The sequence below is a fragment of the Uloborus diversus genome, chromosome 4, assembly GCF_026930045.1.
Source record: "Uloborus diversus isolate 005 chromosome 4, Udiv.v.3.1, whole genome shotgun sequence".
Lineage (NCBI taxonomy): Eukaryota > Metazoa > Arthropoda > Arachnida > Araneae > Uloboridae > Uloborus > Uloborus diversus.
Genome location: NC_072734.1, coordinates 28,693,578 through 28,940,593, shown reverse-complemented (window position 1 = coordinate 28,940,593; position 247,016 = coordinate 28,693,578). Strand labels below are relative to the sequence as shown.

The 247,016-nt window shown below is 33.3% G+C and overlaps 3 protein-coding genes across 3 annotated transcripts; 2 read left to right on the top strand and 1 right to left on the bottom strand.

The window, feature by feature from the left end:
• The first annotated feature begins 95,647 nt into the window (after positions 1-95,647).
• On the top strand, positions 95,648-127,474 carry LOC129220263 (eukaryotic translation elongation factor 2-like). Its single transcript, XM_054854647.1, has 13 exons — positions 95,648-95,766; positions 98,274-98,488; positions 101,976-102,169; positions 104,516-104,724; positions 104,798-105,031; positions 105,684-105,936; positions 106,405-106,600; positions 110,413-110,671; positions 110,796-111,047; positions 111,852-112,061; positions 124,951-125,133; positions 126,958-127,090; positions 127,175-127,474. Exons 1-13 carry the CDS (start codon positions 95,764-95,766, stop codon positions 127,366-127,368), a joined length of 2,535 nt encoding a protein of 844 aa, XP_054710622.1. The 5' UTR covers positions 95,648-95,763; the 3' UTR covers positions 127,369-127,474.
• A 7,773-nt stretch (positions 127,475-135,247) lies between these two features.
• LOC129220220 (nonsense-mediated mRNA decay factor SMG5-like) lies at positions 135,248-233,837 on the bottom strand. The gene is made up of 24 exons (XM_054854586.1): positions 233,704-233,837; positions 229,387-229,485; positions 221,251-221,374; positions 220,074-220,239; positions 205,253-205,354; positions 204,659-204,818; positions 203,611-203,721; positions 196,900-196,974; positions 187,415-187,581; positions 186,297-186,425; positions 185,100-185,200; positions 179,149-179,263; positions 175,646-175,790; positions 174,636-174,773; positions 171,555-171,684; positions 166,360-166,441; positions 160,246-160,403; positions 159,241-159,399; positions 157,723-157,788; positions 156,955-157,111; positions 154,330-154,420; positions 152,340-152,420; positions 140,526-140,668; positions 135,248-135,526 (listed from the first exon to the last, which is right to left on the bottom strand). Exons 1-24 carry the CDS (start codon positions 233,766-233,768, stop codon positions 135,459-135,461), a joined length of 2,832 nt encoding a protein of 943 aa, XP_054710561.1. The 5' UTR covers positions 233,769-233,837; the 3' UTR covers positions 135,248-135,458.
• Positions 233,838-236,333: 2,496 nt separating this feature from the next.
• LOC129220221 (ATPase ASNA1 homolog) lies at positions 236,334-237,749 on the top strand. The gene is given in 3 exon segments (XM_054854587.1): positions 236,334-237,024; positions 237,026-237,355; positions 237,358-237,749. Coding segments are annotated over 3 exon segments (1,005 nt in total). The 5' UTR covers positions 236,334-236,487; the 3' UTR covers positions 237,496-237,749.
• Positions 237,750-247,016: the final 9,267 nt, after the last annotated feature.

The following is a 247,016-nucleotide window of genomic DNA, read 5'->3' as shown; positions in this document are numbered from 1 at the left end:
TATACGCGAAACCTTAAGTGCACCTTTCACTTATGCGCAATAAAAAATTTTCAAGTTTTAGTTAAATCGCCAATCATGCTTTGCTTATCAGAAGATTTGTACCCTTCTTGATGTCTCTTGGAATGCTTTCACACTCCTTTATTCCAATTTTGCTTATTTAAGCTTATTTTTGGGGTGTTTCACTTATGCGCGAAACTCACTTGTGCGCGAAAATTTCGTTGTCCCCTTTGGTCGCGTATAAGTGAGAGGTCACTGTATCATTATATTCCATTTACTGTATTTTTACTAAACTTAAATTTATATGATGAAGACATAGGAAGTTTAGTTTTTTAGGTGTACACTGATTGTTTTTCAATAAGTAAAGGCTTCGATGGGATAGTGGCATTCACGTAGAAGTTTTGCATTGCTCACTTTCAAAAACTGGCAAATTTTATATTAAATATACTCTTCATGTAACAAGGTCATGAAAATATTTATGAAGTCATGAAAAAGTCACGGAATTTTTTCATCCAAATAGAGTATGAACTCTGCTTGTAAAATTATTTTTGGTTCGAAAATTATTCCATATTCAATTACGGGGGGGGGGGATAGGTACAGGCTTCATTAAGGAATAGTTGGTCCAACTGGCGTCATGGAAATTATGATTTTTTCATAATTTGGAAGCCTTCATTATTTTGAGTTTCTTCTCAGAAGTGAGACGTTTATATCGTTATTAACGATTGCTCGAGTTCTGCAAATCTTCGTCCAACTTCTTGGTAAGGGGCTGTCCATAAATGATTTTACACTTTTCTTCAACATTTTTGATCCCCTCTCCATTTGTGTCAAAGTACTTTTCATAAACTAATTTTTATATGTTCGTATTAAAAGGTATCTTTTGTTATTATATAAATCGTAATTTTTCAATGCTTCGTCCAATACCTTGGTAAAAGGCTGTCCGTAAAAATAACTTTTTTTTTTCAACATTTAACCCCCCCGCCTGTCAAAGTTCGTTTTAAAAGCTACTTTTCATGATTCGTATTAAAAAATGCTTGATATCACACTTCTTACTCTTTCTCCCCCCCCCCCCCCCCCCAACAAATGATGGGAAGCCCTGAAACATTTGTGTTGTAGTACTCTACAAATACTTTATATTGTCCATCAGGATTGTCTAATTCATTGAGGAAAGAGGAAGTGCGCGATCCTTTCAAGTAAGTTTGAAATTTGAATGACAAGTATCTCACGATTTGCCATGAAAGTGCGTGTTTGAAATTCTGTAACTTTTAATTAGTTGAATAAAATATAATAAAATAGCACATCAAATTGAAGGAAAATCAAAGCTCTACAATTTTGCCATTGACAATTTTCATAAATAATGATCCTGGGAGGCACTAAGAGCAAATGTTTGAAAAAAAGAGGGAATTTTTCCGAAACTCATCGATTTTTATAACATATACCCGGAAAATTATTGGAAATTTTACAAATATGTGAAGAAACAGTTTCAGAAGAAGTTTATTTAGCTTGAATTTTTATTTTAAACTCATTTTTTCCAACGTTTTATCGAAACCTCGAAAGTCATCCCCCTTCAGTAGCATAACTACGGGGTCTGGCTAACTTCAGAAATCCCCCCCAGCGTTGTCCCAATGAAAAGTCACCGGAGGTCACTATGACCTTCAAAAATTTTTTTGGGTGGAACATTTAACTAATTGATTTGACAAATTAGGAATCTATGTTGAACTTTAATATTCTCATTTTTAAATTATTTTCAATGGTACCCAATTTTCCTTCACAATAGATGTTATGTATGTATGTATGTGTGCATAATCGAATTTTATCATTTGGTAAAATTGGGATTTCTTTCGGCACAGTCAGAATTATCTCCCTCAGAAAGTTTTAGTTCTCTCCCCACCATTTCATATAAATTCAATAAAACCAAAAATAATATTTTCAATTCGTTAATAAATAAAAAAATGCAGAAAAAAATCAGTTCCGTTTATAACAATGTATTTATTATTTTTTAAACAGCTTAAACTTTTATTTGAGTTTGTTTCAAACCATTAGGAAATTGTACAATAAACATAATTTTCACACTGACTAAAACTTCAGGGGTGATTGTTTTCCGGTATTTTCATCTTGAATTCCGGTATCTTCATCTTCGAAAATACCGGAACTTCTATATTTTCAGAAAAACCCACTTTAGTAAAATTTAGGGCAATGTTTAATGAAACGAAAAAATCCAAATTGAAGACATTTGGTATAAATATAAAGCGTAATCTGGGGGAAGGTTAGGAAGAGAAAAATGATAAGAGCTTCGACTTCTGTCTTAGTTGTTTATGGCAGTTGGAGAAATAGGGAAGTTGCAACCTATTAAATGTTCATATTTTGGATATTGTTAATTGACCCTCAAAACTAAAAAATTCACCATAGCCGAATTTTAAAACACCGTGGTTGATTTTTAATGAATTTTTAAAAATCCACGCGCAAAAGTGCGCGCTTCTGAAACGTCACTAGCCTACGTCACAGGGCGCGAATGGGCAGCCTTCCGCCGAAGATCCCTTGTTTTCTCTAGGAACATTTTGGGCGCGCTAATATTTTTATTTTTTAGAAATTCAATAATCCTTTTGAACACACTATGGAGGCCGGATTTGTTAAAGCACAATCTACATAATCTTCCTCATGTAATATCGATGTTATTCGAATATTTTCGAGAGGATGAGAGGTTTAATGTTCCAGAAACGCGAGGAGATAAGCCTTTTACGTTTCGTCTTCGAAGTCGAATGCGTGACCTTCGGCTTCTCCCCTATCGGAAGAGGGGATGACGTCACTTCCTATGCCATTTGACGTCACAAGGGCTTGAACTTTAAAAATTAATTTAAAAAAAACTACTTATCGTATCGCAAAAAATTTTTCACCAATGATGTTCATACATGTTACTCTATCATATAAAAATAAAATTGAAAAATCGAAAACTTCCCTATTGATCGTATGCAAATATTTTCTTTATTTTATATTCTGGTTTATGATCTTTATCTGCGTGTGTTCTGTTGTTATTGAACTAATTCTAATTATACTTTATCGTTATTAATATGCTCCTCGTAAATATAAATTAGTTTGTTTAATTAAATTTTACTAGTTAACTCTTACTTTTCATTTCGCTACTTTTTTTGTTTGATAAATTTATTCATTTGAACTTTGCATGTTCTCATTTAGAAAATGAGGTATCTGGATAAATCTGAAGGTATTGGCTCCGTCGATGTAGGAAGAACAAGTTTAATTGGGAATGGTTAAACAGAATGGATTCCTACAATGAAAAGATGGAAATATAGTGTAAAAAAAATTGATAGGGCTGGATTTTGGTTTTGTGTTTCTTACAACAAGCCCTTTACATATGCTAATGATGGTGTGAAGGCATTATTGCAATGCAACATTCTTCTACAAATACTCATAAAAGAAACCGGGAATCATTAAAAAATGCTGGTGTATTAGGCTTTAGAGTATTAGTAAATGAATGTAATTAATGGTTAAGGATTCAGATACAAAGGAGGAAGATAAAACATTCTTTGAAAATTTTTAAGAAATGAGAAAAATTAAAAGAATTTAATTCCCACCATGCACATAGACGTATGAAGTCCAATTAAAACTTCGAGTTTTAGCCCCAACAAATAACTATGTATCTAAATTATTTATACACGTAATATGTGTACATACACGTATAATGTGTATATACATGCCCATCAAAACACTTTTTCTTCTTGGGAAAAAAAAGTTCAGGTATTTTTTCATGGAGTTACAATCACCCCTGTTTAAAAACAAAGAAAGAATTTTTTTTTTTTAAATAAAAATCAAAGCATGTAAAAAATTATAATTAGGAACGCAAAGAAAATAAAAAAAACATTGCTAATCTGAAACTGACTTAAAAACACGACTGTTTACGTACAGGCAAAATTAAAGTACTATATATTCGCTAATTAAGGCCTCCCAATATTTTGTTCAACTAAGACCTTTTGTTATTAATTATAATGAGATTAAATACTTGACCAAAGAAAAACTATGCACTTCAAATGATACCCGACACAATATCGCCCCCTCCCCGAAAAGAAGCATAAAACGCTGTCTCCCATCGCTCCCTGGTGTGCGAATTGTGTGTATTAGTCTTTGGCTAACTAAATAAATCGGAATAGAATTTCACACCACGGGAAAAACACCCCCACCCCTTTGTTTTTCTCGGAATTAAGGATTGTTTTATTTTCCCTTTTTCTTTTGAGATTTTTTTCTACTTTTATTTATAAAAGCATTTCTCTGTTCATACGATCATTAGTCGAAAGCCGCCCCCCTAGCTGCTGCGCCCCTAGTTACGCTACTGTCCCCCCTCCCTCCCACCTTTAGTTCACCCCCTAGGGGCGGGGACTTTTAGTATGTTTACTTAATAACTACCCCTAACAATATTCTGAAGTCGAAAATTATCGCATATTCCTTGCACGCTACACCCCTCTTTTGAGCACCCATTGACTGGACTTAAGTAGTTGAAATTATTCGCGAGTCAAAACAAACGCATCTTCTCACGTTTGCAAATGTTAGAAAAAGAAATCATTACGTTTTGCTTACAAAATGTAAGAATAACTGTTTGACGCCCCCACATGGTTTCGCGGCATTGCCGCAAAATATCACAACTATTGGAGCCCGCATGATCGTCCAAAAACGAAAAAAGAGCGTCAGCATATTTTTTGGGCAAAGCGAAACTAAAATAAAATAATGGTTTAAAAAACTAGATTTAAAAAAACGCTGTATAGCAAAATGAACTAAGAAGTTAAAAATAATCTTTGGATGACAAGTATATAAAATAATTGACCAAACACTTAATTTTACTGTAATAAAAATAAGCGTGGGGGGCTGCCTTATTACATTTTTGCGTGGATAACAAGTGGAAGAAATTTAAGACAACTGATAAGAAGCACCCACGCTTTTTCTATTACAGTAAAATTAAGAGTTTGGTCAATTACTTTATATACTTGTCATCCAAAGATTATTTTTAACATTTTAGTTCATTTTGCTACAAAAGCGTGTTTTTTTAGTTTTTAAACTATTATTTTATTTATTTATTTTTCAAATAAGATTAAATTAAATATTGCTAACACTTCTAACTCTTAAATGAAATCTTTGTGCGTGTGTTCGATTTTTATAATGGAATGTATCTTAGTATTCTATTGCATTATTTGCATCAGAAGTTTTGAATGCTTTCTGGTAAATTCATGTGCAAACATTGTTACACTCCGCAGCTCTGATTTGTACGTTGTAAGTAATTCTAATAAGTCACTGGTTATTTGTCCAAAGGAAAGTTAGACCCACAAACATACAAGTTAAGCTAATAAAAGCGTGTTAATTAGAATAAACTAATAACTTATCATTAATAAATTAATTTGATTATAGAATATTGCATTGTCATCGGGTCTGAGGTTGCATTCCAAATTTTAACAAGAATCCGATCACAAAAAGTGGGCCAAAATTGAGTTGCAAGATTATAAATTTAATTTCGTTGTAGACGGGATTATAACGCACGCTCAATGGGTATACGCCCAAAATGTCGCGGCCAAAATGTCGCCGGCCCAAAATGTCGCCAGTCCAAAATGTCGCCGGTCCATAATGTCGCCAGTCCAAAATGTCGCCGGTCCAAAATGTCGCCGGTCCACAATGTCGCCGGCCCAAAATGTCGCCTGTCCAAAATGTCGCCGGTCCAAAATGTCGCCGTCCCAAAATGTCGCCGGCCCAAAATGTCGCCGGTCCAAAATGTCGCTGGCCTAAAATTCGCTAGTTCAATTTGTACGAAAAATTTAAATGTACGTCGATGCTTTCCAGCATAAAAGTTGCGAAAGAATATTAATTGCCTTTCAAAGTAAGTTCCTTCAAAAATTCCAAACGTTTTCTCCTGTCTTAATTCGTGAACATCAGATTAATTCCAGAAAATTATTAGTTTTCAGAAAAATCAGAAAAACATACGTTTTTCTGTATACTATTACAAACGTAAACATGTGAAAGGCTGCTGCAACGGAATTCTCTTTCTCGTTTAATCTGATTAATAATAATACTCAAGATGTAACATAAAGGATCAAAATGTAACGCAAGGATTCAGACAAAAAATTGGTATGGAAGTAAAACTAAACTGTTCTAAACGCGAATGAAAGAATAGTGAGGCGCAATTTGAATATGGCAAGAGAATAGGCGGTTTGTATTTTTTGGCGTAATGAAGTAAAAACAAATAACTCCTTCACTCTAACATATTATTACGGTAGCGACAGGTCAGTCATTTAGGGGATCAGGCGGAATGGCCCTCGACTTTGAATTTTTTTTTATATACAAGTGGGAGTAGTTTTTATAGCAATCCTATGAAATTTGCATTGGTTATACGTACGCCCGTTATCCTCCCTCTCCCCTTTCACTGGAAAAATTCGAAATCACGGGCCAGGGAGGAAATAAAGTAGAAAAGTATCTTAATGAAATTTAATTTTCTCATAGATTTATCAACATTACCCTAAGAACTGTTAAAAAAAGAAAAACTACGTTTTCAGTGAGATATACGTTGGTTAAAGTAAGATCAAAACTGCCGTGAGAACTCCCATCTCTTAGAGTAAAATTCTGAAATTACGTCGAAATGTTCACCGTCAAATCTTTTGAAATCAATGAAACCCGTAACTGCTGAAACAGGTGTCTTTCACTCAGATTTTTGAAAAACGACTCTACGCGATGACAAATATTTTCAATTCTCAACATTCATGAAATTTATATATTCGATAGAACATCAAGGGACAATTTCAGAACAGCTATTTAATTGAAGGTTTTCAAGAGAATACTTTCATGCATGCGAAGTAGCGCTTGTCAGCTAATCACATTTTCCAATTTTAAATAGAAAAGAAAAAATTTCATAATGTAGGGTGAAATAACTGATATCAATGAGATTATTCAGATCAATTTTGACCTAGACTTATTTTTAAAATGAGTTTCAAAAAGTAATAGTTCCAGCTCAATATAGCTTGGTAATTCAGAAAGGAAAGAATATTGATAATAATAATAATAAACAAATAAGTTTTTCTCTCTCAGAAAAAATTGCTGTTTTAATTAGTGAATTTTTACTACGCAAATTATATAAGAATGCAAACTCAGTTTTTATTTAACACTCACGCTAGTTAAAGTGCTACAAAAATGAGAGGAATACACGGCTAATTTAGATTTTATTGATATCATGCTCGACCTCTCATATATAAATTCAGTATATTTTTCATTGTTTATTTAATTACACTGACTCACGTAAACGATTACGAAACTCAACTTAGAACGAAAATAAGGCTTGTTTTCGTTTAATTTCACTTGTATACTACATTTTTGTATGAATCCTCGCATTACTTCTTGAGATATAGCAGTCACATAAAACGATAAAAATTATTCTGTGATCCATCCTTTTGGGATGACTGAAACCAAAAATAAATGAGCAATTCGCCCTTTAAGATATACCTGTAGACCAAATTTTGTCTTAACCCTTGTACAGTAGACCCTCGTTTTACGCGGGGGTTATGTTCCACGGAAATGCTGCGTAAATCGAAACCGAGTAAATTGAGACCTAATATTAGTGTCAAAATAGGAATTAGGTTCCGTAGATTAAAAAAAATACTTCATTCTAGTGATGACTAATTGTATAAAAAGTTTAATGTGTACTTATATCAATTTTTATGCACAATATGCATAAAGAAAACAAACTAATTTCGTGTTCTGTTTATGAAGAAGAGCTGACTATGATAGTTTTTTGGTAGTCATTAAGAATTTTTCCTCCAATTCTTTGCTTAACATTAACTCATCCATGATCACTTGCGTCATTTCCATGATAGAATCTTCTTTCACTAACAAATCAGAAAAATCATTCCTATTGTCTACAGATGGTTCGAAAATTTTCAATGTGAGCGTTTTTGGTTGTGTGTCACCGGAGTCGGTATCCGCGTTGGTTTTGACCTCCTTTGTCACTCCTAAAAGCTCTTCTTCCAGTTAGTTCTGAACTGTGTGAGTTTAATCACTTTACTTCTGATGGAAAAAGCTCTGGAACCAATCGCATAAAATGTCTCCAAGGACCCAAGTTCGATTATTAGCACGCCAAAATGCAGTTAGTTACGTGTAATCTGCAATCTTTAGGAGCTTGGGTTTTGAAAGAGAGGAAAATGTTACCTGTTTGCATTGCCGCATCTGCGTAAAACCGAAACTCATCTGCGTAAATAAAATAAAGGTGTCAAATCTTCAACCGCGTATAATCGAAACCGCGTAAAATAAACCCGCTGAAAACGAGGGTCTACTGTATTACTTTTTGAGATATATCAATCACAGATAATAAAAAAGAAAGGAAAAAACATTCGATTGCTCCACCCTCTGGTGTTATTGAGCCCAAAATCTGTCCCCCTGCTGCTTCCTAACATTTTATTTGATTCTCTTCATCATTTTTTGAGCAATGACAGTCACGCATATCGATCAAAACGTTCAGTTACTCCACTATCTTGAACGAATTGACGCAAAAAACCACGCAGCCCTAAATCATATATGGGTACTTGCGGGTATCGTTCGAATTCTTACTACAGGTTTTGACGTAGAATGTCCCCAAAAAATCGGTCACATACAAACGCACACTATTCTTGAAGAAAAGTTCAAAATAATTTAGCGAACGTCAGAACTGAACGCCGTCAGAACGTTTTACAGTTGGTAGATAGCGAGTCACAAGAAATAAGATAACGTAACGCTTGTATTCTATTTGTTTGCTGAAAAACAACCGAGAGTTGCGAATCTAAACGGAATAATCTTTTTAGAATTTATCATGAAACTCAGTTAGTCCAGTCCCATTTTTAGCGGAGACATTCATTAAAGGCAGTAACCATTTATTCTGCAAATTTGGTGTTAAACATCATTTTTGTACATTTTAATTTTTCTTACCAACTGAATAAACGAATTTTGGATCTACAACATTTTGGACAGGCGACATTTTGGCCCGGCGACATTTTGGTCCGGCGACATTTTGGCACGACGACATTTTGGACAGGCGACGTTTTAGCCCGGCGACATTTTGGACCGGCGACATTTTGGACCGGCGACATTTTGGACAGGCGACATTTTGTCCCGGCGACATTTTGGATCGGCGACATTTTCGACCGGCGACATTTTGGACCGGCGACATTTTGGACCGGCGACATTTCGGCCCGGCGACATTTTGGCCCGGCGACATTTTGGACCGGCGACATTTTGTCCCGCGACATTTCGGTGGCGACATTTTGACCCCAAACCCGCTCAATGATACCCGGAGGTGAACGTCAGCGAAGACCCGCGCCTTTGACCGCTCGGCTACGAACGCTCATCAAGTAGTGGAATGTACTAACAGTAATAAGCCACTAGCTCTTGGTCCAAAGGAGAGTTACTCACAAACATACAAGTGAAGCTAATAAAAACGTGTTTAAAAGAGTAATGAAGTTTTGAAAATGGTATTGCTGTTTTCATTTCTTATTGTGCAGTGCAACTTGCAGCTGATAAATTGTTGGATGAAGTTTGTGAAGACTTATTTCACCTTATGCAGGGGTAGAAAATACAAAAATTAATTTTTGTATAGCAAAAATTCCGATTTTGTATCAGAACAAACAATTTTGTATTGGAATGATTAGTTTTGTATCCGGTAAATTCAGTTTCGTAACAAAATTGCAGCAAAAAATTACATAAATAATTTTTAAAACCCAATTTGGTAGCAATATTTTAGTTTAAAAAAAGTGTGCAAAAACTAATTTTAGTAAATGTACGATTAATCATAAAACATAGCTAACTAGAATCTTAATTTCGTTCTGTAGTTTGTTTGCTAAAAGTTGATAGGTCATTTTACCTTATTCTACTTCACCGATCATATTTGTTTAGAGTGGTATTTTTCTATGCCCGACTTTGGGCGGAGCGGAAAAAATTTGAACTACCACAAACATGATATAATAAAAACTTTCATACAACTCTGCACCATAATTAGATAACTCTACGTGTCAGGTTCTAATATAACTGTACATATTCAGGTTCTGTTTTCACTCTCCTGAAAAGATGACAAATTTGAGACATCAAATTTTGGCAAACAGCCACAGAGTTATTTCTTATCAGTTGTTGCAAACATTTATCAGTTATAGCATTACATGACATAGACAACAGTTAAAGAATTTTAATTTAAAAATGCCTTACTACATACAAAGCTAAAGAGAAAAAGAAAAAAAAAACCTTCAAAAGCATATTTTTAGCAGATTCTAATTACAGTAAAACCTGTGAAGTTGACCGCTTTTTTCACGCATGGAATTAGCCCTTATCATATAGATCAACCTCTGTAAGTTGACTACTAAGGTAGTGCACTGCGAGTGGTCAACTTACACAGGTTTCACCGTACTAAAAAATTTATTTAATTAATTCTTTGTTACTTTGGTTTAAAAGAAAAAAAAACTTTTTTTTGATTAGCTAATTTGAAAAGTAAAGTTTTTGGGTGCAAAAACCATTTTTTTAATACAAAGCTTTGAAAATAAAATAAAGTTTAAAAAATCGCATGATTAAAGATTTACTTAGAAGAAATGAAAGTTTTTACGTATACCCCCCTCAACATGTAATGAATTTAATTTAGAAACCATTACATCGATAAGTTATTCACACATACACAAACTTATAGAGGCTGTTAAAATTTTCTCATCTTGGCTCAATATCTGAAACTTTACTTTTAATACTTGAATCAATAGGTCCCCTTGCACTGACGAATAAAATTATGCGGATTCCATATTACTGTTTTGTATGTTGATTTACACATTACCTGCCGTGACCACATATTTGCATTATATTTAACTTCACTCAATGTCAATGTGACACTTTTGATTAGTTCAAATTTCACCAGGTACCAGGTAAAATTTTCTTACTTAACTTCGGTAGTACCCGGTAGATAATGTATTAAATAAACTAGATTTTGTATCATAATTTAAACGCAATAGATGCAGGTATGCATTTAAATTACTATACGATGAATTATTTTAAATATGTAACTAATTATATACGATCTCTTAATTTTTAATAACCTTTTGATGTGGGGCCTCCTATAAACAACTACATAACGTAACTGAAAACCCAACAAATCCTGACTTAAACACTAATTTAACTATACGCGAAATTAGTCTTTAAAACTAAACCTACTTAGTTACGCGTTAGGCATTTGCTATTTTCCATCCCCAAAAGTATAGGAACAGTACTAGCTTGCGTGAACATTGCGAAAATTTCTCATCATATGCTTCCTAATTTCAGTCGCAACAAAACTAAATGAATTTTGAGATTACTTCTAATCAAAATATTATGCTCTTTTATACTTTAATTTTTGTCCCCTTTTTGCAGAGTTTTTCAAACACTGTCAAAATACGAATTTGAAGATTACTTGGTCAAAAGAAACAACTTTTTACTTTTGTTTTGTTTTTCGGTACCTAGTCGTCCAAACATTGGAACTATAAAAAGTACTAAGTTTGTCGGCCATAATCCCGCTATAGCAGAAGTTTCTCATGAAAGTTAAATGAAATTTTATTTGTCGTAACAAATTATTTTTTCCCCAAGTTTTCTGCGGAATTTTCATGAACAACACCGGTCAACTCAAGATTCAATTTATGAATGAAAACGAACCGAAATTATCACAGGTCATTGATTTCTGACGTCATTAGGTTTTGTGATAGCGTCATTCACAGCTAAAAGGTCAACGACATCCCAAATTTTCGTATCTCATTTTCCATGCAAGTCCCGGAAAAAGATCTAATGAACTCTCTTTGCCACTAATCTTTCCTCTCCCCCTTTCCGAAAGTGATACTGAAACGATAAAATTGGACTTTGAGACTTTTTTCTTGCCTTAAAGAGTTCATAATCGGTGACCAGAAGAACAGATGCAAAGAAGAACGCACACGGGGATACATTGGAACATAAGTCCAAACCTGGGTCACGAAAATTGGGCGACACAAGGATTTCGGACAAGCAGGGATTTGATCGCAATGAATAAATTTCATATTAGGCACAAAATGAAAGAATCTGTTTACAAGCATAATAACTCAAGTTATGTTTGTAAACAGAAAGTGAGTCCTTGATACTGTTTTTCTCAAACTGAAGGTTGACTGGTTTCTGTAGAGAATCATATTTTTAAAGGAACAAAATATTAAGAATTGAACAATGTAAACATGAACTTTGAAAAGAAACTTTGAACTTATGACTAGTAGATATGGGTCCTGTGCGTTGTTTTAGTTGTTGCATATAAATAAATAAATAAATACAATGAAATAAAGGGGAGGGGGAGAGGAAGTTAGATATGATCAAGGATATGATAACAGTGCATTTCACACAAAAATCTCCCCTCCCTGCTGTTGTTAGAAAATCCTTAAAGATCATAAAGTACATCCAGTTTTTGTGCTCTTTTTTGCGTGGTAGTGTAGAGCGGGCCGTGGTGGCCTGATCAGTAAGGCATGGGACTTGTGACCGGAGTCCGGTCCCGAGTTCGATCCTAGCCGGTCGAAGATCCACCGTCTTCATTAATGGTGATTGGGGGACGTTAAATATGCTCCTGCTCACAAAGTCCTCCAAGTGAAACGATACCTCTGGAGGTGCTGGACCAGGGATTGCTCGGTTTCCACATCCAACTGGTTTAACCACAAATAGTGGTAGGTACGGGGGATCCTGGAGTGAAAAAAAAAAGTAGTGTAGAGTTGACAAATGAGCAATAAATCTGTGTGAAACTTTTTTTTTTCAGAACAGGTTATAAATGTTTGCAAGTGCGTTCCAATTGTCCTACGAACATCGAACAGATTTTAAACCATGTTGTTTTTAACAGGTTTTTAAAGGAGAAAAAAAAATAACTTTTTTCCTATAAATCCTAGTATTTAAAATTGTAATTGGAATCGAAATACAAATGCAACAAAATTGACTTTTAGAAAAACCGCTGCGAGGTGCAATGTAGAACACTTGTGTTCCGAAGCAATAGTGAGACTAATTTGAAGAAAATCGTTGAAATGTCTCGCCTTACAAGGCTTTCCGATCTATAATATTTGGGTGGAGAAAATTCTCAATTTGCCGAATGAAAATTCAGTTTTGCTGAATGATAAAAACATTTTTGCAGGATCAAAAAAGAGACCATCAAAGTTGCAATATTATCTCCAAATTGGCCGAATCTTCAGCAAAAGTTGCCGAATCAGGAAATTTTTTGGAGGTCCCAGTAATTTCCCATCGGAGTGCCCCTGCCTCTGCGTAGTTAACACTTATTTTAGCACCCCTTTCACATCTATTACAGAAAAACATTCATGATTTAGCCGTCTTATCCTCTCATACGAAGCTTTAGCTTCAATAAGACTGAATATTTATCATTGCACAGTCATAAAATGTTGATTATTATCCTTTTTTTTTCCCTGAATCTCTGCTTTCAGATTATTTTGAGGTCAGCTGCTTCTCACATATAAAACGAGTAGCGGCCTATTCTTTTTTGTTTAAATGAATGGAGATCACGTGGTGGCTCAAAGTCGTCTTCAAATGATGACTTCATGTCAAAGTCCTCCGGCAGATAAGAATCATAGTAACGATATTTGCGATGGGGGTCCTGCATTCCGAAGAGATATCCTTTGTGATCTGCCATATCTACGTATCGCGAAAATTAAAGCAACGGAAAAAAAAGAACTGTGGGTTATCACTGAGTGGTGTATGGGGACGGCAATTACGCAAGAAATTTACTTCGACCATGTTTATTCCATTATTTTTAGAAATGAACGTGTCATATTCCGAATATTATTGATGGTTGAAATCAGGGATGCGCCGAAGAGTAAATTAACCGACTGCGGATTAATAATCATAAGCATTATTAGCACTCCAATTTCTGCATTACCCTCCGTTTTTTTTTTTTCTATATTTCACACAAGAAAGTCACCCGAAGGTATGACCGGTAAAAATTGCTTCTACTCTTCTATATTTTAATGAAGCAATTCCTGTTTGGTGATATTTTGTTAGTTGAAATTTTAACCTTAACTCCAGTGGATCAACCCTAAACTCCAGTCAGTAACGTTAATAGTTGAATACTTTTTCATTTCTTCATTCCCCTGAAATGAGTCTTAGCAGTAAAACAGTTAATTGACCGGATCCAGTTTAGCCTTGTCAACATAAAGCATTTTTCCGCATGTCAAAAATTACCGAAAAATTTCATAAAATTATCATGCTGTGGCGCTAGTTTCATTGTTGATTACGTCAGGAGCGTTACTCGATCATTCGCTACTATGTGTATGAGGGTTGTATTGAATTTATGTGATCAAACTTTCATATTACAGACAACTCTCGTTTATCGAGGTTTACCCGTTCCAGACTCTACTGCGATCCAGTATTCTTTATTTTCTGGCTAATAGAGGGTATAAAAGTTCTGAGTGACTTTAAAAATCAATTTTAAACATAATTAGAGCCTTCTAGAATCGAATTAGGTTTAGTGCCTTCATTAGTCTCGTATCACCCATGGAGGTAGGAGTACAGGAGGGAACATGCCGTATCTACTCCTATTGTCGCATTTGAAATACAGTAGAATCTCGAAAAGACTCTACAGTAGACTCTCGAGGGGCTCATGCCACCTCGGATTACTGAAAACTCGGATTGTTTGGAAAATTCTTCCAGATTAATTTTTTACGCTTTTCCGATGACATAAGGAGTAGCCCCTTTTACTTCCTTATAAAAAGAAAACCAGCATTGTTGTCGTGAAAAATTATCACTGAAATATCAACATAAATTTCGTTTTTAACTACCTCTAAACGAATTTGGACTTTTTTCCACGAAGTCTGCATGATGTACGTATTTACCCGAGTCAATTTGTAGGCAACCAAACATATACTTAGACCGAATCGATTTGAATGAGTTTTGTCATAACGGTTGTATCTGTGTGCTAGTGTGTTTGCGAGCATATGTATCTCACATACCACAAAAACGGTTAGTTGTAGAAGGTTTCTGTTTCGTCTTTCGTATGTATTACTCGTGAGGAGTCAAGTTTTGAACCTTCCCTTTTGACTATCATCAGGTATTCTAATATTCCAAAAGGCATGTTTACACGTTCTTTACGGCAAATCAATGTTATTTTCACGCATCAAGTTATCACCTTCAAAGCATTTCGTAATTCATACTGTGCATTCGATGATTACACGTATATCGTGCCACTTAAGGAGTGTTATTGACAACAACCTCTCAATGCCTTTTTTATTAATTACTGTATCTAATTAAGTGTAACGGCAGGGAAAAAAATTATTTTCAGATTTTAATGAAAATCATTTTTTGGGACTAAAAAATGTGATTGAAAATATAAAGTAAGCACCTCGAATTAAGCGGAACCTCGAATTTTCGAGACTCGGATTATCGAGACTCTAATGTAACTGTGAGAGAGCGGCGGATATGTTGGGTGGTGAGAAAGGGGTAAAAAGACTCGTATTACGCGAGCGAAATTTCGTGTGTTTTACTTTTCTCGCTTAAATTGATAATGAAAGTATTTATTGCCTACCTAGGAAATTAAAAACGTTTGCCCAACACAATTACATTTTAAGCTTTAAATTTCCAAAGAATAAATAGAAATGTTTCGGTTTAAAGGTATTGGGGGTACATCTTTACAACAAATAAACAGTTCGCCTAATTTAAAAATAAAATTACCTGTTAAATCTCTAAAAGAAAAATATTGGTTGTATAAAATCTTAAGGTAATAGAAAACTCATTAAAAAAAATCATTGAAAAAGCTCCTTATTTTAAATGAATATCATATCGAAGAAATTATGAAGCTAGGTCCTATACAAGTCAAATATTAAACAACATAAAACGTGTTACATAAATAAATATTGACAAAACATCTTTCAAAAACTTAATATGAAAGTCTACGTCTAAAAACAACGTAAACATTTTGAAAAATTTATTCTTCAATGTATATTTGAATGACATTTTTTTTTTCTTACCCGTACCTAACATTCCAAATTTCAGCTCAAAGTAAACAATTTGGTTTTGTTTTAAGGTTATCATTTAAAATTTTAAAATTTTCACTAAAATAAAGAGTTCATATTTATAGATAAACAACGAGAAACAGTACACATCAATGGTCAACTAATTGTATAATTAATGTCTTTAGTAAATTTAAATTAATTTAGTGAAAAATGAATGCTCAACTGGTTTTAAAATATTTTTAAAAACACAACACTCCCATAGATAAGATAACAAAGATATTTAAATTATCAAACTTTGCATCCTCCAGTCCAGATTACGAAATTAGAATACAGCACTGCGGAAAAAAAAAAACAGCTGAAAATCAACAAAGATAAATAAAAGACTAACATGAAGGAAAGACCAATTTTGATAAAATTGCCAAAATGGGGAGAAAGATAAAATAAAACTGTGGCAAAATTTAGATAAGTTTTCTAGAAAGGAATTTCATGCAAATAAATGTTAAATAGCGTAAAATCCAAAACAACTTAAAAACCTACCCATCCAGTTCTTTGAATTTTGATTATTGATTATTTATTTAGTAATTATTATTACAGATGCACGGAATTCTCGGCTGGTATTCGGTATACGGAATATCGGCAGACAAACCGATTATTCGGTTTGGCCGATTACTTCAATATTTGACAACCAAATGTAAAACAAAACTTAAAACTTCGAAAATTCGTAAACAAACATTTTTTTTATGCAACGAATGAAAGTATCAGTATAATACAATTTTACAATATTAATTCAAATTCTTGCTTATTAATTTATTACATCTAAATTAATTTTAATGTTTGAAAAAAGTCCCAGACCTTAAATTTAAATCTTGTTGCTTTTTAATGTTCTTTAAATCTTATGGCACATTACACTAGCTTTACTACGACAAACAAATATAATACAATGGCAAAAAAAAAAAAAAAAAACCCTAATGTAATTAGTAATAAATGTAGAACATTAATTTATTACTACTTTACATTAACTGCTAATATTTTTACATAAAATCATGGATGTAGGAACCTATACCTCAATGCATAAAATTGGGAGCTAAAATTTTTCTTTTTAAAGGAAAACATTTGTATTTTGAATTTTGATGCATTGTAATTTTTAATTTTTTCCCCAGATGAAATGAAATATTAAATATTGATCAAAAAATCAACCATTTTAAAATTAATCCTTGTAATCAAAGTTTTTTGCTCTTAGTAGCAAAGAATGAAAGTATTTGACAATTTTTCGAAGTTCATTCTACAATTTTTTGGATAGATTTATTTATGAGTTATAGAAGAGTAGCAGCAAATCATTTCAATAAATTTTAATTTGTAACAATATTTTAAGCAACTTGGGTTTTGTATTTGTATGTGAGATAGATGCAAGATTATTTATGACATAACATGTTACCTTGATTATCTGTTATTGAATCAAATATTATGAAAGAAATTAATTATCCATTTATGTAGAATTAGATAGATAACTACTGCGATGTTTGAAATTGAGAAAAATTTGTATTTGTGACTATACCATCTTCGATTCTATGCAAAAAAAAAAAAAAAATGCTAAAACCTTTTTTTGTACAGACTTACATTATCCTTTAATTGTTTTGAGCAGTGTATTTCTGTATCCGTCCCTGCTTTGCTATTAGTGTCGTCAATTTCTATGGATTTGACCTATCGTTGTTTGACAGATATTTGATTTGTAAGATTATCTGGATCGGTTGTCTTCAGCTTTTATTCAATAACAAAGTTCCAACAGTTTGTTTTTCCTGCATTAACTCAACACTGGCAAAGAAACAACCTTACAGAATCATTTTGCTTTTTTGTTGAAAGGGAATATCTAAGAGGGCTTGGTGACAAAATTCCTCATTAACAAAGGGTTTTTTTGGAAAAAATCAAGATTAGTAATTTTTCTGGTTGCCAGTGGCGAGTAGAAGCAAAATTGTAAGTCTCCACTCCTTTTTTTTTTCTTTTCTGATCGCTACTTTTTTTTTTGTAAACCAAGTGTTTCAACGGCTTTAAAATTACATACTACCGTTTAACATAAAAATTATCCGCTAGATTAATTCAACTAATAAATAGCATGGTCGTTAATTCTGTAGTCAAGTGTTAAATTATTTCATTTTTGAGATGACTGTCTGCTGACAACTTAAAATTATAATTAACACTTTCATTCATAATTTCACTCATCTATGACTTATTAACTAAGAACAAAGATTAAATCTATATAATATTATAAAGAGAGAGGGCGGATTTTTGTGTGTTTATATGTTCGAGGTAATCTCCGGAACCACTGCACCTATTTGAAAAATTCTTTCACTATATGAAAGGAGCTTTCTTACTGAGTAACAAAGGCTATAATTCGAAAAAATCCGATAAATAGTTCTTTTTTTATTCAAATTTAGGCCCAAATTTCACGTAAATTGCCTATTATTGGCTATTAAAGGGGTGAAAAATTACTTGCACATATTAATATTATGTATCGTTGAAAAGGGTAGAATTTTCCGAGTTCTAAAACAATTTGTTTCAATGCTCTAACTTAATTACGGCGGGAGTAATTTGCGTTTTTAACTCGCATTTTTATAGGCTTCGTTGAAATTTAGGCACTACTTTCTTTATTAAATCTATCAATAAAAAGTGAAGGAATTGTCCCACAGTTTTTCTTTTTGACACCATTGAAAAAAGCGACATTTTTTTACACCAGATCTCTTTCGACCTATGGTCGGAAAACTTAGCTTCTACCCTCAAAGGAAAAACAGTTACAAGCATTTTTAAATCAATTTGGAAATACGTCATTTTGATTCAGGTTTTCAACCATTTTATTTTCGTGTTTCCACGGTTACGCTTTTTGAATCCATTTTTTCTTTCCTTACTTTGCATTTAAGTTCTTAAACTTATTTTATTTCGTGTTTCCGCGGTTACGCTTTTAAAATCCATCTTTCACAAATTTTAATTTCTTAAAAGTATTTTAATATCTGTGTCGTCATTGTTTGGAAGGGTAATTTTGCATGGTGTTTTTTTTTTCTTTTATTTAAGCCTGATTGTTGAATATATGTCACGTGACAAAATTTTTATTCTCAAGGTAAACCGGGCAAAGCCGTGGCAACGCAGCTCTTAATATATAAAGATTTGAAAGCTACTTTTAATGTGATTTTATACTTTTTTGTTTGTTTTGGCGAAACATTTATTATTGGCAAAGAAAGAACATCGGACTTCACTCGCAAAAGGGCAGGGTTCCGGTAGCTTGGTCCCTTTAGCGCTTTAGGCGCTGAGCAGTTCAGTCTAGGATTATTGTTTTTAAAGCAACCGTTCGTGTAATTCATTGTTTTGGCCATTTGTTTTGAAAGAAAAGAAACTTTTGATTTGTTTTTTTTCCGATGTGAAATGTACGACATTTTTCTTTCTTTTTTTTTTTTTCTGGCGATGATTTTTAAATGTTCCACTGGATGTTTCTTTCTTCCGTTAGGACGGATGGATTATGATAGCGTGGTTGTTGGGCGAATTTGGTGATAAACAATAGAGTTGTGGAACAATTTTTACATTTGAAAGATATTATTTGATGCCTTTTTTTTTGTTTTTTTGACGAAATATTTTAAATTGCAGTAAAAACCGCTTCACTCGCTAAATAGAGCTTGAAAGCAACTGTAAATCTAATATAATGATTTAACGAAAAGTTTTAAATTCCAAAGAAACTTTAATAGTTTTTTTTTTTTTTTGAAAAGGTTTGTTTTGAAAAAAAAAGTTTTGTATAAAAAATTGATCATTTTTATACAAAGAAAAATGATCGTTTTCACATCAGAAGCGGAGGGGGGCGTCATTTTTTTTTTTTTTTATTCAACAGACTTCCATTAAATTTTTAGCACGGGCATCGCTGTGCGGGTACTGTTAGTTAAGTTTATATTTTAAAGTTGAGTCCATCATTTTCGTGCAGATCGTGTGTCCATGGACGAGCTACTGAGGTTCAAAACATGTCTTAAAATAATTGGATTTGCGGCATGGAAAGATTCCTTCCGGATATTTAAAGATTTACAGCTGCCTAGAAAACAATCGAGAAACTGCCAGTGGCATTGACCTATTTAGAGCATAGGAAATATAAAAATTCGTTTACATTCTACATGCAGAGGTAGATTAAAAGTTTAATGATTTGTTTTAATTTTCTGATTCTAAAATGAAGTTTTTCACTTTATTCCTTACATTTAAAAATGCGTTATAATTTCAAAGGGATATTTCCAACAGAAATCACTTCGGTGCTATTCCACGAATCTTACTTTTGGAAGTTATACTTCTTTTGGTGACAAGAAGGAAATTTCTTAATGTGAATTTTAAAGTAAATCGAAACTATGGAAACAGAATTCCAACTGCGGTGACGTCTAAATCTCTAGACTAACATTTATGAATAGTAATCACTCGCTACTAGAGTTATGAAAAATTGGAGCAACTATTAACATTTTGATAGCTACTTTTAGATAAATACAAACAGCGCAAAAAAGTGAACTGACTTATTTTCTGACAGTGATACCAACAAGTCATAAGGAGAAAAAAACGTTAAACACTCCACAAAATCTATAAACAAAATAAAAATGCTTGAAATTTTCTGCAAAATGGCGTCTGATGTTGAGTTTACCTTTTCATGCAAACAAACATTTAGGTTTTGACACCACCCCCGTTCATGATGTTTGTTTACTATTCAGATAAAAACATCTCCGTTCCCCCTTTCCTCTCTGCTGGATCTGCCACTGACCAGAGTCACTATTTTTTTAGATCCAATGTTGGTAAATTGGAAAGTACACTCTTAATATTCTGGGACGAACTTGTTCATTGCAGTATTTAGGTTAATGTTGCTCTGAAGAATTAAAGTTTCAACAAAGTTAACCGCTTTTGCAGGTGCTTAAAAAGGAAAGTAGCAGAAGTGTTTAGAAAGAGGTTTGATTCGTTAACCTGTTGAGTGTTGATCCTGGAGGACTGAAAACCCCCAAGAAATGATAGTGGGAAATATTTATGCACCTTCTTGATTCTACCCTAAAACGGAGCTCTTAGTTTGCTTCTACGATACTTTTTACATATCTATACCAGACAGCCAGACTAACGTAAGTCATATTATCGCTACTTTATAGGAGAGGGGAAAAACGAACTTTTTTAACACTAATAAATTATTACACAAAGGATTTTCTTTTTCTGGGGGGGGGGGGATACGTTTATATGGCTCGATGCGAAATAGGGTTCTAAATGCATTGCACAAATAAACGGAAAATCACAATTTTTGGACTTACGCCAGTATGGCTCTGAGGTACAGATATTACAACATCATAACAACAACAGAAATAAATCTTAGGCCAAGAACTAGTTTTTTTTCCCATTATTGTATTGCATATTACAATCTGAATTGTACATGAATTGAGTTGAACATATCAGCAATAGTCATCATCACCATCATTGTCTGAACATCAACACTACAAGTGAATAAACATCATTTTCGTCATAGGGGATTCGTCATCAGGAATTAGTCGTCGTAGGTGACTTGTCGCTATCAACGTTTAGTAAAGTCATCATTTTGGTCTCTTAACAAGTTATTGTTAGTAGTCACGGTCCATTGGACCGTTTGGTAATCGATCAAATAATCACACAGTCAATAGTTTGTTGAACGATGAAATTTTCATATAGTTAATAGATTAGTTTTAATAGTTGTAATTAAATTTATTGAAAAACTTTTAGATTCATCTCATGCCAATTAATACAATTGTTGTGAAAAGATTCTTTCCATCGTGTGTGGTCTACTTAAGATTCGGAAGGGTACCAAGTTCAAGTGTCCCCACAATAGTTAGAAGGGTGAGAACCACTGTTGTAGAATATTGCCCCTAACAGAGTTTTAGATTCGGGCGTTGCAGAATCAAAGATGTTAAAGATTAACGATTCCCAAAGGTTTGCACAAATGTCTAACTTGACATTGAATATTGCCAATGACATCTCAGTTTTGGATTCGGGCATTGAAGCAACAGTGATTTCAAAGATTGATGATTCCAAAAGATTAGCAGTTGTCTTATTTGACGTCGTTAAATATTGCTCATGACAGCAGTTTTAGATTCAGACGTGTCAGGAACAGCGATTTTAAAGATTAATTATTCCCTACATAAGGTTTATGCAAATGTCTAATTTGATTTGTATGCCGCCCATGACAGCAGTTTTAAATTCGAACATTGCAGCAGCAACGATTTCAAAGATTATTGTTCCCAAAGTTTTGTGTAAATGTCTTTTTTGTTCTGTGATGAAGAATGTTGCCCATGACACATTTTAGATTCGGACATTGCAGCAACAGCGATTTCAAAGGTTTAGTGATACCCAACGTTTTGCAAATGTCTTATTGACGTCGCAGAATATTGGTCATGACAGCAGTTTTAAGATTTGGACGTTAAAGGAGTAAAGATTTCAAAGATTAGTGATTCCCAAAGGTTCGTGTAAATGCCTAATTTGTCGAACTAGAATGTTGCCCGTGACAGCAGTTTTAGATTGGGATGTTGTCGAAATAACGATTTCAAAGATTACTGCTTCTCACAGGTTCGCCCAAATGCCTAATTTGATAAAGTAGAACGTTGCCCACGACAGCAGTTTTGGATTGGGACGTTTTCGTAATAACGATTTCAAAGATTACTGATTCCCACAGGTTCGTGCAAATGTCTAAGTTGACAAAGTAGAACGTTGCCCACCACAGCAGTTTTGGATTGGGACGTTGTCGGAATAGCGATTTCAAAGATTAGTGATTTCCACAGGTTCATGCAAATACCAAATTTGACGAAGTAGAATGCTGCCCATGACAACAGTTCTGGATTCGGACATTGCAGCAACAGCGATGTCAAAGTTTAATGATTCCCAAAGGTTAGTGAGTCATATGCTGTTCCAGTACGCATGTTATGAATTAATGATTACACGGACCTCGCAGTTTATTTAAGCTTTACACAACTATTTGGATGATTGATTCGGGTATATATTTTGTTTCGAAAGCCGGAAGTGATAGGCAATAGCCGGTCGATCCAGAGCGCTCAATGAATTAGAAAAACGCGTGGAAAAAGGTCAATCATTTTTGCACTTCGCTCCCTGGCTGAGAAGTTTTATCTAAAGCATCCCTTTATACATAAACTGATAAAACGCCCTTCTGACCAGAGTCGATCTTTTGAGTGAATGATGGCGTCATGTGTGGCCCCGATCCTCGGAATGATTGTGCAGATTCCAAGAAAAATAGTCATTTAATGCATCTGCGCCAACAGGGTTTTTTCAACATTTCACTTTCTCCTGGAGTGTGAGCTGAAATACTTTCGCGCGAAAAAGTGTTGTGGAGGAAAACGGAGATGATGTGGAGAGGATTCTTTTTCGTTGGGAAAAGTAAGTTTGTAACTTTTGGAAAAGTAATAACTGTTTAAGGAGGTGTCAACTTCTGAAAAATATTGGGTGGGCTCGAAAATTTCGCGATAAAATTAATATGTCACTTTTTCTTTTGAATTTGAGAGTACACATAGGGAAAGATAATTTGACTAATGTAAACTTTTAATAATTAATTTTATCATATCATATTTTTAAAGATATTTCCCATAGATGTGCGTTAAGTGTTTGCTCAAAAATACGAAAAATATGTACAGAAGAGCAAAAATAAACCAATTCTCTCTCTTTTTGTAAGATGCTTTCTGAAGGAATTTTGTTGTTCCTGTGTATTTTACTGATACTTTTCATGTGTTTCAAACATATTCTGTAAATGTCCAAAGAGTAACAGAGTAACAAAAAAAAACAATGGTTAAATATTAACTAAACTGAGTTATGGAAATTTGGTGACTTGGAAGAACGAATTATTGGGTGGGGTCAGGTCCAGAATCTCATAAAAGTTGGTGCCACTGACAAAATACATAATCTAATGCCCTAAGTATAAACGTTTCTTGTTTCTATTTTCTGGTGATTTGCGTTATGTTCTGCAAATTGTTCATCGAGGCAGGCCCGTCATTTGGGTAATAGGGGGGGGGGAGCAATTGATCCCCTTAATTTTAAAAACACAATGAAATTGTATATATTTGTACGCATTTTGTTGTTTTGACCTATAAGATGTATTGAACACAAACCTCCCCCTCCCCTCCCCCTGAAAAAGTTCAAAATGACGGACCTGCATCGGTGGCGGCACCGGATTTGAGCTGTTGGGAGGGAAAAATTCTTAATTTGTGAATGGAACCCTAAATTTTGTCGAAAGATAAAACACGGGTATGCATACGCAATTAACGAAAATAGTCATTCGGGCATTTAAAAACGGCATTACTGCGTTTATGTTACCAAATTTTCCGAATCGTCAGACAAAAATTTGCCAAATAAGGAAATTTTTGAAAGGCCACAGTGACCTCCCATGACCTCCCATCGGGGCACACCTGTTGTTCATGTTGGGGAGAATGGATTTACCCGAGTGTTGCCCCAGACACATCATTAAGTATGTCTCTCTCTCTCTCTTTTTGCTTTGTTCTTTCCTTTTTTGATTTGGTGAGGGGAGCAGATGGGGGATACATCCCTATACATCACTTTTCTTGGATAGGCGCGCACTCATATTAGAATTTGCCCCAAATTCATGCAAGAGTTTCATTTTAAAATTATAAGAAACTTTAAAACAAAAAGTATCTTTAAAAAGTTCATACTCAGAATGTTTTATATCTGCTTGAAAAAGAAAGAAAGCGCGTCACAATTTTCATTGAGAAGAAAACTTTCAGTGAAAGTTTATATTTCGGTTGTACAGTGCAATTGCTACGGAGGGTCGGGGGGGGGGAGGCGGTCTGCCCCGGGCGTTACCCATCTTGGGGGGGGGGGGGTGACACCCGAAGTGAAATTGCAAGTGTTTGAAATATATAAAGCTAAAAGGCATTTTTAAGACTTCAAATTCGAAAATTTCCCGGTGGGGGGGGGGGGAAGTGTCACCACAAATTATCGTTCCGGGTGTCATCCATGCTACATACGTCACAGGAATATACCATCCACAATTTTTTACGATATGTGGGAAGGGGCGTGCACGGGGGGGGGGTGAAAAAGGACACCTATTGCCCCGGTCCCAAGTCTGAAGGGGGCCCAATATTTTTTAAAACTAGGGGCGAAATATAGGGGTAAACAATATGGAAGGGGCCCGGAAAAGTCATTTGTGACGGGCCGCAAAATTTCTGTGCACTTCAATGCATGCGTGTGAACACGAAACATGATGGGAAGAGACTTAAGTAAAAAGTTATAAGGCCCAAAAGGTTTCACTAGAGGCCTTAAACCCTGTTGACGGCCCTGGTGAAAGGTTACTGTGTGCTTATATTAAGTGGAGGAAATGTTGCTGCCACTCTTGATGTCCGAACATGTGAATGAGTTATAGGCAAGAGAAGAGATAAAGAAGAAGTTCGTCAAAAACAAAAAACGAGCTTCTTCTCCCTTTCTGTGAACATCGATTTTTAACAACAGCTTTTCTTGCTTGATTGCTTTAGACTCCAATTTGTACCAAATATAAATTTTAAAAAAGAATTAATTTTTTTTTTGAATTGTTTTATTTTTTTCCTTGATTAAAGTAGAAAAATGGCTTTTCTTGTTATTATGCAAGATTCTGCATAGACTCGACTTATTTGAAACACTCCCTTTTGGGATAAGATTCCACGTTTCAAATCAAAAAATTCATTTAAAAATTCATTTTCGCTTACAGCTGCAGTAGAACTTCGCTTTTCCGTCTCTCATTTATCCAAATCAAATTTGTAGCGTAAAAACAAATGCGTACTACTCCTGTATAGAACGTATGATAAAGTACAGTACTAATTTAACAAACTAGTAGCGTCTGTCCGACACCACTGCAGCTGAACTAAAAAGATAAAGTATTTGCAAGAAACGGTACTATGTAGTTTTGTTACAAAGAACTGTTTTTTTTTTTTTTTTTTTTTTTTTTGCAATAGGGTCATTTCAGTGACTAACGTGACAATCGCAGCTGATTTTCTGACTCTCTTTACTTAAAACCTGAAGTAAAAAGAATTTATTTTTGGTTTAATATGCAGATTTAAAATATACAAGGTGATTATTTTTCATTTCTACCAAGAAATAGAAGCAAAATAATTGGTGATAGGTATTTTTTCAGCAAAAAAGGCAATGTGAGTAACATAGCATTTATGCAACACTGAGAAACAATGCTTATGTTACGTGTCAAATTTTTCTGAACGTTACACAGGCATTTAAAATAGGTCGATATATTTGTAAAGAGTAAACAATCTATTTTTAAAAATATGCTACATATTTATTACAGCTATTTTTTCTTGGCCCTTGGTGGTACTTTGGCGAAAGATTGTGTGTGACTAACGTAATGTGACTAATGTAACCATCGAATAACAAACAATGCATACATATAAAAAAAAATTTTGTGATTAATTTCTTGCACTTATATTACGTTTACGCTTATAGAAGCATTTTTAATGCATTATGGTTCTTTCTTTACTTTTTTTGGACATTAGTGTAAGAAATTGAATGGAAGGATTCAGATTAATTAACTCAATTTGAATGTGCCAAAAAAAAAAAAAAAAACTGCTTTTACTAATTGAATAACATTATTTTTGGGGCAATTAAATCCTAAATATCTCTTTTGAAAAGTTAACTTTGTACAAGTTGATAGTTTCACCAAATTCTAGTATTCTGCCAATATGCTAGTTATCGATCCATAGTACTTTTCAACGACACATTATTATTCTAGGTTTACTGATTCATCGAACGAGTTGTATTGCATATCCTGAATTAAAATGTAAAATTGAAAAAAAAAATGTTCAAACATTTTTGCAAAATGCATTTTAATTCCAGATATCACCGCAAATGTTTAAATTTCTAAATCATCAATCATGCATTTTCTGTAATATGTTACAGCAGCATTTATTGTCACTGTATCATATAACATCTTCACAGGGGCGTAGCTAAGGGGGGGGGGTTTTGGGGACAAACCCCCCCCCCCCGAAAAGTTAGTCTCAAAAAAAAAAAAAAAAAAAGAAAAAGAAGAGAGAAGAGAAAGAAAAAAAAAGAAAAGGAAAAAATTCCAAGCGATTATACACACACACACACACACATATATATATATATATATATATAAAAGAAGTAACCCCCCCCCCGAAAGTCGGGTCTAGCTACGCCACTGCATCTTCAAATGTTTTCCAACGAGCTGCAATTTCTTCATTTCAATAACTAGTGGAGAAATTTTCTTAAAAAATAGGAACTCTCCTTGGTACTATTGTCTTTTGATTTTCTTAATTCTTTAACTTGGATTCTTGTGTTGAATGCATATTCAGCAGAGTACTCGTTTTGCTTTACCCCCACCTTTCTTTTTAAAAATAATAATTCTTCTTTAAATTGGAAGCATTTCTTTTTAAAGAAAACCTTTAAAGAGTATTTTTTAAATAGACAGAAGGTCAACATTGTAGCATTACTAACGGTATTTTTCACCCTAAATATTTTTAATCAATGTAGAATGTCTACTTATTCAAAATTGTTAATGCAAATGTACATTAAATTAAATGTGCTTTAAATAGTAGCAGTCATTTTTAAATTGTTACAAAATTGTTGGTCCCATCTAACTGTTAAGTTAATCACAGCAACAATTTTTTCGTTAGTCACACTAATTATTTTATATCTACTGTATCTAAAATAAATATTTTGCACTCTTAAAGTAAATACGATGCAGATTTAAGAAAATAAAAAGTGTTGACTGGTACAATTATCTAGTTAAGTTTTTAAACAGAAAATAGTACATTTTCGTGACAAACGTAACACAAATATTTTCAGTGAAATGACCAAATTAATTAAAATACTTATCTTGTAATATATGTAAAAAGAACAGTCAATTTTATTGGGCCAACATCTGATGTTTTACAATAAATATAGTTTTTTTTTTTTTTTTGAAAAATTGCAAATTGTTTTACATTACTCAAGAAAACTTAGATGCATGTTTTTTGCTTATGTAAAGCATTATCTATAACCTACTAGAGCCAGAAGAAAAGCACCGAATGGAATTTTTGTAAACTGTTAGTGGATTTATATACTAGAAAGTATGTTGAATGAAAATTAGGTCACAATTAGGGCTTTGTGAAAAAAAAAAATATATTTATGAGGTTGAAGTTGACATTTCTAAAGAATGACCCAATAATAAAAGATAAGTCTGCTTATTTAAGGATATGTTTTACTTATTCCCCGGATTATCCGGATTTTTGTTTATCTGGTTTGTTTTTAATCCCAGTTAGTTCGGATTAACGATATAACCAATCTTAATTTTACGCAACATTTGCTATTTCCTACGGTATAGCATAATAAAAGTATTTGTACACCGCGAAATTTCTTTAGCATACGTTGAAAATTCAATAAAATGAAGCAAAGCCGATGCTCTCTCTCTCTCTCTCTCTCTCTCTCTCTCTCTATATATATATATATATATATATATATATATATATATATATATATATATATATATATATATATATATATATATATATATATATATATATATATATATGATTTGTGTTTTTTAAAGTACATCCTCAAATATATGAAAGCCAAAATCACTGATCGGTTAACGCTATGACGTCATCAGTGGCGGATTGGTTGAAAAAATCGGCCCTGGCATTAGGAGATGTAGCGGCCCCATAGCTCTTATAGATATTAAATTTTACCTAACGATTGGGATATCACTTAAATATGACGAAATTATTCTTAACAACTAAATATGTTCTATTTAAACAATAGCTAAGCAACATTTTGGGGGGAAATTGTGATTGTAATTGTCCATTTAAGTATTTTTATAATGCCCGGAACTGGACTGATTATTTCCATAATGATAACACTGCTTGGCTAGTATGTCCTTTTCTGCGGTCGTAATAAGTAACTTAATTGCCCTGTTTTATGAAACTGAACTAGCGATGTTCATTACTGGGCCGTGTCGTAAACATTCCCTTTTTTATACTGCCATAGCCTGACGACCCCAAGACTCGATGCGAGGTCAAAAACCTGGTGGGAGGGGTCGGGTACGAGTTTGGCAGCTCCTTAATTTTTTTTTCAAACCCATGTATCAATACAAAGCGATAGAGTGGACTTAGCTTTCTGGTTTCTGATGGGAGTCATTAAAGTATTAGCAATATAAATTTAATGGAAAAATTAATATTGAGTCTGAAATGGGGGGGGGGGAGGCGTCCGGGGGTTCTCTCCCCCGGAAAATTTTCGAAATTGTAGTCTTAAAAACTCAATTTTAGACAATATTTGGTGATGTTAGGGGAGCGTAGGTTCAGGGTATCTCTTGCTGCAATTTTTCGAAGTGGAAATCCAAAAACAGAATTTTAAATCATCTTCGAGTATATGGCATGAAGAGCGGTTTCGGGTGATCTCCTCTGAAATTTTTTTAAAAATATTAGCTCTGAAAACGCAGTTTTAGAAGATCTTTTGTGATTTTAAGTCGAGATATATTCCGAGGCCATCCACCAGAAAATTTTCAAATTTAAGTCTTAAAAGCCTTTTTTTTTTTTGGTAAAGACTAAAGCACCGGCAGTTACTGGAAAGTTAAATTCCAAAAACGAAATTTTTGCTTACCTTCAGTGATGCTAGGAAAAGGAGTTTTCAGGAGGCTCACCTTGGAAAATGTTCGAAATTGAAGCACTAAAAACGAGATTTAAAACGTTCTACATATTGATGATGCCAAGAGAAAGGAGGGTACGGGGCGCTTTACCAGAAAATTTTTGATCCTGTTAATTTAAAAACACAGTTTTAGACCATCTTTGGTAATGTTAAAAAAATGGAAGAGGTTCGAGTACTTTCCTCCAGCAAATTTTCGAAATTGTAATTCCATGTTATGGCGGGAGTGGATTCGTCTGTTCTCTTATGAAGTTATTCAAAATTAAAGCCCAAAAATTTAAATTTTACACGATCTTCGATTATATTAGGAGGGGGGAGACGGTTCTGGGGACCACCGGAATTCTTTCGACATTGGTTTTTATCAACTTATTTTCTTTTTAAACTAAGGGGTCCGAAACCGTGAGTTTGTACAGCGTACAGAATACTTTATGTTTCGTCAAAAAATGTCTGAAACTCACATTTCGGCGGTCTTTGGCCTTTGATTTGATAATCTTAATAATGTAGAGTCTTTCATGCTCCTCAATGGTATTTTAAGATTGTATTTTTTAAAATAATTTTACGGAAAAAAATATTTTGTCACTTTTGTTCCAATTGTTATAAACAGGGTCGCAAAGAGCAAAAGTGGATCCGGGAAAAAAATGACATAGATCAATTTTTTCACAGGCCCCCTTATACACCTTTCACTATTAGGATATTTTACCCTCTGCACGAGTTCAATTCCGAACCGGGCCCCTATTCTCCAACTAAGCTGACATGACCTCACGTCAGCCCTTGTTGTAAGTTGCATTTTATAGCAATTGTCAATATTGTCATTTATAAATATAAAGATCAAAGAGATCAAATGTATTTCAACTTTTTACAACCACTAAAGTTTCCCTGTTTTTTTTTTTTTTAATTTATTCATGTATTTTTTATTTAACCACTAAAAATATATTGGCAGCTCCAGGGCCCGAATAACTAAAAGTGAGGCCCTAGGCTCATATTGATTTGGCGGCCCCATGAAGACTATGCAATGTTTGATTTACATTTTTAAAGCACGAATGCACTTTTGGAGGCCTCTTTGTCTAATCACACAACTATGTATAAATCACTTATGTGCATTTATGAATCCCCTTTAGGCTCCTTCATAATCGTGACCAAGTAAATTCGTTACTGGCAGAATGATTGAAAATTCCCCTTTAAGTTTTTTCTAATTAATAAGTCATAATATTTTATTTTTTTAAAAATACATGTATTTTTCATATCGTTACAATGCTATGCATAATTCTTTAAAAAATTTGGGGCCCCTTAAGAACATGGGGCCCCAGGCCTAGGCCAACAGCCTGTGCGGTAATCAGGCCCTGGGTAGCCCCATTTCAGAAATACCCCTTGGTGACGGCCCTGCCTCCCTCCACCCGCAAGCTTTAGCTCAAGTGTAAAGAGGAGCTGAGGCTGTGTTTAGTGAATTTGCATTATTCTAAACACATGCGCGCAAAATTTACATTTTGCTGTTAGCAGACAGGCCCGAAAGACTTTGCTGTTAGTTGATCGGCCGAAGCATGACCGGCCAACCGGGCAAATGCTCGGTTGCCCGCCGGCTGTATCCGCCACTGGACGTCATCAGTAATGAAGTTATTTTTAACTTACTTTACTATTGTGAATAAATATTGAATTTTGTACGTATTTTAACGAGAAAATAGCTGAGATTCTTGGTTCCCCCGCCCCCCAACTGTTGCCAATTTTTTGTCACCAAAAAGAGATAATGTATTTCAACCTCGCTGATTTTTCCAGAAAGGAACACTGAACATCTCACTGAACATTCGTCTCTCAACAGGCACGTAGCTAGAACTTTGTTAAGGGGGGGGGGGGTCCAAGGTTGCACGAACTTCAAAAGAGGAGGCATGCTAAAGCAGAATTAGTAGCTGATAGTTACACAAGATAAGATAAATCCAATTAAAACTGATTATTAAAATATGATAATTAACTAAAATTAATTAAATAATTGAAATTAATGGAGCCATTAGTTAAAATTAGTTAACAAAAATTTTATATTAAGTGGTAAATTAATTATTGAAAGTTTGTAAATTAACATTAAACTGAAAGTTATCACACACAAAGTTTCCAAACATGGGTGAACCTCTGTCCTCCTGAAAATGAGTGAAATATTTTCTATTAATAAAAAGGGCACATTAAAAGAAAAACGGAAAACGAAAACTGTTCTAGAAATTACTTGGAAAATGCATGCGATAATTTAATAAAATATTAAAGCTTTGTAATATATTTCAACAAAATATGTACATTTGTACTTATGCCATTTTATTTGAAAACTAGAAAGTAGCCCATCAAGGTATGACGGGTGAAAATTGCTTCAACTCTTCTACATTTGAACGAAGCAATTGCCTTATTTTGATAGTTGAAATTTTAACTCTAACGCCAGTGGATTAACCCTAAACTCCGGTAGATAGCGTTCATTGTTTTCGTTTCTTCATTCCTCCGAGATGACACAGTCTTACCAGTAGAACTGTTAAGTTACCGGATCGAGTTCAGCCTTGTCACAATAAAGCCTTTCCCTGAATGTTAATCATTACCAAAACATATTATCAAATTACATATCATTCCGTGGCGCGAATTCATTGTTGAAACACTCGGGTTACTCGATCATCGGCATTATTTATAATAGATAGATATATATCTATATCTATGGAGTCGAATGTATAACTATATGAATGTTATATAACGTAACCCTGTCCGATTTGAACAACATTTCAGGCAAAATCCCACAACTCTCTCAACGAAAATATTAACAAGGTTTCATTTAAAAAGCTTGAATTAGTTTTTATTGATTTACATTTATAACATTCTTTTGATAATGCGAAATAGAATGATATTTCCAATCTTATCCGTTTTATAATTATCATTCCTTTTCATCAATTAAAAGCTTGAACAAACTATTAACTCTTTGAGAGACGGAGGCTTCCTTTGATGCAACCATTTTTTTTATATATATAAATTTTTTTCTTTAGCCAACTGACACAATGATTCCAGTTAGCTGAAATAAAAAAAGAGAAGCAAGAAATAAATGGGGTTCTCAAGTGAAGTCACTATTCCTCAAAGGGTAAAAGCTGTTCGAAAAAATTTCAAATATTGGAAAAGGCGTATTGCCGTTTTTTATCATTTTTTTTTTCTAATGGGGCTGTGTTAGAGGCTTTAGCCTTTTGCGGAACAAGTGAGAACCAACCATATGGCATCCAGTCATTCATATGCCACCATTAAGGCGCGGATGTGAATGTCAGAGAAAAATTTGATGTCCAGTTTCCACCAGATGGAGACACCTGAGCTCTTTTCGATGCGAAACTGCAAAAGAAATTTAATTTTGTCAAGAACTCAAACGACCTAAGGGATCTTTTACATGCCGATTAATGGAATGTATACCTAATGAATTAAATTAAACATCTGTGTGATTTTATTTTAACAACGTGTTGTTAATTTTAACAACAATACATATCATATTTTACAACGCAGGCAATGATTTTTTTTCTTTAATACGATGTTAGCAAAACACTTTATTGCAAGAAATAGCAAATATCTTTAGCTTGAAGAAAATAAGAGTCGAAAAATTTTTTTAAAAAAAAGCGATATAGAAACGAAAAACTCAAAAAAATTTATCTCGTATTCACCTTTTTTGTTTCTTTGCTTGTAGCGCAATAAATAGCGGTAATTTTCACCTAGCAATTTATAGTTAAATGCATATGCCTGTTTTTTGTTACGTTTAATGCTACCTTCACAATTTACTAAAGATGGATGCATAGATGCTAATTAAATAACTTCTCAGTACAATTGGAATACAAATATGCTTTTTGGGACAACATCGAATAAGAGATGAGAGAGAGAGAGATAATTTTTCTTCAATTAAAAAACTTTTTCTTTTGGGATCATAGAATCACATTTTAAAAGTATTAATTCGTAATAAATTACTTATTACATGCTTTAATATGGCCGAACTTGTAATTTCATAAACTTATCACAGAAAAATATTCAAGTACTTTTCAATTATTTTTCTATAAAATTTTGATTCCGCAAAAAATTCGTTACATCAACTTCAAGTTTTATTTATTCATTTATTTTACCTTCAAACACGAATTCTCTTTGGGAATTTAATATGTTCAATGATCATGCTTAAATATTGGGGGGAAAACATCAGAAAAAATCTATGTAATTTGTTACTCAGAAAGGAGAGAAATGTTAAAAATAATCTAAAAGTTCAAATAAAATTGTTATCAAAATATAAAATGAATCTGAAATGAACCAAGTCAAAAATATAAAGAATTAAAATGAAAAAAAAAATCAATAATTTTTTCTCATCCTCAAGCACATGAAATGTGTAGAATTTCTTTTTTCGCTGCTGGCTTAGAATCTAAAATTAGTTTTTAAATGGAAAAACACATTAACACGTAAAATTGCTTGTATTTTTAAGAAAACTTTAAAAGGGAGCACTGCAACTTACCTAGTTTGGGTAAACTTGATTTTCTTTTGCATATATTTTTCTTCAGGATATGTTTCCTATAAGTATGATATAGATAAAAACTGCGTGTTAAAACAGAAAAGAATCGGAATTCAATTACTGATTCACCAGGAACGCACCTCACTCTGGCTGTCTTTCGTACAACATGCGTCTACGAAATCCACGAAAATCCAAAAAGAAAAGAGAAAGAAATGAAGCGCCAGTGAGCCACGCCAATGAGCCTGTGGGATGCAGCGGAAGTGGCAATAAATGCTTGTTTTTACTTTGCCAATGGCAATTTGATGGACCAAGGAGAGGGGCTGAATTTCAAGGTCACAGGACCCAGCTGGTTTGAAAGTCGAAAGGGACATTTCCCCGTTTCGGACGGAGTAGGTGACACAGCAAAAAGCAGACGAAAATTGGGAACCTGCAGTTGTTGCACGAGGTTCTCGTGTTCTGGATTGACTCAAGCGCTGAGAAAATTGCCGATTACTGGGAATATTTAAGTGGAAAATGCAGGGTGTTATAAAAACATTCTCTTTCGGAAAAATTTTGTTGATGCGAGATGCAACAACTGAGAAAAAAGGACAGGGGTCTTTCGGGAAGGGGGGGGGGGGGGTCCGGACCCCATGGACCCACCCCTTGGCTACGTCCTTGCTCTCAAGGGTTAGTAGTTACAGCAGGGGTGTATTCCCAACTGCCACTAATGTGGTAAACCTCCCCCAAATATGCCTACCTCCCCTATGAGCAAGGGCGCACCCCTAAATATCACGAAGATCCCCTCAAAAGCAGGAGCTCCCCCAAAAAGTGAAAAAACATCCCCAAAAAATTTCATTGGCGCAGTTTGAGTCATGCCCCCCCCCCCCCCCCCGCAGTTGGGCGCCCCCGGTTATAGGTTGGGATTGGGCTGTGCTAGTGTATAAAAGTTTAGTCTCCCAAAATAATTCAAACCGAAAGTCCAAAAAAAAAAAAAAAAAAGAAAAGAAATTTTTTTTTTTTAAATCTGCTTTGAACTATCCCAATCGACCCATCATTTGCGCGATCGCGGGGGAAAGGGGTACAAATTGACATCTACCCAGGATATCAAAAACTTTGTGTGGATGCGCATTTTTCTTGTATTTTGGTGTTTCTATCTTAAAAAAATGCATTGAGTCTATACTCCCCCCCCTACCGCCTAGAAAGCTTTAAAATGACGGACCTGTATCCTAAATAAAACTGTAAAAAGTTCAGTGAAACAATGTTCGAAAAACGCAAAGGAAAAAAAGTTACCCGTAAGAAAAAAAAATGTTTCATCCGAAAGGTTAATTCACCTCTAAATTCAAAAAAATTCTCAAACAGTGATTATCTTTACAATTTAGAACGTCATCAATTTCTGCCGGAAGACTTTACTTTGAAGTACGTGATTCATAGATAAGGGAATGTTTACTTAGATAAATATGTCTTCTTACAACATAATGGTACTCCGTCTTACTTGATAGACAAACAAATGTGAAGGCCTACTGAGCAGTTTTCAAATCTTCTTTTTATTTATGATATTTAAAGTCAATAATTCGGTATAAAGTGTGACTAGACGAGACACCAAGGGTGGATCCAGCTTCTGATTTCGGAGAGAGTCATTTCCTGAAGGTGGGGGATCATAAGTGTAATTCTTTTGACATAAATAGGGGTGCTGGGGTGAATTTGGAATTTTTATTAAGACATTGGTAGCCCTACGTATTGCAAACTAAAATTATATTTCAATCGCGTTAAATTACGAACAATTTCAAAGCTTAAATTTGAAAGCCCTTCTCTTTACATAGGTCCTTTAAAAAAAAAACATAGCTGTTTTAATCAGGGCTGCGGGGTTGGAAGGAAAGTGACCGATTCCGGCCCCTCTCTTTCCCTCTTTCAATAAGATTCAATTTACAAGAACAAATCAGACCGAAATACAGTAGAACTCCAATTATCCGAATTTTTGATTATCCGAATAGGATCCGGTCCCAATTGATTCGGATAGCTGTAGTTGTACTATATTTATAATACTTCTAGAATCAATTGTTTTTTAGTAAAAATAATAATTTCAGCTTTCTTCTAATGCTTAAAAAGACCAAAGCTGTCATTACTATGTTCTTTTAGACAGTCATACCGTGTTTTCAAAACATCTTCGTAATGACATTTAAAATGTAACTTGAGGTATTACAATTGAAAATTGATGCCTATATACATTTTTATTGTAGTACCAACGCTTTTTATAAATCATTCAGCAAGTTTAAATTCATATTTCAATGGCAACAAATTTGGTGATGACACGTAATAACACTGACTGAATTTTAGACTAAAAATAGCAAAATCAAGTAGCACTTACTCAAACCAAAGTTGTTGAAACCGCATGTGGCCATATGAGAACATGTGTTCCTGTACTGCTAACAGTTTGCTGAATAAGAAAGCACAATTTAGTGGAGAGGTACAAGAAAAAACAACGGCAATCACTTCCAGGGATAAATTATAAGGAAAAATTAAGAATATTTTTTTCCTCGAAGAAAAATTAACAAATATACATTGTTAAAATTTTGAAATAAAATAAACCTTGTTAAGTGCTCTCGTTATTTTTAAAGCATCCTAATTCTTAAAACAGGGTTATTCATTTCACCAAAGGCAATGGCAAATTCTTAAATATTAAGTAGCATTCTCCTAGAACGAGACACCCCAAACTGAGGCCTAAAATCCTGTGAAATCACCCCACCTCCAAAAACTTCAATGGCGCAGGAAACCCTCTCCAAGGGCGGATCCAGAAATTTTCGTAAGGGAGGTCAAGTTTCAATGGTCAGCATTACACCTCCTACGTAAAACTGTATCAGTAAAACAGTGGTGCCCCCCTCATATGCAACGAAGCACCCCCCCCCCAAACGAGATTGAAACATTGTCAATCCCCCCCCCCCCTAATACATTTTTCAATGCTGCAGCCTGCTCCATAGATCATATTCCCTCAAATTTTATTAAAATTCATAGATATTTCTTTAAGTAGACAGGCTGGTCACGTTACCCTAAGCTCTGAATATATGAGATTACAGCTATTAAGTAGTTGAAGAAAGCACAAACGACATGTGATTTTAGGTGGAAGGAAGAGTGCTCTGAAAAAATTTAAGCTGATGATCTTTTGAAAATTAGCAAAAAATCCAAAATAGCAGTAGCCCAGTAAACGAACCCAGTCAACCAGTCAATCCTTTGAATTATGACATGCTGAGAAGAAATACCGAACAGAACTAAGCAAAAAAAAAAAAAAAAAAGATTCTAGGTATCATTTTTTCGAATATAAATTTGAAGTTTAAATAATATTCACAATAAAATTCTTGTCACAGGGGGGTCAGCTGACCCTTTGACCCTCCCCTGAATCCACCCTTGCCTCTCTCATGGACACCAGTGATTAAAAACATGTTCTAATGATAAAATATGCAGCTTAAAACAAGCGTTAACACTATTGTTTCAAAAATGTTTTTTTCAATTTGTGTTTTTACTTGTTTTTCCGCATATGAGCTAGGGCATTATGTAGTGTTTAGACAAGAATGGTTGTAAAAAGCAAGAATGTGGAGCTGGAGTCGTACTAATTTTGAGACAAAGGTGTCGGAATCGGGAGTAGAAGGTTTAAATAGAGTCGGAGTCTGACTGATTTTGGGGTAAAGGAGCCGGAGTCGAAGGCTCTAAAATTCCCGGAGTCGGATTTGATCTCCGGAACCCTAGTAAAAAGTTCAGACACTCACGATTGATTAGCTGAATTAGCATATTGTAGGCAGGGACACGAAATTTACCTGTATCTGAGAATGATATTTGAGCAGATATTTTGTTGAAATCAAGAAAGAAGGGCATGTTCTGAACAACAATGCCGTATCCAGAATTTTTTTTGGGGAGGTTCGCACATTTCCCTAACACATACATATAGACACACATACATGCATGAAAATATTTAGCATAGAACATGTTTTTTGTCTCAATTTTTAATGATTCCACTGTTGGTATTTGTATTTTAGTTTCTTATTATTTTTTTATTCACCTTGTAGTGGTAAGGATAACAGAGAAGAGTATCCCTTTAAGTCCGATGTATAACATCCATAACTTCAGGGGGTCGGGGGTTTCTCCCCCGGGAAATGTTTTGAAAATTTGGTATAAAAATCTGTATTTTGAGGCCTTATATGGGGTAATTGAGCCTACAGAAATATGAAGAAAAATAGGCAAACAAAGTCTTTTAAAAGTTATGTATTCTTTTGCAAATCAAGATTAATCAAACTAAAAATTGCTTGCTCGACGAATCGTTGACATTAATCGACAGAGAGGAAGAACGAGAGAGGAGCACATCGTCATTTGCTCATATCGGCTTTTAGTGTAGTTTGTTTTTGATCACTTCCCGGCCCCCTTTTTTTTTAATCAAATGCCCTACAGTATAAAAATCGTACAAAATTGTTTAAAAGAAATGGTGTAGATTCAGAAAATAAGAACGAAAGAGTAATATTCTGGCCATTTGGGCAATTCATACTTTATTTTCTTGATAAAAGACAAAATTAAAGAACTTTTCAAGGAATTTCAAAAACTTAAAAAATTTTCAAGGACTTGAGAACAGTTGAAATTATTTAAAGCACTTCATTTGCACTTTTCAGAAGTTGATAGCAGTCTTACAAAATGATTATAACTTTGTAAGACACATCCGTTTTAAGTAAAAATTAAATGTAACGAAATATTTCTCTCTCAAAACAAACATTTTTTCTTCAATCACAAGTAGTGCAGAAAAGGAAATAGTAGAGTAAGTGTTATTTTTTTCGTATGCTTAATATATTAACAGTATGCAGTAGAAGTAAGATAAAAACAAGCAATAAGAAAATAACTTTCGAAATACTGAATTCGGTATTAAATAAATGGCAAGACACGGAACATATCAGTCACAAAAATTTATCTTGAAAAATATGCTACAAAAACGCGAGAATCATGATTTCTGCATTTTTTACTCAGGATGTATTAAAAAGCTGAATTTGATACTTCTTGGTAACCAGATCGGCCTAATCGGAAACTAGGGGCCCGACCCTTGGGGAGTCCCCGACTCGAAATTGGTGCAGTGTAAATTTCATAAGAGTTTTAAGGGGAGGAGGGCAAGGGCGTGCTCAGGGGGGGAGAAGGGACACCTGTTGCCCCGTGCTCGAGCCTGAATGAGACCCACTATTTTTAAAACTAGGGGTAAAAGTAGGGGTAAACCGTATGGAGAGGGGCCCGAAAAAGTCATTTGTAACGGTCCCAAATTTCTGTGCACGCCCCTGGAGGAGGGCAAGTCTACCAAACTGACAAGGGGCCTTCCTTGGCCCTGAATTGAATTGGGAAAGAGAGCAGGAAGTCCTAATTAAGGGTCTAAAATTTCAAGTATGCTTTGCAGCTAATGAGAACTAGAATTGCTTTTTCTGTATTTCTTCAAATTTTCACTCGTTTAGTAGTTACAAAATTAAAAATAAAAATAACTTTGTTATTTTCCTTTTCTGACATTAGGGGAACAACGGGGTAATTTAACGAGACAAAACATTTCGAGTTTCGGTGGAGCCTGGGCCCATGCCCCCCCCCCCACCCTTCTGGAAACGGCCCTGCTGAACAATTATATTTCCAAAAAGGATTCTTCTAAAATAAATATTTCAGATTACCAAGGCAAGTGAAATATGTAAGGAAATTTCACCCTACATTTTGCACTGGAGTAATTAACGAATAATCCCATTAAATATGGGTACTTCAGCTCCAAAGGAAGTAAAATGTAACATGCTTCTAAAAAGCGTTCGCTCTGAAAAATGAAAATACTGTCTGACCACGGATTGTATGGAAAGACAAACATCCTTTTTACAGCCGGAAATGGACGAATCTATTATTTTTTACCAATGTCAGTTTTTGCAGAAGCAGAGTCTCATTCAAATGAGCGGAATACGCCCATCAAATTTTTACTTCTGTCCCTTATTCACATAGATTCGTCTTATCTGAACGTTTGAAAATTCCATGTGGTTGGACAGTATGTATGTGCATCTAGGACTATCAGTTGCGAAAATAGAAGTTTTGTAGGTTAAACGAAAGCACGCTGTACGTAAAATGAAAGGGGAGTGACGTTCCACTTACACAGGCCAAAATTATATTTCAGGTTTATTATGTTATGTTTTTGTTCTTAAGCCTTGATTCAATTACACATTGCAGAAATAATTATTTAAAAAAAAACCCCTTTTATTAAACAAAAATGTTGTCCAGGAGAGTGGCAGCAGAAATGTTACATACATCAGGTTTGAGCTTCAAAATTATAGTTAGATCAATAGGCAAATCAAAACTACAAAATAGAGTAGTAATACAACAAAATGGTGAGAATAAACAGTGTCGCTATACAACAGATAGGGCAGCGCCGTCCCTATGTGCGAAATCGTGCGAAGCACGACGGCGCCACAGTCAAAAAGGCGCCGAGCTCTACCAATCAAAAATGCTCCAAATGGGGAGAAACTCTCCAACCAATAAATAAATAAATAAATAAAATTGAACTTTTCATTATATCCATTGCTTCATCAAAGTGATGCCCAGGCCCTGGGAAAATTTGGTGCCCCTCTCACAAGAAAATCTGCACGTTTTTTTATGTGGAACTTTTCAAAAAAAGGGAAGAAAAAAAGAAATTTACCTCATATTTCGGTGCCCTAAAATTGTGGTGCACAGGTCGCTGAACTTGTCGGAATATGCTCTCATCAGGCCCTGGTTATATCTGATGATGGTGGTGAATGTAACATTTTTCTTCCTAATGTGAAACCTTGAATGCTCTTTCGGTATGTCTAGTTCATAAGGCTGAGGAGCATATGAGGCGCAAGAAATGTTCTATTCCCCATTTTGTATGTTGGGGTGATTATGTTGTATTATAATTTGCGCAATATGTCTTTTTGTGATTTTTAATTATTGTTCGTGGCAACTCGACTGTTTCATGCTTTTAAACATAAAAAATACTGTAAGGTCATTCGCAGTATTTTACTCGTACGTACTATTTGTACATTGGAAACAAGAATTTTGCTTAACTTTTTAGTTCCAAAAAGTCACGACTTGACCATAATTGCTCAATTCCCCACCCCACCCTCCCCCCTTTCTTCTTCACTAAACTGTTTGTGTGTAAAAAAAAAAAACAGCTTTGGACAATGTATTTGTTTTAGATATCATATTCAATGCTTTCCATATTTAAAATTATTAGTTTTACTGGAAGAATTTCAGTTTCAGATTTTAAGGAAAGATAGCCTCAATACTTCAATTTAGAATTACAATGAGTTCCCTCTTTTCATGTTTTAACAGGTACAAAAGTTTGATTAATTATTCATCAATTAGAGAATAGCAAGATGGAGACAAACAGCGGCGTTAACTTAGATATTTAAAACATTTTCTTTTTCCAAAACGCATTAGCATATCAGAAGAGCTACTGAATTCGAAATGACTTTGAGATATGAAGCAAAAACGTACACTGTAATCTAAATACACATTTTATACATTGTTTTTTTAATAAATTTAATGCCAAATGCATTTTTTTTCTACGTCATATTTGTCCACAAAACCTCACTACAGGTATTAACTATATTTTCGCCAAACGAAACTGCATAAAGGCGCTCTAAAGATATTTGCACGACGGCGCCGATCATGCTTGGCGCGTGCCTAACAGCAGATTCAAATTTTCTTCTTTTTATCTCTAATAATTGAACTCATTCTTAAGCCAGGAGAAGCCAGACATGAAAACTTTGGGGACGACAATCAAATGATGTCTATTGATTATTTAACTAATTAAATACATTAAGAGAATATTGTTTTATACCTTCAAGTATGCATAATTTAATTTAGTTTGTCGAATGTTGATATAAAAATTTTAAATAATTTAAGTACATTTTAGAAAAAGATTAAAACAGGCCAAGAGTGACTTTCTGGCTAATCAAAAATTGTCTTAAGGAAAGAAAAATGAGTTATTATTTTCGCATGGAGGGGGGGGTAGACCAGTGCCAATAGCTTTGAAAATGGTAAAAAGTTGAAAAAATTTAGAACAGGATAAAACCAGTTAGAAAGGTAAGAAAATCTAATAACATTAATAGGAAAAATAAATTACGGGCGAGCTGAGTTCGGGAAGGGGGATGTAGGGGGGTTTAAGGGGGAGGGGGGAAACGGTTTATTACGATTTCCGGAAAAACTAAGAGTCCTATCGAAAAAAACTAAATTGCAAAGTTGTTGGTAATAAAAAAATCTACAACTTTTGCATTTGCACTTTTTTCTATAACCTCAAAATATATGCGAAAAATTCAAAAAACCGATTTTTTGTTTTTTTATTTTTATCTCCCACAAAAAATTTGTTTTCACTAAATTTAATGAAAAGTTACCTTATTATGTCCCAAATACACTGTAATTTTTTGGCTTTGAAATATTAAAAAAAAAAAAATTAAATATTTCAAAGCCTTTTTTTAAAAAAAATATTTTGACGTGAGAATTTTTGATTGAAAATTCTGATGCTTTTTTACTACTGAACCAAAATAAGGAGAAAAAATAAATATTTTAAATCCAAAAAATTACAGTGTATTTGGGACATAATAAGGTAACTTTTCATTAAATTTAGTGAAAAAAATTTTTTTTTTTGTGGGAGATAAAAATAAAAAACCAAAAAGTCGGTTTTTTGAATTTTTCGCATATATTTTCAGGTTATAGAAAAAAAGTGCAAATGCAAAAGTTGTAGATCTTTTTATTACCAACAACTTTGCAATTTATTTTTTTTCGATAGGACTCTTAGTTTTTCCGGAAATCGTAATAAACCGTTCCCCCCCTTAAACCCCCCTACACCCCCCTTCCCGAACTCAGCTCGCCCGTAATTTATTTTTCCTATTAATGTTATTAGATTTTCTTACCTTTCGAACTGGTTTTATCCTGTTCTAAATTTTTTTGGTCTCAAACATTATTGGCACTGGCCTAGGGGGGATACATTGAAAAAAAAAAGCCTATTTTTGGGGTGACTCTTTCCGCACATGATATTGTTGATATTTTGGAGAATCATTCACATGTTGATGTATGTATCAGGACCGTATTTAAGGGGTGGATTTTGGGGATTAAAACCCCTTCTAAATTTTTCAGTACTATTGCGAAAAATGCTTTTTATTATAATTTTTTGCTGAAAAAATTATTCTTACTATTTTATTTCTTCTTGTTATTTTCATCAATTTCATTTGAAAATTAAAACTATTATTATTGAAGAACTGTACAATCTCAGTGTATCGCTTCATCTGCAGTATTTAGTTTTGTTGTAGTTATTGCGAGCAGCATTTCTTTCAAAACAACGCAACTTTAGATCTCAGTTTTCGAATACCTGGCTCTAACAAAAACATTAAAATTCTATAAATTTGAAAGTAGCACACTCTATTTTAACATATTTTAAAGATGTCGAAAAATATTAATTTATGAGGTACATATCTTCGAATGCGCATGCATGAGTACACGCATGCACGCATCTATTATTTAAGTTTAAAAAAAACATTGGTAATATATAGTGTCCCTATCAGATTTTTTCCCTTTCATTTAATAGGTACGCCATCTTTTACATTTGCTGATGCTAATGCCTTCAAAACAGCCCCCTCCCCTTATTTAAATAGGCCATTGTAACAAAAATCAATAAAAAATACGAATGGAATAAAGTTTTATTGATCGTCTAGGTTCTACGATAAATGTGTTTGGTACCGGGGCCCGATTAAGATATCCGAGGGCCCTAAGCCAAACGTCTTTTTCGGAGGAACCTGTAGTCAAATTTTATATTTTTAGTCATTAACTAACCCAATTTTAGTCATTCGGAGGCCCCTGAAATGCGGAGGTCCTAAGTCAAGGCCCAGCTGGCCTATTCAGTAATTAGGCTATGTTTGGTACCCTACCCGAAACAAATGTCTGGTTACGACTCTGGGATATATCTATATTAAATTAATGACAATAATAATCACCTGCGTTAAAACTGGTTTACATTACTATTGTATGGAAACACAGAATGTAATGGAAATTTTTATTATTCAATGTTACATAAAAATAATAAATAGTACTAATTGTGCAAATGTACGACAGGTAAAATATTTTTTAATTCTTTCGAAAAATGACACAGTTGTGTTTCTTTAACGTAAGCTGGGAAGTCTCATTCTGCGATATTTGGTCCGTAGTCGATTATTTTGTCGCGCCCTTTCATCAGCGTCTTTAACTTTAATCAGTTGAATAATCCGACGTCACTGAAATAAGTTTTACTGCACGATCGACTCTTTTTTTACATCTTCGCAGTAATCGGTGCATTATAAATTGTGGTAGAACAAAAGCGCCCATATGCAAATTTTAAGGGGAGGCTCAAAAAACTTCCCCATGGTTTAGCAGAATAGTTTCCCCAAGGAAACCGATTTCAGTACAATTTAGAGGTATTAATATTTGACATTTGTTAATGGCTGGAAAAGAAATTTTTCTAAGAAAGGAAGTTCTAATTTCTAAGGGGGAGCTTGAGCCCCCCCCCCTTGCCCCCCTTATGGAAAAATTTAAAGAATAAGATCTCACAATTATTTTATGAGAACACTTCCTATTCCTATTCAGAGTCACAACTGACTTCAACTGTATTTATGTCGAGGACTGCATACTAAGTGCCTTGCCATGAGAACACTTTACGTCCATTAATGTTACTTTAATCATCAAATGCATCGTGTTGCCATTTGGAAACATAAAAATACAAAAAAAAAAAATAAATAAATAAATAAATAAAATAAAATAAAATAAAATAAATAAATATATATATATATATTTTTAGTTAAAGCTCGGTGTTGTCAAGTGGTTGCTTTACTATAAACCAAGCCCAAACAAAACTATGATTTTTTCTAAATATTTTTCTCATAACTTGAACAGAAGTTTAAAGCCAAAGAACATATTTTAATTTGTTTTTAAAATATCGTGTACTTAAGGGTTAAGTTAAGAACTTTAAAAACACATACAGTGACCCCCAAAAGTGTTCGTACACCTGCGACTTTCAATGAAATAGTCCCCTATGCATTGGTTAGAATTAATATTTTGGAATAGGTATTTAATTATAAGATCTATCATCTATTTTTAACAAAACTACACGAAAATTTTTAATAAAACATTAAAACTTAATTTTTTAAAAATCAAAAACCGAAAAGTGCCGGAAATTTTATCTCACAAAAGTTTTTGTACACCTTGAAAAAATATGAAAAAATTAGTAAATAATCTAACTTTTTACAAAATTATTATTTAGTAGAGTATCATGCGATGCAGTATCAACAACAGCTTTTAAACGTCTGGGAAGAGATTTCATTGTTTTCTCTTTTTTTTGTGCAATTTCTGAATAAGTGTTCAGCCGCACTTCGAGTCTTACTGTTTCTAGTTCGCTTTTCGTTTCCATGTTGTATTTTCGTAATGTAACCCCCAGATATCTCCAAATATATTTCATTAAGTTTAAATCTGGTGATTGAGGACATATTTCTAAGTTTAAGGACAATTTTTGAGGCACCAAACGCAAACGTGTACTTCTTATCGTTATCTTGATAAAAAAACAAAGTTGTTTTCGATTGTCAAATTTTGGGCTAATAGTTTAAAATTGTTTTTTGAAATATTTAAATGAACAGCATAATTCATTATTTCATCAAAAAAATCCAAATTTCCAAGATGCTGTTATGCACCCTCACACAAAAACACCTTCACCGTCCTGATTAACTGATCCAGCTAAGTTCTTAAGATTAAATTCCTCATTTTTTCTTCTATTAACAATTCTACAACAATTGAACCCAAAATATTAAATATATTTTCATCTATAAGTAAGACGTTGTTCCAACACGTTTTGAGCTTATTTATCATTGATTTTACGACGGAAAGCGTAAGCTTACCGTTTTTCGCACGAACAAAAAAATTTCTGCGGGAAGAGGTCCCCTTTAATCCAGCTAATCAGAGAACTTGGCGAACAATTTCAGGTGAAAATTAAACGTAAAATGCTTCATTCAATTCTGCAAAAACTTTTTCAGCGCTCAAATGTGTATTTTTCATAGTTTTTTTAACTGTAAACCTCCGATCACGCTTTGTTAACTATGCCAGTTGACCTTTTCTTATCTTGTTTTCGATCCGATTCTTGTCTTTAAAGCATTTTATCAAGCACTTCACTATAGAATGGTAAAAATTAACTAATTTAGAGACATTTCAAACCAATTTATGGCTACCGTGAGGGGAAAAAAAAAATCAAATTTCGAATCGTGTTCACTGTTTTCTACGCATACCTGCCATTTAAAAATAATAAGCAGAATATTAGGGAATAAATAAACAAAAAATTAAAGGCAAATGACTTTACAGTGTCATTACAATGCAAAAATAATAGTAATAATAATAAAAAACACATATGATAATTTTATTCATGAATTTATTCGAAAATATTTCAGTGTACGATGACTTTTGTGGCGTATTTTTTCTCTGTCTCATCGTTTTTTGACAAAATTCAAAAATAAAATCTGGCAATATTTTGAAAAAAAAAAAAAAAACACTGGGTTTTATTTAGAATGGCATAGGAATGGTGTGAAAATAAAATTGACTTCATATTCGTATTCAGTTTTGCGTTATTTTGGTTTTACTACAAAATTTCAAGGTGTACGAACACTTTTGGGAGCCACTGTACATTAGTACTTAAAACTTACTGATTTACCCTGGCTTAGGGGTGGTGATTTACTGCTAAATACCACACTCCACCAAAAAATGTGAAAAAGTATTTTCAACCCTTGGGGAGAAAAAAAGCATCGTTTTATCTCTTCGTGTAGCACAGTAGATAAGACCCTCGTTTTACGTGGGGGTTACATTCCACGGAAATGCCGCGTAAATTGAGACCTAATGCTAGAGTTAAAATAGGGGTTTGGTTCCGTAGGTAATAAAATACTTCATTCAAGTGATGACTAATTGCATAATAAGTTTAATGTGTACTTATATCGACTTTTATGCACAACATGCATAAAGAAAACATAAATTAATTTCGTGTCCTGTTTATAAAGAGGAGATGGCCATAGTCTTTTGGCAGTCATTAAGAAGTTTCTCTGTAATTCTTTGCAGAGCATTAACGCATCCATGATCTCTTACGTCTGAAGATTGCAATACCGGACCAAAAATTCAATACCGGTATTTTTAAAACGCGATACCGGAATACCTGTATTAATACCAGTACTTTATATTTCTCAAAAAATGCTTCAAAACTTACTGTTTCATTACCATGTTTCATGCATTTGTACAAAAATTGTATTATTTATGAAAACGTATTGGAAACAAATATAAAGTGAAGGAACAAATGACATAATAAAAAAACACTTTTTGTAAAAAAACATAATGCATCTATTGATTTGTCTATAAGCCTGGAATTCATTTAGTGCTCAACTTTCCTACAGTTGAAAATACTCTTTCTGAATTCACGCAGGTCGGGGGCAGTGTTAACAATGTGCTATACATCTCCTCAAATTGTCTAGAAGTCTTTCACCTTCAAATAATTCTCTTTCTTGCGTTTTGTTTTTGGAAAAATCCTTTTGTGTGTGTGTGTTTCATTTGTATTGTGTTTACTATTATTATAATTTTCTTTTTAGATTTATAGCTAGTTGTGATTTTTTTTCAAAGAGACGATACTTTTCCAGTATCAAAATCATTTTCTCTTGAGCAGGAGAGGTTTGTGCTTGATTTTTATTTTTAGCCCTTTAGTTTGAAATTTACGGTACACTTGACTAAATTTGATCTTATTAGTTTCTCTTATTCGTTTTCGCGTTCTTTTCTAAATTCTTTACAATTATAACTATGCAAATATTTGAAAATATGATTCAAATGATTATGCTTAACCTCTATGCAAGTTTTCAAGGCACTATATAATTTCTAAATATTATCTTGCCAAGTATAAGCGAGACATGACAGCTAACCAATAAAGGTGAGAACAAATTAACATTTGTTTTACTAATAAGAAAAGGTTTTTTGCCAAAATTCAGTACAGTTGAGACAAATATTTAAAGGAAATATCATAAAGTATTACTGCAATTGATGATTGGAACAAATTATTCATAGAACAAATACATTCGAAATTACACTCAAAATTTACTTTCATAAAAGGTGAGTGATCAGGGAAATAGAAAAAATAAAAACATGGTGCACAAAAATGCGATTCATCTCAATATCTAGTAATGAAAATCTCGTATTGCTATATTTTCGGTACTTTTGTTTAATGATATTCTATTAGCTCGTGCTTTTAAAACAAAATTTTTACACCAATAGACTGATTTTGGTTCTGTATCATGTAAAAAGAAATGTACCCTTAAAATATAAGTAGATATTTATGTAAGTTAAATTGAAAATTCTTTAACTGAAACTATTTATTTATTTTTCGCTAATACCGAAAATACCGGTATTTTACCTCAGCAAATACCGGTATTACGAAATTGCAAAATTGCTCGAAATACCTGTATTCGGTATACCGGTACACCGGTACTGCAATCCCTACTTGCGTCATTTCTATGATAGAATCTTTCTTCACTAACAAATCAGAAAGATCATTTCTATTGTCTAGGAATGGCTCAAAATTTTCAATTTGAACGTTTTTGGTTGTGCGTCGCCGACGTCGGTATCCTCATTGGTTTTCGCCTCCTTTGTCACTCCTAAAAGCTCTCCTTCCAGTGAGTTCTGAACTGTGTGAGTTTAATAATTTTACTTCTGGAAAGAGCTCTGGAACCAATCGCATAAAATGTCTCCAGTGGCCCAAGCTCGATTATTAGCACGCCAAAATGCATTTGATTACGCGTAATCTGTAATCTTTAGGAGATTGGATCTGAAAGAGATGAAAATTTAATCTGTTTGCATTGCCGCATCCGCGTAAAACCGAAACTCATCCGCGTAAAATAAAATAAAGATGTCAAATCTTAAACCGCGTAAAATAAACCCGCGTAAAACGAGGGTCTACTATATTAGGATTTATCATCTTCTCAGGTTTCAACCATCGGAACGTTCGTGCTCTTTCGATCAGTGGCGCCAACTTGTTCAAAGCTGCGAATCGAAAAGTATATTCCGTGACTTTCCATCACAATTGATTATTTTCGTTCGGTATTACGAATGACTATTCGACTCGTGCGGAACTCCGCACTGTGCTTCGAATCGTTTCATAAGGTGTTTCGTTCGTGTCTACGCATTTTATGCAAAGAAAAATGATAATTTCACATCAGGGGGGGGGGGACGTCAATATTTTTTATTCAATGGACTTCCATTAAATTTTTAGTACGGTCATCGCTGTGCGGGTGCTGCTAGTGTTAAAGATAGAAGAAAGTAAAAATGTAGCAATAGAATAATTCTATTTATTTTAGTCTTTTGTTGTTGGTGCTCAGACAAACTTGATTGATGCAGAAATGCTCTGATTTCCTTTTTTGATTGTTCTAGTCGATCCGTGCGGAACTTAGCACTGTGCTTCGAATCGTTTCAGAAGGTATTTCGCTCTTTAAAAATTTCAAAGAAAGAACATTATGAAGAAGAACCGAAAAAAATTAAACGGAAAAAAGTAGGCGAATAAGAGAAGGCATGTAATTTGAAGACATCAGTAACAAAGCCTCGTTAAATACAACGTTGTGATAATTTGATCATAGCTCCCCCTTTTGGTTGTACTTATTTTCAATGCAAACATAAATATCATTAAAAGTGTGGCTGAGTGACTCGTGAAAAAGCAGTAATTTTGCATGTGAAAGAACAGGTTGTGGCAAATACAGTCCTGCCCAGGTGAGCATCTGACGGGAAATAAAAGAAACATTAAAGAGATATTTATTGGCACGGATTCGAACTGGCGCCAAACTGATTAACAGCACGACACTTCAACAAACCTAGCAATTGCGCTTTCCTTTTCGAATGCTTTTCATTGAGGGAATGCGTAGTAAAAAAACAGCAAAAAAACTTTTTGCCGAAAAAGAAAAAAAGAAAAATCATGCGTCTATGTTTTGTTATTAGCCAGCTTGATACGATTTAAAACTATTCGTAAAACATGGAATTTGATTGAAGAATGAGGAAGATCTCACGTACCGATTGAAACAAACATTCTAGAGAAGTAATAAATTCGATTGAAATTCAGTGTTTTTATTTTTGAATATTGAACAGTTTCCCATAGCAGGCTGCTTTAACCGTTACGGCTTAAATGCCCGTACATGTTTTTTCTTCTAATCGAACATTTAAAATTCAAAACCAAAACCAGTTGAACTGAGTCCGTTTTTTAAGTGTAATTTTTGGAACGTAGACAAAATGTATTATTTTTTTTTTTTTTCAGCCGAAAGCAGAGGAGTAGAGGAGTTTCTTACTAATGAAGTTAATAATAATTTTAACGTTTTATATCTTATTCGAATAAATAATTAAAGGTTTACTGGGTGAAACTCGTAGTTTCAATTTGGTGTGGTATTTTTTCTGTTATACAAGAGATCGAACACTGCTATTAGAAAAATCTACATTTCAGCATACAATATGAAAATGTTTTTTTTGCACAAAAAGGAATCCCTTGAAGTAAATCTAATACTTTTTTTATGCTTACATTATGCTTAGTGGTCTGGACGGAGACAAAGCTTCAAAAAAAGGAAGCACACCCTTCGATTAACAAGTCAACTTATCTGAATGATAACTGTGTAGCCTGCATAAAGGAGTCGAAACACCAAGTATCATTCCCATTGCATTAATTTTATTACGTGTGTTATCTGTTCTATGTTATGAGTACATGTAATGCGTAATATTAATGTGAATTTCCTATTATAGCGGACAGTCCGAACTTGCCCGAAGTTCAGATAGTTTATAACCGCTCGCTCTACGGAAAAAAAATATATCAATTTAACCGAACAACTAAGTCCAGTGCTTTTAAGTTTATTAAAAAAAAAAAAAAAACACACACACACACACACACACACGCACACAGGGTAATTTTATTTTTTTTCTTGCCGAAAGCGACGAAAAAAAATTGGAAAATTGTATTAGAACTTTGCTTTTAAAAAAAATGCATAAGAACTACAAGCTGCATCAAGGTTTTGCAACAGCAAGGGGCGTTTCCGAAAACTTGATTTTTAGACCGTAAGTCTATTTTTTGTCATTAGCCGGCCTAATAAGACATTGAAAACATATTTAAAAATTAAAAATCAAAATAAAGAATTTTTTTTTTCTGCGTCTTATGGAATGTGTTTGGAACTTCCATGTTATATAGAATTCGAATTACAACGCTTTTTTAAAGCAGATTTTAAATTCAGCTAAGCTTTTATTCACTCGATTGGTAACCGAATTCATTGTTGGCCGACAAGGAAATTAAACTCAATAATTTTAAAACTTTTTACTGTTCCCAGGTTCTATTTGTTTACAAATAAAATACTAGTAATTGATTGTTAATAGTATAAGGCTGTTAAAAGGATTTTCATTTTTCCCTCTTAATTCTACATTTGCAATTCAGTCGGTTTTTTTTTTAATTTTAAATTTTATATGTGTTCTCGCCTACGGTCAGCAATTTCGGTCAAGTCAGCTTAATAAGCAATTCGTCATTGCTCAATAAAATAAAATAAAATGAAACAAATAAAGGAAGAAATGAATAATAATAATCAAGGAATAAAAATAATGAAAGAATAATAAATGTAGTGACAGTAATCCTCATTTATATAATTGCCAATTTCATTGATCGAGTAATGCTCTGACTTCACAAACAATGAAACTTGCGCTATAGCATGATAATTTGATAATATTTTTTGGTAATGTTTAAAATGCAGGAAAATGTGTGTGTATGTGCTTCTTATTTTATTTTTTTAATTTTTTTTTTATTATTTTTTTTAATGTTATTTATTTAAATTTTATATGTGTTCCCGCCTACGGACAGCAATTTCGGTCAAGTCAGCTTAATAAGCAATCCGTCATTGCTCAATAAAATAAAATAAAATGAAACAAATAAAGGAAGAAATGAATAATAATAATCAAGGAATAAAAATAGTAAATGAATAATAAATGTAGTGACAGTAAATCCTCATTTATATAATAGCCAATTTCATTGATCGAGTAATGCTCTGACTTCACAAACAATGAAACTTGCGCTATAGCATGATAATTTGATAATATTTTTTGGTAATGTTTAAAATGCAGGAAAATGTGTGTGTATGTGCTTCTTATTTTATTTTTTTAATTTTTTTTTATTATTTTTTTTTATGTTATTTATTTAAATTTTATATGTGTTCCCGCCTACGGACAGCAATTTCGGTCAAGTCAGCTTAATAAACAATCCGTCATTGCTCAATAAAATAAAATAAAATGAAACAAATAAAGGAAGAAATGAATAATAATAATCAAGGAATAAAAATAGTAAATGAATAATAAATGTAGTGACAGTAAATCCTCATTTATATAATAGCCAATTCCATTGATCGAGTAATGCTCTGACTTCACCAATAATGAATCTTGCTCTATAGCATGATAATTTGATAATATTTTTTGGTATTTTTGGTAATGTTTAAAATGCAGGAAAATGTGTGTGTATGTGCTTTTTATTTTATTTTATTTTTTTAATTTTAATTTTAATTTTTATTTTTATTTTATTTATTTTATTTTTATTTTATTTATTTTATTTTATTTATTTATTTATTTTTATTTCATTTATTTTATTTTATTTATTTATTTATTTTTATTTCATTTATTTTATTTTATTTATTTATTTATTTTTATTTTTTTAAATTTCTTTATTTTATTTTATTTATTTATTTATTTATTTTTTGACAAGGCTGAACGGGATTCGGTAACTTAACTGTTTTACTGGTAAGACTGTGTCATTTTAGGGTAAACAACCAACGCTATCTACTGGAATTAGGGTTGAAATTTCACCGGTTAAAATATCATCAAACAGGCAATTGCTTCGTTCAAATGTAGAAGCAATTTTCAACCGTCATATCTTGACGGGCGATTTTCTAGTAGTATTAATAATAAAGAAAAGTAATAACAGTAAATAAAAATATGAAATGTTTTTGGAAACGTTTTAATAACGTATATCAATAATGCATAAAATTTTTCCCAACACTTGATCGCAATATTTCTTTCTTCTTTTCCCGCTTCGTCTTGGTTTATTAACCATGCAAAAACAGCACTAAATGGAATCCTTTTATTTACTTTTTTTAAAGAATACATACCATGCATAGTACGAAACCGAGAGCAGTGCATTGGTTGAAGTAGATAGACATGGTCCATTGAAAACTCTTTCACATGCAGATTATTCCAAAGATTTATCAATATTAAACCAAAAATAAAGGAATTTATGAAAGGTGATATACTTTTCTGACGTTTCCGTTTCCTTTTTTGAACATTTTAAGCTGAGGTGACTGGTTGGCTAAACATGATTTTAGGAAGGGAGAGTGTCAGACAAAAGTACACCACCAAGCCAGGGACGCAGAGAGCCGAGGCGGGCCCCTAGCCAGTTTCGTCACCACGAGACCCCCCCCCCCTCCCCCGGCAAAAAAAAGAAAAGAAGAAGAAGAATTCAGGAACACTGCTAATCTAATTGATTTAAAAATAAAACAATGCGACAAAGAAAAAACAAATTTTTATGCATTGAAACTATGCACAAGCACAATATTGAACTTATTTCAAAGCAACCTTCCTTGCTTTTTGATTTGCGAAGTGATTTATAACTTGATCGAAGTTCAAGTTTCTTGAAAACTAATTTTCCAGTGTTAAAATTTCGAGACTAGTTTTCCAGTGTTGAAAATAAAATGTCTTTTTACAATACTATCTCTAACGTCTGAAGACAATCCGTTGAAGAATCTTCGATCCAGGGTTGCCTGACGTCCGGGATTTCAAGGGACAGTCCCGTATTTTGAAAAATTGTCCCGCGTCCCGGGGAACTTCCATACGGGACGGCTAAAGTCCCGTATTCTAGCTTATTACAATATTTTACAAAATGAGGCATTATTTTAAAAGAAAAAATTTAGTAAAGCAAAAAATGAAAAAAAAAAGAGCAAAAAGAAAATCATGTGGCAGCAAACGCAAAATAAATCGCAATTATTTTCGTTTCAATTTGGTTTTTGTTTTGGCATGGGCAGCGGACCAATGATTACTTCCTCTTTGCTCATTGACTAATGTTGGAAATATACCCCTGTGCATGCGTCGGCAATCGCTATGAAAACGATTTTTCTGCTTTGATCGGCGACATTTTGTCAAGTTCAATGCTTTGATACGATTGAATTTCTCAAATTTTTCATAAAGAAACATTCTACGTCGGAAAGCACCCCTTAAAAATACACCATATCCAGTAATTGCCCTCAACCTTAAAAAAATATCGCCCCCCACCCCCACCCCCTTAAACTCTTAGAAGCCTGTCCCGTATTTACTGTTCTGAAATCTGGCAACCCTGTTTCGATCGTGCTTTCTTTTATTAATGATCAAAGTTATGAAAAGTTAATTTTTAAAAGTATTGCAGTTTGTTTTAGAGTGATAGACAGGTAGATGAGCAAAAATACATTGCTACGGACCCTCAATATTGTAAACATGTCCCTGACGTCAGAAATACTATCCGCAATTCTCAATTTAACACGCTCTCGGATTTCAGGTGATCGTTCTCTTTTAGCGAGAGGGTGGGGACGAATCTATTATACATGTATATCAAAAGGTTGCATGGGGGGGGGGGGGGGCACGGAACTATCAACTCGTTCATTTTACCACATACTTTCACCCTCCCAATCATCAGTGAGAGCAGAACATATGATTATTTAAGAACACTCAGCTAAAAGAAAATTTTATTATTTAAGTTCAGAGTTTTTTTTTTTTGCTTGTTTTTTTCTCCTTTTTTCTTCTTTTTATTTTTTTCCCTTTTTCTCTCTTTCTTTCTTTTTTCTCCTTTTCTTTCTTTTTTTGCGTCGGTGTCGCCGGGCCCCCCAAGGTCCGGGCCCCTAGTTTCCGACTAGGCTGACATGGCCTCTCGTCGACCCTGCACCAAGCATCTCCTAGCTCTTTGCTTAGAATCATGCAAGGGAGTTCCAAGCGCAAATGTCTCCATGGGTAGCAATTTGTGATGTCACTCATGATGAATAGTTACATCATGAACTAAAATATTTATGTGAATAAATAAATAAATAACCATTTGTTGTAACCAATCAAGATAATTTTAGTGATTACATACTTTGATTTGAATGCCGTTATTCAGGGAAACTTTGGTTCAGAAATTCTTTATTTTTATTTGCTGCTCTCACATTTTCAATAGAATCTTGCTTTGCGGCTCGTCTCGTCTGTGAGATTCACGTTCTGGGTTCTGACACCACTCAGGTCGTTTCCTTTCTTAGTGCAATAAAAATGTCTTGTTTGTATATTAAAACAAATAAATATTGTATATTAAAATAATATAATGGTTGATGAATCGTTGAAGAAAGTCAGGTGAAAGCTTAATGTTTGCTAGTGTCTAACCTTTCAAGCAATTTAAGCACGGTCCGGCGGGTCCGCGGACCTGGGCACCACAAATTTAGGGGCACTAAAATAGCCTAAATTAACTTCCTTCCTTCCTTTTTTTTTTCTGTTAAAGTGAACGTTCCTTTTCAGCTTTGAAAAGAATCAAAAATCGTTTGAGAAGCTGCGTTTCTCAGGATAATTTACAGGCGTTTTTCTTATTGACCATTGAAAATTCTGTGACATCAAAGTTAGATTTCGATGATGTGATCGACACATTTGCCTCTGTTAAAGCCAGAAAGAAGCCTTTTTAAAGCTTAATGTCAGAATTATTATTATTTTTTTTTTTTTTTTTTTTGCTATTTTTGCAGTTTTAAATTGATTGTTAATTCATTTTCAGCTTAAGGTAAGGCAATTTTAACTATGATTAGTATGGTGACTATCAAGTGTTTGGTATTCAAATCCCAAGTTTCTGTAGTAATGTGAAGGTTTCTAGTGTATTAGGTTTCTAGTATAAAGCATTGACTTTGAAATTGTGCTGATTTTCTCATGGGGGGGGGAGGGCACCAATTTGTACTCAGGACCTGGGCACCAGTTTGTCTTGATCGGGCCCTGTGTAAGCATACAGAAAAACTCTGGTGTTACCCAACGCAGAAGTGAGTAAGACGTTACGCTATAGTTACATTACTATGGTGTAACCTTCCACAAGCGATGTGTACACTGAGAAAAATGAAGTTTTCAAAAATGAGTACATTCATGCTTTCAAATTTTCTTGAAGCCTTTTGTTTCAAATATGAGTACCCATGTTTTCAAATAGTGTGCTGAAATATTTCTTACTCAAAAATGAGTACATAATACTGTTTTAAAATTATTACATATTCAAAAATGAGCACAAATACCTCAAAATGAGCACACATGTTAATTTGAGTATTTGAATGTTTCAAATTTGAATACCATATAGTCGGAGCCATTTTGATTCACGATATGTTCAAATTTGATACTTTTTCGTCATTTTTGAAATTGTTGTTTTTAGAGTGTAACTTTACACCAAAATTAATTATTACCACCATTAAATTATTTCAACATCTCTTGTATCTTGTGTGGTTTGGTTTGCTAGTCATTTTTGTCTAATTCTTTTTGTCTTCTTACAGATTCACCCTCGTCTGCAGCGAATGATCATTTCTGTGTTGCAACCGGACGAACATTCCATCCGACCGTATCAATTGACAGGCCGGTGGGATTGTCGTCCGTCTGAAACACGGATTCTTTACAACGGATAGACTTACATCAGAGCGACGGATTCTTTACAACGGATAGACTTACATCAGAGCGACGGATTCTTTGCAACTGAAGGACTAGTAACAGAACCATGTATTCTTTGCAACCAGGACCAGATTGAGGCATGGGCAAATGAGGCACGGGCCCAGGACACTAACATTTCGGGGGGCCCAAATGCGTAGCTAGAGTTTTTAAAAAATGAAGCAAAATCAAATTGTACCACAGCAAACGCAAATACAGTGAAACCTGTGTAAGTTGACCACTTGCGGTACACTACTTTAGTGGTCAACTTAAACAAGTGGTCAACTTATAGAGGTTGAACTATATGATATAGATCTAATTCTGTGCTCGAAAATAGTGGTCAACTTAGACAGGTGTTCAACTTACAAGGGTGGTCAACTTAACAGGTTTTACTCTATGAAGTCTAGAAAAAAATTCTATTTTTAAAAAATTTTCACCTCTTTTCCAAATCTCAAAGTCACTACAAGCCTTATATTATATTCTATTACATTTTAACTGTTATATAAGAGATATTTTTGATATTTATGTTCTACTGCTACCAGGGAGTTCAGAAACATCTCATAACATTTTCGCAATTTATAATGGAATGTAAAACATTACCAAATTTAGCATTGATGTAATAAATACTTAAGTCTCAAAATATTTCATTAATATCTACCATAAAGTAGGGGAATGGGGGAGGTTGGGGACACCAAATAAAGTTCGTGCCCAGTATCCTTAGAAGTGTTAGTCGGACTCTGTTTGCAACTGAAGGACTAGTATCAGAACCACGGATTATTTGCAACAGAAGGACTGGTATCAGAACCACGGATTCTTTGGAACAGAAGGACGAAAATCAAAGCCACGGATTCTCCGCAACTGAAGGACTATAGTATCAGGACCACGGATTCTTTGCAATTAGGGATTGCAATACCGGACCAAAAATTCAATACCGGTATTCGGTATTTTTAAAACGTGATACCGGAATTCCGGTATTTGAAATTTCTCAAAGAATACTTGAAAGCATATTGTTTCGTTGACAGATTTCATAATTTTGTACAAAAATTGCATTATTTATGAAAACGTATTGTGAACAAATGTAACATGAAGAAACAAATGTCATAATAAAAAACCAATAATAGTAATGCACATTAGTTATAAATTGACTTTTTTTTAGCCAAGAACTCATTTAGATACTTTCCAACAGTTAAAAATACTCTTTCTGAATTCAGGTAGTTATCAATGCGCGATACACCTCCTCTAATTGTCTAAAAGTCTTTCATCTTCAAACAATTCTGTCTCTTGCGTGCTATTTTTGGATAAATCCTTTTGTGTTTGTGTGTTTCTTTTGTATTTTTTTTTTTTCCAAAATTTATAGCTAGTTGTAATTTCTTTCCGAGAGACGATACTATTGCAATATAAACATCATTTTCTCTTGAGCAGGAGGTTTGGCATTGATTTTTATTATTAGCCATTTGGTTTGAAATTTACGAAAAACTTGACTAAATTTAATCTTGTTAGTTTCTCTTATTCGTTTTTGCATTCTTTTCAAAATTCTTTACACTTACAATTATGTAAATATCTGAAAAAAAGTTTCAAATGATTATGCTTAACCTCTATGCAAATTTTCTTGGCACTAAATATTATTTTGCTTTAAAATATTATCTTGCCAAGTGTAAAGCGAGATATGACAACAAACCAATACCAGTGACTACAAATTACCAGCTGTTTTACTAACAAGAAAAAGGCTTTTGCCAAAATTCAGCACAATTGAGACAAATATTTAAAGAAAACATGATAAAGTATTACTGCTATTGATGGTTGGAATAAATTATTCGTAGAACTAATACATTCGAAATTGCGCTCGAAAATAACTTTCACAAAAGAGAAAGTGAATGATCAGGGAAATAGAAAAAAATGAAAACATGGTGCACAAAAAAAAAAAAAAAAAAAAAAAACACACACACAAAAATGCGATTCATCTCACCATTTAGTAATAAATATATCATTTTGCAATCTTTCCGAAACTTTTATTTCATGGTATTCTATTACAAAGTTCGTGATTTTGAAAACAAATGTTTACATCAATAGATTGATTTTGGTTTTGTATTATGGAAAAAAAAATGTGGGATAGACCGGGGCACTCTTACGCATGGGGCACATTTACGCAGTGCCCTTTTTACAAAACGAGTTATAACTGGAGAGCCCAACAGTCATCACAGATTGATGCTGCACCTTAGCAAATATCCTCACAAGTTTTTGAGTATCAGTCGAGTTTCGGTCCAGCATGCAGAAAGAATAATCTGTTTTTTACCAAGTCGAGTAAATTTTGAGTTGAACGCTTTGAAGCTTATAGGTGAATAAATAATACCTAGTAGAGAAAGAAAAAATATATATAAATGAGCAGAATTTTTTAATATTTTGACAATTGTATTTGCATGAACTGAAATGTTATTAAATTTTTTTTGCACGTTAAAAATAAATCCAAACTTGGCGACGGGGCAAGTTTACGCGTTAATGTTTGAGCACCTTTACGCACGTTTTTACTGTGTCTTACTTCTAAACGTACTCTGAAACTTTTTTTTATCTCCGAACTGTTTCAAAACCTTTTAGTATTTTCAGGCTATTTAGTTTTGAAAATCACTATTTAATTTTTTTACAAATAAAAAAAAATGCAAATCTGCTGTAATTTGCATTTTTTGCGCTTCAAAACGTTGGATAATTGATTATTTTAATTTTCAGCACAAAGGTATTTATTCGTTATTCGTTATTATCGTCTGTTATAGGTTACAATCATATAGTGCTGTCTTCATGCCCTTCAGTTTTTTATTGACACTATTCATTGTGTAATAAATTTGCTTTATTTCATCATGGTACGACAGAATGTTCAAAATATTAACAGAACCCCGTTAGGTGTCAAAATAAATATGCGTAAACGTGCCCCGTCTCCGGGGCAAGTTTACGCAATTGACTTGGATTAAAAAATAATTTTTTTAACGGTTAAAAACAAAAACTGAGCATCAACTGAATGTACCAGTTTTGACTCCATTAACTGCTTCATAAAACCGCAATGTCTAAAATTTCCTAAGGTAAAACATAAAATTTAGAAAATTCATTCAAAAAAATCCACGTAAACGTGCCCCGGTCTACCCTACACTTAAAATATAAGTAGATATTTAATAAAATTAACTCGAAAATTCTTCAACTAAAACTACCTATTAATTTCAGCTAATACCGAAAATACAGGTATTTTACCTCAGCAATACCTGTATTTTGAAATTGCAAAATTGCTCGAAATACCGGTATTCGGTATACCGGTATTGCAATCACTATTGGCAATTGAAGATAGTATCAGAGCCACGGATTTTTTGCAAACCGAAGGAATTAATTCCATCCTCCAGAACGGATGGAAGGAAAAAGAGCATTGTGCTTATTTAGACGGAACTTTAACTTTCTTGGGGACTGTCTACAAATGATGTTCTTTGAGAGGGGGAGGCGGGTTCGGGAAATTGTGATAGTTTGTGACGTCTGGGGAGGGACGGATAACAAGAAGAGTGAAACTACTCTAAAAGGAAAAGGTAACTTTTAAATCAACTTAGAAGGCTAACATTTTTCATGCTAATGAAAAAAATGTCATTGCTTGCTGAACATCTCGAAAAAGTGAGCTGTTTGACTAACTTCGTGGAGGGAAGGATATCAAGGAGTGTAGACGCAACCATAATTTTTCAAATCGCAGTGCTTTTCACCTTAATCTTTTTTTTTTTTTTAATCTGAAATTCTGAGATCGATTCAGATAATCAAAAATTCGGACAGTTGGAGTTCTACCGTATCTTGTCAAGCACGGAAGTTCTATTACTTAGTCTTCTTTAGAATATTAGCATATTCAATATACAGTAGTACCTCCTGTAAGGGGCACCTCCAAATAAGGGACACCCCTATTTAAGGGACGTTTTTTCTGGTCCCAGTCCCTTTGAATTGGGACCTCCATGTATTTGCCTCTGAATAAAGGACACTTTATTTAAGGGACAGTTACAGAGAAAACTTGCAATAACTAATGCATAAATGCATCAAAGTATTGAGTTTACTGGAATTTAAGAATCTAAAGTTCAGCTGATGAAAGTTTGATAATAACGTGTACAAATATGACTGTTGTAAAATTCTTGCCAAAATTTGCATGCATGTTTTCTCCACTTAGTTTTTTTTTTTTTTTTTTTTTTTTTTTTTTTTTTCAAGTAGGCTAACAGCCAAAGGATAATCAAGGGCCCATGAATAGTTCGTGTAAAAAACTTGAAATGTGGACACTGATTGAAATTTATATCATATTAAAGTTGAATGATTCGATGAATCATTCAACTATGAAATCGAACAAGTTCATATACATTCATGTTCAATCATGGAATTACTTCAAAATAATTCCTGTATGTTACAAAACAATAGCATTACCAATTTTTTTAATTAAATTTTAATTATTATAAGAATAGCATTTGAAATTTAATTACGTTTAAATTTCATTCAATTTCTATATCATTTTTAGCATTTTATCTTAAGGGGTCTAAGGACCTTTAATCTTCAGAATTTTCGATTTTCTGGAAAAAATATATGTTATGCATAATTTTATTCTGAACAATTTGATACCTTATTTATTACCATACGCCAAAAACTTTTCGAGTTATTGTAAAAATGCGTAAACTTTCCCCGTAGAGATTTATGTTAACAGCAGCTGTTTAAGCCTCTTTTTCTCAGGTGCCGATTTCTTCGGTTTTCTCTTTTTGCGCGCATGATATTTCAGAAAGTTTCTTATATATTTCCGTAAAACTTTTCATGCATGTTTGTCTGATACATCTTAACGATCTGAACCTAAATTTCAACTAAAAAATTAAAGTTAATATTTAAAAATAAATATTGTTTTACCCAAAATTTTGGAAATTTTCGATATTAACTTACCAAATTTCAAAAAAATGAATAAGTAATTTAAAAAAAATAAGTAAATTTAGGTTCAGGTCATAAATATAAACCAGATAAACATACATTAAAAGTTTTACGGACATATATAAGAAACTTTCTGAGATATCATGCGCGCAAAACGAGAAAACCGAAGAAACCGGCACCTGAGAAAAAGAGGCTTAAACAGCTGCTGTTAACATAAATCTCTATGGGGAAAGTTTAGGTATTTTTACAATAACTCGAAAAGTTTTTGGCGTATAGTAATAAATAAGGTATCAAATTGTTCAAAATTAAGCTGTGCCTAACATATATTTTTTCCAGAAAATCGAAAATTTTGAAGTTTAAAGGTCCTACGTTTAGTACGAAATTATACGGAGTTAATATAATGCATGCATCATTTCATATACCTCCTAATAAGGGACACCTCTATTTAAGGGACAAAATTTCCGGTCCCCCTAGTGTCCCTTGAGGGTTCTACTGTAACAGATTATTTTATTTTCGAAATGGCTGTAACAGAGTGGACGGTGCGAAACATAAAAAACGTATATAAATGTTAGGAAATTGTTGTTTAATGAAAAATAATTTGTTTTTAAGGGGAAAAAAATTGTTTCTCCCAAGGTGAGTTGTTGCTTCATTTTAATGCGAGAGATGTAGTTAGTATAATTGATAATTTGTATTAGTGTTGCATTTCAGTACAATCTTAAACCACATTTTAACTCATTATGATTTGAAGATAGAACACGTAATATTCTCGTTCTTGTTATGACGAAAAATACTTTTGAACCCCTAAATTACGCATACACTATTATTACTTGATTAGGCGCACTTAAATGGAGAATCAATTTTTAAGAAAGAATCAAATGCAAATATACGGTAGACCCTCGTTTTACGCCGGGATTAAGTTCCACGGAAATGCTGCGTAAATTAAGACTTAATATTAGTGTTGTTAATAGGGGTTACTTTCCATAGATTAAAAAAAAAGAATACTTCATTCTAAGTGAAAGAGATAAATATGTATAATAAGTTTAATACGCACTTATTCCGATACATATGCAAAACTTGCATAAAGAAAACATGAATTAACTCAATGTTTATAAAAAAAAAATTAGTGGTTATGATATTCTTTTGTTAGTAATTAATTATTTTTCTCTGTAGCTCTTTCTGTGGCATAAGCGCTTCTATGATTACTCGCGTCATTTCCATGACAGGATCTTTCTTCGCTAAGAAACTCGTTGATTTCGTACTCCTTTGTCACTTCTAAGGAGCACGGGTCTTCTAGTGAGCTCTGAATTGTGTTAGCTCAATAACTTTAGGTTACAGACTGGGGCATGTTGACGCAGTGCGCTTTTTTCAAAACGAATTATAATTGGAGAGCCAACAGTCATAACAGATTGATGTTGCTCCCCAGTAAATATCCCCACAAGTTTTTGAACATCAGTCGAGCTTTGGTCTAGCATGCAGAAAGTAATCTGTTTTCTACCAAGTCAAATTTATTATACTCTGTAAGTAAATTTTGAGTTGAACGTTTTGAAGCTTTCTTTTTGTGAATAAATAATACTTAGTTGAGAAAGAACAAACAAAAAAAAATAAATAAAATAAAATAAAATAAATAAATAAATAAATAAATAAATAAATAAATAAATAAAAATAAAAGTAAATAAATAAATAAAATAAATAAATAAAAATTAGCAGAATTTTAATCTTTTTTTGAGAATTGTATTTGCTTGAACTGAAATGTTAATAAATATTTTTGCATGTTAAAAATAAATCCAAACTTGGAGACTTGGCAAGTTTACGCGTTGACATCTGAACGCCTTTACAAACTTTCTTACTGTGTCTTACTTCTAAACGTACACTCGCGCTTTTTTTGCTCTAAACGTCCGAACTGTCTCAAAACTTTTTAGTATTTTCAGGCTATTTAGTTTTGAAAATCACCATTTAATTTTTAATTGAGTTACAAATTCGTATCTTATAGCTTGCAATTATGTAGTGCTGTTTTCATGCCCGTTCAGCTTTATCTTTATACACTATTCAGTCATTCAGAGTGTAATAAATTTGCTTTATTTTAACGATTGTAAAACATTATGTTCAAAACACTAACAGAACCACGTTAGCTGTCAAAATAAATAGGGGAAGGTTGCCGTCAATGAACCGCATAACGGTTTTCGATTTTTTTTAGAAAAGAAATCCAACTCAAATTTCACATTAATTGTAGAAACTATTCATGGTATATTTCTCTTTTAATAATAATATTCGCTTTCATGATAAATATACACAGTAAAGAATGAAAATTAAAAGTAAATATTTTAGCATTTGGTCCATTCTTAGCAACCGGTTGCTATGGAAGGGCCATCGAGTTTCCATCGATGGACCATATTCTCAAATTAAAAAATCAACGCGTATAACTTACAAATATTTAAAACATGCGATCAATATACACTACAAATAACAACACGTTATAGAAAAAGAGATTTATTTTCTAAAATGTTTTTTTTTTTTTTTCGGATTAGAGGAACATAAAAAACCCCAGCACTCACACAGCACACAGCTGTTGTCATCACACCTCGTTCACCACTTGATATTTTCCCAACGTGTGCATCACCGTTCCTAATATCTTTGCAAGCTCTTTTGAACTGTTGGGAGTTTTGTTAAATCCATTTTGAAAATTTTCGTTTGACGCAAGATTGAACTTGCTCTCTAAAATGTCAAAGAATGTATTGACCATTTTATTACTGAAACCAGAAGCTTAAGTCTCAAACTACCAGAGAATATAGTACTAACATATTTTTTGTCTTAATTAAATCTGTGGGACACGTTATTTTTCTCAGCCTCTTGAAAAGCCAATTTCAAAAGCCACTTTTTCGGAAGTAATTCCAAAAACGTCTTTTCTAATTTCAAAATATGATTCACTAATTATATTAATATTTAGGAGGGCATATCCCCTAAACTTCTAATAAGTGACTACGGTCACAGCAAACCGGTTTGTATCTTCCATGCAACAGTTTAAAGTTGCTTTCAGGACTCTATATTGCTGCAGACTTTGTTAAGGCAGACTTTGTAAGGCCACCATTTCTGTAAGCTACTGTAGCACGTTGCATGTTCTCACATGTCCACTGGCCATATTTTACTAATTTTTGCATTTTTCTGGAACAGCAAAAATGTTTGAAACTGTATTATTATCTTTAAATTTTTAATCAAATTTATAAAAAAAAATTGAAGTTTATCTTTACTAATATTATAAAGAGAGAGGACGGATTTTTGTGTGTTTATATTTTCGAGGTAATCTCCGGAACCAATGCACCTATTTGAAAAATTCTTTCACTATATGAAAGGTGCTTTCTTACTGAGTAACATAGGCTATAATTCGAAAAATCCGATAACTAGTTCTTTTTTTATTCAAATTTAGGCTCAAATTTCACGTAAATTGCCTATTATTGGCTATAAAAGGGGTGAAAAATTACTTGCACATATTAATATTATATATCGTTAAAAAGGGTAGAATTTTCTGCGTTCTAAACAATTTATTTCAATGCTCTAACTCAGCGGTTCCCAACTCATGGGCCGCGGCCCACAAGTGGGCCGCGAACAGCGTGTTACTGGGCTGTGGAGATCGGTCGAGAATCTGAACCAAGATAAAACTTGGGGTCTTAATTTCGGTTTTTCGCGAAAATTCACTTATTAGATATACGTCACTCAAAAACTCTCCTTGGCTCATTGCCAATAAGGAACTCTTTTGGATTAAGATTTTTTATATTTCTTAGGAACTTTCCCAGATAATGGAAGATGAAATCTAGTTAATCAGAAACTTCTTTAATGAAAATTGCCAAAGTAGTTAGTATTAGCTTCAAGCGTCAAGCTAAAAATGCTACTCCTTTGCTGAACTGGCATAACTAACTAGTGAATTGAGACAATTGAGAAGCTTTTTGATAACCTACCTATTTGAATGAGACTTTTTATTGCAGTTTAAGGGGGTCCGGGAAACATTTTGAATTTTTTTTTATTATATACTTTAGAGTTTTGAAATTTTTTGCACTGATTCACCATTTATTTAATAAGCAAAATCATAACATAAATATGAAAAAAAGAAAAATTTTATTTAAATTTAATTAGTTTTTTTTTTTTTTTTTATAAAAAATGGGATTGCTTTAAATTGCTATAACTCAAAATATTCTTAAACAATTTTCAATTTTTTTTCAATGAATTACGCACAAATATCTAAGCTTTAATTTTTATTCGGTGATTTTAAAAATATTGATTCAATAAAAAATAAAAAATATTTGAAGAAAAATTTCGAAAAATTCGAAGATACTTTTTTTTAAAAATCGTAATTTTTGCAGTAAACGTTTTTTTTTCAATTCGACGAATAAAATTTAAAGTTAACTGTTTGAAAAAGATATGCTCCAAGTTTCATTACTTTATCTTTATCGGTTCCTGACTTATAAGAGTTTGAATGCAAGAAATCGGGAAAAATTGCGAAACAAAAATAATTATATCTTTCGTTCTATTTAAGATAAAAACAAGATTCAAACCTCCTCTTAAGCAGAAAAACATGGAGTAATTTTTTACATGATAAAAAAAAATTGCAAAATTTGACGATTTTTGTGTCCCGGACCCCCTTAAAAAAACAAAAGTAATATAGAAATACATTGAATGTTGAAAATTATTTGAGATCAAAACTATCTAGTTTCAATCCAGATATAAACTTCCTTGCAGAGAAAAAACGCCAAGAATCCCATGGAACTTTAACTTTGATGGCTTCTTTTTGAGTTTCCTTACAGCTGTGCCAGCAAAGTGAATGCAATAAAGTTATTTTCTTCATTAAAAATTACTTTGAAAATTGTTCTTGTACAGTATATTTATATCTGTGGTGCAATATATATAAATATACTGTACAAGAACAATTAATTACTGCACAAGAAAAGGGGAGTAACATCTCCAGAACTCTTGTTTTTACCGCACTTTCAGTCCTAATCCGCTTAAGAACAGTTATGAATAGGTCCCCCCCCCCTCCAGAAAGTAAATTTTGGCTGTACAAGTAATGTGTAGTATTTAGTGGGCCTCAATCTTGTTTTCTACAAAACTGGTGGGCCGCACAATTAGTCCTGGCCCCACAATGTAGTCCCGTAAAAATTTTTAGGTCCAGAGAATTTCTCTTTAGAATCTTGATCTGTAGGTGTTCTAATGTGAGAATATCTTGGGTAGACATGTTGAATCCTGCGCGAAATAATTTTACAGGCCATCAAAGAAAGCGGCCATTTTGGTTCACTTGCTCATTACGTTTTTCTCAACGGGCGTACCTACAAATTTACTTTTAGTTTTGAACTGCAGTTTTTGGAGTTTAGGAAGTCAATTAATGTATTAATTATGTCATTAAAGCCGCTCTAGCTGTTTACACTATTTTACGTGGAGATATCTCTGACATTTGTTGTTGAATATTCTGGTTACTAAAACGTGTACAAAAATTAATAACTAATCTAAAATGCTCATTTTAAACTCATGTTTATCGCATACATGTTTCTTCAACAACACAATAAACGAAAAGTACAATATTAGTTACTTTTAAAAAAGGTTACGATCTGTTTTTGCATTGCATGTTATTGCACTACGACGGACGTCTGTATTATTTGATACCGCAACCACTCCTTTTGAACAATTTTTATCAGGCCAGTCTTTGGAAAAATTCGTAGATCTGCATCTTATAATGAGTTATTCTAATTAAGCTCTTTAATTATCTGTCTCAAATCTCCAATGAAAAGTATTGCAGATTGCTTTTTCATTAACTGTTAAACTGTTAAACGCTAGCAATCGCTGGAAATGTGGCATTTTTGGACATTTCTTCTATTTTTTTGCGTGCTAGTTACAGGGCCGGATCAAGGAGTCGGAGACCCTTAGGCATTAGAAGTGATGGGGCCCCCTAGAGCCATCGCGAGGTCAGAAAACAGGAGCGGGGGTCTGTAGCATCTAAATTTTTCACACCCAACGCGCAACACATATATTTTTATTGAATACAAACAAGGAAGGAGCACCCCCCCCCCTTTTTTTTTTTTTGAAGAAATGTAACTCTTTTTTTTTTTGTATTTGCAACTTTGATATTTCTTCGGGCCCCTCAGGACCTCGGGGTCCCTAGGCTACTACCTACATTGCCTATTTGGTAATTCGGTCCTGGCTAGTTATTGTAAATTTTCCTTATTTGATACTGAAGACCAGAAATTTTCTACCTGCATAGGTACTATAGTTTTTCTGCCAATTACAGCAAGGTTTGTTGTGCCTTTAGTTGGTTCTCTTCTCATCCTTTCAGATTATTTCACAAAATGCTGCAAATAACTATCGAACATAACATGAAGTTCATGAAAAGAGCATACAGAAATGAATCCATGCAGAACATTGCTGATAACTTCGCTAAAAGTTTTCTTTATTCAGCGGACTTGTCACATGAAATATGTAACGAGGGCAGTTTTTATTAAGGTTACTTTGCTAAATAAAAAATGTTCCGGTAATAGATATTTCTGCAATCTAGCTTGGTAGGTGAATCACAATCATTAGGAGCGTGAAAAGAGGGAGGGGAGATGAGAAACATGTTGGCCTGGGCCTTAGCCTGAAGGGGGCCCAATACTTTTAAAACTAGGGGTGAAATATATGGGTAAACAATATGGAACGGGGCCCGGAAAAGTAATTTGTGACGGGACCCAAAATTTGTGTTCACGCCCCTGACCATCACATAATGTGTTCGTTGGAAACAAGCCGTTAGCTAAAATATTTTTAACGCATTCTCCCCTTTCTTTCGCTATTTCCATGTTTCTGCACCCTTGTTAAAGTTGATTCTTTCCCATTAGCTTAGAAGTGATATTTTATAAAGAACTGTGCGCATCAAAGCATGGTAGGTTGACTGTCGAAAGTAAATCAGACAATTTTTGAAACAAAATGTATCCAGTCTAAACTGGCGGTACTATTCTAATCAATGATTCATGATATTCATGATGCTGAGAAGGCGAATCTTGACACTACCATTCATAAGTCGTTTAGTGAGAAGGCTGTCAAGTTGCTGTTTCAGAAATCTCATAGGGATTTATATAATGATACATAAAATCAACAAGTCTTTTGACATTTTCATCAAAATACTGGCTACAATTGCCTGTTAAAAAAATGAAGCGGGACACTCTCACAGTGATCCATTAAGTGAGAACTAGTAAGACCACGAAACACATTGCATATCATTAAATTTTCATGATACTCTAAATACCACTCGGCAACATACTTTTTCTCGTCTGCCCTGCAATTTCTCCGACACTTTTCTGTGACCGTTGAATCGTTTCTTCCAACTTAATCTCTGACTTCAAAGCATTGAATTTAATATTCTGTTTTTTAACAACAAATTTACCTTGAATGAATTTTTCCCACAGGGAGGGACACTCATTTTCTAGCGCCCTTATCCTCTCTACGTACCATGTTGCATAGTAGATAAAGGATGCAATCAAATACACGAAAGACTGGAAACAATAATTTAACAGTCTGAACGTATAATTTGTAATTTTCTTCGCGATCAGCAATAATCAAGTGTTTTACAAGTGATACCAGTGAACGAAACACTTCCCAATACCAGCACAGTTTTGATTTGTTACTACATCCCTTAACAAAAACTCAATCTCTGTTTTCAAGCTTTCAATATTTGTGCGTAGCGATTGAATCATTATTTGACATTTTTCCTCATCATTTGACCCAAGAGCATTCTGAACCATCTTTACTCGCTTAGCAGAACGTCTCTTGTAGTCTAAATCCAACATCTTATAATGATTTTCTCAAGATTCTCAATGATTTTCTGCAGCTTCTTGTGAGATAAACGCAGCAGCAAGTACGTTTGGAGATTATTGTCTAGAAAAAACCAACAAAGAGTCATTCTTTCTTTCAGAAGCCCAGAAAAGAATCCTTTCATTATACTTTGTTACGAGAAATAGTTTTATTTCATTAATATAAACCAATGATGCATTTTCATCTACATTGAACATTAAGTCTTTTATTTCTGAAAGAATAAACCCATGCCCAGCATTTAAAAGATGCTTTAATATTGCACAGTTCAAATTTTGAGGATAGATGTTGCCCAGACTGTGCATTGGTTTCTCGCTCATACTTTTGAATATAAGAACTTACACAGTTTGGATGTGCATATAAACTCGCAGCAGAAAGATTCATATCGCTGTTAAGATTTACTACTCTGTCAAAAACTTCGTCTTGATTTGGTTCTCCTTCAGTACTTTCTTATTTTTCTCAAACATTGTTTTCACTTTCCAAATAACTTGTCTGTGCATTTTTTTCTACCACACCTCACCTTAGCGTGTATTTCTTGTAGCACTAGTTGCTGCAATGACACACTATATTTTCTTGCAGCGTTTTTCAATATTGCGTATTTCAGCAGCTTCACGAACTCGTTTTTGTCGGAGAACATAATTTTTCTCTTGATTCCTTTTGAAAACTACATATTCGTTTGTTAAAACTGTCCCCAAGATGCCTTTAATTGCCCACTAAAACTTTCTGAACTCAGTTTAGAAATATCCATTGCTTAAACAGTTATTGTCACAGAAAAACATGAAACAAAAAGTTTTTGGAACTGTGGAATATTTTTACTCGAAAACAATTACTTTGATAGCAGACGATGAATAACCTTGTTAAGTGGTGGAGCAAGGGGGGAGGTTGGGGGGTCGGATGAAAAATAACCCTATAGCCACTGGTTTTAACATGAATGCAAATTTTAATACAGTAGCTTATGCATATGAAAGGGCTGTTTTGATCAACAAATCCCTTCATATGGTATTTTTGATCAAAAAGTCCCCTTCATAAGGTATTTTTGATCAAAAAGTCCCCATCATAAGGTATTTTTGATCAAAAAATCCCCTTCAGAATGTTTTTTTGATCGATAAAACCCATTCAGAAGGTTTTTTCATCCAAAAAACCCCTTCAAAATGTATTTTTGATTGAAAAAAAACCCCTCCAGAAGGTTATTGCTGACTGCGCTGGTGACCTTGAAAAATATTGATTTACACAAAGGATTTTACACTTTAAAATCGTTTGGTTTCATTAAGAGTTATTAATTTTTGTACACTTTTTAGTAACTAGAATGATAAACAAAAAACGTCGGAAATATCTCACGTAAAATTGTGGAAATAGCCAGAGCGGCTTTTATGACGTAACTATTACATTAATCGACTTTGTAGGCCCCAAAAATTTCAATTCAAAACTAAAATTAAATTTATAGGTACGCACGTTGCGAAAAACGTAATGAGCAAGTGAACCAAAATGGCCGCTATCTTTGAGGTCCTGTAAAATTACTTCGCGCAGGATTGAACATGTCTACCCAAGATATTCTCACATTAGAACACCTAGAGATCAAGATTCTAAAGAGAAAATCTCTGGACCTAAAAATTTTTACGGACATACATTGTGGGGCCTGGAATAAATCAGAAAAGTTGGGAACCGCTGCTCTAACTTAATTACGGCGGGAGTAATTTGCGTTTTTAGTTCGAACTTTTTTAGGCTTAGCTGAAATTTAGGCACTACTTTCTTCATTAAATATATCAATAAAAAGTGAAGGAATTGTCCCACAGTTTTCTTTTTGACAGCATTGGAAAAAGCGAGATTTTTTACTCCAGATCTCTCTTGACCTATGGTCGAAAAAATTAGCTTCTATCTTCAAAGGAAAAACAAAGTTACAAGCGTTTTTAAATCAATTTCGAAATATGTCATTTTGATTCAGGTTTTCAACCATTTTATTTTCGCGTTTCCATGGTTACGCTTTTTGAATCCATTATGTATTTCCTATTTTGCATCTGATTTCTTAAACTTATTTTATTTCATGTTTCCATGGTTACGATTTTAAAATCCATCTTTCGCATTTTAATTTCTTAAAAGTATTTTAATATCTGTCGTTATTGTTTGGAAGGGTAATTTTTCATGGTGTTTTTTTTCTTTTACTTAAGTTATTCTTTAAGTTATTAAGTTAATCTTTTAATTAATTGTTGAATATATGTCACATGACACAATTTTTGTTCTCAAGGTAGACTGGGCAAAGCCGGGCGACGCAGCTCTTAATATGTAAAGATTTGAAAGCTACTGTTACTGTGATTTTATACCTTTTTTATTTTTTTTGCGAAACATATATTATTGCCAAAGAAAAAATATCGGCTTCACTCGCAAAGGACTGGGTTCCGGTAGCGTGGTCGCTTGACACGTTAGGCGCTGAGCAGTTCAGTCTAGGATTATTGTTTTAAGGCAACCGTTAATGTAATTCATTGTTTTGGCAATTTGTTTTGAAATGAAAGAAACTTTTGATTTGTTTTTATCCGAGTGAAATGTACGACATTTTCTTTTTTTCTGACGATGATTTTTGAATGGTCCACGGCCTTTTTTTCCCGTTAGACGGATGGATTTATGAGAGCGTGGTTGCTGGGCAAGTTTGGCGATAAAGAATCGAGTTGCGGAACTATTTTTACATTTGAAAGATACTATTTGATGTCTTTTTTTGTTTACTTGGCGAAATATTTTAAATTGCAGTAAAAACCACTCCACTCGCTAAATAGAGTTTTAAAGCAACTGTAAATCTAATTTAATGATTTGACGAAAAGTTTTAAATTCCAAAGAAACTTTAATAGGTTTTTTTTTCTTTGAAAAGATGTGTACGCATTTTATACAAAGAATAAAATAATAGTTTAAAAACTAAAAAAAACACGCTTTCGTAACAAAATGAACTAAAAAGTGAAAAATAATCTTTGGATGATACTAGTTGACCAATCACTTAATTTTAATGTAATACAAAAAACCGTGGGGTGCTGTCTACTTACATTTTTGCATGGACAACAAATGGAAGAAATTCAAGACAACTGATAAGAAGCCCCCACGTTTCTTTGTATTACATTAAAATTAAGTGATTGGTCATCCAAAGATTATTTTTCACTTTTTAGTTCATTTTGTTACGAAAGCGTGTTTTTTTAGTTTTTAAACTATTATTTTATTTTCTTCTTTTTAGTTTAACTTGTTTTACGAAAAAATATTCATTTCAACATTGTTCAAAATCTTTTATATTCATGAAATTTGCCCAAAAAAAGCTAATCCATCTCAGTCATCGATGTATGTGTGCGGAAATCATATCCACATTACTTTGAAAATTTGAGATGCATTTAAATAAAAGTTTTGTTCAACAATGGTCTAAAAGGCTCACCTAAATTTTGGCATGAAATTAGTTAAAAACAATTATATTTCATGTTCTAATTGCCTTGGAACAGTGCAACAAATTTTGTCTGATGCAGAAAAATTAAAGGTTTTTTGTACATATTTTTAAATAATTTTTGCGAGCATTTTTTAATGTATTTTTTAAAATTTTTCCTTTTTCACATTGTTGGATTTATGCCAAAATATTGATTAAAATTCGAGGAAACTAACAATTAAAAGAGTTAATTAATTAATTTGATTATAGAATATTGCATTGTCATCGGGTCTGCGGTCGCGTGCCAAATTTCAAAAGAATCCGATCGCAGGAAGTGGGCGAAATTTGAGCTGCAAGATTCCGTTACAAGATACATACATACATACACACATACATACATACATACAAGTGAAGCTAATAAAAGCGTGTTAAAAATGATCATTTTACATCACAGGGGGAGGGGCGTCATATATTTTTTATTCAATGGACTTCCATTAAATTTTTAGCACGGGCGGCAAATTTGTAACTGTGCCGGTACTGCTAGTTTATAATAAAGTAAGGGAATTTTCAAGAATAAACCTTTTTCATTTCTATCATATTTATTTTAAAACAATTGAGCAATTTTAAAAGGTAATTGAGCTGAAGTTACAACAATTTTGCGATTTTCCATCAGTGAACCTCTGTGTCAATCGGACCATTCATTGTAACACCTAGTGGCCCAATGATAGTAACTATGTCATTTTGAATATTTTTATTGGTGTTACTGCCCGACGAATCAGGATGAAACATGAAGTATGGGGAATTGTACTTTAAAAGACACTCTTTTAAGTCAATGTTCATGTTTAATTGATCAGTGTTATTCAAAGCATGTTATAACTAATTGAAAATTTCAATAATTAGTAAGATAATGGTAGAAATCATATCTGACGGATTAACAATATCATGAAGTAATTTTAGCTACTTGACGACTCTGCAGTAGACTGTTTTCAGACAAAGGAAGGTACTAAAATTGATTACGCGTCTGCAAACTCTAGTAAGGGAAAAATCTTAGTGGTCTATTCATGGAACCGGTTCATTGACGGCAACCTTCCCCTATGCATAAACGTGCCTCGTGTCCAGGACACGTTTACGCAACCAACTTGAACTCAAAAATAATTTTTTTAACGGTAAAAAACACAAAGTGAGCAACTACCGAATATACCAATTTTTACTCCATTAATTGCGTCATAAAACCGCAATGTCTATAATTTCCTAAGCTAAAACATGAAATTTAGAAAATTCATTGAAAAAAATCCGCTTAAACATGCCCCGGTCTACCCTAGTTCTGAAAAGAGTTCTGAACCCAATCGCAAAAAATGTCCCCAGTGGCCCAAGCTCGCTTATTAGCACTTCAAAATGCAGTTTATTACGTTTTATTTGCTATCTTAGAAGCTTGGATTTTGAAATAATGGAAATGTTTGTATATTTGCAATGCCTCATCCGCACAAAATCAAAATTCATCCGCGTGATATAAAACAAAGGTATCAAATCTTAAACCGCGTATAATCAAATCCGCGTAAAATAAAACTCGCGTAAAACGAGGGTCTACTGCACAAGGATAGCAACATGCTCCAGATCGTCGTACATTTTTAAAATTTATCGTTTACTTATCAAAGTTCATGTCTTTTGCTCCATGTTTTACTTCATTTTTGAAGAAAAAATTCAGGAAACAAATTAATAAGTATGTAAATATTTAAAACTGGCAAGTATTTGAACCAAAATAATAAAATTGCCCATCGTGTTTTTTCTCTCTCTTTTCTTTTCTTTTTCTCTTTCTTTTTCTTTTCCCTCTTTTTCTTTTGTCCTTTTCTCTATTTTTCTTTCTTTTCGTTTTCCTTTTCCTTCTTTTTCTTTTCCAATTTTTTTCTTTTCCAGTTTTCCCTTTTCCTCCTTTTTTTTTCTGCTGGAAATCAATCAATTTTCTTACGTAGTCACTTCATTACCATAAGAACACGTATCAGATATGATTCATTTGTTGTGCTGTTCAAATTTCGGGCAGGTTGCTTTCGTTATATGTTTGGATTTAACGCGATTTTTACGTTAAGCTACATGCAGGTGTGCAAACGCTGCCAAATGGAGCAATGAAAAGTCTCAGCTGATAAACAACCACTAATGCAAAAGAATGTTGTTGTTTTCGTGGCTAAGGGTGTCTATTTTCTTTTTTAATCTCCACAGTTTCAAGTTTGTTTTCTTCCCAAAACGTCGATGTATTGTAGCAATAGATGTTAATTGAGCAATAACTTGTCATGCACGATATGTGTACGTTGCCGATATTTTAGTTTTGAATAAAAAATTATCCCCACTATCAAAAATAAATAAATAAAATAAAATAAAACCAAAGAGAGGATTACACATATGAGATTGTATTATAGTTGAATGATGAAGGTTTATAGAAACATTTATCGTTTAGGAAGAACATTTTTTCCTTATTTTTGATCAAATTAGAATGAGTTGATGCACCTAAATAATTCATTTTAGGAAATTTACTTTGCAGTGGCTGATACATATTTCAAATAATTGTGAATGCACGTGCTACCCTTTGAGTACATTTTGTATTTTAAATATATACTAGCTGCGTCGCCCGGCTTTGCACGGTCCACCTCAAAAATAAAAGTTATGTCAAATGACGCGAGTTCAACACTCAGGCTTAAACCAAAAAAAAAAAAAGTCAGTGTAGTTTTGCGGCAGATTGCGGAAAACCCCCCAAAAAAGTAAACAATTTAAATCCCCTGATTACAGGAAAAGCCTCAAAACAAAAACAAGAATTTTACCTGAGCAAAAAAAATGGCAACAGATCTTTCATCTCAATGATTTTCTTCACGCTCACATACATTTTAATAAAAGCATTGTTGCGGAAAGTTGAGATGAAGCACTGAATAATAATTTAAATGGAGGAAAGCCTTCGAAAAATAGGGGATTTGATTTTGAAATCTAAGAGTCATAATTAATAGTTTTTAATTGATATCTCCGCTAATTATTATCGGAGGATTATGTTAAATAGCTAAACATGAAGACGGAAGGATTACGAATCCATCGATACCTGGTTCGATGGTCAGTTCACTGTCGTTCGGGAGAAGAAGCTTGGACATAGATAGATAGATACTCAGATTTTATATGTATAAGATGCATATCAGATTTTATTTATTCATTGTGAACTCATTAATACAATTTGAGAAGAAAAAAATACTTGTTCATATTTATTTTTGACTATCTTGCAACAGTTCAAAAAATGTGAATTATAAGCTGATGACCACTAGCACTGTCCTCTGATAAAAGTAGCCAGAAGTTACCCCTTCTATGTGTTTTTTTTTTTGGTAATAATCGTCCTTGTATGTATATAAACTACTGTATTAGCAGTGACGTATCCAGGGAACGGAGTTTAAGGATATATTCCCCTTCGAAACTCAGAAATTTTCCTGTTTTGAACATAGAAAAAGACTGAAAACAAACTATATCCCCGTCCAAAATTTAACCATACACCCCTCTGTTATTCTTTATCGACTACGCAACTGCGTATTAGAAAAATGCCTGGTTACTGAATAGGCCATGGTTTGGGTCCGGCTACTTTTTTGGGACCTACAAAATGGCTACAATTGTAAGATTTGACCTGCAGGGGCCCCCGAAAAAGTGTTCGACTCAAATCCTCTCGATATTTAAAATCGGACTCTACGTATTAGGATAGCAATATGTGTCAAAACCAAAAAAGGTCCTGGGGGTGGAGGGGGTAACATCAACATACCAAAATGACCGGCCCTGATTATACATTCGAGGGGGGGGGGAGAGAGCTCCTCGAAACATCAATGTTTGTCGGTAATGTCACACTTGTAGTTTAAGCATGGCACGAAAGAGGTATTTTAAAACTTTGATTCACATTGGGTTTCAGTAGGGAGAGACTTGGGCATACTTGATCCCAGCGGATACATGATCCCACAGCCAAAAATGTATAAAAATCATCTAGTAGACTTTTGAAACCTGACAATTATATTAAAGTTATACTTGTACATAAAAACTGGCAACCTTTTGTCTTTTTCAGCCATTTTGTTTTAACTCAAGAAATGATTGTCTGAAAGTGTCAAGGTCAACTTTTTTCCAGGAAAGCATTCTGAAGTTTCCATCATCCGTTACATACAACTTTTAAAAAATACCGAAGAGTAATGTTACAGTAATAGACAGTCTTTAATAATTGAGACATATTTTTAGTAAATTGCCACTGATTGTTAATATTAGAACAAGTATGTTTGTAAAAAATCGCATATTAGGGATACTTGATCGCTTCGTTTTGAGGGATGCATGATCCCAGGGATCAAGTATCCATATGACAATATAAACACAATGAAAACAACATAACTGTTGTTTACTTAGTTGACATTAACTTTGAACATTCAAATCCATGTTTTAAATAATAAAATTTATAATAGTATTACAAATTCTGTAAATAGTAATTATTTTTATGATTAATTTGTTGTAATCTGGCTAAATTTGACGTTTATTCCATTATCTTTCATCTAAAATTGTCTTAGTAACGTAACCTGTAAATAGTTTCTTGTAATGAATGTACAACCCCCTTACATTCGAATGAAGTATATGGTCCCTCCATTTCTCAACGATAAGATTTTTAAATGGAATAAAAAGAAAATATGAGAAATTGGTAGAACATTGTAGGATTTTCTGGATATTTCTTTTCTGAGTATAAACGTCGCGTCGTGTGACATTTGAATGAGTTAGTGAGTTTCGCTTGTGAATCGTATCAGTCATGCGCTGGAGAGCATGTATTTAGCACTGTGTGTATCAGCCTTTGCGCTGTGTTTTTGCGTATTTTGAAGTAAATATGTGTGTGACCGTTGAGTTTACGGTGTTAATTGATATTTGCCTAATTGCTATAGTTAATTTAGCAGTTGCTAACGATATTTCTTGTACATAGCTGTAAATAAATCGCCTGTGTTTTCTCAAGAACTGTGTCGTCATTTGAAGAAGTTTAAAGTTGCACTGAACTCGTAACAATAGTACGAGTGATAGATTTAAACAATCACTGCAGTAAATATGCTAAACAATTAAAATATCAGTTCGCGCTCGTAACCCACATAAAACCTCGAAAATCAAAACATAAACAAACTCTACTGATGAATTAATTATGTTCTGATCAGCCAAATGAGCTTGAACAAATTGAAATAGATGTCAAATCTTTGTTTGAAGGGAAAAAATGATTTTGCTATAGCTAGATTTACAACAAAAACGTGAGTTGCTCTTTATGTAGACCCAGTAGCGGATAGAATGCAAAGTTGGATTTCTAGAGTTTGAAATAGTATGTTTTCTAAAGTGAAAAGGTAATGTACTTCATCAATCTATTTTTCCTGAAAAATTGACAAAAATGTGTTAAGCTGCACACATCCAGTTGGGTTGAGCGGAACTTTAAGAACTACAACAAACGAATTGTTTGCATTTGACTTTTCAGTTTTGAAAACATATCTTTTCTTTTTTATAAGTACACTGATACTTTCATTTTTCTTCCCTCTTTTTAAAAATTAATTCAACTGATACAACTTTTTAACTTTATTGTTGTGAGACAAGAAGGAAAGAAGTTGTTTTTTGTGCTTATCATCCATTTCTTTCTTTATTTCTGTAATTTTAGTTTCATTACGCTACTTTAAAAAAATGTTAGTTTTATTTATAAAATATATTGCTCACAACTGTATTGGAGAATAAGTAACTGATCAAAAGTATCATAAGTTCATTTAAGTTGTGTACCGTTTTTTTTTACAAATGCCCTAGTGGAATTTAAAACAATGGTATTTTGTGTTCACATTATTATAATCTAATAAAGAAAATTAGAAATAGTGTTATTTTTTACAAACCTTATGTAGAAAACTAAAATCTATAAACAAATTGCTGATCTAATAAAAAGTCTATGTTATTTTCTCAGTGGGATCAAGTATTTCTCATGAAGGGATCATGTATCCCTTGATGTGGAATATATGATCCCTTTATGAGATTATTGAAAAAAAAAATTATTTTAACAAAACTATCTGTTTAATTTCAACTAAAAAAAAATACTGTCAGATAGAGGAAAAAATTACCTTTGTTCACGTACTTAAGAAAAAAAAGAAAAAAAAAAACTGATAATTTGCACCAGAGAAAAAAATTGAAAGCTAAAGTTTGGATCAAGTATCCCCAGTCTCCCCTAGTGTTCCACTTGCGGAAATAAATACAGTGAAACCTGGGTATAATAATATGCAGGGAAATACTTATTTTGACGAGGCTGAACTGGATCCGTTAACTTAACTGTTTTACTGATAAGACTGTGTCATTTCAGGGGAATGAAGAAAAGAAAAAGTGGTCAACAATTAACGCTATCTACAGGAGTTTAGGGTTAACCCACTGGAGTGAGGGTTAAAAATTCAACAATAAAAATATCACCAAACAGGCAACTGCTTCGTTCAAATGTTGAAGTAATTTTCACCCGTTATACCTTGACGGGCGATTTTCTAATATATAATAGCAAATGATTGCGTAAGGCTCCTGACGCCATCAACAAAGTAACTCGCTCCACAGCATGATAATTTGATATGTTTTGGTAATGTTTGCCATGCAAGGAAAGGCTTTATTGTCACAAGGCTGAACTGGATCCGGTAACTGTTCTACTGGTAAGACTGTCATTTTAGGAGAATGAAGAAACGAAAAAGTAATCAACTCTGAACGCCATCTACTGGAGTTTAGGGTTAATACGAAGGAGCTAAGGTTAAAATTTCAACTATGAAAATACCTCCACACAGACAATTGCTTCGTTCAAATGTCTCTCCAGAAATTCTCCGAAATGGGAAGTTTTAGAAATACAATTTTAGGATACCCTTAGTAAAATTGATGGAACAGCATAGGGAGCTCTCTACAAAAACGTTTAGAGTTTGAACTATTAAAAAACGCAAAACTAACTTCGGCCACGTTTGAGAGAATAGGAGGGTCAGTGATTTCATTTGGAAGCATTTAAAAACTGAAGTATACTTGACCCAATTTTAAACTACATTTCGTTACTATAGGGAATCTGGCGACTCTCCTTCGAAATTTTCCGATATTGAAATTTTAAAAGTATAATCTTATAATATGTTTGGAAACATTGAAAGGAAAAGAGAAAGGTTTCCCCAAGATTTTTTAGAAGGGCACCGTGCCCTTCCGCTTTTAAGCTAACCTTCGACCCCTGTCCTTAAAACATTATTCTTTCGTTTCAATCATTTATCTACAAGAATCTGATTAGAATATATCTGAATGTTTTTTGCATTACCTTTAAAACTAAACATCAAAACGCTTTTTAATATTTTGAAAATAATTACTATCGAAAACACTTAAACTTTGTATGTACGTAGTATACCAAAAAGTAAAAGAAGCACCTTTTTTATTCAACAAAACTTCTCTACCCTTTTATACCTTTTATCTGAAAGGCCACTGCCCCTTTTCTGGTATGGAGGAAACATTAGTTCTCTCTGGGCATTTTTTTCTGAAACGGAAATCAATTTTTGGCTATAGTGTGCAAATAAAAGGGTTACGAAGCTCTCCCATGAAAATTTCTATAAGTGAAATTCTAAGCTATCTTTAGTGACTTTAAGGGAATGCCTAAGGTTCGAAGACTTTGTCTGGCAATTTTTCGATGTTTAAGGGGTTCGAAAAACAAAATGTGTCGAATTTTGCATTTTTTTTTTTTAATTATTAAAAAAACTTTTCCGTCTTTTTCTGCTTAAAAGGACGTTTGAATCTTGTTTCTATCTTAATTAGAACGAAAAATATAATTGTATTTTTGTTGCATTCTTTTAACTAATATCATATTTAACTTTAAAATTTCAAACGCGTTTCTCTCCATGATGCATTTTTTCCCGATTTTTCGCATTCAAACTCTTATAAGTCAAGAATTGATGAAGATAAAATAATGAAATTTGGAGCATATCTTTTTCAAACAGTTTACTTTGATTTTTATACGGTGAATTTGAAAAAACCATTGCTTCAAAAAATGATTTTTTTTAAAAAAGTATCTTTGAATTTTTCGAAATTTTCCTTCAAATATTTTCCATTTTTATTGAATTAATATTTCTTAAATCGTCGAATAAAAAATAAAACTAAGATATTTGTGCACAGTTTTTAGAAAAAAATTTGAAAATTGACCTAGAATATTTTGAGTTTTAGCAATTTAAAGAGACCCCATTTTTTAAAGAAAACAATAACTAAATTGAAATATTTTTTTTTTAATATTTATGTTATGTTTTGCGAATCAAACTGATGATGAATCAGTGAAAAAAAATTTCAAAACTCTCAATTGTTTAATGCCATTTTTTTTTCAAAATGTGTCTCGGACCACCTTAAATCTGTAATACACAATTTCCTTCTTGGGCCTTTATGCAAAAACCAAGAACCAGGTAAGTTCAGACTCACTCATTTTTGTTAATACCAGTAAATAACATTTGTGCGATCGAAAGGTTAATATCTTTCCCACATTATTTGATACAAAGCAGAGGTCTAATCTTATATTTGTGACCCGTTGTTGCACCAATCGGAACAACCAGGGGTGCCCACAGGGGGGGGGGGGGGGATTATGGCGCAAGTTGCGCCATCAAAATTTTTTGGGGGGAGGGGATTTTTTTTCCCCAGATTTTTTTTTCTTTAGAACATGAAATTTTGGAACGAAAAAATATTTAAACTTATTCAACAAGAAATAGATGCATTAATAATACTTTTTTCATGTACTCTTCAGGGCCGTCGCCAAGATGCCCCCCCCCCCCCGCCCCCCAGTTTTTCAGAAGTGGAGCCGCCAATTTCATTTTAGCGATGAAAAACGAACGAAGAGAAAGGGAAACTCTTCGTTGTTTTAAAAAATTAAAATAGCAATTATAAATGAACAATTGAAATAATAGTGACAAAAAGTATTTTTCTGTAAAATTTGAATAGAAAATGTAAGTTTAAAATACAATTTAGGGACACCCATGAATCTCTTTTATTAAGAGTATTGGAAATGTACGCTTCAAACATTTTTATTAACGCAAAAAAAAGTATTCAGTACAGTACACTCTTCACTATGCCGCAGAATGGGTATGTCTGCCTAGTCGAAAACTATGGGCTCTGCTCAAATTAAAGTATTGTGCATAGAGTAAAATTAGCATAAAAACTGTTATTTTTAACCCAATTCAAAAGCGAGAAAATTTTTTTTTTTGGGGGGGGGGGGAATTTGCGCCATTGAGCTTGCGGGGGATGGGCACCCCTGGGAACAACGAATTCTCCACATGCAAAAATGAATTTTTAAAAAAGAAAAAGTTTGGACTTAACTCGTTCCTGTATCAAAGTCCTCAATTGTAGACTTAATACTATCGTGATTTTAGGACTACAAAGGGACCTCATATCTGAAATACCATAGGGACCCAGGGTTACCAACTGCTCCGCATTTTGCGGAGTTGCTGCACAAAAATGGCGAAACTCCGCAGCTCCGCAAGAAGTTCTTTTGCTCCGCCTTTCCCTGCCGAAGTTTTCCAGCTCAAATTTTGCTATTTCATCATAACAAACATGTAAATATGGGAAATTAAAGATGCTTATACTCAAGGATTAAAATTGTGTATAAAGCTGTTTTATTAATTTAGAAATAATTATTTTCATACTAGTGCTTAAAATAACTATTAAAGCTCTAAAAAAAATCAGACAAGTGGTTTTAGAAAATTTTATTGATTTTTATACAAAATTCCGAATTGCTCCGCAAAATTTTAAATTGCTCCTCAAAATCAGCACAGATGCTCCTCAAATTGTTTCTCCAAGGTTGGCAACCCTGGGACCCCGGTAAGTCTAAGTCTGGCCCTGATTACAACTAATATAATGTTGCTCAAAAAAAAAAAAAGAAGATGAAGAAAAATCTTCCCCCCCCCCCCCCCCTTGCCTCCCCTGGAACTCAGGCCTAAATCCGCCTATATTCAGGAACTCACCCTTCTAAGTTGAAATTTTGTCCTGTTTCAGATTCAGTTTATCGTAGTCCAGACTTGCTTTCCCGATGCGATTCTGAGATGAAAATACTCGTATAGCGATAAATTACATTAGACTAATGAAATCGATTGCCAACTGACAGCATTTAGTTGAATCTGCCGCAAAACCAGTGAATACCAGGCCAGGGGCGTGTACAGAAATTTTTGAGGCCCGTCACAAATGACTTTTACGGGCCCCCTTCCATTTGGTTTACCACTACGTCCCTACTATATATTTCACCCTTCATTTAAAAAATCTCGGGCCCCCCTTCAGGCTTGGAACCGGGCCAACAAATGTTCCTTCTCTCTTCCCCCCCCCCCAACATTGTGCATGCTGCTGCTCATGTATCAACACACCCAAACATTTATAGCAGGGCCGGGGCCGCTTTGTCTAGTGGTGCAGGTCAATTGTTGTTAATAGACGTACTAATATAAGATTTTGAAAGCTCTTTTTTCGTCCCGGGCCCTTTTTTAGGCCGCGTTGGACCCTAATTTCTCTAGCCCCCTCCCGTTTTCTCAATGTGGGAGTCATGGACCCCAGAGCTCTAAAAACTAGAAAGTTGACAAAGATAAGAAAACATTCGCACCTGTGGACTGCGGCCATTTACTTTGGCCCCTGCTAAGGATGAGAGAAAAATTAACCTGCTTCCAAACACTTTTTTCCCATATATAGGTGAACAAATTTTATTTTTTCTTCAAACATTACGCTTTAAAAAATGTTAGATGTGAATTAAAATGTATTAAGTTCAATAAAATGTTTCTTAAAGTGGCCCACTCGGTGGTTGGCCCAGTCGGGGATCCCCGACTAGCCGACCTGGTCAGTACGCTCCTGCAATATAATATATACATTTAAAAAGTAGAAGAGATATAGTAGCATACGATAAATATATAAAATGTGGTTAGCCTGTTACAGTAAATCGTAAATACCAAAATTATCTATGATATAACTTTTAAAAGTAAATACAGACTAAATTTGGAGTGGTTTTCTAATTTGCAAAGAGATCATATTTTTAAGAGGAATTTTATCAACAAATAGATTTTTTCCTTGTCTTGGCATTTGCAAAACTATCAATGATATCATTGTACTCTAGATTCTGAGTGAAATCATTATTTATTTTTAATTAGCATGATAAATTGAGGGGATTTTAGGCCCCCTGAAATCTAAAAGGAGGGGTCTGTACCCCACACGCCCCTGCGGTAATCAGGCTCTACACGTATCGATTCAGTTCTGGACTTCTTCAAAGGAGAGGAAGTGCTGATCCTCAAGAGCATGCGTCATCGACGAAAACAAATAGTAGTCTGAAAGGGCACTGTCTATTTCTAGGTATTATAATAAATAGCAATTGGAGTAGGACTTCCCATTTCAGCGTATCAAGAGGTATGTTCTGACCGGCTACGCAACATGCGGCCGAGCGTTGGGCCCGTAAGCTTCTCTGCAGCATTCAATGGACTTCAGCTGCACTTTTCTTCAAATAGAAACAGAAAAGTACACTTTTCCGCAAATTGTGTTTTATCGGCACAAAAGTTGACATATTCAGAGTACACAAAAACTATTGTTTCCACTGCAGTGAAATGTCCCATACAGAAAATGAAAGCCTAACGGTGAGGTCATAAAATGAAGTTAGTTGCAACACAGTCCGTTTCGATTTAATTCTTGTGACGCCAGCTCTTTAAAATCCTTTAAAACTTATTTGTACACCAGACCATGTTAAAAGTTTTCTCGAAATTTTACGGTTACCGCAAAATTTTCCTGAATTCTACAGTGTATTAAACATTTCCAAATGTCAGCTGGGTGACGTAGTGGTTGAGCTGGCCTCGGCCAATTTCCATATAAGGACTCTAGTGTGCTTAACCTTTTTTTGCCTGTGGGTCGCACTTCATGTTAAGACAAATCTCAAGGGCCAAAACAGAGAAGATTTAAATGAAGATTTCTAATATTCTAGGAAAAACAAGGAAGAGGAAAGAAAAGTGCAAACTAAATCGTTGTTATCGTTACTACATATTTCTTTTATCCATACAATGTTATCACAATACCGGTTATTTATTTATTTTTTTTAAACCAATTTTTGGCTATTTAACTCCATATTTGCAATTTTTTTTCCAAACGCAACAAAAATAAAGATGATTGTTTTGGAGGGTTCCAAAACATAGTTTTCAATTCATAACATGGACCATTTGGTGGAGACAAATGTAGTGGCAAATTTCAAATGTGGTCCCCTCATGTAGGAATGCAAAACCCCCTAAGATGAAGGATGCACCCCCTAAATATCGCACCCCTCCCCCAAAGGACGGTCTAGGAAGATTGGGCGCCGACTATTGGGCACCGCATATTGGGCTCCGGGAACTTTGGGCGTCGAGCGTTTTGGGCGCCGGGAACTTTGGGCGCCGAGCACTTTGGGCGCCGAGCGTTTTGGGCGCCGGGAACTTTGGGCGCCGAGCATTTTGGGCGCCGGGAACTTTGGGCGCCGAGCATATTCTGCCCAGTATTCTCGGGGCCTAAAATGCTCGGCGCCCAATGTTTCCGGCGTCCAAAATGCTCGGCGCCCAATGTTCCCGGCGGCGAATTTTGAAACGCTCTCAATGCTTACGTTACGGTAGCTACCGGTTAGTTAATCACGTGACAGCTAATGATCACGTGCTCTAATCAACTGCTTAGAATGGTAACCGATTGATCATAGAACGCTGCGGTTAGTAACCGGTCGACCGGTGAGGTTCGTCGAACGCAAGGAATGCTTGCGTTCGACGAGCTCAACTGGTAGCTACCGGTGATTCGATCACGTGACATCTAATGATCACGTGCTTCAATCAACTAATCAACATATTAATACGGTAACCGGTTGATGATAGAACACAGCGGTTAGCAACCAGTTACTCAGTGGTCGACCGGTTAGGATCGCCGAACAAAACCAATTACAGTACATTGGCGAAATGAGAAATAAAAACGAGCGCGTTCTATTAAACAGCATGGTAACCTGGATACATTAAAGCAGCCCCGAGTAAAATGTAAACAGAGCCGCCCCTTTAAATTGTGAGGTAGAAATTGCAATGCGAAATATTGCTGTTTAAAGTTTTAGTTCGTTTTAATTTCACGATTTACTGTTTTTTGTGTTGTGAAATATTTCCGTTTTCGTAGGGTTTCTTCTGAATCTTAATTTACATCTGTATTGTCGTTATGTTTGGAAAATTCTGCTTGCTGTAAACATTCGCAATAAACTCACATTGAAAGAGATGCAGAACAGATTTTAACATGGTAGATAATACATGCTGTTTCAAAATGAGTTTCTTTGACTGTTGATTTTTTTTATATTCTTGAGAATAGTAACTGAAATACGATCTGAGTGTGCTTCTCTTATGTTGTTGATGTTTTAATTTGTTGGTTTTCTCTGAATAATATGTTGAAGATTTTGGTTAATTCATAAAGTTTTTTAACAATAAAAATGTCGTGAGAAAATCTGTAAAAAATACTACCATTTAATGATCTAAGAAATACATTTTATCTCAGGAAAGAATATAATCCTTTTCATTTAATTTGTAATTTTACCTTCATCTGTCTCAGTTTTTAGTTTTATAAAAAAAATAAAAAAGGGAAAGGATGGGTGGGAAGATGTTGAGTCACTGCTCCTATGCTCTGTAGGGCTCGTGAGAATTTGAGCGACCTGTGTCAGCCTTTGCACACTCCCCCCCCCCATTTCCTAGAAAAAATTGAAATGACACGTTTGGCTACCCACCAACTACTCGCAATCAGTAGTCATTGGCCCCAGGAACTGTAAGCTGTTCCATTTCGATTGTTTTATGCTCCGAGCTTCTGTCACTCCTTAACTGTACTAAATCATTATAGTCTAATAGGTGTGAGTTCATTTGTATGCTAATGATAATAATATATTCAGAGCTCTAAAAAAAATTTTTTTTTTTGGTCTTGTTAATTTTGCCTGAATGAACTAATAACTGATAACAATTTGCAGATTGCACCAAAATCTTAATTATATTAAAATGTTCCCTATCAAAGGAGTTTACAGCAAATATTGTATAATTGACTTTTAATTCATAGCACCTGTGATAGTTAAGTTAGAGGGGGGAGGGGAGCCAAAGTGAGTGCCCTTGGCTAGTGCATTCTAGCACCCTTTGAACTTGTTCGTTTCCGTTTTTTCCCCTTACATTCATGGCATGTGAAGCAATCCGGAAAACTTGCAGAAGGGGTTGCTATTCATATTGTATTGTAATTAACTCTGAATTTGGGTCACTTTAGAAGTGATTGGTAGTCGGGGGAAAGGGGGGGGAGGCTCTTCAGCCAAAGTAAGCATCCTACAACTTGTGAGCCACCCATGTTTTTCTTTTTTAAGTTTAAAGCAATCCATATAAGTTTGTAGAAGGAGCTTGCAGTTAATTATTCTTGCATTATAATTAATTTTGAATTCATGGCACTGTGGAAGTGAAAGGAAAATTGGGGGAAGGGCCAGAGCTGAAGCCTAAGTGAGCGCAAGATATGGCACGCTTCTTCATGACATTCAATCGTCTTCTCAACTTCATACTTTGTGCAGAATAGGGAGCTGAATAAGATTCAGTGCAAAGGGTTGTGAGAGCCCATGGTGCCTCTACCAATCCTTACGCCCTTATGAATGAAGAACCTTTCAACAGAAGACATTTTGACAAAACCTTATTCTTTTCAAAGTCAAAGAGTCGGAGTCATGTTTCCTTCAATTCCTCAGCCTTGGTTACCACCTGCTTTCTCGACACTAGCTGGCTTATTAGTAATGGCAGATTATTAATAAGCCAATTAAATTACCTGTCTTATTGGTAAACTTGCTGCTAGTAAGTGTATTTCATTTAATGATAGTTGCTTCGAAATAAAAACTTTTTGCAATTGCTAATTAACAGTGAAATAAGAATCAAACAGATCAAAGTGATATGGCATAAAAAAAAAAATAAAAAAAAATGAGAAAACTACAAGAAAGGCCCGCATATCTTTCAAGATTCAAGACAGGAACTTAACATTTTGTTTGATTGCTGCTTCCAATTTGAAAGTTAATGATGATTATGAGCAAGATTTGAAGAAAAACATTTTTTTTACACATTTGTCAATTATGCATGTATGACATCCAGAGACTGCAATTTCATCCTTGTTATGGACTCATCAGTCTGGAATGGTCAATCACCAAGCTGAAGGCAGATGTCATCTCATTGAAGCTAAGAGTGCCAACAAACCGGTAACTAAATTTAATTGAGCAAATCACAAGGGTTTACAGCAGTGGTGTGCTTCAACTAAACAATCGAAGGCAATGCATGGGTATAAAGCAGAAAGTTACCGTCCTTAAGACTGGGCTAGGGCAGAACTACATGCAATATACTGACATCCCAGTCATGATATCCAGAGAATGCAGTTTCATCCTTGTTATGGGCTCATCAGTCTGAAATATTCAAGAACCGAGCTTGAGAGGCAGATACGAGACTCATTCAGCTTGAATGAGATGATTTCTGTATGTTGCCTGTAGTTCTACCTTAGCCCTGGCTAAAAGGTGGTAAACTGCTTTATACCCATGCTTTGCTTTCAATTGACGAGTTGAACTGTACCATTGCTGGGGACTCTCGCTGGTGTGTTAATTTTAATTTAGCTACCAGTCTGTTGGCACTCTAAGCATCAATGAGATGACATCTGCCTCCAGCTTAGTTATTGACTGTTCCAGACTGATGAGTCCATAACAAAGACGAAACTGTAGGCTCTGGATGTCATAACCAGGCTGTCGGTATATTGCATATCTACCTTAGCCCTGGATAACTTAGTGCTGAATTGTTCCATACATGTTTTTCTACAACAATGCAATTTTCTTTAAAAGTTGGGAGTCACTGTAGATCCCTTGTCAGCTAGGGCTTGCCAGCCCTCCATAAATATATCACTTGGATTCCAAGCTAGGCCCACTATAGTTCGGGCAAACCTAACCTTTTAATATTGTGAAGGCTACGCAAATCCTAATCACAGCATTACAGAGCTGCCGGTTAGGTTTACACCAGGCAGACATGGCCTCTTGTTGACCCCGTCGAAATTTAAACTTCCTATAAGCAGGAGTGTCATTTAGGAGGGTCAATTGCTTCACCCCTAGCTTTGAGAAATTGTTACACATAAGGCGTTGTAGTTCCTGCAATAAAATTTGCATTGAGTAAACACCCTCTCCCACTCCTCAAACCCTGGAAAAATTCGAAATGACAAGACTGCTTATACGAAGTATTAGCAGTTCAGGAATACTAAGAAATTAAGAATTTCTGTACTTATTCATGTCTTAAGCAAACCAATGTGATTTTAGCCAATTGTAATAATTACTGTGAATAAGAAACAATTACCTTTTCACAGATTATAGGTAGTTCAAGTATTTGGTAAATATTCACTTCAAATTACTTCAGAGTTACCAGAAGATTAGTTTTCAGTGGCTGATTTATGGATTTAAGAGGCTCATTGAAATATATTTTTGGGGACCCCTTTGTCTATAATTATCATCATAATTGGCTGCATAGTCCATTGCGAGCCTTGACCTATTTCAGGAGATCCCGCCAGGCTGTCCTCCTCTTTTTGGTTGACCTCCAGTTTTTGATTTTAATGAAATCAAAATCAGAGTCCACACAGTCGACCTATCTTGTTTTTGGTCTACCCATGGGTCGCTGTCCAAATGGGACCGCACTAAAGACCGTCAACGCAGCTCTGTCATTTTCCATTCTTGAGAAATGACCTGCCCATCTCATTGTTTAGTTTGGTAAATTTCAAAATATTGATATTTCTAAAAAGTTTATTAAGTCTTTGTCTATCATAGAACTAAGTAAAAAAAAAATTAAAAAAAAGACTGCAATTTTGAATCATCTTTATAGCCTTATGGTCCTGGGAGCCCCTTAGAATTGCAACATAGTAGATCTGCCATTCCATCTTTAGAATTTTTTTTTTTTACTTGTCTTGATGCTGTCCTAGATATTTTGGTCTAAACTCGGATTTTTTTAATGCAAAACCAAAATACATCAAGCTTCAGAACAACAGTAACATACCTAATCACAGATATAACACTAAGCTATCTTGCTATTGCTTTGAGGGGACAATATAGGTTTTTTTAAAAAAGAAACACAACCGAGATTTTATTAGTATTTAAAATAAATTGATATGATATTCCGTTATCATTCTTTATTTTAAACTTTAACTTTTTAATCACCAGTAGGATTGCAGGAAAGGTAGGAAAAATTCTTAATATTTTTTGACTATTCCACAACCCAACTAGTTTTTAACTCATAAGTAAAATGCATTTTAATATTTTTCGGAAAATATAAAAGGAATATCGTCTGCAATTTGAATTATGCGTAACTTCAACACACAGAAGAATCAAACTGAAGTATATTTACGAATTAAAATACATTGAATCAATACTGAGTTAAAAGTAATGTCAAATATATACTAAAAAATTCATATATTTTTTACATTATATTAGTCAACAATATAACAACTTTTTAGTAACGCTAACAAAATTCGTGGTTGTTTCACAAAATAAGATTGTATGTGACAAAACATAAGTTTCAAGGATTTTATATATATTACGAGTTAAAATATGAAAGCCATAACGTATGAAGATGAAGCCAAGCTTTCACGACTGCACAAGTAGCATTTGTAAACAAAATTTATAAGTCTCAATACAAAATTTAACTAGCGTAATATCCATACACGACTTGCAACATTTAAAAACTTGATACATATTGTGTTCAAATAATTGTTTAATTAGACCAAGAATATCGTTCAGAGTTTTAAAAATACAGAACTTTATGACAATCGCGACTATTACAATGAACTTTGTTTTCAAACACAGGTTGCAAGCAGTAGCGACCCTTTATACTAAGAGATGCGACACAGACTGAAATAGCGTTTCTGCGCATACTTCCGAGTCGAAAAAACCGTCCTATTCGAATTGGCGAGGGCATCCGCGCCTGGCGCGTTATCGCTTGTTTGGCGCAGAGCAGCCAGTTTCACGCGGTCAAGAATGAATATTCCACGCTTAATTTTGCCGTTTATGTATCATATCGAGGAGTTTTTTTTTTTTTTTTCAAGGATTGATATATTTGGGACAAGTGGTATTTCACAATATTGCTCTTTAGTCCTTCGAAATAAATCTTCGACTGGAACCGAATTTACGTATAAGCTAAACAAGCTATAGCCTAGCCCCCCCCCTCCCGTTTTGTTTTGTTGGGTCCCCTTACTCCCGACTCCCGATAAATTGCATGATTCGTTCCTTAAAAAAATTGAAAAGTACTTGAAAAGCCAGTACTAAGGCATTTAATTCATAGGCGGATTTAGAACCAAGTTCCTGGGGGGGGGGCAGGATTTTTTTTAGTTGTATTGATTTCAACTGGCTGGATTTAGACTCTACGTGTCCCTAAGCCATTTCAGGTTTTGGGTCTCTTTAGTAGTCCGGACAACTTTTCTGTCGGTGACAAAAAAAAGGCCATTTTTTAAAGCCTCCTACTCCCCACTATGCTTTAAACATAAGGTCAAAGGTGGGATAGAAAATCCCCAATTTTAAGGGGTCCGGGGGTTTCTCCCCCGGAGGAATTTTTGTAAAACAGATATAAAATTCTGCTTTTTGAAGCCTTATAAGGGGTAATTGGAACTACAGAAATATCGGAAACAAATAGCAAACTATTCTTTTGCAAATTACGATAATACACAATAAAAATCGTTTTCGAGTTGACAAATCAATGACAGCAGTCCTCAGAGAAAAAGCGAGGAAGAAGGGAAGATTATGCGTTATTATTTGCTTGCATTGGTTGTCGGTTCAATTCAATTAGTTTTTGATCTTGCTTCCAACCCACCCGCAAATACAACAATGAATTAAATACAAAATGATCAATAGTAAAAAAATTCTTTAAAAGAAATTGTGTATAAATATAGGTCACAAAAGAGCAATATGCTACCCATTTGGACAATTCATAATTTATACACTTGATAAGAAATAAAATTGAAGCACACTTTGCTTAGGAATTTCAGACTCACCTATAATCCGTTTCAAGGACTCGAGAACAATTAAAATTATTAAAGGCACTTCATTTGCCCTTTCCAGTCCCTGAAATTTAGCATTAGATTGTACAGTTTTCTATTTTAAGTTTAAAAAAAAAAAAAAAAAAAAAAAACTAGATTTTTCATTACAGCAACTTTTTTTTTTTCAATTAAAAGTAGTGCAAAAAACGAAAAAAAAAAAAATAATAATAGAGGTAGTGTTTTTCTCCCCCCTGCGCTAAACAGATTATAATATACAGTAGACGCAAAGCAATACAAAAGAATTTCCAAAATTACTGTATTTGGGAAACAGCAGTATATGAAACATGCGAGTCACAAAAATTTATCTCAAGTAATGTGTTACAGAAACGTGAGAACCATGATTTTTACATTTTTGATGCAGGATGTGGCAAGGAGCTAAATTTGACACATATCGACCTTTCTCCCCCTACCCCCTCCCATATGTTATAAATTAAGTTTATGGTTTGTAGACACACTTTTCCCAAATTTTCAAGGTTTTCAAGTACTTTAAAAAGAAATTTATTTTTTCAAGTACTTTTCTTTTTTTTAAAAGAACAAATGATGAAATTTTCGAGAGTTGGGGGCCTTCAACAAAACGGGTGCCCTAAGCTATAGCTAGTTTAGTTTATAGGTAAATCTGTTTTTTTTTAAAACCTTTGTTTCAGTTTCTAATTTGTGGAAACAATAGTTGATAATTTTAAGTATTTTCAGCTGATTACATAGCTTGTTCAGCTGGTATTTTTACTCATGTACTTGCCCTAATGGTTTTCAATTCAAAGTAGCCGTTTTCAACACATTTCAGCAACCCAGTGACAGCTTTACTCTCTTGTAATACAGTGTACGGTCCCCCCCCCCCATCAGAGAAGGACAGTCGCTATTCTCTACATCTTTACTTCTGAACTACTCAAAAAAAAAGAAATATTTTTAAAAAATCATGATTTTTTTCTTTTATGATTTTGGAAGATGTGTAGTTACCATGTATCGAGTCCTCCCAAGACTGGGGGGGGGGCATTGCCCCCTTTCGCCTCTCCATAAATCCGCCCATGAAATTACAATAAACAAGCAATCTGCTAAATAAATTTAGTTAAGAGAGTAGTTAAATCTGAAACAGCTGAATTTTGAGTTTTTTTTTTTTTTTGGCATACATTTTGCTTTGATACAGACTAATGAATGAAATATATTTTAAACACTACGCAAATCAAATCTTGTTAAAGGTTTATAAAAATTTTTAATAATAATATTGAGGCAAACCTAACACGGCAGCGCTGCGTAGCCTTCACAATGTTGCGAGGTTATGTTTACTACCCCAACCATAGAACTTTTTATACATGTATTAAACACATTTAACATATTAAAAATTCATTAATATCAATATATGATATTTTAAATAAATTTCAGTGATGAATTAAGTTTCAACTACTTAAGTTTCAACTATTTTTTTTTTTTTTACAGGAGCATTTTGAATTCAAGCACATTAGCTTTTAATATCGTATGAGGAAGAAATCCGTAGAACTGAATTACAACGAAAATCGTTTCTTCGCTCAATTAAAATTAAATTCTGTAAAAGAATAATTAAGTGCATTATTTGTGCAAGTCATTTCAAAAAATTTCTACTTAAAAAAAATAAAATCTTTTTTTTTTTTTTTTTTTACAAATTTTTATTTAGTAAAAAGTTATTATAGGTTTTTAATTGGTGATAAAACTAATTATGGCAGTGATAATACTAAAAGTTTAAAATGCGCTGACGAAAACGATTTGCTTCCATCGGGAATCGAACCGACGCCCCCCCCCCCTACCCCTTAGCGCGTCCCTTATCCACCATTCTACATAGCGTCGTAATCTGAGGAACTAAGTAATATTCATATACGATACTGCAAGCACCGTGTTTCCAAAAAAAATATCGAAATTATCAGATATCATGATAATTTTAAAATAAACGTCGGATTTATATGTACTAATATAGCAGCAAACCCTGCGAAAACAGGAGGGAATAAAGGGAACTAAAATGTTTTTAGAATGTAGAAGCCAATTGATTTAAAAGTTCACGCTATCAGATTTAAAAATTAAAAAAAAAAAAAAAAAAGGTCAAACATACACTTGCTGATAGTTTTAAAGCAACAATTTTATTATATAAATCACGTAAAAGAGAATCCTTCAATTATCCAGCTTTGTTTGTTTGTAAATACAAACTTTTTAACATTGAATACAGTAACCTGATTGGCGCGTGTTTAAATCCCGAATGTCGCCAAAGCATGCTTTTTTCATGAATCGGAAAATCTAGCATTAAAACTAATATTACAGGAAAGAAAACACTATGAATTTCGAGAGAAAGTAAGTTAACACATTAAAGTATATCCTAAATGTATTGGTTTGCCATCAAAGTCGAAAATATCGCTTAGGATACAAGAAACAAAACCTTGAACGTAAGCCTCGCAAAACAAAACAATTTTTTACAAATTCCTGGGGAAATTTTCTCCTTAGTTAAGGCAAGATATAGGTAACCAACACATCAAAGAATGTAAAACCAAAAATTAAATTGCATTGTTATCAGTATTTTAAAAGGAATCCACCTTTTTTCTTTGAGTGCGTGTTGCGTGCAATGCAAATCCTATGGACGGGAACTTGAGCGTTGGACGGTTTTTTGCCAGTGACCAATCAGCGCGCAATACGCCTGTGTCGCATCTCTCAGTATAAAGGGTCGCTAGCAAGCAGAGGCGCTTGAGCAGCACTGCGAAATTCTCGCCAACCATTTTGGCAGCTTCCGAATTTCACCAATGCACTCTGTAATTAAGAGGGTTTCAAAATTCGCTTGCCGGCGCCCAAAGTTCCCGGCGCCGAAAATACTCGGCGCCCAAAGTTCCCGGCGCCCAAAATGCTCGGTGCCCAAAATGCTCGGTGCCCAATGTTTCCGGCGCCCAATCTTCCCATTTCGCCCAAAGGAAGAGCCTCGCCCCGAAAATGAGAAAAATACATCTTAAAACGACCCCCTTCAAAAATTTCAATGGCGCAGCCTGCGCCATACCCCCCTTCCCCAGGTGGCACGGGCGCCCCTGCCTCATGCTGTTTTTAGTTGTAAGGACAAATTGCTAAGTGAGGGAACTGTTTCTTACAAAATGGGGACGTTTGTTCGGCTTATTTATGGTTGAGTGAGTGTTTCAAAAACAAATGAGTTTTGAAGGAAATTTTAAATAAAAGCTTTCTTTGCAGTGGTTCATTGTTTTAAAAGCACCAGAGACTTGTGTTCTTAAAATGTTTTTAACTTTTAAAACACTAAAAATGGTTGAATGAAAATTTTTCGTGGCATTGTAAAATGTGAGGACTGGACTGTCCCTCGGTCGCGTTATTAACGTTTGATTGGGCGTTTGAGCTATAAATGACTTTAGAAGGAATTCCACATTCAAAGTTTTTTACTTTTTGAAATGTTTTACTTTACAAACACAAGATGTTGGTTTGTTATTATTCTTCTGTTCTAGCAGACGACGAACCAGGGCTCGGAGTTCGGAAGTTACGTTACCACGATATTAAAACTTGTTCGTCCGTAGTTTTTAATGATTCAGAAAATGCTAGTTTTTCTGCTGATATTCAACAAGATGAATCAATATAAAGTGAAATTAAATTCGACAAACGAGAAATCCTAACATTCAAATTTGCTGAGTTCGATGGTTTAAAGATTTATATTTGGCAACACTGCTTCTGAATCTGTCTCTTTTCGGCGTAGACTTTCGGCCCGCGTAGTGATCTGAAGGAAATCTACAAAGTTCGGGCCTACTAAATTAAACTTCAAAATGGTACGTTATGTAATCCGTGTTCAATCTATTTAAATCTTTGTTCTACATTATTCTCTTTATCCATTTGTCACTAATCAAAATGGTATTTTTTCATTAAAATTATATAATGTCAATTGCTTATAGCTTGGTTAGGCTGTATCGCCATGTTTTAAAATTTTCTCATCGACTCATAAAGTCGTAATTATTTCTGTGATGGGGAAAATAAAGTATACATATTCTTTTTTAAACGCACATATTTTAGTCTTCATAGATTTTGTTCAAGTTTTCTATGAGAGATGGTAATACGTGGCAAGTATTTGTTATCTAGGCCTTGTACCTGAATGCTGTATATTTAATCGATTGAGTATTAAATGACTTGATGTATACAAATATGCAATACCTCGTTTGTATCCAAATAATTCAAAGATGACTCTTTGACAAAAGTCACCGAATTGCCCGGTAAATATTGGCACTGGTTACTGACCTTTTTAAATAATCCATTGGCAAGCATGATTTATTTGAGATTTTTCCTTTCCTACAGAAATAGAATTTGATGCAAGCAATGGTTTTGTTTATTGTAAAGTTTGATGCAGACTTTGTACCGAAATAAGCCAAAGTTGAAATGTAAATGACTTGAGTAGAAATATTGAGTTATAATAAAATTGTGACTAGTTCAGGATTTTGCTTTTTCTCCGTGAAATTGGAAATTCAGCCGAAATTTAAAATTTGGTAGATGATTGTCGCACATTTGTTAATACAATTGTCGAGGAGGCATACCTTTCACTCAACGGGTTTTAAAGTAGTTTCCTGGATTTTGAGCATTTCTCCCACAATCCCGATTTTTATTAAAAATGTACTGGATTTTATCTTTTGGGAGAATCTATTTATTTAAGAGAATTTTGTGAAAACCTGTTAGTGTTTTTATAAAGATATTCCAAATGTATGTGCTCGGTGGTTTTGAAAGCTTCCTGCTTAATTACAAACTGAATACATCAATATTTAGCAGTGTTGAAGTATTGATTTAACGTTTTTTCTTCAGTTACGAATAACTATTTTAAACCTATGTGTAGTAAAGAACTTTTATAAGGGATCGTTAAAAGATCTGCTCTATTTAGAAGTTTGGCAGGTATGAAGATAGGAAAATGTTTTGCTCATGATAATTCTCACATGTTGCTTTTGGAATAATTGTTCAGCAGCACTTCAAGTGAAACATAATTCTTATTTGACAAATGAAACATGGTTATCTGTAGTTGAGGATGGGTCCAGAAAGTGTTCAAGGAGGGATGAATTGATTTATAAAATTTTATAAATTCCCAAACCTCCGCCTTGTAATTTATTTTTTTCGGAACTTCCTTTTCTACAAAATTCTGGAGGAGTGTGCTGAACCCAATCATCAAAAGTGTCCTGTAATTGCCTTTAACTTTTTTAAAAAAAAACTATTCCGGGGAAGAGCATCCTAATCCTATTGAATATCTTGTAAGACCGTCTGAAATAGAGTTAATGCAACTTCAAAAAACTTTACGTACCACGTTCCTGTCACTAAAGTTTTGAGAGATGTGCTACAATCAGGGTTGGCAAGTTTCTGCTGAAGTGGTTAAAACCACTGGTAGAAACCTGTTAAAACTGGCATGGCAAAAAACCACTTTTTGTTACATTTGCAGTAAAAACTGGCAAAAGCTCACAAAATGACAAAGATTATTACATGTAATAGAAAATGCATGGAAAGAAAAATTAGTTGTTAACCAAAGCACAATTTAATTACAATACGTATAATCACAATTCAAAATCAAATGTTTGGACCCTGTAGTTGCCTCTTTAAAAAGATGGTTTTGAAAATCTAAATTTTTCAATTTAATATGCACATGGCTTATTATGTAATAACTGGGATAATGGTAAAAAATTGACTGGGAAAATGTTTCGGGAAAAGGGGCAAATTTGTTTTGCAAAGCTGTGACATTATGTTCAAAATCTACGTTAATATTGGCTAGTAAAATACCGGCACTTTCTTGAAGCACATAGTTTCAATCACAAGCAATTTAGATGAAGCATATAAGCGAGCAAAATACAATCAGTAATGCCTGTTTAATTCTGTATGTAACTCCTCTTTCCTAAGCACCCATATGATTTTTCGTCCCTTGTTAGATTAATCCAAATATTACAAGCATCTGCAATTGTCAAGTTCCCTTTCCAAACTAAATCAATGGCACTTAGCATAAGATTTTATTTTTTGAAATTATTAATTTTGAATTTTTTAGTCTACTTTAACAAAAATAACTGGTAATTACTTGAGTTATTAAAGACGCTTTTAAATTTTTACCAGTTTCTGTTGGTTTTTACCGGTTATAACCAGTTTCTGCCGGCAGGAAGCAAACCCTGGCTACAATTGTTTTAAGACTAAAGTTCCTGCATCTCTGCTGAAGGAAAGGGCTAATGCCCTGTCCTTGTCTGTAGTTAATGTGTTGATTGGAATTCTAATTACTATAGTTATTTTTACTTGAAGGTACATTAAATTACAAAATTTTCTATAGGTAAACTTCACTGTTGACGAGATCCGGCATCTGATGAACCGGAAGAAGAACATCAGAAACATGTCTGTAATAGCTCACGTTGATCACGGAAAGTCAACCCTAACTGATTCCTTGGTATCAAAAGCTGGTATTATTGCTGCAGCAAAAGCTGGGGAAATGAGATTCACAGATACTAGGAAAGATGAGCAAGAACGTTGCATTACCATCAAGTCTACGTAAGAATTTTAATTTTTTTATACTATTTCTCTCACTTTCGATGTCGTAATTCACCGTTTTCTTCAGTTTATAATTTGCCGAAAACAGTGAGAAATAATATTATGAAATTCTCATATTTCTGATTTTTAATTGTTGCCATAAACAATGAATAAATGAATTGTCAACCAATTTAACAAATCAGTTTCAAGATTGAACTTAAGCATATCGTTGCCTCAGAGCAACAGTAAGGCATCTAATCCCAGGAATAACTGAGATATCTTACTATTGCTCGGAGGCGACAATATATTTGGACATTTTTAAAAGCTTTCTTTTTTTCACTATACTTGTTCAAAACTGCTTTTAAATTCTAGCATACAAACCAGCAATAGTGAAAAAAGATAAATGAAAAAAAAAAGCCATTCTCTATTATTATAATGTGCAATAAATTTTTTCAAACAAAAGTTCATGCCGTTTTTTCTTAAGGACAGGTAACAAATGTTTTAACTTATAAAAAAATTTTCCTCTAATAATTTTTAAAACTAATCAGCATTAAGTTCAAGTATAGAAAATATTTTTATTCTAAATATTATTGGCTGCTTTAGAATATCCTATGAAGATATAAGATCAACTGCAAGTTTTCAGTGTATTAACCCTTTAAACGCCGCTTTATGTTCAAAGTGTAAAATATTGCTTCATGAAAATAAGACTCTTGGGCATCCTTTTACACAATGCAAGAAATTTTCGAAATTTTTTTTTGTAATATTTTGGGAATGTTTCCGTTTGGAAACATTGGTATTTTACGTTAAGTTTTTTACTAAGGCTTTAACATGCATATTTATAAACATTCATTCAAAATTTGATACCAATTACATGAAATCCAGGAGTCTAAGTCTATCATCTTTTTCTCTGACTAAATTTTTTCCAAAGCTACAGAGTCAGTCCCATTAAGTTTTGGGTACAGGAGTAAGAGTGGACAGCTCTAAAATTTTAAGGAGTCAGAAGTTGGTCAAAAAGAGCTATTTCCAACAAAATTTGTTTGAACTCAATTTGCCTTTTAATTAGGGATAAAGATTGACTTAATTTTCCCATAGGTGATAATGTTAAGGGATTTCAATTGTTCAAAATTGAACCAAAAATTGTTCAAATAAAAGAAAAAGAAATATGGGAATGAAATGTCCTTCTCGATTTTTCAAAAAAAAAAAAAAAAATCGTTTGAGTTGGACTATTCATCCAAAAGTTATTTGAGGGAGGACAGACAATTTTTCCTCATCTCAATACCCTACTTTCACATTTTAATTTCTCAAATTTATTTTATTTTGACTTCTTGTTTTCGCGATATTTTAAAGATGCATTAAGCCTTACTTTATGCTGTTTGCTTTTTTGACTTGTACTGGTAAAGTAGGCCAAAAAGAAAAATGATCAGGGTTCGTACGGGTCATGGAAATCCTGGAAAGTCGTGGAAAAAAAATTAACACATTTCAGACCTGGAAAAGTCATGGAAAATTAATATTTTTGTTAAAGGTCATGGAAATTTATTTAAAGTCATGGAAAAATGTCCTGGGCAGAGAAAGAAACAGTAGCCAAAAAAAAACATTTGAAATCTTGAATGAGATAACAGTGTTGCATATTAAAACTGGAAAAATTTAACTATCCTAAAAGTAAATCTAAATTTTTAAATCCCATTGCACCCACTTCTGTAGCAGCAGCAGCCGCCTGCCTTCTTTTGCAATGAGATTTTACTGCTTCAACATCACTAAATTTGAATTTACCATTATTTATTTTCATCACTTTTTTTATTTTATATTATGTGGTAGCAGATTTGCACATTCTTAATTTTTTACGCCCACTCAAAAAATCTCAATTTTATTGCATCTGAATTCGTTTCAACTACTTCTAAAAACTTGATTATCAAATTTATCAGAATTTATCTTAGTTTGCTGAAGGTTTTAGAAACTAATTAATCAGGTAATAGATACAGAAATAGGAGAATCCTAGTATTTTAAAACAGTAGTACCCAACATATGGCGGGCGAAACTGTGGCCCTCTGCTATGTTCAATGTCAGGAATCGAACATTTTTCTGAATTTTAGAAAAACCTTTTCATTTTTATGCGTTTGAAAATATATTCGTAAGAAAAAAAATACATTTAAGTCCGAAGATTTATTCACTACTGAACGGTGTTTTATTATTATCTGGTTTAGAAAAATGAGTTTACTGTAGACTGTGACTTTGCTTTTAAGAACCAAAACACTGTCAAGTTAAATAGATTAATAGATGCACTGTTGACACCAAAAGGCAATGTTTTGTTGAAGCATATTTGTTGAAACTAGTAATGACTCATTTACGTTTTGTGTCCCATTCTCTATCATTTTGTTCCATTTATTAAATATTTATTAGACATTCCACCAGTATATTGCATTTGCTGTATCTTTACTTTACTTAAATTTATATAATGAAGAAAAATAAAAATAGCTTAGCTTTTGCTGTGTACACTGATATTTTTTCAATTACAAGTAAGTGCTTTGATGAGGTAGAAGCATTGACATAGAAGTTTCGCTAATACTCATTTCCAAAAATTAGCGAGTTTGATAGTAAATAGTTCTATCCTCCTCATTTAACAGGGTCATGAAAGTTTTTGTGAAGTCATGAAAAAGTCTTGGAAAAGTCATGGAAATTTTTCATCCAAATAGAGTATGAACCCTGAATGATTGAAGGCTGGCTCTGGAAAGTCTCACATGACCAGGGGAAGGAATTTATTGCAACAGATTAAAGCATAAGCAGGGTATTTGAGAAGAGCTGTAAACATCTTCATTTCTACATACAAACTTATTTTTCGATCACTCCCACCCTAAAACTGGGGACGGAAAAGGGAACAGTGAAAGGTCAAAATGTCGCCCACCTGCTTTTAGATGCATAAATAGATGATGTTTTCAATTCTTAGGCTTTCAATAATCAGAACTTACACAGCGGCGTACATTGCCCACTTTTGTATAGTGGATTACGCCAATGTTCCCTGTTGGGAACAACTAAGTTTGCTTATAAGATCCACATTTCTGTTCGAAATTATTATTGGTCATCAGAAGGATCCATATTTATTGTTACTCTAAAATATCAAAGCAATTAAGAATTTTCCAAAAAATATATAAATTTTTTAATCTGTTCTTTGAAAATTTGCTGTACTTTTTTTTCTTTCGTCTTTGCAGCAATAGCAACAAAGGTTATTGCGCAAATGATATTAATTACGCGACTAGCATGTTGGCTAAAACGTCATGATTGCTTTAGTTTGAAATAAACAGCAATTGCATCGTTATTGAAAGGAAAATAAATTTTTGACAACCGGGGCTCCTTAAAAAGGGCAGGGTGTAGTACTTAAAGAATACTTGGGAGAAAAGCAATCCATAGTTTGTTATATTCTCTGTATAATCCTTTATTTTCAAGATCATATGTTTAAATATCAAAAAATTTTTGTTAGCTGTTTATAGTATTAAATGAAAACTTTACTTTTTAGTGCCATTTCTATGTATTTTGAGCTTGCTGAAAAAGACATGGTATTTATTAAGGATGAACACCAGAAAGAAAAAGATATTAGAGGTTTCTTAATTAACTTGATTGATTCTCCTGGACACGTTGACTTTTCCTCTGAAGTTACAGCAGCCTTACGAGTAACAGATGGCGCCCTTGTCGTCGTAGACTGCGTTAGTGGTATGTATTCGATTTAATCTCTTTTTGTGAAAAAAAACTACTTGAAAAATTTCTCCTTGCTAAAAAGATAAACAATGGGTTAATTTTTTTTCAATCAAGATTAAGGCTGCTTTTATGAACAGATTCTTTTCTTACACTGATTTATGTGTTTAAAATGAGACATTTTAAATATCTATGTTTACAAATTATTTATTAAAATTAAGCTTAAATGTATGCATTGTATGTAAAATTATCTGTTTATTTAAGTAATGAATAGTGACTGATCATTGGATTGATGTTTCATATGACTTTTAATTAGGTACTCATTTATTTTTGTTTCAAATTTTATTACTTCTTATATCCACCTCCAATGGCCAAAACTTTACAAAACTAATCTAAGCTGGTTTTGTCCATGGTTAAAACCACCACTGGCCGAAACTCGTACAGCCCTGTTTCAAACTAAAAATAATTAAGATTTAAATACAGTTCAATAACATTTATTGGATTGAGTACTTGTGTAATTTTAGTTAACTAAAGAAATAAGTGAGGCATCTTAAATAATTAGCATAAAGTTATGGGAAAGTAGAAAGTATTAAATTTGCATGTTAATGCTATTGTTGCATATTTGGTCTCGTCAAAATAAATTTTAAGTTGTGAAAATAGTTTACACAATATATATTCATTATTTCTTGACATTTTATTTTCCTTCTGTATTATCTATAAAATAACGTGTAGAACTTTTCAATCTTCAGAAGTTTTTGCCAGGGTTGTTTGGTTTAAACCAATTTTTTTTTTAAAAACCATGCGGTTTAAAATTTTTTTTTAACGCTTTAAACCCCCCCCCCCCCAAAAAAAATCCATTTTACAGGTTTACATTGATTTCCCCACACATATTGAAAAATATAAAATTCCATTTATGCTAAGTTCCTAGCTAAGTTACAGAGATAAATGCTAAAATTGCAAAGTTGCTTCTTCAAAATGTATTACAAGCTTCAATCGGAAAAAATATTAATATATTTTTTATTCCATATATGTGCCATAAAGCAGATTTCAGTCAACTTCCATCATTATGCTTAATTTGCGTGATTAGTTAAGATTTACTAAGGATTGAATCTCTTATTGTAGATGCAACCCATCATATTGCTCACTCCTGTTGCAGGGGTGTGACATTTTTGCCCATTTATTTGCATTTTCCTGGAATTTTAACTTTGACTTATAAGGTAATCAACAGTCTAACTTAATTGTTTGCACCTAAAAATTAAGATTTGTTCTGCAGGTGAACACAAATAATATTTTTTGAATCAAATTTTTAAAAAAAAGTTTATACTTCACGTATATAACGTTTTTGGCAAAAAAAATTTTTGAAATAGAATTTGCTACACATTTATTTGTTCTAAAGAGTTTGCATTTAATATTTTTTAAACTTCAATGCTGGATGCAACATGTATGCCAGTACATAAGCTGTAATTTAAGCCATGTTACACCAATTTTCGTATTTTTGATTTGGTTCTTTGTTTTAGTGATAGTCAATATCTTTTCCAAGTCTTTCCAAAATAAGAACGTAGTCGAATATAGAGCAGCACTTTTTTTAAAACTTTGTCAGTACAACAACAATCTATTTTTTGACTGTTCATAAAAATATATAAAAATCAGCATTATGTAAGATCAGAAAGAAAAAATATGAAAATTGTTCTTTTGAAAAGATTATGCTTAAAAATAGAACTTTTACCTTTATTCGATAATTATTCATATTATTATGTTGGTTTTATAAAGTTTTTTTCTTGGATCTTCATTATATTTTATCTTAACCCGCATCACAACCACTTCTTGAAGTATTTCGTATCATAAAGAGTCCATATATACATGCATACTAATATGTTAATCAAGTCAAACATTTCAATAATTTTTTCCCCGCAGAAAGCTATTTTAATTATTTAATTTAGTTAAAAGATTTTGTTCTTATCTCTTTAATTAATCAAGAAATTAGGTATAATATGACTATTGAATAACTGTTAATTACATGGAACCTTAATTACCTTCTGAAAATTAATTGTTTTTCTTCAAATAGTATTTAAACCAAAAAAACCCCATTTAAACCGAAAAACCTAGTTTAAACCAAAAGAAACTTTTTTTTTTTTTTTTTTTGGTTTTTTGAAAAACTATTTTTTTACCAACCCTGGTTTTTGCTCTCTAAATATTTATGGATCGAAACTTAAGTTTTAAAAAGAAAAAAAAACTTTCATGTGCAAAGCTTAGGTAATTTCTTTTTTGAATTTATTTTCCCCCATCGGAAAGAACCCATTCTGGTTCTTAATGTAAAGTAATATTTATAGGTTTTTCTAATGTAATTTTTTTACATATATTCAGGTGTTTGTGTGCAGACTGAAACGGTACTCAGACAAGCCATAGCTGAACGTATTAAGCCTGTTTTGTTCATGAATAAAATGGATCTGGCCTTGCTAACCTTGCAGTTGGAACAAGAAGACATGTACCAAGCTTTCCAGCGTATTGTTGAGAACGTTAACGTAATTATTGCTACATATTCAGATGAAACTGGACCAATGGGTGATATTAATGTAAGTCTTGTTCTTTTTGATATCTTTGTTGATCACTTGTGTTTTCTTTTTGTAATATATTTTTGCTTTTTAGGTGGAACCATCTAAAGGAAATGTTGGCTTCGGTTCTGGATTGCATGGCTGGGCATTTACTCTAAAACAGTTTGCAGAGTTATATGCTGAGAAATTTAAAATTGATGTTGACAAACTAATGTCTCGATTATGGGGTGAAAATTTCTACAATCCTGCCACCAAAAAATGGGCCAAGAAACCTGAAGAAGGTTACAAACGTGCTTTCGTCATGTTTGTTTTGGAACCTATTTATAAGGTAAAATTTTCCACTTTAATTGATACTAGATTCAAAATAACACTAGCGACTTTGATTGGTAATGATCTTCTATCAAATGTTTAATTCCTAAATTTAATTATTTAATCTGCAAAGTTGAAAGTTTTCCTGGTTTATTAAATTTGTTAGCTTTAATGTTTTCTGGTGCTGAGTTGAAATATATAGTGATTTTGAACTATGTTAAATAGACTTCTGAAAGTACCTTATGTAAGAAAAAATTAAGTTAAACCAATTTTATTTGAGATCAGCATTTTTGATGTGCTCTGAATACCTTAAATAAACAAAATGTAGTAATAAATGTTTAACTTATCAGTATGGCCTGGTTATGTTTGCCCACATAATCGGGCTTCCAGTATTTTTCATTCTAATTCGGTCCGTAATAGAATCAAACAACATTTTAGTGGTTGGAAAAAAAATGGCCATTTTTCGTCGAGTTTCTCAGATTTGTACAGTTTGAAAACTTGATTTTTTTTTTTTGAAAAACTGGGACCAAATTAAGGGTAGACAAACCAATGTTCTCTTTTTATTTAAAAAATATTTCACGCTCTACAGATTTAGTAGTTTTATAGTTATAAACTTGTTTTTTGTAGTTGTAATGCTGTCATGGCAGTAAGTGCTAATTGTTTTGTTGTAGGTATTTGATGCCATTATGAATTATAAAAAAGAAGAAACAACAAAACTCCTTGAAAAGCTGAACATTGTGCTAAAAGGTGACGACAAAGAGAAAGATGGTAAAAATTTGTTGAAGGTTGTCATGAGAACTTGGCTTCCTGCTGGGGATGCTTTACTTCAGATGATAGCCATCCATCTTCCATCACCTGTAACTGCTCAGAAATACAGAATGGAAATGTTGTACGAAGGTCCTCATGACGATGATGCTGCCGTAGGTAAGGCATATTTTTAGTCTCTAGACCATTGTCATGAGCCAGCCTCATTTCAGTTGATCAGCTTTGATATATTAAAGTGGTGGTGATACTGTTTTTTTGTTCTAAAGTTAACAATTAAAGCTCCTATACTAAATCATAGGTACAATTCAATAATAATTTTGAAACATTCTCTAAATGATTGTTCCTGATTTTCTCAGCTGAAGTATTTTTTTCATGAATAATATGTAAAATGTTTTATATATGTTCATTTGAATACATAATGCTATTTGAGCTGGTGCTCAAATATATATATTTACATTTTTTAAATTAGAAGGCAATAGCTAGGCTGTCATTGGTGATTAAAGACCTTTCAGAAAAGTTGACTAATAGCCAGGTGTAGATGATGAAATTATAAAATTGAAATGGCTTTATGTAAGTCTGTTAGCTATGAATATTTTACAGTAGTCTCAGTTTGAACTTATTTTACAGCTATTAAGAACTGTGATCCAAATGGACCTCTCATGATGTACGTGTCTAAGATGGTACCAACATCTGATAAGGGTAGATTTTATGCCTTTGGACGTGTGTTTTCTGGAACAGTATCATCTGGCCAAAAAGTCAGAATCATGGGACCAAATTATACCCCAGGCAAAAAGGAAGATCTTGCTGAAAAAGCCATCCAAAGGTATTAAAAAAATTCTGAAGCCTTTTTAATTAAAGCCAGCAATACTTTTCATTTCATCTTTTCGCTACTACATCTAATATGATGGACTGCAGATCCATTTTCAATAATCTGGGCAGAGTTAAGAACTGATGTTTTTTTACATTTAATGTTATTGTTATTAGCTATGATTTAAATGTATGTGTGAGTATTCACATTTGTTTAGCTATTACACTATTATAGTTTTTTCCTATTCGGATTATCTGCAGTTTCTGTGCCATCCTATTCTGTAGTCTAGTCTAATGTGCCTAAGTGTCATTTATCCCCTCGCTTGTCCACATTGTTAGTATGGAAAAAATATTTTCTTTGAAAATAAATATTGTCATGATTCAGAACAAATATTTTGCAGTTGCCTTGATCCCAGTGCCTTGAGTGATTCACTTAATAAGTTGATTAACCCCTTTTAGAATGGTAATACCGATTTCTTCAAACATTTTTTGAAGTACTATTAGCATTTGACAACTTACTGTTAATTTTTCTTTTTTTTAAATTTGTTTTTACTAATTAACTGTTGATTTTTTTTCATTGTTGGCGTTAGTTTCGGACCCTTTTCCATTTCGGTATGCTTCCATTTAAATTAAAATGGAAATTAAGGAAATTTTTTAGGAAGTTTCTTTGTAAAAGTTAATTGCACAATTGACAGCAGTGTGTAATATGCACCGATACTTTTGACTCTAAATTTGCCTCCCTGCATTGCAGTGCAATAAAGCACATACAGAAAAAATCATTCAATTCCTTATAGTCATCAAGGTTCGCACGCCCTTGAAAAACCTTGAAAAGTGCTTGAAAAAAAAATGTTCATTTTCAAGTGCTTGAAAACCTTGAAAAAGTTTTAAAACCTTGGAAAAGTTTCTTAGTGCTTAAATTCTCTCAAAAATCAACGAATTGTGCTTAGAAGTTTTAAAAAAGTGTTTCACCACTGCAATTTTCTGAGCATGTGTTCAGTATGCAACATCGCGAAAAATTGCTTCCGTGTTTGGGATTTCAATCCTTTTGCATCTTGTAAATATTTTGATGTTTTTTACAACCGAAAGATATTTTGACATATGGTACCTTAGATTAGTTTATTTTTTGTTTAATTTCATTAATTAACTAAGAAATTAATTTGGAAACCATGACAACATTCAACTTACTCGGGTTTCGCGGAAAATTGCTCTTGTGTTTGAAATTTCAATCTTTTTGCATCCTGCAAATATTTAAATATTTTGGCTAATCAAATGTTAGTTTCGCATATGCTACCTTAGATTAGTATATTTTTTGTTTAATTTTAATAAAAAACAAATAAATTTATTTCATGGGAAACATGCCACGTCGAACAAACTCAGACTTTGCGAAAAATTGCTTCTCGTGTTTGAAATTTCAATCTTTTTGCATCTTGCAAATATTTAAATATATTCACTAATCGGATGTTATTTTCATATTTGCTACCGTAGATTAGCATATTTTATGTTTAATTTCAGTAAAATATAAGTTTATTTTATGGGAAACATGACAACATTAAACTTAATTCACGAAAATTTGCTTCCCTTGTTTGAGATTTCAATCCTTTTGCATTTTGTAAATATTTTATATTTTTGGCAATTAGTAGTTATTTTAAAACTGCTACATCAGATTAGCTTATTTTATTTTAATAACTAAAGAGTTAAAGCAGGGTTCGTACGCTCCGGGAATTCCGGGAAAACCGGGAATTGTCAGGGAAAATGACACTGTCAAAAATGGCAGGGAAAAGTCAGGGAGTTTTCAAATTTTGTCCTCCAAAAATTTTTTTTCCATTTTTTTTCCCAAGGAATTAACTACCATGAGATCTAGTCTTCGTTTTTATTGTGATTTCACAAAAAAAATTGTAAATTTTTATCTAAACCGACGCTGGCACTTAAAAACTGCGATCGAGAAATGAACGTTTTTTTTTTGTTTTTTTTTTCACAACGAAAAATGCGCCAAAAGATCGAAGATTTTCTTGCATGGAGTCAGTGAGGGGAACGCATTTCTTTCTACTGCCTAAAGTTTTAGATGGGTTGCCACAACATTCTATTCGGTTCAGGGTTCGTACGCTCCGGGAAAACTTGGAATTATCATGGAAAATGACATAGTCAAAAATGTCAGGGAATTTTCCAAATGTGTCCCCAAAATTTTTCTTTTCCCAATTTTTTCCCAGGGAATTTGGTTTTATGAGATCTAATCTTCATTTTTATCGATGTATTTAAAAAAATTGTAACAATTTTAAAGCAATGAAAAAAGTGGCGACCCAAAAAATCTTCAGCAGCCGCCATTTTTGGCTCTCAGTAGTTCCCAAGGGAAAAAAAATCAGGTGAACAGCAATTATGTACAAACTCAAAAGGAGAGAAGACAATTTACTGCTTCGGAAGCACAACCTGTAGATGGGAAGATCGATCGGGGAAAATAGTATTTTTTTTTTTTTGATCGGAAAATCATTTCAGCTACGTGTGAAACGCAGTCGCCATCTTTGGTCATTCACAAGATAGATGTAGATACGATCCTAAAATGCCTAAGTTTCTAAAAACAAAGCAGAATTGGATGTTTTCTTTAATTGAAAACTGATGAAAATAACAAAAAATGGTCTACAAATTGTTTTTCTATTGTTATTTAAAATAATTTTCTTGAGAAATAAAAATTTTTGTTCTTATCCTCACTGCCTCGGACGCAAATGTGATAAAAACTTCTCAATGAATTGTAGTTTCATGAAGATTAATTATTGTTTAATTGTCTTCATGCGACAAATTAAAAAAGTTATTTCTTATTTTTGGGCATAGCCGCCATATTTGGTCATTCCCAAGATGGAAGTACACAAGACTTTTTAAGTGCCTAAGTTCCCGAAAACGGCATTGGATGTTAATTGCAATGCAAACTATTGAAAACAACACAAATTGTGCCTTTTTTTTCCGGATAATTTGTAATTATTTTCTGGAAAAATGCAAAATTTAATCTTTATAACATTTTTTTGTTTTAATTGATTTAGACTCTTGTGTGCTAAATACTGACTATTTTGCTTTTATTGTATCCTTTTAAGGATTATTAATTATTTATTACTACTTTTATACTACAAATCCAAAAATCTACATATTATTTTAAATTTTTCACTTTGTCGCCATATTTGATCGTTTGCACAATGGAAGTAGACTTAAACTTCCAGAAACAGAATTGGATGTTTATATCAATGAGTGGGGGGAGTGACTTCAAAAACTCCTCTCTGGCAATGTCATTGAACTTGGGTATTTTAGTTTCTTCCCATAAAAGTTAAAAGCACTTATGAAAGGTTTTTTTTAAAGTATCAATTTGCTGATTCTAGAAAATATACAAATCTCTGACTGCTGCAACCTTTGAAAAACCTCAAAATCAAACCTCTTGGTATCTGCTTCTCTTTATGACCAAACTTTTCAAACATTTTCAGAAAAACTTTCAACGCAGTAGATCTTTCATCAAAGCGTCTCTCGTTGTAGAAAAAGCAATTTTGTTTTCCTATACTTTTTTGTATTATTGCCTTATTTCTATGTGTTTGTAGTAAATGAAATCTGCATACAATATTTTTAGTACAAATTTATGATATTGCCTTGAAAACAAAATTTTTTACCTTGAAAAGTGCTTGAATTTTTTTCTGCCTAAAGGGTATGAACCCTGGTCATTTATATTAAAAAATTTGTTCAAATTAAATCTAACCTTCAAGAAAGCTCTATTTCAAGATCAGTATAATTAACACTAACATAAGTAATTTTCTCAAATCCTGTTATCAATTTCTAAGTTTTGGTTTTGTTTTGCAGAACTGTTCTCATGATGGGCCGTTACGTTGAACCAATTGAAGATGTCCCTTGTGGTAACATTTGTGGATTAGTAGGTGTTGATCAGTTTTTGGTCAAAACCGGTACCATTACAACCTTCAAAGAAGCCCACAACATGAGAGTCATGAAATTCTCTGTAAGCCCTGTTGTCAGAGTTGCAGTTGAACCCATGCATCCTTCTGATCTGCCAAAATTGGTTGAAGGCTTGAAGCGTCTAGCAAAGTCGGATCCTATGGTGCAGGTAAATAATCCAAAAATTTTATAGCTATAATGCATGTTTGGTTCAAACTAAAAAGCCTTAAAATGAATTTGTAAAATACAATTCTTACATTCCAGCATTATATCTAATGAGTTTTTCTTTCTAGTGCATCATTGAAGAGTCTGGTGAACACATTGTTGCTGGTGCTGGGGAACTTCACTTGGAAATTTGTTTGAAAGATTTGGAAGAAGATCATGCTTGCATTCCACTTAAAAAAACTGATCCTGTTGTATCCTATAGAGAAAGTGTTTGTGAAGAGTCTGGAATAATGTGCTTATCTAAATCTCCGAACAAACACAACAGATTGTACATGAAAGCAATGCCTATGCCTGATGGTCTGGCTGAAGATATCGACAAGGTATGTAGCTTCAGTTATTATCTTTAATGAATAAGTTCAGTGCTCATGAAGGTTTTGAGTGTAGTTTTCTTGAATTATTTACTTTTCAAGAAAATTATTGGAGTCTATGTTCATATAACATCCCTTGTCGTCGAGGCAAAATCTATGATCAAAGGTCATTATGATACAAATGTAAAAGATTCATGCCAGTGTCAAAAATGTGAATAACTTTAACATGCAATGCTTTATATTTTAAGAAGTGAATTTGAATAACTAATAAAATTTTAAATATTTAAGCATGCTAAATGATACACATGAAAATCATTCACAACTTTAGAGAATACATTTAATAACAAAGATTTGCTGAAAATAATTTGAATAAATTCATTAACTGAGTAATTTTTTTTATTTCTAGAGATCATGCTTTGCCTCTGCTTTGTTTGAATTTTTTTTTTCAAACTACCTGTTTATCGTCTTATTTGTATATTTTAAAAACTTCCTACTTTTTTGACTTATTCATTCATAATCAATTGTGTGTGGTTTTCTTCAATATTTTAACCGTGGTTTTATCAACCAATAACTCCTTTCAATTTCTTTTTAACGTTATATTGGAATTAATGATACGTTTTGGACAGTCTTGTGGATGATAAAATAACATTGCATCCTTAAATAGTAAATAGGAATTGATGTATTTGTCTCTGCAGTGGAAGGTTCACCTAATGGGAACTTCAGCTTTGAATGGCAAGTTCTTGCATCCATGGTTAAATTTCTTGCCAATCCAAACTGTAAAAATGCCATGTATTGACCATTTTTGTTTCATTATAGGGTTCTGTGAATCCTAAAGATGATTTCAAGGCTCGTGCTAGGTACCTAGCTGAAAAGTATGAATGGGATGCTACTGAAGCAAGGAAGATCTGGTGCTTTGGTCCTGAAGGAACTGGTCCTAATCTTTTGATAGATGTTACAAAAGGTGTACAATATCTAAATGAAATAAAAGACAGTGTTATTGCTGGCTTCCAATGGGCAACTAAAGAAGTAAGTGTTTTAAAATGTTAATTTAATTATGTATTAAATTTTAAACTGAATAATTTGTTTTTGCCAAGTGAACAAGCAATATAATCTTAAGAGTTTGATATGTCATTAAAGGAAATTAGTGAAAATGTTAATTTGTAAGTTTCTTAACTCATGTCCCAGTAGCAGAAACTCTGTAGTCAGTCTGCGACACTACTTTCGGTAGTTAAAAATAATCTGCAGCATTATTATTAGTTTTATTTTAAGTTTTCATAAAATACACAAGTCCTATGTGAAGGCCAAGACTTGGACAATTTTCCAACTGGCCAGTGGCCACTAGACCCGAAAAACTTAGTGGCCACCACTGTCGCTGAGTTTTAAAGCAATAAGGGGGGGGGGGGCAACAGCTTTCACTACTTTCATAAAAATAAATAGAACTCTACACACTATGAAAACCAATTATTCAAGATATATTTATTTTAATATGGAAAATTTGTGTTGAAATAGGTTTTTAAATTTTTTAAATTAGTAAATGAGAAGTTGGCAGGAAACTGCATTTTAGATGAAATATTTAGCTTATAGCAAAGCCTTCAAATCAATGAGGATCAAGCACAACTGTGCAGATAATAATTCGCATTTTTCAAAAAAAAAAATATTTTATAAAAAGAAAAAAAAACATGATTTATTGAACACTTTATGTTATCTTCAATAGTTTGTGTTGAGGTAAACATCCAATTCTGTTTTTGGAAACTTAGGTAAGTAATAGTATCGTTTATTTCCAGCTTGCGAATGACCAAACATGGCGTCTACACGAAAAATTCATGGTTATAAATAGATATTTGAATTTGTTACATAAAAGTAGAAATAAAATCAAAATCCTTAAAAAACTACAATTTAGGTGAAATAGTTTTTAGCACATTAGCCTCTAAAGCAATGAAGAAAAGATAATATTCTGAAGATAAAATTTTGCAATTTTAAAAACAATAATTAAGAATTACCAAAAAAAAAAGGCATATTTTGCATAATTTTCAACAGTTTACATTGCAATAAACATCCAATTCCGTTTTGAAAACGTAGGCACTTCATGAGTCTTGCGTACCAACATTTTGGGAATGACCAAACATGGCGACTACGCTAAAAATTAAGATATGAATTTCTGAATTTGTTGCAAAAAAATATTTTCAAAATAAAAATCCTTATGAGACTAAACTTACGTTGAAGCTTTAGCACTTTTGCGACCAAAGCAATGAGGATAAGGTGTAATTTTTACATAAAACTTTTCATTCCTCAAGAAAATTATTTTAAAAAATAAAAATAAAAAAACGATTGATTTGCTGTAAATTTTAAGTTATTTTCATTTCTTGGCAGAAAAATAAAACATCCAATTCATCTTTGTTTTTGAAAATTTTTGCACTTTTCTACTTCGATTTTGTGAATGACCAAATATGGCGACTATGTTTCTAGCTGAAATGCTGAACCATCCATCGCTCAAAAAGCGATCTCCAAACGATCTTTTCTCAAGCTGCATTTCTTTTTTTCCCCTTTTATTTATTTATTTATTTTTTCTTTCTTTCTTTTTGTTCTTCGGTAAAATTATCTGCAGGCCGCGGGAAAATCTGCGACGCACGTCTCGCGTCTCGAAGTTTCTGCTACCGGGACTCATGTTATATCAAGAACAATTCAAAAGCATTTTACATTTTCTGATTGTCAAACGGTCCAAGGTGCAGGGCCATAGGTGATTTATATAATCTGGGGCACTTGACTTGCATGGCAGGCACTCATTGCCCAGGACCCTCAGGGTTAATAGCATGCATTTTCTCTGGAGAGATGCTTCAGAAATAATTTGGACTAAAAAGAAAGGAAAATTTGAATTGCTGTGTTTATTAGAATAACAAAATTTCGGCGAACAGTTGTTTCTTAAGGCTGTTCCGGTAGAAAAACATGCTAAACTTGACTCTTTGGGAACAGCGACAAAAAAAATCTAATCGCCTGATTGCAATGAAACTTTTTACTATATCAGATGAATGTGTAAAAAACTACGTGAATGAAGTAAATTGCTGCTGAGTTACCTACATTTATCACAAAATGATATTAAAAAGTACTTTTTGTCAAATATGAAATATTTCTCTTAAACACATTCATGAAAAATCATCTAAACACAGAGATTCGAGATTTTTTTCTCTGAACCATAGAAACAATGTAGACGCATTGCAATTGAAATATTTTGTAAATATCATTAAAAAAATTTTCAATGCTCACGTGTTCTGAAACTTACTCGATTCTGTCCACTAATCTTATAGTTGCCTAAAGTGCCAATAGATGGCGTCAAAAACTCGAATAAGTAAGGATACGTGAAATTAAGGTCTATTTTATTAATAGCTCGGCTTTTTTCTCATTTTTATGCTAATAAATGATTCCATATGGACCATAAACTTTCTGTAACAAGTTTCATTCCTTCATATTCTTCATAAATCAGTCTAGATTTTTTTTTCTCTAAAACCAATTGTTCGTGATCGCGTGGAGATCCCGCCGGACAAATATCGCCATCAGTCAGTTTTGCAGATGAACTAGATTTTTGCGAAAAAGTGAGGCTTTCCATGCGTGTGCCCGAAGTGATGGCCAGTGGTATCGGATGTCAGTGCTTGTAGCTTGGGCTCGAGGCGGCAGTGATTGTAGTCAAGGAAAGAGAAAGGGGGGAGGGAGGACGTCCCCGTGTGTATTTTCCGTGTTATTAGAAACAGGTGGGTGAACTAGAATTGGAGGGTTGGCCTACGAGTGCTCGCCACACAATCTTTCCTAATCCGCAATGAATATCTTTCTAAATTGACGCAACAGAGATCATTAAAATTTCGTGATATTTTATTTCAACAACGATTTTAACTATTTTTCAAGAAGTAATTAATATTTTCTAATGTTAACGAAGGACAAAGATGATCTGAAAATAGTTCTTATTTAATTAAAAAAACCTTGCACAATCCATTTGCGCAGGTGTGACATCTTTGTGCATATATTTGCCCTTTATAACAAAGAGCAAAGTATTATGTATGATAATATATGAACTTTCAAAAAAAAAAAAAAAAAAATTGAACTTGAAAAGTAAAGATTTTTACATATTGTGTGCGTACACGTAATAGGCTCAAATCATTACCTTGTAGACACGAAACTTTTTTAGAAAGTAGGTACTTCGTATATTATGTAACGTTTAATGGTTTTTATATTTGAATGTATCAAAATTTTAAGACAAAGCTTAAAATTCTGGGAATAAATTGCAAATACAAGCATAAAAATGTCAAATTTGTGCAAAATGGATTAAGTAAATCTTCATCTCAATTTTATACTTTAAAGTTTTAGACTTAGAAAAGTAACAGATTAAGTAAACATGATATTGATAAGCGTTTATTTAAATTGCACAGGAAGTATTATAGTGTGATCCGCGAGTTACTGACCATCAGCCAGTAAGTTGAACTAAGTTGTAACAAAGGTTTTGATTTGACCATTATGAAGGTTACGTACGATATACTTACAGAGACATCTAGAAGTTTTCAAGGAAGTCACTTTTCTTACTGGTGCAAATTGTTATCAGATAAAATGTTGAATCACCTTTTTCTAGGTTAAATTTAATTTTACAGGTTCATTTACTGAGATATGCTGATCAATGCTTATTCTCAGTGAAGGAAAAAAAATGCATTTAATAACTATCCATTTATGCTGTTTGTTATTGAAGGTTGGTCGATTACATGCATTGATCTAAAATGCCTTCAACGCCAGTAATTAACAAAAAACACGATCTACCTGTAGTAATGACATAGTTAAATGCTAGTTTTAAAGCTTTTTTCTTTATACCAAAGTAATTACAAACATTTTTATGCTAAAGATATGAATGTGTATAGTACAACTTTTATTGAGAAAAAAAATATTTTAACCATTAATTGACTAGCTTGGTTAATTACTAATGCTCCAGATCAGCGGTTCCCAACCAGCATGTTGTGACTTCCAAGGGAGTCGCGAAGAATTTCTTATAAGAGAACACATTCAAAAACATATCATTAAACAGTTTAAAAACTAAAATATGTAGAGGAAAAAAATCATTTTAGAGAAGCATCAATACTTGAGCGTAGTGGCGAATTTAAAGAGCCTGATGATCCCTCAGCATTATTACATTTTGGTTTACGGACTTGCATCCCTACAAATTGCCGCGAAAGAGTCGAAAAAAACCTCACTATAACATTATCTAAAATTGTCTGAAAGTTCGTTTTTGGAACTTCAATATCGAATTTTTTTGTGAGACAGTCTCTTAACCCCAACCCTCATCCTGAAAGATGTCATGTAATTGCGTTTTCAGGACTTAATTTTGGAAATATTTCGAGAAGTTCCTAGAACCCTATCCCATTCCCTAAAAATAGCAAAGAAATGGATTTTTAAGCTTTCAATTTCGGAAATATTTCACAGGAGTGCCTTCTATTCCTTTTGCATAATTAAAGACCGTACAAACATTCCTTTTCAGGATTTAAATTTAAAAAAAAATTCCGGGTGAGGGGTCTCCGATCGTTTCGCCTTGCCATCAAAGATAATCTATTCTATTTCTGAAACTTAAAATTTCCAAAGTTTCCTTCATATTACCCCCAATCATTTCTCCCCCCCCCCCCCCCCCCCAATCACTAAAACTTGATTAAAATACGTTTTGGTAACTTCAATTCCGGAAAAATTCCGGGGGAGAATCTACCTATCCAAACATTTGCCTAATATTTAAAGGAACAAACAAAAAATACGAACAAAAAGACTACTTTTTTTAAAAATATTTCTAAAATCCAGGGGGTTCCAATGGCCCCTCCTCACCCTGATTTCCCAAATGACGGACCTGAAATAAACTTTGAAACGAAATCCAGGATGGATAGATCGTTTTATTGATTTTTAAAATATTTTTGGGGGGAATACCCCATTGGATCTCTCTTTTTGCTACATATTTTCCTGGTTTTCACCTCTCTAGCCCTTCCGAAGAATGCTCGTAGTCATAGTATATATTCCATTCTCCTCCAAATAAAAATGAAGACAATCAAATGACTACTCATCATCGAAGGGGGGGGGGGGAGTTCACTAATCTTGCTAAAACAAAAGGAAAAAAAATCAGTATTTAGTTAAAATTTCATCACGTTTGGGAAGCAGAGAAGTGCTTGAACTAAATCCAATAAGTAACTTTTCTAACTTGGTTGTCCGTTTTCTGCTCAAGTTATTGTGGCAAAACAAGACGCATGTTTTATTCTGATCAACGTTTTGAATACAACCAACTTTAAACTATAATACTCAAAAATATACTGTCGTGAAATGTATGATAAATTTACATTTTCCCCAATCAAAATTGAACATTTATATCTCTCATATACAGTCGGCTTCCGCTCCAAAGCGATTCAACTTACGCCAAATGCCTATAACGCGAGTTTTTCTCGAGTAACGAATGTTAGAGCTAACGCAAATTTCTCACCCACAACACGAAAACTTTTGGAAAGGAATCGTGGCGCAAAATGACGGCTTCGCTATTTACTACTAAATATTAGTTTCGTGAATATACTTTCATCCTTTTAGCATCACTAACTGCTCTAGTTCCCACCCAGCGCTAGTCAAAACATCGCTTTGTTAGTGTGTATAAATAACAACTCCACAATTTTCTTTTAATATTTTAAATTCTAAATATGAAAGGTGATGAAATATTCTGCACCAAAGCACGCTGTTTCATGCTATGTTTGTGAAGATAGAAAGAAAAAGTGAAAATTTGTGACTAGATAAGGAATCTTGAACGCTTGAAACTCTAAAAAATGGTTCGAAGGCAGTGGCGGATTTACCAGGGGGGTGGTCATTTTCGAAAACCAATAATATAGAATTAAAGGAATTACTAGCTTTCGCTATTAATTTCAATCAAGTACATTCCACAAATTTGCTTTAAATTAAGTTGAGACAGTGTAGTCGAAGATGGACAGCATTACCCACTTTTTAATTTGAAACCGAAGCTCGCCCCTCCCCTCTTTTTTGAACATTAATAATTTTTATATTTCTATATGTATCTTCCAACCTTTTTCTTCCATGGACTACACTATACTGGTATGATACATTTTGCTATGATTTAGAACAGTGGTTTCTAAACCTGGGGGTGATAGCCACCAAAAGGGAGATTTAACTCTTGAGGGGAGCGATAAGTTTGTGAGGGGCGATAGGGGGTGATTAAAATTTAAAATACAGGCTAAAAGTGGGCAATTGATTCCCTCCCCCCTACATAGTGGATTGAGGGGAGAAATATGGCTTCCACGTTTTTCAACCGCCACCCCCCTTGAAAAGAATATAAATCCGCCACTGATCGAAGATAGCACAGCAATACTGTATAGTACTATTACAGTGTAGTGCTTTATTATTACTGCATACTGTATATCAGGGCTCGGAGTTGTCCTAAAATTCCTAATATTCCTAAAATTTTTAAAAATGTCCTAAAATTTACATTTTTGTCCTAATTTTCCTAAAATGTTATCAATTATTTATCATTTTGATATTTCCAGCTGTCAAGCTGTGAATTTTTGCTTTTTGTTAAGCATCCGAACTTTCCCCGTCTTTTACGATCATCGAGCATTCCACGCGCGAATTCGTTCTCTCCTTTCTCTGATCGGGGCCAATGGGTAAAACCGATGACGTCATCAGGAATCCGCCTCCGCTTTGTATGACGTAGGGAAAAGGAAAGAGATAAACCAATCAAGTGCTGAGAGAAACTCCACGCGTTCGCAAACAGCTACCGATTGACTGCGGTTAACTGGTGACTAGCCGCTGACGTCATGTGATTAACCAACCGTGGTCGACCGGCAATATGCGAACTAGAGCATGCGAACGCATCATAGAATTTTTTTCTTGCGCTGTGAAGTAAAGTGAAGTGAGTTGATTTGTTTATTCCTCACGTTTGTTTGGCTGTCTTTTTTTTTTGTTTTGCTCACGTGTTGGTGCGATCATTTTGAAAGCGGAATGTTCTTTTTTGAATGATATTTACATAAAAAGAACAAAATGCCTCGTTTGACGAAATTTTCAACAGCTTGGTTGGAAAAAAAGGATAAAAATGGGGATCCCATTAAAAATTGGTGTATCGCTACGAATAACGAGTATGAAGCCATGTGCGTTCCGTGCAATTATGTAATGAAGGTTGGAAATCAGGGATTTTCTCAAATATTGTCCCACGAGAACAGTGAAAGACACAAAAGAGCGATTCGTGGACTTAAAAATCAATCAGTGTTATCATCATCCTCAACTGCTGGGAATACTTCAGTTCTTCAAGCAAGTAAAGAAGTGTTGCTATTTTCTTTGGCAGATAAAGTTCTTAAAGCAGAAATGTACTTGGTTTTAGCTGCAGTGAAGAATAACTATTCGTTTGCATCACTGACTGACTTGTGTCAGTTATATGGTGATATTTTTGGTGATTCCGATGTGGCTAAAGGCATAAAACTATCCGAAAAAAAAGTGAGGTATGTCATAAATTTCGGACTTGCACCTTACCTGAAAGGTGAACTTCTTAAAGATGTAGGAGGATCATATTTTGCTATACATTTTGATGAAAGTACAACAAAACAAGCCAAAAAGCAACTTGATATTTGTCTTTCATATTGGTCTGAAACGCAAGAGAAAGTAGTGTACTCATACTTTGATTCCTACTTTTTGGGGCATGCTGATGCACAAATTCTTCTTAGTAAATTGTTAACTTTCCTTGATGATAATAACTTAGAAATAGCAAAACTTATACAGTTGTCCATGGATGGCCCCAACGTGAACTTATCATTGAGGAAAAAGTTGGATGGATTTTTAAGTGAAAAGTCACTGCCTCCTTTGTTAAACATAGGAACGTGTTACCTCCATGTACTTCATAATTCTTTACGCAAAGGATTAGCGAAGTTAGTAGAGGTTTTCGATATAGATAGATTTGCTATTGATGTTCATCAATGGTTTAAACTATCACCTGCTAAAAAAGAAGATTATCATTACTTACAAGAACAAATGTTAGATGATGTCTTAGCCAACCATGCTTTCATCCGACACGTAGAAACCAGATGGTTGACACTTGGACCTGTTTGCGACAGGTTAATTGAACAATATGAAGTATTAAAAAAGTACTTCTTAAAGGAATGTGTTGGACAAGATATTATTAAGTCAGATAGATATTCACGAATTGCCATGTACCTAAAAAAAACCCACCACAATAGTTTATTTGCATTTCATTTCATTTCTTTCATCAATCTACCAACCATACACATTGCTTTTACAGAAAGAAGAACCTATTGTACATGTCATGTATTCAAAATTAAATGAGTTTGTCAGGAGTGTTTTATTGAAGTTTATGAAAACAGCAGTTGTTGGCGATAAAAAAGGTACCCAGATTTGTGCCTTATCTCCAGACAATGCAGAAACCTGGTTAGATGCAAAAAAAATTATTATCGGTCAAAAGACTACAGATGCGATGAAAATGAATGCAGTGGATAGGTCTTTTTTTTATGTGTTAGGAGTGTGTACACAGCTATTTCTAATTACTTGTTAAAAAATCTTCCCATTTCAAATTCCTTTTTAAAAGATGTAGAATGTTTGTGCCCTTCAAGCAGAAAAAAGTCGAACTCCAAATTGTCCGTGTGCCGCCTTGTAAATTATTTACCGCAGATATCAGATGTTGGTAACCTGAGTGACCAAGTAGGAGAAGAATGGCTCATTTACATGTGTGATGAGGACATAACAAGTGTAGCTGACAAGTACAATGACAGTTTTGATGTATGCCAATACTGGGGTGAAATTTCCAAAATGAAAGATGGTACTGGAGTTCTAAAATATGCAAATCTCTCAAGAGTTGCTAAAGCTTGCCTCACATTAACTCCTGCAAATGCTCAGCCTGAAAGAGGCTTTTCAGTGAATAATAATATTGTTACTAAAGAAAGATCGTCGCTTTCAGAGTTGAGCATCAATTCTCTTAGAATGTGTAAAGATGTAATCCGGCAACACAAGAGCATCTCGGATATTAAAATTACAAAAGGAATGATGACATCAGTGCGAAGATCTCATTCAGAATATTCGGCTTATTTGGAGCAGGAAAAAGCAAAAGCAAAAAAACACAAAGCAGATGCCGAAGCAAACGAAACTGCAAAAAAGTTAAAACTTTCAAATTCAGTTGAGTTACAAAAATTACAAAGTGAAGAAAAAAAAAATATTAAGTGATCAGAGTGCTGCCCAAAAATTGCTCAATGAAGCAACAACAAAATTAACAAAAGCTATAAATGATAGCGATATGTCTGACATTAAGGTTGCTCAGATGATGCTATCTACTGCGAACTCTTCAATGCAGATAGTCAATGAAAAGCTTGCTGACTGTCGCAATAAGCAGAAAGTATTGAAGATATGAGATATATTATTTGATTTGTATTAAGTAGTGTTTGGTTAGATAAAGAAGAGAAGTTTTATTGTTTTCCGAAATAATTTTTATGATTTGTTTTTTGGGTATTTTTCCGTTAGCCAGGCGCAAGCGAAAATCCCCGAAATCGAATACATCTAACACGAGTTGTAGGTAAATTGGCGGATTTCTACATCAATTTGGCAAGTAATTACTTAGTGTTGGGTGTAATCGTTTGGCGATTTTCGCTTTCGCCCGGCTAACGGAAAAGTAGTTTTTTTGTGAAAGAGATATGTTCAGATTTGGATGCAGTGTGAGTAAACATTATTAATTAGTTTTGTGTAACTATTGACAGGTATTTGAATAAAAATGTTTATCATATTTCTCATGTCTAATTTTAAAAAATCCATCTTCATTCAATATAACTTTATCTAATTCATTTAAATTTTATGTGAAAATGTAAAATATTAAGTTGGTTTTAAACTCCTGTATTTCTTTAAGTCGTAAAGAAATATATTTTCAAAAGGTATACTTGCCTAAATGTACAGGAGAGGACAAAATTGCAAAAATCCCATATTTGCATCTTATAAACTTTTACAAAACATATAAAAAAATAGGAACCTGATACTGCAGGAGTCAAAAACAGTAAATACTATTTTTATTTTGACTAATAGTTGGTACGTAGGGCTATGAAGCCCATATCACATGTCCTAAAAAATGTCCTAAAATTTAAAAAAAGTGATGTCCTAAAATTTTTAAATTTCCACTCCTACCCCTGTGTATATGTACCGTACTGTTTTTTTTTTTTTCATGTCTCTCTCTCCCATTGATAATTGATATTGTGCATCGTTTGAATACTGCTGTTTTTTTTAAAATACGGTAAAAATTCAGCTGTTTATGCAAGAAACGGTAATATATTGTTAAGAAATGGTCTGGAACAGTTTAAAGATGTCTTAAATAATTGGATAAGTTAATACAAAATTCGTATATTGTACACGTATATTTGTATATAACACACACATACAAAATCAACTCCTTCAAAGTTTCAGTAACGATACTAAAGTTAGTTGAAATCTATGATCTAATAAACTTTAATTTTAAAAGCACCAGCTTTGATACGGTGCTCCAAAACTTGAATTTGTTTATATATATATATATGTTTTTGTTTTTTTTTAATTATAAAATGAGAAAAAGCTTACTGATGATCAATTGGGTGACGGAGAATTAAAAACAGCAACAATAGCGATAATAATAATGAACAGAAATTTAAAATTAACTTTAAATTTCTTTCTATTAGAATTATGTTGTCTGAAAATTAATTTTTTTTCTCTCTTTTTTCTTCAAGTCCTTATTCTATTATACCCTTCTCAAATAGTTTCAATTATGCGTGCTCAGTCATTTAAAACGAGGGGCATCATGACCGGATAATTGGACAGTTCGGGCAATTAGAGTTTGGATAACTGGAATCCTACTTTGATATAACAGAAATGTAATGTATCTTCAAACTCAGAAACCTGTAATTCTGTTATGGGGGAAAAATTCACTTCAGAGAACTCATAATTTAAAAATATTGATTTTATTTTTAAAAAAAACCATTTTTTGTGAAGTTATTTCTGAAATTAGATTTTTTTGGAGTTATAAATAATAAAAAATGTAATAAACATCCATGGAATGACACAACCAATGATTAAAAAAATTATAATAACGAAAATTTAAAAAGAATCGCCGTTTTTGGTTCTGGACCAGAAATGGCAGCCGGGGGGGGGGGATTTTGGAATGCCTCCCCTTTGTAAAATTTTTGTTTATACAATGTCTACAAGCATGCCGAGTTTCATAATTTTATCACAATTTGCAGTTTCTTCCCCCGTAGCCCCCCCGACTATTTCCAAGTTAGGCGAAAACTAAGATCGATCTCGGGGGGGGGCTGTTCCTCCCCCTCTTTGCACGACTGGGCCCTGTTAAATGCCGTAAAAAACTATGTTTTCTTCTTCAAAATTTTAAAAGATTCGTACCACCAAGTTTTCTCTGTAATTCCATGGTAATTTTTGTGGACCTTTGTCATGAACAAAAGGTAAAATTCCTCGTAAAGATTAAAAAAATGTGACCTTTCAAACACAATTTTCTTTTAAACTGTCCAAGTCTGATTTAACGAACTTTCCAGTCTTTTCTATTACTATTTAGCAATTTCTATAAATGCAGCATGAAGGAAACAAAGCTTCTAAAGATTAATATTTAAAAAAAAAAATACATTAGATTGACAACTTTTATTAGTAGATTTAATAGCCAAAAAGAAGACATTTCTAAAATATGTTGCGATAAATTTACCGAAGTTTCCGCGGTTAAAAAGATGAACCCTTAGTATAACGAAATCATTTCTGATCTAAACTTCAAATCGAAGCAAAAATGCTCTCATCTCATTTCTCTGCAGCGGTTTTGTTTGCTTTTCCGATTCCTTCGCGCTGTCAATGCCTGAAGGCACTTGAGGGGTGTGTTTCGAACAATGAAAGACATTCCTCACTGACTCCTCTGAAGAACAATATCTCCTCCACACAAATTCCGGTTTGTCCCCTTTTCTGGATGTCGCGTAAATCCTGTCAGTTGTAAAACTAGTTTGCGGCTAAAACGTACAACGAGCATGATGCTTTCGTCACAACCAGGGTGCAACATTTTGCGCCATCTATTGGGTAAAGGAAGTTTTTTTCATAAAATGGGACAGTCTTAAGATATGTTTTTAGTGCTCTTTTAATGTTTTCTTTTTAAAAAACTTGCTTTTAACAATTTTTTGTATCAACCCCCTTTTTTTTTCCATTTGGATTTTTTTTTTTTTTTTTTTTTTTTTTTTTGAAATTAAAACCTATGGTTTGCTTCAACAAAACAGGTTTAAAAAAATTTTAGGCCTTAAAACTGATACGCAGTTTTGCATATAAAATATTTTACTCTGTGCAATATTTAACTTTTCCCTGTTTGGGGGGATGTCTAGAATGTTATCCCCACAACTTGAGAAATTCTAGGATTTTTTCCTGGTTCTGCTGATTTTCCCACCTCATTCAAGAAAGTAGTGAGTGGGAATTTAACCCTTTTGTGGATTTGATGGTTAACTGGGAAAACATTAGATTTAAGTTCTCATCGTCTAAAATACATAAATTTTATCTTCTTTGATTCCCCCTCCCCCCTTAAATGAGAGTGGGAATACTGATTTATATATATTTAAGTTCAGCGCTTACCTGAATCCCGAAAGCCTCAGTGAATCAAAGTCTACATATCTATACCAGGCTATATTTTCCTGCTACAAAATCAACGGATACAAAAAAGCTATATATATATTGTAAGGCTGTTCCAGAAATGAATCAATTTTAATAATTTCTTCTTTAATATGGATGCTAAATGTTTTTGAACTTATATTGATATTCAATTCTTTTCACTAAAGCATCAAACATTTCACTGTTTTACCCCTTATCTTATTTGTTGTAGTTGCCTTTAATTTCTGTACTTTAAGCTTAACTGTTCCTTATGTTCTTTTAGAGTGTGCTATGTGAAGAAAATATGCGTGGTGTGAGGTTCAATATTTATGATGTAACATTGCACGCTGATGCTATACATAGGGGTGGTGGACAAATTATCCCCACTGCCAGAAGATGTTTCTATGCATGTGTCCTAACAGCTCAGCCACGTGTAATGGAGCCTGTATATCTTGTAGAAATCCAGGTAAGAAGACTTCTTTCTCTATCTTCCGGATTTTTGAATGTTGAGAAATTTATTTAAAAAAATTGAAGCATGTAACGTAAATTTGGGAATACCATCCATAAGATTTTAATGAAATTCCACTAGAGAAAATAAGCCCCTCCAAACAAGTCTTATTTATCTTTAGTCAATGAGTGCTGTATCTTTAAAAGCATTAGTACAAGTGTTGGGGGGGGGGGGGGGGCATGGGTTGGCAGTTTTCAATAATATGACATCTTTTTGTCCCTTTTTTAAAGTGGAATAACACTAAAAAAGTTAAAAGTAATAAATCTAAATTATACAAGGCATATAAGGATTTGCATTCCAGAAAACTAGATCTCCTTAGGGAAAATTATTCTGAATCTTAGGATTCTTTTGAGATTAGTATAATTACTGTTTGGTTTGCATTAAATGTTTCTTACATGATTTGTAAAATAATACAAAATTTTTTTATAAGCTAAATTTCTATAAATGGCAAAAAAAATTCTGACAGTTCAGGAAGCTATTGAGTACAAAAATTCTTTTTCTGATGATGAAATTGATGAATCAGAAGTGGTTATTCCTCTCGAACCCGATTTAGTTAGTTACAATGAAGAAATAGATAACTCATTAACAAATAGTCATGCACAAACATGCAGTGACAAATCTTTTGTACAAGATGCTGCTAAAAGTGTAAAAAGTTAATGAAAAACAAATGCAATGAGCTTAGTTTAAAATGAAGGGGGGCAAGTGGAAAAAATATAAAGCAAAATTTGTATCTGTGCACTAAGTATTCCTTTGTAAGAACACCAAAATATAACTAATATTATTGCAGTCCTATTGAACTTCATGTTATGGCTGAAGACATGCCACATGCCGTTGGAGACGAACCGTTATGTTTCCCAAAGGAGTGATCATTCTTTTAGTATCGTTGAGAATTGAGAGTCAATTCCAGCTGTTCCTAGGTGTTATATTTTTAGTGGTTATCATATATTACCCCCATTGTAAAAACTTAAGTTTGCTTTGCAGCAGTTTGGCATATTTTCGGAGAATGTAACAATTGATGAAAGAATGGTACAGTATTTTAGTGGACTTGGCTGTAAGATGTCAATGAAAAACAAACCTCAGTCGAATTGGATATAAATTATGGGTGGTGGCATCTTACATTGAACAATGCAGTGTTGGACTTAGTTTCGACTTTTTTTTCTTATGTTTTATTAGAAATTTCTTTTCTCAGAAGGTGAGAGAAAAAAGTAGATTGTTGTTGTGCTTTGGACCATTGTCCTATTTATAGGACAGCATGTATTTAAAAGACTACAAAAGATTTTCAAAATTTCCGTTATATTTTTCTAAGCCTAGTAACAATAGTTAAATTTAAAAAAATTTTGACGCATTCTACGAGTGATTCAATACGGATTAATGTGGGAATTAGTTACTAGTTCTTCGGTGTTCTGTTTTTTAGAATATTTGGCTACAAATTTGCAATATTGTCTATCAGTGTTTTTTGATTTGTAGTAATTCAACAGAACAATAGGCCAGTAGAATATGCACCACTGGTTTTAAGATCTCTACTGTTTGAATTACATTTGTCCTAAGTCACTTTAGTGCACAATCGGCTATGTCTGGTAAAATATTTTAAGTTTTGAAATGTATTAATTGCTCTAATCAAAGCTCAGAATCTAACATATTTTTGTAGCCGTAGAAAACTTGACTTAAACCATAAGAATTTCCGTTGGGCACTCTTAAGAGGAAAAAAGGATATCATGTAACAATAACAGCAATATTGTTCGATCTTAAAATTAATTTTCAACTATACTTGTTTTCCTGTAGTGTCCTGAAGGAGCTGTTGGTGGTATTTATGGTGTATTAAATAGAAGAAGAGGTCATGTTTTTGAAGAATCCCAGGTTGCAGGAACACCTATGTTTGTCGTCAAGGCTTACCTACCTGTAAATGAATCATTTGGTATGTTTGGTTTGGTCTGACTTCATTTTTATATTTAAACATGTTTTCCACATGAAAATATTTATCTATTCCTCTTTTCTATAGGTTTTACTGCTGATTTGCGATCACATACCGGTGGACAAGCTTTCCCTCAATGTGTGTTTGATCATTGGCAAATTCTACCAGGTGATCCATTGGATGGAAAGTCCAGGCCTCATCAAATTATTATGGACACAAGAAAACGCAAAGGACTTAAGGAGTCTCTACCAGATCTTGACCAATATCTAGATAAATTATAAAAAGGGACTAATTTAAGAACTTAAAAAAAAAAAAGAAAAAATACTAGACAGCTGATATTTGTAAATGTGAATGGAATATTGAATTGAATAAACTGCTGGCTAGATATATTGTTTCGTATGTCTTAATTTACTTTGAATATGCTTATTGGGGAAGAGAATATGCTAAAAAGTAACTTTTTTTGTGTTTTCCAGAAAATGATAAAATTTATGACTCTCAAGGGACCACAAATAATTATCCTTAAGTAGAATGTATTCTTGAACAATTTTTCTAAAACCAGGGGTCTGGCCAGAGGATATTTGGGTCCGTTAACGGACCTTTCACAAAAATCCGATCAACCAAAACGGACCTTTCACAAAATCCCGATCAAACAAAACTGACCCTTCACAAAATTCTGATAAACAAGATCGGATCTGTCACATTGTTTATTGAAAGAGCAAATTTGAAAGCAAAATAATGCATATTTCTGTGTATAAACCGATCATTTTTGGAACCTTTTTTTTAAAGTCAGATTAGAGGGATCAGCTTATACAAAATCGGCTAATTTTGAAAAAGAAAAAGAAAAAATCGGCACTCTTGCGATGCTCCTGCAAGCGATAAATAATTGCTACTGCCAAGTAAATATAAAGGTGGTTTGTTTTATCACAGCTAATTAGCAGCGGTGTTGTTGTAAACTTTTCTGAAAAGGCATTGGTAAACACTTTTCCCCGCTCATGATTTAATAAACAATAATAATATATATCTGCGAACTGAACTTAGAACTGCAAAGGGATAGTAAGGGTGAGGAAAAAATATGATCGCCTCAGATAGGGTTACCAACTTCAAAACTAGCACCACTTAGCGTCTGGCGTTGAACCTTTATAATGACTTGATTAGAAAATATTCTCATCATTTTGTCGGCTTGTCAATATTTGCGTTTTTATGGTGCGACGTTTAATTGTTATTTTGGGAGAAAATTATATGGATTTTGATTTTTCGATGCTAACAAGGATGATTAACTTTAAATAAACTCTTTTAATTACCGTTTTTTTTTTCTTTAGATGTCTACATTTTGAAAAATGCAATCTTTTAACATCCGATATGAGAATCATATTTTGTTCTTTTTTCAAGCTAACTTCGCTTTATTAGGATTCAAATTAATGAAAAGTCTCTTTATTTCTGTTAGAACTCTCATTTCAAGTTTTTAAAGCAAAATTCCATTTTCTGTTATGGGTCAAAAATTAAAATGCTGAATAGATGGTTTATTTTATTTCTTTTTTTTGGGGGGTCAACTGTGTCCACAGATATTAATGATATGTTATCATAGCACTCTAAAATGCAATTTTAAAATAATTTTATCAAAAATATTTCTTTTACAAGCCGTTTTTATACTTTTGATGCCTTCACTTTGAGAATTGCGATCTCTTTGCATCCGCTATGGGAATCCGATTTTTCGAATTTTTGATGATTATTACGCTTTGTTAAGAGGTAAACAATTGAAATATCTTTTTATTTTTGTTAAAATCACGGAATTTATAAGTTTTAAACGAAATTCTGTGCTTTTTAAGAGTGTCTTGGGTCAAAAAGTTGAATGCTGAACCCTATTCTGAATATTGTTTTATTTATTTATATTTTTGTTACAATTATTTTAAATATTGTACAGAAATATATCTAGTATAAAATTTAACATAATGCAGAATGGTAGATAAATATTGATACTTGAAAGAGCGATACCCCCCCCCCCCCCGCCAAATATCAGAAAAAAAATCCAGAATGATTTTCTCGCCATAGAAGAGGAAAACACTCAACTTTAAGTTTAATTGATGCAGTTTGTGCCATCTCTAAATTCTAAAATTTCGTTTTAACAATTTTTTTTTTGCGAAATTTTTTGATTTTTCACAAAATTCTTTTTTCACAAAATTATTTGATTTTTCACAAAAAACGGACCCTGTGAAAAATCCTATACAGACCCCTGAAAACTACAATGGAATGTCTGATACCTTGAACAGTAGTCTTAAGACAGGAAGCAAACTAATTACAAAAACAAAAAAGATGAATCTAATGAATCAAAATGAAAGCATCATAAGTAAAAACGGCAAATAAAAGAATTTATTAAAGGGGAAAAAAGGTTAGAATGGTACTTTAACAAGTCTACAAGATGTATAATATTACTGACATAATCATCAAAAATTTAAAATAAGGAAAAAAAATTGTGAAGAAAATCGGATTTTTGGTACTATTAACAGACGAAAAAATACCGGAATTCTAGTAAAATTCGGTATAACTTATTAACTCGTATCGAATTGGCGATGAAGAAAATCTTTAAGGCCATGTAGAATAAAAAAATAAGGAGTTTGTAAGGAGATAATAGCAAAATTCAGGAGTTTTAAGGGTCCTTTTCTTAAAAAGCAGGAGTTTATAAGGAGCGTACGAACCCTGAATAGGAATCTGCATAGTTTCGGTTTCGTACGTTAGTCAGGCTGAGGTGGACTAGACATATCACCGCAATAACCTTAAACTTTCCTTTTGAAAAACTTAAACCAACCAGATCCCCCCCCACCTATTTTTTTTTTCTGCGTAAGCCACTGCCAAAATCAATAACATTTAAAGTAATCTCTTTGCATCCAATATGAGAATCGAATTTTTCTGATTTTGATGTTTGCTTATTATGCTTTTTTAGAGAGCATATTGAAATTATTTATTCCTATAAGAATCAAAAAAATAAAATGTTAAAATTTAAAACAAAATTCTGGGTCCTTTATCTCTGGTTTAATTAAACTTTTGCTTCAATTCCATAAAAAGTCCAGTTACGATTCTTATTGCTGATTCTTTCTCCGCTTCTATAACGCAATTCTCATAATTTGATTTCTCATATGCTAGTAACACTTCCCCCTCACCACCACCAAGCATAAATCTGTACTCTCTCGCCATATATGTCTTCTAAACGAACTCCTCCAAAATTTTTGATCACGCGACAGCCTTGTTAAAAGAAAATGCATTCATTCACTCAACGAAAGTTCGATAAAACCAAATCTTATATTTGCCACTGCTAGGACGCATGACTTTTGAGTACAGATTTAGTTTAACAGTTTGTCACTAGATTGCATGTCCAGTGGCGGATCATGGGATTGTGAGGCCCCAGGCGCAGCCTTATCCGGAGGCCCTCTATTGACACAACAAAAACGATATAGTTTATTAATATTAACAATACAGAAAATCATATATATATATATATATATATATATATATATATATGATAAAAAACAAGTTTTGGAAGAGGTGGGGGCGCAGTTACATTATTATTTAAAAGGGAAAAAACGACATTTCTGACCAAAAAAAAACTATTTTTTCGTAACTTAGTCAGTGCAAGGGGAGATTTCCACCGAGCCCCGATTTCTGGCATTTAGCAAAATCCCAGCTTTACCCAGTTTTCCAATGCAAGTGTAATTTAGTGGCGCAACCAGAAAAAAGTCTTTGGAGGGCGGGACACTTAACAAAAGAAAAGAGAAAACCTGTGATCTAAGAAGTGAAGGGGGGTCCGGGGGGTTCTCCCCCGCAAAAATTTTGAAACTTGAAGTTTTAAAAACGTAATTTTAGACTTTCTTTGCTGATGTTTGGGAACAAAAAGGTGCAGGTGTTTCAGCGGAAAGTAGTAGAAAATGAAGCATTACAAACGCGATTATAGGCCATATTTATCAACGTTAGGGTAAGGGATGGAGCCAAGGGAGTGCCCCCGATCAATCTTTTTAAAAAATAGATCGAAATCAATTTCTTTCTCTCTCTCCCCTCCCCCCTTCCCAATTTTCGAAATTGAAGTTCCAAAAACGCAATTGTAGACAAACGTTACATGATAAACAATTTTTCAAGAAAGAGGTGCTGAATCTCTTCCGTGAAAATTGGTTCAAAAATTATGGTCCTAAGCTTCAGCATTTTTTTTGTTTTTTACTCAGGGGCTATTCCAATTAAGTTTTTTTTAAGTGTAGTTTAAAAAACCTGCTTTTTTATAATATTAAAGGTGTTCGGGGACCCTTGCTCGAATATTTCCTGAAATTTAAGTCTTAAAAAGGCGATTCTTAAGACCATATTTTGTAACCAGTAAATTTTTCGAGGGTCATTTAATAAATCATCAATGAAGCCCTTTTATATTCGTTCCTTTACTTATTTATTTATTTTTCGACTTCAGTTGGATGATGAATTTCTTTTGTAGTACATTTACAGAATGAAGAAAATATGAAAGAAACATCAGAATTCCTGAGTATCCAGATTTTTTAACAGTATTTTCCTGGAATTGTTTATTTTCTTCTGAAATTCAAAATTCGAAAATCCTTATTCTTCAGAAGTTTTCAAGTAAATCTAAAAGCCTATGTTTTTAAAATAAAATTTTTAAACCATTACCATCATTTTTTTTTTCGAAGCATTAAAACACGCTCTTTGCCTGTGTAGAATATGGCATATGTACACTCCTGAAAATGAAACTTAAACACTTCTATAGTTGGGGAAAACCTAACCTGGCAGCATTGTGAAAGTTACGCAGGTCTAATTCTTAATTATAGCATTGCGACACTGTCAGGTTAGGTTTGCCCCAACTACAGTTTATAAAACTTTTGCCTTTAATGAGTAAATCAATCTTTATGATGTAGAAATTGTAATATGTATTACAAACAAATGGCACCAGTGTAGTTCAAAAAACTTGATTTTCTTATAATATTAAAGGAAGGCAGTTCGGGGAACCTTGTTCAAATGTTTCCTGAAATTTAAGTCTTAAAAAGGCGATTCTTAAGATCATATTTTGTAACATTAGGGTCAGTAATTTTTCGAGGGTCATTTAATAAGTCATCAATGAAGCCCTTTTATTTTCGTTCCTTTATTTATTTATTTATTTTTTGACTTCAGTTGTATGATGAATTTCTTTCGTAGTACTTTTACAGTATGAAAAAAAATATAAAAGAAACATAAGAATTTTTGAGTATCCAGATTTTTTGACAGCATTTTCCTGGAATTATTTATTTTCTTCTGAAATTCAAAGTTCGAAAATCCTTATTCTTCAGAAGTTTTCAAGTAAATCTTAAAGCCTATGTTTTTTTAAAATCATTACCATCATTTTTTTTTTTAAAGCATTAAAACACGCTCTTTACCTGTGTAGAATATGGCATATTTACACTCCTGAAAATAAAACTGAAACACTTCTATAGTTAGGGAAAACCTAACCTGGCAGCATTGTGAAAGTTACGCAGGTCTAATTCTTAATTATTGCATTACGACGCTGTCAGGCTAGGTTTGCCCTAACTACAGTTTATATATAAAACGTTTACCTTTAATGAGTAAATCAATCTTTATGAAGTGGAAATTGTAAAATATATTACAAACAAATGGCACCAGTGAAAGAAGGAGAACACTCAAAATCAACTACTTTCGCAGCAGAGGCATTTAAAATTTTTATAGTAATTTTATAAAGCGTTTTTGCAATGAATTAACAGATGTTTCTTTTCTCTGTAATGGAAATATAATTTAAAGAAGAATGAACAGCATATTTTTTTTTTTTAAAAGCTATACCTTTGTACCATTAAACCTATTTGTTCAAAACACCATATCATCATTTAACACCATGATAGCAGCATTATTCTAAAAATTAAAGTTGTTAAAACATATCATTAAACTTATCTCAAAAAGAATGGTCTTGTCGTTGATTGAAGACAGAGCAAAAGCACGTTCACGAGCACGAGTGAATCAAAACAGCGAATGAAGAACGTTTTTCGTTCTTCCTCCAAAAAAAGAAAAAATTCCTGCCTTTTCCAAATTACTTATTTAACTAAATACGTTATAAAGCTATTTTGTTACGGGTTGGTTACTGGTGGGAAAGCGGGAAACTTTGCAAAAAGTAAAGAAAGAAAACACAGCTGTGCCATTGTGCCGATGACTTCGATCTGGACCCCCCACCGATCTGTCTGCTCCCTTAGGCTCCCTTCTAGATAAGGAAGGGCAATATAATTGTTCGTCAAGAAAAGTGACCATTCGAAGAGGTCGAATTACGTCGAGTTACATCCCATTCAATAAAAGTCCTACTTGCCTTAAAAACACGACTCGGGCATAATCTCACAAATGACGACTGGGATATTTTGAGGACTGATATAATGCTGCGACAAATAACGACTGGTTATCGTTTGTTTAGGGGGGGGGGGGGGGTCTAACCCCCTCTAGACACGTTCTTGGCCAGGCCCTGAGCTATAAATTTTGGGCCCCCCTGCATCAAAATCTGTAGGGCCCCTCTCTAGAGGTCAGCAGTGTATATTTGTAATGTTAATAAGCCTTAGTGCTAGTTTTTTTTTCTTTTTTTAAAATTTTCCCTTCAATTTCTTGGGCCGTTGGGCCCCTTACGGAGGTGGGCACCCGCACTGCGGGATCAGCGGGGCAGATCCGGGCCTGTCCTTGGCTATTCCAATTAAAGCAAATATCTTCGTGATCAACAGTTTTTTTTTTTTTTTAACAAAATGAATATTCTTTATTCAGCAAAGTAGTAAGTGGTCGAGTGTACGGAGTACTCGGCCAAAAAACTGCTTGGAACGGTAAAAATCATTCTAGCAAGACTAACTGCATTTTATCGGAAAGTACTAAACAGTTTTGTGGAGTATTTAAGAACATACTATTTTGTACTGAAATTCTGGGAAGAATGAGGAAAATCCAAACTCCTGGGGAAATCTAAACAAAGGCACCTGAAGCCTGGGGCCCTTTAAGACTCAGGGGGCCCTATCTCCATTGGGAGCAATGAGCAATCATCCCGCGCCTAAAATCCATGATTATCTATCAATTTCCATGAGTTTTGAGGATTTATCATGGAAAACCATAATTTTGAGGATGTGACACTTGGCAGCTTCGAGGCCCCCTGCTTTTCTTGAGGCCCCAGCTATCGCCTCATGCGCCTATGCGGTGATCCGCCACTGTGCATGTCCAGGGTTACCAACTGCTGTGCGTTTTTTGGAGTCGCTCCACAAAAATAGCGTAACTTTGCAAAGAACTTGCTTTGCTCCGCATTTCCAGTTTGGTCTTAATTCTGACCAGGCTTACAGAATATAGCAATAAAATGAAATTTATTTTTATTATATTTTGCTAGTTGATTATGACAGGCATAGAAATATGAGAAACTAAGGATGCTTGTACTCAAAGCATGACAGTGTTTAAGGCTGTTTTATTAATTTAAAAATAATTATTTTTATAGCAGTGCTTTAAATGATTAAGGTTAAAATGTTCTACATTGATTTATATACAAAATAACCGAGTGCTCCTCAAATAGTTCCTACAAGGTTGGCAACCATGCATATCTAACTCGAACATAAAAGCATAAGAGGTTTTATACCTCCAGCTCAGTCACTTCCTATGCCGGACTGATGAGTGCTAATAAGCACGAAACTGCAGTCTTCGGCTGGAATGATTGAGCTGGTTGTGTATTTCATAAAAGCATATGTCTTTAATCTAGCTGTTTTGGGGTTCTAGAGTTGCAGGTCCTGCAACTCTAATGTTGTGACTCTTGAGGTAATTTAAAGTTTTGCTAATACAGTTTTAATGATAGACATTTAGTAATCATATTTTAATAAATTTAAGATTCAATACTTTTGCTGTAGATAGTCTGTGCAAAATTTTATGTTAGTTGCTTTAATTCAGCAGTTGGTAATTTCCATAAATTGAAATTCTTTATATTTTCTTATTATATATTCTAATGTGTCAGTAATGAATTTTTCTAACCGGAATTGTTGAATATGATCTAACCTGCAAAAAGCAGTACTGCTTTTCTTTCACCAGAGTTATTCAAGCTGCATGTATTTGAAATTGCAAGAACCTATAAGTTAATGTTTATAAGAAATTCTCAAGGAAATAGTACACATAAAAGAAACTCACAAAATAAAAGTTTTTATTTTTTTTTTAAACAACTGAAAACTTAAAAGTAGTCGAAAAGAAGTTTTTTCTTTGGGGAGAAAAACGGCAGTATTCCACAAATAGCACTTGGTATGCTGTTCTTGCTCTTTTTCAGGGTATTGATTTCTCTTCCAACTTCATTTCCCTCTTTTAAACTGCTGTCATTTTTCTTTTTTGGAAATCCCACTTTTCAACTTTTTGCTCTTCAACCAGGATTTTTTGAATAACTTCTCCATTTTAATAAAAATCCTTTAAGATTTTCAATAATCACATCTAAAAATTAGTAAATCAACAAAATAAATTATCTATCATTTTTTATGTAAGTAAGTTTTTTTTTAATGTCAAGAATATATTACGATGAAATATCAGTTTCAACAAGATACATTTTCAGTCCAGATTTAACTGCCATTACATTACTTGTACACAGAAATTCCTGTTATAGTGAGCAAAAATTGCGGGCCCATGTGTAAGCAATTATATTAAGCATTAACAGCGTTTTTCATTTATCAAACTTGTGCAAGCACTAATCTTTACCAACTAGAAAATCGCCCATCATATTAACTCCTGTAAATTAACCCCTAACTCCAGTGGATATCGTTAATTTTCAATCACTTTTTCGTTTCTTCATTCCCTTGAAATGGCGCAGTCTTAACAGTAAAACAGTTAAGTTACCGGATCCAGCCTAGCCTTGTCACAATAAAGCCTTTCTCTGCATTTTAAACATTACCAAAACATATTATCATGCCATGGCGCGAGTTTCATTCTTATCAACTCTGCATTTGATTTTAAGCATTTTTGCAATTAGAATGCATCTAGGACTAATGGTTGCGGAAATGGAGGTTTTTGCAGGTTAGAATGGATCAGTATATATGAGGATGAGTTTTTGAAAGGTTGGGTGTAGTCAATCAGAGCTTAATAGATTCCATCTATAAGTATGAGGACTATGGTTAGTGAGAACTGCAATGAATCAAGAGCTATCCAAAAAATTGAATGCGAGTTGAAACAATTTTATTAGGTTACTATTACTAGTCAAACGTGTTGAGGGGAGTTCTTGCTATAGGCAACAAATGTGCACGTTCAGAGTTGCCACTCTTGGCTTGAGAAAAATATTTAATGTTTTCAATGAACAATAAGGTATTGGACTTGTTACTAGAGAGTTCCGAGTTTAATGACTCTGTCAAAGATCCCCTTGTTTGCTAAATATAAAGTAGTTACAAAGTCTTCTATGTTTTCATTCAAAATCGATACCACTACGGGTGCTGGATTAGGGATTCTTTGACCTCTTGTCTGGATCAAAAAAAAAAAAACCAAACTACAGACCACATCCAACTGGCTACACATAGTGAATTGTAGATTTGGGAATGAAGTACAATGTAATGTCATGAATATGCAGTATTAGAAACAACAAGTTTGTACTAGATTATTAATATCACTATTGATTTCTTCCCAAAAAGGGAAAAAAAAAAAAGGCCGGAGCGATACTTTAACGTTTTTCTTTCCCCCCCCCTCCCAGATTTTGTTATTTCTCTCTTTTTCCAATATTTTCAATCAAATGATTTTGTCTTATGATTGAAAGCAGCGTGGAGGGGAGAATTTAAAGATTTTCACTCTTCCTTTTCAATTTACAGCATTTATAATATATTGAATTTTTGTACCACTTTTTGCATCCTTCAGAGAGTTAAAATTTTTTTGTTTTTGGAGCATTCAGCTATCGAGTCGGTTATTTCAGAAAAGTCGTAAGTCCTACAGAAATCCACAGGACTTACTCCCTTTCTGAAATAATAGATTCAATTGTCTTCAGAGTGCAAATTAATATTTTATTAAGTAAAGTGTTTCAAAATCCCTAACTTTCTTTCTATTAAACATAGTTTTAGAATTCCCTGTTTCCCAAGTTATACCTGTAACGTAGCAACCCTGAAGTTGTTACAAGCACTATTGGACCCCCAATCAATCTCATACAGCCCCAATTTTTTCTTTCATCGCTATGAACTACAGTTGGTTCTCTGTTTAGTGACGTTCTATTTAACGACTTTCTCTATTTGAAGATGACTTTTTACGGTCCCGGATGCTCCACTGTAGGCATTCTATTTAACCCTTCAAGCGGCCGTGACGTAAAATTCCTTCACCCAGCAATGTATTGAAGAGCGGCCGTGTCGAAAAATTTGGCCTTGAATATTCTGCTTCGAGAATGGCTGCGGCGTAAAATTCTATGGAAGAATATTCATGGCGAAATTTTTCGACACGGCCGATCTACGATACATCGCTGGGTGAAGGAATTTTACGTCACGGCCGCTTGAAGGGTTAAGGACGATTTTTTGTGGTCCCTTGAAAGTCGTTAAATAGCCAACTGCACTTAGCATGTCTGAGTAAAATCCTGGGGATTCAGGTGGACTATCTAGGCAGCCACTGATCTTAACTAATGGGGTTTCCGCTACGGTCATTTTTCTCAAAATTTGAGAACACTATCTCAATTGAGAAAATAAAGCAAAGCAGTTTCGCTTTTTTGCTCAAATAAAAAATAAATTAATTAAAAAAAGAAAGAAACTATATGATCCAATTTCTTTCAAATCTTGGTTATGATATTTTGAATACTTAGTCTTATTCGGCATGCCCCCCCCCCCCCCATAACTGCATTATTAGAAAGAGGGGACGGAAAGCATAATCCAAGATTTTTTTATTTTATGTTTTTTAAAAATAGCTGCTGTACTTATTTCTTCAAAGTTGTCATTGATGGAATTTGAATTTTATTTTCAACAGGATGTGAAACACACTGAGGCATTTAGAAAGATATGAGAATGTAACATTTGGCTAAAACTTCTCCCCCAATTTTAGCTTTTAAACCCAGCTTAAACCCTGAAACTAATTTAATGGATTTTGGCAGCATAGGCATCTGTTAATTTCAAAACTTTCTTGTAGGGTGATTCACCAGTAGTTGAACATTAGTGGAAATTTCTACAAGTTCCATTTAATTTCACAGGAAAAAAATTGATAATTTTTCTATGTGTCTATAAAACTTTCAGGATCAACTGTTACTAATCATTTTTCTATTTTACTCACTATTTTTCATTTCGAATAGAAGTTAAAAAGGGAGATTTCGCCAGTAGTTGACCACTTTTCAAACACTAAAATTTGAAATCTACACTGTTAAAATCAGACTGGTACATGCCTGTATGTACTTATGTTCCCTTAAAGGTCGCCCCTGATTCACTGTTGGGTGGATGACATCATCATAGGTGTCATGTGACTTTGATGATGGTTACACAACAGTGATGACTAATAGGTTTAAACGTTGTGAAAATTTTGTTACATTTGGCGCCAAAACTAAGTCACCAAAAAATGGTGCCAACTTTATATTATATCTTCAATTTCTTGCTAAGCCTATAGACTATAAAAGCACATGACGTCATTGATATATGGGACGCCGAAGGCACCTCAGGCAAAGAATCTAGTTACCCTAGACCGCTCGTATAATGCTTAAATATTAAAACATACTACTAAAAATAATGCATTGATATTAAGAGTGATCAGTATAAGTACAGTAAACTCCCAATTATCTGCAAGATAGGGTGACATGGTAACCGTGGATAAGTGAACTTCGCGGATAATCCGCAAAATAAATTAAAAGCAATAGCTAAAAATTCAACACTCGCACATACTTTTAAACTCTGCCAGCAATGACCTATTAAATTTTTAAAAAGTCGCCAAATTTGGTGACATTTAGTAATTTTTCGCCAAATTTGGCGCCAAAAATAAGTTGCCAAAAATTATTTTAACTTAGCGATATCTCTAATTTCTCGCCAAGTCCATAGCAGCCACTCCAAGCAGATATGACATCACCATCATGTAAGTCGCTGCAAGACCCGAACGTTAACGTTGACCCGAATCTGGTCAGCTGCCAGAATAATGCCTAAATATTACTGTTAAGCAATCCTTACATGAAAATTTTTTAATAGTTTATACGGGCGTCCAAAAGTAACTTTCCCTATATACGGAGTCTTAGTGGTCTATTCGCTGAACCTATCGATCCAAAATTGTAGATATGGTTATTTGAAGGAATGCGTTTGAGATTGATGATTTTAAACAATGCAGTGATCTCCTGGCTGCAGTTACAATGATAGAATCTCAAAATTTTCAAATGACAACACCCACTTTTTCCATGCGCAAATTGATCAGTGTATTGATGAGCCAGAAATGGCATTGGATCGATCGACGCGTGATGAAAATTGTTTGTTCGAAAATTTAAGCACAAACTGAAGGAACACGCTTTTCACTCTGCATTTTAGAGATTTTTTCCCCAAGTTTTGCACATGGTGTTTAGTGTTTGGTGCTTCTACTACTGTCTTACCCTGTGAGTTATGTAAAATGCTCCTCTTTTAAACTGTCATTAGGATAAACAAGTTTCATCTTTGCAGTTTTTGTTACACGCCACTTGTTACAACGCAATTTGAGGTTTTTCAATATGTGGATCAATTTGCGCTAGAAAAATGTGGGTGTTGCAATTCGAAATTTCCGAAATTAGTTTACTATAACCGAATCTGTGTACTACGTTATTTAAAATTTTCGAATTAGGAGAACATCTGTTCAAATAATCGTATCACAAATTTTGGTTCTATTGGTTCAGCGGACAGGCGGCTAGTCAATAACTTGCAATTCTTTTTTTTTTTGAACAAAAGTTGCATGATATTTTATCTTAAGCTAAAAAATGTTTGTAATCACTTTTGTTTCAAGAAAAAAAGCTTTAAAACCAACATAAGTTCATTACTTGACCGTTCTAGTCAACTACTGGCATTAATTGCATTTTAGACAATCAGTAGTTGATTACCCCTCAATCCCAGCATAAATGATTACTAAATTGGTGCATTTTTCTTATTTACTAAAGTATAAATACGGATGATCAACATATATCAGTAAATGAATCTGAAAAATAAAATTTAACGTCGAGGAATAGGATTAAACATTTTATCTCATGACAATTCTCATTAGTAAGAAAAGTGATTTTCTTGAAATTTTTTATATGTCTTTGCAATTGTACCATCCTAACCTCTATTCAAAACTTTACTTACAACTATAAATTATAAGAGAGCATTTCATGGGATGCTATAAATTAGTTCTAGCAATCAGATTAAAAAATATCTACTTATTTATTCTTGTTTTGTACATATTAGTGCTCGAGTGGTCAACTAACTGGCAGGTGGTCAACAACTGGTGAATCACCCTACTAGGTATTCAGATTTGTAACTGTCAGATATTTAAAATAATTGCACATATTTACCTATTGACTGAGCAATGGCTGATGCATTTTCTGGCAACTGGTGTTGAGAGCCTACCAGCAAAGTGACAAGAGGGCAATCAGCTTTGCCATTAGTTTGTTGCTGCACTAAATAATTACAACACTCTAATATTTCGAAGAAATCCCTAGAAGATAAAAAAAATCTGTCATGAGTAAAATTAATATGGCTTTTCATTGTTTCATACTATTTTAACGAAGGAAACTGAATTATAACAGACATATGAATAGTAACAGACATATGATTTTTCAGTATTTTTTGAGGGAATAAAATACTGTGTGCAGAAAAAAAGAAGGGGCACTGGAAACTAAATTCAACATGTTCAAGTTAATTTCAAGCATCTAATTAAAATAGTCTGTTGTATTGATACTAAAATACATAGGAGAGCTTTCAGTTATAATAAAATATACTAACAGTGATCAGTGCTGGATTAAGCCAGCATGGGGCCTGTAGCGAATGTTACCAAGGGGCCCTCGTTTTCATATGATAATAAACATTTCTTCATGAACATGGGGTGCTCTTATGACCAGGGCTGGATTCAGACTTAAAGGGGCTTTAAGTGATTTCAGGTTTGGGGCCTATTTCGTAGCACAAACAACTGTGTTAGAGGCAAAAAAGGATACCTTTGAAGATGAAATGAAGATATCGGTGATTTCGCAAGTTGACAATTTCGTAAATTTTATATAGTGAGACCGAAAGTTGTAAAATAAAAATATTTCTCGAGGCTTAAATTTTCGTAATTAAGATGGGCACGGGAAAATTAAGTCTTGCAAAAATAAGTGCTTTTACAGTATTCATTAAATAAAGAAGCTACTGTAAATGTTATGGAAGAGGATGGTATTGAACCAAGGACAGATCCAGAAAATATTCAAGGAAGGGACAATTCATTTCAGACACGTACTCTTTAAAAAAATTCCAAACCTCCATTCCCCTAAAATCGTGGAAGATCGTCACAAATTAAGGTTTTTTTTTTCAGTTTGGAACTTCCAATTCTAAAAAAAAATGATCAAAGGTCTATAATTGCTCTTTTCGGACTTCAATTCAAATAACTTTTTAGGGGAGATTCCCAGACCCCATCATATATCATCTACGATAGTCTAAAATTGAGTTTTGGAAACTTCAAAAGACTCCTTGTGCTAAGTTCCGATCCCTATCATTAGTGTTAAAAAGGACTGGGCAATATCAGAATTTTAATACCGCAATATAACACTCTCCAAATATCGATATTTTTGATATAGCGTCAAAATTTGGGAGGGAGTGGGGTGGTTGCAAAGGATTGAAAAACAACTTTCCAAGTATAATAAATACAATTATTTCTAATTCAAAACTTTCCTGGAGGTGGGGGGGGGGAAGGAGGGCATGCAAATGGTATAGCTCAATACATGACAAATGTGCATCGCAACAAAAAAGTTTTAAATATTCAATTCAATATTTTTTTTAAATCTTTCAATTTAAGCAGTCTCAATAATTTGAATGTACTTTGAACAATACAGTCGACTCCCACTACAACGCATTCTGACTTACCCGAAATGGCTATGATGCGAGTTTTTTCACCAGTAAAGAATTTTAGATATAACGCGAATTCCTCGCCAGCCACTCGAAAATTTTCGGAAGGGAATCACGGTGGCCGTATCGGCTTTGTTACTTGCTACTAAAAATGTTTTTTCGATAATGGACTTACATCTCTTTAGCATCACTGAGAGCGGAAGTTCCCACACCGTACAAGCCTGATACATTTCTTATACAAATAATTACTCTCCTCATTTTTCTTTTTTTTCATTCTAAATGTGAAAGTTGTTGAAATATAATGACACCTAAGAGCGCTGTTTCAACTTGTGAATATAGAGAGAGAAAAAGCAAAAGTAGTGTTTCTGACAGTTAAAGAAAAACTTCAGATTATGTGCTTGAACAAATGCGTCGAAGGTAGCACGACATGACAAATAGGTATGAGCGAATCTTCCATATGGGCAATTAAAAGTCAAGAAAAGGAAGTCCGTAAAAGTTCATCGAATAGTATCTAAGTAAACTGTAAAAATTATGAAGATGGACGCAGTTCTTGTATTGTGAATTTAAGTACCAGGAAGAGGGGTGTTGCGTTGCCATAGATGGAAAGGTTATAAAAGAACTAGTGAAGTAACTGTATTGTGTATTTAAAAATATATAAGAATAACGGTTTGATCATGCAGCATAAATCATCATATTCACTTTTTTAAGTCGCAAACATCATTACTGGATCCACTGTACAGTAAAACTATAGTGCATTTGTTTTTCTTACTACATACTGTACGCACCGTACTGGTTTATTGCATGTTTTTCTTGTCCATTGATTATTGATTTTGTGCATCGTAGCAACATTTTCTGCTGAATAAAACGTTTTTAAAAAATTTAAAATACAAATTAAAATTCAGTTTTTTATGTAAGAAACAGTACTGTATAGTTAAGAAATGGTTTTTAACAATTTGAAGTGGTGTTTACAAGTGTCTAAAATAATTGGATATGTTTATAAAAGTTTTTACACATACCCTTTTCCACAACGTGAAATTTCGACTTACGCGAGGGGTCTTAGAACGCATCCCTCGCGTAAGTCGGGACTCGACTGTATTTCGTATTTATGTCTTAAATAGTTTATTTTTAGTCATTTAATAGCTCTTGCTTTAAGACTTTTTACTTCTTAGTTGAGTAACGTTAAGTAATACTAATAATAAATCTTTAAAGACTGCAGCTATAAATTTTGGAAACTATCACACCGTACACACTCATTAAGCCTACAGAACTATGAAATATACTTTTGATTTCACTATTTGCCTTTCCAACGTTGCACGGTCTACCTCTAAAATAAAAATATCGTCTAGTGACACATAATTAACAATCAGGTTTAAAAAAGAAATAAAAAAAAATAGCACAAACATATTTCCTCAATTTGTAGAAAGTACAATTTTATGACTCAAAATTGGAACTTAGACATTAATGGATTTTTTCGTAGTCATTCTGGATTTTCTGGTGAAACTCCCCAAGGTGGTCCCCATACACCCCATTTTGATGAGAAAAAACTTATGTGAATTTCTGAGTATCAAAGGACCGCTGCGCCATGTTTGGAAAAAAAATCCAACGAAAACTGGATTTGCATAAGGAAAACCCCTTGTGGGGTGTATTTGCACCCTCCCCCCTTTCCTCATAGGTAGGCAAAAACCCCTATGACAATTGCTGACCATCAAAGAACCGCTGTTCCAAATTTGGCAAAGATCCGACGAAAACTGGATTTGTATAAAGATCTCCCTTGTGGGAGGGAGGGTGGCCCCATTGTGAACGAAAACTACCCTAAGTGAATTCTTGAGCATCAAAGGACCTGTCTGCAAATTTTTGCAAAAATTTGACGTAAACTGGATTTGCATAAGGAAAACCTCCGTGGGGTGTCCCCACCCCCCTCCTCCCTCAGTGGTAGGCGAAAAACTGCCTATGAAAATTCCTAAGCATAAAAAAATTGCTGATCCAAATTTGGCAAAGATCCGACGATAACTGTGGATTCGTAAAAGAAACTCCTGGGTGGGAGGGGTGGGGGGGTCCGATTGCAGATAAAAACTGCCCTATAGGTGAATTCTTGAGTATCAAAGGACCTTTCTGCCATATTTGGCAAAAATCTGATGTAAGCTGTGGATTTGCATTAATAAAATCATTATTTGTTAGTTAAAATATATAATACATTTAAAACTATTGTTTTTTAACGATGCACACATATTTTAATATTGATTTAAAAAATGCAATTAATTTTTCTTCAGCATGTTCAATCCAAAATCCATATTATAAGGTAAACCAATTATCTCATTGTCATTATTTCATAAGCAATTTAACCGAAAAACAAATACGAAAATTTAACTTTTTCAATTCCGGTATTTGAGAACGACTCTTAAACTGAAGTAAAAAAATCCGAGACATAAGGGCTGCAATGAACTGCCAAAGTATTGTGAAACGTGGTACTTAGATGGTTTATGCGCGTGCTTACATAAAAACCCTATTTTCGCATATGCATCGCAGAAGTTTCATCAGTCGGAAGTTTGTAGATACGAGCGTTTATTTCTGATTCTATCTCTTACGGCAAACCCTGTTGGCTTTAAACATGGCGCAGCGCTTTTTTCCAGATCCACAAAACGCTCCTAGCACCAAAATTGGTGAGATATAATTTTTTCGTTCTGCAAAGTACGAAAATACTTGAAAATTTTGCTCGTGATCAAGTCAACGATAAAAGGTATGAAAATCCGTAAAACTTTAAGGAAATCTGGAGGAATTGGCAGGCATGATCCACTTATTAAGCAAAGAATTATGAATGAATATGTATTTTTAAGTCGTTATTTCAATTAGTTCTTAATTAAATCCGGTTCTTCGATATATCAGACAGACTGAAATTTGAATATTGTTACCGCAGTAATAAATATATATCGACATATATATTTATTACTGTTATATATATATTTATTACTATTATATTACGATATATCTGTATATCGCCTAGCCCTAGTGTTAAGAGATGTGCCTCAATTACGTTCTCAAAACTACAATTCTGAAAAAAAAAAAAAAAATCCGACGGAGAGCCTTTCTTTCCGTAAAATTATTGAAGATTGTGTCTAAAATTACGTTTTTCAAACTTCATATGTCGAAAGAGAGTTAGTTCCTGTGTCTTTCGGCTCAAGGAGGGGGCTCTCTTGTATCTGTTCTTGTATTGAACTGCCCTTGCCGGCTTACAATAAATACGAGCATTACAATGTTGCATAAGAGTATGATAACGGACATTTTTCGAAAAAAGAGAATAAAAGAAGTAATAGATAATTCTTAGTTATATTCCCTGTTCAATGAGCTAATTTATCAAACTAAAAATTTTTTCGTTCAATCTGCTCACAATGTATTTATTTTAGGGTGTTGCAAAAAAATCAAAAGTTGATTTTTCAAGTCGCACATCTTCTTATATTTTTCTTTTTAAGTTAAAACAATTGTCAAAAGAGTTATATATAATTTGAACAACGACAACCAATGCCGACTTCTGTCATTGCTAGACCGCCCAAAAAAAAAAAAAAGAAACTCAAAATTTCTGCTGATAAAGCATTGCAGCTATACCTCATGTAAAAAAAAAAAAAAAAAAACAAAGTTACTTTTACTTTCGAGTCACCAGATGTCAGCACCAGGCTGTTTGTCTGCTCAGAGACTTTTCTTTAAGAGGGCAACAGGAGAAGCTTTTCGCTGTCGTCATGGCTAAAGAATTGACCAATGATTTTTGAGCACGAGGTTCTCGAAGGTCAAGGCGGTGGAGATTTATTGCCCCAGTCTGCCTGTAGCTGCGTTTGCCGTTGGAAGATGTTCCGTGCTGGTTTTTTCGAATGGTGGAAGAGAAGGAAAATGAAAGATCGGGATTTGTTTTGTTCAAAAAATAAACGGAAGAAGTAAAGCCCATAGATGGGGAACTTGTATATACATTTAAGAAAATGCGATAGCCAAGACCATGAATAACCAAGAGAGTTTCCCTCTCTGTAAAAGAAATGAAGACAACGCTGTGAACAAAAGATCTCCATGCTGCATCCATCGCGCCATTTTTCGATTGTGTGATGCTTTCGTGATATGAACTTTTTTCGAACTCTCCGTTTGTTCATCCCCCCTTCCTTTTTGTTATACATATTCAAATAACACGTGAAACATATTATTGAGAGAAAATACCGAGGGAGTGCACTTCCGTTCAACGAATTGTCTATACTGGACTATGCTTTACATGCCTAAATAAAAGAAGTTCGGTAAGTCAAATTTATTGTCATTGTCTATTTCATTTGGTCTGATTTCTTTAACGTTGCGATAGTAAACTTAGATTTGATTTGAATGTTCAGTCTCGCCACTATCGATCATAGCCCTAATGAACATAACTATTTAACACCTCACATGCACCACAAAACATTTATTCAAATTAAAAAACAATTAGGTATCCCACACTTGGCCTAAAATTTATAATTTCCTTCAAAAAATTGATTTTTCTGATGCATATTATTAAAAAAGCCGCCTTCGGCGACCAGCTGGTCTGCCTTTTTACGCCATTCACCTTTTTGCGCCAGGGTTGCCGCCTTTGGTGGCGGCTTAGACAATTTAGCGACAGTATCATACAATGTTTTTCTTTATTTATCAACATTATCATTCACCTTTTTACACCAATGTTGCCGCATTCGGCGGCTGCTTAAATAAATTTCGTGGCGGTATCAATCAATCTATATGTATCTATATCATTAGTAGTTTGAATAAAATATTTTCTAGACCTATCTCTAGTTCCGTCGTTTGGAATACTTTTAAAGGAGGGGAGGGGAGACACAAACGGCATACTCTTCATACAAATTTTGTCGAAAAATAACAAAAAGCACTCCCACTTTTATGTGAAAGCAGTTTTTTCAAAGTCATGGTGTGTGTGGGGGGGGGGCATTGACACCCCGTTGAAGTTCCTTAAATGACGGGCATGTCTCTTTCTTGCTGTCCATCTTTTATATCGACCTCTTTATTTGCCTATCTATCTATCTGTCTATCTGTACGATCTATACGTATCTACCTCTGACAGTAACTAACAATCTTTTTTTATTTATACAAGTATTAATTCGAAAAAAAAAACATTGTTTGTCCACTCAATCTCTATCTCTGTATCTACCTAACCTAACCGCCAATCCGTAAGAAAAACAGATCATGCAAAAAATCATAGGCTTTATTTATTTAATCAAAATAGCCGGCAAAAAAAAAGGCTCTATGTTCCCCGTAGTGTGCAAAAAGAAACGCTTGTAAAAAAAAAGGTGAAGAGAAGGCAAACGATTTCAGTTGGATCACGTGATGAGGTAAGTTCGGAACTCAGCCGGCAAGCTAACAGCTCGCGTTGCGTTCTGCATTAAAAAAATTGTAAAAAAAAACTATTGCGTATTTTTAAAAACTTTTTTCTTCTGAAGAGAGCAGAATGTTTTTACCATTACCAACTAAAATTTTAGAATTGAGGGTTCCATACTTTTCGCAGGATGGGTTTCGAAAGAAACTAAACCCAGAAAAAAATGCAAATTAAAGATTTTTTCAAAAATCTATAAAAAATAGAAAAATTGCTCTATCTTCAAAATTTTTTCAATATCATATTTAAAATTAAATTTCTTACACTATAGTACAAAAAATATTCGTCTGGCGTGATTGGTTCGGGGTCTGTGAGGTTAAAAGTGCTAAAAAGGGCTAAAAATCACATAAAACATTAAATAACATTTTTTCTAATTAAAATATCAAAAATCGAAGCCCAAGGTGCATATCTTCGGCAAAAACTGCACCTGTATACCAAATTTCATCTTTCTAGGCCTTACCGTTTTCCTGGGATGCGCGCCACAAACACACACACACAAACATCTTATTTTATTATTTGTATAGATGGAAGTTAAACTTTATAAAACTATCAAGCTGAAAAATATAAACAGTAAAGTAGGTAATCCGCGTCAAATAGAAATTTTTGCTCTCCTGCAATATTTAAGTCTCCCACATAGTACTCAAAGGTATGGATTTTTTTCAAGGCTAAGTTAAATTTGTCATTTTATACATATTATTTTTTTATTATTCATTTGCAAACGTTGATCTGAAAATGAGGTAGCTAATAAGTTTTAACTTTATATTTTATTTAAATTTATATGTAATTTTTTAAAAGATAAATGAGAAAAAATCAATTTTTTGGAGAAAATTATAAATTTCAGGGCTCCCAACACATTTTAGCCATAGAAAAGGGTAAAAGAGGACCACTTTGAATCAAAAAGGGGACCAAAGAGGACCAGTTAGGATTAAAAAGAGGACCTTGGGAGGACCATTCATAGTTAAACCCAGGGAAGCACCAAAAGGCAAATTAGCTGCCTGGCACTAAATACATGAAGATAATTCATTAATTAACCATAATAATGATTTTTAATGATAAATCCTTATCACCTTCTGCACAACTGAATTTTTTATCCATTGAATTATATTATTTACAGAAACATTTGGATGGGGGGGGGGGGGTGACAAGCAAGCATGTAACTGATCATCTTACAGAGTAACTTTAATTGTAAAATAAATTTTCTACTAATTAACATGTAAAAACTGGCTAATTAAAAATAATCACCTAAGTGACTGATGGATTAGTGCATAACTAATAAAGACTTTTTAGATACAGTTATTACAATAAACACCTTAGCACATAGTAGTTTACAAAATTTTTCACATAACTAGTTTAAAGAGAATTTATTTTGATATAAGGTACCGCAAGACAAAAAGATATAGTTAAGATGCCAGAAGGTTCCCTCCCCCTCCACAGCCCTTGGTTTTTACACATATTTCCAGCCTAAATATGGTAAGTTCATATACATATGAGAGTTAATGACCAAACACACCAAAGCAGGAGGTAATTTCTGGCTACGGCGCTGATTGACTAAGTTCAAAAATATTAGAAGATTGCAAATCATTTATTAGTATGCTAAGTATCCGAACCATTTCTTCATATGTTTGAATTAGTTGTTTGGCCCAAACAACTTTGGGCACCAAAAAATATTGTAACTGTCTTCATGTATATATAAAAATTAATGAGAAAGAAAATTTTTTATTTAAGTCACCACACCCAAAAATATACAAATGCTGCTCAAGCGATAAATACACTGAATGTAAATTTGAGCCTGCTTTTACTGGATAACTTAATGTAATAAATAAATGTAATTTCAGATTCATAGAGCTATATTTTCAAATTGAAAATACTCATTATGAGCATTTAAAAAAAAAAAAAAAAAGACACAAAGTTTCAGTTTTTAAAAATAAAATTAAATAATATAATTTGAAAAATGTGCTAGTCTAGGTTAGCATATGTGAAAATAACATTCGATTGCGCAAAATATCAAAATATGTACAAGATGCAAAAAGATTGAAATCTCAAACACAAGTAGCAATTCTTCGCGAAGTTCGAGTAAGTCCAATGCTGCTATGGTTCCAAAAATAAGAAAGTTTATTATCTATTAAAATTAAAAAAAAAAAATAAGCTAATCTATGGTAGCGTATGTCAAAAAAACTTCTGATTGCCAAAAATATCAAAACATTAACAAGATGCAAAAAGATTGAAATCTCAAACACGACAAGCAATTTTCCGCGAAGTGCAAGTTCAATGTTGCCATGGTTTCAAAAAAACAAGCAATCTATAATCTATCGAATATTTAAAAAAAAAAAAGCTAATCTATGGTGGAGTGTGTCAAAATAACTTCCGATTGCCAAAAATATCAAAATATGTACAAGATGCAAAAAGATTGAAATCTCAAACACGACAAGCAATTTTCCGCGAAGTGCGAGTAAGTTCAATGTTGCCATGGTTTCGAAAAAAAAAGTAGTTTAATATCTATTAAAATTAAACAAAAAATAAGCTAATCTATGGTGGAGTGTGTCAAAATAACTTTGACACACTCCACCATAGATTAGACTGATTGACAAAAATATCAAAATATTAACAAGATGCAAAAAGATTGAAATCTCAAACATGACAAGCAATTTTCCGCGTTGCTATGGTTCCAAAAATAAAAAAGTTTATTGTCTATTAAAATTAACCAAAAAATAAGCTAATCTAAGGAGGTGTTTTGTCAGAATAACTTCCGATTGCCAAAAATATCAAAATATTTACAAGATGCAAAGAGATTGAAATCTCAAAACCCAGCAAGGAATTTTCGGCGAAGTCCAAGAAAGTTTGATGTTACCATGGTTCCGAAAAAAAAAGTAGATGATTATCTATCGGAATTAAACATAAAATAAGCTAATCTAAGTTAATGAATGTTAAAATAACTTCTGATTGTCAAAAACATCAAAATATTAACAAGATGCAAAAAGATTGAACTCGCAAACGCAGGAAGTAATTTTTAGCGATGCTACATATCGAACACAAGTTCAGAAAATTGCACTGATGAAACATTCTTGATTTTTTTCCCAAGGGCGTACGAACCCGTGAAAAATTTCAGTAGCAAAATGCTTTGATTTGACGTCATAACTCCTCCCCCAAATCTCTCCTTTTGCTAGATTTTCATGTTACAGCGGTTGAAGGAGGAGTAATGACGTCAATCTGAAGCGAAATAATAAACCAGAAAGTCAGGTTCAATAGAAAAACGGCGCCGCGGCTGCATGTTTAGGTGTAACAAACGTCAGCACACAGTATCTTTTAATGTAATGAAAATTTTTAAAATCTGATTTTTGAGTAAAAACAATATAAAAGCGGACTAAACGGACCGAAATGTTAAAAAGCGGTCTAAAGCGGACTTTACCCTAAAAAACGGACTTTGGCGAGAAAAGCGGACCATTTGGGAGCCCTGAAATTTTGGATCAAGATTGGGATATCTAAATGTTAATTTTTTTTTTTTTTTTTTTAATTCGGTCTTGAATACAAGTGTTGGTTTACACTTTCAAACACAAGTTGGTACGGGTTGCCGTTGTTCAAATTATATGAAACTTTTTCTCACAAGTGTTTTGACACAAGAGGGAAAATATAGAAGGGTACACGACTTGAGAAATCAACTTTCATTTTTTGTGGGACACTCTAGTACGTATGCTCTTTATTTACTTATTTTTTGAAAATTAGCGAAGTAGCGACTACGCTTTAAAAGTAGTTTGTAACTGCTACATTTTAAAAAAAGTAGTTGAAGTTGACTACATTTGTAACAAAGTAATAGTAGTTGTAGCTCGTTATGTAGTTTTTACAACCACTGTAAAATAGCATTGATTTAAATGAAATGATTTTGAGAGGTACATTAGGATCCAAAGCTTGGTGGAAATCAGCTAGAATTCCAACTATTTATTATCAGTAATTATTTCTTTTACTGAAGCAGCAAGTTATGATTGAGTGTTTTTTCAAATAAGGAGTCATTTTACAGTATTTTTGGAAGAAAAAAAGCATGTTAATACTACAGTAAACTCCCGATTATCCGCGGAATAGGGTGGCACGGTAACCGCGGATAAGCGAAAACCGCGGATAATCCGAACAATGGGTAAAAAACAATACTACTGTATACAATAGCTAAAAAATATGAATAAAACGCAAACATACATTTAAGTTATAGCTAAAAACATTGCTATATTGCATCTACTAACATTGAATGTAAAAAAATATACGCATTTAAAGCTAAAAACGAACAGTAACACAATCATAAGTTTAAAAAATACTTAATGACTGTTAAAAAAATTAATAAAATAAATTGTGAAAAGACCCGCGGATAAGCCGAGCCGCGGATGATCCGACCGCCGATAATCGGGAGTTTACTGTACTTAAAGAAACACAAAAATTCTAAAAGGCAATGTTTGCATGGAGAGAAATTTCTCTTTTGTAAAAAATCATTTTTTACAATAGAATGAAAATAATTTTATCATTCTTAGGCTTTTCCTGCTATTCAAAATACTTTTCGGAGTGATTTGAATAGGTCAACAACAAAGTAATTTTTAGGGGGAAAAATAGAATTATCGAAATTTGTTTGGCTAGAGAAATAAAGTTGTTAAGGGTTTAGGTCTGTTCCATACACTGTAGTCCTGTCCAAAAACCCCACGTCATTATTCTAGAATTGTTTATACTTTGAGAAACATACTCCATCTAATTAGGTACATGAAAAAAGTTTACCTTTGCATTAAAAATTAAAGGATAAAAATGACATATGCCATTTTTCAAGCATACAAGGAAACCTTCTTTCAAATGATTTCAATGCCACTGCCATTTTTCATGAATCAGAAAAAAAAAAGAAAAACTTTCTGTAATTAGCTCAATTAAAAGAGCTTTTACATACCAAGCTTCTTTTTCCTTCTTTTTTGGATACTTCATTGGAACAAGACTTATTTTCTCCATCTGTCTTTGGGCTCTTATGTACCTGTAAATATTGAATTTAAAAGGTGAGCACAGAAATATTAAAGTATAAGAATTATGCAATGAACATTTTAACATCATTACATGTCACCTCTATTGAACGATCATAAACTTATTTTCAAATAACATAAAGATTAAAGTTGTCTAAAAAAAAAGTTTCCATTATTTTGAGGTATAGAAAGAACATTGCATTTCCTACAGTTCTAGCTAAAGACATCGTCATTAGGGGATGTCCACAAATGGTTTCATGCTTTGAGGAGAAGGGGATTTGTGAAATTGTGAGTTTGTGATGAGGGGGAGGTGGGGGTAAAAGGAGTGTGTTATCACATTTTTATTACATTATGCCTATGAAAAATAGCACCACATGTAAAAAGAGGAGGGAAAAGGGTAAGGTGAAGTGTGACATTTTGTAACAGGGAGGAGGGGGGCGGGGAGAGATTAAATTTAATGAAAAAAAGTCTGAAATCATTTGGACAGCCCCTTATTACATTTTTTGTTTTGCAATTAATGTTTCTGCTTCTCATGTGAATTAACTTAGGGAAGAAAGAGATTTTAAAACCACATATAAAGTTTTATCAAACCATAGTTGTCTGGTTCATGTAACAGATATTTCAGCAGCAAAGTTTCAACATTAACGAAGCTTAAATTTAACTACAATATAAAATTTTCCACAGATTGATCTTGCATTCACAAACTTAGCTCCTTAGTTAAGGATTAGTATTTAGCAATCAAAGAAAAGAATGGAGAATCATTTACTAATAGGAAGAGTCAAACAAGAGAGCACATTTTTTTACATGAACTTGAACTAACTGTAACGGAAATGAAAAATTGCACTAAAGGCTGAGTTGGTAAGTTAATTCTGAAGGAGAAAAAAACTGGAAGGAATAAATTTCTTCCAAATGGAAGAAAAGAAAAAAAACCCCCCTTATTCTGAGAATTCATCATAAAAGTTGCAATTTTGTATGAGAAAACAAATGCATTTTGGAAGAAAATAAACATAGTTAGATGTGTAGTGGTGTCAGAAGTGGGATATTGACTACATAACTCGGTTTTTGGTTAAACCACTCTTTAATGCATCAAACTACATGTTCACTCTTCCAGTGATAATCTTCTTCTCACTCCCAGAAATCCCAATTGTGCAACTATGGAAACCCCAATGGTGCAATCCCACAAGGCTAACTGACAATTTGCACTGGCAGTCAGAGGAAGATTGTCATTGGAAGAGTGAACATGTAATTTTATGCATTAAACAGTGATTTGCCAAGAACCGAGTTATGTAGTAAATATCCCACTTTTGACACCACTACAGATAGAATTATCAAAAAAAGAATTTTTTTTAAGTAATAAAAAGGCTTTCTTTCTTCAAGAAAGGTTACTCTGAAGATAGGTGAATATTCATTTAAAAATCAGCAGCGTTAACGTTTCGAATGATATCTATTCTTACCTGATTAAATGATATATTTTTTTGACCCTTGACATTTGCTAAACCACTGTTATATTTTCTACCAGCGGTACACGCACGACTTTGCCCATAGTAAAAAGTTAAAGTCATTTAGTTAACTTGTATATTTACAAATAATGGATGATGAATTTCTCGCAAATTTGCTATGTTTTTTAGCTTGTCACGTTATTGTAATTTTCTCGTCCACCACGTTAAGATAATTTGCACTTGTCCAGGACATGATAATTTGCTTGGTAAAATTTTCTTAAAATTGGAATAGAAAAAGAACAAAATCGAAATTTCAAAAAATCGCTCCCAGGTGCACACCCCTATGTTATAAACTAATTGTGTGCCAAATGTCATGAAAATCGGTCAAACAGTCTAGGCGCTATGCGCGTCACAGACATCCAGACAGAGACATAAGAAATTAAAAATATATTTTCAAAATTTATTGAACTAAAATAAAATCTACCTGCAACCCTTCCTTAGTTCTGATTCCAGCCAACGTATTGCTTCTCGGGCTTGAATACTTTCTTTCTTGAGCTGATCCAGATTGGCGATAACTAAATAAATGGCGATAATAAGATAGCTTAGTGTTTGTAATGGAAATAAACATTTATCTTTGTAAAGAAAGACATGATTTAAAATAAAATTAAATTTTGAAAGCTAAGGATATCAATTGCTTATAATTTAGCTAATCTAGTATTTGTTAGCCTTTACTGTAATGATGAGATAACATATATTCCAAAGTAAAAATAAAAGCAAGGAGTTATAGTGTTTATTGGCAGTTCTCAAAAGGTGGGAGCAAACACAGACCTCAACTTTGAAGCTTCAATACCAAATAACTTTCATTTTAATTAACTCAAAATTTTTTGAGTTAAATTATAATACTGTATAGATAACAGAACTGACATAAATTATGGGAAAAATACTCTTCAAATACCCTTAAAAAATATAATTTTTTTTGTTAAAAGGCACAATTTTGGACATTCAAAACGTTAACTGAGCAAATGTACCACCAAAAAAATATTTTTTTTAAATTATTTCCATACGCTTAAAAAAAAAAAAAAAGGATATGAATCTCAAACTGAATAATTTTTTGATAATATTTTCCACAAATTAAAAAAAGTAAAGACATGTTATTTATTTTATAAACGATTTTAGAAAAAAAGGAAGTTGGAAGTTTGATGATGTCCAAAAGTTACGATCTGGACGATGCTATTATTTGAGAACTAAATCTATGATTTATATGCTTTAAAGGTATTTTTCGATGAACAAAATCAATTTTTAATTATTTTAAAGTGTTTTTATATGTTTTTATGCAGTATCTTTGAAACAACATCTTTTTTCTTCAACATATATGTGAGATGTCCAAATTGCATTATGATCTAGATGCCAATACTTCTGTCCATTTATTAATTATTATAAATGATCTTCTGTCTTGTGAACTTAATAAAAGAGGCTATTATAATGTTAATTTCTTTAATCCATTGGTATTTTGCACAATTAATACATTATGCATTGAACATTACATAAATAACAGTAGAAACACAAGTTTCGATTGTAATGAACGCATTTAAGTAAACAAAACGGCGGCAGCATATACCTCTGCAACATTTTGAACATAATTATCTGCTATTTTGCTGATATTTTGGATAAAATGTTTTCAAATTACAACAACAAATCAATATCTAAACAGAAATTATTTAATAAATAATTCTTCAATGTTCTAATATTTAGACATTTCTCTCGAAGCACAAAAATCGCCAAGCAAACTCCAATTGGCGACAACTCACAGCGTACAATAAGCAAAGGGTTACCAGTGGGGAATTCCGGTTTTCACCAACAGCATCAGTTTTGGTGAATTTATCACCTGCGCTGGCAAAATGGATGGTTTTTTTTTTTCGGATTCTACTAAACTATAACAAAATTTTATTGTTTAAAGACCAGTATATAAAGTTATTCAAGTACTTTATAAATCCTCTATTTTCATTGCAGATTTTAAAAATAGATAAATTTTCATTGGAAAAGTTCAAAAACTGTGAAACTTACATTATGAAGATGTCCAAGATCTGTTACTTACTGGACAACTACAGTAAATTCCTGATTATCAGCGATCGGATTATCTGCGGTTCGGATTATCTGTGGGAGTTTTAACAATTTTTTTCTTCAACAGTGGTGACTTATGATTATGTTGTTTGTTTCTAGCTTTTTCATACATTTTTTACAATCAATGTTACTGTTTTTAGCTATAACTTTTCTGTATGTGTGAATTTTATTCCTAATCTGTAGCTACTGTATACACTAGTATCTTTTTTACCTATATTTCATATTATCCGCGGTTACCGTGCCACCCTTATCCGCGGATAATCGGGAGTTTACTGTATGTCCAAAATCTGTTACCTACAGACCGATCATTCAATTTGTTATTTATAAATTTTTGTAAATACCTGCTATCTTTTTATGTTTGTATATTATTTTCTAGGTATACATACTATGCAATAAAAACAAAATTGATGTCAAATTTCAAAATTTTGAAAATTGCTCAGAATTAACTTTTTTGTTCCCACCTTTTGAGAAATACTCTTATCTAAACTTAACATTCATCTTCAGAAATGGAGGTTTTTTTTTTTTTAACTTTTAAATTTTTTGTCAGATTAATCTGAAGGAAGGATAGATGTTGTTTGGGTGATGTGGAAAAGTGATTTGGATGAAATAAATTAGAAACATTTTCTACTCAAATGTTTTTAATTTAAGAAACTGAAAATATTTTCTTTTAATTATTGCAATAGTCACATTGAATTCAACATTATAAATATTATTTTACATTGGCTTACATTAAAAAATGTATTACTATAACACTTTTTTTAAGAATTTTTTTTTTGATACTAACATAATTTTTACAAAAATAAACCAATTTCATTATTTTTAAAAGGAAAATTTTTGTATCAGTTTTTTATTGTACATATTATTATGACTAAAAGTATTTAAAAGTATTTAACTTCAAAACAAAGGAAGAGTAGTAAGCAGCTGTTAAAAAAAAAAAGGAATGATTCATATGATTAAAATGAAAGAAACATAATTCAGAAATGCTTACCTACTAATGGCACAACAACAATGAATCTTTTAGACATAATAAGCTGTCGTAATGCTGACAAATTATAGCAAAGAAGACTGGTGTCACAAACTAAGTATGGAGAAAGTTGAGGAGCAGAACCTCCTTCCACAAGATTTTCTAAATCATTAACTTCAGCCTGTCAAAAGAAAGTAAATAAATTATTAATGCTTCATCTAGAACAATTTGTTCAAATACATTTGTGAATGAAAATAAATTATTAAACTTTTACTTTTATTTGTTTTTGTTGCTTTGTTTAAATATATATATATATATATATATATATATATATATATATATATATATATATATATATATATATATATATATATATATATATATATATACATACAACAATGTAGTGGGGGGGGGGAGGATCTTTGAAAAGTGGCCCTTTTCATCACCGACAGCAAAGTTGTCTGGACTACAAAGGAGATCCAAAACCTGAAATAGCTTAGGGCCAGGTTAAGTCCAAATCCAGCCTTGATTATAAATAATATTGCTCACCCCGCCCCCCCCCCCTAGGAACTTGGTCCTAAATCCGTCTATGTTGCAGCCATTTTCAGAGTACAGAATTATTCGTGCATTAAAAAAAACATAAGTTCTAAAGCAGCGAGTGTTATGTTAAATTAAAGCAAATGCATAATCTGAACAAATAACAGTTTAAAATGATGCACAAACAAACATAAAAAATTTGCATGTTTTTTTTTATGCAATATAGAAATTATTTTCAGGAAGTAATTTCTTTACCTTAAGCCACAAGTGAGCCATACTTCGCATAAGTTGCTGTCTTTGGCTTTCAATGTTATGGCGAATCTGTAAATACATTAAAAATACAGTCAATTCTCGATAACTCGAATCTAAAGGGACCAACGAAAAACTTTGACTTACCGGTAGTTTTGACTTTCTACTTTTTAATATTAAAAACCATTGAATATTTTAATTAATATGTACATGTAGCAGAAAAAAATTACGGAGCTTTAAAGTTTTTAAGCACAATATGCACAGCTTCTCCATGAAGAGTTCTGAAGACGTGAAGATATACGTTACTTTCTAAATTCAAGGTTTTTAGCTTTTGCTTACACCTAAAAAAACTCTATCTCTCTCTCTCTCTCCGGGAACTTATAAGCAAATGATCGAACTAAAGAATGAAGGGAAATGCACCTTAACTTAGGTCAACCTTTGAATAAAGGTACAATAAGTTGACTTGGCAACTTGATAGCTTAAAAGCAGATTCGTAATCCAGCAACATGTCTAAGTGTAAACAGCACAGAACAACAAAAGAAAACAAGCTACACTCATTTCTGCACTTGTAACTCCTTTAACGCACATTGGCTCAATAGGTGTTCGCCTTTATTAGAGGCCTATTGTGCAGGAATTGCAAGTGAAGGTGAATGAATTTTTCTCTCATAGTCACTTAAATTATATATTTCTTTCTTCTTTCTTTTTTTTAAATTTTTTTTGTACTTTCAAAATAAATTTCAAGTCATCTTTGAAAAGACTTTGAGTTAAAGGAAGTTAACTTCGAGATATTGAGAATAATTAGCATAAAATTAAAGACAAAGGGATCGGGACTTGAGTTATAGTAATATTAGAGTTATCAAACTTTGAATTGTCGCAAATTGACTGTGTATAATATACATGGAAAGAGAATGGAACAAGAATATTTGATTTACGCATGAAGTTTTAGTAATAAGTAAGAAATAAATAAAGTGAAAGACAATAACTTTGAAGTTAAAAATTTCCAAGTGCAGAGAGGCAAATGTTTTTATCAAAAGAAATATAAATTTACATACCAAAATGAAATTCAAAAACTTCTAGAAGAAATCTAAAAGCATAATTTTATGTTTACATAAAATTAACTTTTTAAACAACAGAAACTATCAGACTTTTTTTTACATTTCTTTACTGAAAGGATAAAACAGGTAATATTTCATCTATGACGTTTATGAAAGTCTTATTTGAAAATAACATGACTCTTGAAAGTTAAAAAATCCCCATAAATTACTAAAACTTTAAAAACTATGCCTGTTTTTCATTTAAAGAATTTCGGAATCTACACTTACAAAACAGATACAAAAATGTAGCTTCAATTGTAATTGAAATCTAAACATAAAAAATGTAAAGAGCCATATTCAAAAAAAGGTTTTGCATGAATTACTATTAAAGTATAAGTTTTTCTTTTCTTTTTTGCGGGGAGGGAAAAACATATAGAATTACTTCCACAGAATATTGAATGCATCAACATTAATACGGACATTTACTTACAGATTCTTGGTTATTAGTGACGTCTTTGTTGGATTCTCTAGTTTTATTGCATAAATTAAAATAGTACTTCTTTTTCTCTACATCAAAATCAACAGAAGACTCAGAAGCTCGTGTGAGACACCTCCCAAAGGAAAGTAAACACTGAATTCTTAGGAAAACCTAATAAAAGTATAAATGTATATTTTCATTAATATTTGTTAAAAATTTATTTTTATTGAATTATAGTTGAAATAACAAATGGAAAAATGCTGAGCATAATCTAATTAATAAAACAATTTCTTAAAAAATTAAATGTTACTCATGTAATTTAAATTAAATAACATTTTAAGGTAAATTTTTAAAACCCTCCTTTAGCTTAGTAAATAAAACTCACCATAACAAAACTTTTCAGGTGGGATTCAAACGCTCCTATACTGGTTTCAAGATGTACATGATGCTCAATGAGATAAAGAGGTTTATTTTAAAATTATTATATGTATAAAGGACATCCACTGCTATCTCTCATCATGTAACTAAATTTTTTAGATAAATACTGTAAGGTCCTGTTAAAGACTTTTTAAACAAGACAAAACATTCTCCCTGGTACAGACCAAACTCTCAAGCCCAAGCCATTTATTAAGATGCATATTCTAATAACATTGAAAACTTGCTCCTTGAAATCCCAAAACACATGTAAGCAGTAATCTGCTAATTTTGTGCCATAAGACATTTTTTATTTCCTTTCATGTCAACATTATTCACAGTTTCATTAGAGCTTAAATATGATAGCAATGATTTAAAAAAAAGCCAATGAGGAAAAACATTTCAATTTTGTGCAGACATGGCAGATGTCCTATTAGACAGTTAATATTCTTGGCAAGTGGGTCATTACATTTTCCAACAGCCATTAGCCAGAGACTACAGTGCCTCCTACAGTTTATTTAGATCAAGAACTACCAGCTGCAGATATTTAGCAATCAGCATTTTCTTAAGTTAGTTAGTAGTTAGAAAAGCAAAAATTTGAACCTGAGATGAGGAAGAAAGCTCTCGTTTTTTGGCAACATCAAATGAAAGGCGTGAATGAATTTCTTTAATCAATGGTAGTCCTTGCAAAGCAATATCTTCTGGAAGAGGATACACTTGCTTCCATGAGGCTCCATTTTGTTGCAATCGTATAAGACATTCTTCAAATAAACACAAATATCATAGTAAACGAATAATTTCAAGAAATAATTCCACAAAGTTGATAGTACAAAAAATAGGCCATTGTATTGGCAGATAAAACAGTACGACAATAAAATTAATTTTTGGTTTGGAACTCAGTAACAGGGCTTAAATTAAAAACAAAATTTTTACTATGTTTTAAAAGGTAGTATGAATGTTTGAGGTAGCTAGAAATAACTTCCCTTCAATAAATATTCATAGTGTGCATTCCCTTTTCTCATCAGCTGATACCTTGTCATAGCTACCAACATTGAACCCTGAAAATTACAAGGACTTATGCGTAAAATTCGGGACACATAGCATTTGAATAAGTTTTATCCCCAAAATTTGATTGTAAAAGGGATTTTTAAATATAAGTAGGAATTTCTTAAGTTAGGCCTGCATAGGACCCAGAATTCGGCATTCGGATATCCAGCAGAATTCGAAATTTTTAAAATGAGATTACCATTATTTTCTTGTTCAGTAAAAAAAAAAAAAAAAAAGAAATAATTTTTAGCTTAAAAAGGAAATTTTGAAAGAGGAATAAGCTTGTTTTCTCTAACACATTTTTCTCTTATGGGTAATAACGAATATTCCTTGCATCAGGCAAAGATTTAGGAAATTCAGAGAGAAATTCGGGCATTTTACCTAATTTTTTGGGAAATACAAATTTAAAAAAAGAGAAGTGAAATGAACACGTGTCAAAAATGACCATTCATTTTTGTAATCAAGATCGTTTCGCTGTAGGGGTTTTTTCTGAAATTCTAATAACTGAAAAATCTCTTTTTCGGGGAATTTCCTTGTTTTAATGAAAATTTTGGAGATATTTACTTTACTAGGAAGATCAGGAGAAGGTATCAAAAATCAGAAGTCTTCTGAAGAAAGAGCTGAGAATTTTGCTTTTCTAAGGAAAAGAGAATTATACTTACGACTTAATAGGGCGGGAAGTATACTTCTCTTAGCCTTAGGGCATACTAAATTTTGATAAGGTATAAAATTGATTTTTAAAAATTATCTAAATGAACATCTTTTCCCAAACACAATCTTAATGCAGTTATTATAACTTTCAGTGCAACCCTTTTTTTTTATTGCAAAGCCCTAGATTTTAACGCAACAACTAAACACCCAATAACTAAAACAACCTAAGAATTTAGTTTAACAAAATAGATAGAATGACTATAAAAAAAGGGGTCAAAACATTGAGAATTCTGTAAATAAATTAAAAATTTTCAAGAATATGTGAGAATTTTATTTCCACATACAGGGCTCATAGCAAGTGGAAAAAAATATACAGGAGTTTAAAAGAAAAAAATATAGGAGTTTAATAGCAAAATATATAGGAGTTTAAAAGGAAAAATATAAGAGTTAGGTAGAAAAGTATATAGGAATTTGAAAAAAAAAGTATAGGATCTAGTAGGCATGTTTGGATCACTGTAAAAAAAAAAAAAAAAAAAAAAAAAAAAAAAAAAAAAAAAAAAATTGCCATATCAATACAATTTAATATCATGCATGAAGTCATGGCAACGTGAAGAGTCACATATGTGAGAGCAATGAATTTTCGAACCTACAGCCACTCATATGAATCATGTTTATTTAAGACAAATTTGATTTAATTTTCCAAAATTGTGTGTGTCTGTTTTTCTTTTTTTTTTAAGTGCAATTCTACATACAATTTAAGAGATTTTTAATAAATTTTTGGTCAAACGAGATATCATTAGAAGTATACCATGCACTCAAAATACCTATTCTCTGATTATTTAAAGAATTTTATCACAAAACAGTATGAAAAAGCAATCACAAAATTCAGTTTTTAACTTATGTGCTTTCAAAAATGCATCTGTTATTGATTGCTAAAAGTAGGTAATAATTATTTTGATCATTCTTTTTTTAATGTCATAAATCTACTCATAGTCCTCGATATTGGTACCTCATTGCTTCAATGCTAACACTAAGGATTAAAAGTCCTGTCGACTACATGTCTGTCTCCTCTCACTGATTTTGTTGGACATATCATTGAGAAAAATCATTACAAAAAGTGTGCAGCACTCTGCCTTCAATTCGTTTCACTATTAAAAAAAAAAAAAAAAAAAAAAAAAAAAAAAAAAAAAAAAAAAACTTTACTAAACAAAGGCAAAGAAAAAAAAAGGCTGCGCTAATGCATCACATTTGTGGGAAATGGTCAGTCTCATATGCTTGATTCATTCAAGGGGCATGTTTGATTCAAAAATTCAGCAATTTCTTAATATTAAAACTGGATTTTGTTTGGTTTTCGAGGAATTGATTCAATAAAGTGACTGATTTAATTACCTGGCGCCCACTGTAATGGCATTATCCATAATGTATTTATTATTATATTAGTTAATGTGTGTATATATATTTACACACACCATGTATAAAGAGTGAATTTAACCTAATCTGCCAAGTGAAAGGGGGCGTTAGAAGAGCTCAAGTGGAGCACAGATCCAGTATCCTGTCCAATTTAAAACCATAATCATGTAGATAAAAAGAAAAAAAAAAAAAACTGAGATGAAGACTGATTTCTGAAATTCTTGGAACAAAATAAGTACATATTTGAAAAAAAAAGTGGACAAAATCCTATAAAATGACTTTTTTTTTTTCATCGAGATAGTTACATTTTTAAGCGAGCTACAAGCTTTGAAACAATTGAAGTACACAAAGTTGAACTAGTACCAAAATCTGTACACGGCATTTTCAAAAATAATTATTTGAGCTACAAGCGGTCATTTGAACTACATGTAAGATTGTATGTGACAAAATTAAAAGCTTTTAAAATCTTTACAGCAATACACTTCAAATTAACATATTATAGTATTAAAATTACAAAGTAAACTTATTAGTAGAAAATAATTAATTGAAAACAAGTTAAAAGTTGCAAGTAAAAAAACCATATATAGTTTGTATATTTCATAAAAATTATCAAACATAAATTTAGTACATATGCCAACATTTAAGATGTAAGAGTGCACATTGCAGGGGAGAAAGATGGAAATAATGGATCAAAGGTTTTTGTATTTTTGGGTAGCATTTAACATCTGATGAAAAAAATATAGGAGTAAGTGAGAAAATATAGAAAATATAGGAGAATATCTGAAAATTGTGAAAATATAGGAGATATAGGAGGACTATGAGCCCTGCACATAAAAACAGGCAATCCCTAGAAATTTTCTAAGGTAAAAATTAAGCATCATACATGAATAAGTGATTGCATTACTGCTTGCACTCAGGCCGGTCATTTAGGGAGATCAGAAGAGGGCAATCAAACCCACCCCCTGGCTGTGAGAAATCAATGTATTTAAATCTATGTTAGCATGGCGCTGTTTTTCCTGTTTGCGCTTCTGAATATGTATTATTACATTAGGGTTCATACTCATTTTTAAAAGTGAAAATTAAGGACTTTTTAAGGACTCATTGGAAATAATAAGATAATTTTAGGCACACCATTTCAAAGTTTCCCAGGGAGGTCAAGTACTTGATACATATCCATATGCACATACACAAATGCATAACATTGTTCCCAAACTGCAGGAAAAGGAGCAATTGACTGTGATGCCCCATTATCAGTGAATTATATTTTAAAACGTCATACATCACAGAGATGAGAGTGATCCGAGATCAAAAGAAAGGAAATCCAAAAAAATTTTTTAATCATGCAGAAAAGGGTTGAGATCAAAATATCCCTTGAAGTCCATAACACTCCAAAATTGAACAAAAAATAGCAAATTTACCAAATTCAAAGATAATACGAACTTTTCCCTTATTAATTATCTTTGAAATGATGGGGTAGTGATTAATACAATACACGGCACATATTGTTTTTAAATCATTGTATTTATATCTCAAATTTCAGTTATAAAAATTAACAGGAAAATGAGGATAAATGTAGAAAATTATTTGTATATTAAAGCATTAATTTTTAGCATACCTTATTGGAGTGAGAGGGAAATTGAAGAAAAAGAACTAAAATCTTTTTTCAAGGTATTCAAACTATGGGTTATCACTGCTTTGCATTTGTTATTGTTACTAACATTCAATTTTGTACAAATTTGCTGCATTGCACCAATCCTTGCAAGTTTGTTTATTTCAATATAAATTTAAATTTTGAAAGAGAGGCAGCAATTTCTAGCCCCCAAGTCCTGAAATAAAGGGTTGAGGGAGTTAGAGTTCGATCTTGGCTGTATCACTAAATAATATCAATTTTTCATATTTTTAGGAAAAAATATATTTTTTAACGAAAAACATTTGAATTAGAGGTATAGAAAATTAGATCGTAAATTTTAAAATTAGGTTTATTTGTAAAGTAAAAATTTACAACAGAATAAAAAATCTATGTTTTCCTTATCTGGTAGAACATATTTTCACAGCGAGAATTGAAAATAAATAAACATATATAAATATAAAATATTGGTTAACCTTTTCTCTTGTATTGGAATTTATAATTTGGTTTAAAAAAAACTTCATAACCCTATTTCAGGATCAAAATAACTACTTGAAATTGCTTCATTTAATCATGAAATTCCAAAAAAACTCACAGGCTGCAAAAGCGTAAAACATTAGAGATTCCCCATAAATATTTAGAAGGTTTTCATAAAATACATAAAAAAGTAATCATGCCAAGTTTCAATACAATCTGAGCTTGTGGGAGTTAGCCCACATTTTTTTGATTGAGTTTTGCATTTTTTCTAAAATAAATTTAAGAAAAAATTATTATTGAAATAATGAATAAAATACATAGATATGAAGTAGCCTATGGTGAAAAAACCTTTCAACATTAAAAATGATTGAAATATTTGCAGGCTCAAACAATACATGCAGTTTTCGGCGAAACACGTGTTTGAAATCGTTGGCATGTTTCCCAAACATACATTTTCGGCAGAAAACGCGGAGGATGAAGATTTGAAGGGAGAAAATAGAAAAACTAAGAAAAGGGGACCAAACTTAATACAGTTTTGAAAAAAATTAAGGAAATTTTCAGAAAATTAAGGACTTTTTAAGGGTTTTTTAAGGATCTTAATTTTGCTTGATGAAAATAAGGGTTTCTTAAGGGATTTTTAAGGAAGTACGAACCCTGTACATAACATGAAAAATATTGTAAAATTCACAGCTGTTATCAGAAGTTCCTTCAGAAGTGAAATATAGAAGTAAATAGATTATTTATAATAAATTATTTCTAAAATAGTTTAACTATTTGTACACTGAATTTAAAGAACAATCCCAGCCTAAAAGTTATGATTGAAAAATAACGCCCATTAAAAAATTTGTACAGAGAATTTAAAAAAAAAAAAGTATACATAAAAGTAATACTGCAAACTTTATTTCTGAGAGAAAAAAAAAAAGCAATTTGAAAAAGGAAAGAGTTTAAAATATATATTCAAGAAAATAATATTTTGTAGGACAGTATAAAACTCAATCTACGGCCCGCAAGCCAAACATGGCCTGCAAAGCTGATCCATGTGGCCTGTTGTTATAATAAATATTACAAATAAAAAAAATATATTTTGGAATCTTCCAAAACAAACTGATGAATTGCATTTGGCATTAAGAATGATAGCTGTAAATTTAGAGCCAAATACTCAGTACTGTGTTACTAAAAAAGACAGGAACTTCCAAAATTAAAAAGAGCATGGAGTAATGATAACGAGAATTCTTTTTAATTTTCTTTTCTTTTCCAAAGTTTCACATGTTATCTAAAAATATTTTATCAATATTTTAATTATATATGTGTTCTGGCCTACAAGATTCATCTTCGATTGAGATGCAGGTTGGGCACCACTGGTTTAGGGTTATGTTTCATAATTCCTCACAAAAACAAATAAACAACTAGTTAATTAAAATATCAACTTCACTTAAGAAATCAGATTTTTTGCTTAAAATATAATTGAGTACTACAATGCTAATATTGAAACTCAATAGACTTACCTTTAGAAGAAACAAGATATTCTTCAATTTTCAAAAGTAAATTCAAAAGTTCTATGAGTCGAGATATGAGAAATTGAGAACTCTAAAAAAATTAAAATAAAATATAAATAAAAATTAAGTTTCAAATACATGAAAAGCACCTAACTTAAAAATAATAACTATTATAGAAACATCTTTACTAATAATAAAGCTGAAAGTCTCTCTGTCTGGATATCTGTTTGGATCTCTGTATGTCAGGATCTCTGTGACCCGCATATAGTGACAAGACCATTCCGCCGATTTTCATGAAATTTGGCAAAGTTAGTTTGTAGCATGGAGGTGTGCACCTTGAAGTGATTTTTCGAAAATTCGATTTTGTTTTTTTCCTATTCCAATTTTAAGAACATTTTCCCGAGCAAAATTATCACAAGATGGACAAGTAAATTACCAAGTTATCATAACTTGGAACCGTAACATGGGCAAGTCAATTGGCGAGAAATTCACCCTAAAAGCAACCCAAAAGACCTATTAATTTTCTACTACGGGAAAAGCCATGCGGGTACACTAGTAGAAACATAAAACAAAACAATCGACAGGGTGCCTCAAAGAATGGCAACTTTTTTTTATTGTATAATTTTTATCCAATAAAGAAATTTTAACAAATTTAACAGTTAATAGCAATAACATGGACCTTTGGCCATAATATATTCAGCCTGTTTCAAAGAAGTCTCCACCTATGGCGATACACAGGTTCAGACGTGACGAAATTTTCAGCAATGGGCCTGCAGGTCCTCCGGCGACAATCGAACCCATTCCGAACACAGCCATTGCTTCAGCATCTACAAACTTTTGTGGGGCTTAGCACAGGCCCTGGCCTCCAAAATGGACCACACATGATAGTCCATCGGATTGAGGTTCGGCCAGTAGAGGGGGGGGGGGGGCATTCCGCCGATGAGATAAAGTCTGAAAATGGGTCTTGCACCAGTCTTGTGTCATTTTGCCTTGTGAGCAGGTGCCAAGTCCTGTTGAAACGTTCAATTTGCATCGAGGAAATACTGTTGTCACAGAAGCACAACAGCCTCGAGAACATCGAGGCGGGAAACATCTTGGGTGATTTTCACCCCTTGATCCACTAAAGCGAGTGGGGTCTTTCCGCTGGCACAGATTCTGCCCCAAACCATCACCAGAGGGTTTTTGAAGGTGTCCGACGATGGCTGAAGTGCCCGGAGCCTCTGCGGATCAGACCCAGTTGTTTTGGTGGTCTTGTGCTTGCTCGGCAGTGAACAGCTTTTCATCCATGAAGAGGATACCCTCGAATTGTTGAGCAGCAGCTCGACGCTTGAGTTGGCAGCATCTTTACAGCTGTACGCGTTTGTTGTCATTGATGAGGCGTGGAACTTTCTGAAGCTTGTACGCCTTGAGGTTGAGCTCCTCTTTTGCCATTCGGCGGACTCATCGATCACTAATGCCCGTCTCACAAGCGATTTTTCTCATGGAGAGCCTCAGATTTCACTGCACTCGCTTCTTGATGATCTTGTGTTTTGTGGACATGTTGATGGTCTGCTTTCTGCCACTTCCTGGACGGCGGCCATTGTGGTCAAGCTCCTTGTATCGTTTGATTGCATCAGACACGAATACCTTTCCAACAGCGAGCAAAAACAAACGAGCAGAACAATCTGACATTGATGCTTTCCTTGCCCAAGCAGTTCCAAAATTGCAACATGTTTGTTTGACATTCAACAAAAAAAGCATGTTGATCAATCGATAGAAACATGAAATGACTGGCACAGAAAAATACGGAGAACATAGTAGTAAAAGAGTCATGTGGCTGCACTTAAGCATGTTTGCGTAAAAACTCATACAAAAAGGTTGCCATTTTTTTGCCGTACCCTGTATATAAATAAAACAAAGAATATATGCGTAGATAAGAGTTGCTCACATGAAAAGTAGACAAGAACAATAAAATCAGAATGAACGATTCAATTAGAGCGTCACTGCACAAGTATATAAAGGGTGATATGAGGTATGCATCTCAAATGCTGTCGGGGCCGATCCTAGGGTGCCGGCCGCCTGCGTGCAAAGACGTAATGTGCCGCCCCTCAAGCGTAATGTGCATATTTTGACTAATCTTTAACATCCATATAAATCTTTATTCAAATATATTAAGTTCTAATTTAAAAAAGAAAAAAAAAGAAACAGAAGAATGATGAACTTATAAAAGGTAAGTTTTACAGTAAGAAACTCCTTAGGTACAATTTATAACCTTGAAGAAAACAATAGATACCAAAATTTACTTGTCGTAAAAACACATTTTATAGTCTGTCTTCGGTAATATCAGAGGAAGGGTGGAGGAGGGGTTAGGGGGGGGATATGGAAAGGTGGATTGCTCCCAGAAAATTATCGAAATTGGCGTATGAAAAATAGATTTAGTTAATCTTTGGTTGTGTTTGGTTGCAAGGACAAAAGAGTTGGGTATATCCCATAAACCCATTTTTGGCTATATTTGAAAACAATAGGGGAAACGTGAAAATATTCCAAACAAAATATTTTTCGGAAGTAAAATCCATTTTAGGCTATTTTTGGGCAAAATGGGTTTTGGGGCTCCCAAACAAATATTTCTAAAAGCGTAATTTTATACTATCTTTGGTGATGTTAATGAAACTAGAAAGCTTCGGCGGATCTTTTGGATATTTTTCGATTTTGTCCTTCCCCGAAAGTTCTTGAAACTGATGTTTGAAAAATACAATTTTAGTTTGTTTTTCAATACGTTGACTGACTAGGGATGGGATTAGAGGCTTCTCTAAAGACATTGAGACTATCTTTGGTAATAATGTTTGGGAATAGATTTCGGGGCCCTCCATCGCAAAAACTTCGAAAAAGAAATCCGAAAAATGTCATTAAGCAATTTTTGATGACATTAGGAAGGGCTGTCCTCTGAAAACACATTTTGGATTTTGGAGTCAACATTTTTAGGCAATGTTTGATTAAGTTAAGGTAGAAGGGGTGAATCAGAGGCTTAATTAGGTCCTTAAGATCGGTGGTTCAACCAGCGATATTTTCCGAAATTCAAGTCCTAAAAACGCAATTTTAAGTCTTCTTCAGTCTTGTCAAGGAGGTCAAGGGCAGTTAATTCATGATTTTAATTAGAAAAAAATGCTGTAAAGGGGAAAAATTACAAAATTTAGTTCGTCATTCATATATGTTTGACTCTCAGGTGAGTTGCAATTTCCCAGTCTCTCCTTGCATCCACAATTGTTGAACACAGAATTTGTTGTTTGAAGGGCTTGCGAGAGTATCTGATTAGTACATCATTTTTTATGTATAAAATATGTCTTTGTTGTTAGGTCTTGGGGGGTAAACACTAGTGGCCGCACTCAGTGCTCCTTTTAGAAGGAACCCTTTCGTGCTTCAGGAGGGGGACATTTCCCTCATTTCCCCTCCGCTGTATCCATGTCTGATTACCAGTTCTGACACTAATTTTGCAACTAAATGAAGCATGTGCGTAAACAGTGGATATTAATGGACAATGAACCAACACAATGTTTCCTAACATTCTATTTTTCTTAAACTATGCTATGCTGTCGGGAAATCGGCACTTACTTTGATAACTGAACAGTAAAAATTTAGCATATTTATTCGACTTATAATATGTTATCTTGTGAGAAATTCTTGAGGAATTTTGCTTGATTAAAAGAACTATATAATGCGGCCCGTGTGCGGTGCACACGCTGCACACCTGCTAGGATCTGCCTTGAATGCTGTTCAGCAGTTAAACCTGTTTGTAATAGAGGAAATTGTACAAAAGCAAAGTTGTGCTATCCATGGATGTACCCAGATCGGAAAGCGCAGTAGTATGGTTAAGGGCGGCAAACGACATCAGATCTGCCGAGACAGGGCCAAGCAAACATCGCAATCATCTATGATTCCATTGCCTTTGTTAATGAAATGATTCAAACAAATTGAAGGATTAGACCCATGAAATCAGTGACTAACTCAACATGAGTAAAGGAACGGTTCACACTATCAACCATAAAGATCATCCCAGAAAACTCAGACACCCCTAAATAAATTTTTGTTGGGAAGTTTTGGATCCCCCCGCGTATATCCGAACTTGTCAATCTGTGATTTCCACATCTTTGAGTCACTTAAGCGAGCATTACAGGGGAAAACGTTTCCATTCGGATGATGAAATAAAGGAAGCTATGCAGGACTTCCTTAGGATTCAGCCCGATATTTTTACAGCAAAGGCATCGACCTGCTGCTGCAATGCTGGGATCAGTGCTTCAACGCCCATGACAATTTCTTTTCATTTACATTAAAAGTATTATTTTTATTCAACTTGTCCACTTTTCATTTGGGCAACCCTTATATATGTGTGTGTTCCCTATACGAATCTACAGTTTACGCTGGATTTCGACCAAATTTGGTAGGGAGGTACTTGGGCACCCGAGAAGGAACGTAGGGGGGTTTTCAAACGCTAAAATAGTATTGTGCCATTTGAACTTTAATTTTAGGGCCCGAGAACGGCTCTTTCTATGAAGTACATTTACTTCCTTTGAATTAAAAAAAAAAAAAAAACAAGGCTGTAAATTCACCAGAAGAACAGTTATAATTTTTAAGCCTAAAGGAACTGAATTTCATATCCGAAAATTATCGTTCCCGTAATCTCATTTCAAATTAGCTTGAATAAAACCATTCAAAAGGTTGCCACTTTTTTTTTCTCGACTGTGACGAAATAACATTTTGCTTTTGTTTTGAGGAAACAATTTCCCCTTTTGATTATTAGTTGGCGATTTTTTCTTTTTTTGTACTGCCAGCAAAAGATAATCAGGAGGGTTACGTTTAATTTGTTCGGGAATTTTTGATTTGCTGTTTTTTTTTTAAGAATGAATATTTTGATGGGAAATTTTGCAGCATTTTTTTTTCTTCTCTAATTGAAGCCTGATTGTTGAACATGTGTCACTTGACAACTGTTATTTTCGAGGTAGACCGTGAAAAAGCCCGGCAATGCAGCTTGTATCTACATAGAACAAATATTCTTTTAAGTGTGGTCTGCACATTTCTTTCTCTTTTTTGTAATAGTAATTAAAAACATGCCACATTAAATGCTATAATTCTTATAAAGGAGCTCCCAAACTTTAAACAATAAAGTTTTTGGAGAAAACAATATTTGTAATTATTTCGGACACAAAGTCCATACTAATAAGAAAATATACCTCAGCACAGGCAGACAATATGTCTTCATTAATTCTCAACCAATCAGAGAGAACTTTTAGGCATTGAAGAAGACCATTTTTCTTTAAGGCCAAAATCACCTTTTCAACAGATATCTGTATTTCCTCAAAGCTACAGAACAAAAATAAAATTTAGCAGTAACCTTTTTACAATGTTGGAGAAAAGAAGGAGAAAAACAAACACTAATCAATGCAAAGTTTAACACAAAATGTTTTATTGAAAAAATACCTTAAGACTAATACAGAACAATCTTGATATGTTTAATCTCTTGGGAACAGAAAAAAAATCAAGATGTAGAGTTTGAGTTGCTTAGGTTTTGAAAAAAGTTCAATGCTTAAACATCACAAACTTCCTCTTAGAAGAACATCCTCGACAAACATCTCTACATTTTATTGTTACAAAGTGTTAAAATAATGATTTTTGAAATGAACTAAAAGAAAATAAGAGATGAAATTGAATGCATAGCTGCCAACATTGAAAGATCAGAATTAGGCAGATATTGTATGAATAAATTTAGCAACAAAAGTTTGAGGTGCAAAAGGTATTTTTAAGCTAAAAGTAGCGATTTTGTTGGCAGAGAGACCAAGTGATGTGTGTCCGGGAGAAAGAAAAACGGAAACTTATCTTTTAAATTAAATAACACTTTATACAAAACTAGTGTAAAAATGTAAATAGGAAAAACAATTAAACATTTATAAAAATCACCTTCCCTATTAACAATTTAAATAAAATAATACCCCCCAACAAACAAGCATCACAGAGAAATATCACAAATTCCAGATTCCGTTACTCAAAACATCAGTTCTAAAATGTTCATAATATTCTAAAAGAAGTTCACCCTACACAATACCACAACGACGGTAACTGTCCAGAAAACTATTTTGAAAAGTTCATACCACTGGCAGTCCATATTCTAAAACTTGGCCCCTTACACAAAAATACAAAGGCAACATCCATCTGTCAGATGTTCAGACAAGTTGAAGACGTCCACCCGTCCAGATCAAACCATCTCAATGGTCATTCCATTTCAGGCACACCCATGCCACAGAAGAGGCAGCATGGGAAATTATTTACCCGGCTTCAGGCAAAACAGGAACCATCCAGTAGCAGAGGATACCTCACCGTATACTAAATTCAGTCCAGCCCTATCGGCTCCGTAATCGGGTATATGCCAGAGGAACCTTCCAGTCCAGTTAGGCCTAATTCTTAAAACATCAACTCTTCAAATTTAAATTCCTTAGAAAACTTCCTTTGAAATTGTAAGAGTAGAGTTTTAGAACTTCCTGCACTTTTAGCAGGCAAACAAATCTTGTTATCACATATCTCAAGAAAAACTTCCACGTGCTCTGCGTGGAAAAATCAATCTATTGAGCTCACATGCTCACATAAAAACACACCGTCTGCAGAACGGAACCAAACAATAAGAGACTCGATTGAGTGACTTGCTATTTAACAGTCTCGGTTACTCCCAATGCAACTTTGTGACATCGTCAAAATTTGAATATGTTACATCTCATAGCAACTCAACTTGGTTAACTCTTTAACTGTTACTACTTTTAAATTTACTTTCTGAAATGCTGTCAGCAAAAAGATCTTCAACTTTTGAGGTCTGATGTCACGTCCGCTATGATGGGCAAAACACGAGATTGACCTGTTGGGTGTTTAGACACTTAGAGGATTTTCGCTCGCTCGCTGGTTATTTATGACATTTAAAATAGGAATCTTTTTTTCCCTAGTATAGTTTGAATTAATAAGTAAGTTTCAACATTTTTAAAACTTTCTAGCTTTTTATGAAATTGCTCCAAGAACATTAAAATAGCCTTATGCTAACAGATTTCCTCAGTTGAGCTTGCGTAGGACCTAAAATTCAGAAATTGCGATTACTATTTCTACTTTTTTGAAGTTAAAAAAAGTGGGGCTAAAAGAGGTAGATTTTTTTTTCTTTAATAAGTGATCACAAACATTTTTTGAAGTAAGTAAATATTTGGGAGGTTCAGCATAATTTTGGCAACATTTTGCTGTATTTTTTGACAAATAGAAGTTTTAAAACAAAAGAAAGTGAATTAAATATGTTTCAAAAATGATTGGACACATCCTATTTTCATACTTCTGTATAAAAGATTTTGCTTTTGCGATTGTGATGGTTTTAATGTAGGGACTATTGTGAAATTTTAACTACTGAAAAAGTCTTTTTTGAGAAATTTTGTTGTTTTGATGAAAATTCGGGAAACATTTACTTCATTAGGGAGTTTTTTTATTTAACATAAATAAGTACCTTCTTATAGCTTAAATTAAAACAAATAACTTTGCTTCCCTCAGTATAACTATTCAATGCAACATGAATGAAGTCATGAAAAGAAAGATCATATCTATTACAAAGTTGCAACAGAATTCCAAACACAAAATTTTTTTATGTAACTTTTAAAGTGAAATGCACCGCCAGCTCAGTCATTTCCAGCCGAGGACTGCAGTTTCGTGCTTATTAGTACTCATCAGCCCGGCATAGGAAAGTGACTGAGCTGGAGATGGAAAACCTCTTAAGGAAGCCAAGAGTACGGAACAAACTGGTAGCTAATATAGAATTAGCAGACCAGACGAGTGACCGAAGCAATGGTTCGGTTCAATTCGAAGATTGAACGCGAGGCAAGGTATATTCAGTAAATTACCGCCCATTAGCCAGTGCTTTAGCCCTGGCTAATTGGGCGGTAATTTACTGAATATAACTTTTAAAGTGTTTCTCTACATGTTCAAGACATCATAATGTTTTGGTTTTTGGTAAAACACAAACTCCCACTTCAAAATTTTTAATCAATGCACAACTTAATTCTCTACGATTTGAAGATAAGTTTTTCTCATTAAAAAATTATTGAAAAGCTTAAAAGGCAGTCTTTATTAACTATTAAAAATATCTTTAAAAACATTTTTTTTTTAAATAGGTTTTCATGTGAACAAAAAATCCTCAATCAATCCTCATCACAGGAAAGAAAAAAAAAATCAGTACTGCTCACATAAATAAAAAAAAAAAAATCCACATATAGTAGCAATTAGAGTTATTTACCTACCTATCAACTTGTGAAGATACTAAGCTTTCTGTTTCATTCAAAATAGATGCTTCTTTTGATTTTAAGTCTCCTTCATTTTTTGCTAAGCCATTCGAATGGATGAAGTTTTTATCCAAATTTCTATCTTTTTTCGGTTTCCTATGAAGAAAGAAAAATTAAAATGTTATAAAAAAATAATTAAGATTCTTTGACTACACGTTATTCATTAACAAGATCACTGTAACCAGGTTCCCACATATGTTGAGCGAAAAGTGATAATGTTACAGATGCCAGCAGTGAAACCATCTGATCTTACACAAATAAAAATGGAAGAAGAAACTATAATCATAATGAACAGTCGAGGTAACTTTTCGTATTTATCTGCTTGTTAAAAGATCTGCATGATTAAGATTTGTCAAAGGCCATTACTTCTCTTTTGACATTTTAACCTTCAACTCTAGCAATTGTCTTGAGCTTTTCTTTATAATTTAAAAAAAAGAATAATTTAATTCTTACAAAATGAATAATGTAAATTATTCCTCACCTTCAAAAATATAAAACATAGTTAAAAAATTAAAAGATAAATCATTCAACCACAAATTACATGCAGATTTCATTGAAAACATATATTTTTTCCACTCTTAAAATATTTTTGAAGTCAACATTTTGCTTCAACTTATTTATTAATAAAAAAATACATTAAGCTTAAGTAGAGCTTTTTTTTATTTAGCAGAAAAGAAGAATTAACAAATTTAAAACTGATCTTTACGGCCAGCACATCTTAAATTTTTTTCCTTGAGATCCCAAGGTTCCATGGAGTTCACTCAAGGGATCCGCAAAATTTTCATTCTTTTGATTCAAATTCGTCACATGAAATTTGAAATAAAAAAAATCAGGTTGAGCAAAGTTTTAAATCTAATAATAGTTTTTATTTTTTTCTGAATAAACGACAGAGAACACCATTGTGCATGAATGCTGAGTGAGAGATATCATTAAGCTAAAAAGTGAAAGATATTATATTTGCAAATTACCCTTCATTATTTAATTTATTTTGCTCTTCGAGAAGGTCATCTTCATTTTCACTCGCACTTTCACTACTGCAACTGCCAGTCTGACTAACATCGGAATTCAACAAAGCACTTTCTTCATCAGATTCAGGCAATTCTGTTATATCACCTGAAAATTGTTTTTAAGGATTTTCATAAACAGGAAGCAAAACAATATTAAAAAATAATAATAAAAAGACAAACATAATCATGCATATGCAAATCAAATATCACACAGAATGTAACAGATTTAAAGAAGAATAAAGATGAAAAAACAGCAATTCTCAAAAACTGATTGCTTGAAACTTGTCAGAATACAACACCAAACCCGAAATGGAAAATGAAAGATCCTAAAATTTGGTTTCTCGAAAGCAATTAAATAAAAAATCTTGTCAAGCCTTACAATTGGCCTCCCCCCCCCCTAAAAAAAGTCCCTTTTCAAGGTCATAAAAGTTTGTTTTTCATAAGTAGTTACATTTTTCTTCAAAAAAAAAAAAAAAACCCTTGTTCAATTTGTTTTGATTGAGATCATAATATCCAATAAACTTGCATTTCGTTCAAATGTTTTTAATTAATTTCATGGTGATTTTTTTTTTTTTTTTTTGATGGGGCACTATTTTATTTTTGATGAAATTGCCAGCTCTTCTTCCAATGACAGCAAGCTTCATGTTCTGCCATTGGATGGCAGCATAAGGAACATGTTGCTCATGTTTATTAAGTACATTTATATCATGATAACAGAACAATTAACTGCCATTCCGGAATAATTTATTTTTGTTGAATCATGGGGTGTAATTTGGAGCGTTTGTTTTTTCAAAATCCATGAATTTTTTGAAATGAATTTTTTTTCGGTTGAAATATTTTACAAACACATTTATTTAAAACACCTTTTCAAAACAGAAAAACAAAAGTTAACTTATGTATTTATCAATTTCAAAAAACATGGCAATTTTGCATAAAATGTATGATAGCGTTGATGCTTCTATAAGTTTACTATTTTCGGCCATGTTCTCAAATTTGGCGAATTCTAAAATCCTGTATAGCACTAGTCCTGAGAATGCCAAGTTTGGATGCATATTATCATATTTTTATGGAAAGCAATTTGACCAAGAAAACAAGGCTGGTTAATATTTTACATTTTTTAACACTTCAAGTAATAGCTTTTGGTTTATATTAACTAATTCACCCAAATTTGCACAAGTGGAGGGAAAAAAAACATTGATGGATAAGAATGGATTTTCACATTGAAGTACCCTTTAGATTGCAGTTTTCAGTAGTACTGTAGTTAAATAATAATGCATGGGGCATGCCTATTTTGTCAAAAGCTATAGTTATTAGATTCATAATCCTCGGTGTTCCTTATGATTTAAAATAAAACAACCATTTATTAAGATCAGGGTTCATCCGCTATTTGGATGAAAAAATTCCATGACTTTTTCAAGACTTTTTCATGATTTCAATGAAAATTTTCATGACCTCATTACACGAAGAGAATAGCACTATTTAATCTCAAACTTGGTAATATTTGGAAATGAGCATTAGCAAAACGTCTATATGAATGCCACCGCCTCATTGAAGCACTTACTCGTAATAGAAAAAATATAAGTGCACACTTAAAAAACTAAACTATTCTTATTTGTCTTCAATATATAAATTTTCGTGAAGTAAAAATGCAGTGAAACGAATATGATGATGCTTAAATGTCTGATTTTTTTAAAAAACAAGCAGAATGATATTGAATGGGACAAAGGTTGAATGAATCATCACTAACTTTCAATAAATTTGCTTCAAAAGTTACCTTTTAGTGTCAACAGTGCCTTTAATCATCCACGTAACTTGACAGTATTTTGGTTCTTTAAAGTAAAGCCACATAGTTTAGTTCTTAATGTTTCTAAACCAGATCTTTTTTGAAAAAACATTCAGTAATGAATCAATCTTCTATTTCAAAAGTATATTTGTTTTTATTTGTTTTGTTTAAAAATTTGCATATTTTCAAATGCATATAAATTAATAGGTTCAGAAATTCCAGAACACTTTTGATTCCCGACATTGAACGTAGTAGTGGGTCGCATGAATTAGTTTTGCATGCCGTATGTTGGGCACTATTGTTTTAGAGCATTATAATTCTTCTTTTTCTGTATTCTATCGCCTGACTTGTAGATCTTTATTTTTTAAAACATTCAACAAATTAAGATAAACTGTGATAAATTTAATAATAAAGGCCTTATGAGTGATGGAATCGAACTTGCATGCAATTGAATTGCTTTTTTTTTGAGTGGGCATGGCAGAACTAAGAACGTGAAATTTTTCTACTACATAATATGAAACATAAGAAGTGTTGAAAATAACAGAAAATTCAAAATAAGTGATGTCCAAGCAATAAAATCACATCGCAAAAAATGGCAAGCGGCTGTGACAGAAGTGGATGCAATGAGATTTCAAAATTCAGATTTGATTTTTGGAATGTTCAATTTTCCACTTTTAATAGCTTTTATGTGCTATACTGTTAAATCACTCAAGATTTCTAATGCTCCTTTAGCTAGTGTTCCTTTCTCTTTGTCCAGGACATTTTTCCATGACTTAAAAAAAATTTCCATGACTTTCAATGAAAATTTCAATTTTCCATGACTTTTCCAGGTCTGAAATTCTGTTATTTTTTTCCATGACTTTCCAGGATTTCCATGACCTGTACGAACCCTGTAAGATTCACAGAAAATGACTACGATTGTACGTTTCGACTGTGATGATATCCAAGAGATCAAGTCTTTTTATACTATGGTTTGTTTCGCAGAATTCAGGAAAATAGTTGCTATTGACTGAAAAGCTCCCATAAAGTTCCCAAATAAAGAAGATAAGGAAGAATTGCTCAAGGCAAGATTTACGGAGTGAGCACTCCAGTGAACATAAAATGCCATAAGACAGCATATGTCTATGTTCCTTGCAAAAAGTCACTGAAGGAAGTTGTGCCATCATTTTCTTGTGTTACCAAAAGCTCAATGCTAATACATTGCATTTCAATGACTTTAAAATCAGTTTAGCCAACTCTTTCTCAATAAAGTCTACACTTGGCACAAATTCCAAGAATTATCACATACGTTTTTTGCTATATTTTAAGCAAATTGAAAGATATTCTTAAGGAGAACTATCTGCTGCTCTGCTGTTTCATCAGTCATTGCTGTAGCATTTACTTCTAGAAAATTTCTTCCTTGATGATAGTTCAACAAATATGAATTAAAAGATGTTTTATTAATCGACTAACAGTTCCTGAACCTGACTTCAGATGGTTTCAAATTATTGAATCCTAAGCAGAAATTCTGAATCTTAAGGACACACGAAAATTTCTATCGTTAGCCTTCTTGTAATTTTCATTCTTATTATTTTTCCGAAATCTTAAGACTTACACCACAGTAGAAAATTCTATTTGCATTTGAGTTGGATCAGAGAACAAGGAATAAAACAACTAACAATTCATATGCACATTTGATTACCTTCACTTAATTCAGAATCTTCTTGACTAGTACTACTCATTTTTCTTCGACGGCGTAGTGTCCGTAGATGCCTAGAAGAAATTTTTTTTATACCTATCTTCTTGTTTCCTAGTTTCTAAATTCAGAGAAGAGAATATTAAGTAAATTTTCAAAGTTGCATTGAATGTAAGAAAAATTTACTTGCAATAATGTTTTGAAGATTTATTATTTCTCAACCAAATTATCGGTTGTTATGTGCACTATACCTGCCAACCTTTTGAAATGAGAATTAATTATTTTTTTAGATTCAGAAAGAAACAGGGATAGAATGGTGAGTATAATTATCTGATGGAAACAAATCCAGATTTATTAAATACAAATAGAAAAAAAAATTAATTCTAATTTGAATTCTGAAACTTTGAATTCAAATTATGTTTTTCGACAAGATACTACTGATTAGAGTTATTGTTCTAGAAATGGCTCTCCCCCCCCCCCCAAGCATGTCCCTCCTCCTGGGTGGTTACGTGTGTATAGTTGTGTGTGTATTCTTACGTGTGTGCACGTAGGCGTGTGTATGTGTGTAAAGGCGTGCGCGCGTAGGGGAGTGTATATGACCATGCGTGTGTAGGACATGGACGACACCGCCCAGCAAAAGTGGATTTCGGTGGACAGTGCTCAGGACCAGCCGCGCCGCCGCCGGTGGACGGTGGTGCTGCAGCCCTGGTCCAAGCTGAAAAAGGAACCGTAACGTCAAGGACAGTCAAATGAAAGCAATAAGCAATCGTGATTGCTCAAAAAAACTTTTTACTTTCTGTATTATCTACGCATTTGAAATATACATAATCAAATCATTATTTAAAGCCTTAATTAATCCAGTCCTCAAACATTCTAGAACCATTGCTAAAATTTTGTGAAAATCTAGTTTCGTAGAAAAAGAAAAAAAAAAAGAAAACACCCTGATTTCTCTGAAACATGGTGAAATCTAAAATTCTAAAACAAGGATAAAATAGTAAAATACAAATTATATGCAGAAAATCATACAGGCTTACATACTGTTGTGTAAGTTGGGAAAACTTTCTAAGGTTGGCTGTTAATGATATATGTATAAAGGTACAATAAAATATTTACAATAACATATTTAATATACATAAACCCAAGAATATTTTGTACAACCTACAATTAATGAAAAATCATAAAAATGTAAGAGGACTCAAGAGGCACTGGCCTCCTTTCAAAACCAGGATTAAAAAATATATATATATTTGATTGGTCCTTGTTCACATGAATAATTTTCGAGCTTTCTGCTCCAAAAATTACCCTACGAGGGGAGAGAGAAGCTGGACCCACCGAGCTAGAGGGGACATGTAACTTTTAATCTGTTTAGAAGTTGCAAAATGAAAGGATAGGTGTTTCCCAGTGCTAGATTTAGAGTCGGAAGTGGAGGTCTGGGTCCCGGTTAGCAAATTCTCGTGTGGTGCAAAGCAGAGATCCAAAGACATCCAAAAATAAAACTTTTAGATCTTTTGTTAGGGAAAATTTTGGACCACTATTTTTCATTTCACGGATCACTATTTTTTCTAGATGAGAGAAAACAATTCCTATTCCCCTCCCCAATTTCACCAAAAGCATCTAAAACTGCTTTTTTAGGACTTAAATTTTCAAAGGTTTCCAGAGTAGAGCTCTTTACCTGGGAGCTGAAATAAGTTGGTCAAAAATAGCCTAAAATGGCAAATTGGAACCTTAAATTAAAAAAATTTCCACCATCAAAGATAACCTAAAATTAAATTCAATTTTGAAAACAGCTCTCGGGTCATTCCACATCAAATCAACCAATAAAAAATAAATTTTGAAGGTCAATGTTTTGGATTGTTATGATTTTTTGTCTGTTTATTATACTTACCTCCAGGATGAAAAAACTGAAGTTTCAAATTTTTTCAACAATTCTTTGCAAAGTTATGCATTTTTTTTAAATTTTGGAGGAATCCGAAATTTTGCATTGATTAAAATCTTAAGAGGGCTATTATTAGAGTACTATTGGACTTAGAAGTCTACAGTTGGTGCTGTTTTGTTCAGCCTTTTATGAGGTTTTCAAAAATATATAACAGAGCCCAGTGGATTTCTTCTTCTACCTGATCTTTTGAAATTACATATCCTATTCACCATTTGCTGTCATAGGCACAAGCAATATAGCCCACAATTTCTTCAAACTGTACATCCCCATCATGAGGGCTCATGAACTCGGGATCCTCTGTACTAGAGCCTGGTTTCGGATCTTTGCTGAACCAGGGGTCTGTCCATGATTTTTCACAGGGTCCGTTTTTTGTGAAAAATAAAATAATTTTGTGAAAAATAAAATAATTTCGTGAAAAAAAAAAAAAAAAAAAAAAAAAAATTGTTAAATCGAAATTTTAGAATTTAGAGCAGGCACAAACTACATCATTTAAACTTAAAGTAGAGTGTGTTCCTCTTCTATGTTGAGAATATTATTCTGGGGTGTTTTTCTAGTATTAAGCGGGGGGGGGGGGCGGGCGGCATCGCTCCCTCAAGTAGCAATATTTATCTACCATACTACATTATGTTAAATTATACTAGAAATATTTCTGTACAGCATTTAAAATAATTGTAACAAACAAATAAATAAATAAATAAAATTCAGACGAGGGGGTTCAGCATTTAACTTTTTGACCCAAGACACTCTTAAAAAAGCACGGAATTTCGTTTAAAATTTATAAATCCCGTAATTTTAACAAAAATAAAAAGAGATTTTATTTGTTTATAAAATATGATTCTTATATCGGATGTTAAAAGATTTATAGGTAAGATAAAGGTATTTTTCAAAATGTAGACATCTAAAGAAAAAAAAAAGGCAAGTAAAACAGTTTACTTAAAGTTAATCATCCTTGTTAGCATCGAAAAATCAAACCCATATAATTTTCTCCCAAAATAAGTTGAACATCGCACCGCACCATAAAAACGCAAATATTGACAAGCTGGTAAAATGATGAGAATATTTTCTAATCAAGTCATTATAAAAGTTTAACGCCAGATGCTAAATGGCGATAATTTTAAAGTTGGTAACCCTATCTGAAGCGATCACATTTTTTTCCCACCCTTACTATCCCTTTGCAGTTCTAAGTTCATTTCGCTGATGTATATTATTATTGTTTATTAAATCATCAGCGGGGGGGGGGGGGGGGGAGAGAAAAGTGCTTACCAAACACCTTTTCAGAAAAGTTTACAACAACACCGCTGTTAATTAGCTGTGATAAAACAAACAAAATTATTTGAAACCAAACTTATTTCCAGCTGTTAATTTCTTTCCAAGAAGCAAACAACAAGCATTATATTTATTTGGCAGTAGCAATTTATCGCTTGCAGGAGCATCACAAGAGTGCCGATTTTTTTTTCTTTGCAAAATTAGCAGATTTTGTATAAGTTGATGCCTCTAATTTGACTTTAAAAAAGGTTCCAAAAATTATCGGTTTAATATGCGTTATTTTGCTTTCAGATTTGCTCCTTCAAAAAACAATTTGTGAAAGATCCATTCTTGTTTATCAGAATTTTGTGAAGGGTCCATTTTGGTTGATCGGGATTTTGTGAAAGGTCCGTTTTGTTTGATCGGGATTTTGTGAAAGGTCTGTTTTGTTTGATCGGGATTTTGTGAAAGGTCTGTTTTGGTTAATCGGATTTTTGTGAAGGGTCCGTTAACGGACTCAAATATCCTCTGGCCAGACCCCTGTGAACTCACTCATAATATCATCAGTTTCAGGAACTGAAGAATGTTTTTGCTTACATAATTGTATGCGACAAGCAGTACAAATTTTCATTCCTTCTTCAATGCCATATGTTAGTGTTGTCATCTACAAGCTTGCAGTTCTTAGATCTTTTTTCACCCAATGTCCTTCCTTTTTAAATGGATTGCAGCAAAATATGCTCCATTGTTTATCCCTTTTCAACTGAAAGTTCGCTCTTAACAAAAATATGCATAAATGTAACATTAAAATAACAATAAAACTTGGAAATAAATTTCTCAAAGAAAGCAAGCAGTAAAATTTAGAATGTGCACTGTCCAAGAACATACAAAGTACTGAAGATTTCAATGCCTCTGTAGTGGGCGAAAGCAGACGGGTTTCATATTACACCAGGAGAAAGCCTAAGGGTTCGTTACAGCAGGCAGCTGATGAGTGGGAGTGGCTACTTAGGGGATGGGTAGCGGGGATGTAGGGTCTGAAGCATGACTCATGATGGTCAAGCCCTTCTACTGTATCAATCCATGAACGTAGGATTGAAAAAAGATTGATTGGAGACCTTTGCTTTACTGAATTATTTCAACACTTTCGATTACGGACCATTTGTCATCGATAAGTAGAATAATATATTTTCAGTTAATAAATTTTAATTCTTGGCTATTTTAAAAACCTGCATATATATATATATATATATATATATATATATATATATATATATATATATATATATATATATATATATATATATATATCTGTATAAATGAACATCTATATATATATATATAAAGGAATCAAGCTAAGGGTGTCAATAAAACCTCCTCAAATACTGTACAGTCCCCCCCCCCCTCACAGGGATGAAACCTCTTTACAGAGAAAAATGCCCCTTAAACATCCCCTTAAAAATCTTAATTGCACAGTCTTTGCCATCCCTCCACCCTCCATCCCCTTTGGATGATCCAGCTGATCAAGCAGTATGAATTGTTACATGAATAAACGTGTTGAAAGAGGAAACATTTTTTTTCTTATGATACCACAATAATGCCATCATGAAATTTTGCATAAATGTTGCTAAAGTAAGACTTAATAACATAAATTTTTTTCAAAAAAATTTAAAATTTCGATTTTGAGTTTTTTTAAATTAAAATTTTTTTTTCAAAAAAATGTTGAAAAAAAGAAAAAGGTAGAACTAGGTCATGTCATATATTTTATAAAACCTTATTAAATACAGAACAAAACACTACCAGTTTTAACTCTTTGAGTCAAATAGTTTTTTAATTACGGCCGTTTAAAGAAAACGTGTCAGGAAAAATTTTCAACTTCGTCAAAACTTTAAAATATTATAACTCGAAAACAAATGAGTGAAAAAATCCAAAACTTTGTATATTTTCTCTGTTGTGGTAATACTCCATTGGAACAAAAAATGAGCAAAATCTAAAGACATGACGTTTTGACCATTGGTTGATTTGATATGGAATTACCCTCTCACAAAAACCCAAACCTCCTCATTCCCTAACTTTCCTAAAAATTGCAATATTTACTTCAAATTTGAAAATTTCTTCCGCAGAAAGAAGTTATAAAGTTCTGTCTTTTATAGTTCTACTATGTAGTTGCAAAATTATCTTTCAAAAATTGAACAAAAAATATATGAAAAGGAAATTTCATTTCATTATAGAAATATATCATTACTTCTGTAGAAGTTCACTAGATAAAATTAAAAATTAAAATAATTTCATTTAAATGGAAGTTTTGTTAGAACTGTGAAAATGTTTACAAAAACTAAAACTGCATTATGGCCCAGGGTTACTGCAACGATGCTCAACTCTATAAATATATACACACCCATACATATATATGTACAGATACATAATTTAAAAAAAAAAAAAAAAAAAAAAAAAAAAAAAAAGGTTAAATTGTTGTAGGTCATTTTTCAGAGTTAGCAATTTCAATGCTCAACTGTACATATTATAAAAATACATCTTAGTCTTATATGTATGCACAGAGCAATGCTCTTTAATAAAATATTTTCATAAATTATCCTAAAACATCTAGCTATCTAGCAAATTTAGGCTATGTTGCTTTAGCACAACAAAATTAATCAGCTTTAATCTCATTTTTAGTTGCAATGTGTAAAACTAAAATAACAAACAAATTTAAGTCTAAAACAAAATGCACACTCAACTCAGTTTAAGAATTCAGTCTGTCAAGAGAGGAATCGTTACATACTTTTGCTGAAAAATCCTTGCTGATTTCACTTTCACCACTCGTGTCACTTAGCTGTTCTTTATTTGCAGGAGTTTCATGTTTCACCGAGATATTTTCATTCCCTGTAATTTATACAGACATTATATAGATTGAAAATAAAAAATTAATAAATAAAAAAAACAATCAGCATCCAGCGTTCATTTGAATTTTGACGTTTTGAATTAAAATAATGGTTTTTGCAATCAGATATTGCGATAGGACCCCACTCGTTGGGTTCCTTGATTCTACAAATGGAATGGAATGGAAATCAGCAAGAAATTTGTCCCTGGCATACTATGACAGGCAATTTTCTACAATACGTAATAAAAGGCATATCCAAAAAAAAGAAATGGAGGGTAGGATGCAGTGATAAAGATGAAGATCTTATGGACAGTATCCACCAGTACACTTATCATAAAGATTATTTACAATGAATAATGTTATATATTTTTATTTTTTAAAAATCTTAAATGATAAGAATTACTAATCTTGAAATTTTGTATTCAGAAGAAGTTTTGCTGTTTAAGTTTATCTCTACAGGTGCTTTTTCCTCAAAAAAAAAGTAATTTCAAATGAAAAAACGTTTTTTTAATGTAAAGTCTGCTTGAGTTGTATCCTGAAAAAAAAATGAATAAAATCAAACGGCAGACTATTTGCAATTATGAGGACAAAATTTTCATCGTGTAAATAACTATTAAAACCAACCGTCCTCATGAATATCTGAAAAGCTAGAGCAACATCAACTTTGGGCAAGTGAAGATAATAAGCAATTTGTGATTGCTTCAAAAAAAAAAAAAAAAAACACTCAGCATAAAGTGTTAGCAAATTCTTTTCTAAATTTCCCAATATTTAATGTCCACGTAACAATCTTGAAAGAAAACAAACTAAGTTTAAGAGATAACTAAAAGGCAGAATCGCCACAGACAAAAATAAAAAAAATGAGCTTTCCTACTAACATCTATCAACCTCACTCAAAGCTCGCAGCCATCCAACTCACTCATTCCTCCAAATGCACGTGTCCCATGCACACCGGCTCGGCAAGTGCTGATTGGCGATGACGTCAATCGCGTCAGCCGAGGTTCACAGAACCGATTTGCATGGAAATCAATAATCTTTTCCCATAGCCAGCGTAAAGAACATAAAGATATTTATTTTCTCAAACACGAAGAAAAAGCTTACCAGTATTTTTCGGCTTCATTTCCAATCTTTGCTCATATATTGATGAAAAAAGACATTTTGCTGCTCTGTGAACTATATATGAAAAGAGGGCTAAACAAAAAGCTGTGGCAACAGATGCATCTCTGTTTCCTGAGGGTGGAAAATATTGTTCTGTTAAATGAAAAAAAATTCTCATCCATTCACAGCAACATGACATTTTTACAGCAATGGTAATTGCATTCCTTTTAGTATTCAAAAGAAAATATCATTTTGGTTTTGAATTTTAAAACAGCAACTGCTCTATTTTAAACTAAACATTTAGTTTTAAAAAAGATTATTTAGTCATCTACACAGAGTTAAATTTTATTTAACTCTTTAGCACTTGTATTATTTTCATGAAAATAGTCATAAAAGTAGCTATTTTTTTTATTCAAGGAAAATATATGAGTAAAGGTGTTTGTACTATAAACGTATTTATTTTTGATTTTTTTCAGCTTGAACTTTGTACACTCTAACCCCGAAATATCATAAGGACGAGATATAGGAGACAAAAGTTCAGCTCGTGATATTGATGGGACAGAAGGCAAAATGGCAAATGGCAAAATGATTTTGGCAATATGAAATGCAGGAGTTAAAACAGTGAAAGAGAAAAGTCTTTACAAGCTTAAGATGGCAATATGCATCAATCAGCCATTGTAAAAGGTGCAATCCATCACTGCAAAACATTGGGAAGTTTAGAACTCAGAATACTATCATAAAATTGAAAGATGATGACTGCATCCATTTTCTTAACCAAGAAAAATTGAGCGATAACCAATGTAACTCTTTTATCATTAATTTTTTTTATTTTTAAAGCCATTTAAAAATAGAGGGTTTTCCCAAAGTACAACATACACTTAATTTGCTCTGATAATGATACAATTTAAAATCAGTTTCTTAGTAAAGATATTAAAGTTTCTTAGTAAAAATATAAAAGCTTCTCAAATCTTGTATTTGATACAATTGCACATATCTGTTGTCAAAAAAGAATTTTCATTACATATTGGCTTAATAATAACAAAACACTTAAAATATTTCATTAAACAACACTTGCACTGAGAGAGAAGGCGTATTTAAACATTCAAATCTAAAATACATACCATTTTCTTGGCACTTTGCAACACAGATCAAAGACATTACAACAATCTTAAAAACCATGTTATCTGACAGTTGAGCAGGTAGTTCTTCAGCAGAGATATCCTTTTCTGGCGAACAGTTGAGCATGATATCGAATTCCCGAAGAATATCTTGGCAATAAATTTCAGAGCTTTTGAAGAAAATTTTTAGAAAACTGTTTACATTTACGGACATTTTAATCATCAACAAAATGATACAATGCTTTTGAGAAATATACAAATTGACAGCGACTAATGCCAACTGGGATTACTGAAAAATTGGATTATGCAGATTATATATACTGCTTGACAATTGCTAAGGAACAATTACGTTTTTTGGAATAATTAAGAATAGATAATGATTAAAGAAACAGAACGAAGTGTATAATTAGTAGGGATGATGTGCCTTTATTATAAGTACAAAATAATGCAGATATTACTGCATCAATGAAATAAAAAAATAATCCTACTTACATGATTTTCAAACAACCACAAAAAAATGATCTAGGTCTGAATGATGGAGACATGAATACCTTAATATGATTTATGATTACCAGGAATACAAACGCACATTTTACATCTGTTTTCCATACTCCCTACTAATTATTGAGGAGTGCTTGGGGGATGTCTTCCCACTCCTCTCTCAAGACCAATTTAAGTTCTTGTACTGTTCTGGGAGGGATGATTCTTTGCGCAACACGTCTGCCAAGATCCTCCCAGGCAAGTTCAATTGGATTTAAGTAGGGTAAGTAAGCAGGCCATTGCCAGGGGTCTGTCCAGGATTTTTCACAAGGTCCGTTTTTTGTGAAAAATCAAATAATTTTGTGAAAAAAGAATTAATTTTGTAAAAAATCAAAAAATTTCGAAAAAAAAAAAAATTTTTTTTTTGTTAAAACGAAATTTTAGAATTTAGAGATGGCACAAACTGCATCAATTAAACTTAAAGTTGAGTGTTTTCCTCTTCTATGGCGAGAAAATCATTCTGGATTTTTTTTCTGATAATTGGGGGGGGGGGGTATCGCTCTTTCAAGTATCAATATTTATCTACCATTCTGCATTATGTTAAATTTTATACTAGATATATTTCTGTACAATATTTAAAATAATTGTAACAAAAATATAAATAAATAAAACAATATTCAGAATAGGGTTCAGCATTCAACTTTTTGACCCAAGACACTCTTAAAAAGCACAGAATTTCGTTTAAAACTTATAAATTCCGTGATTTTAACAAAAATAAAAAAATATTTCAATTGTTTACCTCTTAACAAAGCGTAATAATCATCAAAAATTCGAAAAATCGGATTCCCATAGCGGATGCAAAGAGATCGCAATTCTCAAAGTGAAGGCATCAAAAGTATAAAAACGGCTTGTAAAAGAAATATTTTTGATAAAATTATTTTAAAATTGCATTTTAGAGTGCTATGATAACATATCATTAATATCTGTGGACACAGTTGACCCCCCCAAAAAAAGAAATAAAATAAAATAAACCATCTATTCAGCATTTTAATTTTTGACCCATAACAGAAAATGGAATTTTGCTTTAAAAACTTGAAATGAGAGTTCTAACAGAAATAAAGAGACTTTTCATTTATTTGAATCCTAATAAAGCGAAGTTAGCTTGAAAAAAGAACAAAATATGATTCTCATATCGGATGTTAAAAGATTGCATTTTTCAAAATGTAGACATCTAAAGAAAAAAAAAAACGGTAATTAAAAGAGTTTATTTAAAGTTAATCATCCTTGTTAGCATCGAAAAATCAAAATCCATATAATTTTCTCCCAAAATAACAATTAAACGTCGCACCGTAAAAACGCAAATATTGACAAGCCGACACAATGATGAGAATATTTTCTAATCAAGTCATTATAAAGGTTCAACGCCAGACGCTAAGTGGTGATAGTTTTAAAGTTGGTAACCCTATCTGAAGCGATCATATTTTTTCCTCACCCTTACTATCCCTTTGCAGTTCTAAGTTCATTTCGCAGATATATATTATTATCTTATACATATAAAATCTGAGTATCTATCTATCTATCTATCTATCTATGTCCAAGCTTCTTCTCCCGAACGACAGTGAACTGACCATCGAACCAGGTATCGATGGATTCGTAATCCTCCCGTCTTCATGTTTAGCTATTTAACATAATCCTCCGATAATAATTAGCGGAGATATCAATTAAAAACTATTAATTATGACTCTTAGATTTCAAAATCAAATCCCTATTTTTCGAAGGCTTTCCTCCATTTAAATTATTATTCAGTGCTTCATCTCAACTTTCCGCAACAATGCTTTTATTAAAATGTATGTGAGCGTGAAGAAAATCATTGAGATGAAAGATCTGTTGCCATTTTTTTTCTCGAATATGCTCAGGTAAAATTCTTGTTTTTGTTTTGAGGCTTTTCCTGTAATCAGGGGATTTAAAATGTTTACTTTATGGGGGTTTTCCGCAATCTGCCACAAAATTTCACTGACTTTTTTTTTTTTTTTTTGGTTCAAACCTGAGTGTTGAACTCGCATCGCATGACATAACTTTCATTTTCGAGGAGGACCGTGCACGTCGTAAAGTAAATGAGTGATTTACAAGTTATTTGAGTTCTTTGAGGGTTTGTACCTGGAAAACGGATTGATGTAATTCTTGTACGACCATGTGGATAGAATCCATCCAAATATTTATCTGAGTGGTATGTTGCATTAATAAACACCCGGGCAACGCCGGGTAGTAGACTATTTTATGTAAAAAGCGGATTGTTATTGTGCATAAATATTTCCGATATAGTCTATCAGATGTAATTCAGTTTAACGTGAGTAAAGATTATAGTTGATAATGCATATATTTTCCCCTTTTGTGCTGACTGAAAATGTACTCATAACTTGTATCATTGATAACGATTATTAACGTTGATGAGGTGTTTTGGCAAAAATATGTTTTACTGGTGTTTTGCAAACCTTGCTTTACGCGCATTTATTTATTCCTTAACGCGTTAGAAACTAGTGTCAGTGTACTACAAAAGCATCAACTGGACTGCTCTTACATTTTTTAGGTAGCCCGTGCAACGCCGGGCGCGCAGCTAGTTGTTTATTAAATCATGAGCGGGGGGAGGGGGGGGGGTGCTTACCAATGCCTTTTCAGAAAAGTTTACAACAACAACGCTGCTAATTAGCTGTGATAAAACAAAGAACCATTATATTTATTTGGCAGTAGCAATTATTTATCGCTTGCAGGAGCATCGCAAGAGTGCCGATTTTTTCTTTCTTCTTTTTTTTTTTCAAAATTAGCCGATTTTGAATAAGCTGATCCCTCTAATTTGACTTAAAAAAAGGTTCCAAAAATGGCCTATACACAGAAATATGCATTATTTTGCTTTCAAATTTACTCTTTCAATAAACAATTTGTGACAGATCCGATCTTGTTTATCAGAATTTTGTGAAGGGTCCGTTTTGTTTGATCAGGATTTTGTGAAAGGTCCGTTTTGTTTGATCGGGATTTTGTGAAAGGTCCGTTTTGGTTGATCGGATTTTTGTGAAGGGTCCATTAACGGACCCAAATATCCTCTGGTCAGACCCCTGATTGCATATGGAGAATGTTTTCACTTTGCAGTGTGTCTGACACTTCATTGTTCCTGTGTGGCCATGTATCGTCGTCCGTAAAGAGAAAGTCTGGACCTACAGCCCCCCCCCCCCTAAAAAGATGAACATGGTCCAGCATAACTTCTCTGCAATACATTTGTGACGTAACGCTTTCTTGTTCAAAAATGTGAAGCGGTGTTCTGTCATTGTGCATGATGCCTGCCCACACCATCATGTTCATGTTCCATGCTCTCTCCACAGTAGTTGGTGACCAGAATCACTTGTCACACTGAAACGAGATTCTTCAGAGAACATCACTCTAGACCAATTTTGATGATCCCAACCAGCATGTTCCTTACACCAGCGTAATCTCTCTTGAAGATGGCGTCATTGAACTTGGATGCAAGGTACAGGCTTCTGTTCATACAAACCAACATTAATTACTCACAGTGAGATGGTTCTTGCAGAAACATGCGTACCGATAGCGGTTGTAAGATTTAAAGCTTTCTGTCCAGGAGTGAAATTTCTGTTCCTTTTTACCACAAGTGCTACATAGCAATCCTCTGAAGGCGTGTTGTTCCTACCAGGTCCCCCAGCATGCTTTTGCAAAACATTTCCACCTTCAGCGGCCTTCTTTAATCCCGAGATGACACTTTTTGATACACCCATTTCAGCAGCCACAGTTGTGACACTTTGGCCTGCTTCCAGTCGTCCAACCACTTGTCCACGATTGTAGGTACTCAAATGATGTCTTGCTGACATTTTACTCTTAAATACTTCAAGAACCAAACAGAATTTCAGAGAAAAACCCTTTTTAACATCCAGCACTAATTTTGTTAAAAACCAAACAGCGTGAGTTTTCATACGAATCTTGAGCTTGTATGCACTGTCTTTTATACAGAGAATGAGTCTTGATCTACCACACCATCTGAACTTGAATTTGTTTCCATTGGCCAGTTGGTTGAGGTAAAAATTTGCATAAATGTTCCTTAGCAATTGTCAAGCAGTGTAATAAAAGCAAAGAGGAACACCAATGTTTGCATAAAACTAGAAATAGGAGAGAAAAAAGAGAGGGGGGGGGGACTAAGAACACAGATTTGTAAATATAAAAATGTGTTTCAAAATGTCAGGAAACCACATTAAGAGAGCCTCACATGTTTTTTACTTCATTTCACATAGTAAAGTATGTATTGTAATGACAAAAAATCATTCCTCCAAGTTCCAGCCTTAGTTTCCATTTCACTCCCCCCCCCCCCTTCTTTTGACCCTGCATATGTACCTAAGATTGTATGAAGTTACTAATCACGAATTTTCTTTTGACATCTATGTGTATGTATATGTATCTTACATAACTTAAACATAGTACGCTGCAGAAGGTTGAGGTTTAGTCTCTAGGGAAACGGTTCTGAAACTTTTCTGAAGCACGGCACCCTTTAAAGAATTAGAATTTGTTCACAGCACCCTAGTCTATCTCTATTATTAGTGCAGGCGCTGGAGGTACTTGAGTATGCAAAATATGAAGATGTCTTCATTTTGGCAATTTACTACTGGAAACAACTAGCTAATATTGGCTGTTTAGGTATGTGGTTCGACAGTTCTCATTAAAAGATGTATCTTCTAGGGTGCCATTTAGCTGCTGAATCCCAAGGAGAAAACATGTGCAATATTATGCCAGCATTACATGCTGTAAGTGGTTGCGATACTACCAGTAGATTTGGCAGTAAAATTCAATGTTTAAAAGCTACAACTGAGCCCTTTGTACAAACAGTTCTTAGATCTATGGGAAATCGTAATTTAAATAATGCGCAATTAAAAGTTACAAATAGCTTGCACACATCGGTTTTCAAGGAAAAAACTAACTCCGATTTCAACTGATTTCCCAAAATACAGGTTTTTGCATTAATTTAATGAAGGTGAAATGCACATCCAATGCTTTGCATTTGCCTTTGTCAAGAGTTACAGTGCAAAAATTTGGTAGGAAAAACGCTCATCAAAAACAGTTGCAACGTTATTAATTTCCGTTTATTGGGCTATAAAAAGGTAAATGGAGACTTACGTCTGGAGCAAATGACTAGGCCTTCTCTACCAGAATCATTGGTTTAACCTTGTAAATGTACACCAAATTGTTGAAGAATGGCTTGCAGTTGTAAAAAGTCAGTATCATTTTGTATGCCATTGTGTTAAATGTATCAATAATTATATTATTATTTTAATTATTTAATTCAAAACAATCTACCATTACTTCCACAATTAGAATCAACAATAAATTATGGAAGAAATAACCAATAGACTTTTTAGTATGTACATCTATTTTCTTAACGAATAAGAGGAGGGGGGTGGGTTGAAAATAAATGAACCAAAAATGAGTCCGGCAAGATGGGTATTGTTAATATGTGAGCTTTCCCCAATAAAACAGGGTCATACACTTGGGGTGAAAAAAAATTCCCTGACTATTCCAGGCTTTCCAGATTGTTTTTTTAGAAAATTTCAGGGTACCCGCTTCATTCAGAATTAAGTTTAAATAACAATATTTTCGTAATAATTAAAATTGTTTCAAGTAGCAATGTGAAAGAACTAAAACTTTTACCCTTAGATTAAAAAAAAAAAATCTTGGAATTATTTTCTTTTTTCTTTCTCTCAAAATTTAATTAATTATTTTTAAAATCATTTTGTTCAAAATTGTTTTTATTTGTTTACTAGTTGTTGAAAACAAAGCATGTTCAACAGAGTTTCTTCAATGCCACCTGTCATGCGTAATGTTAGCCTCTTGCTGTAATCGTGCAGCAATCTTTTAGCATGCCCTTTTGGTTTACAATACTTTTTATTTTCTTTTTAGTATATAACACAAAACATATTGAGCCAAATACAAAGTCAATTTTACCAAATGCTATTTTTCAGTATAAATATGATTAACTTGTTGCATTAATCAGCATACCATATAATGCATAATAACAAAAAGCAACATCTGCCGATCATAGACCGATGCCAATAATCATCAATTTTTTTCTTTTATTTATTAAAGAATGCTTACATTAAAATTAAAATTTTCCTTTTCTAGAAACGAACAAATATGGTGACTAAGTGATTAATTTAAGATAAGTAAACTTTTGAATGTGCTGCTTAAATGTAGTTTAAATAATTAATAACCCTTAGAAAATGACAATTAAGACAAAATAGTCTGTTTTTCGCACATAAACGTTTAAATCAATTTGAATAAAAAATGCTCTGAAGATAAAATTTTTCATTTTTCAAGAAAATAATTGGAATTATCTGAAAAAAAAAGGAACATTTTGCGTTGTTTTCAATAGTTTGCATTGCAATATACATCCAATGCCGTTTTTGGAAACTTAGGCACTTAAAAAGTCTTGTGTATTTCCATCTTGGGAATGACCAAATATGGCGGCTACGCTAAAAATTAATAATTTTTTGAATTTGTAGCATGAAAACATTTTAAAAATAGTAAATCTTCATGAAACTACAATTCAGTTGAAAAGTTTTTAGCGAATTTGCTTTCAAGGCAATGAGGATAAAATTAAGTTTTAAGAAAAAAAAATTTCATTTCTCAAAAAAAAATTTTTTAATTAAAAAAAAAAAATTGCAGCACATTTTGCATAATTTTTATTAGTTTGCATGAAAAGAAAATATCTAACTCTGCTTTGTTTTTGGAATCTTAGGCATTTAAGCATCGTGTCTACTTCCATATTGTGAATGACCAAACATGTCGACCAAGTTTCACAGGTAGCTGAAAAAACTTTCCGAACAAAACACTTATTTTCCATTATCAACCCTCCCATCCTCCGGCTTGTGCTTCTGAAGCAGTAAATTGTCTTCTCCCCGGTTGAGTTTGTGCATAATTCATGTTCACCCGAGGAATGTTTATCCTTGGGAACTATTGAGGGCCCAAATTTGGCCACTGCGGAAGTTTTCTTGTATCACCATTTTTTTATTGCCCGCCTGATTTTACCCCAAAATTTTTTTCGGGAAATATCGATAAAAACGAAGATTAGCTGTGATGTTACAAAATTACCTGTAAAAAAATTTAAAAAATAAAAAAAAATTAGGGCAAAATTGGAAAAATCCCTGACATTTTTAACTATATCATTTTCCGGCAATTCCAGGTTTTCCCGGTTTTCCTGGAGCGTACGAACCCTGTAAAATCCATTGACTGAATACGGTCCTCATATTTTGCATACTCAAGTAAATTCAGCGCCCCTGTGTGCACTACATCTTAATATATAAAAATCTACTGTGCGGACATTTGTTACCATAAGGCTTTGAAACGGCTGGACCAATTTTGATCTAATTTTTTGTGTAATTAAGTTGTGGCAAGCATGGTTTCGAAGCGCGATGGATCGAATCGAAAACGTTTTTGTTGATTAATTAATTAATTTAAACATTGGATGGTTATATCTCCCAAATGATTAATATTTATTTTAACCTATTGTTGAGCAAAAACTGAAATAAATATTTAACCTGTAGCCAATGGACAATCAGAAAGTCAGCTCTGCTTTTTGTAATGAAATTTCCTACTGTGATATGTCAACAATTGAAAATAGATGAAACATGGAGAGAGAGAGAAGCCTTCATTTCTTGAAAGCAACGATTTTACGTCCTGTGATATGTTTTAAAGTAAAGTACTGGAAGGTTCACACAAAACGTGTGTTCTGTTGTCGTAGTTGAACCATGTGACCCTATCGGTGCTTTAGGTTTCCTAACCAAATGGTCAGAAAGTACCGTACCTAGTAACATTTGTTTCTCGGCTGAAATTCATCTGAGTTTTAGCACCAATGTCAAGAAAATTTTAAGGATTATCTAACTAATCAGTACGTTATTAAAGGAAAAGATGATGGAATTTAAAGACGAAAATTTTTTTTTCGTCCAGATAAAGTACAACAGGGTGGTTCTGTACACAAAAGATCAGTGCAGTGGAAGATTTTTATCTTTAGTGAAAATAACTAATTAGGCAATACATGAAGTTTTAAAAGTTTTCGTTCAAAAGATCGGACTGCTGATCGGTCGGAGTTGGCTTCGCTCACTAATCGGCTGGATTACAGTAATGTGGTGGCTTGGCGACTTTGGCTATAAACAACAGAGTTGGGTGATCATTTGTTTACATTTTAAAGCTATTGTTAATGTAATTTGTTGTATTTTTGCTTATTTGGCGAAATATTTCATATGGCAAAGAATTCCTTTTCGTTTTTAAAGAGTTTTTAGTCATTTTACGTCAGGAGCGGGAGGGGGGGGGATGAGTGATTTTTGCTTATTCAGAGCACTGTTTTAATCTTTATCATTTTTTTAAAGGATATCCCTTCGATTGTTTTATTCTTTTTCATACAGGGGATGTTACAGTGGGATTTTCCATTTCCTCTAGATGGGTTGTTAGTTTTTTACATTTATTATCTGAGGACGTTTTTTATCCTTTGAGTATGGCTGAAGGAACAAATTATCAAGTACGGGAGAAAAAATAGTTAATAAAACAAACTGCTGAGTCTGCATTAGGCAAATCAAGTTGTAATAAATATCCACATTCTGATCCCAAGCAGCTTAAAACAATGCAAAAAAAAAAAGAAAAAAAAAAGAAACAAAGAAAGGTGAAACATTTACAGTTATTGCCCTTTATCTGCCTACGGTAGTATAGCAGCACCCACTAGAGCTACCAGTACCATCCCTTGACCTAAAACAGAGGAGAGGTTTCCCTGCCATTTGTGCTGATTATTTGCTATCTTTTAATTTTGGCTCTTGCATCCCTTTGCTTCTCACTGCCTCATATGTAAGTAACTATTTAGGTTGAGTATAGTAATGAGTTCTTGTTTACTTGTTTGGAGAAGAAAATTGGGAAGATGGTTGAACGGCAAAAGAAAAATTAAATTAAAATAGCAATAAAATCATACATACTTTTCACCACTAGAAATATAAAACATATGGCACAGCTTCAAAAATCTTGATAAAAATTTTGAGCAATCAGATGAACTATACAGAAAAGAAAATTCCAAATCATAAACAAGATTATTATTTTTATAATATGTACTATCATTTTAACTGCATTTCAATTTTAATAATTAAATTACCTTTAATTTTCAGCAAACATTTTTAATATCTGAACTTCCTTTATTTCAATTTTTCACCAACATTGAAATGTCCACAAGTATCTAATTAAATATAATTTGATATGATTCAATGGTAAATTTTTTTGTGAAAAACATTCAGTTCCCTTACCTCAAAACTTTAGGCAGTCAACTATTAAACTAAACTACTGTTTTTTTTGATGACATGGATCTTTTTCTGGGCATGAAATATAGTAAAACATCTACTTTAAGTAATTTATATTCATAAAAAGGAGTATGTTATTATGTTCATCACCTTCCATTAATACATATAAACAAATGTAAATGTTAATAAATCAATATCAGATATTTTGTGCTCAATTGAAGGATTTCAAAAAGTAAAGTACCAATGTTTGTAATGAACTTTCTAAAGGATCTGGTGGGATAACCAAGGGTCATCAGCAAATAATTTATGCACTTTAGTGAATCCTTTAGGCTCACAAGTTGGAGTTGCTCACCACTGATAGCCTCTTAATGACTCGCATGCTACTTCAAAAAAATTTTTGGCCTAAAAAGGAGAATGACGCATCCCAGCCCTGCATTTAGAAACTTTTGTGATATTTGTTGTCCTCCCAGTCGTGAGGAAAACTTTAACTATTTTCCTCCATCTGAATGACTCTGAGACATTAACATTTAATTTTATGTTACAGATAGAAAATGGTTCATGAGCTATACAAAATGTACTAAATACGGAATGCTCGAAAAATGCTCAATTTGGAAATGATGATGGAGTTGATACACTATAGGTAATGGGTACTGGATTACAAATACAGTCAAACCTTGATATCTCAAACCTCCTTATCTTGAAACCCTTGATATCTCGAAAAAAAGTTTTTCCTTGGAATTTTGTAAAAAACTCTCAAGTGTTTTCTATAGTTCTCTAAATTTATTTTTTGGAACCCTCGCAATGTCAAAATTTTTGCCACAGAAGGAAGGTTCAATTTATGCTTTTCCATTGGAAAGTTTTGTAGCAAAAGCAGTTATGGAGACATCTGCATATCACCATTTTTTCATGGAAAGTGTGAGAGTAGAGGATTGGGGGGTAAGAGAATAGGGGAGCGTTGGTATGAGGGCGTCTTTTGTCTGTTTTTTCAAAAGGTTAGATTCTTTCTCTTTTCTTCTGGTTTCGAACACGTGCTCACTTTGACAACAGGGAGTCGAGTTTTTGAACGACAAAAACTCAACCCACAACCATCGACCAATTTTCCAGTGAAAATGCATTCTTCTTCAGTCTGATTTTTAACTCCTGCAGAATGGTTGGCAAAAAGCATGTGTTATTAGGGATAAAATTAAAAATTTCTAGTCAATTGACGAAAACATGCTGATATAGAAAATTGAAACTGCTGCTAATTTTAAAATCCCTACCAGTACATTTTCAACAGTAATAAAAAACCGTATAGTTATTGAAAAAAAAACTATGATCAAGGAAATTGTAAAAAAATGAAAATTTGAAAATCTGCTTATCCTGAAGTAGAAGAATAAATGTGCCTAAAACTTAATAAAATGCTAAAATGAATTTTTAGTTTTCAATGTTTATGCAATGTGATATATCTACATGTCATTGTGAGAGTTGCAATGTTTTTTTTTCCTCTCATTTATCTTCTTTTCATTATTTTTTATACTTTTTTTTTTTCAAAACCTTAATAACTCAAAACCCTCTGTATTTTACTGTGCATATGCAAATTTATATATTTATACTTTTCCTGTGGCAACGCCTCTGGGATTGCAGTTTTATACTGCGGTCTCTGGGACGAGCGCCAGAAACAGTAAGACTGCGGCGGCATGATGTACACAATATAATTGTTCTTTAATAAAACCAAGCAAAACTACAACTGTCAGCCTCAGCTATTTCTCAAAATAAGTTTTACAGTCCACTACCAGCGACCAACATATGGTCCAGCAGCCGAATAATAAAATGGCTAAAACATATAATAAAGCTGAGTTGAACCGATTAAGGGGACGCGTAAAAGCAAAGCTCACGATTATAACTAAATTTGATGAGAAAGATAAAGAATTGTGTGAGAAGACTAAAGTTGAATGCGAAAGTAAATTACGTGATATCTCGGAATTAAAACAAAAATTGAAAAGGCTCTTCGAGTTATACGGTGAGTTAAAGTTGGATGAAAAAGAAGAATTCGAGTGTGATGAAGTCTTCATGGAATTGGACTCTATCTGCGACACTCTGGAGGTAAACATTAAATATTTCCTTACTGGGTTTACTGATAAAACGGATAAGTCTAAAACTAAAGACTTTAGTGCTAACAATTCATTAAAGTTTGACTTGGCTCCTAAATTGCCTACTATCCCGTTACCTAAATTTAGCGGTAGAATTGAAGAATTTGCTAACTTTAAGGGTCAGTTTCAATCCATGATTTCTGCTAATGAAAACATTTCAGAAACTCAAAAATTGTTCTATTTAAAAGCTGCCTTACAAGGTGAAGCAAAAATGTTAGAAAATAGTGAGGACACGTTTAAATCCTTGTTTAGTGCATTAGAGGCTAGGTACGAAAATAAACGTACAATGGTGGATCTCCATATTCAGGAAATATTGGGATTAGAAAAAATAAATTTCGAAAACTCAAAATTATTGAGAAATTTATCTGATAAAGTTAAAAAGAATTTAAGAGGCTTAAAAGCGCTTAATTTAGAATGTAATGATCTTTCAAATGCGATAATAACGAACATTGTTCTTCAAAAGCTAGACAAAGATTCTAGAAAGGCATACGAATTATCTGTAGCTACTAAAGAAATTCCGTCATTACATGAATTATTACAATTTATAAATAACAGATCTAATGTGCATGATCAATTAAATACGAGTATTTCTAACAAAAATGTAAAAGGGTTTCAAAATCCGTCAAAACCCAGAAATTTATTTATTAATGCCGATAAGAACATTAAACTTTGCTTTATGTGTAATGAACAACATTCTTTATTTAAGTGTAACCAATTCAACAATTTAAATATTTCTCAGCGCTTAGAATTTGTAAAGAATCACAAATTGTGTAGAAATTGCTTAAGGCAACACAAGTCTGAGTGTCGTTCAACATTCAAATGCTCGGTATGCTTTAAAAGGCATAATACATTGCTACATTATGAAAAAGACAAAAATGGCAGTAATTCAGTACCTTCAAATGTAAATGTTAGCAATTCGTTTTCCGCGATAAAAGAATTTTCGTACAAACAAGAAGCGTCACTCGTCAGTGTGCTTCAAGGTCAGAAACCTGAAAATAGTGGGGTAAATCAGAATGTTTCTATTAAAGAGTTGTATAGCGAGGAATATTTCAGTAAAACGGCTAAACGCGATGATTCTGGTAGAGATATAGTAAAACTTCCAATAGAGGAAAAGAGTAGGTCATTAAGCAATTTGACAAGCTCCAGAGATGTCGCAGAGAGATATTCGCCATTTCTTGCCACTCGTACTCAAGGGACTTTGATAGATGAAGGACATCAAGATTTTCCCGATGCATGTGAAGTTGCACGCAGGGACGTTTGTGTCAATGACGTTCTGTCAGGTTCGGAAATTTTGGATCAGGCAAAGTTCCAACAGTCTGATCTCATTCAAGTTTTGCATAAAGAAGAAATGGAACTCAATAAATCGATGTCTAACCATCCCGACTTACTACACACAAACTGTGAACATTCGTTTAAGCCTCAAGAAATGACTGGAAAGACATTGGAAATGTTGCGTTCAAGTTCGGATTATTTAACATTTAAGGTGACTGTGAATCTCAAGGAAAATTACACGAAAGGTGAAGTTCCTTTTACGATTTCTAGAATTTTCGAACCCCAGGGTCCAATACAACCATTCATTTCGAAGGATAAAATGTTCCATCAGAGACTTTGGGTGTTGTTACTCAACTGGTCGGATCCTTATCCCCCTAAGGAGTGGTGGAGTTTTTTGAAACAACATCCAGTTATAAATCAAGTGCAAATTCCAAGGTACAGTCATCTTCTTATCGCAATTACTATTCAGCTACGCGGATTTGCTGTTGCTTCAAAACAAGCCTTTAGAACAGTCGACTACTTGAATTCGATAGATGCGTTTGGATGCGCAAATACGAGTCTCTTGTGCAGTAAATTAGCACTAGCTCCTCTAGAGACCTCAACAATTTCTCGTTTGGAGTTGTCAGCGTTCCTTCTATTAGCGCGACTTACATCCAAGATTGTACCTGTGTTGCAGTTGCTAATGGACCATATTCACCTGTATAGTGGCTCGACCATTGTTCTCACCTGGATTAAAACCCCTCCCGAGAAGTTGAAGCCGTTTGTATCCAATGGCATCAAGGTAAGTCAACCTATGGATCGAAATTACCAGTATCAACATACCTCTTCCAAAGATAATATAGCGGACATTATTTCCCATGGACCAGCGGGTGTTCTCTTGTCAAATCAGGAGAGGTGGGAAGGATCAAAGATTTTAATAACTCTATTAAGTGAACATTATTTTGAACTGAATGATCTAAATCAATCGTTATATTTCAGTAAACTGAAAGATACTCTTGAAACTGTTTTAATTGTGACAAAAAATGCTTTTGGTAAATTTCCTGAATTTGAGTAATAATTATCGAAAATTAATTAATGTATTTAGTTATATTCTTAAGTTCAATTATAACTGCAAGAATGAAATGAAGGTTGAACCTTTTACTGCAGATGAGGTCACTGCCAGTGAATTGAAACTTTTATCGTTTGTCCAGCATGAATGTCTTAGTAATGATTTTCAGCAGCTAAAATCGGGAAACCCGGTTAAAATCTCAGGTAAATTAAAATTGTTACCTTTTCATGATAAAGATTTAAATATCATAAGACTTGGAGGTCGTTTATCAAATTCCGAATTATCCTTTGATGCAAAGCATCCAATAGCATTGCCTAAAAATCATAAGTTATCAAAACTCATTTTATTAGATTTACATCTAAAAAATTGCCATCTTGGTGCGCAAGCACTATTGCATGCATCTAGATTAAAATTTTGGATAATTCATGGAAGAGATCTCGCCCGGAAAATTGTACATGAGTGTGTGATTTGTTCAAAATACAAACCACGATTTTTAGAACAGAAAATGGGAGACCTTCCACCTGAACGCTGCCAACAAACATTTCCCTTTTTGAATACTGGCACTGACTTCGCAGGTCCATTTTATATTAAAAATAAAAATCAACGTAAAGGAGCATTACAAAAAATCTTTATTGCAATATTTGTATGTTTATCAACCCGTGCTGTTCATTTTGAAATTGTGTCGGCTTTAGCATCTGATTCGTTTATTGCTTTGCTAAAAAGATTTATGCCTTGTCTAGGAAAATGTGCTGTTTTATTCAGTGATAACGCAAAAACCTATATCGGTGCTCACAACGAACTCTATCGTTTGCACAATTTAGTAAGCCAACCAGATGAGACTTCATCAAAATTTATTTGCTTTGAAATAATCAAATGGAATTTTACTCCATCTAAATCTCAATATGGTGTCAAATCAATTAAATTTCATTTAAAACGCGCAATGGGCAAATTGAATTTTACTTACGAAGAACTTTTAATAATCAGAAATCAAATCGAAAGAGTTCAGTGTAAAGTATATTTGCTTTATTGTGTATACATGTTTTCATGTTTAAATGTTTTGATTGTAATTGAGTATTATATCTGTTCAATTTACTTCTGTGCATTTTATGGTATTTTACTGATAATATTATTGGTTAATATTTTTGAAATCTTTCAATTTCAACGCCGGGAGTATGTATTTTACTGTGCATATGCAAATTTATATATTTATACTTTTCCTGTGGCAACGCCTCTGGGATTGCAGTTTTATACTGCGGTCTCTGGGACGAGCGCGAGAAACAGTAAGACTGCAGCGGCATGATGTACACAATATAATTGTTCTTTAATAAAACCAAGCAAAACTACAACTGTGTCAGCCTCAGCTATTTCTCAAAATACGTTATACAGTCCACTACCAGCGACCAACACCCTCCTTTTTTCTTCCCGAGAGATTCGAGATATCGAGGTTGTACTGTATAAGAAATCTATGGAAATAAATTAAGTAACAAAATTTTTGTTTATAAGTCTCACACAGCAAAATAACTTTAATACCTTCTTTAAATAAAAAACATGAATGAAATTTATGTACCACTGAATTACACTTAAAAGTTCCAAGGCATAGTAAAAATTTCAGCTTAGCAGGGTATTGATCTTTTAAATTCAAAATTCCTCATTCTCTATAAGTTCAGGGGTCATTTTTCAGGTATAGTATAATGCTGCTATTTAATGAATATTGCTTGACATTCAAGCTTTATAAAATTACTTTTTTCTTTCTCTACAATTCTAAACTTATGTGTGCAATTAAATGTTTTAAACCTTATATAAATTAATTTCCTTAACAAATAATTTGTGTCCTTAAAAGTATTTTCTAAAGGTTTGAGATGATAGCTGCAAATTTAAAATGCATATACTGTAATACATTTCATAACTTTAAAGATATTAAAAAAAAAAAAAAAAAAAAACACATACTCATTACTGATATTCTGTGAGGAAGACATTTGTTTTAATATCTCTTCATTTTTCTCAAACACTCTGATTAGATTTCCTTCTGCACCATCAAACTTTTCTTGACAAGCTAAACTGTAAAAGTTCAAGCACATACATAATTTTTCTCTTTAATTCTTAATAAGTAATTAACATTCATATTCAGAATCTCATATTCAGAAATAATAATAATGATAATAATGAATGAATCAAGAAAAATAAATTAAAAGCAATCCATGCTCAATTAAAATATCTATCCAAATTACATAGATAGTACTAGACTAAACCAGAACTTATGTAATCTTTTGTGTAATAACTATATTATTCATTAAAGAACATTTTAATTCATAATCTGAGAAACAAGATTTCATTTATTTATTTATTTATTCAATGTCCTACTTATGATGTCAAGAAAAATGAAAATAGTTCAATCTGTAAAAGAATCATACATCACACATAAAATATACATTTTAATGAAATGAGTTGGGGCCATCCCACGGAAATTTAAACTCTATGTCCTGAACCTGGGGGTTCATATATTTCATTTAAAAGTAATAGTTTTGAAGGGTAATGACAAAATTTTTTGCTCAGGAAATCACACATAAGTTTGTAATTTATTAAGTAGAAAAAATCTGTTCATTAACATTTTAAAGCATTATTTTTAATGAAATATATGAGGTTTCACCTGTTGGACAAAATGAGTTTTTCGTGTAATGACCCACTGACCCATTTTTTTTTTTTTTTTTTGTCAATGGGCCATTACAAGAAAAACTCATTTTGTCCAACAGGTGAAACCTCATATATTTCATGTAGCAATGTAAAACATGAAATTCATTTATTCCAATAAACACTTCAAGATAAGTCTTAAACGATATTCATAAATTGTCAAATAAAATTCGTAAATGTACATCATTTAGAGCCTTGCAAAAATTTGACTTAAATTATTCTAATTACATATTATATGTAAATATACACATTTAATATGAAATTGAAAATATAATATATTTTTGAAAATAAATTCATAGAGACTTACCATCGCATGTAGTGATATGCCGAGTCAAACCGATTGTTATAAAGTGAACCAAGTTGATTATGGGGTGTGCCGTTCTGGCAGTTCAGACAGAAAGCTTGTTGATAATATCTCTCAGCTAAATGAGTACTTTCAAGCTCATGTAATTCAGCAATGTACCTTTCTAAAATTCAATTTGACACTCTTATTGTTTGTTGAAAAAAACATTTATTACAAATAATTTTCTTGACATCATAAATTCAGGAAAATTACCTATATGATTTATAAAATCAATGCAAGGACTTTCCGTAAACATTCCAGTGAGTAACAACTAAGTTAACATGAATGGAGTTTTTTTTTTTTTTTAATGTTTACACTATATAATGGTGACTCTTCATGCATTCTTTTGGGGAGGAGGGAGACAATTTAAAACTATTAGCAGAAAAAGTTTTTGTTGATTGTGAGCAACAGCATAAATGGAATGATTTAAGAAAATTATTCCGATGCAAAATGAATTGATTTATTTTAATTTTTTTGTCAAGCTTCAAGTTTAAATTTTAAAACTGCATTTTGACAAGAGAAAAAAAAGAATCCATAAAACTTCTGAATAATATTTACCTAAATCACCAAGATATATTAAAATACGATGACATGCTTGGTTAGCCCACGTTCGCACATTTCCATCACTTGCTGCAGACTGTTGGTACTTTTTCCACCTTTCTAAAAATAAATAAATAAATAATAGTAATAAAGAGCTTTAAAGAATGTCATATGCTCATGAGCGATCTAGTAGTAGAATATTATAAGCAGAATCAGGGGATTCCAGGCTCAACACTTGGCATCACAACGTACACAACAAATGTGTAAAATGTGCTGCGGAAGGCATGGGGTCACTCACTAGGGTCAGGTGGGGTGAAATGGGGCGGATTTTGACTATTTTTTAAAATGATGCCATTTGCAAACCCATAAACTTTTTTTTTGTACTTTCTTTAAAATTTCTTCTTTACATCTGATTCTTTCCCTTTAATTTAAGCTGCTTCTCATTGAAATTTGTTGTCATTGACAATCTGAAAATTGCAATTAAAGTATCTGACCCATTCCACCCCATGGTGGGGTGAAATGGGTTTTAATGGGGTGAAATGGGTCATTGCAATAGAAACATACAATAACTAAGAAATTATTACCAAAACAAGTACAATAGCTGAGAGAAATTGTTTCCAAAGAACCATTTATTTATTTTAACATATTCAACACCAAAATATTTTGAACTAAAACTCAAAAATATAATGTCCGCAACAATCGAATTCTGCTCATTCAATGTCTTCAGAATTTGACATCTAGAAACAATGTCTGTATCTTCCTACTCAGGAAAGATGTAGTATTTGCCTGAGTTGGCTTTTTGTAGAAAATTTATGCTGTTGTAATCTTGCTCATTAACTTTGTGTCAAGTGATCAACAAACTCTTTTGATGATTTCTTGCCCGTGTATTGAACAAGAACCCACTTCCCAGGTGTTAGTTCTTGCATAAGTAACTCAGACATTTCTTCATCCAAGAGTTGGGTTTCATTCGGTTGCTGCTTTTTAGAAGGTATCCAGGTCCTTGCTTTCGTGAGCAATTCTTGCTTTCTCTTACATAATGTTGGGCTTAAAAGCCTTTATTCAGTATCTTGGAGCGCTTTTAATTCAATTACAAATGTTAAAGTATTTTTTGAAACTTACCTCCGATATGTTTTTGCCACTCCGCGTCTTGTGTCCCAGCGGCGGATAACTGAAATTGATTCGGGCATGATCGTGCAACATCGGAATCATCCTATGACGTAACACCCGATGGTTGAGATGTTTTTGGCTACTTTGAGCCGAAAAAACGAATAGAAAGATTGTTGAATCACTCAATCAGGAATAGTTGAGATGTATATCTCCAATGCAAAGTAGGGTGTGTCATGGGATGACGTATCGCGGTCATAGAACGTATAAATAGATTGATCGAAATATTTTCAGTGCTCACTTTTGTTTGTGTTTACTCCCCATTGGCATCTTGCCATTTTTTTGTTGACCAATCAGGGATTGGTCTTTGAAGGTTTGGCAACCATGCTAGGTTGTTGATTGAAGTTGCGGCGCGCTCGAGCCGTTGATGATGCAACGTTTTTGAATTCAAGCTGGGCTTGAGATAAGTTTTGTTCAGTGTTAAGTGTTGTATTTAAGGTTTAAGAATGTTCTAAATTACTCCGGCTAATGGAGGGAAAAATGTCAACATTGCTGAAGAAGTTCGCAGGAGATGAAGTTCATTGCCATTAGGCCTAACACTTAACCTTGGCCAATACCTGGATTGATTTACCGGTGCTCCTGTGGTGGTATGGGACTGTCATCAGTTTGAAATCATCGATGTCCTTCAGAGTGACCTTCATGATTGGATTTCCTAGACGTTCCTACCAGAGTTCCAGAAGGTTCCGGTGTGATTCCTGGGCGTGCACAAGTTTGTGTTCCGGTATTTGAAAAGGTTCTTCTAGAACTAAGCAAGCCTATCGGCCGGTGAATGATGGAACTGTTTTCTTTGATTACACTTGGTCAAGAAGTCTTCAGCAATGTAAACATGCGCATTTAGCGCTGGAAGGTGACATTTTTACAATTTTTTCTAAAATGTTTCGCGTTTTTTCTGAAAGTGTTTATTTAATAATTTAACTTTGAAATTTCTGTGATTATTGGGGGTTTTGTACACTCTAAATTATTTTTGGTATTTAACAAATGTTTATTGTTGTATACTGTGATATTTTAATAAATGTTATTCATTTAAATTTACTTTGAGTATGTTTTATTTCTTACTGGCAGACTGCACGGCTTTTTGATGTTGGGGTTCTGTAAACCTTTTCATTTAGTTCTATGAACTTAAGGTAAAGACACATTTCCCAACAAGTGGTAGCAGAGTGCGTGGTTGAGTCTGCCCGTGGGAAATAAAATATTTTCTGATAATGGATAAAGATTATAGAAATATAGAAAAGTTGGGATCCCATAATTGGGCCACCTGGTCCAGAGATATTAAGATGGTCCTTATTGAAAGAGACCTATGGGAAGTAACCCAAAAGAAATTAGAGGGGGAAAACATTCCTGCACTTGACCGGAAGAAATGTGGTCAAGCTTTGGCAATAATTTATTTAAACTTAGAAGGCGAAGTAAAAAGGCTGATAGACGATATAGAAGACCCAAGCGAAGCTTGGAATACACTGAAAGGTAATTTTGAACCCCCATCTCTGGCCAGGATGGCGACATTGTGGGAGTCCTACTTTTCATGTAAACTAAATGAAAACGAATCAATTGGGTTATTCGCTGCCAGGTTGGGGGGAATCCATAAACAACTTGTTGATAATGGTTATATAATGGAAGAAAAGATTCGGGCTTTTCAATTGATTAGGTATCTGCCCTCCAACTTTGACAGTATTGTCCAGGCTATTTACCGGTGGGACGCAAGTATGTTTACCTTCTCCAAAGTAAAAGATGAGTTATTAGCCGAGGAGGGCAGAATCAAATATTTGACTAAAGAACCTGATACATCAAATTCGGCAATGAATGTTTTTTCTAAACCCAACAGACACGGAGTGGCAAATGAAAGGAGTAAACCTTTTTTTTAAAACAAAATTTGTCATTATTGTAAGAAAAAGGGTCATATTGCCTCGCGGTGTTGGAGCAGGAATAAAGATAGTCAAAATAAAAAAGTAAATAATAAATCTAAATCAGACGCTCAAGCTGCTGGCATGTTTTGTTCAGTGGAAGAATCTGACGAAATCTCGGCTAACTCTACTATTCCAAAATGTGAAAATTCCTGGCTTTTTGATTCAGGAAGTACGGCACATTTTTGCAGGGACAAAAATTTGTTCACAGAATTAAAACCTGTTCAAAATACCCAAATGGAGCTGGCAGTTGGTAATATTAAAAGTAAAGTAGAAGGAATAGGTAGGGTAATTTTCAAAATAGAGTCAGATAGGAAGCTGATAACAATAACTTTAAATAATGTATTCTATGCTCCAACATTGCGCCGCAATTTACTTTCCGGATCATGTATTGACCGACAAGGTTTTAAAATAAGATGGTATCCGGGTAAAATTTGTGTCTTTAATAAAGAAAATGTTAAATTGTTTACTGCAGTCTTAATTAATAAACTTTATTATGTAAAACCAAGTTTTTATGTAAATTGTGAAAATACCAATTATGTTGATACCCCTACTGTTAAGAATCACTTTGAAAGGGCCAATGCTGTGAATGTAGACATGGAGCTGTGGCATAAACGTTTTGCTCATACAAATATGGACACTATTAATTTAACAAGTAAGTTAGGAGCCACCCAAGGTCTTGAAATTAAAATGGGGCCCAGATTTGAATGTGAACCTTGTAAATTGGGTAAAAAGAGAAAATGCTCTTTTAGGTCTGTTCCTGAGCGTAGGTCAAAAGTTCCTCTTGATCTAATTCACATGGATCTGGCCGGTCCTTTTCAGACTGAATCCTTAGGGGGGAAAAGATACATTTATTGTTTAATTGATGATTTTTCTCGCAAATCTTTCGTATTTTTCTTAAAGAGTAAAGACGAGGCATTCAATGTTTTTTTGAATTTTCAGAAAAGAAATGAGAGGTTTCTTGATAGGAAAATTAAAGCTGTTCGTTCCGACAACGGGAGAGAATTCGTTAATGATAAATTTGAAAGTTATCTCACTAGCCAGGGGATAAAAATTGAGAGGACTAACACTTATACGCCTCAGCAAAATGGCGTTGTAGAGAGGTATAATCTCACGATTATGAATGGTGTTAGAGCAATGTTAAGAGATTCCGGGCTAGGAGAGGAATTTTGGGCAGAAGCAGCTATGTGCTTTAATTACGTAAGAAACAGGACTGTAGTCGGAAATGAAAAGAAAACCCCTTTTGAGCTTTTTTGTGGGAATAAGCCTTCTGTTAGACATTTGAAAGTATTTGGCTGTTTAGCCTACATAGGATTACCAAAGTCTAAATTAAGGAAATTAGATATGAGAGCTAAAAAGGGGATAATGGTGGGATATGCCATTCGGACTCGAGGATACCGGATTTGGGATCCTAACACCAGAACTATAACAGAAACCATGAATGTTAACTTTAATGAGAATGTCAAATGGGGGGAATCGTTAAATAGATCCAAATCAGAAAGAAATTTTAATTTTATCAAACCTATAAGTGAAATTGAGTTGGATCAAAGAATTAAGGAAAGTACTCAGGGAACTCCTTGTAATAAGGTTAAATGGATTAGGGAAGTGAAGAAGAGAAAAACGGGGAAGAAAAAAGATATCTATTATTACACAATTGCGGGGAATAAGAAAGTTCGATTGAGATCCCCAAAGGAAGTATTAAAATATTGTGATGACCACAAAATAGAATATGACCCCAAATTTTTTGACTTTTCTTCCAAAAATCCTGTAAGTGGGGAAGTTTCTAATGGGGATCAACCCCAGGAAGAAATTGTTACTTCTGATGAAAGTGAGGAAGAAGTCCCTGAGGCTAGTTTGGTTGAAGTATTAATTCCCAATTCCTATAAACAATGTTTATCCACCCCCGAGCTGAAGAACTGGAGACTTGCTATGGAAGATGAACTAGAAGTCATCAAACAGAGAGGTGTGTTTGGAACTTGTACCTCCACCTAAGAATCAGCCCATTCTGGGGAACCGGTGGGTGTATGATTTGAAGAAAAATGATCGTGATGAGATTGTAAGATATAAGGCAAGGCTTGTTGCAGGCGGAAATCGCCAGATCCCTGGCGAGTCTTATTCTGAGGTCTTCAGCCCGGTGGTGGAATTTTCTTTAGTAAGACTATTTTTCACAATTTTTGTATCTTTATTAAAATGGTGTCATTTTCAAATTGATATAAAGAATGCATATTTATATGCTGACCTGGAAGAAAATATTTTTATGAGGCAGCCAGAAGGTTTTATAAGTAAAATTCATCCTAACTATGTATGTAAACTTAAGAAATCCTTATATGGACTACACCAGTCCGGGAGAAATTGGTTTCATGAAATTGATGGTGTTCTCCAGCGATTCCAATTTAAAAGAATAATAGGATGTAATTGTGTTTACGTGAGGAACAGTGAAATTTTCCTGTTAATATATGTGGATGATATTTTGATTTTTGCCAAGAATAAAAATTTAGTTAAAAATGTAATTGATGAAATTAAAACTGTATATGATATTAAAGAACTGGGGAAAACAAGAAAATTGTTGGGAATTGAATTTATTGAGAATGATGGTAAAATTTTCATTCACCAGATTTCTTATATTTCCAAAATTTTAAACCTTTTTTCTGAGTATAATGTGCCTATATCTACCCTTCCAATTTCAAGAGGTACGGTTTTGTCTAAGGATGATTGTCCTAAGACCGAGTACGAAATCAAAGAGATGGAGAAACTCCCGTACCGGAATTTGCTAGGGTGCTTGGCATACATTGCCGGAAAAACTCGTCCAGACATTTCATATGCAGTTAATATATTTTCACAATTCCAGGCTAATCCTGGTAAGAAACACTGGGATTTTCTTTTAAGATTATTAGGCTATTTGAAATACACCTGTAACTATAAATTTAATTTAAGTGCTATTAACAGTATCAGAATTAGAGGTTTTTCAGATTCTGATTATGCTGCAAATCGTGAGGATAGAGTATCAATGGGGGGTTCAATAGTTTGTATTGATAAAGTTCCGATAAGTTGGAGAACCTTTAAACACAAATGTGTCTCATTATCAACCATGGAAGCCGAATACATCTCATTGGGAGAAACGGCTAAAGAAATAGTTTGGTTGAAAAGAATAATTGATGAGATTAACAACTTAGGAATTGAAGGTTTTCAACTAAAAGAAACTGTAATTTTTTGTGATAACATTGCAACTATTGATTTTTCGAAATCCCCAATTGAAAACTCGAGAACTAAACACATAGATGTCAGATATCATTTTCTGAGAAATTTAATTGAACAAAAATTGTTTTCTATTGAATATGTTAGGACGAATGTAAACATAGCTGACATTTTCACGAAGCCATTATCTAAATATAGTCTAAACTCCTTATGCAGAATTATTTTTAATGGGGGGGTGGAATGTAAAAAATAAATTTTTTCAAATTGTAAGCTCATGTGTATGTTTATATTGTATATAGTATTTAAATTGTTTCATGTATGTAATTAATAAAAGGTCTCCAAGAGGGGGGAACATGTTGGGCTTAAAAGCCTTTATTCAGTATCTTGGAGCGCTTTTAATTCAATTACAAATGTTAAAGTATTTTTTGAAACTTACCTCCGATATGTTTTTGCCACTCCGCGTCTTGTGTCCCAGCGGCGGATAACTGAAATTGATTCGGGCATGATCGTGCAACATCGGAATCATCCTATGACGTAACACCCGATGGTTGAGATGTTTTTGGCTACTTTGAGCCAAAAAAACGAATAGAAAGATTGTTGAATCACTCAATCAGGAATAGTTGAGATGTATATCTCCAATGCAAAGTAGGGTGTGTCATGGGATGACGTATCGCGGTCATAGAACGTATAAATAGATTGATCGAAATATTTTCAGTGCTCACTTTTGTTTGTGTTTACTCCCCATTGGCATCTTGCCATTTTTTTGTTGACCAATCAGGGATTGGTCTTTGAAGGTTTGGCAACCATGCTAGGTTGTTGATTGAAGTTGCGGCGCGCTCGAGCCGTTGATGATGCAACGTTTTTGAATTCAAGCTGGGCTTGAGATAAGTTTTGTTCAGTGTTAAGTGTTGTATTTAAGGTTTAAGAATGTTCTAAATTACTCCGGCTAATGGAGGGAAAAATGTCAACATTGCTGAAGAAGTTCGCAGGAGATGAAGTTCATTGCCATTAGGCCTAACACTTAACCTTGGCCAATACCTGGATTGATTTACCGGTGCTCCTGTGGTGGTATGGGACTGTCATCAGTTTGAAATCATCGATGTCCTTCAGAGTGACCTTCATGATTGGATTTCCTAGACGTTCCTACCAGAGTTCCAGAAGGTTCCGGTGTGATTCCTGGGCGTGCACAAGTTTGTGTTCCGGTATTTGAAAAGGTTCTTCTAGAACTAAGCAAGCCTATCGGCCGGTGAATGATGGAACTGTTTTCTTTGATTACACTTGGTCAAGAAGTCTTCAGCAATGTAAACATGCGCATTTAGCGCTGGAAGGTGACATTTTTACAATTTTTTCTAAAATGTTTCGCGTTTTTTCTGAAAGTGTTTATTTAATAATTTAACTTTGAAATTTCTGTGATTATTGGGGGTTTTGTACACTCTAAATTATTTTTGGTATTTAACAAATGTTTATTGTTGTATACTGTGATATTTTAATAAATGTTATTTATTTAAAATTACTTTGAGTATGTTTTATTTCTTACTGGCAGACTGCACGGCTTTTTGATGTTGGGGTTCTGTAAACCTTTTTCATTTAGTTCTATGAACTTAAGGTAAAGACACATTTCCCAACACATAAGTGGCATGCCGATCTTTTTTCAAAATTCCTGGCTCACTCTATGCCAAGAGTGCCACAATTGCATTTTTCAGAATTAGTTTTTATAAATACCTTAGCAACAATGATTGTATCTTTCTATCAAATGGGGAATCGCACTTTGTAGAGCTGAAGCAATACATTTTTCTTCTTCACTTAGCGTTGTACCTCTAACCAACCTTTTCGACTTTGTGCGCCGGAGACCCATCTCCTCGATGTTTCTATTATATTTCCTTGATGCATATTATATTTCCTTGCAGCTGCAGGAATTGCTAAATCACCTTCAACTTAAAATTAGTGCAGCCTCTAAATCATAGTCTGAATTTTGCTTTTCCCTTTTTCTTACATACACCCCAGGCATTTTCATTGAATAAATAAAAAATTTGAATTAGGAAAGAGTAGGTAGGTAATAGGTAGTAAATATAGATGGCAAGTTTAGCTTTTGAATTCTACACATTAATAATACATACTTTATTTTTGTTACATGTAAAAATCTTCTAAATTTCCATTCAAGACCTAATAATGGATTTTGAAAGTCAATTTACTTTCATTATGAATTAAAATTCGCTAAGCCTAACTATGCCCCATTTCACTCCACCACATGAAAATAGCAACAAAAAAAGAAAGAACTGATACTTTTTCTACCTGTTTTTTGCAAATTGTAGATGAAAGTCTGTTCTAACTGATAACACTTGAGAATTTCAATTGAAAAAAAATGTATAGCAAGATTTTAAGAAGTTTGTAAGGCTTCCTAAAAATTCACATGTGACTTGAGACACAGAAACTTTTAAAAAATCAGAATTGTAGCCAAAAAGCCCCTCATAACTTGTGTAAAGTTTGAGAAAAATTCAGCCAGACCAAAAATTTTTATAAATAAAAATACACAGCATGACCCATTTCACCCCATGACCCAATTTACCCCACCTGTGTCTAACAATTCAAGTATGACCGCAAAGAGTCGAGCCACCGCCCTGCCTTTTTTCAGAATTTTCCATTTTTGTAGAGGGGTGATACGGAAAGAACAGTTGAAGATCAGAATTTGAAAGTGCGCTATTGGTTCTAGAAAGGTTTAGCCGATATATATCAGTTGATATATATCATGATATATATCCAATATTTATTTTTAAAATATCATGAAATTTTGATACTTATTACTTTTAACTACTGCATTTTCAATATAAAAATTATATTAATCATAGTAAGAAAGCTCATTTATTATTAAAAATAACCAAAAAGCTGTGTACTAGAGTTTTACGATGTACTAACGGTCCATCCCGACCCTGTTCGGGTTAAAAAGCGATCTACATTTTAAAAATATTATGCAGGTACTTTTAATTTAAAATTTAATAGCAAGCAACATTTTTTAATTTGTTTTTATGAGGTTTGAAACAAATTGATTAACCTCATTTCCTGATCAAAAGAAACCAACACATTATTCCCACTGAGCAATATAATCTTCCCATATGTAACGTTCATAAAAACTTTTCACTGGGCGCTGTAATCACTTAAATTGGGGAAGTAAATATGAAAGGACCATAAGGATGCAAGGAATGTGAGTCAACTGATCTGCTGTAGGTGATGTAAGAACAACACTCTAAATCTAAATCATATTATTCCATAGTGATTTTAATTGGGGTTGAACTCCATTGCATAGGTTAGGCAAATTTAAGTTGCGCAATTAATAATCGGGACATTACTCTAGTTTTTAGAAGCATGAAGAGAAGTCCTAAGAAGTGAAGGGAATTAAGACATTCTTTTAGATGATGCACAGTTGGCAAAAATTATAGCCCTCTCACACATGCAGGTGCTTTGGAATAAACATTGAGAGAGAATTTTTCAACTCATCTATTTTGATAAGACACCCTTTTCCAGGCATTTTTTCTTACATGTCATAAAAGACTCTAGTAATGCTTACCACCACCTCCTAAACAGCCTGTAGTACAGAGATTGTAAAGAGGACGACGCTAATGAGACTTGAAGTATATTTGCACGCATTCCTCTAAGGTACCACAGGAAGAGTTTGGTAAAAGCCACCGTCAAATACGAAGGTGACACATCTCCTAATTTTGTCTGAACCTTTGTGACTTTTTATGGCTATATCTACGCTTTTTATAGCCGAACAGTGGCTCATTGAACATTCGTCCTACATTATGAGACACCCTCTTGAAGAAATTCTCCTAATTGAAAGTTTTTTCCTGTAGAACATACAGATCTTATTGAAGGAGACTTTCAAAGTAATTAAATGTGGAATGGTCAGTTTTTCCACCAAATTAAAGTCTTGCGAGTTCCGTGAAAAACCATCGCAAAAGCTTATTGATCATGTGCTTTGGCTAGCTTTGAACTTATCAAGTTTTGACATTTCTACCAGGAATGCCGATAAACATTAATTTGGTTTCTGATTTTCATGTGCCAATCTTTTTTTCCAAATTGTTTTCGTTGATTCCCTGCGGCGGTGGCAAACAAAAGTTTCCTATTCAGTTTCCGCTGAATTGACAAATTTAGCTTTTTATTTAAATTGGGCTTTGGTTTATATCGTTTGACATTAAACGACAATCGTAATATTTCTGCTGATGCTCTCCTTACAATATGTTTTCGAGAAAGTTTTCAAATGTTTGCCATAAAGCAATAGAATCTAAAAGTTGACATAAAAGTTCAAAGAGTTAAAAACAATTCTCTGTGCTTAGGAGCGGGATGAGAAAGTTACATGTATTAGATAAGGTTAGCTTCTGAGATTTGTCGTCTTCTATAAGTCCAAGCTCCATACATGCTGTTTGATAGGTTGGCAGGACCTTTAAATGTCAAAAGACTTTGGAAATATGTTAGATCAGGAAAATGTTCTAAATAAATTCTCAACTGACAAAATTCCAATTGGCCAGTAGGAAGAATATTGTATATTCTGCTGAGAGGTCAGTTTTTCTCAATCCCGGGATGCCTTGCACTCGTTTTTTTGGCCTCTACTTTTTTTTTCCTTTTAAATTTCTTCATGATAGGATATTTGTGACCTATATTGTTCAACTATATCATTTTAAATGCTTAAATGAGGACACAATGAAGAATATTTCTCCAAATAATTTTTATATATTTTTTCCTCTTCTTGTTCAATTTCTTTCCTAAAGAATGTTCTTTGTTTGTTATTGTTTGAACTCATAACTTTGAATGTACGGTAATTATGTGCAATGTACGGTAATTATGTGCAATTACTCTGAGTTGATAATATGTAAATGTACTTGAATGAATTCATTAGCAGATGTTTCTCATCTCGATTTGTGTATGAATAAAAACCTTAAAGTATAGCCCAAAATGCAAATTAGAAACACGGATTATTATCGTCTATCTGCACTACTTGAATTCAAGAACTGATTTGTCCAAAGCGAATCACAGTTATAATTCATTCAAAATAATGTAGAAGTACAAACCTTCTTCGACTGGAAATGGTTTGCAATGTCAATGGCTAATAAAAAGCTATACAATGTATCCTTTGCGGCCTCAAACACATGTAAAGGTTTTTAGCTGTTCTTATGCAGACACCGTGATTTCCATCATGGATTTAGTTAAAAAAGAACCTTTAAATACTCTTTCGTCACTAATGCAGGACAGTCGAAGATGGTTTTTAAGTGTTTAAGAATCAATCAGAAAAAAATATAAACTGGTAGCAAAGACAAACTATTGGTTTAACAAATTAGTTTTGATTCTTATATGCATAATTTATAGCCTATGTTACTCAATACAAATGCACCTTTCATATAGGGAAAGAATTTTTTTAAATAGGTGAAATGGTTCTGCAGTTCCGGAGATTACCTTGAACATATAAACATACAAAAATCTGCTCTTGCTCTCTTTATAATATTAGTATAGATAATTGTATTCATGATTCATAGCCTGTGCCACTCTGCAAGAATGTGCCTTTCATAGAATGAATGAATTTTTTGAAGAAAAAAAAAAAGAAAAAAAAACAGTAGTTCCGGCGATTACCAGGAACACATAAACATAAAAAGTAAACCCTCTCTCTTTATAATATTAGTATAGATGAAAAACCCTCAAAAGATTGTCTGAAATGCACTGAAATGAAATGAATGAAAGGGGGCTCAACCGAATCAAGCACTGCAAGCAGAGGTCTATTGTACTTGTCTCCAAACAGAAGTCTTAAAATAGACCAGTAGCTGAAGCAGAATTCAGCAAACACCTAATAGGAATATCAGGAATCTCGCATGGTTTAAGCAAATGATGACCAAGGTTTTCAAACTAATAGGTAGAAAACACTTTACAATGACACACAGTGTGAGTAATAGTTTCCTCCTTAAAGAAGTGACCTCTGCAAATTGAATCATTATGGACACCCATTATAGCAAGGTGCTGCTTTAAGGTGTTAAGTCCAATAAGAAGACCAAATGCCTTCTTAATACTATTTTTGTTAAGAAGCCTATTGCATTTCTGGCACGTGTTCCTCAGAGAGAATCAGGTCTGTCCGCCTTAGAAAGACAAGCTGAATATGTTCAATGTCATTACGAGATAACCTCTCCGACGGGAAGGTTTCTCTCACAACAGCCATCTTAAACATATGCACTGCTTGAGCGTAGGACTGTGGTTGACCAGTCCTTACTCTTTAAGATTCAGCAGTTTGTGCAGGGGAAGGAATTGAAACCTCCGATAGATGACGTTTGGTTTTCCTACCTTCTCAGGAATGGCTGACCCAGTGGCTTTCGCCTCCTGTAACAGCCTCTCCTCTCCTGCCTGCGCCTGTTGCATTTTTGTGCATAAATGAGTACCCCTTGCCCCTACTGCAGTATCGGCGGGTTGCAGATATGCCCCCTCACCAGCTGGTGGGTTGCAGACCTGCACCCTTACCTCCTCCGGCAGCAAGGTTTCTGGTTCTCTCCTTCAAGCCAGTATCCAGCTCCAAAGGAGCTGGAAACTGGGCGGTGGTAAAAGGTCAACACCCACACAACCACTCTGTACGAGTGCAAGGCGGGTAAATACGATGAGGTTTCGCCCGGCTCCTTGAGGGGACCATTTAGACATCATACAACACAGATGCCATCCCTCCATCAGCACAGTGCCTCACACCTTAGATTGGGTATCCATTTTAGTCGCCTTTTACGACACGCGTGGACTATGTTGGGACTATTCTGCTCCGGTCACACCATACGGAGCCGAAATGCATTAAAATTAGAACTTTTAGAAACAGATTAGTATCGTCTATCTGCACTAATTGAATTCAAAAAGCTAATTTGCTCAAAGCGAATCTCAGTTCCATTTTGTTTAAATAAATTTTGGTGTATAAACACTCTGCGACTCTAAATGGTTTACAATGTCCATGGCGAATGGAATACGATACACCGTATCCTCTGCAACCTCACATACATGTTACAGTTTGACGGTTCTTATGCTAACTTTGTCAACTTTTTTATCTTTGAGTCGTTTCCAGCCCTCAACATTCAGTTCAAAGAGAACCTTCAATTATTTTGTGAGTGCATACAAAGGCAGGACAATCGGTGCTTGTGTTTACGTTGGTACAAAACATAAACTGGTAGTGTAGACAAACTATTGGTTTAAAAAAATAGTATAAATACACATATGCATAATTTATAGCCTATGTCACTCAGTTACAATGCACCTTTCAAATACTGAAAGATTTTTTCAAAAAGCTGCAATGGTTCCGGAGATTACCTCGAACACACAAAAATCCGGTATCTCTCTTTATGATATTAGTATAGATTAACACATCATTGATATAACAAAGCAATATATTATTCCGTTTTTTTAAATATATATTCATAAAATTATTAGTAATGTAACAATTTTAATTCATATTAAAAGTGTGTAGTTAAATATTAGATGTTAGTCAAGAAAAAAATGTCTTATAACTGCACCGACTAATGCATATTTTTTATTTCTGGATCATATAACTGTGTAAAACTAGCTAACAGAAGAAAAATTAATCAAACAGCTAACGCATTAAAATTGATAAAAATATTAAATGAAATATAAGTAATGAAAGAAATCTTAATTTTAAGTCTAAATATTGTAATAACATTATAAGAAAAGTAAGAGTGATTCAAGGATGCATTTACTATTTTGAAGACTTTAGTTTGTGCCGATTGAAAATATCAGGTATGTATCAAAATATCCGATATTTTTGATAGTTTTGAAAATATTATGATATTTTCGAACCCTGGTTCTAGAGCGAAATATGTCACCATGGAATTTAAGAAATTAGCCAAAGAGGTAAAACATTTTAATTTTCTGTGACTAAGGCAGATGTCTCATTGGACAGGTCACATCCTACGTAAGTGGGTGGATTTTGGTTTTACTTCTTCCAGCAGCCATTTTTTAGAGACAACATCGCCTCCTGTAATTAATTTCAATTGAAAATTGCCGAAAGTAGGGTTACCGAAAAGATTGCAAAGCTTGTCATTTTCACTTTCTTGCCAACTCAATGCAGTTATTGCTGTAATTTAAACATTTCAGGGCTAATAACGAAAATATACTAAGAGTACATTTTTTTCATATTGCCAAAAAGTTACGTACAGGACCTTTTTTTTTCGAGAATCGATCATCAAGTAATGATAACAACAATTCTTTCTAATTTTGTTCTTTTTCCGTGTTTTTTAGAAAAATGAAACACATTTAAATTCCATATGAGTTTTAGCCCCTGACATTAATTTTAATTTGAGATGCAGCCTTGAGAAAAAAATTTGGGTACCATTGGTTTAAAGAAATTAAATAATGAAGGCTAAGCAAAAATGTCAACTAAGAAAACATGCTAATTTAACTATAGGTTATAATTTCACAAAATTCATGGGAGATGGAAAGTTATAGTGCAATGAATTCTTGATGAAATTAAATTGTGTAGACACATATACAGAATCAGAAATTTAACTGAAATTTAAAATAAATAACTTGGAATAAATAACATGGAAAACAAGAAAACTTACCCTTTTTAACACCTTTCAAGTGCCATAAAAACGGAGCATCTACTTTCCCTTCAAGATTAATATGAAACTCAGTTTGAATCCTCAGGAGCATATGGTGATAAAATCCTATTCCAGCTAAAAGATGACTTATGAGTGAGCTTCTGTAGTATTCTGAATCTAATAATTTCTGAAAGGAAAAGCTAACTTAAAAAATTTTGTATCATAAACAGTCTATTTCTTGATTACTAAGATTTTTAGATTACATTTTATTAATTACAAATATTCACAAACTTGGAGGAAAAAAAAAAACTCCTACTTATTTAAAAACTATTAATACTATACACAGATGATAGATCAACTTATCAGGAATAATTTACATTAGTAAGGGCCAATTATAAAACTTGTTTAAGAAGCCATCTCTCATAAAACGAGCGTGAACTTCAAATGGAAACACACTTTTTACTTTATTTTATTTGTATCACATATTAGCAATCAACCTTAAAATGTTCCTTATACAATAAAAATCCTCTAATGTGGACACCAACAGGACAATTTCTTTTTGTTCGCAATAGAGTGATGTCCGCGGACAGGGGTTTGATAATGTTATTTGCCTTGGAATCGGGGAATTAAAAATCCTCTCCATAAGAGGGGTGTCCGCATTTGAGAGGCCTCCGTTAGGAGGGGTTGGTTTTACTTTATTTAAATTTTCACGTAATTTGGCTGAATCGTTGCTTAAAAACGAAATTGAGAGAAACCATATTGATAATAAAATGTTATTTTCTTAAATTTTAACTACCATGGTTCAACAGTTAATTACATTTATACACACATATATCATACATCCTAAATTAAAAAAAGAGCAAAAATTTTATTGCAATATTGGGATCATTCCCAAGCAAAAAGGTTTATTTTAAGATTTCATTTTGTTCTTTGCCTTGTTTTACCGTATAAAACAATTGCAAAATATTCTAAAGCACTTTATCACGTTTTACCTTAAATATTGCAGGGGAAAAAATTCTTTTGGCTTTTTCATCATTTATTATGAATCATGAACAAATTAGTAGGACTGTTAATGACCATAAATTTTCCATTATTTCAACATCAAGCCTATTTTTAATTGCAGAATTTTGTCCCAAAATTAAGAAACCCAGTTCCCCCTTTTTTAATGACAAGAATACTAATAACAATTTTTAATTACCTTTCTGTTTTGTTTGCAGCGATTAAAAAAGTCATAAAATACTTTTCGCCACAGAAGGTCTTCAGCTTTCTTTCCATACTCAACTGGATCCGTAAAAATTAGCCTCTCACAATATTCTTTCAATCTGAAATTTAAAAAAAAAAAATATTTAAAAGCCAAACAGCATTTCACATTTACAGCATCCTTATTGAATAAAAGTGTCTAAATAAACACAGCAATTGTTTAAATTAAAATACAGTCAATTCGCGATAACTCGAATATTACTATTGGAACAATATTAGTACAGTAAAAATAGGGGTCGAACCTAAACATCCAAAAAAAGAAAAAAAAAACTAAACCTGGTGCAAATTGTTTATTACCCTCCCAATAAGAACAGGTGAAAAGTCCCACCCCATTGTGGGTCGGGTTTCGGAATGGAAGGCATCTAAAAATTGCTGTTTTGGGTATTTTTTCGGAATTTTTAGAGTAAATTTAAAGTGAGAATATTACGTCATAATAAATTTGAAAGCATGAAATTAAAGGTGTTTGCCCCCCCCCCCCCAAGAGGGATGACATAACTCACCAATGCTACAGAGCCCCCTATCCCTGTAAAATGAAGCAGTATCCACGAAACCCCGCCATACATTTTATATGGAAATATTATTTTATGCAAAGTTAAAGTTAGAAATCAAGTGTGTCCATCCTCCACGTGCGATGGTGCACCTCCTCCCAAAGCTACAGCTATGCCCCCCCCCCCCTCTGCCAAATAAAATATTACCTCAATCCCTTCTCTCCCCCTTTTCATTTCAAGTAGAAATATTATTTCATGCAAATTTAAAATGCATTAAATCAGGACTGTCCACCCCATAAGAACAGTAGCTCACCTCCCAAAACGAAGTTATGTACTAAAAGATTACACCCCCCCCCCCCCCCAGATGGCACATTTGATCAAATGGTCAGAAAAATTACACTAAACTGTTTTCTGCTTTCAAATGATTTCTCCTAAGGTTGTAACAAAAAGTCTTCGATATCAAGATCTTATTTGGAATCTAGGTCCTCAGCAAAATCGTTATTGTTGCAGCTATGTCTAACACAGTTTGTGCGTATAGTTGAACACTTCAGTCCACTTTCAGACTTTTTAAACATTCATTTTATCCAATGAATCCCTCAGAGCAAGTACAAGATTTGAGGCGCAGAAAGTCTTCTAGAGCAGAAAGCTTGGCTGTGGTAATAGGACGCAGATGATATTTTTGTGGTGCTTTCTCCTTTTTTGTACCCATCAAAAATGACACACTTTCCCATATTTACAAGTGACATATGCACTGCACATCTGGCACATTTCCTTGAATCTTGCAAATCATTACCAAAAAAAACCTGATGGAGAAGGTATATTCCATAACATGAACGACACCAGCTGTTTGATTTGTGATGGTGGATGGATCTTTTGCTTCAGGTAATAACACTTTAAAAATTCAGGATTTCTTTCCTTATGAAACCTGATTCATCGAATACTGATATAGGATCAGCGCATAACTCGTACTGAAAGTTTTTAGCAATTTGTTATTCCATCCTTACTGTACATACCATTTGGTGTAAAAGATAACTTGGGTTTACACATCTTTACCGATAGTAACGACTCTCGTACAAGAAGCTCGAGACTTAACTGTACACTTCTTTTACAAAGAAATGCCACAAAATTTTTTGCCTTCAATATCATTTTATGTTACTACCTCAACATTAAAGGCCTCATCCCAACTTGCCTTTTTATCAGCGACCGACCAGTATCAGCGAGCAATACCACTACCAACTTGAGTTCAATACCCATAGAGAGGGAAGAAACTTCTGGTGTCTTTAGAAACGGATTGTGATCTCTAAACTGGGAGACAAAAAGATGTAAATATTTAGAATTCTACTGTTGTATTGCTCATTGCTCTCATCAAAATTTGTTCCATCGCCAGATCACTACAGGTTCTGGACCACCAAAATTTGTCACCGAGTTGGATCATTGGATAGCTAAATTTTTTTTAAATCGCATAATGTACTCAAAAGTTTCAGATAGTGTTGTAAGTATATGTGCGCACATTTAGCATAGTTTACATAACCAGCTGCGTAAAAGAGAGGAAGTTTGGTGTTTGTAAATGAGAACCCCACCGACTTACAGGGTGCAGAATTGCAGCATCGCCCGTCTCACTATTGGCAATTTCGGTTTATCCCCCCTTTCGGTGATAGCAAAAGATTGTAGAAAAAATGAAGTAAATTAATTAAGAAGAAGGAGGGAAATTTCAGTCAATTTGGACTTTTTTTTTAATGCTGCACAGGGAATTTGTTTACGACATCACTCCAGCTCTCTTAAACAGTTTAACAACTCCAGTTACAAATAAATTGGTTACTAAGCTCACTTAGATCTTTTAGAATTATCCTTCTAACATTACTATATCATTGTGTGGCATTTTGTACTTAGGAAAAGTTTAAAATCAGTGAATTTTTTCCGTGAGCTTCATTGCAATCGTTGATTTTAAAATGCAAATTAAGGGTCCCCCCCCCCCCCGCCGAAGCGATGGCGCACCACTTAATTGTGACAGAGTACCCATCCAGAATAAAAGCCCTCAAAAAAGAAATAAATATTTAGATCTAGATCTAATAAAGGATAAATCTAAAGAGCTTAGAATAAATCTAAAAGCTTAAATCTTTTAGAATTATCCGTCTGACATTACTATATCATTGTGTGGCATTTTGTACTTAGGAAAAGTTTAAAATCAGTGAGTTTTTTTCGTGAGCTTCACTGCAATCGTTAATTTTAAAATGCAAATTCAGGGTCCCCCCCCCCCGAAACCATGGCGCACCCCTTAATTGTGACGGAGTACTGATAGCCAAGAATGTCTATTTGAGAAATATTCTCAACAATTCATTTTGAAAACGAAGTGTAAATGTTTTTACTCACTTGTATTTCTTTAATAAATGAAAAGGCTGTTAATCTTGTCCCTTAAAGGACGCTTGTTTCAATTCGAGTATCGGGAGAATCAACGTGTAAACACTGAACGACTTTCGAACGATGTGTTTCGTCAGGAAGAAGGATGTGACGTCAGAGCACGAGCGGAGATGATGTAATCTCCCGATAGCTCCGTGGCAAATCGAATGTTCTGGAAGCATCCAGACTGAGCTCTTACGTAGGCGTATCCGGTGTGACGTGCTATGACTGTGCAGTATTATATAAGCAGGGGGAAATGAGAAGCAAATCACTTCTTCTGCTCGCGTTTCTCATTTTCGACTAACGATAGTCGGATCTTTGAGAGGATCGTTGGCTGTTGAGGCGACGTCCTGCACTTAAGGGATGGCTTTTAAGATTTCGCCATGAGAGTTAGGGACTTAAGTTTTTTTGAAACATTTTAGAATAATCAATGTTAGGGTGTCAAATGTTTTTTTGGAAGATGTTCTTTTGGAACATGAAGATTGATTTGAGTATTGCTGAATATACCTCATACTTGTTTGTACTATTTATCAAAGTTAAAAGTTTATTTTACAGTTGTTAATTGTTGAATTTATAAATAAAATGATTTAGCCTTTCATCTTGAATTCGGACATTTCTTTCACTTGATAGCTACAGAAATGTGAAACTGAAAGGCATCTGCTAAACTTGGTGTTTACCTTCCTTGCAGGAGTTAGACACAATTTGTTAGGTCAACAAGTACCCATCCAGAATAAAAGCCCTCAAAAAAGAAAGAAATACCCCTTGAAAAACTGCATTAAAAATTCCAATGACGCAATTTGCGCCATGGACCCCCCCCTCCCCGTCTGTGCTCTCCAGTTAATTAGAATTTTTTTTATGCGAGTTTATTATTTTACTTATTATAGAGTGGTTTCTGCGAGTTTTAAGCATTTTTTTTAAGTAATAAAAATTATTTTTAATGAAAAAGAGGATTATTTCGCCCCCCCCCCCTTTCCCCAAAAACCTGAGGCGCAAAGTGATGGGACCAGGGCTGCGCCAAGCCTAATCGTCGCCGTCGTGCAAATGTTTTTTGAGCACCTTTATGCTCTGGCGTTTGAGGAAAATATAGTTAATACCTGGAGGAAGGTTTTGTAGACAAGTGTAAAATGGAAAATATTACGTTTGGTATTTAGTTTATACAAAAAATACTGTGTGAATATTTGATAATGATGTCGTGTCCATAGATTGTGCTAAATATTGTCGAAGGTCCGGAGGACGGCAGCCGCCAGCTTCGGTGCTTCAAGACTGCAGAGGGTCTCCTGCAGCAGATCTCTGTCTGGTAGCAAGCCGAGTTTCAAGATCTCTGCAGTGATGCTTGGGCATTCAAAGATGTGTCTGGGTGTGAGTTGGGTCTTTGGGCAGTTCTTGCAGTAAGGAAAAGTTCTTGTCCCGTCAGGAAGTATTTTTATTCCTTTTTAATGCTCTGTTCTGAGTCGGAGGAGTGTGGTCGTGATGTCTCTAGGGAAGTCGAAGTCGGTTATCAAAGGTTTCTTTAAGGGCTGGTTTAGAAGTCTGCATCTAGCCACTGCGTTCGCATCTGCAATTGTGATGGTGGGGAAAGGTTGGTCAAGACAACGTGTCTCTTTGGCCAGGGCGTCCGCACACTCATTCCCCTCGATGCCTACATGTGCGATGTAGGTATCATGTGAGTATTTAATTTCACAATATTTTACTTCACATCTCGAAAATATTTCGAGTTCAGTAGCTCCTCTGATATGCTAATAATGTGTTTTGGAAAAAGAAAATATTTTAATACCTAAGTTAAAACCACTTTGAATATTGATCTAATCTCTAAGTAATAAACAATTAATAAAACTTTTATGCCTGACAAAACATGACAGCAGGTGCAGTGATGCAACTAGAAAATAGTTTTAGGGGGGACCACAAATTGGAAAAAAAAAAAATCTCTTTCAATAAGAGGGGTCTAGGAGTTCTCCTCGGAAAATATTTGAAACTTGTAGTTTGAAAAACGATATTTTAGACCGTCTTTGGTGGTGTTATGGGGAAAAAAGGTACATGGAGCTCCACGTAAAATTAAAGAAGTTGAAGCTTTAAAAAGTGATTATAGGCCATATTTATTGATGTTAGAATAAGGGATGGAAGTCTGGGATTCTACCCGATCGTTTTATATTTTTTTTCCTTTGAAAAATATATATAAACCAATTCCCCTTTTCTCCCCTCCAGTTTTTTGAAATTGAGCTTCCAAAAACGCAATTGTAGACAACTTTGAAGATTTTTATTGAAAAACCTCATTTTTGATGATATTAAAGAAGGAAGGTTCGGAATCCCTTTCCCGAATATTTTCGGAAATTCAAGACTTAAAATCGTGATTGCAAGACCATATTTGGTAACATTGGGGCCCGCAATCTTTCGAAATTGAAGCTCTAAAAACGCAATTTTGAGTGGTTTTTGAATGCTGTTTCAAGCAATGATGTTTCGTATTCGGAGCTTTCGCGAAATTTTGCGAAATTGAAGATTTGGAAACGAAATTTGAGATGCTCCGTAATGCCTTTGGCGGGTGGGGGGAGGATTCGGAGGAGTAGTATTTTGAAAACTTTCTTATTTTTAGGCGAAAAAGGAAAAAGGAAAACAAATAGTATAGAGTAGCTGACCAATTAGCTGAAACTATTGAGAATTTTTAGCTCAAAGATTTCTTTTTAAAAGAAATTAAAGTTTTACAGCAACACCATTATTTTTTTCTTATTAAAATCACTTTATTTTCCAAAGACGCATTTTTTCCTCCTTCAATAGTAAACAATTTTGAAAAACATTCAACTAAGCCTTCTGGGGGGGGGGGCATGGGGCGGTGCAACCAGAGGGGTACCCGTGGACGCCTACCCTCTGCTTGCGCCATGGAACAGGAGGGTACTGATTAAGACATATTGCACTAATTATAATATAACATATTCATCGCAAGAACCAAAATGGGAATAAGCAAATATCTTGCTCCTTGTGTGCTCAACCTTGTGAATCTATAGATATACTGAAATAACATTCATGGCTCCACATATGAAGAAAACTGCTAATGTACGCATTAATTAGCATCATGTGTTTTCAGTGTAAAAGATGGCTCTTTTAAATAGCATATTTAGACACAAGGCAACATTTTTTTCTAATAAACACAGAAAGCAAGGAGGATTGCTTGTTTTCATGAGCAGTATAATTTCACCACTACATTTATAGAAAAATTAAAAAAATGGATCTTTTTTTTTTTCGAGCAATCACGATTGCTTATTGCTTTCATTTGACTGTCCTTGACGTTACGGTTCCTTTTTCAGCTTGGACCAGGGCTGCAGCACCACCGTCCACCGGCGGCGGCGCGGCTGGTCCTGAGCACTGTCCACCGGAATCCACTTTTGCTGGGCGGTGGCGTCCATGTCCTACACACGCATGGTCATATACACGCCCCTACGTGCGCACGCCTTTACACACATACACACGTAAGCCTACACACACAACTATACACACGTAACCACCCAGGAGGAGGGAAATGCTTGGGGGGGGGGAGCCGTTTTTAGAAACAATAACTCTAATCAGTAGGGTCTTGTCGCAACTCGTGATTGCAAAAAACATAACTTGAATTCAAAGTTTCGGAATTCAAATTAGAATTAATTAGGGGAAGTAGGTCACAGATTTTACTTTTTTTTTTTTGGTTGGAGATTTTTCTCCTCATTTGGTAGCATTTTTGATTGGTAGAGCTCGGCGCCTTTTTGACTCTGGCGCCGTCATGCTCCGCACGACCTTGCACATAGGGACGGCACGGCCCTGGCTGGGACCTTTTATCCCTTATTACTGGAAGGTTAAAAAGTAATTTGCAACAGGTTTCAACTTTTTTTTTTTTGGAAGTTTGGGTTTGGCCATTTTTTGGCCTAAATTTACTGTACTATATATGCAATAACCTAGGCTCTAGCAAAAATGCCTATCGCATGATCAGAGCCATCATATCTAAAAGATCAAGATGAATACAGAGTCTAACAACATCATCAAAATTGGAAACTGTCTCCTCCGCTCTGGCCCAAGTCAATGCTTTCTGCATCCACTTCCGGTCCGTCTCTCCCTGGCATCCCAATGGAATTTAATTCCAAATTCCAATCACTGCAACAATCTTGATAAAAACTTCAGCACACAAAAACTGAACAAAGCTATTAATCGCATGAAGAACTCTTGCCCCGGTAAAGACGGGATCCCTGCAAAAATCTTTAAACTGATCCCCGACAATGTCAAAGCCAATCTCCTGAATACCTTCAACTCCATGTGGAACAACCTCACCATCCCTCACGACTGGAAAACCTCCATCATTTTCCCCATAAAGAAACCTAATAAACATGCCTCAGATATTTCCGAATACAAACCTATTGCCTTAGGTTCTGTATCTTCCAAGCTTTTCCTACGCCTCATCCTCCACCGCATTGTTTCATGGTCCATTTCCAAAAACCTTTTTCACAGTAATTGCCTTGGTTTTCTTCCTTTTTGTGTCTGCAATACTGCCTTAACTAAATTCTCAGAAAACATCCAAACTGGCCATAGAAACAAAAAATTTATTTTTTGCATTAAACTTGATATTAAATCTGTATTTGGGAGCGGGGGGAGCATTGTCAAAGTTTTTTAAATTTCAAATTGAACCCCCCATCTGATCCCCGGGGTCTTCCCCTTTTTTTTCTGGTGTGGTACAAGCCTCTTCTTGAAGATAGGGAGAAATCACTTAAAAATCCCTTTCAATCAATCAAAGAAAGAAACATAGAAACATATAGTAACTTTTGAAGATTAAGACTTGATTTTTCAGTAGCCATTTTCAATGAAATGGTCGCCCGTTGGCGAGCGCTAATCTAGAGATTTAGTTAGTATGACTCATAATGTTATCTGATTAAACTATAGTAAATGTTTGTATCATTTTGTATACATTCGAAATTATATTAAAGTGAATTTTTTGCTTTAACCCTCACACTTTTTCTTAAACAACTGCTTTTACGGCCAAAAAGTTTTTTTTTCACTTAAAAAGTTAATATTGGTAAAAACCTAATAAGTAAATTATGAAACAAACAAAACTACCTTAAAAATATTTTTTGGGTAGTTTTAAAACAAAACCATCCCCCTCCGCCCCACCAGAAAAAAAAAAACTATTTTCTAGTTGGGCAACTGGTTTTACATCTAAAAAAAAATTTAAAAATTACCTCATTCTCAGATCTGTAGTTTCAGAAGAAAACAATTCAGCCAAATTGGTTGACAAATCCAAACGCTGCTCTAATTTTTTTGCAGCTTCAACAGCTCCTCTGAAAAGGAAAAATATTTTTAAAAAAAAAATTACGTATTAAAAGCACATAAACTTTCTTCACTATAGTAAATAACATTCACCCTGTAGTACATAACTTCACTATTAGTGATTCACTATAGTAAAAACTTCACCATAATAAATAACATTTTCAACTGTCCACAAAAAATTAAGTATTTTAAAAACAGAGCTCTGTTCAGGATTTTTCACAGGGTCCTGTCAAATGTGTATTAAAATCCAATTTTGAATCCAATTTGAGAAAGTGGAATTTAGAGAAAGGTCTGCACACAGATAATTGCAAAACTTAAAAACTTACATGGCTTTTTTTTTTTACTTGGCAGATTATTTCACATTTTATTGGCTTAATTTACTTCTTGCCAGATTACTTTTTTACATTTAGCCTTTTCTTCTTTAAGTGTTCATTAAAAATACAAAAATAAGGGAAGATTTAGATAATTATAAGTGACAATATTTATTGATTGGTGTAAAGTGATTGACACCAATGCCTGCACAAGGAATATTTTTCTTTTGTGTATATGTAAACAAAGAATAGGCAAATAGCTATTTGTGTAGGGTTATCAATTACCATATAGCAAAGCGTTTTCACCCAACAAGTTTGAGCGGCACAAATTCCCAATTGACGAAATATCCCCCAAAATAACGTATGGTACACGGCTAGAAAATCTTAAATATTCTACATGCCTTGCCGGCCATTTTTGCCTAAAAATACATGCCTGAATAAAATTTTTACAAACCTAGTTTTTTTTCATAGTGAATAATAAAAGTATTTGAATTTGTTGCAAAGCATTAATCAGACAAAAAATTAATTTAACAGTTTTATATCTAAATCAAGAATTATTTCAATGTCAAATATTTATAAAAAGGTTAAATAAATTGTACATAATAAGTCATTAACATTACTAATACTGAATTAAAAATTATAATAATTACATGCCCAGCTGGGCATGTAAGGGTAAAAGATTCATGCCCGATCGAAATTTTTACATGCCCCGGGCGTGTTGGGCAATATAATTTTCGAGCCTTGGTATGGTATCATCAAACAAGTACAGTCGACTCTCGATATCTCGAAGTACGAGGGACCAAGAAAAAGATTCGACATAGCCGAAGTTCGAGATACCGAAAACTAACTATTATTTCCCTTTTGAAACAATTGTAAAAGTAATTAAACAAAACCACACATAAATGCTCAGATAGGAGAGAAAACTTGTATTAGTTTCCCCCCCCCTCCCCCCCCCCAAAAAAAAATACAAACGTGTGTAAAACTTGAAGAACATAAGCAAAAATAATATTACTAATAAAAAAATGTATTTCTTACTTCACATTTAATAAATATTGCTTTATACTTGCTTGTTTTTTTGAATTAATATTTCTGCTATGTATGAAATCATTAATTTTACTCATGGCATTGAATATATCCTGTGGAACATTTTCCCGACTTTCAATAGAACGATGAATAATCGATAGTGCATTACTAACATCTGCATTTGTTGGCAAATCATTATGTTCAGAAATTTCAATTTTCTCTTCATTGTCCGTACCATCTTCTTTAGCTGTTACTTCTGCAATAATATCTTCATCGCAAAGTTCACCGCAGGTAATGAGCTCGGAGTCAACGTTTACGAAGTCAGAAAGTTCCAATGATTGTTCTTGAAACACATCTCTGAACTCGTTGTCCAAACATTCGTTAACCTCATCAACAATATTGGGAGCACTTGAAGGAAAGAATCCGCATTTCTGAAAACAATGAGCAATTGTGTCTTGGGAAACATCATTTTGCCAGGCACTAAAAACCATTCGAAGAGCATCTAATACCGATATGGAACTTGTATGCTCTTTATTATTTTCAATATCGTTGATGAGCTTTCTAATTACTCGTTTCCTATAATGCACTTTTAAATTACGAATTACTCCCTGATCAGCTGGCTGAAGTTTTGCCGTTGTATTTGGTGGGAAGAATTCAAGCTTAATTGACTTTAAATTTTTTAACTTTGGATGTGCTGGACAATTGTCCACAAACAGCAAAACTTCTCGAGATTTTTTATGAAAACTCAAATCAAGTTTTCTCACGTATTCTTCAAACAGCTCGCTGGTCATCCAGGATTTCTTATTGCTTTTGTAATTTACCGGCAAAGATTTGACGTTTTTAAAGCAACGTGGGTTTTTCGATTTACCAATAACTAAGAGGGGTAATTTTTCTGATCCATCAGCATTGGCACCAACAAGAACAGTTAAGCGATCTTTGCTCATTTTTCCTCCAGCGCAGGACTCTCCTTTGAACATTAAAGTTTTTTGGGGAACACATTTGTAGAATAATCCGGTTTCATCAATATTAAAGACGTCTGATGCTTTGTAACCAAACAGTAGGGTGGGAAGTCTTATTCTCCATTCTTCACAAAGACTTTCCGGGACGTCTTTAGCTTCTCCATGTAAATTCCGAAAAACTATATTATGACGAGCTTTAAACCTCTCGAGCCATCCACTGCTTGCTACAAAGTCCATGTGTCCAAGGAGTTTGCCAAAATCAAGTGCTTTTTCACGAAGGAGAATTCCACTCACAGGGATTTCAGTCCGCTTATGCTCATAATTCTTAAACCATTTCAAGAGTGCCGTTTCAATGTCGGTGTATGTGCACTCCTTGATTTTTTTACGATTAAGATTTGCAGAACCGCCCTTTGTTTCGTAATGTTCTAATATTTTTTCTTTGTTCGACATTATTGTCGATAATGTATTCGGCGGTATGACATATTTCAGGGCCAAGTCCTTTTTCTTAACGGTAGGATTATTCTCTACATCTTTAATTAAATCGACCTTTTCTTCAATAGTTAAAATTTTTAGCTTTCTCTTACTCATTTTTCAAAACGCTGAGCATGCAATCATTTACTAAATGCTATGAGTGCTAAAAAGCTGAGATCAGCGAAGCTTCAAGTGAGCAGTTCCAAGTTCAATTGGTGGGTCACTAACTGGTTTAGCCCTCACCCAGGGGGTATTGCACGTGCTCTCTTTCTTGCTAATCCCTTATCAACGTCTGGTCTATCTCCCTTTTGTACTCGTTCTAACAGAGCCACTGAAAAGAACTTATTGAAGCGTGAACAAGCAATGCGTGAACGAGTGCATTTTAGCTCTTTCTCTCGTCAAAAGAGGTGGCGACCTGTCAATTACGCCCCCGTCTTCAAAGCCCTAAAAAAAGGGAGCAGGTGGTGAAAATAGCAGAATTTTCTCCGTCATTTTACGGTCAAGTTGGTTTCGCTACTCATAATCAGGACAATAAATGTTAAGAGATGTCTGTCTCAAACTTCGAGATAAGCGGAGTGAACTTCGAGTTAACAAAAAAAACCCCATTAAGAACATTAGCAGAAGTTTGGGACCATCCAAAAACTTTGACATAAGCGGAAATTCGAGTTCAGCGAAGTCGAGATATCGAGAGTCGACTGTAGTTCCTACAAATCTTTGACCAGACAAAGCAGCAACGAATAAAATAAACAATAATCATAAAGCTTTAAAATGTGGCAATTGATGTTCCCATAACGAAACAGCACCCTTTTAAAATTAAATCTAAAATGAGATTCTAAATCCATTGTCCATGTATGGACACGTTTCCAAATACTTAAAATACTCCTAGGTCTTTCCTCCCTTCACTTGCAATCGGTGCAATTGTTGATCAATATGTTCTATTAAGAGGTTTCACAAAGACAAAAAAAGAAGAAAAAAGCAGGAACCTTTTTTTTTTAAAGTTGGGAGGGGGGGGGAGAGAGATTTTACTCAAGGTAAATAAAACAAAAAACCAAATCCACGCCCGATTACATGCAAATACATTTATGCTTCAAATCCAGGGGTGGGCAATTGACTCTACCCTTTAATTGAAAGGCTTGGTTACAATGCTTGGAACATAAAATTTCGTTCCAGAGCTTGTTTTGTTTAAAATTTTATTGAAAATGCATTGTATCATCAAAAACAACTCAATTGAAAGTTTTTAACTGAAACATTGACTACATTACAAAGTACAAGCTTTTCTATTTATTTATTTTTTTTTTCTTTAATTAGTTATTAAATAAAAACTAAACAGGAGCATAAATTTAACGGTAAAACATGCTTTAATATGGATGTGGGATGGCACAAATAGAAAATTTATAATTTTAAAATAGATCACGTTTTTATATAGTGCAGCATAAGAGATTCAAGTTTATCAAATGAAAAGTACCGATACAAACGACGAGAAGCTTCATTGCCAAATCGGCCAATCTGTCTAGAGACTGAGCTTCTCATCCCGCAGCAGAAATATAGTTTCAGATATCAAAAACACCTTTCATGATTTTTTTAAAAAGACTTCCTTTATTTACAACTATAGTGCCTAGAAAGAATAGTGTGCCGATCGGCGCTTTTTCCCCTTCGATTCTTGAAGACAAAATGTATGAAAACCGCTAGAGGGCAGTGCGGTCGAGGTGTACGTTCAATTTCGCGGTGTTTACATTAGTAGATGCGGGATTTTGTTACAATTTAGTTCCGCGTTTCTCTTTTTTACTTTTATTTCGTGAATATTTCATGAAACAGCGTTTAAGGCTTTTAATGGAGGCATCAAAGTTTAATATTAGAAGAAGTAAAGCTTCATCTTGTTTCGTACCAGGGTGAAAAAGTGGATACAAAACATGCAAAGAAAGTTTCACTTTTTAAAGCTCCAGCAGATGAAGAAAAACTAAAGAAGTGGAACTCGTTAATTCCCAGGTTAGATAAAGTTTTTGATAAATATTGCTCAATTTGTGCCCTGCATTTCGAAAAACATTTTATTGAAACGCATAATGAGCATATTATAAATGGTGAGGAAGTTTTGATTCCCCGGGGAAAACTTTTTTTAAAAGACGAGGCAATTACGACAATTTTCCCAAATCTGCCAACATACTTTACTAAAAAAATACCAAAGCAAAGGTCCATCAGGAATTATGCAGTTAAGAAAAATGTTCCCTGTTTGAAAAAAATAAAACTTGATCTTTCCGCAGATGAAACTGAAATAACCACGTATAAATCTATTATAGATGAAATTGTTCATATTAATTTGCCTAACGAATATTGGGTTTGTATGAAATTTAAAAAATCTCCAAATATTGTAGTTTTTGTATATAATGAAAATTATGTGGAAAATAATATTGACGATAAAAAGATCACTATTGAAGTAGAAGAAAATTTACAAATCAATGCTACTATTTTGGTCAAAGGTGTAAAAGTAGATTATCCTGTTCTTCGACTCAGACTGAGAAGCCCTGATAATTTTAATTAGCTTCAAGAATTTAAAAGCAGTTTTATTTTGTAACTAGCGATACCCGCACGACTTTGTCCGAAGGAGAAAATTAAAAGGTCATTTGATTAGCCTGTATATTTACAAATAATGGATGATGAATTTCTCGCCAATTGGCTATGTTCATTCGCTCTTCCCATGTTACGATTCCACGTCAGGATAATTTCGTAATTTACTCGTCCATCTTATGATAATTCTGCTTCGGAAACTGTTTTTAAAATTTAAAAATAAAAAAGAACAAAATCGAATTTTCGAAAATTCGCTTCGAGGTGCACACCCCCATGCTACAAACTAACTTTGTACTAAATTTCATGAAAATCGGCCGAACGGTATAGGCGCTGTGCGCGTCACAGGGATCCAGACAGAATTCCGGACAGAAATCCAGACAGAAAGACTCGGCTTTATTATTAGTAGAGAAATAAGAGACGCGCTGTTATTGAATACTTAGGGGCCATTCATTAATTACGTAAGGATGATTTTGGCAATTTTTGACCCTCCCTCCCCCATGTAAGGGTACGTAAGAATTTTCACCCCCCCCCCCCATTCTTATGTAAGATTCCATTTCGTTTTTCAAAATGATAAAATAACAAATCTTGAATCGTTACATCACTGGAATCGTTATTAAATTCACATTATTAAATTAAACCTTTTGTGTAAAGAAATAGTTACTGAAAAGAATCTAAACTAAATGTTTTTTCGACATTTTTTTTTTTTTTGGATGTAATATCAATTACAAATAAAACATGCCGTACGCAATGCGACTCCTTTATTATATTTTACACTATAAATTCTTTGTAAAACAAATAAAAAAACATCTTATCCTAACACGTTTCTTACCTTCCAGACGCAAATGGAACATAATCTCTGCCAAATCACTTGACCGCGCAATGTCTAATGTGAAATATCGACTTGGAAAATATTATGTAAGAATGAGTTTGACCCTCCCCCCAAGTAAGGGTACGTAGAGGCTTTTCCAACCCCCCTCCCCCTTGGGACCCTTACGTATTTAATGAATGGGCCCTTATAGTCTACTATTTTCATTGAAGTAAGGTAGTTTTATAATAAGGTAATTTTATATGCTTCAAAAAATAAACGAACACCCATGTAACAATTAGCACTTATTACAGAATTTGTCTTTTGCGCAGAAATAAGTTTAATCCGAGAAACGGGGTTTTTAAACTGCGAAATCAGCATGCAATCGCTGATTTAAAACGAGTCTGATTGAGGAGCATAACGTACTACTCGAGTGCAGCGCCACCTGGATTTTCCTCAGATCTGACCTCACTTTTTCCCCGCCGATCGGCACACTACTCTTTCTAGGCACTATATTTACAACACAATCACAATCGAACACAACAAACAAACACGAAAACGAAATTTTCAAGCATATGATAAAACATGCGGCTACAGCTAACAAACTTAACTGAAATCTGTAAAAATATGTAGATACTACGCAGTTTATTTTTGAATTCGGAGTTTTTTTTAAGAAAAACATATATTACCAAAGTTTTGTCTTTGAAAAGCTTTATGGAATTTAATGAATAGTTCTTTAAATACAAGAATGATAATTTTAAGAATTTGGGTTACGTTTTTGTAGTTGTTATTTGTTTTCTGGCATCACCAACAAGAAGAGGTTGAAAAACATTTTCGTATTATTCTGATTCCCTTATTAAAATACAAATTTAATTATTTACCATGGACGCAGTAGACACGTATGACTTAGATGCTTCTCTTAAAAATATATTGGATCAGAAAACTTTAAAATGGGTTTTCGTTGGCGGTAAAGGAGGCGTCGGAAAAACTACTTGTAGTTCCTGTTTAGCAGTACAACTAGCCAAGGTACGTGACAGTGTATTAATCATTTCCACTGACCCAGCTCACAATATATCCGACGCTTTTGACCAGAAATTTTCAAAGGTTCCAACACTTGTTAGAGGCTTTTCCAATTTATATGCGATGGAAATTGATCCAAATCTCGGAGCGACACAATTGCCAGAAGAATTTTTCTCAGAATCCGATCCGATGAGATTAGGCAAAAACTTTCAAGAATTATTGAATGCTTTTCCCGGGATAGATGAGGCTGTTAGTTACGCCGAAGTTATGAAACTTGTTAAGAGTATGAATTTCTCTGTAGTTGTATTTGATACTGCTCCCACAGGCCATACTTTGAGATTGCTCTCTTTTCCTCAAGTCGTGGAGAAAGGGTTAGGAAAGCTTCTCAAACTGAAAGTCACAACTAAGCCCATTTGTCTCACAAATCGTTTCTCTTCTTGGTATACAAGATTTTACAGCCGACATCTTGGGCTCTAAGATTGAAGAAATATTACCCATAATTAGACAAGTTAACGAACAATTTCGGAATCCCGATCAGACTACGTTCGTATGTGTTTGCATCGCTGAATTCCTCTCACTTTATGAAACTGAAAGGCTAGTTCAAGAACTCACCAAATGTGGCATAGATACCCACAATGTTGTTGTAAATCAATTGCTATTTCCCAACACATCCGAAAAACCCTGCAGCATGTGCTCAGCCCGATTCAAGCTGCAAGAAAAATATTTAGACCCAGAATTTTGGATTTGTATGAAGATTTTCATGTCACAAGACTGCCGCTTTTGGAACATGAGGTTCGTGGAGTGAGTCAGATTGTTTCATTCTCCGAAAGGCTTGTCGTACCCTTTGATGCACAAGTTAAACAATCATAATTGCATTTTATGCAGCAAAGTTTTGTGGAACATTAATCTTTCCATGATTTGTATTCTGATAAAGTTGTTTTTGTTTCATCACTATGACTGTGTTATATTTGAAGAAACTTATAGAAGTTCTTTTGTCAGCAGAATGCTTAGGTTTTTTTAAACTCATGCAAAAGTTCATTTTAGTTTCAATGCAAAACATATGTAAAATGTTGTATTTTGTATAACAAAAAAAGTAAGAGTTAATAAAGATTTTCTAGCAAAAATTAAGTATTCAGCTAATATCTGTTTTTGATTCCAGTAATTACTACAATAAAATTCTGACAATTTGAAGCTTAATAACTTGAATATTCTTTTATCTCAAAAATAGAATTGGGTCTCTCTCTTGAAAAGACTGGGTAGCAGGATTGAGTTTTGGACTGTCCAAAAACTGGTTTAGGATAGGATGGGTGGTTTTTACCGTCTAAACATCTCGAAAACTATGCTAAAACTTAGTGGGTGCAATCTAATTAATTTGTATTTACTGCAATATCCGTAATGCATAAATATAGATGATTAATGAGGTCTAATTAATGAGTATTCGTTAATATTTTTCTTCAAAATGTTTATTTAAAAATTATTTTACTTAAAGAAATTGCCAATTTAACTATTGCATAAAAACTTCCTTATGTAACAGTTGGTAGAGTTATGAAAGAGAATTCACAACACTACCAAGACAACTAATTTCAGTTCCATTTCTCTCAAAGGGATGTCATGTAATATTTATGTACAAAAAAAAAAGCCATATTTTTAAAATTGTTTTTGCAAATAAGTTACACAGGATCTTTTAATGAAAATTATTTTTTACATCATAAATTCAAGAACAAAGAATTGATGACAAAACACTTATATTATAAAACTTGTGCTATTTTTTAGACCATATTTTTAATTACATTCTGTAATTACAAAAAAATTATTTTAATGCATTTAAATCAGGGTTGGCAAAAACCCTTTTTTTTTTTAAAAAAGCCCATGGACCCAGGGTTTTTTGGGTTTTTTTAAATACCCCCCCCCCAAAAAAAACAACTAAAGTTGGGTTTTTTAAAAAGAAATGTGTTTTTTTTTGTCTTTTTTTAGGGAAAATGTGGGGGGTACTTGTAGCATATTGTAGCATAAGTATATGGACAAAGTGTAAAAATTATCTTCGGGTAAAAAGCTCGAAAACTAGTTAAAATTCAGAGTTTTCTGTAGAAAAGTATAAAAGAGGAAAAAACCCAAGAATGTTAAAGTTTCAGATTTTTTAAATTTTCATTATTATCAACAGTTAAGGCAAAGTTACTTCTCGAGTGATAAAATCTATTGTTCGTTTTTAATTACTACATTTTTTTTTTTTTGCATTTTACTTTATAGTATTTCATTTTGTTTTGCAAATATGCATTTTGTTATGCAACTGTAGAACCTCAAGTCGTTTAAATCCCTTTTTACTGAATTCCAGCTTAATCAAGACATTTCTTTGAATTTTATGTTGCCTGTTTTTCTATTTCTGTGTACAGGGTAAGAAATATTAAACTTTTTTGTAAAATAATGAAAATACTGTACCTGTTCTGTTTTCTGTAGACCGTTTGAAAAATCTGTTTATTTCTAAAAAAATTACCTTGTGTTTATTCGAGATTTGTGACGTGTTGGTTAGCAGAAAATAATTTACATGAAAGCCTTTTAACTAGATTAGTTTCCTCTATACAATCTACAAATATTGAGAAAATCAGACGTGACAGGACTTGATCAAGATAAGTTGAGTTATTTATTGACCAGTTAAAGAAAAAAGTTAAATACATTTATTAAAAATCTTCGAAGTATATTTTTAATGCCGTTAAGAGTTAAGAAATACTATTAAGGCTCAAAATTCATTTTTTGTGTTCATTGTCTGTGGTGAAGAACAAATAAAAAAGAAGTTTAAATTGTAAAAGTATTTAAATTAATTAATTTTTTTAAAAACTTCTCACAAAATTTTAAAAAACCCAAAAGTGGGCTAAATAATGGGTTTTTTTAAATGGGTTTTTTCAAAAAAACCCATTGGGTCCGATTCGGCCAACCCTGATTTAAATCAATTATTGCACTATATTTTGAACTTTCTTTTGAACACATGCATTATTGTAGAAAAATTTGGTTAATGAAAAAAAGAAAAAACTCCTGCATACTACTTAGAATTTTTAATGAAAAATTTAATTTCTAAGTAGATTAAAATCAGCTGCATAAATAAGTTACATATACATTATACTGGAATGTTCACATTGAATAAATACTTTAAATAGTCAAAAATATAATTTTGACACATTTTGTTCGGTTTTTCATATTTTCTCACAAAATATAGTTTCTCAAAAAATAGTTTTGGACACTTTCGCACACAAGGGTTTTGAACAGGATGGTAAAAACCTTGGCAACCCTGCTTTCATTTGCACACATGTTTGCATTTCATGCATAAACATAAGGAAATCTGGTTACTATTATAAAAAAAAATTAATAAATAAAATAAACTTATGATGCATAAAAATGAAATTTTAATCAAGAATTTAACTTTTATGTAACTAGATTAAAATCAACTGCATAAATATGTTAAATGTTCTCATTGAATAAATGTTATATAAAACATTACTTTGATACATTTTATTCTGCTTTTAATGTTTTTTTCATAAAATTACAATTTTAATACATATTAAAAGTGCCTGATTAAATTTTAAACATTGCTCAGAAAAAAAAAAAAATCTTATGACTGCACCGACTAATGCATATTATTTATTTCTGAATCATGTAACTGTAAAAGTAGATAACAAAAGAAAAATGAGTCAAGTAGCTAATGCTAAATCAACTCCATTAAAATTGATAAAAAGATAAACTGAAAGATTAGATATAAATAATAAAACCTTAATTTTAAGTCTACATATTGTAATAGTAATGTAATTAAAGAGTGGTTTGAGGATGCATTTACTATTTTGGAGACTTTAGTATGTGCTAATCGAAAATATCGGATATATATCAAAATACCCAATATATATCAAAGTATCGGCTATTTTTGATCCCTGGATAATATCGACAAACATGTAAATGCTATTTGCAGACGGTTTTGATATTTTAAATGAGTCTCTGAAGTGAGCGACTGCTGTAACTTGCCATTTTTGGGGTTCTTCCAGTTTATGCTCAAAAAGAATTTGAATTATTAAAAAAAAACATGATTTGGTTGCTGGACGGGTGGCAGGTTTTTGAAACTTGAGAGTTTAAACCATAAGAAATAAATACCTTTGTGCAGATAAGTAAATGGCAATCAACATTTTCAAATGCAAAATTAGCTGATTACCAGATGCTTTTACATCTTAAAACTCACTATTTTGCATTGAAAAAGGCAAAATAGGGTTCAGGGTTTTCCCCTGCAACTCTGAAACATGTGTCTGCAGAAATATGCTAATTTTGTGCATCAAAACATTGATTGTCATTCAGTTCAAAGCATGGTTTAAACTCAATTCAAAAACTTCCTTGTCAATTACTGTCAAAAATAAATTTTACATATTAAAAATGGGGGATTACTTAAGATTTTAATTATGGAATGGAAAAAACACAATATTTGTACACATAGATTTAGCATAAATCTTTGGGATTTGAATCCTATAGTTTTGTCCTGACTTTTTATTAATTAAAAGGCTTGTTAGTTACTCATTCTATCATGATCTGACTATGGTTTTTAAAGAAAAAAAAGCATGCAAAAAAAAGCCTTTAAAATATTGCTAATCAAAGACATCTTTAAAATATCGCTAAAAAAAAGGTCAAAAATAAATAAAACAATTAAATAAATATTGAAAATTGCAAAGTAGGGTATTGAGATTGGGGGAAATGTCTGTCTCTGTCCCTCCCTCCCCCCAATAACTTTTGAGTGAATAGTCCGATTCAAACAAAATTTTTTTTATTCGAAAGATCTCGGCGAGGATGCCTCATTTCCATATTCAGGGCTCCCAAATGGTCTGTTTTTCCCGCCAAAGTTCGTTTTTTAAGGGTAAAGTCCGCTTTCGACCACTCTTTAACATTTTAGTTTGCTTTTATATTGCTTTTACTTAAAAATCAGATTTTAAAAGTTTTCATTGTGTTTGTGTGTGCTATTGTCTGTTACGCCCAAACACGTGGCCGGGGCACCTTGTTTCAATTCAACCTGTCTTTCCCATATCTGTACTAATAATATAACGCAGTCGAGTTTGTTTAAACTCGCTAATCTCATGAACTACTGGTTCAAATTGAAAATTCTTTTTCTGTTGAATAGTCCATTTGTTGAGGAAGGCTATAGGCTATATAACATCATGCTATGACTAATAGGAATGGAGCAGCAGTGAAAAATATTATGAAAACGGGAAAATTTATATTATAATATAAAGTGTTTGGAAACATGCATAGCCACGGTGGCTCGAGCTGAAAGTACTGACTTTGTAATCCAGTGAGTATAGGTAAGAGTCGGTCATGAGGCACATCTCGAGAGTGCTTTTTGGAGAACATCCTAAAAATGCTAAAAAGGATTTGTAAAAAAAAATTTTATATAACTTATCATTGTCGTATTTCTTTTTTTTAAATTTAATTAAAAAATCTGGACAGCTTGATTGTTTGAACGCGCTCATATCAGGAACTACTGGTTCGAATTAAAAAATTATTTTTGTTTTGAATCGTCTATTCATTGAGGAAGGCTATAGGCTATATAACATTACGCTATGACTAATAGGAGTGCAGCAGCAATAAAAATGTTATGAAAATGGGAAAATTTATTTCTCTACCAATATTATTAAGCTGAAGAGTTTGTCTGTTTGAACATGCTAATCTCGGGAACTACTGGTACGAAATGAAAAATTATTTTTGTGTTGAATAGTTCATTTATTGAGAAAGACTATAGGCTATTTTTTAAATCATGATTGACCGAAATATTTGTTATTAAATGTTTAATTAATTGTTTAGTTCTATGAATTCCTAATAGATGGCGGGGTAAGTTTAGTTCTATGAATTTCTAATAGATGGTGGGTTCAAGGGCACCCATATAGGGGGCAAGTGGGGGCTCTAGCCCCCCCCCCCTTAGAAATGAGAATTTCCTAGCTTTTAATGCTTTTTTCTTTGCAAAAATGTAAATAATTTCTTTTCTGGCCATTAATAAATAAGTTATTAAAAATGTCAAAATTTAATTTCTCTAATCTGTGCTGAAATCGGTTTCTACGGAGAAAATATTCAGCTAAACCATAGGAAACATTTCTGAGCCCCCTTCTCCTTAAAATTTTGCATATGGGCACCCATAGGTGGGTTAAGTTAACTCTTGGAGAGGGAGCTGGCAGACAGTGTCGATAGCTGCGAGGAACCATGCCCACAATACGTTTGTTTTTTCTATATCCACACAGGTACATCATTTATTTCTGTAGGATTTTTGTATATGATCTTGTTTTCCTTATTTCTTCAACATTTGTTTTTGTTCTTATAGTTGAAGATAGTTCCTTCTCTAAGTAAGTATTTTGATTTGTCATATTATTCAATTGTGATTGTTTTTTTCTTTATAACGTTTTTATTATAGCATAGTTTATTTGGCAAAACTTTTTTTATAATCAGCCAGTTTTCAGCTGTTAGTTAGTAGAAATTTTACTTTTCAGTTAAATTTACTCTGTAAGATAGTCACTCCCCCCCCCCCTCTCCAAACGTTTGTAAATAATATAATTCACTCTATAAAAAGTTCAGTCGTACAGAAGGTGATAAGGAATTGTATCATTAAAAATCATTATAATAGTTAATTAACGAATTATCTTCACAGATTTAGCTTCCCACAGTAGGCAGCTAATTTACCTTTTGGTGCTTCCCTGGATTTAACTATGAATCGTCCTCCCAAGTCCCTCTTTACTGGTCCTCTTTAGTCCCCTTTTTGATTGAAAGTGATCCTCTTTTACCCTTTTCTATAGCTAAAATGTGTTGGGAGCCCTGCATATTTCATTTTTTGATTTGAACAAATTTTCGTTCAAGTTTGAACAGTTCAAAAAACTTAACATTTAGCGCTTACGAGGAAATTCAAGGCAAAAATAAATATTGAGGCGAAGGGTATCTTTTCATGAATAACATGCATCGAAAATATATTTTTAATTTGAACAATTTTCCATTCAATTTTGAACAGTTCAAATCTCTTAACATTAGCATCTGCGGGGAAACTGAAAGTCAACATAGTTTCTGAACTAAAAGGCGGATTTACTTCAAACAAATTTTGTTTTAAAAAGCTCTTGACAACCTACTCCCAACTCCGACAATTTTGGGACACTGGACTCCGACTCCTTTCCCTGAAAATTAGTTGGACTACTTGCCGACTTCGACTTCGTAACTTTCGCAAAAATTTATACAGGGAGGAAAAACAACTCACTCCGACTCTTGGAATTTGACTCCAACTCCAACTCTTGTATCAAAAAATAAACCTGATTCCGAATCCTCAAACATTGGCAGAGTTGCGGACTTTAAGGGAAAATGACCGATTCCAACTCCCAAGTCTTTGAATTAAAAACTTTTGTCCCAAAATCAGATTCCCTTCGACTCCGCAGCCATGGTTTTTATTGTGAAGTATTTTTTTTTTTTATATGATGAGTTTTTATTTTCACTCTAAAGTTTTATTTTATGTATTCAGTTTTTGGCGGAGAAACTCACAGTACTTTATGTTTCTATATAAAGATTTGTGCAGACGATTTTTTTTCCCCACAGCGAAAACTATTTTCTTAAGTTGATTTTTTTTTTTTTAAATTTATTTTTGAAAGTGCATTACTGTCCGACCATCACGAGAAAAGCCACTGCCGAGATGTCTGCACCTGTCTACTGCTATAGCAACGAGTCGCGTCTCATTTTGGAAAGGGAAGCTTAATGTTGGAAAACCCCGTATGACTGCACAAAGGCAAGCAGGCGAGTGGTAAAATGGCCCAAAAAGCTTTCTTGCTAACCCTTGCAGAAAATGAACGGAGTCCGTTTCTATGGCACTTTCCATGACTCAGACTTGACAGCCGAAGTTTTACTTGGGAAAGACAGACAATACCTCATTTTCTTTTTTTTTTTTGGCAACAGGGAAAAAGAACAAACTTTTTGTTTTTTTGAAAGCAGTTAGATTTTTTTTAAAGGAAAAACATGCATTAGCTGCTTTGTTTGAAAGGTGCTGCTACATTATTTGTTCGTTTTATTTAGTTTTACGCATCTAATTCTTTAGATGAGCAAGGCATATTTTATTCAGATACTAGAGAGTCGATATTGGTATACAGGAAAGTAGGCTCGTTTAGTTCTAGATGGAACTTCTTGTTTTAAATTGTTTTCATGAAGAATTGAAGGAATTTCTTTTCGTTCCCAATTTATTAACTTTTTTTTTTTTTTGTTATAAGGAAAAAAAAAAAACTATGACAGCATTTTGTCAGACCAGGGAACATAGGGGAAGGTTGGGTGGAAACAACCTACATGAAGTAATTTTAAAATCTTTTTTTTTTTTTGCTTAAATCTCAATTTAACTATTTTTATTATTCTAATTGTTTGTATGTTATACATTCATTTCATGTTACACATGTTTAAAAGTAATTATAAGAAAATCAAAGGCCTAAATATTTTTAAAAACATCATACAGTGAAACCTGTGTAAGTTGACCACTTGCGGTGCAGTCCTTTGGTGGTCAACTTAGACAGGTGGTCAACTTATGGAGGGGGTAATGATTTTTTTTTTTTTTTTGTCATTTCTTGCACCATGTATTCATTTTTGATTGATTGACACTTACTCTTTCTGTTTAACTCACTTTCATTGTTTAGCATTACTTTGAAACAATATTTTAAAATGTTATTCAAATATTTTTAGAGATTATTTTCCCAGAATGACGTATAATGTGTCATGTAAATTTAAAATTTCAGTAAATAGATCAAAAAAAAATCTTATTGTTTATGAAAAGTTATTCATTTGATATTAATAGTTCCTAAAAATTCATCGCTTATCAAAAATTGCAAATTTTTCTCATATACATTTATAACTCTATGATGATCTACTTTTCAACAAAATAACTCCTTATTGAATTTGGCGCACTTACTAGACACTAGTTTTAGAAATTCCATATGTGTCAGCTAATTTTCTCTAGCTTTCTCCCTTTTCAATTAGTTTTAATATTTCATACTTTTTATCAATCTCAAGTTCAATAACTTTCTTTTTGAAGCCATTTTATGTAAAACTACAACACAAAGAGCAACAAGCTGGACTCTCATAGTTCAAAAAAGCAGTTGAGAATGAAAATGTCGTATCTCTTAATCCCTTGCACCAGAAATACTGCAATGCAAGTAACTTTACTCTTTAGCACAATTCCATTGTTGTCACAAAATTTTACAACTGGAAAAAAATACTTTGTACTTTTCTATTGACACATGTTTTCATAAAGAAAAACAAGTTTGGGGAATAAATGGGTTCTTAATAGTTTTCAAACTCAAAAGGAGGTTTAGTTATGCTACTGTTTCATTTAGTTAGTAAAACGCTGGTCTGGTATCAAAAATGTTCTTGGAAAGCTATAAAAAAAAAATAATAAAATAAAACAATTTGCTAAGTAAAATTTTAAAAAATAAACCAAGTGGTCAACTTACAAAGGGTTTTTTACAATGCTCCAAACCAAATTTGGTGTTCATTAGTGGTCAAGATAGACAGGTGGTCAAGATAGAGAGGTGGTCAAGTTACAGAGGTTTTCCTTCATTATATAACATAGGACTAATTCCGTTCCTGACAAAAGCGGTCAACATAGACAGGTGGTCAACTTACAAAGGTGGTCAACTTTACAGGTTTTACTGTACTAAATTAATTTTATCAAAAAATTTATCTCATATCTGCACTTTTTACTATTTATATTTTCAAACATTCTTTTAGAATTCCGCGTACAATTGTTTCAGAAAATAAAATAAATAATACGTGCATGCAATAAAGTTCCTGGATTAAATATAAATTTTTGCCACATAAGCTTTTTACATAGAAATAATATAAAACAAATAATTGATTGGAAGAAAAGAGTAAGATTGTTCTTAAGATTATCTAATTTCATTTTCTTCATTTAATTTTGGATCACAAAGATATACTTACTCAGGCCTGGATTTATGTACAAGCTAAGCAAGCTATAGCTTAGTGCCCCCGCTTTACATGCCCCCCCCCCCCCCCCCCACTCTTGGAAATGAGCATGATTCGTTAAAAAAAAAAGTACTTGAAAAAAAATTATTATTTTCTAGTGCTTGAAAACCTTGAAAATTTGGAAAAGTATGGCTACAAACCACAAATGGTAGGGTAGGGAGAAGAAATGCCAATATATGTCAAATTCAGCTCCTTGCTTTATCCTGCACTAAAAATGTAAGAACCATGATTCTTACGTTTCTGAAACATATTAGAAATTTTTGTACCTCACATGTTTCATATCTTGCTATTTATATAATTCTGAATGTAATATTTTGGAAATTCTTTTGGTGTTGCTTGCTTTTATCTTACTTCTTCTGCATATAGTCAATCTTTTTATTGGGGGAAAA

Bases quoted from the DNA above. Each gene is read 5' to 3' on its own strand.
- LOC129220263 (XM_054854647.1), top strand. The intron at 104,725-104,797 runs GTAAGTCTTGTT...TTTGCTTTTTAG, and splicing joins GACCAATGGGTGATATTAAT to GTGGAACCATCTAAAGGAAA. The intron at 112,062-124,950 runs GTAAGTGTTTTA...ATGTTCTTTTAG, and splicing joins TCCAATGGGCAACTAAAGAA to AGTGTGCTATGTGAAGAAAA.
- LOC129220220 (XM_054854586.1), bottom strand. From the start codon at position 233,768: ATGAGAAGCTCAGTCTCTAGACAGATTGGCCGATTTGGCAATGAAGCT. The intron at 174,774-175,645 runs GTAATTTGCAAA...CTTTCTTCATAG, and splicing joins AATAAATTAAATAATGAAGG to GAAACCGAAAAAAGATAGAA. The intron at 166,442-171,554 runs GTATATTTTCTT...TAATTTTTTTAG, and splicing joins TATTGTCTGCCTGTGCTGAG to AGTTCTCAATTTCTCATATC.